This window comes from Netta rufina (assembly GCF_964035555.1).
Source record: "Netta rufina genome assembly, chromosome: 1".
In the NCBI taxonomy this organism is placed as follows: Eukaryota; Metazoa; Chordata; class Aves; order Anseriformes; family Anatidae; genus Netta; species Netta rufina.
The window spans coordinates 205548933-205810346 of NC_140123.1; the positions used below are offsets into that span (position 1 = coordinate 205548933).

The 261414-nt window shown below is 55.0% G+C and overlaps 9 protein-coding genes across 11 annotated transcripts; 2 read left to right on the forward strand and 7 right to left on the reverse strand.

The window, feature by feature from the left end:
- Positions 1 to 13636: 13636 nt before the first annotated feature.
- NRF1 (nuclear respiratory factor 1) lies at positions 13637 to 71160 on the reverse strand. 2 transcript variants are annotated; one of them, XM_084289114.1, is made up of 12 exons: positions 60932 to 67890; positions 59884 to 60455; positions 59539 to 59770; positions 56276 to 56390; positions 54238 to 54364; positions 53516 to 53656; positions 45934 to 46092; positions 44927 to 45124; positions 43187 to 43288; positions 40698 to 40855; positions 37237 to 37361; positions 13637 to 15608 (listed from the first exon to the last, which is right to left on the reverse strand). In XM_084289114.1, exons 2-12 carry the CDS (start codon positions 60001 to 60003, stop codon positions 15445 to 15447), a joined length of 1641 nt encoding a protein of 546 aa, XP_084145240.1. In that variant the 5' UTR covers positions 60004 to 60455; positions 60932 to 67890; the 3' UTR covers positions 13637 to 15444. The 2 variants fall into 2 exon arrangements, with proteins under 2 accessions (XP_084145240.1, XP_084145241.1); XM_084289115.1 differs by lacking the exons at positions 59884 to 60455; positions 60932 to 67890 and adding an exon at positions 71118 to 71160.
- Positions 71161 to 94027: 22867 nt separating this feature from the next.
- On the reverse strand, positions 94028 to 113072 carry STRIP2 (striatin interacting protein 2). The gene is given in 22 exon segments (XM_084303590.1): positions 94028 to 95949; positions 97674 to 97826; positions 97829 to 97877; positions 98083 to 98187; positions 100917 to 100983; positions 102467 to 102567; positions 103944 to 104070; positions 104648 to 104745; positions 105231 to 105305; positions 105568 to 105639; positions 106183 to 106246; positions 106853 to 106918; positions 108183 to 108406; positions 108973 to 109158; positions 109416 to 109543; positions 109656 to 109762; positions 109871 to 109939; positions 110132 to 110252; positions 110438 to 110572; positions 110670 to 110744; positions 111651 to 111720; positions 112938 to 113072. Coding segments are annotated over 22 exon segments (2466 nt in total). The 5' UTR covers positions 113061 to 113072; the 3' UTR covers positions 94028 to 95698.
- A 1040-nt stretch (positions 113073 to 114112) lies between these two features.
- Positions 114113 to 175303, reverse strand: AHCYL2 (adenosylhomocysteinase like 2). The gene is given in 18 exon segments (XM_084303787.1): positions 114113 to 116389; positions 117795 to 117915; positions 119154 to 119232; positions 119308 to 119376; positions 119765 to 119863; positions 120440 to 120534; positions 121557 to 121627; positions 122765 to 122853; positions 123911 to 123974; positions 126782 to 126898; positions 128131 to 128237; positions 130878 to 130972; positions 131933 to 132035; positions 132828 to 132928; positions 133636 to 133779; positions 139015 to 139123; positions 174829 to 175078; positions 175080 to 175303. Coding segments are annotated over 18 exon segments (1875 nt in total). The 5' UTR covers positions 175235 to 175303; the 3' UTR covers positions 114113 to 116382.
- Positions 175304 to 179936: 4633 nt separating this feature from the next.
- On the reverse strand, positions 179937 to 188102 carry SMO (smoothened, frizzled class receptor). Its single transcript, XM_084305578.1, has 12 exons — positions 187733 to 188102; positions 184103 to 184308; positions 183762 to 183971; positions 183471 to 183643; positions 183163 to 183382; positions 182942 to 183065; positions 182773 to 182865; positions 182485 to 182593; positions 182176 to 182361; positions 181736 to 181884; positions 181506 to 181640; positions 179937 to 181416 (listed from the first exon to the last, which is right to left on the reverse strand). The coding sequence occupies exons 1-12, from the start codon at positions 188061 to 188063 to the stop codon at positions 180845 to 180847; spliced, it is 2508 nt and encodes an 835-aa protein (XP_084161704.1). The 5' UTR covers positions 188064 to 188102; the 3' UTR covers positions 179937 to 180844.
- Positions 188103 to 192155: 4053 nt separating this feature from the next.
- TSPAN33 (tetraspanin 33) lies at positions 192156 to 195030 on the reverse strand (the record flags this gene model as incomplete). Its single annotated transcript, XM_084306441.1, has 6 exons — positions 192156 to 192242; positions 192665 to 192793; positions 193232 to 193327; positions 193430 to 193504; positions 194052 to 194109; positions 195014 to 195030. The coding sequence occupies 6 exons, from the start codon at positions 195028 to 195030 to the stop codon at positions 192156 to 192158; spliced, it is 462 nt and encodes a 153-aa protein (XP_084162567.1).
- Positions 195031 to 207378: 12348 nt separating this feature from the next.
- Positions 207379 to 226900, forward strand: TNPO3 (transportin 3). The gene is made up of 23 exons (XM_084306530.1): positions 207379 to 207576; positions 211105 to 211305; positions 212250 to 212323; positions 212715 to 212871; positions 214275 to 214418; positions 215563 to 215738; positions 216746 to 216884; positions 217538 to 217684; positions 217953 to 218060; positions 218416 to 218507; positions 219994 to 220133; positions 220215 to 220406; positions 221812 to 221903; positions 222380 to 222456; positions 222656 to 222716; positions 222953 to 223093; positions 223559 to 223675; positions 224034 to 224128; positions 224254 to 224410; positions 224898 to 225065; positions 225252 to 225364; positions 225996 to 226087; positions 226173 to 226900. The coding sequence occupies exons 1-22, from the start codon at positions 207451 to 207453 to the stop codon at positions 226054 to 226056; spliced, it is 2778 nt and encodes a 925-aa protein (XP_084162656.1). The 5' UTR covers positions 207379 to 207450; the 3' UTR covers positions 226057 to 226087; positions 226173 to 226900.
- A 207-nt stretch (positions 226901 to 227107) lies between these two features.
- Positions 227108 to 236621, reverse strand: IRF5 (interferon regulatory factor 5). The gene is made up of 6 exons (XM_084306531.1): positions 236570 to 236621; positions 234400 to 234650; positions 232031 to 232214; positions 229490 to 229939; positions 227579 to 227697; positions 227108 to 227492 (listed from the first exon to the last, which is right to left on the reverse strand). Exons 2-6 carry the CDS (start codon positions 234571 to 234573, stop codon positions 227262 to 227264), a joined length of 1158 nt encoding a protein of 385 aa, XP_084162657.1. The 5' UTR covers positions 234574 to 234650; positions 236570 to 236621; the 3' UTR covers positions 227108 to 227261.
- A 5795-nt stretch (positions 236622 to 242416) lies between these two features.
- Positions 242417 to 252134, forward strand: CALU (calumenin). 2 transcript variants are annotated; one of them, XM_084284171.1, is made up of 7 exons: positions 242417 to 242461; positions 244412 to 244638; positions 247459 to 247652; positions 249994 to 250160; positions 250247 to 250307; positions 251541 to 251740; positions 251878 to 252134. In XM_084284171.1, the coding sequence occupies exons 2-7, from the start codon at positions 244418 to 244420 to the stop codon at positions 251980 to 251982; spliced, it is 948 nt and encodes a 315-aa protein (XP_084140297.1). In that variant the 5' UTR covers positions 242417 to 242461; positions 244412 to 244417; the 3' UTR covers positions 251983 to 252134. The 2 variants fall into 2 exon arrangements, with proteins under 2 accessions (XP_084140297.1, XP_084140298.1); XM_084284172.1 differs by lacking the exon at positions 247459 to 247652 and adding an exon at positions 247746 to 247939.
- A 1869-nt stretch (positions 252135 to 254003) lies between these two features.
- Positions 254004 to 261189, reverse strand: OPN1SW (opsin 1, short wave sensitive; the record flags this gene model as incomplete). The annotated part of the gene is made up of 5 exons (XM_084281680.1): positions 260842 to 261189; positions 260598 to 260766; positions 258365 to 258530; positions 256751 to 256990; positions 254004 to 254126 (listed from the first exon to the last, which is right to left on the reverse strand). The coding sequence occupies exons 1-5, from the start codon at positions 261182 to 261184 to the stop codon at positions 254004 to 254006; spliced, it is 1041 nt and encodes a 346-aa protein (XP_084137806.1). The 5' UTR covers positions 261185 to 261189.
- Positions 261190 to 261414: the final 225 nt, after the last annotated feature.

Genomic DNA, 261414 nt, shown 5'->3' on the forward strand with positions numbered 1-261414 from the left:
GATTTTGGTGCCATCTCCGTGTGGTTTGGGGTGCCATTTTCATGGGGTTTTGGGTGCCATCTCCATGGGGTTTGGGGTGCCATTTTCATGCGGTTTTGGGTGCCACCCCCACAGGGCTCTGGGTGCCGTCCCGGTGGCTGCACAACCCCTGTGACACGGGGACAGGACGGTGACGCTCAGGACTTTGGGGGGCGAGCGGGATGTCCCCCCTGCTCCACATTTTACCCCCGTGTCCCAGCGGGTGGCCGGGACCCCACAGCTCCCAGAGGGACCCCAAAACCGCCCCCCATCCCCTTTTCCAGGCTGGATTGGTGAACCCAAAGGACCCCAACCCTATCCATGGGGATGGGGACGTGCGGCTCGGAGCGGGCACCGAGACAGGTGACCCCAAGGGCTGCGGGGGACACCTGAGCCCTCTCCTCCTGCCCCGTGCCGGCTCTGGTTACGGCCCGAATTGTTCCCCCGGCTGGAAGAAATGCCGTCAGCGCCGCGGCTCGGATCGCTGCCCATTACTAATGCATGATGCTCCGGCTGTGCCCGGCCCCCCCTGCCACGGTGCTGAGCCCCCCCTGCGCCTCCTGAACCCCTCGGGGAGGGACAGGGATGGGTTTGGGGAAGGGACTCCAATCCCGACGTGCTGGCAAACGTCGCCCTCCTCCCCGTGGTCGGGGGTCCTGCCCCATATCTACCACCAAGGGCCCTTCCTCGCCCCGTGCTCCTTGGTTTGCAGCTCCTGTTCCCAAAGGGAGATTTTTTTCCTCCTCTCCCGTGCCCCCATTTTCTCTGGGAACCATCTCGGGACTTTAGGGATCATCCCAGATCTTGGGGACCTCGCCAGGCTCGTGGGGACCACCCAAGTCACCGCCCGTCCTTGGGGACCGTCCCAGGTTCTTTGGGATCATCCCAGGCTCTTTGGGACCATCCCAGGCTCTTTGGGACCACCCCACATCTTGGAAACCAACCTGGGGAAACCCGAGCCCAGCAGCTTCGCCCCAAGCTCCTCACCCACCCCAAACAGCAGGGCACAAATCTGGGAGGGGGTCCAACCCCAACCCACCAGGGTAAGAAGCTGATCCCTTCCCATCACCTCTCACGGACAGAACAACCAAACCACCCCCTCCCTTCACAATCCCCAAATTATCCCCAACCTTTTTCTCTCCCCCCCCCCCCCCCAGATCCAACCCCATTTCCAAGCCAGGCTCTCAGGGGGGTTTTGCCAGCCCCGGCCTCGCCGCCAGCCATAAAAACGTGCCGGGGAGGGCCGGGCAGCTAATGTACTCGGGTTGCTCTCCCGCATCCCGCCGCATCAATATTGCATTATCGTTTCCATCCCCATCTGAGCCCGCCGAGGAGCCTTGGAAAGAAACCCGGCCCCGACACAGCCCCGGCCCCGAGCGCCTCAGCGCCAGCGGGGCGGCTCTGCCCGGCCCCCGCCGCCCTTTCCGGAGGCTCCTCCGCATCAAATATTCGGGTTAGGAGCGAAGCGAGGCGCTGTCAATTTTTAAACAGGGCCATTTGCTCCGCTCGGCTCACGGCCCGGGTGAGGCCTCGAAGAAATTTTCGGCCGGACCCCGGCGGAGCCGAAATATTGACGGTGGCGGGGAGAGGGACGAGCCCGGCGCCTGGGGGTCCCGCATCGTGCTCAGGAGACCTTCCGTGGATGGGATTTGCAGCCCAACGAGTCCTACATGCCCAGTCCCCCATGGTTTAGTGCACCCACACGTTACCCATGGCAGCACCCTGCATGTTTTGGGGTGTCGGAGCCATTTTCTGGGGTGGTGCCTGCAGCACGGAGCTGCTTGGGGACGTGGGGAGTGCGGCAACAGCTCGGCCTTGGTTTGGTGATGGGACCTTCCTGGGGTCCTTTGGGACCTTCCTGGGGTCTTTTGGGACCATCCTGGGCTCTTTTGGGATCATCCTTGTACTTGGGAACCATTTGGGGTGTCTTCCTGCTTAGAGACCATTCAGAGCTTCTTTGGGATCATCCTGGGCTCTTTTGGGATCATCCTTGCACCTGGAGACCATTTGGGGTGTCTCCCTGCTTGGGGACCATCCTGGGCTCTTGGGAGTGATCCCAGGCTCTTGGGGCCCATTTTAGGTCTTGCGAACATCCCAGGGAAATTCCCTTCTTGGGGACTGTCCCAGGTCTTGGGTGACGATCCCAGGATGTCTCCCTGCTCAGAGACCATCTGGGATATAGGGGATTCTCTTGGGGGCTTGGGAAAGATCCCAGCTATCGGCAACCATCCCAGGTGCCTTCCTGCTTGGGAGCCAACCCAGGTCTCTGGGGACCACCACAGGTCTTTGGGAACCCTCTCGGGCTCTTAGGAACCAACCCAGGCTCTTGGGGACCACTCCAGGTTCTTGGGGACAATCCCAAGCCTTGGGGACCATCCCAGGCTCTTGGGGAACATCCTAGGTTCTTGGGGACCACCCCACATCTTGGGGACCACCCAATGTCTTGGGGACCATTCCAAGCTCTTGGGGACCACCCCACAACTTGGGGACTACCCTGGCCTTTTGGGGACCATTCTGGGGTCCCTCCTTTCCCTGGGACCATCCCGGGGTCCCACATCCACTGTCACCCAACCCCATCCCAATCCCCATCCTGACACCGAGCTCAGCCCCGTGACGGTAGCACTGACCCCCCTTGCACCCCACGGACCCCCCCGGCTCTTCCTTGGGGTCTCACCCCCAGAACGAGGACCCACCGACCCCTCTTCGCCCACCTCCACCCCGTGTGGGGCCGCCGCCAGGCCCTGCAGCAACCCGATCCCGATCCCATTCCCGTCCCAGCCCACCCCAGGCCCCAAACTGGTCAGGCTGGTTTAGGGCCGAGCCCAGCAGCTGCCGCGCTCGGGGGGGCTCGGGTGACCCCCCCCCATATACATGTCCATGTATAGCCCCCATAAATGTGCATAAAATTGAGTCCCAAAAGGGGTTTAGGGTTTTTTTTTTAATATGGTCGGGGCCTGTGCGCAGGCCGTGCGTTGGGGGTTGTACGTGGGGGGGTGTTTGGGGGTGTTTTGGGGTTGTAGGCCTCTGGTTTGGGGGGGTTGTGTGTGTTTGGGGATGTTCCTCTCTGTTTTGGGGGAGTTCGTGTCTGTTTTGGGGGTGTTCATGTCTCGTTTGGGGGAGTTTGTGTCTGTTTTGGGGGCACTTGTATCTGTTTTGGGGGTGCTTATGTGTGTTTTGGGGGTGCTTGTGTCTGTTTCAGGGGTGTTCATGTCTGTTTTAGGGGTGCTTGTGTCTGTTCTGGGGGTGCCTGTGTCCGTTTTGGGGGAGTTTGTGTCTGTTGTGGGGGAGTTCATGTCTGTTTTGGGGGCACTTGTCTGTTTTAGGGGTGCTTGTGTATGTTTTGGGAGAGTTTGTGTCTGTTTTGGGGGCACTTGTGTCTGTTTTAGGGGCACTTCTGTTTGTTTTAGGGGAGCTTGTGTGTGTTTTGGGGGTGTTCGTGTCTGTTTTAGGGGCACTTGTGTCTGTTTTAGGGGTGATTATGCGTGTTTTGGGGCTGTTTGTGTCTGTTCTGGGGGTGCTCATGTCTGTTTTGGGGGAGTTTGTATGTGTTTTGGGGCTGTTTGGGTCTGCTTTAGGGGAGTTCATGTCTCTTCTGGGGGTGTTTGTGTCTGTTTTGGGGGAGTTCATATGTGTTTTGGGGCTGTTTGGGTCTGCTTTAGGGGAGTTCATGTCTCTTCTGGGGGTGTTTGTGTCTGTTTTGGGGGAGTTCATATCTGTTTTAGGGGTGCTTGTGAGTGTTTTGGGGCTGTTTGTGTCTGTTTTGGGGCTGTTTGTGTCTGTTCTGGGGGTGCTCATGTCTGTTTTGGGGGAGTTTGTATGTGTTTTGGGGCTGTTTGGGTCTGCTTTAGGGGAGTTCATGTCTCTTCTGGGGGTGTTTGTGTCTGTTTTGGGGGAGTTCATATGTGTTTTGGGGCTGTTTGGGTCTGCTTTAGGGGAGTTCATGTCTCTTCTGGGGGTGTTTGTGTCTGTTTTGGGGGAGTTCATATCTGTTTTAGGGGTGCTTGTGAGTGTTTTGGGGCTGTTTGTGTCTGTTTTGGGGCTGTTTGTGTCTGTTTTGGGGGTGTTTGTGTCTGTTTTGGGATGCATGTGCATGTTTTAGGGGTGTTCTTGTTTGTTTTGGGGGGTGTTTGTGTCCTTTTTGGGGTGTCCATGTGTGTTTTGGAGGTACCTGCAAGTGTTTTGGAGGGTGTTTTGTTTATTAGGGGGGGTTCTGTGTCTTTTGGGGTGTTCTTGTTTGTTTTAGAGCTGCTCCTGTCATTTTTACGTGTCTGTTTTGGGGTGCCCATGCTTGTTTTGGACGTTTCTGTGTGTGTTTCAGGGATGTTATTGCATGTTTTGGGGCTGCTCATGTAAATTTTGGGGGGACATTGTATTGGTTTCCAGTCTATGAGCATATTTTTTGGGGGGTTGTGTGTTTTGGGGATGCTCCTGTATGTTTTAGGGATGTTCTGGTTTGTTTTGGGGGTGTTTGTGTCTGTTTTGGGATATCTGTGTGCATTTTGGGGCCATTCGTGTGTCTTATGGGAGTGTTTGTGTCAGTTTGGGGGGCCCTATGTGCATGTTTTGGGGAACCTTGTGTATTTTGGGGATGTTTGTGGCTGTTTCGGGGCTGTTTGTGCCTGTTTTGGGGGTGTTTGTGTCTGTTTTAGGGGTATTTGTGTGCTTTGGGGATGTTCATGTGTGTTTCAGCAGCACTCCTCTCTGTTTTGGGGGTGTTTGTGGCTGGTTTGGGAAACTTGGGGGGGCGTTTGTGTCTACTTTGGGGGTGTTTGTGTCTGTTTTGGGGGCATTGGGGCTGTTTCTGGGCATGTATGGGTCAGTTTTTGGGGTGTTTGTGCCTGTTTTAGGGGTGTTTGTGTCTGTTTTGGGGTGTTTGTGTCTGTTTTGGGGGCATCAGGGCTATTTTGGGGCACGTTTGAGGCTGGTTTTGGGCTGTTTGTATCTGCTTTGGGGGCGTTTTTGTCTGTTTCAGGGGCATCGGGGCTGTTTTTGGGGTGCTTGTGTCTGTTTTGGGGGCGTTTTTGTCTGTTTCAGGGGCATCGGGGCTGTTTTGGGGGTGCTTGTGTCTGTTTTGGGGGCGTTGGGGTTGTTTTGGGGCACGTTTGTGACTTTTTCTGGGGTGTTTGTGTCTGTTTTGGGGGCATTTGGAGCTGTTTTGGGGGTGTTTGTGTCTGTTTTGGTGGCGTCGGGGCTGTTTTGGGGCACGTTTGCATCTTTTTTGGGGGTATTTGTGTCAGTTTGGGGGGCATCGGGGCTATTTTGGGGCACGTTTGGTGCTGTTTTGGGGCTGTTTGTGTCTGTTTTGGGGGCGTTTGTGCCTGTTTTGTGTGCATCGGGGCTCTTTTGGGGCACCCAGCCATGCTTTCAACACCCTCCTTTACCTCTCAGAGCCAACCGTGCCCCCATGGGGTACATCCCAGCACTGGGGGGGGGGCCCTTTTTCCATGTCGGGGGGGTACCCAAGTGTCCCCCCAATACCCCCTTCCCCATTTCCCCCCTCCCTGGGGCGCTGCCCCGCTCGGGTTGCGAGAAGGAGGAGGAAGAGGAGAAGCAGCAGGAGGAGGAAGAAAGGAGGAGGAGGAAGAGGGGGGGGGGGGGGTTAAGGGATCGCTTTCCTCTCCCCCCCCCGGTCTCCCCGGGCACCGAAACCGGATCGGTGGCGGCCTCGGCGGCTCAGGTGCGGGGCCGGGCGGCCGCTGCCCCGCCGGTGTCCGGTGTCCGCCAGCCGGCGAGCGGCCCCGACGGTGGCCCCGGGGCTATAAAATCCCCCGGGGGAGCCTTCAGAGGGGCGCAGCCGCCCCCTGCCCGCCTCCCCCTCCGGGACGGAGCCTCCGCAACCGGCCCGAGCCTACGGGGAAGGATGGGGAGGGTGGTGGTGGTGGGGGGGGGGCAGCATCGCCTTGTGTGTGTCCCCCCCCCCCCAATCCCCGGGGGTTAATTTTAAAGGGGTTTGGGGTCCGGGGTCCCTTCCCCATAACCTATAGCCCCCTCCCCCGGGTGGGTGATTTTTGGGAAGGGGGTGGGAGGCGGCTCCTAGGGGGGGTGGCCCAAGGTGAGGCCGTTCCCTAACGCACCCCCCCAGCCGGTTTCCACCCCCCCGCACCCCCCCCCCACCCTCCCCAGCTTCTCTCCTCGGTCCCGGCTCCACCTTCTGGGGCACCTGGGCCAATTGCAGCCGCGGGGGGGGGTCCCCCCGGCCGGGCTAAGGCCGCCGCCGCCTCCGCTCCTCGCCATTTGGGCGAGCGCTGGGGAGGTGGAGGTGGGAGGTGGCCGGGACCCCCCCCCCCTTTCACCTCCTAGGGTGGGTGGGGGGCGGCAGCGGGGTCTCCTTACCCCGATTCCCCCCCCCTTTTTGTCCCCGTCCCCCCCCCGGTGACCCCCGACGGGCCCCTTCGGGCCGCCCGGAGCCGAGGCGCAGCGCCCGGAGCTGAGGTAAGTGCGGCCGCCTGGTCCCTAAAAGGATGGCGGGGGGGGGGACCTGGATGGACCCCCCCCCCTGGGGTTTAGGACCCCCCCTTTTTTCCCCAGGACCCCCCGCAGGATCCGGCCCCGGGGCTGCGTTTCCCACCCGCGGCTTTTTCCTCGACGTGGGGCTCCCCCAAACCGAGCCCCCCCCCCCCCTCTTCGGGATGATCCCAATCTCTGCCCCCTCCGACCCCATCCAGCAGCCCCCCCCTCGACCCTTCCCCTATTTAGGAACCCTCCCCCGGCCCGGGGACCCCCCAAACCTCCGCCGTCGGGGGTGCTCCGGAGCCGCCGCATCCCCTCGGGTCCGAAGGGGCGACAACGAAAGCGGGGCGCAGCCCTGAACCCCAACCCCCCTCCGGCCCTGGGGGGGTTATTTGGGGTTCCGGGGTGCCCCCCCCGCCCCGATCGGCCCCATTTATTCACCCTGAAAGCCCCGGGGTCGCCGTTATCTCAGCCCGGCCCCGGTGGCAGCGGCTCCGGTGCCGCCACCCGGCAGCGCCCGCAACGAAATCCCGGCCACGGCCCCGCTCTGAGCAGCACCCATGGGTGCCCCACAGCTGGGGGGGGGTTGCTGTGACCCCCCCGGGGTCCTTACCCTCATCCATCCCCACCCCGGGGCTGTGCAGGGACCCCCAGAGCAGCCCCCGGCCCCGGTGTGTCCCCAACCCCGCGTGGGGACACCGAGGGCTCTGTCTGAGGGGTCCTGGCACCATCTGGGGGCTGTTTTGGGGTTGGGGGGGTCCTGGGCAGCTCCCCCGTGTCGCTGGCACTGCGGCACAAATACGCCCTGCTCAGCCCCAAAACGGGCTCCTCGTTGTGCCCGGCAGCTCCGTCCTCGTCCCCTTTGCAGCCTCGGTCCCTGTCCCCATTCCCCGTCCCCATTGCCATCGTCACTTCTGTCCCCATTCCCGTCTCTGTCCCAAAACCCATCCAAATCCCCGTCCCTGTCCCCATCCCTGACCCCATCTCTGCCCCCAGCCACATCCTTGTCTCCATCCCTATCCACTTCTCATTCCCCATCCCCGTCCCCGTCCCCATCCCCATCCCCATCCATTTTTCCTTTTGCATCCCCATCCTTGTCCCCATCCATTTATCCATCTCTGTCCCCATATCCATCCCCATTTCCATCCCCATCCCCTTCCCCATCCCCGTCCCCATTCCTTTATCCATCTGTCCCCATCTCCGTCACCATTCCTGTCCCCATTCCCCTTCCCCATCCCTATCCCCATCCCTTTACCCGTCTCCATCCCCATTCCTGTCCCCATTCCCCTTCCCCATCCCTCTCCCCATCCCTTTATCCATCTCCATCCCCATTCCTGTCCCCATTCCCCTTCCCCATCTCCATCCCTATCCCTTTACCCATCTCCATCCCCATTCCTGCCCCCATTTCTGCCCCCATTCCCCTTCTCCATCCCGTCCCCATCCCTTTACCCACCTCCATCCCCATTCCTGCCCCCATCCCATCCCCGTCCCCACCCGGGCTCTCCCCAGCCCGTGCCCACGGATGGGGCAGCGGCCACACAAATTGGGGCGCCCACCCTCACCGCACCCCACAGCAGGGCCGGCGTTGCTGGGAGCCACTGGGGGCCACTGGGCAGCCCCAAACCCTTCGGTCCCCATCCCCTACAGGGCGGTGGCAGCGGCCGGGCACCATCTTGGTGTTATGGCCGCAAGCATCCCTGGGTGCCACCCACAGCATTTCAGGCTCGGGGAGGCTTTTTTAGGGGATCCTCGACCCTAAAAATGGCTCGGGGACCGGGGGACCCCCCTGCTGAGGATCTGGGGGCCTTGGGGCACAGCCCTTCGAGGGGGCTGCCGGGAGAGGGGCCGGAGGGGGGGGGCCCCCCGAGGGGGGGGGGGCAGCATCCGCAATGCGGCATCTCCCAACGTCATTACCCGGGGTGCGGCGGCTCCGCAGAGGGGCAGGCTCAGCACCGGGGCCGGCGGGGCCCTGGGCTGCCGCAGTGGCCTTGGGCGGAGGCAGGGGACAGGGACGGGGACGAGGGGGCACCTCCAGAGCTGCCACCCCCCCCCCCTCTTCTCTCCCTTCTCCCTTTGCGCCCTGGTTGGGGTCCGCGGCACCCAGGGGTGCGCCTGGGGGGGGCGCAGGGGACACGCGGCCACCCCGGGGAAGGGCCTGATCCTGCCCGGATTGGGGGCACGGGGACGGCGACCACGCGGGGATTTGGCGAAGCCGTCGCTTTCAAAGTCACGCCAAGGATGCCGGCCCCGGGGACCCGTGTCCCCGAGCCACCACGGTGCCACCAAGGTGCCACCAAGGTGCCACCAAGGTGCCCCCAGCCTCGCCGCGGCCAGAGGTGAGCGGTGCCGGGGACGTGGCCGCGGCCTCAGGGCCTTCCCGGCTGCGATCCCGACCCCGTGGGGGCTCCTTTGGGTTTTTGGGGGACCTTCGCTACGGGGCGAGGGCTTAGGGGGGGGACAAATCTGTCCCCGTTGGCCGAACTCTCCGCTCGCAGAGCTCCGCGGCTCCCGAAATCGCGGGGATGCCCGAGGTGAGCGAAGGCGGCCGTGGGCCTGCTTCGGCCCCAAATTTGAGGCCGGCACGAGGCCCCGGGCACCCCCCAGCCCTTTCTGGGGCCTCGGCTCGGCCGACACAAAGGGGACTTTGTGCCGTGTCCTCCTCCTCCTCCTCCTCCTCCTCCTCCTCCTCCTGTTCCACGATGGCCGCTTGGCACGGCCCCGCGGGGACGGCGGCGGCGCAGCCATCCGGGGGGCTCGAGGCCACCTGGGGAGGGGGCTTTGCCACCATTTGGGGGGGGGTTGCGAAGCTTTTAGGGTGGTTTCCACCATCTGTTGGGGGGGCTCGGCAGCCTTTTGGGGAAGTTTGCTGCCGTTTCGGGTGTTTGCAGCCATCCCGGGGGCGTTGCAACCGGTTGGGTGGTTTGCAACCCGCTGGGGGTTTTGGGGAGAATTTGGGGGCTTCGCAGGTGTTTGGGGGGGCTGCCAACAGGTAGGGAGGGTGGGACCTTTTGGGGGATTTGCCCTTTTTTTACCCCAAGGTAAGGGGCACATGGTAAGGGGGGTACCAGCATTTGGGGGCTTTGCAACCGTTTTGGGGCTTCGCAACCGTTTTGGGGTTTTGCGGCCATCTGGGAGGGGTTGCAGCCTTTTGGGGGGCTTGCAGCTGACCTGGGGGATTGCAACCATTTTGGGGGGGTTGCAGCCTGCAACCTTTTAGGGCGCTTGCAACCCTTTTAGGGTATTGCAACCCTTTAGGGCATTTGCAACCCTTTAGGGCGTTTGCAACCTTTTAGGGCGTTTGCAACCCTGCAGGGGGGGGTTGCAGCCGTGCAGGGGGTTTGCACACATTTTGGGGGCGTTGCGGGCATCCAGCGGGGCGTGCAGCTTTTTGTGGGGTTTGCAGCCACCCAGGGCACCCCGGTCCCATATAACCCCTGCAGTGACCGGGTCCTGGCCGTGCCTCGTCCCCGTCCCCGTCCCCACACCCGGGGCTGCTCCGGTTCCAGCCGAGCCCCGGGGGCCGTGACCGGCCCCAGCCCCTCCAGGGGGCTGCATCTAGGTGAGCGTCCCCCCCCCACGGCCCTTTTATCGACCCCGGCTTAGATCCAAGGGTTTTGGAGCCTTCTGCAGGTCGATTAATGACTTGTTCCCAGTTTTTATGGTTTTTCTCGGGGGATGGAGGTGGGGGCTGCTCGGTGGGCACCCACGGAGGGCGCGGGGTGAGGGTGGGTGCAGGCGGCACCCCCCTAATTAAAACCTTCCTGATGTTTCCTAATTAAAACCCACCCTCCCCAGCCCTGCTTTTCCGTATTCTTCAAGGAAAAAAAAAACTCCTTGGGTTGGGATTGGGGTCCAGGGGCGCTGAACCCGCGGCGCAGCCGAAAGCACGTGGGGAGGGCGAGGTTTTGGGGTAAAACGGGGCCAAAACGGGGGTGCGAGCTCGCTACTCCTGTTCTGTGTATGGCACTGGTAGAATTCACTGTGCAACCCCGCGGTCAGTGAATTACCATAGGGCCATAAACAGAGCAGAGAAAGACCCGCGAGCCCCGCGGGGCCGACGCCAGGCCGCCCGGCCCGCTTTGGCACTAGCACATTTTTGCTTTTGTCTCTGCGTTTTGAGCAATTATGTGTAGTGCCAATATGGGAGGAGGCGGAGAGAGCAGCGAGGGGGGGGGGACACGCGGCGGATTTACCCCCCCTGTGAGTCCCCAACAGAGCTTTGGGGCCAAGGAGAGATGGAAACATGCCCGAAATGTGGATGGGATGGGGCAAATTCTCCATTTTTTTGGTGTTGGGGTAAATTCCCTACTTTTTGGTGATGGGATAAATTCCCCATTTTTTGGTGATGGAGCAAATTCCCCATTTTTTGGTGTTGTGGTGCCCATCCCCAGCCCCTGGAGCACCTCAAATATCCACGGGGGCAGCGTCAGGGCGCTGCTCGACCCCAGCCGGGATTTTTTGGATGGAAGGGGGATTTTGGGGGGGTTTTATTTATTTATATTTTTTTTTCAGCTTTCCGTCCCGGCCCTGGGGCTGCTTTTGGCAATGGTAGAACTCACACTGGTGCGGTAGCAGGATCCGGTGGTTCTAGACTTGCCAACTACAGCCCCGGGGAACCGCCGCAGACACAGCCCCCCCCCCCAGCACCCATGGGTGCTGCGGGCACCCTGCTCACCCCCCCACCCCAGAACCCAGGGCTGTGCTGAGGCTGGGGATGGGGGGGGTTCTGCTTTGACTTGGGGATCCTAAAATGTTTTTTTTGGGGGGTTTTGGGGGGTTTTGGGGGGTTGGGAGCGGGACCTGCTGGAAGGGGGTCATTGGAGCATCGCGGCCGCGTGTCCCCGCGTGACTCCGGGCATTGGGAAGCCGGGGGGGGGGGGGGGGGGGGGGATTATATGGCCACCTCCTGCCCCCAGCCTGGAGGAAAAGGGGGGGGGGGAAACTGAGGCAGAGGCGATGCTGCCGCTCGTCCCTGCCCCATCCCCGGGTGCTGGCGGGGAGGTGACAGCGTTTTTGGGGAGGGGGGAGGCTGAAACTTTGGGTTTGGGGGGGTTCTGGCTCCAGGTTGGGGTTTTGTGGGGTGGGAGGGGGGTGGGGGATGAAGCCCCCCCCCCCCGGCGGGTGGTGGGGATATGTAGGGCAGCGCCGGGTGATTACGGGGCTTTCGGCGTAAGCCCGGGGAGATGGGATCACGCGGGATTATGGGGCTGCAAAATCACCCGCCCTGTGCTGGGGGCAGGGACGGACGGACGGACGGACGGACGGATGGACAGAAAGGGGGGGTGGGGGGGCCTCGTCGCCCACGTGGGGCAGGTTGGGGGGGAGCGCAGGCTGTCCGTCTGTCTGTCTCTTTCCTCATCTGTCCGTCTGTCCTAGCAAACAGCCGTCCAGCCCCTTCAGCCGTCTGTCCGTCTGTCTGTCCACGCTGTTGTCATCATTTTGGGGGGGAGGGGGCAGTCATTCCTCTGTCCGTCTGTCTGGCCGCCTAGCTGCCTAGCCGTACAGCTGTCCGTCCGTCCGTCCAGCCGTGGCTCCAGCCACCGGTCTGTCCGGCTGTCTGTCCATTTGTCCGTCCTTCTGTCCGTCTGTCCATCCATCCAGCCAGCCACTGCTCCATCTACCAGTCCGTCCGTCCATCTTTCTGTCCGTCTGTCCGTCCGTCCGTCCGTCCATCCATCCATCCATCCATCCATCCATCCATCCATCCATCCATCTGTCCGTCTGTCCATCCACCCATCTATATCCGTCCGTCCGTCCGTCCGTCCCCCAAGCACTCCCCATCCCCCCAACACCGGCGCCTTGCCCCCAAGGGCAGCGGGGGGGCGGGGCATCCTCCCCAGCCCCGCCCCCCCCGATATATCACCCCCCCGATATATCACCCCCCCCGATATATCACCCCCCCCGATATATCACCCCCCCGATATATCACCCCCCCGATATATCACACCCCCTCCCCAATATATCACCCCCCCCGATATATCACACCCCCCCCGATACATCATACCCCCTCCCCAATATATCACACCCCCTGATATATCACACCCCCTCCCCAATATATCACCCCCCCGATATATCACACCCCCTCCCCAATATATCACACCCCCCGATATATCACACCCCCTCCCCAATATATCACCCCCCCGATATATCACACCCCCTCCCCAATATATCACCCCCCCCGATATATCACACCCCCTCCCCAATATATCACACCCCCCGATATATCACCCCCCCCCGATATATCACACCCCCCCCAATAACCCCCACCCCCCCAATAACCCCCACCCCCACCAGGCCCCGCCCCCAGCCCCCCCACCCCCCACCCCCAGACCCCAGCAGGGCTCACCCCAAGGCCTGCCCCCCCCTCCCACCCCCCAACTGGACCCCATAGAGCTTTTGGGGTCAAACCCTGCATTTTGGGGCCGCTGTGAGCAGCAGGGCTGGGGCTGCGGCAGCAAACCCAGCTGGGACACAGGGGGGGGGGCAGCCCATGCTTGGGGAACCCCAAAAAGCCCCCCAAGTGCCCAAAGACCCTCCCAGTGCCCAGGTCGGGCTCCCCGTTATGGGGTGGGGATAAAAACGGGGCCGAGCCCAGCGGGGGGCCCCGACCTGCTTATTAAAGCCCGATTAGCACAGATTAAAGCCCGGGGGCAGCGTCTGCCGGGCTCAGACCCCCCCCCGGGGCCGTGCTGGCGACCCCATGGGGGCACCCCAAACTGTAGGGGGGACGGGATGGGGACACCCCAATTCCCGTGGTGCGGGGCTGGCCGAGCCACGCCGGTGTCTCCTGGTTCCAGCGCTGCCTCGTTGTCCTCCCCGTCCGTCTGTCCGTCCGTCCATCCGTCCGTCTGTCCGTCCGTCCCCGTTCTTCGTCTTCACGCCCCCCAAGGACCGGGATCGGGGTTTTGGGATTCCCAGTATTGGTGCCCCATTGAAGCACGGCGCTGCCGGCCCCGCTCCTCCTGGGGTTGCCCACCCGGTAACGAGCCCCCCCCAGGCTACTGGGGGCTACTGGGGGCTACTGGGAGGCTGCGGGGTGGCCACCGAGTGCGTCAAGCGCAAATCCTGCCCCCAAACTGGCCCTAAGGGCACGCAGCGGGTGCAGGAGAGCCCCGAAACCCTGGGAAAATGCCCCAAAAGAGGAGCGGGAGGCGTGGGTAGACACATCTGTAACAATTTATTGAAGGAGGCAATAATAATAAGACACCGGGAAAAACAACGGGGGGGGGGGGTCCATGCTCTGCTACTCGCCTGGTTTTGTGGTTTTTTTTTTTTTTGTTTTTTTGGGGTCGGGGGGAGGAGGAGGGGGAAGGGGGGGGGAAACCTCTCAGACTAGGAGAACGTCATCTCACCGCCAAAGGAACACGGACGTGGAAGCCACCGACATCTTCACGACGACGATTTAAAAAAAAAAAAAAAAAAAAAAAAATCATCGTAATTAAAAAAAAAAAAAAATACCCAAAAGTGGAGAAACCAGGACCGCCGCTACGGCAAGCTCGCCCTCCCCTCGTTAAAAGTTTACAGGAGAAATGTGTACAAAGAACGCTTTTTGATATTTCCCGTATAAAACAAGTAAATACAAGAGTCTGGAGACTGCCTCGGAGGCGGCGCAAGACGCGGAGAACTTTGTGAATGGCCACTTGAAAATCAGCATCATAATAAAAACAGAACAAAAACCGAAAAAATTAAATACCATGCACAACTGCACGCGCCGCGGGGATGGAGGAGGAGATGGGGGGGGCTTGGCTGGAAAGGTTTGGCCCGCTGGGATGTCCCCAAATTGGGGGATCTGTCCCCAAAAAGGCCCCCGTGCACCTTCCCTCCTTTGGAGGGTTTTGGGTGGTGGAGATGTGCCGGGGGGGGGACCGTGGAGCAGGACGGGGTGCACGGCTCCCAGGGGATGATTTGGGGGTCCCGGGGGTCCCAGGGGGGGGCAGCGGGGTCGGGTCGAGCCCCCCCCGTGGCTCTTTGGCAAGGGAAATTTGGGGGGTGTGTGGGGGGGGGGCTGAGCGCTGGTCCCGGGGTCCCCGGCTCCCTCCCGGCGCAGCCCGAGCTCCTCTCGAGGCGGTTCCCCTCGGTTGCCAAGCCACGCAGGAGGGAATAATAATAACAATAATTATTATTATAATAACAAAGAAGAAAAAAAAAACCAACAACAACAACAAAAAATAACCCAAAAAAAAAGATTAAAACGGCAGGTACGTTTTCCAGAGCAGAGGAATTAGAGCGGGTCTCCAGTGTGCACCAAAAAGGGAGCCGGGCTGGCGGCGGCGGTGGTCCCGCGGCAGAGCTGTCCCCGGGGGGGAGCTGCCACCCCCCCCCGCAGTCACACAAGGCGTTTTCCCCAGAGGAGGCTTTTCCAAATTCGTGGTTTTTTTTTGTTGTTTTTGTCCTTTTTTTTTTTTTTTTTTTAAATAGAAAAGTCCGCGTTAAAAGCTTTCCATCCTAATTCACCAAGCGCGGAGGGCGGTGGCGCAGCCGGAGCAGTCGCAGCCGAGGGCGTCCGTGTGGCCCCCAAATCCACCCCCCCCTCAGCCTCACCCTGCTCCTTTCCACTTTGGGGGAAAAGGGGGCGAAGGGGGGGCTGCTTTCCTTTTGTTTTTTGTTTCTTTTTAACGAAAGTCCCGTTTCTTTTTAACGAAAGTCCCGTCAGAATGTGGCTGCTCGCTCCTACGAGATCAGCGGCGCTATAAAAATGCACTTGACACACACCCTCTGCTATTTCTTTTTTTTTTTTTTTTTTTCCTTTAAAAAAAAAAAAAATTAATAATAATAAGGTTAACAAAAACCCCTTTGCTTCCGAAGCTGGGAGACTCCTCGATGCCACCTGATTTCATCTCTGGAGAGGCGCGGTTTTTCGTGTTTTTGTTTGCTTTTTTTTTTTTTCTTAAAAAAAAAAATGAAATTTCATTCGCGTTTTAAAGAGACGAGGAAAAAAAATCACCGCCACGCTCCCGGCACCGCGGGGCACCCCCGTCACTGTTCCAAGGTCACCACTTCCACCGCCTGCCCGTCCACGGTGACGGCACTGTCCGCTATCCGCGTGGTCACGGGGGCCATCGCGACCTGCACGGGGCCGTTCCCCTGGGCCAGGCTGGTCACCACGGTCTGGTACATGCTGACGGGGATCTGGACGAGGCCTGCGGAGACAAAAAAAGGAAAAAAAAAGAAAAAAAAGAAAAAAAAAAGGAGAAACGGGGCGGTGAGGTGCGGTAGCGTCGGCTCCCCGAGTGTGGTTTCCCTCCCTCCCAGCCCAAGGGATGAGGGTGGTGTGGATGCCTGGCTCGGTGCGGGCGCCAAAAAGGGGTTTTTTGGGGCTGCACGGAGGCACCGAGGGTTTTTTTGTGGGGTTTTGGTTCTCGGGGGCAGGCGGCGGTTGGGTAAACTCGAGGCTCCCACCCCGACAGCACAGGGCACCCGTGGGGTGAGGCTCATGGAAGTACTCGGAGCTGTGGGGTGATGGAGCTCAGCCCTGACCACAAAACCAGAGAAACCCCCACTGCGACCCCAGTGCTGGGAAGGGAGGATCCGGCACGTGTGGGGTGAGCTGGATGGGATTTTGGGGCAGCAGCCCAACCCTTGGGGCTGTCCGGGCAGGAGGAGGTGGCACAGAGCAGCGGGGAGCCCCGAAAAGATTCAAGAGGAAAGAAAGAAGAAATGCGCCAAGGGGGGAGCTCTTCCATCTCCTGTAATGCCATATATCACCCCAAATCCTTCCCCACACAAGAAAAGGACCCCAACAGCAGCACCTGGTGCCCAGGCAGGGCTCCCAACCTCTCCAAAACGGCCTCTCCAAACCAACTCAGCCTCTCCAAACCAAGTCAGGTTCCAGCTCGCCCCCCCAAAAAAACTTTCGAGCCCGCCAAGCTTTGGGCACCTTCCTGGAGGAAAACGCAGCCGTGGTGAACGTGAGGGGCCGGGGATAGCTGGAAACAGCCAGGGTGATGATAGAACAGAACGAGGCCCCGAGGATATTGTGATGGGAATGATTAAAAGAGGTAGAAAACACCCACAGGCAGCAGTGGTGGTAGTGCGGGAGACACCTGGATGGCAGGCAGGGGAAGGGATCTCGCAGCATTTTGGGGTAACAAACCCTACAGGCTGGCAAGAGGATAGTGGGGTGGCAGCAGGCTTCATCTGCCCCTGTCCCCTGCTGTCCTTGGATGGGAGGGGGCTTCTCAAAGCGTGATTTAGGGCACAAGAGTAGGATATTTCTGAAACCTTCCACATTTGTTGGGACAAAAAGGCTTTTAGGGGTGCCCAAATCCATCCCCTGGAACTCCCAGCCCATGCAGGGGCTAAACAAAACCCTAAATAAAACCCTAAACAAAACCCAAGGGGATGATGGGGGCAGCAGGCTTTCCCGAAATGGCAGCAGGATTTTTTCTGCTTGGGGTTTCTGCGGCAGGGCCCCGTGTCCTGCCCAAGGACAGGGTTTTAATGCCGTGATTTGGCGGCGCGGTGTCCTTGGATAACTCGCCCTGCAGACAGGAAAGCTTTAGGGGCTGAGCGTGCTGCCCGGGTGGGTGACCCCGGCGGAGTTCAGTGTGCTTTGCAGCTCTCTGACAGCCCTCAGCATCCCCGAAGGATCTGCAGATGGGAAAGTTTCGCAGCCCCCCTAGCAAAAAGGGCTGTTCCCGTTCCAAAATGGGGCCACCTACGGGTTCGTGCAGCTCAGCCCCACTTTGGGGTCACCCTCCTGGGGTGACGCTCCAATGCCAACACCTACAGATGTCACGGAGGCAGAAGCGTGAAAATTTTGGGGGTGTTTTCTAAGTTTTAGGTTATGAGGCATGGAGATGAGAGCTCACACTCGGCCCCGTTGAAGCAAATCTCCAGTAGGAGCGCCGAGGCTCGCGGCGCAGCCCGATTTAAGCGGGTTCTTGGCACGGAGCAGGGGCCGTGGCCTGGGATGCTCCTGAAATCCCCTCTGCAGACCTACAAGCCTTAAGCCTTTGGGGTAAGTTGGGCTGCTAACCCGAAGGAATCTGCTGAAACTCCCCGAGGTGAGGCTGTCCCCACGGCCACCCCAAAGACGAGGGTCACCGGAGAGGGTGGGAGCCTCCTGGTCCCTCTGCACGGCTCGAAGATGCTGGCCTCGTCCTTGGGGTTGCCAAAAACGGGCTCTACCAAAAGATGATGAGATGGAAAAAGCAAACGGGGCTTTTTTTGGGGGGGAAGGATGAGCTTGTGGCACATCTCGGGCAGAGTAAGGATGGCTCCGCGAGAGCCGGCGCCGCGCAGATCCCCCCCTTTTTTTTTTCTGCGTGGGATTAAAGCAAATCGCCTCAGCATCTGACGTAGCAGCCAGCCTGGCAGGAGCGGTAACAAACCAAAGGAGGAGAGAGGGCGAGGGCTGGAAAGGCTGCCGTGCATTAGAGCAGAGATGATCGCCCTTGGGGGAGAGACGATTAAACTCCTGAGATGCTGTAATCGGGTCTGGGATTGGCCCCGCGCTGCATCTGCTCGGCCCCGCGCCCTGATTAGCCCTAATCTAACCGGCATATGGTAATCTAAAGCGTGGATTTCGGCCCCTTTCAATTGTATTAAAACCAGGAAATCCATTAGACGGAAAAACCAACAACTCAGGAGACCCTGAAAAACACCAAGGAAGCCAAGTTGGGCTGGGTGCAGGCAGGGGAAAGCCCGGGGAGGGATGGAGGAGGGCTCGCACCAGCCCCGAGCTGCTCCTACCTGGGGAGAGGTGATGAATAATGCACGGAGCGGGCACAAAACTGGCTCCCGGCACGCAGGGGATGATGTGGCTGGGCTCCTGCCTCCCCTTTGTGCAGGGATTTCCTGCTGGCAAGGTGCTGCTGGAAAAGCTCCCCGGGAAGGAGCGGTGCCGAGCGAGGTGCGGAGCTCGGCAGGGCTCCCCCGGCCTCACCTCGGTGCTGGAAGGGGCTGGGAGAAGCTGGGGAGGATCCAGGCAGGGAATTGGGATGCAGCCAGCACCCACCCAGGCTCTGCTCCCTCGTTGATCTCACCCAAAGGTGCTGGGAAGGGAAGGAGGTGACCGCTGGGTGCGGAGGAGCTGGGGTGCTCAGCACCCGGGGGAGCTGGGGGAAGGCTCTGGGGGCTGAGAGGGGGCACCACAGATCAGGTGCAGGAAGAGATCAGGGAAATCACACTTGGAGAAGGCTCCAGATGTGCTTTAAAGCCACTCCAGGGGATCTCCGGGGCTGGATTTGAGCTGGGGGGGGCTGCGAGGAGCAACGAGGAGACAACGGCGCTGCTGCTGCTCCAGCAGGGGTTGCAGCTCACGGGAGGAGGGTGAGGAGCTGGCTCCACCTGCATCTGGGGAAACCTCGGGATTCAGAGGGCAAAAATCAGGCAATGACCAGTGGACACCTTACCTGGCGGGGAGCAGCAGCAAGGACTGCCGCCTCGATGCCAAATTTTAGGTTTAACGGCTGCATTAAAGCACAGGGAAGGGGTTGGGGGAGAGAAGGGGGCAACTGGGCTGAGTTAGGGCACTGGGAACTGGCCTCGAGGTTCAGCAGCCCCCAGATATCCAGGAAAATCAAATGCTCAGGGGTTTGGGGTCAGAGGCAGCTCCGCTTAACCTGACACTTTGCGATCAAAGCGAGCACAGCGCGAGGAAGAGACCACGAACTGCAGCAGCTGGAGACATCTCCCCAGTTCCACCAGAGCTGGAACTGGGATGTCCGATGCTGACACGAAATACCCAAACTTTGGGGAAGGAAGCGGTCTCCTCCTCTTTCACGAACAGCAAACTCCTCTTCCTTCGTAGCATCGACTTCAGCAGAGCTGATCTTCTGCAAACAGCCTCAGGAAAGGGAGGATGGTGAGGAAGCAAGAGGCAAACTGAGAAACCACGGGATATGGCTCGAGAGTCCGAAGATGCTCAGCCCTGCAGCGCAGACCCAGCCTGATGGCAGCACGGTGGGCAAGAGAAAATGATGAGATTTTTGTCGATACACCCTCAGGGAGGGCAGAGAAGGAAGACTGAGAGAGGGATGCCATCAACAGAGGTGATTTTGTTGTTCTGAGAGCTGCCAAGCCACAGGAATCGCTGCTGTGGGTGCCTGGCAGCGGTGAGGAGCACGGCTCCGTGGCCACCACGTAGCACAGAATAATTGCTCTTGGGATGTCTCTGATGGGGCAGAACAGATAATGCACAGCGACCCCAAAAATCACCTTGGAGATCCCCAGCAGAGCACAGTACGTGTTTTTTTTTGACACAACCTATCCATCAAATGCCCAGACCTCAACGGAGGGACATGGTCTTCTTCCAAACAGAGCCCAGAGCCCACGTGGGATGAGGAGAAGCCAAAAGCCAGATGCAGCTCTGCTCCTGGAGATCTTCTGGCACCGAGCAGAGGAAGCAGATCCAAAGCAGTGAACGCAGAAGTCGGTAGCTCTTGCTCTGCTCTCTTGGACACCGAGGGGTGTAAGTGCTGGAGGTCGCCTGGTTCCTCATTTCTTTGGACACCTTCAAGCACTGCAGAGCCAGGAGACCCCTGCCAGCAGCCTCACAGGTCCCCCCGAGCAATTTTGGAGCTCTGAAGGCTTCATGGTGCTCTGGCCAAGGATGGAGAAGGCTGAAAGGAGGGAGATTTTCCACTGGGATTCCTCAACCGTTGACTTCCAGCTCCTTTGGCTTGCTTCGGTCTCCTTAGCATTGAAGGGAACCCAGCACAAACTGCTTAGCATGACCCTGTCCCAGCAGCTTGCAGCAGATATTCCTGCAATTTCTTTCCCCCTCCTCTGGAGGCACAGGGCCAAGGCACTTTCTAGGCACCACAGGGCCAGGCAGCCCCGCAGGTCCCCTTATTGCAGCCCTTGGTGCAGAGCCAGAGGCAACCTTTGAAGCCACGATGGCAAAATTCTTGTAGATGAGTCAAATTAAGAAGTGTGAGGACGTTAATGGACAAAGAAGAGGATCGGGGAGATCTCCAAGCAAGGAAACATTCATTTTCAGTGGGCAGCAGAGAGAAATTGAAACAGCACTGGGTCTGTACACGCAGTACAGTCCACAAATCCATCAGAAGCGATGCAAAGAGGAGACTAACCCCATCATCTTTGCCACAGGAGGAAAAAATAAGAGAGTTTTTAAAATAAGAGAGTTTTTAAGTGCAGCGTGAGAGCTGCAGGAGGTATTGGGGGTAGGGAGGAAGCCAACCATTAACCAGAAGTTTGTGAAGCTCCGGATCGACCTGCGTGGGGAAACACCACTTTTAGAGCCAGCGGAGACTGATGGTGGCTCAGGCACGGGGCTGGGGTATTCCCTTCCAGCCTGTTAAATGAAGATTTTGGAGGCTCCACTCGGTGTAAAGAAGCGATGGGTCCACAGCTGGGAGTCACCAGCCAAGCAAATTTAAGACAGGGCTAGGACACGCTGGGCAAATCAGTTGGCACTATAGGGATTTCTTGATGGTAAATCCAGTTCCTAGTCAAGCAGGGGATCACCCCTTCCTTCCAGCCACACATCATTTATTTTAGCATCCTGGCAGAGCAGCAGGGCCCCTACTACCTTTACTGCTGCCAGTTTTAGGAAGGACACTCACACAGACAGAAAGCCAGCCGGGAATTGGCTTGCCAAAATTTCCAGAACTCATCATCCTGTACAGGGAAATCCCTGACTATGGAGAAGAAATATTTGCAAAACACGTGTTCCTCAAGATAAGGTGTTGCTGTGACACCGTGGATGGGGTTTCACCCAAAGCCAAGCATTTAAGAGGGTCCGACAGTGGTGATGAAGGAAGAAGCCATCTCATAAAGGCACCTACTTTAAGATGAACTGTCCTCTGAGAGCGTGCCTCTCTCTCCTAACGACTGCTGGAGGATCAATGTCTACCTCAAATTAGATCTCTTCCAACAAGACGATGGTTGGAAAAGGGCTTCCACGATGAGAAACGCCTTACTGACAAGTCACAAGAAGTCCAGGCAGGGATTTAAGCTTGGAGAACTTTCTAGGCACACAACAGCCACAGCTTGAACAAAAAATGTTCCATCAAATGATAATTTGAAAGAAGCCCCTGTCCTTATTCTGCTTGCCAACCTCAAGCACAGCCCGAGGTCAGCCATCATCTGTCTTTTCAATCCCTTTCGGGTCAAAACCACAACAAAAAGCCTAACAAGGGACCTGAATTTTGGTAGCAGAGAAGTCACGGCCGCTCACAGAGCTCTGAGTGTTGCAGCCCAGGAGGTTCCAGATCCCTCAACTCTTCCTGAGACCAGCAGATAAGCACAGGAGACAACGCTAACCTCTTGTATACGCCTCTGTTTTCGTCCTCTCTACGTGGAGGGAAGGGTCACAGCTCAGCCAAGACCTCAAATGCCTTTGGGCTCATCTCCCTTAGCCCTTGGTCCTGCCTCTGTAGGAGAGGAAGGCAAAACAGCCCCACGAAGGGACCACTCGGACACTCAGGGCTGGTTCGTGGGTGCCTCCCAAATTGTTCCAGGCACAGGCCAAGAGAACACCCGAGCCCGGTCCTCATCCTGAAATTAGGATTTAGAGGACACCACTCCCACTTGGCAAGAGCCCTGAAGTGGATTAGGATGCTTTTGGGGGTTTGCTTTGTGGTGTTGTTTGCTCTGGTTGTGGGGTTGTGTTTTTTTTTTGTGTGTGCTCTTTCTTTCTTTCTTTCTTTCTTTCTTTCTTTCTTTCTTTCTTTCTTTCTTTCTTTCTTTCTTTCTTTCTTTCTTTCTTTTTCTTTCCTTCCTTCCTTCCTTCCTTCCTTCCTTCCTTCCTCCCTTCCTTCCTTTTCTTTCTTTTCTTTCTTTCAAGTTTTTGTTTGCTTGTTTTCTGCAATTACAAAAGCTTTGCCAAAAATAAACAGTGGGGCTGAATCCTGATTGACAAAAAGCTCAGTCCCCAAGCTACTACGTGACATACAGACAGGGGCTGAGCCGTGTCCACACAATTATCTCCTCTGACACCCAGGCTTGCCCCCCTGGCCCAGCCACGACCCCCAGTCTTCGAGCAGCGGGGACAAACACCTCCTCCACCGGCGGCACTTCACAAGCACCACGCATCTCTCTGTCCTTGCAGCCCTTTCCTGACACCCCCGAAGTCCTCCACCTGCAATCATCTACGGCGAGGAGAGCAGCACGAGGAAAAATCGACAATTATTTTTTAACATTGGAAACATCGGAAGGGATCAATGGGAAAGGCTGGGCCTTCCGTTGCATCTGGGTTTCAGCGGAGCTGAAAATCCCCGTTTTTGCTCCATTTTTGCTTCCCCCCCTCCTCTTTTTTTTTTTTTTTTTTTTTTAATATTAAAAAAAAAAAGAAGGGGAGGGAGGAAGGGTGAGTGGGAAAGCAGCACCAGCCTGGTATCCCGATGGATTAACTTGGTGCTTTCGGCTCTTGTGTCCTACAGAAGGCAAGCTGCCTCTCCCTCTCCCCTCCGTGGTGTGCCGAGGGTGATTTTAGAGCTGGAGAGCAGGACCTGGGCATCAGCTCAGGCCGAATAAAGCTGGATCTGGTCAAGCCTGGTTCTCACACAGGCTTCACACCCCCAGCAGCAGGTCCCCAGGGCAAGGCCCTCTAAACCCGAGCCAATCTGGTGGGGAGGAAAGGTGACAAACACGCGAAGAGGAGTCTAAACATGCATGCGTCTACCTGTATAATGAAAGCTTTTTTTACCGTGCTCCACAGACGAAAGCTTAACGAATAACCCTTCTAAGCTTCCTTGATCGGCTGGCTTTGCTGTGGAGTGAAGGGCACACCTGATAAGATTAGCAGTCTATCACGGTCGGTCATGTAGAGAGGAAACACAGTTAAAAATAGAGAAAGGACAGCAGCCCCTAACGTCTGCTCCCCGCGGGGTCTGCCCCTCTCGCAGCCTGCTTTCTGGGAACCAGAGGGGAGCTTTTCCAGAGAGGTGCCAAAGAAACTGGAGGCAGGAAAGCCCTCAGAACGGATTCGGAGTCTGTTCCTCTGATGATACGTCAGGTATTAACCTGGTGGTTGCACGGGCAGGCAATGCAGCACCTTAATGTTTCTGGGCCATCACCTAATAGGGACTCCCTCTTCTATTTTGCCAGAAATTCTTTACTGAGGTGCCTGCTGTGTTACTAACATCCACACAGTCTCTTCCAGAGGAAGAATTGTGCGTTGAGAGTGAGTCTTGTCCTTAAATCCTTGAGGATTCTGTATTTTCTGCATGGTTTTATTAAAGACTACTGTGAGAATGAAGGCAGAGAACCATCTGAAGTGATAAAACGTTGTTATTACTTGAGCTTGACTGACTAAAACTCATTTTAGAAGTGATCTGAATTGAAAGTCTCTTGTTGTGGTACTAAAATATCACATATGCTAATGAAACATCATTATTTGGCAGAGTTTCTGCAGAAATAACACCCTGGGCATCCTTGCAAATCAAATATAGTGCAAGGATGTTAAGGGACAGCTGTGCCCAGAGTCCTTTGGCCAGCACAGCGGCCAGGGATGCGCACACACGAGCTCTTGTGTGAGGGTTTCTGCTACCTTGAGCCCATCATTTCTTAAAACCGACGGGCGTTGAAGGCGTAGCTGTGGGGTTTTCTTCCCTTCCTGCTGTTGCTTTACGCCTGCGTTGGGTTCGTGACCTTCAAAAAGATGAATTTTACAAATCCAAAGATCACAACACCCCGCAGCCCCAGCCGTTACCCCGGTGCTTGGGGGGTTATTAAGCTGCACGCTGAGCCCAGCTCCAGCCTCCTCACTGATTCTTTACTTAAGTAACACTTAGAAGAGAGCTCGGCTTGCGTGAGGCTAACGGGATCGGGCTGCAAGGCATTAACCCCACAGGCGTGCACGTCTCCACCCCGCAGCCAGGCCAGGGTCCAGCCCAGAGCAGCGGGGCAGACGGCCACCACGAGATGCTCCGATATAAATCCACGTCTCTGAATATAAAAACCCGTCTCTCCAAATGTAAATCCGTATCTCCAGCGTTTGATACCTGCCCCTGAGAAGCGTGAAAGGAGGGGGGGAAAGACAGGAAAGAGAGACAGAGAGATAGACACAGCCCTTTCACCCCCGAGAAACACCACAGTGTCAGGAACCTCAAGGAATGAGTTGGCGATGCCAACGACAGCTAAATCCCGTTATTCCAAAACTACCACCACAAAAAGCCACTCACCTGATAAACTCTCTGCTAGGCTCCACTTGCAACCTGAACAGTCTGCTGCTAGGATGCCTGACAATAAAATGCAAGTGTAAAAGGCTGAACACAGGCCAAAGGCTACCGTCACGGGGGGGGGGGCATTAGGTGGGGTAATTCGGGTATGGATGGGACATACAACCTGTTGCTTAACGGGTGGGCTGGAAGAGAAAACACTCGTGACCCTAATTTTGTTCAGTGGCCACCGTAGGAGCAGCACCCCAGCGTCAGGCACGGTAAATTTAATATTTCTGCCTCCGTGCGGAGCGTGGGGTGCAGAGGTGGGAGGCAGAGCACGCGGGAGGCTGGGCTCTTTGTGCTGCAGTTGGCAAACCTTTGAGATGGATGGCTTAATTGGACCAGAGAGGTTTGATGAGAGCCGGCTGCGCAGGGCAGAGAGGAGTAAAATCCATCCCGGAGAAGCGAGGGCCACCTCCGAGCCCGCTCTCCGCCTCTCCCCGCGTAACGAGGGAGGAGGAATGAACGAGAAGCAGAAGTGGCTGCCAAAGTGGCATTTCTATGCATCCCCAGAGCACGAGGCTAGGAAGTTGATGAAGCCCAGGCGCCCGGCCGGCCTCCTTGGAAGAGCTCGATGTATTTTTAAGGCTACCTGAGCCGGGGATCTAAATGAGTTTCACAAGCCGGTGGGGCTGCACGATAGATCACACGTGAACACGGGCATTAGCATACACTACAGAGCGTTTAGCACACGGGGATATAAAGCTGCTATTGTTCTGGCCGTAAGGTAATACGTAACCAGATAGGCCCTGGCTTCATCTAAAAAACATTTTCCCAGCATTTCGCTGACTTGGTCAGCGGGAGCCTTGCTGTGACAACAGAGAGCGCATTCATGGCCAAGGAGAGGGCCCGAAATGATGGGCGCTCTCCTCTAGCACCGGGCTCGGTCACCTCCCTCCGTGCTTGGGGGAGATCGTGCCCGTAGCCCCAAAGATGTCATGAACACACGGTCAGGAGAGGCGTGCAGCTTTTGGAGGGTGCCAACACCTCGGGAAGGCGGTCAGAGCTTTGCCTTGCAAATAGGAAAGTGCAAATCTCGCGTCTCCGCCTGAGCCTTGGCTAGCCGGCGCGCTAGCTACAAGGAGGTAAGGACATTTCTTTTTTCCTTGGGGAAAAAGGCTGCACACACAGCTGAAACATCCTTTTTTTTTCCTCTTTGAAGCATCCCCTTCATGGCTAGCTACAGCAGCAGCCCTGCTACAACCCAGCACACCCCTGGGTGCAGCGGCGCCCTGCTCCTTTATAGGACGAGGCACCCCTTTGGCACTGGGTTCCCTCCCCCTGTGCACTGCCCAGCCCATCCTCGGCAAGGTGAGCAATAAATCACGGCCAAGACACCACTCCCAACGTGGAACACATGGTGTAAGGAGCAAGTTTTTACAGTGCACATTCCTCCTTTTTACGCCGCTGTCTCGCGACAGGCGGGATGGGTTCCTACCTCTCCCTGCCGAGAGCGTTTATTCTTGGTATGCCACTGCCTCTGGCAGATTCCTCGCCTGGAAGCTCTGCACATCTGCTGATTTCAAAATAAAAACAAGCTCGGGCTCCGGCCTGGTGGCTGAAGGCACATTTGTGCAGGCGGGCAGGTCGAAAAGCTCCACGAGAGCAGAGAGAGGTGGCCGGAGAATGATTTCTGCTTTGCGTCTGCTGGGGGTGATTCAGAGCAGCGTGGGGCTGGAGGCAAGAAGGCAGCTCTCTGACAGCAGCAAAGAGAAACCCTAAAACATGGCCAAGCCCTAAAACCTGGCCAAGACCTAAAATGTGACCAAGCCAGGGAGGCTGTCGAACTGCAGACACCACTGGCTGCTGCTCCCTGAGACTTCAAAAGGGTCGAATATGCTCTATTTATGCCAGCAATAAAATCTCTGCTTCCATTAGCTATACATCCTCCTCCTAAACGCAGCGCGCACACCAATTAGAGTCCCCTAATGCTTGAGAGTACAAAGCTTGTGTTTTTTTTCCCTCTATTTTTTTTTTTTTTTTGAAGGGAAGGGGTGGAAGGGAAGAGATCAGGCGGCTCGGGGGAATAGCAGAGAGCCTTTCACTGCTCGGGCTCTCGTTGAAATCTGTCAGAGGGCAGCGGGAACAGATGGCCCTTTCTGAAGGCTGCTCCTGGAGCTTACACGAGACGAGGGAATGGCTCGGGCCACGTCCTGGTGGACAACTTATTGATGCCACAGCCAGGCTCTGAGTGCTTTCCGGCAGAGTTGGTGGAGAAACCGAGGGATGACACGGGTACGAAGCAAAATGCTCCCTACCTGATCAAAGGCACCTCCTTCCTGGGGGGAATCGAGGCAAATTGCTGGCAGCGCACGCCTGCCGCTGCTGCTCTCAGTCCGAGACTGGCTGCTTCAGCTGGCAGCCAGCTCCTAAGCACCAGCCGCTGCTCACTGAACCCCCTTTGGCCACTCTGGAGGTTTTGAGGTGATGAAAATCGTGGGAGAAAGCAGGGAGGACAAAGTTGAGGATTTGGGGCAATAAGGAGGCAAATTTATATGGGGTGAAAGCTTGCTACGATCTGTGAGCAGCAGCAAATAAAGCCACGATCAATTTTTTAAGCCAGTTCTAAGCTCGTGCTCACCTCAATCTCTTAATTTTTAGAGCCTGCATCTTCTCCAGGGCATGCTTTGCATATTCTGAGGGCAGGTGGCAAGAAGCCCAGCAGCGCCCGGGCAGGCCACCAGCCTCGTGCAGCGCAGCAGAGAGGAGCCCAGGTGAAAGCAGCACGCAGAGGGAAGGTTGGATGCTTTTGGGAACAGAATAAGGACACGGGGTGGGATGGGGAGGAACAAGGCAAATCCTGACTTCGAAACACCACCTCTGTTTTTTGGAAAGGTTCAGAGGAAACCAGGAGAAGCTGCTTTTTTCTTCTAGGAACTTGAGCAGCCTCGTATCAACTCACGGAAGCACGTGGGCACTCCTGACCTGGAAACTGTGCTTTGCAGCCGTGTCTGGCGTGACCCCGAACGTACCAACCTGCCGAGGGACTCGAGGATGATGAGGGAAGGGCAGCCTCCCCCGGGGAAGCCAGCGAGCAGAAGCCACCACCCCGGCCGGCAGGAAAATAGGGCGATTCCCCCCTGCAATCTTCCCCGCACAGCTGGTTCCTGGCTGCGGATTACGGCTGTCACATGAGCTGCTTTACAGCAAAGCCAAGCTGTCTTGGTGAGCTGAGAAGGTCACTGGGAGACAGGGGCCTCCGGGGACAGACACGCCGCCCTCTGCTGCGGCGGGGATTTACTGCCCGGCGGGGAGAAAGGCGATCCCTCCTGGTCGGAGGGCAGAGAGAAATGGGTTTTACCTCCCAGCCCTCTGCACGGAGAGGGTTAGGGCTCACCCTGGGGAAGGGGAGAGCGGGGATATCCCCGGATCTGGGTCTCGTGCTGCTTGCCAGGCTGTAATTGAGGTGTTGGAGGGCTGTGAAGTGATGGCTTTACCTTCCCTTCCTCGTGCACCACCAACCTTTTGGACACGGCCACCTGAATGTCAGCAGTAAAGGGATGCCAAGGTGGAGGTGCATCTCCCCCAGCACTCTTGCACAAGCTCAGAGCCTCAGAGAATGAATGAGCCAATCCTTCCTCAAAGGCAGCAGCAAGAAATGTCCTCTGCAAACCTAAAACTCTAAAAGAAGCAGCAAGAAACGTCCTCTTCAAACCCAAAACCCTAAAGGAAGTGGCAAAAAAATGTCCTTCTCAAACCTAAAACTTTAAAGGAAGCAAGAAATGCCCTCAAACCTACAGCTCTAAAGGAGGCAGCAAGAAATGTCCTCTTCACACCTAAAAACTTGAACTGCTGAGCACGGGGCCAGCGAAGAGGAACGGGTTTCGGTTGGAAAAACAGAAGTCTGCGGGTCCGTTTCAGCCTCCTGGGAGAATGAATTAAAGCCTGCCATCTCCATCATCCTGCCACAGGCAGGGCTGGTGGGCAAGGAAAACATTGCTGCGAGCGAGACCGCTCACGTGCTTCGTGCTCGCAGGACGGGGCTCTTTACTATGCCCCGGAGGCACAAGACAGATGGGGTTGTGCTTTTAGGCTCGAAAAATCAGCCCCTGTTACAGAGATCCAACGGAGAGGAGACGTCCAGCCACAAAATGATTCTCAGAGAAAAGCAATCCGGGAACTCAAGAGGTCAGCCTCTGCTAAGAAAGCAGCTGAGGCTGCTTCCAAAGAGGGGCAGGGAGGTTTTTTTTTAAGGAGCAAACCCTGAGAGTAAAACCGCGGTTAGCTGGGCTCTGCACGTGGGGAGCCCAGGGTCTGAATCGGGGCACGGGCAGGAGGCTGAGCAGCTCTGCAGGGAAGGAATTTGGTCTCATACACAAGTTTATTAGCTTGATAAACACACAGACCGTGCCCCGGGGCACTCGGGAGCTGTGCTTGGGGAAGCCCCAGCTCGCAGGGTACCTCTCCTTCCAGTGGGGTGCCCGGCAGGCAGTGGGGAGGTTCACAACCCCCTTTTTCATTTCATCAGATGCCTTACAGGGCTCCAGCAGCTCGCTGGGATTTCAGCCAGCTTCCCATTTGGCTCAGGTTGCACCCTGCGCCCACGGCTGGCCATTAAGAGCCGGGAGCTGATGATTGCCCCGGGGTCAGAGGAGCCTCCACCCGCTCTGCCCTCGTTTTCCAAAGCAGGAGAGGGTTCCTCGAGCCAGCCCAGCTCGCGGCCACGAGGGTACCTGCTAGGAAGGCAAGGACTGCGCCCTGCTGCCATGAAACAGCAGATTGCAGCCCAGTTCTGTGCCGTCAGGGGATTAGAAACCCCCCTCCATCTGCCCTGCTGCGCTGTAATCACAATTCCCCAAGCCTGTGGACGGTGCGAGGGGTAAGGGAGGGATGGCACGGGGAGAAAAATGGCAATGGGACTGCAGAAAATGCTGGAGATGTCAGCACTCACCCGTCAACACATGGATGGGGACAAGTGGCACAAGTCTCGCTCTGCCAGCAGGGAAGGGAGGCTGGGACCTCTCCTTTTGGGACCTCTCCTTTTGGGACCTCTCCTTTTGGGACCTCTCCTTTCGGGGTGGCAGGAGAACAAGCAGAGGTTTGCGCCCTTGGGATCGTGCAGGCAGAGGGAAGCGAGGCAGCACTTGGTCATCTCCTCCCCAGGGGAGATGGAAAACCTTCCAGGGATGGGCTACGACTCCCAACGTCTCACAGGACCCCAAAAGCTGGGGTGGGGGGGCTGCCACACAGCATATATTTGAATAAATTGGTATTTGTTCAAATAATATTGTAATTACATTAAGAAATGGTATTATTTTTATTCCATGTGTGCCTCATCATGGAAGCACTGAATAAGGAGCAGCAAGCACGGGCTGGTTTTGATCTCAGCTTAGTTTCCCACTCACCTCATCTAATTTTTGGAGGTCCTGCTGTGCCAGCCAAGCCTCTGCTTGGGGTTAGGGTTGGGCACGAGGAGGAGGACGCCTGGAAAAACGCTCACAGACACCACACAAACACCTCTGTCCCTTTGCATCCCAAGTTTTGCACTGGAAACAGTGGCAAGCAAGGAAATATTTATCTATCCAGCTCCTTGCCCCCAAACACACTCAGAGAAACCCACAAACAACCTCACCTCTTTTAGCTAAAAGCTTGCCAAAGGGTTCGGATCTCCAGCTCTTGCAGGTACCCCAAAAGCCCCACTGCAACCAAACTATTTTAGGTCCGAAGCTCTTAAATATCCAAGCTTTACGGTCAGGATGCATGCACATCGGGGGGAAAAACCCTACAATCGACCAGCAGAAAGAAAATACCCTCGAACAAGACCCCATGCACTTTTTAATCATGCATTCAGCTTGGCTAGGTGAACGTGGAGGGGTGTGGAGCTGCCCAATGCCCCCATGTTACGCAGCAGGCAGGGGGAAGGCACCTTCCCTGAGAGCAAAGGTGATCATAAAATGCCCCCAGATGTCCAAAAACACCCCTAAATGTCCAAAAAACACCCCCAGATGTCCTGAGTCAACATCACCATCAGCTGAAACAACTGGCTGTGAGCACTGGCACTGCTAAAGTCAAGCAGAAAGCCTCGCTAAGAAACCAAAGAATCCCAGAATCAGAGAATATCCCAAGCTGGAAGGGACCCACAAGGATCATCGAGTCCAGCTCCTGTTTCCACACAGTTCTACCCCAAAATTCAGACCACAGGACTGAAATCCAAACACTCACATCGCTTCAGCTGCCCTGGCCTCTGCTCAGTACGAGTTTTGCACCCAGCAGCTCTACCTGAAGCCACGAGAATTGTCAAGATGAAGGCACAGAGCCTGGATAAATATCCTACAAACACCCCAAATAAAGCGGCTTCTAATTCAGCCTGAATTTCAATCAGACTGCATTTCGAGTCAAGCTGCACATTCATTCAGAGCGTTCCCAGCCTCGTTGCTCTCTGTGATGGAGGGTGAACAAGCGAGGGGAGCTCAGCTGTGGGAAATAGGGAAGGCAAAAACCCCACAGGAGGGAGAAACAGGGCCACTGCTGCAGGAGAGCAGTGTCCCTTCGAGACAAACCTCCAGGAGCAACCACGTCCCTCTGCCCTGAAGATCTCAGGCCAAACAGTCCTCAAAAGCCACCTGCCTTAGCAGAGCTGAGCCTTTATGAAGGGAAAAAAAGGGGAAAAGAAAAAGTTTTCTTCCCAACTTGTTGCCTTCTGACCCAGGAATTCTGTGGTTTGGTCCTAAAGTGCTTGGGGTCCCCCCAAATTAAAGCGTTTGGGGTCTCTGCGAACTAAAGTGCTTGGGGTTCCCCAGAAATGAGCCTCCCAAGTGCATCAATTCAGGGGACAGATCGAGGAGCAAAGTCACCAGATCTGAATTTTCCGAGGGAAATTCAAGATCCTGAAGCTCTCTGCTACGTGCACGAGGCAGCAGAACTGCTGTGAGCGTTACAGCCGGCATCACACAGCTCCACTTTGCAAAATTCACAGCAAAATTAAAAACCCCTGCTCAGCCCGGCGTCGATACCAGCCCCATTTCCTCTCCCAGCCCAGAACAAAAGGGAACATATTGCAACTGTGCTGAGAGAGGAGGGCTGCTGCCTATTTCTTTAAATGTAACGTTAATGCCTGGTAATCAGCTTTAATTTTTAAACAGGCCCAGCCCTCCCTGTCCATTTCTCCTAATTCAGGACACGTGGAAGGTAAATGGCCTGTGCTTAAACCAGGCCAGCAGGGGCTGTGACAGCTGGGGAGCCTGTAAGGCTCAACGGCCTGCTAAGAGGAATGGATGTCAGAGCTCACCAGGGGAGGGAAACGGGGAGGTTGCTGGAGATGCTGGAAGGTCACCGAGAAGCCTGAGATGAGGTCAGGAGGGGCACGGCTCACCGACTGCATGGAAACTCGACCAAACCATCAGGATGCTAAGAAATGCTGGAAGTGATCGAGCAGCAAAGGACTTGGATGCGAGTCCCTGCCCCTAATGAAGGTGGTTTTCCCTTTCTGGATCACAAAAAGGCCGAGGAGCAAAGGAAAATGTCTTTTAGGGGACACCTGAGGAGCTCCTGGTGTCTCCCCGGGATGCTGCCTCCTCTCTTTGCAAGCTCGAGAGCGTGTTTCAGAGCTAAAAAAGCAGCCTGGAAGCTTCACGAGATTCTTCACGTGAGATTTGGGCATGGAACAGGAACACAGACACAAAAAACAGCAAAAAGGAACCCAAAAAAAGCAACAGGCTCTCCCTGGCACTCCTCCGACAGCTCTTTGCAGAGGGGAGACCTGTCAGCGCTCACCGTATACAAATCTCTTCTCCCAAGGAAATCAAATGAGTTTGTGAGTCTCCCTGCCTGAAAAGACAGGCTGCACCCAGAAATTACCATTTGGGGTGGCAGCCAAGGGGCTTCCCGAGGTCACAATGAGCAGGGAAGCCCTCGGGTGCCGTGGCATCCACCTCCTGCTCTAATTCAGCCAAACTCCCAGTGCTGGGAGCAGCCCAGGCCCTGGGCAAAGCTGGCTCCGAGCCTGTGCTGGGGGGTAAAAGAACTGCTGGTGCAGGTGGTGCCTGGTTTGTAGGACCGGAGGGAAAACCTGGCACCCTACAGCACGAGAGGGAGCTGTCGGAGCCACTATTTTTAGCCCCGGTTGGTGGGCAGAGAAATCCTAATCATCAGCGGTGCCAAGGTGTCGAGCCTGGGCCAGCCCCGTGGCTGGAGGGCAGCCTGAGCAGGGAAAGGGTCGTGCCCGAGGAGTAGGGCAGGGCTGCAGCAAAAAGGAGAAGCCCCACGGGAGGTTTAGAGCAAGGAGAGCCGGGCCAGAGCGAGCAGGTAGCACTTAGCTGGTGAGGTTTGGAGCCAACTGGGAGCGAGCATCCTGCAAATCCTTCGCCCCCCGTGGTGCTGGGGAAATCCCGAGCTGGCATCAAAGCTGTGGCTGGTGTTCCCCAACCCCAGCAGTGTGTATTTCCTCAGCAGCCACGCCAGGATTCCCCCAGCGTTGACACAGCAAGGGAAGAGGTGTGGAGGTGAGGGAGCTGCAGCCGAGCAGCCCCTCTCTGCAGGGCACCGGCGGGGAGCTCCGCGTGCTTGACACGGAATAAACGTGGTTGAGCCGAGGCTTGTGCCAGCCCGTTTCACTCAGCATTCATCACGGCCCTGCTGTTGACAAGAATTCATTCATGCCCAGTAATTTGTCCTCTGGGAAACACCTCTCCTCCTTCCTGGAGCTGCTCCACGCACCCAGGACTTCGCTCGCCTGCTCCAGCTCTCCCTGCTGGCTGCCATCGTCCCCTCTCCTGCCCTGCCAGGTGACACGCACCTGCAAAAATTAAATTCCTGGCTTCTCCTTCAGCTGGTGATTAAGTTGTGCCTGGTTCAGGGCAGCACTCGTTAAAAAAATAAATGTTTTCCTACCAGGAAGGTGCTAGAGAAAGCTCGACTTCTTGTCTGCCTGGACTCGAGCAGCTCAGCAGCGATTTGCCAAGCTGCTAGCGACTGGTTTGGATCCATCCTCCTTCAAAAGAACATCTAACGGGGAATTTATTATTTAAAGACTGTGACATTTGCAGCAGGTCAGCCTCCCAGCCCCTGCTTTTCCCCTTTTCTCACGCAGAAGAAGCCACCAGGGATCAGGGTGCTGCACCTCCCTGTCCCCAGGCAAGCAAAAAAACGAGAACAGGCAGCTCCTGGCTTTGCCCTTGGTGGCTCCCTCTGCTTTCACTCTTGAGGAGATGCCTGGAACAGCACCAGAAACGGGACCTGGGCTCCTGCCTTCCCCTCCTGGCTGTGCTTTCACCTGTAAACAGCTCACCCCGAGCCTGCCGGGGCTGGCAGCCGCGCGTTTCCCATCTGCAGCGAGGGTGGAGGCAGGTTTCCACCCACCCCTCCTTGATTTCACGGGGGAAAGCTGGGCAGCCTTGCAGCAATCCAACCACTCCTGGTGCAGAAAGCGCCAAAAATAGGGCAGCTCTGGTGTAATGGGGCTCCCTCATCCTAAATAACCCTACAGGGGCATTGGTTGTGGGGTAGCCTGCAAGATGTGGCCCTGCATTGATGCCTCACCTCTGCTCGCAGAAGCACGGAGCCTGCTAATCCCCCTGCTCACGTCAGAGCCCTAATGCTCTCCCCGTGCTTCCATCACAGCTCGGTAATCCTGGCTCACCCCCGGCGCGTCTCCTTCGGTCCTTTCTGAGTTTGTTCTGACGACCGGAGGGGCTGGAGAAGGGCCAAACTCACAGCAGCTGGAGCTTGGAGCCCCTCTTGTCTTCAGAGCAGCTCCCCAAAAAGTCACACTGCACAAATCCACCAACCCCGAGCTCCACGGGACACCAGAGCAGCCTCCTCGGGGCGGCACCGCGCTCTGCTCCAGCCCTGCGCAGGCACAGGGCTTCATCAATATTTAAGCATCAAGTCAGGAAGCCTGCAGCCAAGGCAGCTTTCAGGATCGATGCCGAACAAAAGGCTGCGGCACGAGGACGGGGAAGCGAGGCCCAGCCTTGGGTGCTGCCACGATCCCATTCACCTGCTGGGAATTTGACTTTAACCCCGGTTATTTCAGACCAAAACATCCAAGGCTTCAAACGCGGGGTTGGTGGTTCCAGCATCCCGGCTCAGAGCAGCACAAAACCATAAAGCACTTAGCTCGTTTGACATGGCACTGGGGAGGGAGATCTTATTTCCCCTCGCTGTGGATGCGACCCATCACGAGATTACCCACAGCCTTTTCGCAGTCAGGCTCCCTGCAACGCTGAGCTTCTTTGTTCCAGCCTCTGAGACGCACGAAAAAACATAGAATTTGCCTTTTTTTTTTAGCTGGCTTGATTCTCCGGGGTCAGTTAATTGTTACTCGGGTGCCAGAGTGTGGATAGGAAAAGTATTTTATCAAGATAAAATAAAAAAAGAGTAATTAAAGCTGGTGGCTGCCATCAAGAACTGAAACACCTTCCCTGACCCCAAGCAATTTCGTTCAACTACTTTCCTGGTTTCCCTACCAATAAGTGGGGATAAATTTAGGTCCCTTCCAGGGAAAACTGCACGGGTACGGGATCAGAATCCCTCAGAAACAACCTATGGAAGGGGAATAATCCTAGAGAGAAGCATTTATTGAAAATATTGGCGAGTTAAGACTTGATAAGCAGCAGCGAGCAGGGCTATTTGCTGCTTAATTCCATTGTGGCTCCAGGAGCCCCTTCTGGGTGCCCAGTCACACCAAATCCCTCCGTCTCCTCTCTTCCCAGGAGGATAGCACCCAAAATATTTCATTCCCACTGCCCCAAGGGACCGAGTGCCCAGGACGATGCTCGCCCTCGCCCCCAGGGCTGCAGGGTATGAAAAGAGGCAGAGCAAACCCTCGGCGACAGCACCAACGCCGAAAATCCATCCCAGCCCCAGCCAGAGCCAGCAGGAATGGATACCCGCATCTCCTCCGGCCCCAGGGGGGGATAAATTAGCTGGTTACGTAAGGAAACGACCGGGCACGGCGCTTCCAAGGGCTGCCCGAGCCCTTCCCCTTAAGGCCGCCGGAGATTAGAGCGAATCGAAGGGTGGAAGCGAGGCGAGGGGCTGCGGGCGAGGCTTTGCACGGAGGAAAACGCTGCAGTCTCTCCCCTTAATGCACTCTAAATCCCAGCTGATTTCCAGCTCCGCTGTTAGAAAAAAAAAAAAAAAAAAAAAACACACAAAAAACAAAGGAGGAAAAAAAAGCCCAGCATTAATATCGTTTTAATGCACGCTGGGCAAGCGAGGTGGAGTGACTCAGGGCCTGGAAGGGTGGGAGGTGTTGAGGGGAAGCATCCAGAGGAATCCAGAGCGTGAAAGCATTTTGGAAGATAACCAGAAGGAGCCGGGGTGCAGATCTGCTTAAAGGACACACCACGGTGCTTCTACAGATCTGCTGTTGCTGCTTTTGAGCATCCAGGCTCAGATTCTCCCTTCGATAAATGCTGCTCGCCCCCCTCACGCCCAGCAGGCAGGGAAATAGAGCCGTGAAATACAACCCAGGGCTGCTCATCCCTCTGCTCTTCCCTCTCTGCATCCCAGCAGCGAGGCCAGGGCTGGCATTTCATTTCTGCTCCCTCTTCAGGCTGGCTGACTCCACAGCAAGAGGCATCGAGCGCAGCACCCTGAGCAAAGCCACTCTTCCTTCCCCTCCACTCCCCCGTTCTCTCTGCCGGCCAAGTGCTGATGTTTTAGGATCAGAGCATTCCCTATGAGACGAGGATTGGGATGGGAGCCAAACCTGATGTCTGACCGAGGAGGATTTCTGCTTGAAATGCAAAGCAACAAGGCAAGAACTCAGCGGTCTGCCCCCTGGCTGCGCACACATTTTCCCCCTTTAACAATGACAACCCAAATACCTTTTTTTTTTAAACACAACTTCACAGTCCTCATCCTTTCTGCACTTATTTTGATGCCTTTCCTTCTATTCCACCAGAGAGTTCATCCCTTCACTTGGGAAGTGCAGTAAAGACATCAGAGGGACACAGCGAGACTAGGCAGTAGATAAACAGGCACACCAGTGTGTTCCAGTACCATCCTGAACCAGTTTCCACAAACTTTGTTTTATTCCTTCACTACCTGCTTAGTCTGGATATCTAGGAAAGTCCCCAGAGGTGGAAAAAAGGCGCTGAGTGAGAAGCTCCACAGAAAATCCCCCGAACTAAGCCACTGTGCGGTGGCAAGATGGGAAATGAGGTGGAAGGCAGCGCGCCGAGGCTGGCTGCCGATGGGCGACCGAGCAGAAAAGCAACAGTTGGTCAAGAGCAGCCACCAAGCATAAAAGAATAAAAATAAACAATAAAACAACTGGAGAAGGAAGGAAACGAGTGGGTGATACAACGTTGGCCATACTCTCTGCCACTCCACAGTGAAGTGTTTTGGAGTCAAGTTTGTTATGGCACTGACTAGCGGTGTCAACTGAGTCCTGGGCAGTGTACGGGGACAGAACAGGGAGCAATCCTTCCCCAACAAACTAGGGCTGAAGAAAAAGCTGGTAGAAAGGACAGAAAGAGCCCCCAGAACCAGGGAAGCAAACCAAGTTGGTGCTATCCTTTTGCTCTCTGGGCTTTTAAGTCAACCTGAAGGGAGGCAGAGCTATTTCGCTGGGGAAAACTTGGCATTTCAAGCGGAGAGGAAAAAAAAAAAAAAAAACCTAGCTGAGAGCAAAGGAAAAAAAAAGTTAAAAAAAATAAAACAGAAAGCCAAAACTTTCCGGCAGCCTTACCATTGGCATCTTGGACTCCGGTGAGCGCCCCTACTGCCGCCGCGGTTTCACCAGATAGGACGATCTGCCCTCCACCTTGGAGAGTGGCTTCAGCAAGTGTGGCTACTGCGTGGGCTGCTGCTTCACTGGGGGCACAGAAAAGGGAAGGGGAGGGTTAGGAAGGCCACCAGACAACCCTGCTGCAGCAGGAGCTATTTAACTAGGCATTGGTATCAAGAGAACACACGCAGGAAGGAGGGATTCTCACCAGGGTCTGCTGAAGTTAGCCAGAATGGAAAAATCTACGGTGGAGGAGGAATACAAGGGAATGAGCTGCTTTTGCTGCCTTTTTTTCAGCTTGCATCCCTCTTAGTTAGAATATCCGTGCCTTCTTTAACATCCTTTTGCCCACGACTTTCCTAAAAGCTTTTGGACCATCCGAGCTGGTTATAACACCACGTGGCTCCTTCCTGCCTCTGGCTTCCAGCACAAAACTCACTCTTTTGCCACCGGCTCTCTCCAGATTTTCCAACTCCACCTCTCAGTACGGATTCAGCCAGCTTACCTCGTGCTGCAGAAGGCCCAGAGGTCTACCGTTACCAGGATCACATCAGCAGCTCTCTATTTAGAGAAGACAGAGTACCTCTCCCCAGCCAAGTGGTTTAATAATTCTTTTTAACGAGTGATTGGTAGCTGAGCACGGCATTCTTAAATTTCCTCGCACGAATGAGGTCAGACCAAAGGCCCTTCTAATGCAGCAGCCCTGCTGTGAGAACAGCCAGTATCAGGTATTTAGGAAGGAGTGTGTATGATCCTTCCCTTCCTACACCCTCTCAGCTTCCGACAGTCAGCAGCGTATTGATTTCCTACATCAGAGACTGCATCTGGACCATCAGGTTTGATTTTTTCTAATCCCCTTTGAAACCCATTTATATTTTTTTTTTTGCTTCCCCAACATCCTGTGTCAATGAGAGCCACATTTAATTAGATGACGTGTGAATAAAAACGTTGCATTCTGGCAGTCCAAAACCTACTCCCTCAGTCTTGCTGGGCAGCCTGGGCATCTGATAGTGCAAGAAATGGAAAATAACAGTTCCATTCTCATTTTCCTCATGACTTCATAAGACTTCCAGTAATCTCTTTTCCAAGCTGAAGAGACAGAGCCCACTCGCTGTGGAAGGGCTCTTCCTGGCTTCCTGACCAGTCTTGTCCTTTTCCAGACTTTTTCTAAACGTAAGACATTGTTTGAGGGGTGTGTGTGACCATTTCTCACACTATTTGAGATGTAGATGCACTGTGGGTTAGCGCAGTGGCCTGATCCTGCCCTGCTCTCTACGCCCTTCCCTGTAATTCCTAATATTCAACTTACTCTTTCTGACAATCCCTGCTCAGCAGGGACTCTTGGAGCTTGCTGAATGGTAACTGGTAACAAACAGTTCCTCGTTGGGTCTATGCAGGAGATATTTCTTCACACATGGGTTATTTGGCATGGATTGAGATGATGTTCTATTTGCCATTTCATTGTACAGTCCGTGTGCTGTGAGCATCCTTCAACAACTGTTCAAACTCCTCCAGACCCCTTGGATAAATATTAGCTACTCAAGGCATATTTTCATCTCTAAATAGCTCCTCTATCATTCACAGCAGCTCTTAAGCACCGTTACTGAGCCAGAATATTTTCTTGTTCCGCCTCCCTATCCCTTTTGGTTAATGTCTCTTCTGAACGTGCAGCTACGTGGAGACAGAGTGCAGGAAGGCCAACTACAACAGAGCAAACCTGGGGGTAAACCCAGACTTCCTGCTGTAACACTATTTTCCAGATGTTGCATGCTTCCTTGAAGCCACTTTCAAGGGCAATTCAACATTTTAATCATTCATTAAGGCTGCACCCCTGAAAATAATAATGACCATACAGCATAAAAGCTGTGCCCAGTTACAGTGTGCTCCACAAACACTAATTAGTTCAAATCAATTAATTAATGACCTCCACTTTGTTTTCCTATACTAGGAGGCCCCATACTTCCCATCCTCAAACCTGGCAGAGCTGGAAGAGCTGTTAGCTCTCAAGGAATTGCTGAGATCTTCCTACAGGTAGGGGAAAGATCGCAGTCCTACTCCCACAGCAGTGTTTGGTGGCAAAGAAAAGAGAGCACCTGCTCCACATGGAAGGTTTGGGGGGCAAGTCGCCCAGAACTTCTTAAATGCAGGAAAAAGAGCTGCTCGTTGTGACCTTAAGAGCCAGAACCAGAAGCAACGGGACAAAATTAAACTGAAAGCACACTGGTTTCAGAAAAAATTCTCATAGTACATAGAAGAAATGTATAATCTAGAAATGTGCAGGATAAAAGTCCTGCAAGCCAGATTCCAGGAGACTGGACTTTTTTTTTCAACTCCATGCCCAGTTACTTTATCTGTTTTTATAGTGTCCTAAAAAAATCACTTGGTTTTAAAAGGCAATCTTACAGTGGAACTATTAATAAAAATAATCCTACTCAATCAGCCTCCTGTAGTAGCAGAAAATAACATACCTGATGGACTTGAATCTGGATCACAAACAGAAACAGTTCTAGGGGTGTTTGCAGTTCAGTTGCAACAGCAATTTGGAAGCCAGCTGGTGATGGACCCCAGGATCAAGGTGGCTGCTTCATTTATTTGTGATCCCTTCATAGCATGGTTTTGGAGCTCTACCCCGACTACCAGAGCTGTGGGCTTGTGTCTTGTCCCAGGCCGTGGCTGCTCAGCCTTTACTCTAACAGCCTTTAGTCCAGAATCCCGATCTGGATGAGGAAAATGTTTTGCCCCCCACCTCAGAATCACAGAATCGATTCTGTGATTTCACACCTCAGCAGCGTGAAACCTCCTGCGCTACTGGGGCTGATGCCACGTCCTGTCCTGCTCCCTCGGGATGCAGCCGCAGTGTGCCCCAGCCACTTGCAGGTCTTAAGAACATGAAGCAAAGCTTAAACAGCTCCCCAGAGCTGAGCAAGGACTGCTTCCTGCTGCACGGACCTGCAGAGAACTGAACTTTACCACCTTTACCTGTTGGCACACTGAGCACAACGTTCTGTTTTCTGATGAGTGACCGAGGCAGCACACAACCGGTGAAATTTGGCCTTTTAGTAAGGAACTGTTACTAATTCTGATGGATACACAGACCAGCGTAGCAAAAGGCACTATCAACACATTAGGACTCTTATCAACAAGCTCAGCCCTGTAACCAGACCCTTGCTGAACCCAAACCATTCAGGGGGTACAGTTACCACCTACCGTTTCCCCTTTCAGGAAATTTCCATGTCAGGCTGCTCCTACTGTTACAGTGGAAACTGAAAACTATCCTGCAGACTCCTGTATGCACGTTGAGCTAGGAATTTGCTACGAAAAAGCCTCCATGGGACTGCAGAGGGTGTCTTTTTACTGTCAGAGTGAAAAGCTAGAAGAAAGCACCCGCATGCAGCCTTCTAGCCTTCTCCTCTCTCCCGTACCTGTTGAGTGCCATGGTAACAGTTGCTCCTTGCTGCATCTCCTGAGATGCTGCCACTGCTGCTTCTGCTAACGATGCCACTGCCTGCGTGGCCTCCGATGCCTGCGTCGTCTGGATGGTCATCTCACCCCCCTGTAGCGTTGCCCAGTTCTGCTCCACCTACGGAGGAAGAAAAAGAAGGAAGGTCCCAGGATATGAAGCCATCCTGTGAAACGAGGAAGTCAAATAGTTTTGAGAAGTCTTTGGAGAACCCTGCACGTACTCTGACTCTCTCCCAGAGACTCTGACAGGGAAAACAGCTGCTATTCTGCACACGTTCAACCTTCAAGTGAGAATTTTAGTTCTCGTGCACGTGAAAGGTGCCCCCCTAAACATCTGTGAAGCACCTCACGCTCCCACAAACCCCTTTTATTCAGCCATGCCCACCAGAACATGGGACAGCAGTCGGATCACTGCCTGCCAGGCACTTTTTAAAGCAGCCACACTGCTGTGGTGCTGGAAGCTCAGCACAGATCACTGTGCCACAGGGCAAAGGGCTGCAAGTGCTTCCCTGTTTCCATTTGTCTGCACCCATCCCATCATTTTGGGGAACCATGTTCCCATTTAGGATTTATTTGTGCTGGACTTGGCTGAAGCTCACCTAAAGCTCACAACTGGAACTTGTTTTGCTGCAGTAATGCACTTAATAAATGAAAATGGCCATCCCCAACTGCTTCACTCTCCTGTGCCCACAGCTGAACCTGGGCAAAAGGATTCAAAGCAGGGAGGAAGCAGCAACAGGGCATTGAGACAAGGTGAAAATAAGCCAAGTTAAGAGAAGGCAAAGTCTTTTAGGCAAGAAGGAACCGAGTCTCAGTGCCTCGAGAGGAAGAAGTCGCAGATGGGAGGGATCTCAAGAGAGTTGGACTGAGTTTGTGCTGCTCCCTAGCCAGGCTGAAACCAAAGCAAAGCGAGCCTGAGCAGGGAAAGGCACCCTTCCTTCCCAGCACCATGCAGCAGGAAAACATCCATATATTCTGCAAATACCTGTATGCATTCAGCAGTCAGCTGAATGAATCAGCACCCTGCAAAACGCCTAGGCTGTTTCAAAACAGGGAAGGAGTAAGGCCTGGAAAGGGAGGAGGAATTGTCCAGGCCCTTCTCTGCACCAACACAAAAGTTGGGCTGCTGAGATCGTAGCAAGCACCCCTGCTCCGTGTTGCTCTGCATCCTATAAACACCTCTGCTTACTCAGAGCTAACTCACATCTCCATTCAGCATGACAGCAAGGCAGAAACATCCTTAGATGTGCTGCTAACAGGCTGTGAATTAAGCTGCACACAGCAATCCCAGCCATTCACCAATGAAAAAAATTTTAGTATCTTTATTTCATCCAATATCTCTTAAACATTTAATTTACAGGAGGAACTAGGTGCCTGCACTCCTTTCATTTCTGTTTGTCCCTCTGAAAATGTTTCTTCCAGGTGTGAAGAGACATCTGAAGAGGGTTCTGAAAACCCTCAAAGCACTTCAAGGTCACAGCCAGGCTGCTTCTCTTTGCTTCCCAGCTGGAAACAGGGTCTTGTGCAGAACAAAGCTGTTCTGTGCTGCCACCTGTCGCCCTGAAAGCCTCCCTTGCACAGAGCTGACCAGACCCCGCTGTTTCTGCACAGACCGTCCGCAGCCAGGCAGCCTGGCATGCAGCAAAGGGGCAGAAAGGTGCCTGCAGCCTCAGGGATTTACAGGGGAGTTAGTGGGGAAAAAAAAAAAAAAAAAAAAAGTTTCCTCGTGGTCTTTAAACTTTTATTAACGTGATTAAAAAAAAAAGAAGCGGAAAAAATAAACGTGTGCAAGTTTGAGAGGTCAGATTTGAGGGCTGAAGTGGTCTGGTGGAGTCCTCAACTGAAGCTTTGCCCAGTTTTAGAGCACTGGAAGAAGCTTTCACAGTACGTGGCACAGTACTGTGCTCCACGATACCTCATGCTGTCTCAAATATAACGTGCATTTATGAAGCTCTCTCCGGTATTCACTTGCAAACCTCTCTAAAAGCTGCAGAAGAAGAGTCCCAGTTTGTCCAGAGATCAGTAGCCGAAGAATCACACCATTTGCCCACAGCCATGCAATGTCCTCTGCTAACCACAGCCTCAGGATACCCCCAGGCGTCACCCCCAACCCTGAAGTGGCAAAGCTCAGGATCTGGAGCACACGTGAAACAATTATCCCGAACAAATACAGAAACGTGGATTTGTGTAGCTAAGTCTCTATCTGCTAGAGCAGATCTCCCAGAATTAACGTACAGGACATTAAAACGGGATGAAATTCAGAACTGAGGCTTCTGCCATAATTGTTTGTGTGCTCCTGAGTCAAAACGACAACAGCTCAGCACTTTGTATGTGAAATTTCGTATGGTTTCGTATATTTTAACCACAAACACTGCAGGGTTGGTGTTTTTTTGTGACTTAACTGTGACAAATATTTCACTTTGTCAAATTCTTTGTCAAAAACCCTTACCTCTCCGTCGGTCACTGCGGAGTAATTGACTTGTGCGACGGTGACCGTGGTAGGCAACTCGGAGGCATCAGCCAGCGTGGCAACTGTAGCACCGGTGCCAACCTGCAGGAGCCAACAAGATGCAGCTGAAGACGTTTGTTATTGCAGGGAAACGTCCATATCATTCAGACAAAGCGACAGGCAAACGCTCTCAGGTTACAACACATGGCATCTACAGAGAATAATAGTGGTGGGCAGAGCTCACGGAAAATCCTGAGCTGTCTCCAAGGGGAAAAAATAACATGTTAAAGCAGTGTCAGCCTGCAGCAGCTTCAGGAGTGGGGACAGGGCCCAGAAACAAGCTTTGCACAGCCCTTGTGCTGTCCTCTAACCACAGACCCTCACTGGTTTCCTAGCCTTGTAAAGAACAGCTGCAGGATACCACTGTCTTTCTCAGGTGTGAGCAGGGTGCACAGGTGGAATCAAGAAGCTTCTCCCACCCCGTGGATGTCATGTGAAAAAAAAAAAAAAAAAAAGAAAAAAAGGCAAAATCTGGGAGATGTGCAGCTTTGTTTCTAAGCAGAATTAAACCTGTAGGTGCTAGAAAGTCGATGGGATCTCAGGTGCTGGGCACTTAAGAGAACGCTATCAAAAAGAAAATGTCTGTTAGCGGGTGAGCAAACAGCCAGCTTGGCAGCTCTGCTGGGCCTTGGGGGAGCAGAAGGCTGGGCAAATTCACTGAAAAGCTTTCATTTGAAAAGCAAACAAGAAAACAAAAGCAAAACAAAAATAAAGTCCACATCCTGAGCTGCCAGAAGCTGCCGCCCCACACGGAGAAGGGAATACAGCAGCAGCAACTTCTGCTCTGAATCCCCTAAAGCAGTCTAACAAACATCCTTCCCTCAGGGGGCGGCTTAAGAATTACTATATTTATATCTTACACGCTTCAGGTGTAAGAGCAGGGGATACAGAAGCACCTAATGCCATGGATTAAGACAGATTTCATGCCATTAAAGAAAGGCAGTCCCATCATGTTTCCTCCTGTCACTTCATCCCGTGGCCACCACAGGTTCTGTGTGGCCACGTGAGCCGTGTCTCTGTTTGTGAACAGGGATAGGAGCAGGTGTGAGCAACAAAGTTGTGTTTTTGCAGTAGAGAATTACTTCTCTGTATTCCAAGGTAGTTGTGTAGTCATAATAAGAAGTGCTAAGTAGATAAGTGGACAGTAGAAGGCCTCACTGTTCCAAAATAAAGTAGAAGCTTGAGGAAAACAGGCTGAGCAGTGTGAAAACAGTAAAACAAAGATCCCAAGTTCTCAAAACATAAGAAAGGAGAAAGTAAAGGGTTGAAAAGAAGAAAAATTGCACATATCTGGTATAGAGGAGCATCGACTAGCTTGTGAACCTGCAGTACTCAGCCAGGCATCGGGTAATAGGGAATAAAAGGTTATGATTTATTCACTAAAACGCGTTCCTGATTGGCAGGATGCCCACCACTGCAATCGTGAATAAAATAGCTTCACAGAAGAACCTGTCTGAAGAAAATTGAGATGTTTCTCACAGCAGGGAAGAGAGAGGATGGGACTTCTCCTTTGAGCCGAGCGCTGGCTTAACAAGCCAAAGGGCTGAGACATTGATAAAGAGAATTCCTGGTGGACGAGGCAAGCTACCAAAAGGAGGGGTTTGCTCTGAATCACCTCCTAGAGGCCTGCGAGTTGATCCTGAGCCAGCCGTGCTGGGAATGCTGGAGGGCTTTGCTCACCTGGATGAGGGACACGGTGCCATCGGGGTTGCTGAAGGTTTGTACCACTGTCTGCGAGGGCACCAGGTGCGCGATGCTGTGCGTGGTCGTGGTCTGCTGCTGCGTCTGCTGGTCCTCGAAGGCGTAGAGCAGGTCCTCACGGCCGTGCTGCTTGTAGCAGTTCTTCACGATAGTCCGCAACGCCTGGGTCCACGACACCTGCCAGGAGAATCAGGAAGGAGTTGAGAGCCTGTAAAATCTTCCCTGAATCATTTCAATGCTGCTACTGCTGTGATTTGCATGCTTACCTCGACTGGGCGCTTTTCAATAAATCCTCAAACAAAAAAATGCCCCCAGTACCTAATCCCTCCATCCCCAGGACTCCGAAACTACCCTGAAAGCCACTGCATTTCTGTGCATGGACACAGAACGAGCACACTTGACTAAGGGAAAGGGCATATTTCTCAATCACGTGCGTCTCTGCCTTTCAAGGAATCTTGAAGAATTGAGGCCAACACACAGAAAATCACCTCCACCTTGAAAGAGCTGAGGACACGGCGCCTTTTGATGACACGGAGCCATTTCCAGCCCCCAAACATCCCTCCCCACCCAACCAGATCTGCATCAGCGCTGCCCTCACACCCTGGTAGCCTCTTTTTGAGGGTCTCCTTGTGACAGGTTGGTGGCAACATCACCTGCGGAGGATCCACAGCTGTAACTGATACCCAAGACCTTTTCACCCTTTCTCTCACTTCTTTTTTTTTTCCTGGCTCCACCACACATCTTTGATCACTCCCATTAAGCACAAAGGCCCCTCAGAAGGGGACAGGAACCCCTTCAAGGGCTTCATGAGGCCACGAAACAGACTCTGTAGGAAATTAACTGCATACTTGGAGAGTTGACTGGTCTTAGGCTGCTTCAGAAGGCCACAGAGATGACAGAGATGAGCAGATTATGCAGCTAGCAAGAAGGGAAAGAAAAACATCTCCCACGAAAGCTGAAGGCAGACAGACCCGTGGGCTACCCACCCGCTGCTTCTGTTCCTCCGTGCGGACGTCGCTGCGGACGTTGGCCCACGGGATGTCCTCAGGCCACCAGATGGGCTTGCAGCTCTCCTTGCCCCAGCCCGGCTTGCCGCGACCCGTGGAGTATTTCAGCATCTCCGGGATGAAAGCTCGCAGCTGTGCCTGGAACAAAGCACATAAGGTGATGTTTAGGGACATAGCTCTGGTAGTTTGGACGTGCACAGCGCAAAGTTATTGTATTTCCATTCCTGTTGGAACCACGAACGGGAAGAGGCCGGCGTGCCCAGGACAGACCAACAAATCCTGTGCCATCTTCTCCCGAGTCTCAGCTGAGAAGAGCTCACTAGATTATGGAACAGCAGAAATAAAATGAATCCAGCTAGAATAAGGCAAAACACACGCTGCATTAGCACATTTTTTGGTTCAAACGCTACCACGAAGAGACCTAACCAACCTGAAAGGGGAAGAAAATGATTAGAGCAATGCAGGACAGAAAAAAAATAACATTCAGTGTCCCTACAGCTGCAAGAACTCTATTTGAGCTGCTGTACATTTTATGGGGATGTTGCAAAAAGGACAGAGCTTCAGGGAGCTTCTCCAACTTAAAGACACTCTTACCTCTTCTTCCCTACCCCTGTAGAACATAACGCACACTGGACTGATTTTCTGAATCTGTTTTTAGCTTTTCCCCCAGCGGGGACACCTTTCAGCCCAGTTGTGCTTTTCCTTAGCACCCACAAACACCGGCCAGCTGCTGACTGCCTTTACCATCAGGAGGCCCTGCCTTAGAAAGAGAGATTTGGCGCAGCAAATTGAGCTGGCACTCCTTTGAATCATTAAAGGGTATATAAAACTCACACAGGGTGCTGTGGCACGTTTGGGTTTTGTCCTGGGCACTGCCTGGAGGTGCAGGAGGAGGTTGGTGCAGCTGTAGGGCTGAGCAGGGAGAGCACAAGTGCACACACCAAATTAAAACGTGTTAACTTCAGGCTAACTAGATGCATTTCTCAGTGCCTCCCTGCTTCCCTTCGGAGCTTGCCATAAAGCCATTTGAGTTGTGCTGTCCTGGAGTGCAACATCTGTCAGAGGAACGGGAGGCTGCAGAGTTCCTGACCTTGCTAAATGCACCAAGAGCTGCAGCAGCTCTTCGAGGCCAGAGCCCAGCCCCAAGATGTGACGTTGGGCTCCGGTTTGCAAATCTACGGAGAAAAACTGAAGTGTGTTTTGATAAAAAGCAAACAATTCATTTGAACGCATGACTTGCTGCTTGCACAGTTCGCAGCAGTGGCTAGGGACCTTAAAGGGAATAAAAATCCGGTTTACTCGTGGGTCTGGACATGGTGTGTCTGCTGCCACCCTAAAAGAACCTCTGCTGCTCAGCAAAGCGGCTGCATTTCAGCCCTTCCATCATTTCTGAGCTAACAGCAAGCCCAGGAACGGGTCAGAGCCTGCTAGAGATGGAGCAGCCCCTCTGGAGCAGCCCCCACCACCCCACGGGCATCCTCAAGCAGCTCAGGGCCGGTGAACCAAACCCCAATTTATAAATGGGGCAGAGAAAAGCCAGCAGCTCGCTCGTGCACAGTCAACCACTGCGGTGCCTTCTCTTCCAGCCTGGGACACAGCCTCCAGGTGGGTGAGGTTTGCTTGGCCCAACAAACCTGCTGATGGCATCGAGTCGCCCGGTGCAACAACGGTTAAACATCTTCCCAGAATCGCTGCCTGCGAGCCCTGCTCCTTGTTAACAGATGGATTAATTACTGGTCCCGGGGAGTTCAGCAGCTCCAGCGACTCAAGGCACTCGTTAAGGAGGGCTCGCCTTTAATCCGCCAGGGAGACAATCAGCAGCGACGCCCGCAGCCTGCTCCAGCGCCAGGACGTCTCTAATTAGTGCTGTAATGAGACCTCAGCCCGGCAGCTCGCAGGGGTGAGAGACAAAGACCCCGCGTGTCTCACCCTCTGCAGTCTGGGGGAGCCACCTTTCCGCTGGCTGCAGCCACAAACCAGCCAAAAAGCAAGTTTCTTCCCCAAAAGCACGCAGCTCGCTCCTGTTTGCGCCTGGAAAGGGTTCCTGTCATCTCCAGCATCAAGAGAAACCGTAGGAAAGTCTCCTCGACTGCTGAAGTGCCCCCACCGACGCCCTGCACGGAGGGGTCTGCTCACAGATTTATTTATTTTTTGTGCAAATCTCCCTTTTTTTCCCCCCTTAAAGTGTGGTCAGGTCATAAATAGGAATCGCTGAGGAGTTCTAAAGGGTCAGAGGGGTGCGTCTGGGGACCAGGCAGGATCACCACTGCTTGCTCTTGTTGGAAATGATGCAGGTTTTGAGCTGAAACACTGCAAAAGCAGGATTATTCTCTCATCCCGGGCTGTCTCCACTGCGAAACAGGGATGCTCTCCTTCCTCCACCCCAATGACCTGCAGGCATCGAGTATGATTTTTGAGGCCAAGACAAGCTTTGCTGGCTTGTGTAAGCACCCTGAGAACCACAGGTGCTCGTTAGGTGAAGAAAAGTGAAGTTAAAGAACAAAAATGTGAAAATTAAAGTGACATTAAGGAACAAAACGCCCCTTGAGAAAAGCATGGACAACTTCTTGTGCCTCTCAGCGAGAGCTGACCGATGCTCTGGCCTCAGCATCACCCAAGCTTCCTCCTTAATGCTATCAGAGAGCCACAGAGAAGACCGAGGCTGAGTTTTTATACGAAGCTCAGCTCTGCCATGGCGTGCACGTCGCCAAAGCCCGTAAAGCAACGAGACACCTCTATAAAATGGCTCCAGGGGAAGAGCCCCGCCGCAATGCCTTGTTTTTTGCACAGCTGAGGTGGGTGATGCTCTTCGCTCAGAAGCATCTCTGCTCAGCAGAGGCTTTATTTCCCTCTAGACCACCGAGGAGGCAGAGCAATTAACCAGGAAGCGATTTTCGCCTCCCATTTTGAGGAGCCAACGCCTCCGCCACCTGCAGCTGCTCAGAGACACCTCTGAATTGTGCTGCCCAATTTCTACCCGTAAATATTTTGGTTTTCCACGGGCTTTGTAGTATTTAGTAAAAAAAAAAGCTCATTTTTTGTTTGCAGATGAAGAGAATTCCATCAGCAGCTCCGGGAATCCAAAATCCTACAAAAACCAGCAGCATCTCCTTCCACGCACCAGGCTGCTGGGATTTGGGAGCCAGCATCCCCACCACCTCCTCTAACTGATGTATTTCAAACCCCATTGTGGCAAAAAAAAATAAAAGTTGACAGTATTGCAGCTTTATCACGCTCAGCTTCTCTGTGTTGTGTTTCTATTTTAAAAGCCTGGCCCTGAGTCTGGCAAAGACTACACAGCAGCTGGAGTCCTTCAGGAGCAAAATTGTCTCATACCCACCACTCGCACCATCCTTACTGCCTGAATTTTGCCAAGGAGGAACACCTGCTGCGTTGTGAAAACCCGAGCCTGTAGTCCTGTCAGTTAAATCTGCTGATCTGTCCTCAGACGGCCTGCGGGCGGCTCCAGGATCTGAGATTTATAAAGACGACTTCCAAAATGTGAGGCTGCCCCCAGCCCCAGCCAGCCTGGCCTTGGGCATCCCCAAGGATGGGGCACCCCCAGCTCCTCACCACCCTCAGAATAAAGAATTTCTTCCTGATTTCTAATCTAAACCTACTTTCCTCCAGATTAAAGCCATTTCCCCTGCCCCCCTGACACAAAGTCCTTCCCCAGCCCTCCTGCAGCCCCTTCAGGCCCTGGCAGCCCTCTGGGAGTTCTCCCTGGAGCCTTCTCCCTGCTGAGCACCCCCAGCTCCTTCAGCCTGGCCCCACAGCAGAGGGGCTCCAGCCCCTGAGCATCCTCCAGCACCCCAGATCCTTCTCCTCAGGGCTGCTCTCCACCCAGCCTGGATTTTTGTTTGGGATTGCCCCAACCAGGCCCACCTCGCCCTGCCCACAGCTTAGGAAAAGCCTTCACGAAGCTGTTTGGATTCAGATATTGGAAGGAAGAAGGCTATTCCTAACGGGGGGCTTGTTTTACCCTAACGCAGAACGGGAGGGCTTGAGATAAGAGGCTCCAAGTTGCTGTGCTGTTGCATCAGCAGGCTGCGTGCTTGATGACAGAGCGCCCTGCAAAATACAGAGGGGGGAGGAAAAAGGATTTCTGGTGTAACAGTTCTACAAGGAGCCTGGGAACGCAGGAGTGGTGCATCTGGGAGAGAAAAAAAAAGGAAGAAAAAAGCTCTGCCAGCAACTACTGCCTTAGATGGGAGAGCTGCTTCACACGTGGACACACAAAGCAACCAAACCCCAGGGGCAACGTGGCTCGGCCAAATCTTTGTGCAAGGTTTCCTGAAGACCAAGGCCATGTCACATACTTGCAAGGAAAAAAACCAAAAACAACAAAAACTACAAACCTGTTATTGTTATCTGAACAAGCAAAGTATTAGTGTTTTATTCAGAGATTTTAGGAGGGGAGGTTGCACGGCTGTGTCCGGAGGAAAAGCAGAGAACACCGAAGCACTCCTTAATGCTAAAATATTTAATTTCCAACTCTATCGTAACAAATAAACAATTTGTATTATAAACCCAGTGGAAGGGTTCTCTGAAGTGAGAGCTTGGCACTTTTATTGCTGCTTTGACAGCACGTGCAACGTTAACAGCCAGGGAGACCTTTTCATGGACCTGTTTATTCTTGCACATATTCCACACACTGCAAACCAGTTCCTTGGACATGTCACTGGTCTGCAAAAACAACTTCCTGACCTCATTCACCCACCTTCACTGCTCTTATTTCTTTCACTAACAACAGCTCATTTCCTTGTTATTTCCTCAGAGCCCACACGCTGCGGGTGCAGGCACCTTCACTGCTCACACCACGTGGGGATGGCTTCCCCCTCCCTGAAAAAAATCCGCTGCGATGCCTCCATCTCCTTGTTTTTAAGTCCTAGGCTCTTCTGTTTAATTACTACGATGACAAGGTGATAGAGAAACTTTTTGGTTGCTTATCTGAATGCCAGAACTCTGTACTGGTGCTTTTAAAGTAAAATCAGAGACCTCCAGAACAGCAGAGTGTTTTGGGAAACCATTAACCACCCAAACCAAGAGCTGCAGGTACCAGCCCGGTGGCTTTCAAAACTAGCAACTAAGTTTTGCCCTGCGTTGTCATGGATTAGGAACGTGATCTGTGACACCTTAAGGCACAGGAGCTTTTGTAAAACTGCATGAGAAAGTGTGAGTGTGTCTGATTATGCCCAAGCACAGGAGCTGGTGGTGTGACCAGCAGGTGATGGTTCTCCGGGGCACAGTGGAAATCAGCACATCTTTGCTGTCACGCTGCTTGTACGTTGCCCCAAAGCCCCCGAACCTTCCATCTTGCTGCTGGCTTTCAGCATTTCAAGTGTATTATGATGCATCATGCTGAGTTCAGGTCCTGCACCCCCAAGGGAATCACAGAATCACAGAATTTTCTAGGTTGGAAGAGACCTCAAGGTCATCGAGTCCAACCTCCAACCTAACGCTAACAGTCCCCACTAAACCATATCCCTAAGCTCTACATCTAAACGTCTTTTGAAGACTTCCAGGGATGGTGACTCCACCACTTCCCTGGGCAGCCTGTTCCAATGTCTAACAACCCTTTCAGTGAAGAAGTTCTTCCTAACATCTAACCTAAAACTCCCCTGGCTCAACTTAAGCCCATTCCCCCTCGTCCTGTCACCAGGCACGTGGGAGAACAGACCAACCCCCACCTCGCTACAGCCTCCCTTGAGGTACCTAAAAAGAGCGATAAGGTCACCCCTGAGCCTCCTCTTCTGCAGGCTGAACAAGCCCAGCTCCCTCAGCCGCTCCTCGTAGGACTTGTTCTCCAGGCCCCTCACCAGCTTCGTCGCCCTTCTCTGCACCCGCTCAAGCACCTCGATGTCCTTCTTGTAGCGAGGGGCCCAAAACTGAACACAGTACTCGAGGTGCGGCCTCACCAGAGCCGAGTACAGGGGGACGATCACCTCCCTCGCCCTGCTGGTCACGCTGTTCCTGATACAAGCCAGGATGCCGTTGGCCTTCTTGGCCACCTGAGCACACTGCTGCCTCATATTCAGCCGACTATCCACCATCACTCCCAGGTCCTTCTCTGCCTGGCAGCTCTCCAACCATTCCTCTCCCAGTCTGTAGCTCTGCTTGGGGTTATTGCGCCCCAGGTGCAGGACCCGGCACTTGGCCTTGTTGAACTTCATGCAGTTGACCTCAGCCCATCGGTGCAGCCTATCCAGATCCTCCTGCAGAGCTTTCCTACCCTCAAGCAGATCGACACACGCACCTAACTTGGTGTCATCTGCGAACTTACTGAGGGTGCACTCGATGCCCTCGTCCAGATCATCGATGAAGATATTAAAGAGGACCGGCCCCAGCACCGAGCCCTGGGGGACGCCACTAGTGACTGGCCTCCAACTGGACTTGGCTCCATTCACCACGACTCTTTGGGCCCGGCTATCCAGCCAGTTTCTAACCCAACGAAGTGTGCGCCAGTCCAAGCCAAGAGCAGCCAGTTTCTTGAGGAGAATGCTGTGGGAGACGGTGTCAAAAGCCTTGCTGAAGTCAAGGTAGACCACATCCACAGCCTTTCCCTCATCCACCCAGCGTGTCACTCTGTCATAGAAGGAGATCAGGTTCGTCAGGCATGACCTGCCTTTCATAAAGCCATGCTGACTGGGCCTGATCGCCTGCTTCCCCTGCAAGTGCTGCGTGATGACTCTCAGGAGGATCTGCTCCATGAGCTTTCCTGGCACTGAGGTCAAACTGACAGGCCTGTAGTTTCCCGGGTCTGCCCTCCGGCCCTTCTTGTAGATGGGCGTCACGTTTGCTAGCCGCCAGTCGATTGGAACCTCCCCTGATAGCCAGGACTGCTGATAAATGATGGACAGTGGCTTGGCCAGCTCCTCCGCCAGTTCTCTGGGAAGGGGAATTCCCTGCAGGGAAGGGGAATTCTCCTGCAGGGAAGGGGAATTCCCTGCAGGATCCCTCCCACACCAAGGAAGTTTCCCTCAGGGGCCCCCTCTTCTTCTCCCCAGCAGTAAGGTTGGCAAGGGGCTGGACCTGGACTGAAAGGGAGTCCCCCAAATCCAGACAACTCCCTGGCTCCATCAGCAAGATCTCGAGGTTTGATGTGGAGTTAAGCAAATTAACAAGCTCTTCTCTGCTCCAGCCCACGGCAGGAAGAGGAGGATGGCAGGAATTAGAGCACACAAGAAACACCCAAGGAGGATGAGCCAAAACGGCACTGCAAAAGCCACCTCCCTGACCTCAGTGCCTAAAAATCACTGCGAAGTGCAGAACAAATAGCTTCCTGTTCACAGCACACGGGAGGTGAGAAGAACAGCTCAAAGGGGAATGCTCCCAGCAGCCTGACCTCGAGTCCTGACAAGCATCTCTACTGCTGCATGAAGAAAATAAGCACCAATAACAAAGCTTCTTCACGGCTAACTTCCATCTGAGCTGTCACGGCCCCTTGGGAAAGAAGAGATTAAGTGCATCCCCTGGGGATGTAGACATAAGTTCACTGTAAGGTGCTAAATCTCTCTCTCTTTCTGGTTCTGCCAAGTTCCTGCCCCGTCTGCCTGCTTACCTGGGTCATCTTGTCCACTGAGACAGGAATGCCATCGATGGTGAGGGGTGGCAGCTCCGAGTTAACCTCCTGAGGCGCGGGAGCGTGCTCTGCTAGCGCAGACTCCAGGTCTTCCAGAATCATGCTCTTGTACTTGCGGACCTGTGGGGAATCGTTAAGCTCAGGTAAACAAGGTAAGGAGCACCAGGAGAGGAGAGGGTGAGGAGGCAGGGCCAGCTGCCTTCCCCCGGGGGGGCTGCGGAGCAGAAGGAGCAAACAACGACACAGCTGGCAAGTAAAAACACCCAGCGGCCCCGAAGACTTGGCTGCATCAGAGAGCTGATGATGAAACGTCAAGTAACGCCGCCAAGTGGAAGGATTTACAGGATTTAAAGAAAAGTTCAGAAGCCAGGCTTCATACTCAGGATCTGCTCCATTTACTGCCTGGTCTGTGGCAAGGTGCAAGCACTGATAGCTGAGTTCAAAGACACGACACTACCTGTCCCCTCTGATTTTTTAATCGAGGCTATTCAGCCCTGGTGAGGTGTGCTGGGCAGCAACCCTGACAGAGAAGACAGGAGCTCAGTGCTAGATTCGTGTCCATACAACCTGAACTCCTACCTCCAGGGTCTTAAACATGACCTCCAGATCGCTGCCAGGCCTGCAAAGCTGCCTGGAGCTAGAATGAAAGCTGTGGGGAAGGTGAGCAATCTATGACACGACCTTTTCCTAGAGACACCTACCACGTTTTCTAAGGGTGCAGCTCCAAATACTTTAAAGACGGGGTTGGGTTTGGAGGGTGAGATGCACAGAACGATGGCCTGCTGCCCCACTCTGGTGGTGTACTCGTCCAGCGTTGCCCGGAGCTTCCTGAAACAGAGGCACGGAGCAGTGAGCAGGGATCAGCTGCTGCTGGAAACCCAAGCCCTGGCATTGTCAAGTCCCTTTCTTCATGTCCCCCATTGACAAACCAGGTGAGAAGCAGAGCCCCAGCTGGTCAGACGAGCCACACGGTGCTCCCGCAGGCCTGCTGTGCTCCCTGCAGCCCCACGGCAGCTCAGGTATCAATTATTCTCCCCGCTCTCCTTTTTTCCATTGATGCACAAAGTAAAGAGAAATCAGCAGAGCAGCAAAGCCAAGGACAGCGGGGGGCTGCGGATCCGCTCTGTCACTGGCTCAGTTCATCAGTGATACAGAAATTGTGAGGTAAAGACCATTTTAACAAAAGAGGACTGCAAACACAGGCTATTTTATACTCAGCCCTGTAACAGCACGTTGCAATTCCCCAGTACCGAAGCCCTACTCGAACCAGAACCGTAGGCACTCAACTGCCAACGACACAACAGGCAAGAACTAGAAATATTGCAACAGCTAAGCACAGGGAACCCACGTACTCCAACACCTGCCACATCAGCAGGTCCCCTTGGAACGAGCTCTCTGTAGGAAGAAAATGTTCCATCAGGCTTCCCTCCTCTTATTAACTTCCAAGCAACACAAGGGAACGTGTCAGAAACTTTGGCAGAACCTCGTTAAGCAGGGGAGAAGCAGCAGCTACCACCAGGTGACGTGAGCACGGCCATAAAATGACATTTTAGTTTCTGTCCTGGTCATTTCAGAGCCTGCTGCTAGCAGCAGACACGTTGCCAAAGAACCAGCACCAGCTCTGCAGAGACTCCAGAATCAGGCACTAACCTCCCACCTGCTGCACGCCGGTGCTTGGTGTTTACACAGACACGTTAAACTGGTGAGAGTGCACAGAAATTATGCTTTTCGTTGGTGTTTTACACGTAAGAAAATGAAATTGCTGTGTGAAAGGAAAAGTGATTCTTTGGAGAGGAGTCCCTTTTAAAACAAATTGTTCCCATTTCAAGAGATGAAAAAACTCGCTCTCCAAAAACATTGCACAAACGTGGCTGAGTCAGCAGAGGTGGGGGAAGGAAAAATGAAATGATGCTACAAAAAGAAAGGGAGCCTGCTCCCAGGAAATACTATTTAATGCTAATCCTGCCATATTTCTCTCCGTTTTGGTCACGTGCAAAGGGTGTTGTAGAACTCAGCAGGTGAATAAGCAGAATATAAGAAAACCAACTTAATTTCTCACCAGCTTTACAAGGAGGGGAAGAAAAAGGTGACTCTGGCCTTCATTACTTCAGGGTGCTCAGCATGTATGCAGGAGGAAGGCAGCAAGTACCAGAGGCTGACAAATACACCAGCTTCTTTGATACAACCCAATTAAGGCCAGAACAGTTTAAAAAGCAAAAATTGTCTTCTTCCAAAATGTTTTGAGCAGTACCAGCCAATATTTAGAGATGTTTCCTAAGGACAGAATTGCAGGTGGCCTTCAGAGGCTTGCAGAAGTCACTCCAGCACCAGTGCTCCTGGGTGGCCATCAGGTGGGCAGACATGCTCAGAGCACTCGTGGTGCAGCACCCCAAGGGCTACAGGGGCTTCTGCCCACAGAGTTCTACAGCTTTTAAAGCCAAAGAGGGTTGGGATCAGCTTTAATGGGCATCTCCCCTCAGTTGTGTAAACTACAGGCTGGGTCAGTCACCACAATGGTCACATCAGCCCCAGTGATCAGAACACCACGGTAAAAATGAGCAAAGCAGCGATTTGAGCCATTTCCCCCAGTTAAAATACAGCTCGTGGGTTCCAGGTGAGATGCCCCAGGCTCCTCAAGCTTGGAGGACTCGTGGGCAGCACGTGGTTTTGTCACCGAAGGCACTGGGAGCGGATCGAGGAGGCAGAACTAGGTGTCAGGGTGCAGGCAGGAGTCCTTACCGTAGCAAACGCGTCTGCTGCCTCTTGCGGATCGAGGGGTTGGATTCAAAAACGTGGGGTCGCTTTCGTTTCTTACCCGTTGCCACCGCAGCGGCCGCTGCCATCCCCACGGGGCCTGGAAATCAAAGCACAGAGGGTGAATCAGTGCACGCAGCTCGGGGTCAGGTCCCCCAGGGATAGCCCTAAGGGCTCAGCTCGGGGGCATCCCCCCAGATCAGGGTGACCCCAAACCCCCTGAGCTCCCTCCTCTCAGCATCAATGAGTGCATCCAAAGGGTCTCCAGTTCTCCAGTCTGGCAAGCCCCAGCTCAGTCTCAGGTGTAAGTCACATATTTTACTCCAAAGTTCTCCTTCCAATCGTGCAATTACATATTTTCTAAATACACCAAAGAACTTAAGCACTCCAGGATCTTAAACATCCAACTGCAATCGAGGAGATCCCGGCAGCAGGTGAGGAGATGCCTGGTACAGAGCCAGGAATCCTGCTCAGCCACCTCAGCTGCAGCGTTAGGGGCCTAGGGATTTCCCTGGGGATTAAAAACCAGCTCTGAAGGGAGAGAAATGGTAAATCCTCGGTAACTGGCAGCGTCCCACAACGGGCCCTGAAGCACAGCGGGGACCACGGCAGGGCAGAGCTATTGCTTTCATGGTCACACTTCGGACAATCTGTGTAATGGGAAGCTGATTAAGTTAGATAAAGTATTATAGAATCACAGAAGGGTTTGGGTTGGAAGGGATCCTACAAACCCAGCCAGTCCCAATCCCTGCCATGGGTACAATTTCCCATCCAGCCTGGCCTTGGGCACCCCCAGCTCCTCTGGGCAGCCTGGGCCAGGGCCTCACCACCTTCATATTAAAGAATTTCTTCTTAAATATAACCTAATCTCCCCTCTTTCAGGTTAAAACCCTTACCTCTTACCTTATTATTACGTCTTTATAAAAAAATCTCCCTCAATTTTTCCTTTAAGCCCCCTTTAGGTACAGGAAGGCTGCACTGAGGTCTCCCCGGAGCCCTCTCCTCTCCAGGCACCCCCAGCTCCCTCAGCCTGGCCCCACAGCAGAGGGGCTCCAGCCCCTGCAGCACCCTCGTGGCATCCTCTGGACCCATTTTAACAGGTCCTTGTCCTTCTTGTGCTGGATTTACCAGGTGAGCCAAGTGCCACGCAGTGAATTGGGCTTCTATCAGAGGTCTCATGGCCTCTAACGCAGGCTCCAGGACTTGCCTCTGACTCCCGAGCAGCCCCCACAGGTGCTCTGCGTGTTTTCTCCACGTGTCAGAGGACAAAGACCACATCAGGTGGCCCAAAAGCTCGGCACCTTTGTGTTTGACAAAGATTCAGCCACTGGGGCAGGAAGCCCTTCGCTACCAAACCCATGGCACCAGAGCAGTGCCAGATGTCAGCGTCTTCTCTAGGACACGGCTCGGGGCTGGCACTGCCACCCCATTTTTGGTGAGCAGGAGTGACCAGAGTGCTACCTGCCACAGGTACCCCGAGCCCTGCAGTGTTCTGTTGTCCTGTGTGGGGAAAAAAAAAGGATAAAAATGTTGATTTGGGGGAACGGAGAAACACTGGCTGCAAAGAAGCTGTGTTGCGTGCAGGTTTTGGGCTGGGAGAGTCGGGGCCAGGCTGCTGCCTGCTGCCCACACCCAGCAAGACCCTCTTGCAACCCCCTGCTGGGCTTGGCAGGCTGCTGGAAAGGAAAACCAAAAATTTGCAAGAGTTGAGACTGCAAAAAGAATAAGCAAAGGGACTGGGATGCTCGGCGGGGCAGCACTCAGGACCACGAGACTGCGAGAGTGAACGTGCAGGCACAGCAGAGCTCAAGCAGATTTCAGATCAGGGTGTCAGCCCAACCTCAGGGAAAATAAAGCTGGGAAGGTGTCAAGTAAATAGAGCAGAAATGGATCAGAAATGAATGTTAAGGTGTGACAAAGCAGGGGGACAGGTTTTGGTGTGCTGGGGAGGAAGGGCTGGTGGTAGCACGGGTTAGAGAAGGGCAGGAGACCTGAATTAGAGTCAGGTTTGGGGTTTCACTACCAAAGCAGCAGCTGGGCAGTCAGACCCACGTGGTGGTGCCGCAGCAGAAAGCTACAGCAATGGGACAGGCAAAGGTGCAGATGGGAGGAGGCAAAAATCAAAAATCCTGGCAGAACTTAACCAGAAAAGCACCACACGATGAGCAAGCAAAGCAGAGGAGTGCTTCGGGATCTAGGATGAAGGGACGAGGGCAAGTTTACTTCCCAAATTTGGGGTGGTTTTAGGACACTTTCAAAAGTGGCAGATGCCCACGAGCAGCAGCAGCCCGGCTCCCAGAGGTGGCAGCAGTTTCCCAGCCCTGAAACTTCTGTACAAGTTCCAAACCCCTGCCAGTAACCTCTACTCAAACATCTCCTCTCCATTTTTATCTGCTTTTCTTTAATGCACGTGATCTACCTCCTCTCGTGTCATACAAGCGCAGAAAAGCTTCTCCAGGAACATTTTTGCCTTTTCACAACTCTCTACAGGGACTCCAGGAGGTTTTACTTACTTGTTAAGACAACCTACAGGCGAGTCTTCCCCTCAAAGCTGTTTATAGCAAGGGTTCATTGCTCAGCGTGGCTGTACACCCCTTAGCAGGGACGCTCGCTGCACCTAGGAGTGCTGACACACTTTTAGCTGCTTTCCACAACTTCACGGGTGCCATCAAGCAGGTCAGGAGCTTTATTCCTCAGCTATGGAGCTGGCGAGTGCTTATTTATCACTGCATTTTTCTGCTAGGGGGGTAGATTCACTACAGGGCAAACGCTGAGGGTATTTGGCAGGGGCTTTGCTGGAAGGAGCAGGTGATCCTGAAATATTTTTCCATTCCAGATACGCCAGCACCAGTTGTGGCATCTCCTTGGGAAAGCCCTAAATTCTGAGCTTCCTGGCTATGCAGAAATGCGTGACAATGTTGGATTATTTTGGCTGTTGTTTACGTGGGGATGAAATAAGCTTGGTTTTTTATATATTTGGTATTTTAGCTTCATTTTGGAGGCAGAACGTACTAGGGGCCTTTGCACTGTACAAACCAACCTCTTATTCCCAGCACACACCGCCCAGGCGACGTGGCTCAGCTCAGCAACATCCAAGCAAGCAGCAGGGCTGGCAAGGAATCGCTCTCAGAGCTGGAAGGAAGCTCTGAGGGGTGAAAAGATCACCTGGCCCCCCAAAAAATGCCGTTTGGGACCTCTGTACGAGCATGGCATCGGGGGAACAACGCCGAGCATCCCGCGGGCGTTACCTGCTGCAGCCAGGTGAGCCGTGACCTCGTCGGCTGCCGTGGAGTTGAGGATGTCAGAGTCATCGTAGGAGGTGTCCTCGGGGGAAGAGGGCGAGTCCTCGTCCGCGCTCAGCATGCTGTGCTCCGTGTAGGTGGCCACGTGGACCTGCTGCACCTGCTGGGCCACTGCGTGGGCCTCGATGGTGGCCATGTGTTCTGTTTGGGTCACCCCGTGTTCTTCCATCAATAGAGGCTGTCATGGGGAGAAAAAAAATGACAGGAGAGGCGTTAGGGACACTGACGTGCCATAAATGAGGGCAGGAGGTTTCTGAGCCTGCTGGGGGAGCAGGAGGGAACAGAGGTTACCTCCCCTCGTGGCCTCCTGCAGGAGGGAAATAACTGTGCCAGGAGGAAGAAGAGGAACTTGAAGTGTTTGGAGAAGATCACTGCTTCCAAACAGCACCCACAGAACCCACAGGCAGGCATCTTCACTGCAGGAAAGGTTTTTATGGACCTGGTAACCCCGAGGTGAGGAGCCCTGCACACCCAGCTCAGTTCTGCCTGTCCAGGGGCGAGCTGTAAGGGGAGATGCTCAGCAGCAGTGCTCAGCCCAGCTCCTCCAGCCTCACACTCAGCTTCTCTAAAGCTTTTGGTATCTTGTTATCAAGATAATCAACGGGCAAAATACAACCACAAAAAAAAAACAACAACACATCATCACGACCACCACGCAACGCAATGGCAGGAACGAGGGGACCAGGAGGAAGAGCGCTTGGCCAAGGTTATTTTGGCAAAAACGCAGAAAGAACAAGACTTGAGATACTGCAAGAGAAGATTACAAATGTGGGACAGTCCGTGGAAGAAACGGGGGAGAATGGGGGACAGCTCAGAAATTGAGTGGAAGGCAGGAGGCCAAAGGAGAGAACCAGAGTCTTGTACTGAATTTGGGAGAGAGGAAAAAGGGAGAAGGCACATCCAAGGCCGTGGCATCTTTTGCAGCAACTTTTATGCAGCACAAGCTCAGAAGCCAGGACCTGGTTGCCGTAGTCTAGACATGAAACAGAAAGACAGACAAGGTGGGAAGCAGGCGGTCCTTAGCTGCATTTATTTCTACCTAAATCCCCTAACCAAGGAGCTGAAACGTGGCAGATTTTCCAGATCTTCCCCTCATCACTAGCTGATTTCCACAGGCTTGTTTCCAGGTGCCTTGGGATGCCTTTTGTACCTCAGCACACCGAATGCAATGGGCACAGAACAGCTCTTCCAAAGGTATTTCCAGCTCCAAGACACCCAAACCAGGCGTGCGATTATTTTAGAGAGCCCCACGCTCAGAACAGGACCCTTCCCAAAACCATTTTCTGCAGCTGACTCCCCGCACATCACGACAACACAACGCGTGTCGATCCTGCCCTACCTCTGGCTGCAATCCATCACCTCCTGAGGGCTTCTCCAGTTGGCCAAGATGTTTGCAACCACCCCGTTCCTCCTGAAAAGGCCACGGGCAGCTCAGCAGGACAACGAGTTCAATGGAGAGCTCCCCAGCCAGCAGACCCCAGGCTTTAGGAGGAGCTCCGCATCCACACACACAACGTTTGTTCTTCCTCTGTCTTCTGAAGACATTTCGGCACGGCTTTTTGCTTACCAGCACGAAGAAATCCACCCAGATCTTCCCAAAACGTCACTGAACTTCCCCAAAAAAGTCGAAGACGCTCTCCAAAGCATCTCACCCTGCTCAATGCTGTCTGCTTGGCCAAGAATCCAGAGCGTGGCCAACTCCTCGCGAAGCACCAGCCTCCCTCCAGCGACCACAGAGGCTTCCAACTTTGATGCTGTGGGTTCACGGCTCACAGAAAAGGATCCGGGGCACGGAATCCCTTTACTTTGTGTCTGTAGGGCTGGTTTCTCTCCTACATGCCTCTAATAACAAGAGGCACATGAAACAAAGGTTCTTCCTTGTGCAGCACCAGAGCTGACCCCGTTAATTTGGTGTCCTCCAACGCAACGGGGTGAAAGCAGAAGGGAACTGCAGGTATTTCTGTAGGAGATTTTCATCCTCGGGGTGCCCGCATCGCTGTAGTGCACAGAAATACCCTAAATGTTGGGGTGAGGCTGGTCTGAGAGCCCCAGCTCAAGGGAGAGTGATTAAAACCAGAGAGCTGTGCTCCCAAGCTCACAATCTGCCATAAACAGGCCAACGGAGCTGGATGCTGTTGTCCAGCCCTCCCTCCAAGCCAGACCATAATGTCAGAAACACCCCAAAACAGCGAGCCAAAGACCTCCATAAACGCAGGGCCCAAGATGCCGACGCATGTGGAAGCAAAGTGAAATTTTCTGGTTGAAACAAATCAACCATGATCTTCCTCCCAGGGCCTTATTTTGCCACTGCCAGGGAAAAACGGGGGGAGCGTGGAGGAGATTTCACAGCAAACCCGAATGGAGCAGCTCAGCGGGGCAGGGTTTCCTGCAAGGGCACGCTGCTGCTTGCTCCGTGGTGCCAAACAACTTCAAGGACTTGCTATTTAAATAAAAAAAAAGTGTAAGATTAGCAGAATATAAGCAAAGTGCTGCACCCAAACAAGCCTGCGAGGTGGCTGATGCTTCAGGCACCGCTTTCTTTAGGAGGAAAGGTGCTCGGATCGAGGCACTCTACCCTTGACACCACTCAAAATGCCACCATGCTTATAAATAAAAAATAAATAAATAAATTTATAAATAAAACTGGTCGTAGATGGAAGACGCTGAGCCACGTGTTCTTGAGTCAGCAGGGGTCGCCGAGCAGTGCTTCTCATGGGCACAGTGATTATGTCGAGGTGAAGTCCACTCGATTCCAACCAGATCTAATAAAGTCCTAGAAATGCAGCCTGGCTGAGGCTGGGAGCACCTGGAGTCCTCCTGGTCCCCCCCTTTTGCGCACACAGCAATGCCACGAGCTCCTTTAACTCGTTACCAAGTCATAATTGGAATTATTTCCCGTTTAACCTGAGAGCTGACCTCACTGGATGCAGGCTCTCTACTTTTCCAACCTCTACGCTCTTCCTCTCCGCACGTTTTCCTTCCAGAAAGCTCCCAAACGTCCCCAAAATCGCAGACCGAAGGGGAAAAGCCTCATAACTGTGTTGAAACCTCACGTAGTTCCTCGTATTCTTCACATACTCACGATATTCCCGCAGGGTTCCTGACACTCAGGCTTTGGGAGCAGGCACCTCACCTGAAGCTCCTGCTGACCGTTACCAAATTACGGATTTATTTCATTTATTCACCGTTCCAGAAAAGCCGTGTTTATTCCCGTCGTACCCCATCAACGGGAGCAGTTTCGGGTGTAAGGAAACCCTCACAGCACGACGATGCCTGCTAAGACATTTCCTGGTGGTTGTAGCTCAGTCCAGAAGCCTTGGTCGGCAGCCAGAAGTCTTTTTATAGTCATTTAAAGTGCTTAAAAAAAAAAATTATGAGGACAAAGCCCTCTGCTGAGGCTTCGTGACCATGCCAGGGTCCCTCTGCTGCGCCATCGGTGGCTGCTGGCACCAGAGCTGGAAGAAAATCAGGCACAGGAGGAGCAGAGCAACCCAAAACAGCAGAAAACAGCACAAACCCCAAGAATTCTACATTAAACTCAATGCCAGGCAGGTTAAAACAGAGGTCTCGTCCACTTGGTGCCATCCGTGGTGTGGACATAAAGCGAAGGAACCAGCTCGACCCCACACCACGCGAGCTGCCCCGCTGGAGCTCTCCTCTACCAAGTTTCATGTGGCCACACGGGCGCTTTACTGAGCCAAAAATAAAGTGTCCACACCAGAACAAACTGAGGAGGCACGCCAGCCCGGCTGGAAAAACCCTTACCAGACGTGGCCCGAGCTTATTTTTATCCTTCAGAGCACTCCGGGTGCTGCAGACAGCCAGCACCGAGGCGAGCATCCCGAATTCCCCCAGCATTTCACATCGGGTGGCTGGTTTTTTATTCCAGCTCACCCAAAACCCTGCTCAGATTGACCAGGAACTAACGAGCTGCTGGGTCTGACGCTTTTGGCAGGTGAAATGATTTCAGAACGGATGCAAAACCACTGGGGAGGGATCATGGGGAGGACGAAACGGCGGCTGCAGAGCATTGAGGCGCAGGGACTGGCCTTACACCTTGCTGTACGGGGTAAGCACAGGACTGGAAGCTGCCAGTGCCTGGATTTTCCCCTGTTTAGGGGCACACATTTTATCAGAAGGCACTTGATGAGCAATCAGTGTCAGCAGTTACCTCGTTTAATAGACTCGTTAGCCTTTCCAGCGCTGGGTGCTGGCCCTGTACTCGTTTTTACACCAACCCTCTCCACCTCCTAGCAGGAAGACGGAGCAAAAAGGCTGGGTTACGCGACCCACCTGGTGCTCTCCAAAGAATTGGCCTTGAATTGCTGAAAAGAGCTGAAATTTGGACGATACAGCAGCAAACCAGACGCCATGGGAAGCGGTACCGAGCAAAGAAGAGGGGCAATCAGCTTGCATCAGCTCCTAGCCCTGAAAGAGCGAGGCAGCCAGCACCAGGCTGCTCCTCATCCTCCTCCTGTCACCCCAACCCCACACCTAAGGGTGTGAGGCTGCAGCAGCACCCGCAGAGGCACAGCTCTCCCCAGCACGAGCTGTTTCTTCACTAAGGCATAACTCAGCCTGCTAGGTAGCAACAGACCCACCTGAAGTTAATTTAGAGGGCTTAACCAACACAGGGCCAGTTTCACAAACCAATAATCTCCCCAATAATCCCCCTGGCTCGTTTCCTAATTTGTTTCAAAGGAACAGAACCACTCCTGTTGTGTTTTTTGTTTTTTCCTCTTCTTTCCTAACCCATTTTCGGGCTGATCCCCTCGCTGCGCTCAGCTCCTTATCGCCAGCCCTGCTCCGCACGGAAAACCGGCACGTCGCGCTTCGCCGTCTGGCACCGCACGGCCCCGTCTCAAAACCAGTTCAAAAAAGGAAAAAAATATTTAAAAATCTGTCATTATTCAAGCCGGGCACCCTCCTCGTGGCTGTAACTTCAACGGAAGGCTGCTCCATGCTCAGGGAGCTGATTTCTTCCAGAAAACGCGCAACACCTCCTTCCCTTTCTTCCACTCTTCTTTTTTTTTTTGTGCGTGTGTGTGAAGCCGACGAGCATCTGGAGTTTAATACACCCTTAATGGCTTCAAGCCTCTCCTGTAAATAAATGGCTCGCTTTGCATTGAACACCCAGCACTTTTTGTTCTCGGGGGGCTACTGTGGAGCGGGGAAGCCACGGGGCCGCTGTGATCTTGGGCGTGCTAAATCCCGCGCGGCAGCTCCGCGGGTATTTGGGCATCCAGCAGCACCTCTGCGAGGAAAGAGGCCTCTCCAGCAGCTCGGAGCCGTTTGCTGCTCGGTTTTTCTCCTTCTCCCAGCTTGGAGGGGAGCCACGGGGCGTGCTGGCTAAGCGCCACGATGCTCAGCACCATCCCCTGCAGGGTCGCAGGGGGAAGGTCTCCGAAACGCCAGCACGTGGAGCCTCGCTCCCCAGACCCGGGGATTTTTGCAGCAGCGGGTCCAGCAGAGCATGTGGCCAACCTTTATTCCAAAAAGTAGGGGAGAAAGAAACTGCTTGAAGCTGGAACAACTCCTCCTGCCACCATGACCGTCACCTAAGGGGGAAAAATCTCAAATACCTTCAGTGATCCAGGCTGAGGTGATGGGGAGCTCGTCACCAAACTGCCGTGTGGCATCCTGCACGCGTGAAATCAGATTAAAAAGCACTTCCTATGCACTTACCGCCCAAGATTTTGTTTAAAAAGCTATTTCGAACCGCCGCTGTACCTCCAGATAAACTCTAGACTCCCTGCGAAGACGGCCTGGAATAATTCCTAAGTGAAAAATGATCCAGGGGGAAATTAATCATCCGCCATTTACTAATAAAATAAAGCCCTGTTTGGGTGTAATTGTACATCTGAAATTGCCTGGCGCTGCTTTTTGCTCTTCTGGCACGAAGCCCTCTGTGCAGATTTTAAGGCTCACAGACGCTTCCCGGTCCCCTCAGCATCCCCGCAGCAGACTCTGGAGGTTGCGCTGACCGGGAGGAATTAACCTCACCCGGAAACGCAGACCAAGAAAATCATGCTTTGGCCACCCAAACCTCGCTAGCCTCGTGTCTAGCAGCCTGCAGCGGCCAAAAATGGCCCGTTTTTGACAGGTCCTGAGTTGGAGGAGCTGCCAGCCCCTAGCTGAGGGCTGGAGGACAGCCTCCAGGAGCTGGGAGCAGAGCTGATCGCTGCCTGAGCATCATATTTAGTGAAACGCGGCCGTCCCCGTCCAACCTGGCTCGCAGGGACACAGAGCTCACCCAAATTATTTCCAAAACCGCTTCCAGGTGGAGCTCACGGCTCCGTGGGAAGCGACACCTCTCGTGGCTCCACCACCACACACGGCCAGGCACAGCCCAGACCTCCCCCTGCCTCTTCTGAGGGGGGAGAAAAAGAAAGAGGCTCTCCCATCCTCCCTAAAAGTAGGTTTTGGATTCAGGATAGTGGACGGAGCCCTCTCCATCGTGTCCATCATCAAGCTGCGTTGGCATCTCCCACGGGTTAAATATCAGCCACACGTTCACCTTTCCAACAGGCACAACACCCTTCCTCGCAGGGGACTGCAGGTTCGATAAGGAAACAATGCCATTAATCAGGAGAGAGACTGATTGATATCTTGTTACCTCCCTCAGGTAAATGCACGAGGCCTGTGGCTGTGGGAAACGCTCTCCCCTCGCTCACAGAGAGAATTTGCCGGCCTCAACCTCGGTGCAACAAAACCTGGCAAAGCTCGTGGCACTCCAAAGAGGTGCAAGGCTTCAGGCAGGGCCGGCTGCCCAGGGCTGACCCCGTGCACACCCTCCACGATGGCAAAATCACGGATTTCAGCTTTTACCTGTCCCATCAGGACCGAAGTTAAGGCTTTTTTTCATGCTGGCTCACGGCAGCACGAAGACAGCAGCCACAGGTCAGCTGAGACGCGGCAACTCGAGCTCTAAGAGGGACCGAAACCACCCAGCCCTCGTTCCACAGCGTCCCCCCGTGGCACGATACAATTAGCCTTTTAATTAGGGTGGAAACGCAATCCCTACGCGACCAGTTGCGGCATTAAAAAAGTCCTAAAAACCACGAATTCTAGGAAACCAACCCAAACGCCCTCCCTTACTGCGCTTGTTTCGTCACCAGCTCATCACCTAGAAGAACAAACACATCTCGCTGCGGGAAACGCTGCCCAGAAGAGAGAGAAAAGGGATTTTGCACACATTTATTAGGAGCTCGAGCTCCTATTTGCTGAAGTTTCTGCTGAAAGGCAACGTTCGGAAACGAGACGGGCCACTCATCCTGCAACGGGCGCTGCAATTCACAGCTGGCCCTTCCTGCGGTTTAACTTCACATCTGTAGCACCAACCGCTGCCAAATCTGCCTTTTTCTCCTGTTTTTCTCCCGAATTTTAGGTCATTTCATTGTATTTCTTCCCCCCAGCATCCACGAGGAACGCCTGGGGCAGAGCTGACCCCGCTGCGACGCTCTGCAGGACGCGGTCCCTCAGAGGTGGCACCACATCAACGCACGCATCCTGCTGCTCCCAAAACCACTCAAAAACCCCAATTCCGAAATATTTCACTCCAAACGGCGCAGCCAGAAGTCATTCCAACCGAGTTAGCCCCTCTCCAGCTGATGGGGCTTTGTAATTAACAGCCAGCGCTCCGTCCTCACGCCGAGGGGAACCACGCACGAAGAAAACCCTTCTTTTACAAATCTTACTCTAAGCTTTTTTCCTCCTTTCTTCTCCCAAAAGCTGCTCAAGAGGAGGAGCTGTGCACGTGAGGGCCTCCAGACACAGCCTCTGACACCCGCTGCGGGATATTCCAGCCAGAGGAAGGCAGCCGTGCGCTCTGCCCCATTCAGGGACGCTCCTCCAGGCTCCCAGGACGACGAGGATCTGGATTTTCCAAGAGGCTGCACCTACAGCCTCAAAGATTTCCCTGTGTGCTGGATTTAAGCCCTGGCTTGAATTTCTTTCCCTCCACGGGACTGAGAAAGAGCCACAAACGTGGCCACCTCCACGCCTTGCGCTCACCACGCGGCCGGTTTCCTCGCAGGTGGGGCTGGACTGGAGAGCAAGGAATTAAAAAACAGCACCGAAAAGGCAACACGAGGTTTAATCGCTGCCGTGCCTTGCGTTTTAGAGCTCTTCGGCTTTTTTTTCAGCACCACGAGCCCTTTTCCCTTCAGGATGAGGACCTGGGAGCACGAGGATCCTCTCCGTGGCCAAGCAGGGCGGGAGGATCCAAGGCTGAAGCCCAAAATAAACTCACGGGGGGGAATTCATCCACACAGCACAGAGGATGTCGCAACGTAAATACGGCACGGGAGGCTCCGGGGCTGTGGTCTCGCAATTATTTCTGACCCAGACAAGGGGGAAGTTTCCCAAGGCTTTTGGAGTCATCCCTGTTTGATGAGTTTAATTAGGCGGTTACGTAACGAACGGCGGGCGGGAATTGTTCCTTTTTGGGCTACTCGGTGGCTTCGGAGCGAAAGGCAAGCTTCGGGAGGGGAAATGTTTTGGGTTTTCCCACCTCTGGGCTTGGAATGGGACAAAAAATGTGGAAACGGGCTGAAAAATGTGGAAATGGGCTGAAAAATCTCCAAAAAAAAGGCTGAAAACCCAAAAAAGAGAACGGGGCTCTGGGGTCGCCCTTTAACTGAGGCTCTTCCCAACGCCCCTGCCGACTGCAAAGCCCCAGGAGGGCCCGAAAAGCTTCGCCCGGGGCCGAATGCTCCTGGTGGAAGCTGAAAAATGGGTGGAAGCAGAGAGGAGATGCTCGTGGTGCTGCTTCACGGCCCGTCCGCGGATGCTTGGAGGACTTGGGAGCTCACCAGGATCATCCACATCAGCACCGTTTGGCTTCTGGAGTCGTGATTCACGGGGTGAAAGCAGCACGATGCCCCCCACGTGCCCTAAGTTCGTTAAGCAGACCGAGGCCTCTATTCCGAAATTAATTAATTAAATAACCCACGCACTGAGCATCAGGTGCACAAAAGCAATATAAATGATAGGTTTTTCCTAAGGACCTACGCACACGGCTGCAGAAGTTGGAGCTGAAGCAGGATTTGTGCAACGGGGCTGCCCCGCTGCTCCCCCCGAGCTCCTGCATTCATTTTTGTCTCGATTTTCACCCACGAGGCTGAGATCTTCCGGGCTTGAGCCTGCCAGAGGTGACCGAGCTGTTTGAAAGCCTACGAGAAACGATTCAGGCTCCCGAGCAACAGATTCCCACACTTGGGGCCGTCCTCGTGGCAAAATACCCCAGGTGTGAAAGCGCAGGCGAGCGGTTGTGGGGTTTTTATCCCGGAAAGCTGCGAACCGAAGCGTGGCAGCACCATAAATAATGCCCTGGAGCAAAGAGCTGCCTGCAAGGGGCACCCCCCGCCTCATCCCGTACCCACCCAGGGTCTGGTTTGTGCCAGGACCTTCACATCAGGGCTCCAGAAACACCAAGGTCCCCATCCACGACTATAAACACCCCTCTGGAACGCTTCCCCTCGATGGATGAGATCAAAAACCCTAAAGGAAGAGTTGGGGGAGATCCCAGCCCTCCCAGCAGCACCACGAGCAGCAGGCTCTCCCTCGTGCCCCCAGAGGGAAAGCCTCTTGCTCCCAGTTTGGCCACAAACACACAAAAAAATGACAAACGCTTTCTCTTTCACCCATTCCCCCAGCATTCAGACACCATAAAAGCAATCCCACAGCTTGTAAGGACGAGTAACAGTGGTGTGGGTGACCCCAAAGCCGTGGTGTCCCCAACAAAACCGGGAGGGCAAATGCCCGCGTCCATCCAGCCTGGCTGGCAGCACAAAGCACACCTGTAGGGCCCTTTTTGGGGTAAAACACCAAATTCTGCTAAGGATCACGGCCCCAAAACCCACAGGGATGAGCCCCCCGAGTGCGCTGCTGAGCCCCAGCGGGATGGGGAGGGACGGGCAGGGGGAATTAGGGCAGGGGAAGATCCCGAGGGGGTAAAGGGGAGGTAAGGGGGGAAAAGGGGGAAAAAGTTGTAAAAAAAATAATAATAAATAAATAAAAAGAGGGGAAAGGAGGAAAATAAAAAGGGGGGAAGGGGAGAATGTAAAAAAGGAGGGGAATAAAAAGGGGGGAATTTAGGAAAGGGGTGAAGGGGGGAATATAAAAAGGGGGGAAATATAAAAAGGGGGGAAAAGAGGGGTTGAAATATAAAAAGGGGGAATAAGGGGGATATAAAAAGGGGAAAATATAAAAAGGGGGGAAGGGGGAATATAAAAAAGGGAGAAAAGAGGTTCAAAATATAAAAAGAGGGGAAAAGGGGAGTCAAAATATAAAAGGGGGGGGTTAAAATATAAAAGGGGAGGAAATAAAAAGTGGGGGAAGAGAGAAAAATTAAAAAGGGGAGATGGGAAAAAATAAAAAGCAGGGGAAGAGAGGGAAATTAAAAATGGAGGGAAGATGGGGAAAATTAAAAATGGGGAAAAAGGGGAAAAAATTAAAAGGGGGGGGAATAGGTGGGAAAAAGGGGGAAAATTAAAAGGGTAGAGAAAAGAAAAATAAAATTGGGAAGGAAAGGGGAGAAAAAATAAAAAGGGAGGAGAAAAAATAAAAAAGGGGGGAAAGGGGGAAAAAATTAAAAAGGGGGGGAAAGGAGAAAAATTATTAAAAGGGGGGAGAAATTATTAAAAGGGGGGGAAAATTATTAAAAGGGGGGGGAAATTATTAAAAGGGGTGAGAAATTATTAAAAGGGGTGAGAAATTATTAAAAGGGGGGAAAAGGGGGGAAAAACTAAAAGGGGGGGAAAGGGGAATGTTAAAAAGGGAGAATATTAAAAATGGAGAATATTAAAAAGGGAGAAAAAATAAGAATATTAAAAAGGAGGGGAAAGGGGAAAATCAAAAGAGGGAAAATAAAAAGGGGGGAAATTAAAAAGGAGGGAAAATATTCAAAACGGGGAGGAAAACGGGGGAAAAAATAAAAAAGGGGAGGGAAAAAGGAAAGAAATAGAAATACGGGGGGGAATATAAAGCCATTAGGATTGAAAAAAATAAAAGGGGGAGGAATTATCGAGAGAAAGGAGGAGAAAAGGGAGGAAAAAAGGGGGGAAAACTCCAGCGGGGCCCTGAGGTAAAACCCGGGGGGGGGGGGGCAGGGAACGGGGCCGCGCTCCCGGTGCCCCCCCCCCCGGCTCCGGGCTGAGGCCTTCGGGGGCTCCCCTGAGGGTGTCGGGGCCTCCCCTCAGCCCCCCCCGGTTGTTGTGGGGTGGCCATGTCCCGGTGTCCCCCCCCCCAGACCCCCCCAAAAAAACACCACAGCGACGCCTTCACCCCCCGAGGCCTAGCGCGGCCTAAAAACCAAAAAGGCGGCCCCGCCAGGCGAGGAGCGGGGCGTGAGGTGAGGAAAGGAAAGGGCGTTAAAAAAAAAAAAAAAAGGGGGGAAAGAAGGGGAAAAAGGGGAAAAGGGGTCGGAGGGGGGGGGGATCCGGGATCGGCCGGTGGGGGCCCCCGCGTTGCTGCGGCTGCGCCGGGGCTGGAGGAGCTGGGAGATTGCGCGGTAGGACGCTCACCTCAGAGCGGCTGCGCTGCGGCGGGCCTGCGCCGTGGAAGCCTGCGGCGGGAGGGAGGGAGGGAGGAAGAGAGAGGGAGAGAGAAGGAAGAGAAAAAAAAAAAAAAAAAAAAAAAAAAAAAAAAAATGGGGAGCCCCCCCTCGGGGGGGGGGGGAGGGAGGGAGGAAGCGGCGGGGCTCGAGCCCTGAGCCGCCGCAATGGCGAGAGGGAGAGGAGGAGGAGGAGGAGGCCGAGGGAGGGAGGGAGGGAGGGGAGGAGGAGGAGGGGGGGGGGGGGGGGGGAGAAGGAGGAAAAAAAAAAAAAAAAAAAAAAAAAAAAAGGTGGGGGGGGTGTGGGGAGGAGGGAGCGTGGCGTCATAGCGCGGCGCCGCCGCCATGAGGAGGAGGGCGAGGGGGTGTAAAAAGAAGGAAGGATTTGGGAAATTTGGGGGAAAAAAGGGTGGAGGGGGGGGAATTGGGGGGGTGTGGGTGTGGGGGGGGGGTGTGGGGATAAAGGGGGGGGGTGTGAGGTGAGGGGGGGGGGGGAACGGGGGAGGCGCCATCTTGGGGAGGTCGCCCCGCGCCTCAGGGAGGAGGGCGGGAAAGGGCTGAGGGGAGCCGGGCTCGGCGTTGCTCGTGGTGGTTTGCTGTCAAAAAAAAAAAAGTGTGTTTTGCTGTCAGAAAAACGCGTTTTTGGGACATTCTGGCTCTCTGTTTCCCCACCTCCACCTCCCTTAAACTCTAGTTTCTCAGCCATGTTGCTGAGCTAAGCCGGGTTTCAAAATAACTGGAAATAACATAAAATGACCCCAAACTGCTCTTTCTAATGCGTGAAATCTAATGTTTTCTTGTTGTATCAGGGCTCAAAGACGTGTACTGGGACCGTGGTCTTGTCGCAGGAAGGTGTCCGTGTACCAGGGCAACCTGTGGTTTCAGCGGGAGCCTGAAGTGTAAAGGACTTGAAACACAGGAAAAAAAGGAAAAAGTAGTACAAAAAATGGTACAGAATAGTAAAAATAGGTATGTGCGATTTATAGCAGGGAGTCTTAAGGAGGGACTTCAGACTGATGGACCGAAACTGTCAAATTTAAGACGCGTTCTCCTCAAGTAAAGAATGGCATGGAAAGTGCAACATGGACGGGTGCTCAAGAGAAAAGTTAATAAAATCTGGTTTACAGCGGCCTGGAAAGCAAAATATTTTCAGTAATATTCCTTCCTTAAGGATCCTAGATGTACGTTAAGCGCTCCGCTAGAGACCTGGCAGGTCAAAAATTCAGTAGGCTTTTATTTTACAGCAATCATGGTTTTATTTTTGTTGCATATACATTTTTTTTTTTAATTTCAGGACGTCAGCCTACCATCTGTGCCTCGTAGAAACCTCTTCCATGGGTATGTCACTGTACTAAAAATGATAATATTTTTCTCATTATGCTAATAGCCACTGCTGGAATTTTACAGCTTCCCTTGAAGCATGCAATACCAATCCCTCTGAAATGGGACGTATCTCACATGCCTACCCGCTCCCAGCACTCTGCAAATTGTATAAACCGATAGCCAAATATAGAAATAACTTCACCCCATAGGCGGAACGAAGCACAGCCACCAATTTTTCCTATTAACAGATGCAATAAAGCAATTGTAAATGTAAAGGCAGGAAGTTATGGCCGCGCTACAACCATCTGAAGATGCAAGACTACGGAAAGCACAGGGCAAAAATCTCTCTGAGACGTGCCCCCGTCTGCAGAGCCAGCCGAGGCAATTGGCATGCGTGTCAGGTCAGCTCGGGATCGAATGTCCACTCTGCAGTCACACTCCACTTGTTGCCTCTGCAGTGCCCCTGCGTTTCTCTGGGAGCTCTGCAGCCACGTGCATGCTCTCACAGTGTATTTTTTTGGGGAAAAAACACCTGCTTTTTGTACCAATGTTAGCTTAGCCCATAGACGGGGTTACTCCGCGTTTGGGGTGCTCTGGATTTCCATCGTTGGTCTCCCGTAGGTACAAAATGTGGATCTGGGCCAAATGATGACTTAAACCAGTTGCTGAGATGAGTGTAGCTTTTGCTGCAGAGCCGTGGAGGGGTCTTGGTGGGGCCTTGCTGCTCCGTGAGGACAGGGTAATGCCCTGCCAGCGCGGGCAGGCAGCTGACACGGACTGTAATAGCTGTGGAATTCCCTTGTGCTAATCAGCAGTTTTGGAACAGGGCCACAAGCACGGAGAGCTGGGCCTGTGCCACCCGACAGGCCCGGTGTAACCCGCAGTGGGCTGGAAGGAGGAAGGTCACTTCCCTGGACGTCACAGGAAGGTAGAACCCCATGAGACACCAAAAAACTTCCGTAATGGTAGGATGGCAGAATTCTGGAAGGGCTTCCGGAGGTTCTGGAGTCTCCCCTGTTGTAGGTTTTAAGAACAGGTTGGGCAAATGCTGCTCAGGAATGCTGTAGGTAGAGTTGCTGCTGCCTCAGGGAGAGGGATGGCTGACGGTGACGTCCCAGGGTCTCATCTGGCTGCATATTTCCCTGGCCACACGTTGCCAATTGGTTTGGAGTGGGCAGGTGAACCCGTGGGCTTGTGGAAGTGCACATCTGCAGGGCAGTGGCTGAGTGTGCTTGGCTGGGCCTGACACGGGCTCATTTCTTCTCCCTCAAAGAGCACTCACTTCTGTGAGAAGAGGGAAGACAGGACACAAAGCTCTTGACAGGGAATGGCGTGGACATTGATTTGGGATGCACCAAAAGGGGCCTCGAGCGGGAAATTTTCCCAGTATGAACAAACTGACTCTCCCTCTTAGGAAAACTCCACATCAGCACGTGTTTCCCCAGGTTCTCGTGGAGATCCAGCAAAGCTGCCTCGTGTCACAGACCCGTAACCCCACAGGGTGAGGGTTGGCACAAAGCTCACTGCAAGCACAAAGGTGCATTTTACCAGCTGAAGGGTCGGGAGCTTGGCTCGCACCCCGTGGGGATGCCGGGGCTGGTCAGGACACGCCACATCCAGCACAGAGAAGGAGGGGAGGAGGTTAGCTGGGTAAAGGCAACCGATGCGTGGTGGGAAAAGGGAGATCTGGTGACAGGGCAGGGCCAGGAAGGCTTAAATAATCTTCACATCCTCGGTCTGGGGAGAAAAAAGGTGGAATTTATAAGGTGGGGATGGTGTTAGCAGCCTGCCAGGCAGGTGTGGCTGCTCAGGTGCTGCGAGGCTGTGGGAGAGATGTCGGGGACTCGGTATGGGGTGTTTTAGCCATCCACCCTGCCTTTGGCTGGTGAATTCTGCTCCAGAGCAAAAAAAACAACAGATGAGTAAGAAGGAAGGATTGCCTAGCAAAGGGTGCATGGGAAAGCGCGAGGGGACTGGGAGTGCCTGTGGCAGTGAGCTGGGTGGCTTGGAAGTAGCAGCGTACTAGAGAAGAAAAAATAAGATGGATTTTAGGGATCAGGGAGATGATGTTTTCGTAAGGGGATGAGACACGTGCCCCTGCTAGCATCCAAAACATCGCCCCCATCAGCTGAGCCCATGTGGGGAGGAGGGAGATGATTTCTCCAAAAAGTGCTTTGGAGACAAAGCATAGCTTTAGGACTTGCTGAACACACCGACCTGCTTGTATCACGACAGCAGACCTCACGGTGACCGAGAGCCCGATATCTCACCGGGTTTGCACAGGAAGGTTGGGCTCTGGCGTGCTGGAGATGAAGGAGCTGCACGTGGTTGTGCAGCGGAAGACGAGCTCCTGGCAGCAGCTCTGTTCTGAGTCTGCCTCCTACAAAATGTCCTAGCTGCCTCGGAGTTAACAGATCTGCTGCTGCCTGCTGGCACTTTCTAGCTGCCTGCGCTTGGAAGGAGGAAACCCAGCCACTGAGCGTCTTGTATCATCGGGAGAGAAAAAGCGGATCCATCTTTCTTCTTGCCCATGGAGTTTTCGTGCATCTCAAGCCCACGGAAGAGAAAAGCAATTGATTCACCCACAGTGCTGACAACAAACACCCCGATGACTTAGCGGTTTTGTAACCGAGTAGTTTTTAAACGTTCACAGTGCAGACTGAGGAGAAAAACTACAGACACAGCTGTGTGGCTTTCTCCTTTTCTCTCTTTTTCAGGTTTAAAAAAAAAAATAATAATAATAATAAAGGATGCATCCATTGCTTTCCTTTAACCTGAGTCTTTGCAGCAGTGGTTGTTCAGTAATGTGCAATAAAACAGATTTGCACAGCTCATAAAGAGCCAGGCTCGTTTTCATTACCCCGGGGAGAACATTGATAGGGCAATGTGTTAGTTGTAAGTAGCCTTGATGGGGCTCTGGATGCCACAGCTTCTCTGCAGCCAGATGAGGCCAAAGCCAAGTGATTTTGGGGAAGATTCCTCCGAAGAAAAGCTCTGTGAAATCTCCTAGCCACCAAAATCCACACGGGTCCAGTCACTCTGGAGAGCTTCTACTGGTAGGGTAGCGGCTTCCTGCAGCATCACCCTCGCAAACACAAATTCCTGGTCTTTCACCTGAACATCCCCTCTGCAGTTTAGCTCTTCACACGTGGATCTTCAGCTTTGTGCAGCTGTACCAATGACACTCCTCAGATATTTCCAGCTTATTTTCTCTCCTCCTGCTCCAAAGTAGTTCGGTGAAGTTCTGCAAACGCCAATCTCTCCGTTTTTCTGCACAGAGCGTGATGAACATCAGAACTCCGCTGACGGAACACGATGGGTAAGAGTGAAGAGTCCAAAGATAACGTGACCAGCCCTGCCCGCTACTAGAGGGAGGCCAGTTCTTCAGGCTTTTTATTACTTAACATATTTGGTCTTTTTTTTTCCCAGATTGTCAGTTCTTCCATGAAAAAGACACATCCAGAGCTTTTTTCCCTATTTCAGGCCAAGTTCCCCAGTAGCCACCTCAAGACCAGAGCTTCCAGTGTGGCCCCTCTGGGCTGTTTTGCTGTACCCCTGGCTGTACGGCTCACCCTTTTTTACAGCTCTTTGGCATCACCACGCAGAGCCAGCTCATAATTTCACCTGTGAAAAACCCCAGCATGGAAAGCAATCAGGCAGTCAGCAGTTGGTTTCTCCAGATGTGCTTTCTTGGGTGATAATAAATGATTTTAGGACTCCACTGCATCATTTTTTGAAATTCTGTTGAAATACTCGCCTGGACCAGCAGTGCTCCGGGGCGGCCTCAAACCTCAGACCATTTCCAGCATCTTCCTCAGATCGTTACCAGCGGGGAAGGGTTAGAGCAGGAGGGATCTGTGCTATGGACTCTTGAGACCCGAATTCTCTCAGCAGCAGAGAAAAGGGCTGCATGGTGTGAGGATCTAGAAGGTAACCCAGGCTGGGGCCTCTGATTCTGCAACAAAACGGAGTCCCAACGTGCAGCAACACAAATGTTGTGTGACTGCTCCTGGGGACAGCAGCTTTACTTCTCGTGGTTCCTCTTTCGCAGCATCCAGGAACCAAAAGCAGCCTGGATTTCGGTCGTGCCTTGCAGCAACCTGCCTTTTCACTTCTCCCAACTAGTGATTAATTGTTTCTATTCTGCCAATGCCCGGAGTATTTGGAAATAAAAGCCAGTAATGCTGGCTGAGCGCCACGCTCTCATCTCTATGAAGCAGCAGGAATAGTAACAACTATCGAGAGAGACTGGCACGTCGGAACCCACTTATGTATTATGTATAGCCTCTCGGTGCCTTTTCCTCGCAGCTAAGCACCAAACTGCAGTCGATCTTACAGCAGAAATAGTTAACGGAGAGACAAAGATGAGGCACTAAAAAAGGAAGAGACGCGCTGGGAACTTTGCTGGCAGGAAGCCTTTTCTCTCCCATCCCCACACGCTGCCTGGGGCTTCTTTTTAAATGAATTGATAAAGATTGTCTTTTAATCGCTTTTTAGGACAGGGGTGGCCTGGTTGTGACTCGAGTATCTAATGTCTGTGCTGAAGCTTGTCCTGCACAAGCGCTGTGCTGATGCTGGAGCCCCTGAGAGCCCAGTCCCCAGCTGGGGGACAGATCCACCAGGGTGGCTGGAGCCAGCACGACTGCAGTGAGCTTGGAGGCAGGATGGGATCTCGTTAGACCACTGACATCTTCCTGATGCTGGCTGTGGCATACGGTGCTTCCAAATAACCTGCTGCTCTGATGCCTTTCGTACAGGGCTGCAACCTGCTCTTTGTGAGATGTCCCTCAGGTCCCATGTGCTTCTCTCAGGGAAATAAATTCCCCAAACGGTCGCTGCAGGCTGATTACCTGGAGCTGGATGTGTATGATTTGCTTTTCTTCGTTACTCGAGGCGATTTTGCCCAAAGTGCGTAGCAGGCAGGGTGATTTTCCCCTGGCTGGGCTAGCTGGCTGAACACAATTCCACTCGGCTATTATTAGCGGGAGCGAGCAGGGCTGAGTTTACAACTGTGCAGGAGTGATAAGCTCAAGACGACGGCGCTTCCTCTCCGAGGAGCTGTCTCGCTCTGCTCGACTCCTCCGCGTCTGAGACGCTGCCATCCCCGAGTCAGGAGGTGTTTTTGTACTCAGAGATGCCCACAAGGCGCAGGCCAGGTGGGTTCCTTTTAATGGAAGGCTAGACCACATCTCTGACGTGATTTTACCCTCTTCTAGAGTCACTGAAGTTCTCGAGTTTTCTGACACTCGTTTTTATGTCCTTCAGCCCAAATTCCTTCGGGTCTCCAAGCCGTGGCCATGTTGGTTTCCCTGCAATCTTCGTTTTTTTTAGAGAACCTACATTTCTGTATCCACACTAAACCTCACTTTGCTTTTTCAGTAGACTCTTAAGCATTGCAGGAGTGGGATCTGTCTCGCTAGATGTGGGTTCCTGTATCTAAACAGGACTCCCTGGGCTGCTGTAAGTCTCTGTACGGAGTCAGAAGAATCACATCCCGAGCTCCTCTTACCGTATGAACTAAATAACCTAGATGACTAATCCAAACTTTGCTGCAGATATTCAGATTTAGGGGAGATTAATCCCATGAGTCTCAGTTTTATGACTCCCATATAGCAACACGTGAGGAGAAAAGCTGCACAAGCTGCACAAGCTCATTTGTTGGAGGTGCTAATTGTCACCCTGTGCTGATGAAGCAGTAGCATTGGGAAGCACTGAGGAAAACACGAATAACAGGTTTAAAAAATGTGACATTGGAATGAGAGGCAAAAAGCAGCGCGCTTTTTTGTCGTAAGGAGATGAAACGAAGGAATTTAAAGGGAAGGGAGACGTAGCAATCCTCACATCACAAAAGAGCGCTGTGAAGATGATGACCTGTGGGTTGTGACTATTGGTGGGCTCAGGATCAGCACAGCCCTGCCACGTGTAGGTGTGGGAATGGCCCTGAGCTGTGTGGATGGCCCTGGGTACTCACTCTTGCAGCCCTGCTAACACTCCGGTTCTACAATTCAGCGATTTCCTTCATTCCCTGACAATTAGGAAGCATTTTGAGAAGCACCAAGCAGCTCATCGCAGACACCCCGAGGAGGTCGCAAGTCTGAAATCTCGCAAACTATTAAAAGGAATTCTGTCTCCTCTTCCAAGGCAGCATCAGTGCCAGACCTTTTAAGAGCTGTCAAAGCATTGAGACAGGCACAAACTGCGGGTCCGGGGAAGGACAGCAAAGAATCAACTGCCAGTGTAGGAGCTTGAAATGCTTCAGGTTTATTCTGCTACCTGCTTGCTGGTGATGGCAACAGAAAGGATGGAAGCTGCGTGCATAAGACCACGGAGAAGTATAAAGAATCAAAGCACCTCACTTCTAAGAAAGCAGAGCTTGGACAGTTCCCAAAGGGCAAGCTGTAATTACCAGGTGCTCCCAAAATAGATCTTTTCAGAAGGCACAAAAATTCCTGGATTAAATATCTCAGGAGCTTTCACATCGCTGACGAGTTAGACACCACAGAAAGCTCAAGGGTTTTTACTGGAATGAAGCAAAGAGCCTCACACTTAGAAAGCTCTAACATACCCCAGCAAAAAAAAAAACAAAACAACATCTGTTTAGGCACTGCTTACCTTAAAGATCTGAAGTACGAGGTAAGATTACACAAAACTAAGGTCACTAAGAGGCAATACTATCAACGGCATTAGTAGACACAGTGATTTCATGAGGGCTGGCATTTTGTTCCTTTCATTTCTCCAAGCATCAGACTGTTGCCAACAAGCAGATTGCAAGTCACGTCAGAAGCTTTAAGGCAACCGTAACTCTCCTTCTGAAGCTCTCGCACAAAGCAACTCGTGGCAAGATAATTCTCTTTCCTTAGAAAGGTCACGCTAAGAAAGACAGGAACATGACATCAGTCATCTACACCACTTGTGATCCAGTCTTCACTTCGGCTGTCTCAAGGGCTGAATAAAATCTGTTTACAGCCCAGTGAAACTCTACAGATAACCCCAGCAGGTCCTTCCCCTTCTCTGATGAGAAAATCCATCTTTCACATAGAAAGCTTTCCCACTTGCTCCTCCACAGCAATCTGTAGCGAAGGATACATTAAATCAAGCGAGGGAAACACCCAGAATCCTCAAACAACACAGAACAGGAATTCTCGCCATATGTAAGTGTTACAGTTTCAAGAGGATCGGCCAACCTTGGTAACATTTTGAACAGCCATTGAAAGAAACCCATAGAAGCTACCACAGACAAGGTTTTGTGTAAACAAGAAGGGCCCCAGCTCATTCCTGGAATGCAGGGAGCACTCCGAACAGCTGTAACTGTGTATTCAACATGCAAATGCTACATCAGGCAGCATCTGATAGTGCTACATCCATCGGATCCAACAGAGATCGGGGCAGAGTTATTCTGCAAACATTTTTTTTTTCAGACCAAGAAAGGTAAAGAAACTCATTGAGAGCTTTTGTTTTGTTTTGTTTTGTTTTGAGGAATGAAATACTTCAGCAAACGAGCTGTTTGCCCTGAATGTGAAAAAGAACTGTCACTTTCTGGTCCAGACATGATCATGTCCCATATGTCTGCTCAGGCAGAGATACCTGCACTACAGACATGCAAAGCGAGGTGAGACGACCTGTATTTAAAGCCTTATGTTTAAAACTCACAAAAACAAACAAACAAAAGCCAGCTGCAGTAATTATTGTAACTAATTGCTTACAGTTTTAATGCAAGCATCAGTTTTGTAGCTTGTGATTTAACATCTCAGATTGCATGGAGAACTCTTCCCCAGTTGGCTCTTTTTCCTTCCCAGAACAGGCTCTTCCTACTACGTGATGTAGATAAAGTACCCCCAAGAGATGCGTGACCTATTTGAACCACCCTGAATAAGTTTTTTTTGAAGTTAAATGTAATTTTCAACTCACACTAAGCAGCATTAAGTATTTTTGCTTTCTTCTTATTATCCAGGTACTCCATTCTACCTACAAGCATTAAAAAGGGCTTCCTTTCAGCTTGTAGCAGCACTTGGCCTATCACCTGCAGTTTCAGCTATTAAAAATATTCTGACATTCAGCAGTAATTAGAGGTGAATTTTTAAAGTATTTGGTTCAAGCATTTTCACCAAAGAGCGACCTGCTCCATTCATGACATTCAATCACCGCCATCCCAAGGAAGCCATTGTAGCCATGTGCTGCATGAAGCATTTTCCTCATTTTTCTTACCCATTTCTCTCTTTTAGTGCCAATTACAGCTAGAAGACAACCGGGAGGCACGCTGACACAAAGCTGTTTTTTTGCACAAAAAAAGATTTCACACTCAGTTTATTCTAGCTTAGTCCTGAATATATCAGACTGAAAAAGTAAATAAAAAGAAAGCCCCTTTCGTTATGTTTCTCCTGTAGTCATATCGCAATAACCTAGAAAGAACACTGCCAGCTTAAAGGACTGAATTTACTTTAAAAGAATAACAAAATTATGCCTAAACCAAAAAAAAAAAAAAAAAAAGAGAGAAAAAAGCTATTTTCTCCCCCAGATTCTGTCATGACTAATCTATGGTCTGAGGCTCTCAGGGGTGGCAAAACCTCATAAACTTCCTCTAAGGGGGTCATCAAAAACATCTCCAAGAAGCAGGACTCCTGAATTCATGGAATACCTCCAGAAAACTACCAGTGACTGGGTAGCACTAGGATGCAATAAAAACATCTCAGCATCTGGAATGGAAGGCCTCAATAATCACCAGTGTCACCTCTGCAACTTCTCACCTTTTGTTCCTTCCAGTCTTTTGTGCAACAATTACTAGCAAAAGAAAAAAAGGCAGCTTTTTCTCAACCTAAGGTGAGAGGCTTAGAAAAAAAGATATTAAAATTCAATGACATTCTTGGTTTATAAGGGACGTCTGAAGTGGCAGTGGGAAACCAGGAAAAATGGGCAGATGAGACAGGAGTTAACCTACCAAAACCATTATTTTATTTATTTCTGCTGACACTATTCAGTGCCAACATCTAATATATATATTTTGGACAAAAATTTTGTTTAGTTTTGTTTTTAAATTCACCATAGTAACCTTTTCATTATGGAGATGATAGCATTTATGACCAAAAAGTCCTCAGCTGTCCTCCCCTGAAGTTGGGAAATAACAGACAGGGTGTATCTAAAAGTGAGACAAAAGGGTACATGCCACTTCTCGAGCCTTTCTTATCTATCCTAAAGATCCACCATGCTTTTCTGAATGTGAGAGTAACAGGCTAGGAAATACCAGGCAATACAGAAGCATCGACTGAGGGATGTTCTAATACCAAGTGTGGTGAATCACCTCTTTTTTTTAAACTGCTATATAAATAGCCATCACTCACTCTGCACAACAACAGTCCTGTGGCCCTCCTTCCCTCCCCGTCCCCCACCCACAAACACGTACGTCAGCACCCGGTGTATTTTTAACAGCCTGGTTTCGGTGTACAACTTCCTCCAGGAATCGTTAACCTCGCACACTCAAAGCAGCACGCTGCGCGACTGCTGAGTAACAGCAGCACGAAGGAAGCCCAGCTTCCAGAAAAAAAATGCCTTTCTGCAAGATGATGCATGCAAGGCTGTGAAGTTCCCTCGCACCGTGCCCCTAAAGCAAAGGGCCTCTCCAGCATCCAGCTTCCCCTCAAAAGATTCTCTGGGGATTTGAGCAGAATTGGCTTTATTCGCCTTAAACTCAGCTTATAAACTCTGCACCCCGGTGGGAAGAAAAGCCTGCCACAGAATCGAGCTCTTACACACTGTGATAGGACAGAAGTATCTGTGTCATCCAGCAGCAACAGACTGCCTGGGAAGTCACGTCCACTTGAGCCAGACTGCCCCTTAGAAGCTGGCAGCAGTCTGCAGCACTCTGAAGCAGCGTATTCAAACAGAGAATCAACACATTTGAAGTCCAGACTTTTCTTTGGAGGTGTCTGTTGGCCTTCGTTAACCAACAGGGAGCCTGAATCGCATGCAAAATTGAGATGGATCCAGGCGGGAGAGAGGTAAAAGGGAAAAAAAAAAGAAGAAAAAGCGTTTATTTTTCAGCTTGGGACGGTTGGAAGGGTTTTCCGTCTGTTGCCAAAGAAATGAATAGCAACTTTTCAGAAATACTGGAAAGCGGAGTCTTTGTCCTTTGCACTTCGCTGGTCACCATCTGCTGTGCTCAACTGCACCACACAAAAAGCAGATCTTTTTGTTTTTAAAGAGAAAACCTATAACGATATTTCACTATTTGTCCCAGTCATTTTTTGCAAAGTAAAACTTTGATCCAGAGTCTTGATATCATCGTAACTCCAGTCTGGGATGGCTGTAAAAGAGGCTTTGCTTGCTTGCAGCAGCCGTAGTAGATCAGAGCCATCTCGAGCGGCGTGCTGCCTGCCGCCCTGCTCAAGTGCCAGCTGCTTCAGAGGAACCCGCGCACGGTGCTGTTGTGGAGGAAGTTGCCCAGAAGGAAGTTGTTTTCCTAAACACCGTCCCTGCGTGGAATTGCTGTTAAATCGGGCTCTTCATCTTGGCAAGAGCTCGTACTGCTCTTCAGCTTCTCCTCCTGCAAACTGACCAGAAGCAGAGAAACACTGAGAGCGGGGCACTGACTGCCCCATATTAAGGAATTCCTGCCTTGGTGTGTGGAAACACCCCTCCCTTAAAGTTCTGTGTAGCAAGAGGGAACAATTTTATTTATTTTTAACCGATTAACTTGAGATGCTAAGTACAGAGGGAACAAATTTTGGTCCTCTCTCGCTCTGGAACACTAGGAGGAAATTGTAGCAAGTAGATGCTGTGACCAGACTTCCTGGTGGGTGATGGGGAAGCAAGAATATGAGTAAACACTGAGGAAGACACATCTATGCACAGAGCAAGCTGCAAACCACATCTCTGACTCAGCAGAACATAGCAACTACAGGCTAATTGGCAAGGAAGCAGGATGCCCACCATGATTTTCTTGACATGTAGATGAAAGAAATTTGGTGGAGTACTGCAGTAGCCTATATAGTGGCAGTAGCTGGCCTGCAAGCACCACCATGAAACTATGATTTCATCAAGATTTCTTCAGGGAGGGAAAAATTTTAAGCTGGAGAAATAGCATAAGGCTTTACAGGCCTTTGCTATTCAGCCCCAAGACACCAACTGCAGTGCTGGTGTGACACTTCCTGCACGCCTCACAGTGCTGCTGGGTGCAGAGAGTGGTTGTACATGCTCACAGCCACTCGAGGATCCGAGAGACCTGGGACATCTCCCCTTCCAGTAACTCCAGCAGATTCTCTTTTCCTAGATTTTCCTAGATTCCAAGATTCCGGCCGTTTTGCATTCCTTCCTGTCTCTGCACAGCCTCCACCAGCTCCAGACACATCCTCTCCTGTCCCAGGCACTCCACTGCATCCTTCCAGTCGGCGTGCTGTAAGAATCTGGCAGACACAGATTCTCTCGACATGCTGCTGTGCAACTTACCTGCTGCGTTAAACTGACATGGAAACGGAGCAAAGCAACTCTGAACTGTAAGGCTTGTGGTTTCCAGCCAGGATGTTTGGGCCACGAGTGGTTACCAGAAGGGGAGAGCTGGTAGGGGAGCTCACCAACCTCTAACTGCAACACGACAGCACTGACACCTCAGCTGGATCTCCAGGATCTCGCCACAGCCAAAGGAGAGCTGGTGGTGCGGTCAGCGGAGCTCCAAGCACTGCTCATCTGAGCAAACGTACCCATTTCCTTTAGGGTGAGGTGAATCACCCAGATGCACAGGCTGCATCGCACCGCTCTCCGCTGACCCAGAAAGGGAGCGCCGGGTGACTCTCAGAGAAGCTGCTGTAGAAATATTTGACACTGTTGAGCTGCCTGTGGTATCCATTTTCTGAGCTCCAGTTTCCACCAGCACTGGTTGAAACAGCTGGAGGTGCTCCAGCACTAAATGCAGAACGTACTGGGGAGCACTCCCCACTTGTGGGGCAAAGAAAACCCCGGCACAAAGCCTTCAGACTGCCGAGGCACAACATTTTATTCCATACAGAACTGGAGGGCTAAGGGCCACGGCTGAAATTACGATGGCACGGACGTCACTCACCACTTGTCACTCTATGCTTGAGCCACGTAAGAGTGTCTTTGTACGGACACAGCAGTCATTATGGCAACGTATTTGAGCTAACCACTGGAGATGTCAGGATGAGTAATACTCGAAAAAGCCTCTTCTTCACTGGGGAGCTTGGTTTCCATCGTGTACTTTGCTCCCCGGCCACCTGCTTACTTTCGTTTCTTGCCCTTCTTTTTGGGGGAGCCAGGCCAGGGAAAGCCCCGCAACTCCAGGCAGGCGGGGGCGTTGTGGCAGACGTAGTAGGCGTTGAGCATGGCAGCTGGGCTGAGGATATCCACGTCCTTCACCGCCTTCTTCCCTTTCTTTTTGGAGCTTTTGCCTTTGGCACGCTTGGGCTTACTGCTTTTACCCGCCTGCAGAGAGAAAATGACCACAAAAACACACCGTTAGCTCTGCGTCTGGATCGTTTGGCTTCTGGGTAGAGGATCCTGAGCCATCCTGAACAGCTTCACTGCATCATGGTCCTGGCTTGCAGCATTAGCTCAGAGCCCCCCACCAGCCTCCTGTACTTTGTGGTGATTTTATGTAGGGACTACCAAGCATTAAAACACTTTCACCAAATCCATATTTGCTCTATAGCCTGTAAGAATCTCTCAAGTCATCAGACAGGGATGATTAGTGTTCCGCCGTGCTTCTGTCTGGCTAAAAAAAGGGTTGTGCATAATGGAAATCAAACATTCTTTTCAATTGATTTTTTAATTAATGCATGCTGCTCCTCTACCGCTGGCGGTAACACAAATCTAAACAGCAGCTCTGCCATTCTCTGTGTAGGAAGAGGGGCTGCTAAAACTCATCCAGACCCTGGAGTGGGCCAAAGACTCCCGTTAACTCCACCTGAGGAGTGCTGCTGCCTGAACACCCAGCCTCGTGCCTCCGAGAGGGGTTTGCCAGCCTCTGATTCACTCCCGGGATTATTTTCCCACCCACCCTGGGCACTCCTCGCAGGAAGCCTGCAGCGTGTGTGCGTGGAAGATGCTGCCTCCAGGCACTGAGCGACAGAAAGCAGCTCAGGGACCCACAGGGATCTCTCCTTGCTGCTGTGTGGGCAGGAAGAAGGTGATGGCAACACGAAGCCACAAGGTGGGCAGCGTCCCACGAATGGATAGAGCAAGAGCTAGCCCCAGAGAAAAGGCCGGACAGGAGCATTTGCACATCACGAGTGACCGAAAGTATTCGACCCCTGGTCTGATGCCAAGAGCACTTTTTGTACACACCAAGTCACCTTCTGCATCTGCCCACCCATTTCTCTTATTTGACTAGCTTTGCACACCACTAATTAACAGTTCTGTGCAATTCATTCAAAATAAAACGGATGGGTGCGAAGGCCGTATGTAGCTGTCAGCCAAGCAGAAAAAAAAATAAATAGAAATCATGAGGTCCATATAAAACACACCACAAGAAGAGAAACAAAAAAGGCAGACCAGCAGAAAAAAACAGAGCGAAAGCTGCAGATGCTGGTGGCATTGTTCCTAAAGTTTCAGTCATGCAGACTGCAAACTACTTGAACCCAGACACGCATCAGAGAGGGCGACAAGCCTTTTATACAGACCTTAATTGGACAGAACTTGTTGAATACTTTATGTGCTGGAATGTGTACACTTCAGAGTGGATGCTGACATCAGATTTTTCAGCCAGCCTCCTGAGCCACGCTCCCAGTTTGTGCTCCCAGCAGGGTCATGGCAGATTTTGTGAGCTTAATTAGGTTCCCGGTCAGAACCTGGCCTGTAGCTGATCTTTCAAAATAAAAAAGGTGCTTACAGGTAAGGCCAAACTGTTGTAATAAGTCTGCAGCGAGAAGCAGAGAATGTCTTTGGTCTAAAGCTGACTCACTGCTCCTGCTGTCTCTCTACAACAGCTACCTCTGACCTCAGGGCTTTGAATGTCAGCAGTCGGTCATTGTCAGCAACTGGCTTTTTCTGTCTCTTATTAAATGTGGTGGCATCAGAAAGCTGCAGTCTGCAGTCAGCTCACGGGCTCCAGCACAGCCTAAAGAAGGGGTTCCCAAACGTGGGCAGCTAACAAGCTCCTTGACAGCACCACAAACGCTGTCAGATGTCACACCTCGTGTGTACACACGCACAGAAGGCAGTGCCGGAGCCAATGCATGGCATAACAGCCAACAGTCCCGGAATTTCTTAAGGATTTATCAGGTAACCAAAGTTGAACAGGGTGTAGCTCTTTTTTTGGCAGTTAGAGGCAGGACTGAAGCAGCTCAGAGTTCCTAACTCTTAAAAAAAAACCACCAGGATATCCACATTTGTGTGGTGTTTTCATTCACCCGCAAGGAATTGGATTTGGGGCTTTCTAAGATGCCTACAGACTTTTACAGCCTACAGTCTGTAAACTGCAAGAAAGATCTAGAAGCCAGAACGTGGGGCAGACTCGCACACAACATGAAAGTGTGCAGGTCAGGTTATGCCCTGCAGCCGTGGAATGGAGCCTTTCGGACATTAAAGCCCCTTCCTTAAAATGTGGAATCAACACTAATCGGAAGAATCAAACCTGCATTACCATGGTTAAGTCCTGTCAGTGAGCTGGGAGCCTCCACACTAAGCCCTGAAGATGGTCCCTGCAACACACAATCACGTAGCGAGTTACACACGCTGCAACACATTACTATTATTTGCCCTAAACGTTAGTTAGAGGATAAAGGAAGAGGGAAAATAGGTCCTTGCACAGCCAGGATCTAGTGTGCCGTACCTAAAAGCACAGAACCACCAGTGAGGTAACTCTGAGCTCTGCCAGGGTCCAGGACTCGGAGCTTCCCTGCACAGCTTTTGTGGTCTCCTAGGGGATCTCCCAGCAGATCTCCCAGCACATGCCTGGCCAGGGAGGAGAGGAAAGGAGAGGAGAAATAGAGCCTAGGCCACAGCCCCCAATGGCCCCACAGCAAGACCCTACTAGTAGGTAGCAGCAGGGTAGCACAGGGCAGGATCCCACCGCTTCCCTCCACACCTCCCAAAGCCTTCCCGTCCCCTTTCTCCACGTGTGAAAAATTATTAAAAAAATAATAAAATTTAATTATTTTTTTTCCTCAGCTTCTTCCCGGCCGGCCCACCCCACAGAAACGCGGCGCTACCCACAGCCCCCCGCCCTGCCGGCGGCGGACCCCAAGCGCTGAACGGGTCTGGATCCCGGTCCCGGTCCCGGTTCTGATCCCGGTCCCGGTTCTGATCCTGGTCCCAGTCCCGGTCCCGGTTCCGATTTTGGTCCCGATTTTGATCCCGGTCCCGGTCCCGGCCCCGGTCCCGGCCCCCCCGGCCGCAGCTGCCCCGTTGCCATGGCGCCCACCCGCGCATGCGCAACTCGCCGCCACCGACCGTTGGGGCGGCAACGGCCGCCTCAGGAAAAGGGCGGGAAAAGCCTCTGAGGGGAACGAAACCGCTCGCGGAGGGGCATTGGAGAAATAAATACGTTAAATAAATACATCTTTTTAAAAAGTACCACAATAGTTTTTATTTTAGAGAAAGAAGTTGCGTTTTTTTCAAAGGTTGGGGGAAAAATTTGGGTTTCACAGAGTTGTGGAAAAAAAAAAATCAAATTTGTGGGCAAAAAGCTTTGGGTTGGGGTATTTGTGGGCAAAAAATACAAAATTGGGTTGGGGTATGCCGGGCCTCGGCTTTTGGGCTGTGCTGGACGAGGCACAGCTCACGCCTCTGTGGTCTGCGCTGCTGGAATCTGTTAAACCAGCATCACGCACCACAGAAACATTTTTAAAAACGACCTCTGGGCTGGGCTGAGTTGAGAACTGCAGTTTCAGAGAGCGGGTATCAAATAGAGCTTGGATGTTTTCCAAAAAAATCCCTTAGAGTGATAAAAATTTAAGCTGATATCCGAGGTATAAGTGAAGCCACGTGAAGTTGAGGGGTCACAGGGAGGAGCAGGCAGCTGAAGGGCTGATTTTGTTGCTTTGCTCCTTTTTTAGGGACTTTTTTTTTTTTTTTTTTTTTTCTTTCCCCACAACCAGGGTACTACTCACAAATACTGTTTTTGTTAAATGCTGGGGAGATGGTGTGAGGCAGGTTTCTGTTCCACATCCCTCAGCACCAGGCTTCCAGTGCTGTGCGCTCCCATCTGCAAAGTGACAGGAGTCCAAAGCAAAAAGTGGAATAAGTGGAAAGTATCAAGAGCTGATCCAAAGTGGAAAGTATCAGGAGCTGAATCACCGTATAAAAGTAAATAAATAAATAAATAAAATTTAAAACAAATAAAAAGCTTGTAATCATGCTATTGCATGACACTTCAGTGAGTCTGCCTAGAACCTTGTTCCATTTTTATCTGAGATGTTAACCTCTTGCAATCTGCTTTCTTGTCCATAAGCCCGTAGAATGCACTTTATCGTATTTTCAAACTTGTCTTCAAAATCTTTACAGGTAGGAGCTTGGAATTTAGTGCAATTTCCTAAGGAAAAGGGGCTTGTACCTCCACAGAGGCTGCCTGTCATCCCCTGTGCCATGACTTTTGAGCCAGCTCTAACCGAGTTTGACACAACGCCGAGAGTTCAAATATATTAATTTCCTATGAGTTTCATGAAAATTGTCAGCTGTGCCGAGCGTGGGAGACAGACACTATTAATATCTCAGCTGAGGAAATGTCAGCACAGCTCAGCCCTTCTCTAGGCTGTTTGGCAAGAGCATGTGCTGTTCCTGCAGTGGGGAGGACAACGTGGTATTGAAGGGCAATGGGACACGAACCTGTAGGAAGACAGCTTTGTTTCAGAATAATTTCAACACAAAATAAATAAATAAATAAAAATAATAATAAAAAAAATAAATAAAAGAAAGAATTCCCTTAATTTTGGGAGCTGGAAGCTACAAAATAAGTTTCAAATGACAGGTATTTTAATACCATGGTAAGTACAGCAGACCTATGTGTAATTTCTTTACTTTTTAAAACCTTTTTTTGAAATAGAGATGCATTTACTTTTATTTTTTTAATCGGATATAATAGCTGTCCAGCCTTTGCTTTCTCCCCTAGTATGAGAATCGTATATATTACAGCGTACTATACACATACATTTCAGTAAATCAGCATTGGAAGGGATTTTAGGTAGAATAAACAATTCAGATTTACAGATACCCTACCATCTTTCCTGCTCTTCCCCTCTTCCTGGCAGCTACAGAGATTGTTGGATTTCTTGCAAACATAAATTTCCGTCTCATGTAATTATACTGATTAATCTGCATTCAGTCGTTGCTTTGGATGCTGGTAGGTGATGTGGTTAGATGGTATGCAGACTCTGTAAAGAGGCTTCTTAATACCGATAGGAGGTTGGATATACTTGGTTAGGAATGCAGAAGTGCAAGGGGGAACTGAGCAGCTCTAGTGGATGAAGTGTTTGCAGGGAGAGTAGCTCAGTCAGGTATGCTGAAAATAGGAGGAGATACGGAGAATGAGCCAGACCTGTGACCTACTAGGTTAAAGCATGGATTAATAAAGAATGACAGATCTCCTAAAAGTGAAAGCAAAAGAAGAGATGAGAACAAGGAAAGCAGGAGTCCACCCAATACATTAAGAGAAGTAAACATATCAGCAAAAGAAAGGAATAATGTGGTAGGGAGGAAATTTTTGCAGGAAAATAATTACCTGCATGTGGACTAGATATCAAAGGAGGGCAAAGTGACAGGAACGAGGGCGACTGATAGGCTGCAGCAAAACGTACCTGGTGAGGACTAGAGGAAGTCAAAGAGCAAAGGCACTGCTCAGCAAAACACTGGTCTAATGATTATCTCTTTTATCAGCAGGGAAAGTTGAGCCAGCAGGGCAGGCCGAGTGGGGAAGTGAGACCTGGAAACTTTGGAAATAACAACTGGGTCATCACCCAACACCACGGCTGCCTCGGAGCCGGGAGAGAGCAAGGTGCTGCTGAGGAGGACAATTTGAAAGGCATTTTTGAAACACAGAATACAAACCATCAGATTATTTGCCTTGAGAAGGAAGGGACCGAGTTAATGGAAAACACAAGTTTGTCTTCCTGAAGTTGTGTTAGTAATAAAGTGTTTGTGATCAGCTGACTGCCATTACCACAAATATGATGGTCACTCAATCCAGTGGAAATGCTCTGTTGTAATCTGGACATGTTACGTGCTTTCAGGTACAACTGATAAGACACGCAGCCCAGAAACACACATCTCAGATTCTTTTACTTCTCATGGATATTTTATTTGCTCTACCTTTTTCCCTTTCATAACTGCTTTCTGCTGCCATGGGTAGGATGCAGGTTTTGTTGCACAGGAGAAAGTGTTACTGGAAGGGAATTGCTTTCTGATCAGGGGGGAGTATCAGACTTCACTGAGGCTAATGAGCACGTTACCTCCCTTCTATTCAGACGAAATGATGGAGCAGCTGAACTGCTTTGTCTTCGGCTGCAAAGGAAAATGAGGGATCCTGTTACCCTGTATCATAGACCGAGCTTGTCAGGGCAATGTAGAAGACAAATCATGAACTAGAGAGGTTCCTCGCCAAAAGGAACAAGGCCTTGGGCTTTGCTTGGTGTGGGTGCATCCGTGGCTGTTGTTTTTGGTGGCTGTCTACTTATGCAGCTCCCACATTCCTCGTATTTCTCTCCCATTCCTGCCTCTTATGAGGCCACAGATAACGGAATCGGTCAGCCTTCTGAGATGCAAACAGCCCTGCCAGAAGAACCTTCACTGCTGAGGGAAATCTCAGGGGAATCCTGGTACCTGATCAGAAGGAGCCATAAAAAAGAGAAAAAGAAGCAAAAGAACAAGAGAAAATAGGGAAAGGGTCAGAAACATGGCTCAGAAATGCTGCCTGTAGACTTTCTAAGTAAAACACTTTTGAATAAAGCTTGGAATAAATAAAGAAATGACGAATGAATAATGAAAAAATAACAAAAATATTTTTGCTCTGTTCATGGAAAAATGATTTTGTGTAATTTTCTAATCAACAAACCACAAGGCATAAAAGAAGTGATCGTAATTACACCCATTGTCTCCTTTTAGCAAAAGCAACTGTCAAATTACCACATTTTACTATTAAGAGTAAAAAGAAGTAACAGCAGTGACAAGTGTGTCAGAAATTAGATCAAGCGTACAAAAATTAGCCTGCACAGTCAACGTGGTTTTTGTAAAGATACTTGGAGCTGGCTACGGAACAAGCTGCTGTTTACAAATGCAAGGGTTTTGATAAATAATTAAGGGAGGTTCCTGCAAACTGGGAGTATAACGAACTTGGCCTCAAAAAGACACCGCTGTAGCTCGAGTTTGATAAATAAAGAGTGCTTTAGAGGTCAGGACATCTCGCTATCGTTATTTTTATAGAAATACTCACATAAGGGAACGGAGGGCTGTTAGGTTATGGTCCTTTCCACAGAGAGAATGGAAAATTTACACAGGGGACCGTGTCCAACCAGAGAATCAAATGACTCCTGAGACTTAGTGGGAGGAACTTACTGCCTTATACTCTGTATGCCAACAAGTTGGTATCTTTTTTTATATATTTTTAAACATGCTGTCCCATAAGCCATGAAATTACTGAAACCCAGTGTCACACTGGCATGCATCCCTTCCCTTCAGCCCCCCTGCCCTGTCCTTTTCCTTGATCCCAGTTCTTTTAGGACTGGGCAGCTGGTCCCTGCTGAACCAAATGAGAAACGGCTGAGCTGCCCTGCTTTGCCTCACCTGGGGCATTAATAGGGTCTGTCCCTTTGCTCAGATGCCCCCTTTCACAACTCTCATAAGAACACAACATCTTTGAGGTTATCCTTTACTCAACTCTGCATGGAATCAGTTAACCAGCTCAAAAGTTGCTTATAGAGGACTGAGAGAGGAGGAGTGCAATCGCCGAGTGCCTTTTATCCCTAGGAAATGAGGATAAAAATAGGAACAGAAGAATCTTAAGGTACTGAAGATATTGACTTACCAGCAGCAGAGCTTTCTGCAGCCACCTGTAGGCTGGAAAAAAAAAAAAAAAGCTCTGCAGACAGTTTCAACAGAAACTGAGCACATGCAACTGTTCCTGGAACCAGCAGTCATGTTTGGGGTACGATAAGATACGGCTCCTCCAGCTGTACAAAAAAAAGTAGAAAACTATAGTCTGGAACTTTTTTTTTTTTCTCCTATGTGTCAGGATGATTATCCCATAATTACTGCCTTCTGACTCTTTTAGGGAGAAGAAAACCCTTGCTGCGAAGCAAAGAAGTTTTAAGCTGCTACCAGCTCGTGGTTTGAGGACTCGTAGCAGGACGGAGACTTCCCTGGTACTGCTGGAGGAGCAGCAGCTCAGGCTGCCAGAGGAGCTGGTAAGGGAGTTTTCTAGAGGATCCTCAGTGAATATACTGCTGGAATGTGTCTAGGGAAAGTCTTGGCATTATCACCTTGACTTGCAGCTGTTTGTAACTAGAATAAACTTATTAAATAGGTTCCTCTGTTCCTGTCAAAATGGCATTTGCAGCGTGCTGTGCACTCTGTAGGGAGACCAGCAGCGTTTATCAGCCAGAGCTGACACCCACATTGCCCCTCTTTCCCCAAAGAAACCCTCACAAAGCATGGCCTGTCTCAACAGACGTACAGTCTGTGATAAATCCACGATGAGATAAAGCATTTAACTTAAAAGTCTACCTTTCCCTAGTTATTTTTTTACATGGAGGTTCAGTTTTTATATAGAGGTGTATCTCTAGGAAGCTTAACTTGTGGAAATTAATAGTATTCAAACATAACGGCTCATACCTCCTTCTACTGCATAGATCCAGGCAAGAATTTGTATTTCTATTCCATACCTCAGTAAAGATGGAAGGCACTGATAAGCTATGCAAGCCTCATATGAAGCAGAATTTAAATATTAAATGCAGAAAAATGAACGTGGTATCAAAGAGGATAACCAGCACCCACACAAACACTGGGAAAAGGAGACACTTGGTGGCGGGTGGGGAGTTGTGAGCCAAATATGAAGGGCTTTTCTAAGGTTTTGATTCTTTGATAATTAATCAGCTCCCTTGTCCCCCTGGAGAAACACCTCCGTGCCCTTAGTTTATTAAAACTAAAAGGATTTGATACTTCGATAATACTTCCTTTACACTCACACTTAGCTGTTAGGAACTAAGACTGTTTTCTAAATCACTCTAAAACAGAGAATAGCAGAGGAATGATAAAATGAGTGGCGCAGCTGGAAACAAATATTGGGACTATTTCAGTGTGGGGTCACCATGAGAAGGAAGGAAAAAGGGAACAGACAGTGTCCCTTGTGCCAGACCATGCAGGGCTCAGCTCAGCTCTCAGGACCCTGGCCTGTAGGGCAAATGGGGGAAAAACTGCACATTTGGTAGGAAAACCAGATGAAGCATCACGGAGAAAATCCTAAACTGTCCAGTTAGTCCTGGGCTCTGTCCCCTAGCACCTGGCTGGAAATAGCAGCATTTATACTACATTTCTACCCCTAAAACAAACAAACAAACAAAAGTAACCACCAAAAGTAGCATTCAAATTAAGGTGCACGAAGAAAAAAAAGTCCCAGCAAATGAATGAACTTCAAAAGTTGCTCTGGTTTATTTTGAACAAAAGCATTTTTAAAAAGGTGAGCAGGGTTACTAATGCTAAGTCATTGAAAAATGTCTTTTGCAAACCACATTCAGGAAACATTCCCAGTTTAATTCTACAGCAATAAGCACGAATCCTGCCGCAACAAATACCTGTGATTTTATCACTTGTGCGCTTGCTACATCGATACAGCTAAAGAGGAGCTGAGTTTTACCCATGCTATATTGACACATTTTTCTTTGACACCAGATCTGGTTTCAGAAGGCAGGAAAGGTTTGCCCCCAAGATTCCAAGTCCTGGACCAACAGCGTTTGGTAGAAAGAGGTAAGAATTCTCAGACCCCATCAGGATCCTGAAGGAAGCAGAGGGAAGCCTTGCACGAGGGCTGCTGGCCAAGGAGAAGGAACGCAGGTGCTGAGAGGAGGCTCACTCAGTGGGTTATCCCCTGCCCACGAGGGTTTTTCCTTGTTATAGAGAGCTCTCAGCTCAGTTTGCTATTCATTCGGAGAGCTCTGGACTGCAGCATCTGCTGTTTTCGTCATGTGATGGCAGCAAAGTGTTACCCAAAGCACTCTTCCTTCCCACTTAAAGGAAAGAGCCAAAAACCTGTGCGAAAATCAGGTTATTTTCAGGAAGATGGGGCGTTTACTTTCTCCTCTAGGGTTAGAGGGGCTAAAGAGCAGTGAAGAAAGCAACCTGGAAACCTTTATCCTTCAAAACCACTCAGCCTGCTGCACTTCGTTTCCTTCCATGGACGTTTTAATGGAGCATCTTGATGGATGAGGAAATAATCCTTTACGTGGCACTTTCAGACGTCTTGTAGCTTGGGTCAGTAACTTCTGTGCCAATAACTCTGGGCTTATTTCAGACAGGGAGAAAGCTGGCAATCAATGTCCTCGGCAGCTCTAAGCAACGCACAGCTCAGTGTGCATCGTACTCCAGTACAAGGGAGTGAAGTGGTGAAGCAAAGTGGAGCAGTGGAAAAGGTAATTACTATCCCAAATCGTCAGTTGTGGAAGAAAGCCTCCAACTCAGGCTGCACAATCCCAGCAGCAGCACTAGCCTGGGGACAAGTGGGAATGTCATCCCTGTTGGCCAAGTCAACCTGTCATCCCTGCTCCAGTGCCACCTATTTTCCACTTCATCAGGGAACCAGGGCACCTTGCTCACAGCAGTAGGGTGTCTGGAGCACGTTCTTGGACATCTGTAACTGAATTAATGCAAATAAATCAAGCATAAATAATCGTTTGGGGGAGATGGAGACCTTCCACTGCTGAGATTCTCTTAGGACAAACTTGCATGCGTGAACCAAGCAAAGGGGACAGCCCAGACTTTGATCTCTCGTGCACTGGTGTGAATCTGGAGTGAAAACCAGATGAGGATGCTGCTGACACTGCCACCAGCGTGATGCTGAAACCTGGTCCTCGACCTCTGTGCAGGTCCATCGCTACCACACCAAGAGGTCACCCCAAAGGGAAGCCCTCCGAAGAGATGGCAGCTGTGTACCAGGGAAGTTTGGGTAGACACAAAGAGGCCTGGCCTCTTTAGAAAGATGGTCACTTTTTTTTTTTTTTCCAGCCTTACTTAGGAACCCCCAGGTCCCAAATCTCCTTCCTTGCCAGCCCTGGGGTGTTCACCGGGGTGGGACGGCGGCTCTCACTGGTAGTGCAGCAGCTCTTCCCAGCGGATGGGCTGGGAGAACACCTCCCGCTCCAGCCACAGCTCGTAGGAGCAGTGGAAATCCTCGGGGAGCTCCAGCCTCTGGCCCAACACGCTCTGCAAGCAGTTGTCCACCGGCGCAAACTCCGAGTCCTGGGGCTTGTCGTACCTCCGGCTGTTGAAGGCTTCGATGTTGGCTCTCAGGGTGCACTCTTCAGCCTGGAAGTCCCACGGCCTGGCATCGATATCTAGGTTCAAGAAGAAACAAGACCGTGGTGGCGTCGTGGAGAAAATGACTCTGGTGTGGTTTGAGCAAAAGAAAGGATGGAGAATTTACAGCAGTCGTGTGCCTGAACTAAAAATAGCATTATATTAGCCAGTTGGTTATTCCTAATTCTATGGTAATTATTATTCACAACCAGTTGCTGCTATGCACGCATTTATTTTAAGGTATTTAAATGAAATATATTAAAATCACTTGTAAATTCAGCAGAGTCTGAAAACTTCATGCAGAAATGCATTTATTTCTGGCTTTCAGCGTGCTTTAAGGACCCCGTCCCATTACAAAGCTCCTGCTTTTTTCGCAAAGGCCCCACCACTTTTACCAAAAACCTCCCCAGATGTCTGAGGCAGAGATCAAGACTGAAAGCTGATAGCTAAAACCTCACAAATTTATTCTAAGCTACTGAAAACAAAGGCTTTTAAATCTGGGGTGAGGTTGGGAAGCTAGCAGCTGACTGTAATAACCACAATATTTTAAATGTGTAATATGACGTAAATATGTAACATTTCCAAAAAATTAGCATTTCAAAACTTGATCTTTACAAGCTCTAAACCTATATGAACCAGCCAGTCGCTCCACAAAGGGTCAGCAAACTCATTGGCAAGGTCTCAGCACTGCTGAGGGGAGGGAGAAGTCCGAGCTGCGTCTCAGTCCAGATACACCAAGCTAAAAATAAACCCTCGGGGAAAAACCCTTCCGGATCTCATCTCGGAAAGCCAAGTGCTGGCACGGCGAGGCGGCCAGGTCAAGAAGCAGCCCCTGCTGAGCAGTGAATTATGCGATCGCGGGCATAAAGAAGCCCTGCTGCTGCCTTCAGCCCTGCAGGGAAGATGAGTGTGCTGAGCAAGGCAGCGAGGCGAGAGAAATCCCCGCGAAGGAAAGGGAGTCCCCAGCCCTCCCTGGCCCTCCAGCTCTTTGGGCATCTGGGGAACTCCAGCCTTAAAATTAAAAATAGCAAGTCTAGTTTTGGTTCTTCTGACTCGGTGGCACAGCGGTATCACAGCTCTCCAAAGCACACCCGTCTTTGAAAAACAAATTATATCTTTCGCGGTGGAAATTAACACCCTAATTATAATGCCTCTCTCCCCTGGAAGGAAGGCTTTGTGTTAGGCTTTCACTTCTTGCCCTTTCTCCTTTTGAAACAGGGATGCTACCCAGTTTTTCTGTTTAATCCTCTTTAAAAAAAAAAAAAAAAAAAAAAAGAAGATGTATGCAAAGCAACAGTTCAGGACCATGTTATTAAGCCTTCTAAAAATACAGCTTTAGGCCACGTAAGAGCTGTTTAAACAGGCCGGCACGTCTTCAGCTTAAGGATCCTCAGCATCCGCCACCCAGATCCCAAATCTGTGGCTGCCCCAAGCACTTCTGTTTGGTTTGGAGCCTATCAGTGCCTTGAAGGCAAATGGGATCGGTTTGGGAACGCAGAATTGGAGGGCTGGGCTTGGTGGAAACTCATCTTGAAGACCTCGTGTGAGCATATCCCAGCCTGATCTGATTATTCCCAACTTCCTTGTGCAATTTTGCCCCTCCTGATGGTGCCGAATGGTGCCTTAAGGCCTCCGAAAAAAATCCCCAGTGCTGACCCAACCAGATTTATGGGATCCCAGCAGGTCCTAGGACAAAACACGCCCGAAATCCAACACGATGACTGTGCCACCGCGTGCAGGATGCATCCCCGGCTCTGCTCACCGTTGCCGTAAGCCCAGTCGTCGTTCATGCGGTGCCGCACCTTCTGGTAGATGGCCGACATGGTTTTCATGTTGCTCTTCCTCCACTGGCGCCCCAGGTACTTGGTCTGGATTTTCAGCAGCTTGAGGACGTAGAGCTGCATCATGGCCTGGTCACCTTCAGCGCTCGCTTCAGTATCGGGGCCGACTTGAAGACTACCAGCATCTACCAAGAGAGCGACGCAAGATGAGGGAACGAGCTCAGGAAAGCAAAGCAAACGCTGCCTGTGCAGCACTGGGAGCTACCACGTCACACAAACCCCGAGCAGACAGAATAGGGGTGCTCACCATATCCCAAAACTGCTGTAGGGACATTGAGGATTGTAAAACTAAGTACTATTTTCAGGAGGAAAAGTATTTCTCCACCTTACCATCGTCCTCGAGTGTTTCCACTTGGTCAGCTTGTTGAGGATCCTCAGCAGGTTGATGCAGGAGAATAAGTTTCTCCAGCAGAACTGGTTGTTGTCCCCGGCTTCCTGCAAGAGGAGAGGGAAGAGGGTAACCCTAAGGGCAGCTCTGCCCCGTGCTGAACGCCCTCCCTGCTGCTCTTCGGTGGCCCAAATCTCATTTTGGATGAGCAGCGGAGCCGCCTCCTCACCTGGGCTATCATCATCCCCAGGAAAAGTGCTCTGAAAGCCTCGGACAAAAATCATCATTTTTAGTTTGTATTTGGGTCTAGAGGAGGGCACAAGATAAATCACGTTGCTCTGTCACAGGGAATATATATATATATATTTTTTTTGGTAGATTTGTGTTAGTTGTTTTACGGAGAAAATTACAGCCTAGACATCACCGCTGCTTGGAGAACGGCTTTTTGTTAATCATATAAATTGATCCCTAAATTACCACATGCTTAGAGGACATATTATGGACAAATAAAAGACAAAATGATGAAGGATGACAAACAGCAGTGCTCCTGTTGGGAGGATGGGACACTTCTGTAACAGAGAGCCTTGCCAGCTTAAGTACATACAGCCTCTATGTTATTTGAAATATTAGCTGTATAATTTTAAATATTAGCTGTACATCAGCACCCCCGGCTCCGGCTTGTGTAAACAGTGCTCGTGGCATGTTTGAGCTGTAATTCCACCAGCGCAGTGACCTGTTCTGTTTGAACAGCACGGAGAGCACAGCACGAGTGCCCCACAAATAACCTACTTGGGGCTGAGACTAGAAACGAGTGCTGCTTAATTTATAAGCCACTTACAGCAAGCTGCAGCCTTCGCCACGGAAAAAAAAAATAAATAAAAAAATCCTGTTCACGTTCTGGGCAGCCTCAGGAGGAGAGTTTGGATGAGACGCTTCTGTCAGCGCCTAATCCAGCTCTGAAGCTAGATTTACCAAGAAAATCCTGCCCGTGTAATACCTTTGTTCTTAAAAGCAAGCATCAAAACCCCTCGTTTCGGTAAGCTGGTAAAAGTGCTGGCATATATATAACCTGTAGAGGCCAATGAGAAATAAATCTGCCAGTTGGGAGCACTGTAATGCCAGGATTTGGTAAAAAATCACTCGGATAAAATGCACTCTTCTGCCAGCAGAGGCTACGGCTGTGCTGGAGGCTCCTGCACAGCAGAGCCAGGATGTCACCGAGATGTCACCGAGATGTCATCGAGATGCCACCAAAGGGGAGACAAGGGCCAGGAGGGGACTGAGGAGCCTGAGCTACGAGAGGATGGAAGAGGCTCCTGTTATCCTGCCAGGATTCATCCACTCCTGATTTATAGGGTGGGAAGAGCAGCTACCGACAGCCAGGGGGTCCCTCCTCTGGGAACGGCGCTGCCGAACGCATCCTAGTTTCCCGTGGAAGCAAACCAAGCCCACTGAAAGCAAACTCTTCTGTTATATCTGCTGAGAAATGTGCTATGGCTGCGATGTTAAAGTCAGTGTATCAGGGTTAAAAAAGAAAAAAAAAAGAAAGCCCAAACTGCATAAAATCTTGGCTGAAGAAAAGAAACACAAATACATGCACAAACGCATCTCTGAAGAACCAGGCTGTGTTTAATTCCTATCAACATGCAGGGTCTAATCAATAGGAATACACCCTGCATCATTTCTAGACGTGGAGTCAACCAATAAAACCCAGAAAAAAAAAAAAAAAAGAGAGAGAAAAAGAAAACTGGAACTTAATTGTCACCTTCCTGAACCTCTCCAAGGAGCTCACCCTGCAGGAGCCCTCCCTAGCAGCAGCCCAGGCTCAAATTCCCACTTTCCAAGGGAAAAAAAAAAAAAGGCAGATTTAAGTTTCTTCCAACCAGACATCACATTTTCCTTGAGGGGCCCTGAGATCCTGCATTCACGAGCATCCTCCCCGAGGCGTGCTCACGCAGCAGCTCTCCAGTCGGCTTCTGCACGTCTAATTAAATTAATCTCCGGCGAGGATAACACCCTAGAGGGGAGAGCAGCTCCCAGACTGGGGAGCGGACCCTGCTGGGAAAACGGACCCGCGAATATTTTCCCTAGAAAAAAGTTCAGTTTTCTCTCCGAGCCACAAAACCCAGCGTGAGCCTCAGGAGCAGCACACGGGTGGTGGAAGCGCTCGGTGACAAGTCGCTAGATGTCCCCATCGGGCCGGGATGTGGCTAGTGGGAGCCCAGCAACTTTGGCTCGTGAAAAACCTCTCACCACGGCAAACCTTCCTTGCCATTTCCGTGGCTGTAACCTGCTCAGAGCTAAGGAAAACAACACGGGCTTCAGATTTTTAGCAGCCAGGCACCGGGAGATAATCCGGCTCCTTCTAAAATGCTTCCTGCTGCATTTAGGGCATCCCTTCCCAACGCTCCCATACCAGGTTGGTATGTGGTCCCTGTAATGCTCAGGCTCCTCTCCGCAGGGAATTTGGTTCATTCCTTCACCTACCGGCATCTCACAGAGCGTGAGTGCTGAGCAATTAAAGCCTGCGAGGAAACAGCCTCTGGCCGAAGCCTTTTTAAAAGCAGGCTCTGGAGCTTGGACAAGTAAAAGGGAAAACTCTAAGCCCAGCAGATTGTATGGGGTGCACAAAGCTTGCCCGTGCCTCCCGCCCCACTTCCCCATAGCCAGTAACAAGTCAGAATAGAGATGAGAGGAATTTTCTAGTTTGAGGGGAGGGAAAAAGGCTAATTTGGGACTGGCTGGGTATAAAGAGGGCAGAAATAATCAATCAAAAATCCTTCCTCACCTTCCCACGTAGAACAATACTGTTACAAGGAGCCCATGAGCTGCTTACCAGGCTTTCTGCAGTGAGCTCGGGCAAGTCGTGGACCGTGCAGTGCGGATAATCCAGGACGGAGATGCTGCAGAAGATGGGAAAGGAGGGACTCGTTACGAAACAGGTCGGTGCTTGAGCAACTTTTTAGGATGATCTATGAGGCTACATCCAGCAACCTGCAACGTCTTTGAATTGCCAGGGCAGAGCCACCTCTGGTGATGGCACCTGCCCAGCACCAGCAGCATCCTCCTGGGCTCCCAGCACCACCGCTGCCTAACGGAGCACACCGAGCCCATCCCGAGCCTGTCCCAAGTGCATTTGGGACGGAGGATTTGGATCCATTAATATGTGGCAGATCAGTTACTCATATGGACACATATACAAAAAAAAAAAAAAAAAAAAACGAGGAAAAAATAAAAAACACACAACCAAAACCCAATAACCAACCAAACAAACAAAAAACACAGAACCAAGCACATTCAAAAAGCAGATCTTGGGTTAAAATGCAGACATCTGGCAGAATATTTCCAGCAAGAAAATGCGTGGTAAGGGCATCAGGTCTTTCCAGGCCTTCAAGGTTTTTTCCCTTTGTAAAAGTAGCCAACCAAAAGATTTTATGTTTTTTATATAAATTATATATTAGATATAGTTATAAACTATATTAGATTTTTTATATTTTATATAAATTGATAGTTTATACATATTACATATATATAAATATATATTTTGTTTGGCTATGTATATTATATATTAAATATTATATATAATATATACATATCATGTATAGTACATATATTACATAAATGATGTATATAATAAACAATATCTAATATGCACATATACACACTCACTGATGCTATCCATGCCCCAAGACATGCAGGGATCTAAAATGAAGCGTGCACTATCAATCACACAGCTTCAGCCCTTCCACCCCCTTCTTTGCCACTTTCTGCTTTGAAGCCCAGCAGCTGAGCCACAGCTCAGCCACCACCGAATTTAGGATAGAGACACGGGGGTCGAGAGATGCCCTAAGCCAGGCTCCACCTCAAGCATCAGGTGCAGGGAGGATTTGCCCATCCGTGGGGAGAAATGCTGTCCACGAGGATGGACGTGGAGCTGATACAGCCCCAACATCTCAGTGGGGGCCCACGGCTCAATGCTGCACGCCACCCAAGTACTAGCATCACTGCTGCCACCTCCCATCCTGACATTGCCAGGCTCAAAAGGGAAAGGCAGCGACAACTACCTGAAACCTGAGGGAGTCAGGAAAGCTGAATTTTGGCTACAAAAAGCAGAGAAGACGCAGAAGGCTCTGGCCCACTTTGCCTTTGTGGAGCTGTGGTCCACAGATGCCCAGGGACAAAAAAAAAAAAAACACTTTCGAGGCCACACAGAGATGAAAACCAGCCCAGTGAGAGCCAGATGGGTCTGGGTGTACCTCAACAGGGGCTGGAACCCCCTGCCCAGCCTTCCCCATGAGCGGTCACTCAGCCCCACCGCGTGTTTGGGGTCCTCATGCACATTCCTCCCTGCTCCACCACCTCTCTCTCCCCCAGAAGTGGCTGTACCTGTTCTTGGCAGTGATATAAGACATGATGTTTTGGTTGAAGAACTTCAGGATCAGCGGGATGCAGTTGGCAAACACCAAATGCTGGGACACGTACTCAAACTGGGGGAGAGAAGTGAGATGGATCAGCGTTAGCGGGACCAACGGGAGCGTGCACTGGGAATGGAAACCCATTTCCAGTTGGAAGCAACACAGCCTTGATGGTTTGCTCTGGACACCCAGCAGACCATCCTCCCCGTGCAGAAATCTGCTGTATCGGGCTTGCACCGTCTACAACAACTCCCACCGGCGGGGAAATTGCATTTGCCATACAGCGGACATCCAGCCTCTGTGTTTTAGGGATAGCCTCAGCTTAGGGCCAGCTGCACCTAGCGAGCGTAGGTTGCTTTTCAGGATAAAATCTGCAGTGAAACAGTGGGGAAGGAGGAGATAGAGCTACTATGAAGGAAAATTGAGAAATTCCTACTGCAGCACATCCTAACCCAGCCCCTTTTCAAATTTCGACTGAAAAAAGTACCCTTAGCTCCAGACATGCTTTTAGTTTCTCTCCCCCTCTAAATGTTAAAAGGCCTGGGTTTGCATAACGCAACGAATCTCCACCGCCCTCTAAAGGAGGGATACAACCAGCAGCAATCTCCTATCCACGCAGCCCACGCCGCCCGACCCCATCCCCTCCTGCCCTGCCCACCCTATCCATGCCTCTCACCATCCACATCCAAAACCCAGGAGGAAGGAGCAGTTGGTTCCCACACATCAAAAAATAAAATAAAAATAAATAAATACATAAAAATAAAGGATATGGGAACCCACAGCAAAGGCAGGATTGGAAAATCTGATTTTTTTTCCCCATTTTATCCAATCCAGTCCATAGGTTTCTATTTAACCTCATATATATGTACATATATCAGTGGGCTTCATAAAACAGATGGATCTGATGGCTTTGCATCACGTGGAACCCTCGTAAATAACAAACAAACAAAAAAAACCACCACCTATTTAACAAAAACCAAATTGCATCTGGGACCCTGAGGCTGAAACTGAAGCCCCCAGAGCTTGACCCTGCCGAGGGGCAGTGGACCAGGTTGGTTGGCCCCACGAGGTCTCACCCAGCACCACTGGAGGGTCTTCCCTAACCCCTATTCCCATCCCCTTCTGCCAGGGGAGGCCCCTTCTTGTGAGATCTCCAAAATTTTACCCCCATCAGCCACAGCGTGAGCTCTTCCAGCAGGCTGGGAACTCGTTCCACGTGGGTGGAAGCGATTCCGTCAAAACCCAGCCAAAGACATACAGCAGGCAGGTTATCCCTCCGTGAGTAAAACCACAAAAAACGCGTCCTGGGGCTAGGGTTTATCACTCCAGAAGAGCCACCCGCAGCTCCTCGTGGACACGATTCCTGCTGAGGTCCTCCACGAGAGCACGGCGGGACACGCCGGCTGCAGGAGCAGCGTGGCGGTGGCCGACCCCTTCTCGGCGCTCACCTGGTAGATGTGGTTGAGCTTGAGGTGCTTGAGGAGCAGCAGCAGCAGAGCCGAGATGCTCTTCACAATGATCTCCTTGTGCCTGTTCACATCGATGCCCAGCTTCATGCTCTGCAGGACGGTGATGCTGGGTGGGAGGGAAAGGAGGTAAGGGCGCAGCGGGTACACGAAGAGCGCACACGGATCCATCTGGAGAGGCTCCACAGGGACCTTCCAGGTCTTATTTCATCCCCTCCTGCCCGCTGACACCGGAGTGAGTCAAGAAAAGAAGAGCTCATTGCCCTCGGACAGCAACCCTGGGGAGCAGTATGAAGGATGCCTACTACATCCTCATGGGTAGTTACGATTTGTGTCAATTATCACGATTTTGTGATTTGTGTCAATTAGCTAGCACAGCACAGGGTCTCCTGATTGCGCTCAAACCTTTAAACTCCCCCAAAACCGTTCATTTCTGTGGCTTTCACCCCTCTGCCCTGACAGCAACAGCAAAACCACAGCCTCACATAGGTTGGAAGAGCCCTTCAAAATCATCGAGTCCAACCATCAACCTGACTAAACCACGTCCCAGTAGCTTGGACCTCTCCAAAGAGCCATCCCCAAATCCGGAGCCCCCTGAACCTTTTGGAAAGCCCCAACTCTCCCACTTGGTCCAAGACTTCACAATGCAGTGGGGACGGCTGGTGGCCACCTCCCTGGGGACTTACGGCATCTCCTCTGGCAGCACGTCTGCCAGGATGTTGATGGAGTCGGTCTTGGCTTTGGAGGTGGGCGCCGCAGCCAGGAGGATCTTCAGCAAAGCTATCTGCAGAGGAGGGCAGGCGTGAAGGGACGGTCTTGGGAAGGGGGAATTCCTTCCTTCTCCTTCGCTTGCTGGAGCTGGACCACTTCAAGCCAACTCACGGTGATGGACTGACTGTGCCAAGCCTCAACATTTACACCCTGGGCACACAAGGCAGTTGCGGGGAGCACGGCAGCTCTGGTTTGGCATTACTCGATGCACCCGACCTCTAGTAGCATGGATTAATTAATTTAAGAGTCGCCTGGACTAAATGCACTTAAATCTGTTTGTCTCTTCCTATGGACGCAGCGCACGTGGCCCACTAACATCACAAGGCAGCTGAATTTTGGGGACACAACTTGTAATGGGTAAGAATCTACTGGGGCCATGGGAAAGCTGCAAGGGATGTCCCCATAGGAACATCACACCTTACAGACTCTCCATGAGCTTTTGAGGGCACTCCCCAGGTTGGCAGGGACCCGAAGCACACCGAAGAAACACGGGCTTACCATGTACTGGGGGAGGTTGTACAGCATGGCTCGGTACAGGATCTCACAAGGGGTTTCTTGGACTTCCTCCTCCCCCTGTAGCACAGAGAAATATTAGGAACAAGGTTGGAAAAAAGTATTTCTAGTCTGCACGCTTGAGGTATGGCAGTCACCTCCCTAAAACCCAACTCGAGGATTTAATGATTTGGTCACGATACGGTGTTTTGGAGCAAGGAGCATCCAGGGTGTGTTTAAGGATCAGGGAAAACGTGGGGAGTTCTGTGAATTTCTCAAAACGTGAGGATTTCTGTGAATTTCTCCACGTGTCCGTTCAGTGACGGGGAGCACGTCTCCTTACCAGAGACATGGGGCACTTCTCCAGCTCCTCCTCGTTCTTGATCTGGATGTCCGAGATGGAAATGTACTTGTGCTGGCAAAACACACAGAGGCAGAGTAATTCCAGAGCTGCGGGAGGGAACGCTGAGCAGTGACAACCCTTAAGGGGTTCCTTCATATCCGAGGTAAGCTCACAGATCACAGCACAGACGTGGAGAACTTCTCTTTGCAGAGAGCATCCCCAAATCCCCTCACCCATCGTGCTTTTTATTATTTCCACCTAACTCCTCCTGGGATCTCTCCACAAGCTCAGGCTCAGCGTGTCGTTGCACACCAGCTGAAGAGGAGCAGAGGACTGAACGCATGAATCATTTACAGGGGGCTGAGAGCACACACATGAGTAACCTGAAGCTCTTAGTGCGTGCCACGGCACGGAGTTAATGCACACTTGATGCCCTGCGGTCCCTCTAGGGCCCTGGTGATCTTGGCCAAAGATTTCCCCACCTCTACGAGATCCCCATGGGTCTGATCCCTCCTCAGAGCATCCGCTGAGTGCCAGTGAGCACGGAGAGCGTGGGGTGAGGCTGGACCAGCTGGCAGCTCCGCTGGGCTGCTTCACTTGGACGCGATGCCTTACCTGCTTCAGCGTCTTCACGCTTTCATGAATCGGCCGTGGCAGCCCTATCAGGGTCTCGGTGTCTCTGGAGAGGAGGACAGAAGGTAAATATAAGGTTTGGGAGGTCATCCTGGTCGCTTCCATCTCATATGAGGTGAAAGAAGGAGCCCGTCGCCCACCGAACGCAGCTCGGATGGGTGGGGAATTGGGAGAGGTGTTGGCACGGGCTGCCCACCTCCCACCTCCTCCTTCACGAGAAAGGGGTGACACCGGGCACAGGATTTGGGTGAAAGCAGATCTCTGTCCCGAATGTGCTCAGCACCAAGCCTAAAACCACCACAGCCTGTACACCCTGCTGGGCCCGTGACTGCGCTCGCAGCTTGGTTTGTTCGGAGCGGGCAATTCGCTGGGGATATGGGATCACCCAGCCTCCTCCTCCCCTCAACACGGGCCCTTGCTCGGGCCATGGGTCACTTATTCTGGGCTAGGACTGATTTTTTTTATAGAACGAGGTCCCCAGAGGCCAGCGTCCCCAAGGAGGTGTTCTAATAACGCAAAACCCAGCGCTGCTCCGCACCGAGGCACAAATTAGGCTGCTTGACCTGAAAACAACCGAGCTCCGTGGGTTAAATTGCACTTAAATTGCACCGATGGGAGCTAGGGGATGGCTCTGTCCGCCCTGCACACTCACTGTCCCAGGGTGAAGCCGATGAATTTGTTCCTGCTCGCCTCCAGGAAATGCTCGATGTCTTTCTGTCTGGTGGAGCAGCAGAGCAACGCCAAGGAGAAGGGAGGAAAAGAGACATTTATCAGAGCGCAGCCTCCGCTGCCTAGAAAGAGCTCCCGGATGGGGCTGGCGAGAACCCTTTTAGCTTTCTAGGATCGATTTCTCGAGGTCTTAATAGCTGCTGGCGACCGCCGTCGCTGCTCACAACGGGAGCCAAAACCCTCTGCGTTCGCTGAGCGGCTCCGAGGGAGAGCGCAAGCAAACGGCGAGCGGCTCCCCGTGAGCAGCACCCTCCTTGCACAGCTTCTGTGCCCCAAAAAAATGCATCTACAAGTAGCACCTGCTCCTTCGGGCAAAGAAACGTGGTCTCCACAGCCTCGCAGAGCGCGTGCTCTACGGGAGAGGCCGCTGCCACCTCGCCGTGGGCATCTTGGATGAGGAGGGCTCGGGGCTCGGCGCTGCCGGAGGGTGGGAGCCGAGGCAGGGAGAAAAGCAGCTGGATTCCCAGGCAGCAGCCAAGAAAAACAAGGGTCATTTGATGCCAAAAAATTGACGTGGAGCACGATGGCACCACGTGTGCAGGGACCCACGTGGGACACGGCGTCTCGCGCTGCGGGTGGAGGCGCTTAACCCGTCGCTGCCCCCACGGCACAAAGCTGCGCTTGAGGCTGCGTTTTAAGGATCCTGAATTAAACCCAGGCTTCAGATCAGCAGCAAAAAGCTCGCGTGGATTTGAGGGAGGGAGCGGAGGATTTCACCCTCTTTTCCTAACCCTCTTCCATATTGCAGGCAGCAGAATTGGTCTTAGGAAGGGGAGGCACCATTTTTTTTTTAAATCAGCTGGATTTCTCCCATTTCTCACCCTACAAGGCCACTCGGGAAGGCTTCTTTTGGCAACACGTGAGTCCCACTCAACGAGCAAGAGCCCCTGTCATTAACCAGACGATTAATCAAGGACCTTGCCCTACCAAACCCATCGGCACCAGCTGGGAAATCCAGCCTTGCTCCCAGCCCATGGGCCCTGCTCCCACAGCAGCTCCTCCCCAGTGCACCTGAGGTTTCCAAAATGGGATTTCCACTCCTTGGCCAGCCTTGGCCACGCTTGGCTTGTGAAGTCAAGCTAAACCCAGCCCAGAAAGGACCAACTGAGACCAAAAAAAGAAGTGGAGTCACCTCAGCTCAGCTTGCCAGCAGCCAACACGCTTGCCACGGGTGGATGTTCAGCCTGTAATGAGCTCCAGGACAGAAAGCTGGGAGGACTGGGGAGGATGGCAACGAAACCGGCTGGATTTACCTGACTTTGGGGGCCCAGGGGAGCCCTTTGGGGAACGACACCCTTTCAATCGGTGCGCGCTGGGCTGGCATCGCGGGGATGATCGCGTCCCGCTCCATCAGGTCCAGCTCCCCCTCGATCCCGCTGTCCACCTCATCGCCCTCTTCTTCGTCGATTCCTGCTTCATCGTTCTTGAAGGGATCCCTCTCGTTGTAGATATCCAAGCTGTCCTGCTTCATCAGGGGCTGCGGCAGAAGGGGATGGAGAAATTTTCATTTCCCTGCCAGCCACCGGCGTCAGACAGCTCCATCCTGGAAGGGCCGAGCTCCCAAATGTTCCCTGGGTGAGGATTTTCCCTTCTATCTGTTGCCACCAGAGCCTGGACAGGGAACAAGCTCCCCCTGCACCTCTAACCTTGCTGCTCTGGGAGATGTGGCCCCATTTTCCACCTTAATTGTTGGAGCTACCGCCCGACATCTCCCCCTTAGCACAAGAAGTGTTTTCATCCAACAAGGAGTGTTTCATCCCATCGTAACCCTGCAACGCCAAGAACTGAGCTGCAGAAAGACGAGCCTGCTGCGAGCAGTCCGGTGCCCAGCATTTATCAGCCTTTTGCCACAGGGTCAGGACATCCTCTGGCTTCCTCCGGATCGAGCCCATCACGGGGCCGATCTGCAGCAGCTTTTACCAGCCGAGAAATGCATGAATACTTGGAGGGGGAAGGAAAAAACCTGCTCCCGAGCACAGGCTGGCTCCTTGAGCACGAAAAAAAACCCTGGTCCGTGTCCTAGGAGGATGCTCTCGCCCTTACCCGCCGGCTCCGGTGCCCACGCTTCTGCTGCTGCTGCTCCAGGAGCTCGATGCAGTAGGTGGGGGGCGAGGCGGCGCGCATGCTGCGCATCACCTGGATGCTGTCCTCCGGCAGGGGAGGCAGCCCCAGCTCCTCTCTCTTCCTCACCTTCATCGCCTGCAGGGCTTCAAATCCTCCCAGCGTGAACTAGGAGACGACAGGAGAGGTGATGGAGCAGGCAAAGGGCAGGGGGGGTGCTTTGGGGTGCTGTGGCTTGAGGCCAACAAGCTGGAGAGGTGAGGATGGAGAAATCTCATCCCAGAGGGAAGTGTTCGCCTCGGGCAGCCTCCGGTGCCACCCTAAAAAACCTCATTGTGGCTGGACTGAGCAGTGGGGGATGTCTGGGCCTCACGGTGCCACTCCCCGAATTAGCAGGTTCTGGGAAAGGAAGGTTTTTCACGCACCAGCAGCACCTTCCAGAGCAGGAGCAGCACCTTCTTCATGGGGAAGTGGGGAGCGTGGCCACTGCAGAACTTGGTCACCATCGTGAAGAGCAGAAGAGCAAACGGCTCTTCGGGGCGCACGGGGAACCCTGGCAGGGAGAGGGACCGGGAGCGGGTTCAGAGCCCCGTCCCCGAGGTCTCCCCACGGAGCTGGGGCAGCAAAAGGACCTCGACGGTGCCTCGACGAGCCCTGAGGCTCACCCAGCTCCATCCTGAAGGTCTCCCGGGAGGTTTTCCACTCCGGGGGATCCGACTCCTGCTCCAGGCGGATGTTCTCCACCATCAGGTACATGACGCTGAGCAGCACCCTGCCGGGACAGCACGGCGGGGAGGTGACACCGGGGCCCCAGAGATTGTCCCCACGGCCACCCCCTGGTGCCAGCAGCACGGCGGGCAGGGGGCAGAGGGGGGGATACCTGAGCTCGGTGCTGTCGGCCAGCGAGATGGCCGGCTTCCGCAGGGCACTGCTGCAGGCCTGGCTGTTGCTGCAGGGCAGGGAAGGGACGAGCTCAGCACCAATCCCAACCCCAATCCCAGCCCACAGCCCCGGAGGTGGAGACGCAGCGCTCGGGGCTGTGCCACGGCTACAGGTCCGCGGCGAGGAGGAGGAGGATGAAAAAGGGGGAAGAGGAGGAGGAGGAGGAGGATGAAGGAGAGGGCAGCGCAGGTCCTCTCACTCGATCTCCATGTTGAGCAGCTCCAGGAAGGCGGTGAAGGTTCCCAGCTGGTAGAGGAGGAAGCTGTTGTGCCGAGACCACCGCAGGACATCGCCTTCGTTATCGCAGTCTCCAAACACGCCTGGAGGAGGCCCCAGGGGAGGCAGCGGTTAGGAGAAAGCTGCCTTGGAGGCCCCGGGGCCATCCTGGAAGGAGCTTTGCTGCACGGAGCTGGCACAGGATCACCTCCCCGAGATGACATTTCTCCCAAACCACCCATCAGAGCCAGGCAGGGGGTGCGCGGGCGCATCCGGACGCGGTCCTTACCCTGCGCCAGGTACAGGATGGCCCGTGCCACCTTGAGCCTCTTGTCCCTGTTGACCACCTCCAGCCCATCCAGCAGGTGCATGATGTGGGCTTTCTGCTGCGCCCCGTCCAGCTCCAGCCACCGCCGGCCCCGCACTGCGAAGGGGACACGACCACGACCACGGCCACCAGCTGGGTGCCGGCTGCTTCGGGGCAGCCCCACGCCACCGGGTGCTGAACCCGGAGCCGGTACCTTGGGTGTGAAAATCCTCCTCGAAGCATCTCCTGTTGGTGCCGAACTCGGGCTCCTCGGTGTAGCTGTACAGCTCTGATGGGCAAAGGGGTCGGCAGTGAGGCGGGGGCTTCCCCCTCCTCCTCGCCCCCAAATTAAATTCCTTGTGGGGCTCTGAGATGTCCCCACGTGCCCAAGGAAATGGGGCAGAGCCCTCACCTTGTCCCTGGGCCCTTTTGTAGCTCCACCAGGCACCTGGTACCCACCCAACGCTACCAAATTCAGCATTTCCAGCCCTAATTCGCTGCCGGGGTGGAGGTTTTGTGCCCATGGGGCAGCAGGGGGGGCAGTGCGGGTATCCCAACTTGCCATAAAATCAGAGAAAATCCAAGCAGGACCCGCAGCCCTACAGAGCCCCCCACACAGCCGCACGATGCTGGGGTCTCATCACGCCTCGCTGCAGCTGCAGCTCCGGTTTCTGTTCCCCGGGGCTTTTCCCCCTCCCTCCTCTTCCTCACCCCTGGGCCATTCCCACGCCCCTGCCCCGCTGCATCTGCAGCACCGTAGGGGTTTTTTTTGGGGGGTAAATTTCTGTCCCCGTTCAGTCAATTTGCAAAGGGAGGGACTGCAGAAGCACCCGTGCAGCCAGGCAGAACCTGCGCTGATTTCACGCTGAGCGGCTCGGAGGCTGTGGGGCTGGACCCGGAGGGACACGGCGCTGTGCCCGGTCCTAAATAATTCCTCCAGCCCTGTGCAATTCCTACAGCAGCTCCGGGGGGGGGACCCCGGCAGTTTTGGGGTGGAAGCAGCTCAACTCACTGCCCCGCAGGGAGATGTGGGATGGGGACATAGGCTGCTCATAAAAACCTCGTGCTTCACCAGGATGAAGTAGCATCTCGTAGCGTCACCAGGATGATGCTACCCCATAACCCCATAACCACCTCCGACCCCACAAGGACACCCGTCGGAGCAAAGCGCCCCAAAACACCCCCCTGGCTCCACCTGACAGCTCCGCGCCGTGGCCGTCGGCGTCCCCGTATCCGAACTCCAGGTTGGGGCAGTCCAAGGAGCCCTGCGGAGAGCAGCGGGGGCGAGCGGTGGGCGCGGGGGGCTCCCACGTCCCGGGGTGTTTGTGGGGGGGTGGGGGGCTGCTGGGGAGCCCCCCCTGGCTGGGTTTGTGCCCGCAGGGGGGGATTTGCGCATCGAAAATCTCGGCACAGGTCCCCAGGGCTTGGCCGGGCCCTTTTGGCACGGGGCAGATTTGGGGAGGTGCGTGTAAAAATAGCGCTCCCCGGCCCCAGCAGCACCGTGAAAAAGCCTGGGCAGGACCCAGGCTGGACCCCCCCCCACCGCGGGGAGCGTTTGCTGCGTTCAGAGCCCCCCCCGTGTCCATTGTCCCCTCCCCATGGCTTAAAAACCGGGGCCGGTTTGGAGCCAGGGCACCCATGGGGGGGCGCAGACCCCGCGCCCTCCCCATCCCCACGCCAGGTTTTGGGGTGCCCGGGTTTTTGGGGTCGGGGGGGGGGGGGGTTGCAGACCCCAGCCCCACAGCGGCTCCCGAGGAATTGGAGCGTGAAACCCGGCAGAGGAGGCGCGGTGGGGTGGACACGCGGCTGGGCAACGCAGGGGAAATAAATAATAATAAAAACGGTAAAAATTAATTAAAAAAAACGTGAAATAAACGCCCTGACCATCAGGTCCCCTCCCGCGCCCCTGGCAGCCAGGCTGGGACCGGGGCGCGCTGCCCCCGTTAATTGTCCCCGTTAATTAACGCCGATGTCCCCCGGGATGCGCAGCGCAAATCCCCGATTTCTGCCCAATTTCTGCCCCGATTTCTGCCCAATTTTTGCCCCGATTCCTGCCCAATTTTTACAACCCGGCAGAGAAGCCGCGGAGCCCGGCCGGGGAGAGGGGATTTGGGAAGCCGGGCGGCTCCGGGAGCTGAAGGGGGGGGGGGGGGGGAAGCCGAAAATCCCGGAGCCCTCCCTTGGGCACCGACCCCCGGTGGGCACCCAGGGGCCGGGTCCCCCCCGCGCCCTACTCCCGGGGGTCCCCTGGGGGGCTTCGTGTTCCCCACAGCCCCCCCCCCAGCACCGGGGGGCTGCCCCTCGGGACCGAGCCCCCCCCCAGCCCCCTCCGGACCCCCAGAGACCTCGATCCGGCACCCAAAAATCCACGATCCGCACCCCCCAACCCCAATGGGGTCCCCCAAACCCCAATGGGGCCCCCCCAGCCCGACCCCACTTTGGGGTGCCCCCCACCCCGGGGTGCCCCCCCCCAGGTCCTCACCTCGGATTCTTTCCGCTGCCCCCTGAAGAGCTCCCGGCGCTGGGGCTGGGGCTGGGGGGGCCCCGGCCGAGCCCTCCCCGGTCCCGGACCCGGTCCCGGTCCCGGCGCCGCCGCCGCCTCCATGCGCTGCGCCCCCCCCCCGTGTCCCCCCCCCCCCCCCAGGGCAGCGCCACCGAGCACGTGGGGGCCGGGCTCTGGGCCACGCCCCCTCGCTCCTATTGGTCTGTCAGCTCCAAGGGCGGGGCTGGAGGACACACCCCCGGCGCGCTATTGGTGGGGAAGGGGAAGGGGGCGGGGATAGCAGAGGGGTGGGGATGGGGGGGGCAGGGGGCACCCCGGGGTGCTGGGGGTCAAGGGGGGGGGGTGGGTGCAGGGGGGGGCTATGGGGGCACCCTGGGGTGCTGGGGGGTCGTGGGGGGGTGGGGTGCAGGGGGGGGTCTGGAGCACCCCGGGGTGCTGGGGGTGTTGGGGTGGGGTGTGGGGCACCCCAGGGTGCTGGGGGCAATGGGGGGAGATGGAGGGGGAGGCTATGGGGCACCCCAGGGTGCTGGGGGTCATAGGGGGTGCTGGGGGATCATGGGGGGGGTGGGGTGCATGGGGGGGGGGTCTGGGGCACCCTGGGGTGCTTGGAGTGTTGGGGTGGGGGTAGGGTGAGGTATGGGGCACCCTGGGGTGCTGGAGGGTCATGGGGGGGGGTGTTGGTGTGGATGGGGGTGGGGTCTGGGGCACCCCAAGGTGCTGGGGGGTGTTGGGGTGGGCTATGGGGCACCCTGGGGTGCTGTGGGCCATGGGGGGTGTTGGGGTGCATAGGGGGGGTTATGGGGTTGTTGGGGTGCTTGGGAGCCACGAGGCACCCCAGGGTGCATGGGGGGGGGGGTATGGGGGTATAGGAGCAGCAGTGATACCAGGAGCAGCAGCGATACTGGGAGCACTGGTGATACTGGGATAACGGGACCGGCCCCATGCAAGGCCAGTACGGGAGCCACAACAATCCCCGGGGCCACAACATCTCGGCCACCCCAAGGACATTCAGCCCCAAGGACAGCAGCCCCGTCCCCCTCCCTCTTTACCCTCCCCACGTCCCAGATTTGGGACATTTCTTGCTCCCCAAAACCGGGAGGAGGGACAGAAATCACCGCCCGCCGCCGCCGTCCCAAAACACGCCCCGCAGCAGCTCGTTTTTCCAACGTTTTTATTTTGTGTTTCGAGATTACAGAGTCTTTATTGCTGCTCTAATACAATCACTCAGACATTAATATTTAAAACATCCTTTTGGAAAATGGTACGATTGCAGAGTTCTCGTTTCCCCACTGCAGGCTGATGACAGTTTTCGTCTCGCTGTTAAGGTCAGAACAGAATTAATTTCCTCAGACGATTTTGCTGGTGTTACCTAAATCTCCTTTTCCTAATTCTTTAAAAAGGCGTTACATTAAAAAAAAAAAAAAAGAGAGAGAGAGAAAAACAAACCCAAACCCAAACCCGTTACACGTTTAATTTAGAGATGATCACAGAATAAGATTCCAGATTGATTAGGAAAAGCCAAGCAAGCGAAAAAGCTTACAGAAAGCGGAACGACGTGGAGAAGAGCTTTAAAAAATTGGGGGAAAAGCCAAGTGGGGTGTTTTTTTTTTTATTATTATTATTTATTTATTTTCTCCTATCTACCTGGAAGGTACATCGGGCTTAAAAAATTCGGCACGAGCGACTCGGCGGGCGAGCTCCCTTGGGGAGTTCCCGAGGGAATTAAAACCTCGCCGCCGCCGTCGCGCGAGGCGAAGGCATCACGAGCACCCCGGGCACGCCAGGCTGGGTGGGAGTGGGATTTTTGGGGTATGGGGAGCAGCAGAGCCCCCCCCCGGGGCTGTGGGGTGGGCTGCCACCGTGCCAGTCCTGGGAAAGACCCGGCCAGGAGATCTGCAGCGGCTCGGGGCGCCCTGCCCAGAAATTTGGATCTGGGTGCGAGTCGCGAGCAGAGAGAGTTTTGAGTTCGTGGCTAGCGACTGGTCCACGACGCGTCCCTCGCTTCCCTCGTTTTGACAAATTTTGGAGAAATTTGGGATAAGAAAGTGAAGGAGAGAGCCTGCCCCGGAGGTGAGCACCTTGCGGAGGAGCTGCCCGAGGTCTTGCCACCAGGACGTGGCCGCAGGGACCGCGGTGCCGCGGCTTCTCCTTCCTTGTGCGTGAGCGAGCTGCCTCGGGGGAGTCTTCATGAAGCCCACGAGGACAAAAGGAGGATCTCAGGGGGGACTTGGGAGCAGCAACCACAGGATAAACGAAAGGCTTTTGTGCTCCCAGGGTCGGCGAATTCACTTGACAAGGGCCACGTTCTCGGGTCGAGCCGTAAGCGACGTCGGTGAGGGCAGGACGTCCGGGGCTCATGCGAGCAGTGGTGCCAAATTTGATGTTTTTCGACTCTGAGACATCAAAATTTGATGCCACCGAAGGGTTTTCGTGATTCTGAACTCTGCTTGTGACCCTCTGCCCCGTGCACAGGATCGGGGCGGGGATGACTCCGGAGTACATCTCCTCCACTCAGAGGGGATCTCCTGATTGATCACGATGATGGACAAATCCCACCAGAAAATCAGACTCCAAAGATTCCCAGCGAGGGCTGCGTTGGGGAGAAGCGCGAGCAGCATCCGTCCGCGGCGGTGCAAGGCCCCAGGAGGAAAATAGCTTTGGTTGCACGGCAAAAGGTTGGCACTCGGAATGGGAGCAGCAGGACAACGCCGCCGAGCGGCTCAGCGAGGAGCGGGGCTGGGTCCACGCCACCACCTCCACGGCTTCAAGGGGGCTGCCGGACCTGGCACCGCTCTGCCACCGGCTCCGGACACGTCCTCGGGGCAGGGCTCGGACCTTTCCTTACAGCTTTCAGCAGAGCGAAGGCTGAGTTCAGCTGGCAGAGCCATCCCAGGGGCAGCTGAGCAGATTTCGGAGCGGTTTCCCCGGCGGTTGCTGGTCAGTTCGCTGCTTCTCCACCAGCCCATCAGCAGCATTTGGAGCAGACACGTTTTTTTTTCACTGCGTTTCAAACAGCGTGGGAGATAAAACCCCAGCACTTTGCTGTCCGGGGATCCTGCTCTGCTGGAAGAAGCGGCCGGGACCAGAAGCAGGGCTCAGCCTCCGCCTTTCAGCTTCTTCCTCGCCCCGCAGCACCTCGCTCCCCATCCTCCCAGCCCCGGAAAGGAACAACCGAAAGAGACAAAAAATGAAACAAAACGGAAAGGAATCAACCGTCTCCCAGTCCCGTGGCAGTACAAACACCAGTGGCAGAGGCCGCATGTACAGTATTCTAATTTAATAAATAAATTAACCTAACACACTGTCTACTACATGAGCAAGCCCGGCTCTAACTTAGGAAGCTTGCACTGTTTCGTCCTGTACAGTAGTTGAGAAAAGACTTGGGTTCTTGTTCCTTACGATTTTGGCTACGGCGGCAGGAACTTTAATACCTGGGGAAGGGAAGAGAAAGTGAGGTTTTAGCCCGGTGCTGTGCAAACCCCGTGGCACGTCCCCCCCCACCCAGCAAAAAAAAGTGTGTTTTAGGGGGGTGGACACCAAGAAAAAAAGTGATGTAGGAAGGGACCCGGTCCTCCCCTCCTCCCCCACAAATACCGCGTTATATTTAGCCGCCTGCCCTCGCTGCCGGGTGCAGGAAGAGCAAAATTCGGCGGTGCTGGATTGATGGGGACCCCGAGGGCCACGGGTTTGTGATGGGACCAGCTCAGGAAGCGGGGGAGCTGCACGGAAGGTGCAAACGCCTTCAGCACCCGAGCCTTGCTCAAAGCAGCTGAGGTTACAAAAAAAAAAACAGAGAGAGGCACTGGGAGCTCCGAGGCTCTCCGGCTGGGAAGTGCATGGAGAAAATCCCCACCAGAACTGAAGCCACGGGGAGCAGGAGCCCAAGGGCCCCTTTATAGCTGGAAAAAGAGGAGATCCAGCACCTGGAGATCTCCTCTCGCCCCCAGCCCCGAGCTTCAGGCCAGGGAGCTTTGGAAAAGCTGACGCTGTGCTGGCAGCTTGGGTTTCTGTGGCTGCAGCTGTTGCGCACGCCCCGGCCCCGCGGCACGGGGCACGGGCACCGTGCCACCCGCTGCTGCCCACGGGGTCAGGGCTGCAGCACGGCCCTGGAGCAGGGCAAAGGCAAATCCCGTGGGGAGCTCCTGGCGAGGCAGGACGCAGCACTGAGGGTTTGTTTGTACACAGCACGGGGCAGGAAAAACGCTCGGGATCTGGCAAAACGCGCGAAACCCCAAGAAGTGGAGTGCCTTGGTACAGTACTGCTCTCCCGTGGGCACTGCGGACCTGAACGCCCGCTGCTGTGCCAAGAAAATGCCTTTTCCTGCCCCAAAACATCAGGGCTCCAGCCCCCCAGGCTGGTTTGTGTGTGTGTGCAAAGCTGTCACGGCAGAACGTGAGCTGCCTCGTTGGCCACAGCCCTCCCGAATTTGGAGCCTGGAAGGAGAAGGGGCTCGGGTGGAAAATGATTATTTTGCCGTGGGCCAGCCCAGGCTTGCCGGCGAGCTCAAACACTGCCCTGTGCCAGCCCGTGCTCGTCAGGTTTTATAAATAAAGCTGCTATCAGAGTTGGCCGAGGGCACTGCGCTGAGCTGAGCTGAGTTTCGCCCCGGCCGGGTGACAGCTGCCGCCAGACACCAGGGGCTCAGGTCCTGATGAGCACCTCGTGTCGGCTCAAATCACGCCGTCCCCGTCCCGTAAGGGGATTTACCAGAAAGCCCACGCCCTTAAATTAAACGGGATGAAATCCTTAATCCCGTTGTCCCCCCCTTTTCTCGTTCAGACGCCGCGGTCCCAACCCAGTCCCCGCGGGCTCGCTGCGGCCGGAGCGAGCGGCACCTGTAGTAGTTGGGTTTGAAGGGCCCGTTCTTGTTCAGCCCCAGGTACTTGGCTTGCTCGTCCGTGAGCTCTGTCAGGTGTGCGTCGAAGGTCGGGAGGTGGAGACTCGCCACGTATTCGTCTGAAACGATTCCAAGCCTCGGGAAATTAGGGGGGGGGGGAGCGGCAAGCGCAGCCCGGCTGCTATTGAAAGCGCAAAGGGCGAAAGGGGCAGGGTAAAGGGTGAAAGGGGCAGGGTAAAGGGTGAAAGGGGCAGGACAAGGGGTGAAAGGGGAGCACAAAGGGTGAAAAACCCAGCTCCCTGCAGCCCCCCGGGGGAGGCAGCACGCTGTGGTCCCAGTCCTGGTCTCTGCTGGGTCCCCAAGCCCTGGTAGGAGCGTGGTCCTGACCCCACTCGGGATCCGAGCCTTTGGGACGTGGCAGCAGGTCCTCCCGTGTCCTAGCACCCATGGTTGCATCTGGAAACCCCCCCCACATTACAGCCTGGCTTTTCCCCTACTGAATAAACCCCAAACCTTTCGGGCGAGCTGCTCGCTCCCTGCCCCAGGGCAGAAGCTCTTTTCCCCTTGACCTTGGGCACAGCGAAGGGAGCCCGCTGCTCTCTGGACAGAGCTCGGTGTCTTATCAGTGCCTTGTTCCACTGCTGGGATTTTCGGAGACTGAGGGGGTGAGCGTGCTGGCACCACAGCGAGCTGTATTTTGGGAGGCAGCCACATTCAAATCTGGGTCTGGAGGAGTCAAGTTGAGGTGCCCAAACTCAGCCCCGGCGTCTCTGAGCAAGCAGCAGATGCGCTACCGTGAGGCTGGGGTTTGATTTTGAAACAAGATCTGTGGCTCCCCACGAGCTGTAGTGTGATGAGGGTGGACACAGCAGGCTTTCCCACTGCCTGGATGCCCTGCCGAGGCAGGCGACACCTAACTTCTACCCAAGCTAGGGACAAGCTGCACCCGGTCCCCCCAAAAAAACACAATTAAGCCAAAAAAGACCGGTTCTGCAGCAAAAGCGGGGTTTGTATAGCTGTGTGCTCGGTGGGGTCCTGCTGGCAGAGCTGCTGGCAGGGACCACGTGTCCTCACGCAGCTCCACGGGCAGAAAATATGCCCGAAAATCTCCTGAATCAGCACTGGGCGTGAGCCAAGCGTGGCAGCCTGCTTCCCCCAGGCAGGGCAGGGAAACAACACGTCCAGCCCCAAAAAGAGCCAGGACCCAGCAGGAGGAGTTTGCTGGAAGCCCCCGAGCTGGGCAGGGAGGTGAAGAGGAGAGCCCAGGGGGCTGTGAGTCCTCGCTGCTGCCAGCCCAGAGCCTCCCATCTGTTCGGTCTCGTTTGGAAGAAGAAATGAAAGAGGAAGGGAGCTTTACCCATCTTCTTCGGCAGCAAGTAGACGTCTTGCTTGTAGCGGCCCTCGGGAGCGTTGTAGAGCTCTATCAAAGCCAGAGCCTGCGGGGGAGAAGATTTTTTGGGGAGCAACCACAGCCCGGCACGGAGCGAGCCGCGGGCCCGAACCCCGCTCACCTGCGTGGTGGCAGTGATGGAGAGCACGAAGGTGGGGACGGTGGAGCAGCTCAGGTTCAGCAGGCGGCCCTGGGGAGCAAAAACCCGCTGTTATCCCCGCCTGGTGCCAACAGCAGCCTGCAACCCTCCCTACAGAAGACGAAGTGCCTCCCTTTTGGGATGAAGCAACGTTTATCCGTGTGCTCGAATCCCAAGGGACTGATCGTCCCCGTAACTCGGTAAAACGACCCAGAAGGAAAAATGAGATGAAATACCCTGGGGGTGGGACGCTGCTGGGGAAAAATATGGAAAAACAGAGGAGCTTTTCTGCACCCTCAGCCAAATCAGGGTGAAACCAACCCTTTCTAGCAGAGTGCTGAGCCCCAGGAGGTGATTTCTGGAAGCGTTTTGGTCCCAGCCCTGCTTTTCTCCCTCCCCAGGCAGAGAGCAGGCTGCAGTCCCTCTGCGTGCCACTCACCTCTGCCAGCAGGACTATTCTTTTCCCGTCTGGCCAGATAACGTGGTCCACCTGGGACCTCACCCTCTCCCAGGTCAGCTCCGGTGTGCGCAGGCTTGCCTGAAACACGGCGTTACAACAGTTAAACCCAGGGCAGGGGGCAGAAAAGAGAAGCTGCAGAAGAGGAAGGAAAAGGGGAAGCAACTCGCCGACATTATGATAGTTTCCTTTGGGCCCAGTGGCAGTCCCAGCCCCATGAAACCTTTATGAATCATAACCTGAAAATGTTTTTTTTTTATGGTTAGGGTGCTCCAGTGACAACGGGTTTTTTTGAGCTCTTCTGGCTGAGAAGGATTTAGGGTCACCAGCTGAACCACGCACGGCCACGGTCACTTCTTCCCAGCAAGGTGGGGAGAATGCTGCACAGAAAATGGCCCTAAAAGTGGAGCTTTGGCAAAGCAATTCCCTTCAGACAAGGCTCCCCTGGTTTTCTGCCCCATTCTAAGCACAGATGAGCAGATTTCGGTGCAGCACGGAGGGAGAGGCACTGGATGGAGAAGGGGATCCACTGCCTCTCAAGGGGAAGGGACGAGGCTGCTGTGGGATTGTTTCAACTCCTCTCGGGGTGCTAAAGGGGCACGGGGCAGACAGTGGGGGCAGAGGGCCCCGAAAGCAGCACCCTCACCCCGCACTCACCACGTCGATCTCCGTGTTGGAGTGCCCCATGTTGCAGACGATGCAGCTGTTCTTCATCCGGTCCAGGTGCTCCCTGGTCACCACGTTCTTGTTGCCTGCGAGGCAGCAACGTCGGTCAGAAATGGCAATATTGGGAAGAAACGGTGATATCGGTCAGAAATGGCAGTATTGGTCAGAAATGGCAATATTGGTAAGAAATGGTGATATCGGTCAGAAATGGCAGTATTGGTCAGAAATGGCAGCATTGGTCAGAAATGGCAATATTGGGAAGAAACAGTGATATCGGTCAGAAATGGCAGTATTGGTCAGAAATGGCAATATTGGTAAGAAATGGTGATATCGGTCAGAAATGGCAGTATTGGTCAGAAATGGCAGTATCGGTTAGAAATGGCAGTATTGGTCAAAAATCACAATATTGGTCAGAAATGGCAGTATTGGTAGTAAATGGCAATATTGGTCAGAAATGGCGAAATCCATGATAAATGGCAATATCGGTCATAAATGGCAATATTGGTCAGAAATGGCAGTATTGGTAATAAATGGCAATATCGGTCATAAATGACAATATTGGTCAGAAATGGCAAAATCCATGAAAAATGGCAATATCGGTAATAAATGGCAATATTGGTCAGAAATGGCAAAATTCATGATAAATGGCAATATCTGTGATAAATAGCATTATCAGTCAGAAATGGCAATATTGCTCAGAAATGGCAGTATTGGTAATAAATGGCAATATCGGTCATAAATGACAATATTGGTCAGAAATTACAATATTGGTCAGAAATGGCAAAATCCATGAAAAATGGCAGTATTGGTAATAAATGGCAGTATCAGTCAGAAATGGCAATATTGGTCAGAAATGACAATATCAATAATAAATGACAATATCAATAAAAATGGCACTATCAGTAATAAATGGCAATATCAACGATAAATTGCAATATTGTCAATAAATATTATGAAATGCAAAAGCAGGAGCGACGTGAGGAGCCCGTTCCCGTACTGCCACGGGCAGGGGCACCTCACCCATGGCTTTTCCCACGGTTTTGCCCTTTCCTTTGGAAAATGACGGACCCGAAATTCGGGAACCCACCCGCCCCCCGGCCCCGCGTACCCGTGCAGGTGATGACGATGTCGACCTGCCTGATGACTTCGTTGAGTTTCACGAGCCGGAACCCGTCCATGCTGGGAGGGGAAAAAACACCGGGTGTGAGAAGCAGCAAAAATGAGCCAAAAATAGAAAAAAAAAACAACTCAAGTGACTCCCAGATATTTGTTTTAACCGATGCCAGAGGCTGCAAACAGCGATGCAGCGTGCAAGGGACACGCATGTACCCCAAGCTATCGGGATTGCTTCTAGAATTGGGGTCTGTTGTGCAAGAAGTGACATCTGAAAAGTGTTTTTGGGGGTTTCACGTTTTCTCCCAAGGCCTCTGCATCCAAAAATCTCAGTTTTGGCTTGAGACAGCTTTTTTTTAGAGCTGCTGCTCCTGCAAAGCACATCCAGAGCGTGCAGATAAACCCTCCTGCTGCAAGAATCCTTCCTGATATGGATTTAGATTGTTGTACAAAATAAAAATGAGCCACCCCAAACCCACAGATGTCTCTCATTAACTTCACAAATTTAGGCACCGATGTGATCTTCAGAAGTGCTGAGCACTCAGCAAGTCAGCCCAAACTTGGCCGAGAAAGGTGTGTTCAGCACAGCTGATAACCAGGGCAGGATTTTTTAGGACTTTTTTTGACAGTCCTCCTGGGAGTTTATTTCTGTGACTCTCACAAGCTGCAAAATCACAGTTACTATAAAAAAAAAAGTGTTGTTTTTGTTTTTTTTTTTTCTTTTTTTCCTTTTTTTTTCCTGCTGGATCTCTCAGGACGTCCCGGTTGCTGTCCTCCCCACTGCAAACTCCCTTTGAAAACCTTTGGAAACCCTTGGAAGGGGGCAGCGGGTGCTGGATGTGGCTCAGAGGGTGCTGGATGCGGCTCAGGTGCCCCCGTGGAGCTCCTGCAAACTCAGGGGGGCCACAAAGCACGCAGGCTGATCCACAAGTTGATTAATGCTGCTAATTACTCAGGGCTCATGCTCCCACCGTGGGATAAAGTGATGCAAGTTGGTAAACGGGATGCTAAAAAAAATGGGGTGATGCTGAGCACAGGAGCCTTCTCCTGGCTGCGGGAGGGAGCTGAGGGCCCCCTGAGTGTGCTGAGAAGCCCCTCACCAGCCCCCTGCCAGGGGAGCATCGTGGCTGAGGGGTTTCTGGGCACGGTTTTCCTGAAAAAAAAGAGCCCAAAGAGGAAGCTGGGTGTGGTGTGAGGGCTTACCAGGCTTGCAGGGCGCAGATGGGATCGATCTCGGTCACGTACACGATGGAGCCCATGGCCTTCAGCGCCGCGCAGCAGCCCTTCCCTACCTGGGGGGGAAAAAAGCAGAAATAAAACACCAAAATCTCTCCGCAGCATCACCGCCCTTCCCCAAGCAGAAATCCCAAACGCAGAAATCCAATCTTCAGGCGCTGGGCACCTCCTCTGCAGCCCAAGGGGAAGGGACAGAGCCACTGCGAGCCCCGTGCCGGCTCCGGCTGCATGCACACAGCTCCTGGATGCACAAAATTCCCCGATGCACAAAATTTGGAGCAATCTCGGAGCTGAGTCGGGTGCCAGCTCGGCCAAAAGAGGCACTAAAAATAAGAAAGGGGCACTCGTCTTGGTCCCCGAGAGCTCTTTTGTCCCCCAAAACATCCTCGTGGCCAGGAAGAAGGATAAGAGGAGATTACACTTAGCTCGGAGAAAGTTTAAGAGTCTCTCACAACCTTTGCTCTGGTGAGGAGGCTTAAGGGTTTAGTCTCTGGGGTTACTGGGGAACTTGGTGCTATGGCTGAAGGACCCAGATTTCCCCCAAATGTGCTTGCTTTGGCATCCCAAAGCCTCGGGGGAACGGGCAATCCTTGGATCGGCCACAGCTCCAAAGGGTTTCTCCATGGCTCATTTCAAACGAAGGGAGGAAAATGCCCAATTTCAGCTTTTTTTGGATAAAAGAGCCCCCCCGGAACTGGTGTTAACTGGTCCCTGCAAGGACTGCCCGGGGGGAATATCCCAGTTTCACCTTCAGTGAGGATTCCTCCTTGTGGGGGTCAAAGCACATCAGTAAATTCATGTAAAAAGATTAATTTATCTTTTTTTTTTGAGCACCCTTCCGTGCGCAACGCTGCAGCTGCGCAGCGCGCCCGCAGAACGCCGCCTCTGAGCGCCTTGGTAATTAAAGATATTCAGCTTATTTCATGCTTTACAATTCAGATTTGCTATGTTTAATACCAAGGACTGGATGTCATGAAACGAAAACCTTCATTTTTGCCAGGACAGGGCTGTTCCCAGCAGGGGGAAGTCAGAGGGGACAGCAGAGCCCCGCGGGGTGAAGCCGTGCAGAGGGCGCCCCGGTTCCGCGGGACGCGGTGTGCACGAAGCCCTTACCTCCCCGTAGCCACACACCACGACCTGCTTCCCTCCAAACATCATGTCTGTTGTCCTCTTAAGGCTGGGGAAAAAGGAAAAAGGAGTTAAAGACCTGAAGTAAGACCCCTTCCACCTGGCCATGATGGGAAGGGCAGCACCAAGACCTCATTCTGCTCCTGGGGATCACGTCGCTGCCCCCGGCAGGAGCTGTGCCCTCCACCCGGACCCAGCGAGGCCCCGCTGAGATTTGGGAGCAGGGAAGGGACCTGCAGGGTCCCTCCAAAGGGACTTTTCCCTCTGGGGAGGGTGGGACCTGCCAGTGCGGAGCTGACACCAGGAGGAAGGATTTGGGGCTTGGGTTCGGTGGTGCTCCGGAAATCTCTAAAATCTTTCCAGAAACACTTTAGTTTTTTTTTTTCTCCATTTTCTCAGAGCCAAAGCACCTCGCAGGAACAGCTAGAGGAGGAGCAGACGAGCAGTAATTTATGGCCAGGATCGCAGCGCTTGCTATAAATAAAGCTCTCCCTTCCACTCCGTTTCCTCCTGGTTCCCCCCGAAGAGTGCCCTACATCGCGGGCTATTTTTAGCACACAGAAATAGGTTAGCAGTGCAGGGAAGGTGAAATTCCCTTCCTCTTCCAGGAGAACTTAGGCAACGACCCCGGCAGATTTAATAGGGCCTGTGCTCAGCTCTCCCTTGGCCCCGTTCAGGTGCCTGGCCCGGGGCACCTCAAATCCCAACCTTTCTCCCCAGGGAGCCCAGCGCCCACCACGACCGAAGCCAACACGATGAAAAAGCTTATTTAAGGATTTCAACCCTTTTTTTTTTTATCCACCAACAGCACATGAACACAAGGCTAAAGAATTTTGAAGTCCCCAGACCCTCAAATTTTGGGGCAACCCTTCTCCAGGTGGCTGAGCCACAGCTGGGGACCCCAGAGCCATAACGCAGAGGGAAAGGGATTTGATTATGGGATTGACTTCATCGGGATCTTTTCCCCGTATTGCTTTGGTCAGCGACGTGTTGCCCCTTGGGTACGATCCTGTATGCTGCTCCACCTCACAGACTGCACCGATCTGGGAGATTTTGGTTGAATTTTCTGAGATTTGAGGGCAGGAGGAGTAGGACACCGCTGGCTGCTTGCAGCGCCACGGCCTTGGCACAGAAGGGGCAGCCACCAGCACGGCTGACTTGAGCCCAAAACGTGGTCTTTTAGGACAACAGAAACGTGAGGAAGAAATCTTTTGAGTGCAGTGGGTCAGCCAGGGGAGTATTTGGTGGTGCACGAGCTCCTGTGGCACTTACACACGTTTCAAAGCATCGGGACACGCAGGTGCCCGAACACGAGCCCTCCTCGCTCCTCCTGCTCAGGATGACCACGACCAGGAAAGCAGCTCCTAAGCTGAGATGATGGATGAGGCACTCCACTAAACACCCCATAAATTATTGGTAGATTTAGGAAAGAGGTGGTGGAGTGGGTTTTGTGATGAGCACGAGGCTGACAGAGCAGGAGGGGACATTCTGACTTCAGCAAGGAGCCAATGACTGCAGGCAGGTCAATTAAACCACGCTGAGTTATCAACACGAAGCAATGTGTCTCTTGAAAGAGGCAGCCTTCATGGAGAACACTTCCCCGAGGGTTCCTCCGCTGTACTGCAGCCGCCTGGCACGGAGCAGCGAGCTTTTCTCCACCTCAGCAGCAGCACGGGGCTGCAAAGTCCATTCTGTCCTAGCTGCTGGGCTTACCTGGCTGCTGGGAGCACTGGATCCAAAAAAAAAAATAGTCCACCCATCCGAACTGCAGGAATAATTCTCGTCCTAACCTCACCTGGCTTTGGCAAACTTTGGCAGTGGGGGTAGGGACACTCAATTCCATAAAAATACAGAAAAAGAGAAGGAAAGTGGGATTTACACTGCGATTTACACCCTTCCTAGCTCACAACTTCAAGCATTTTGCACTGCATCTCAAGAGCAGCAGCCTTAGAATACTCCTTAGAAGGAGCCAGGTGGGAGAGGAGGAAAAAGCCTTCACCAGCCCTGTCGGTCCCACCTTCTGCACCTCCTTATTTCGCCCAGCTGAAGGACACAACCTCAGAATTGAATCGAGGCTACGGGCACCTAACTGCTATGGGATAAATTCTCCGTCTTCCACAGCCTCTTCTCTTTTCTTTCTCTTGGCTTGTTGTATATGCACGGGAGAGGGTGAAGAAAAGGAGACTAGGAAGGCAGAAACGTGATGCAGGAACAGAAAGGTTTCATCCTGACACTGCTTGGGAAAAGGGGAAGGGATGAGTGCTGCAGCCACTCTGCTGCTGAAGCCCTCGCACGGGAGATGCTGCAGAGCTGAAGCCATGCTCACTGGGAAGGGAAAATGCACGGGAGACACACAAGGAAGGGCAGCACCCTGAGAGCACAAAGCGTGGTGAGCTCCCCAGGGGCACCAAAAGCTTTTTCAGGAGTGCTGCACATCACTAAGGCTCAGAAAACATTTGGTACATCTTCCAGACACCTTCCACAAAAAGAAGAGCAGGGGCAGAATTGAAGTGATGCATCCCATCCAGAACGTAGCTGGGCTAAAAAATAAATGAATCGGGCTTTCAAAAAAATAAAAGTTTTCGAACTGCTCAAGGTTTTGCTGCGGGATCGTTCTCCTACACTCCTGGCACCTTCTGACTGTTAGAGGGACCACTACTGACTCCAGAGGCTTGCACATTCCCATTTATAACTCAAATAGGATGGACCAGAGGTAAGAAAGTGTCTTTGATTTCCTTCAAAACATCATTTGATCAAAAATGTGCTAAACCAGCAGGCAGGACAGGCACAGGGACCTCGTCCTGTGGAGCAGCCCCCAGGATTCACCATCCCCACCCCGACCCCGCGGGCTCGTACCCGTCCAGGATGGACTCCCTGCAGCAGTACAGGTTGTCAAATTTCTGCTTCGTGACCGAGTCGTTGACGTTCATGGCTGGCACGCAGAGCTTCCCGGCTTTAGACAACTGGTACAGCCTGCCAGAAATAGGAGAAGAAACGGAGGATCAGTGGAAAAATATTTCCCTTTGCTAATTTCCCTTTCCTCATTTCAGGAGGAGGGAGCATCCTTCCTTCCAAAGGCGTTTTTATCTGCTTCCTATCCCTCCTGAAATGTCTCATGGCCAGGCAAGAGGCATTTCATGAAGATGTCAAACAGAAGGTGCTCTGAACTCTGCCTGCCTCGGGGCTGCTGATGTTACGACCCCCCTCTGATGTCCTCAAAAGGATGAAACTCCCAAATCCTGCTTCAGATAACGTGATGGGAACTCCTCTAATTCCTCAGCTTCTTCCAGCTCCGAGTAAAACAGAGGTGGCCACGGAAGGGTGATGTTCACGGCCACGTGCAGCCAGGCAAGAGCAGTGGGAGCGAGCAGAGCCAGCTCCACCTCCAGCAAACCCACTACAAATGGACTGAAATGCAAATGAACTGAAATGCAAATGAACTGAAATGCAAATGAACTATTGCTGCAAAGAAGGCTTGAAATTCATCCCCCTGCTCCGGACCTCGGGGAGGAGAACCAGCTGGGGCTGGTGGGAGGCGTTGTGCCCATGGCAGGGGCTGGAATTAGATGGGCTGTGAGGTCCCTTCCAACCCAAACCGTTCTGTGATTCTGTGTTTTCCCGATTCTGTGATTTCTACGCCCAGTTCTACACCCAGAAGCTCCCCCCGAGGCAGGGCACACGCTCTCTGCACGCACACATCATCAGGACTCAGCCTTGATCCCAGCACGAGAACGCAAGGAACCATTTTTGACACAGTTTTGCGCTTGCACACCTCTTTTACCCAAATCAGGAACGATTCCCAGCGCTAAAAACGTCTCCAGGTCCTTTTCTTGACCCCGCTGGCTACAAACCCAAATCGGTCGCTTCCTCGTTTCGGGTATTTCGTTTCCCTCTTTTGAGAGCTGCCTGCGCCTCTCTCCGAGCTCTCAGCCACTTCCAACAGCCGCAGCCAAGCCCCACTTAGGGCAAAAATAAAGCCAAAAGCAGAGCCTGCTGCTCTTCTCCTCGCTCCCCTCTTTTCTGTCACCCGTGGTCGGACCAACCCTGCTCGCAAGTCACCTCCCACGCTGAAGGAAAGCCACAGACCACATTTTCGGAGGCTTGACATTCAGCCTGTGGCACTGAGCAGCTTGGGTTGGTTTGTTCCCGGTGCCCCGAGGCTGTAGGGGCTTTGTCTGCTCGTCCCTGGGCTCCTGGCCCGTTACCTGTGCACGCCGGTCACGCTCTCCTCCACGATGCCCTTGATCTTCTTGAACATGTTGGGGTATTTCTTGTAAATCCAGTGCGTGAGGTCGCCTCCGTCGTCCAGGATCTGCAAGGAAGGCAACCACAGAGTCACCGCCCCGAAGAGCCAGAAGGCTTGCTGACCCCAAAAAGGCACACGGGATAAATCGTGAGCCCAAATTGTTCCTCATCAAACCCAAGTTCTGGCATCAGACACTGTCCCGACAGCTCAGGTGGGACTGCTCTGTTTGATAACCCCGAGCAGGAGTGCTGCAGACCCTGGGGGTTATCAGGAGACCAGGGGAAACGCAAAAAGAAGCTGGGAGAGCTCCTTTTCCCCATTTCCAGGAGCAGAGAAGCCTTCAAACCACACGCAGCCATCAGATTTCCAGTGGGCCTGCTCACGGTGGAGGCAGGAGGATGAAGTGGAGGCACTGATGCCAATGGACATGTGGTTGCATCGTGAAACAGCGCGTTCAAAATCACCAAATCACGGATTGTAGGGGCTGGAAGGGACCTCAAGAGATCCTCGGGTCCAAAGACCCCCATTTAGAGAAAAAAATAATACTGACCTGCGCTCAGACAACAGTTTTGGGTCGCTGTTCATTTTCTCAGGCTTCAAACCTCAGCCTCCGAGGTGCAAACCTGTTCTTCATCGGGTCCCCAGTGCCCTGAGCCACCCACCTCCTCCTCCTGACATGCTGAAGGGCAGGGGACAAAGCCAGAGGCTTCCTGCTCTAATAAAGGCGTTGAAGATGAGGAAAGGAGCCCTGTGAAAACCTGCCTTGGTAAAAAAAAAAAACTACACATTTGCTCTTCCCTGAGTCCTCTGCACCTCAGTGGCCTCTGGTGGCTCACGGGGTCCCCAGCAGAGCCACGGAAAGGTGGGAATTGGGAGGACCCCGACTCCAGAAGAAGCAGGGAGCAATCTCCTTGCTTCCCAGCCTTCGTCTCCCTAACGGAGCTGCAGGACCACAGCACCAGAAAGCACCAATTCTGTTCAATTTGGGGGAATTCCCAGATTTACCTCCCACCTAAAGGCTGGGAAACCGAGGCAGCCGAGCGCTGAGCAGGCTGAGAAGCTCCCCTGGGCCACGCAGGGCTGGGAATTCAGCAGCCCAGCCCCCAGGACGTCTTCATTTCATTAATCCCCATTTAAAAGGGAGCATAATCCTCTTTCTAAAACGCTCAGGGAATCGTGGGGGCCGGGGGTTTCTTCTGCACCTCCCTGCTTTCACCTTAATTTTCCCCAAGCAACTGTTTTTCTGGGAAAAAAAGCCCTTATTTGTTTGAGGGGTGAAGGATATTTTATTCCCCCGCCGTCCCCTTCCCAACCTTGTCTTCACAGCCATGGATTCCACGCAGCTGATCCCCCCCAAAAAACTAAGCTGATTAAAATTAGCCAGGATCAGCTCGACCACAGGGCTGAAAACAACGGAGAATTACGGCTGAAAGATGGCAGGGATGCATGGTCGGGGGCAGCAGCCTGTTCCCAGCTCAGCTGATGCTGAGCCAAGCCCTCAGCCCTACAGATTTGATATTTTTCAGGGAAAAAAGGAAAAAAAAAGGAGCCATTCCTGTTCAGACCGAGCATCAGAAAACTCAGTGGGTCTTTCTTTGGAGGTGGTGTTGGGACTTTAATTCTTCTCGTGGACCTTGCAGGAGCCCAAACATCAAATATTGAGGTTTTTGGACTGGGAGACACGACGTGCCTTCTGAGAAGCTGCCAGCAGCTCTAGACCCAGGGCCCTGGGTGCCCCCCAGCAGTTGTTTTTTGTGCAGAAACAGGTCAGAAAACACCAAGTGCTGGAGACACGGTGCAGAGCCGAGAGCTCTGAGCAGATGCTAGGAAAGCAAGTGTGCCAGAAGCACATTGTGAAAGGTTTACTTTGTCAGCTGCTGACGCTTCTGATGGGAAATTATCCCTCAAAAAAAAAAAAAGAAGAAAAAGGCAGTGCCACGTCTAGACTCCTAGCTTGGGGGTGGACTGATGTTCACGCTTCTTTTTCACGGTGGCAGCCCAGAAGTGAACAGCAGTAGACTGGGAGGGACAAAAACACCTCAAAGGAGCCAACAAACAAAGCAGGCACGTGCTTATCTCCCTCCTTTAATTACTGTTTGACTGAAGCAGATCACAAGCTACAGGGCTAAAAGCCTGTCGGGATGAAAGCAGCGACTTGGCTGCTGGAAATTATTCCGCTCACCTAGCTCAGGGTTCTCCGTTCTCCCCAGAAACGAGGGCAGGATGAATCAGGGATGTTTGTGTCCGTGCAGTAAGAGCAAGGTGCAGAAATCCCACAAATTCCAGTTTGGGTTTTAAAATAAAGACCTAGGTAAGGGAAAGCCCCTCAACCAAGGCTGTGAGTTTAACCAGACGGCAAAATGGATGCAGTGCCTCTCCACGACATCCTTACCTGCAGTCAGTTTTTACTGGCTGGATTCAATCATTTTGGTTTAAACCGTGGCAAACTACCCCGAAACCAAACTAAACGCCCCACAACAAATGTATTTGTGCTTATTTAGGAAATAGTCCAATAAAACTTCACTGGGCAGCACCACCCATGCCTGCAGCTGCAGCAGCAGGTCTGATTGCACAGACCAGTTAATTGGAACGCCCTCTGGGGCTAATTGCTGCCTGAGCACCAGGCAGTCGGGTCTAAATTCAAGAGGCAATGCGGAGCAGCATTGAGCCCTCCTGAGAGCCCTCCAGATCCGAGCCAGCTCTCACCATGTTGGGCTGCCAGCCCTCCACGTTGACGCAGCGATCGATGCACCACCAGAAGTCGTCCTCGGATTCTCCCTTCCAGGCGAAGACGGGGAAGCCTGCCACAGAGAGGGAGATGGGTGCTACCACCTCGGCCTGAGCACATCCCAGGGAGCCAGGAGGCAGCTTTACCCTTCCTAAAGGCTTAGGAAGTTATTCAGACTCATTCTGGCCCATGAACGATTTCTGTTTGAGCAAGACCTGGTAAGAGGCAAGCTGCTGTTTGGCTTCCTCCGGGTCTCCTGGCTCCCACAGCCCTACCCAGGTGGAGCAGGATTTGAGCTGAGGCATCTCCCAGGGGAGCAGCAGCATCAGCTGCTTCTGCTTTGTGAATCGTGTCCCCAGAAAGCCCTCTCTCGCCCCTTTTAGCCAAAGTTGTGACTCGAATGTAAGAATTCCCTATCTTTGTAGAGCTGCAATCGAGCATGGTTTCTCTTAGCAAAGTCACTTTTAGGCTCACGTAGCTCTGATGGCTGATATTGTGCATCACCATCATCATCATCACCTGTACTACCTCCTTTTATACTCCAGAGACACTGGCTGAGGTGTTTGGACCAGTGGGAGGGATCGATTTTGTCTTGCTTATAGCTCCTTTCACTGCTTTAACAGGGGAAAAAAGCAGATCTCTGTGATTAAAGCCATTTCTTCTCCAGATTGTTACAGTCTGCAGCCTGATATATCCCTTCTTTGCTCAGCTCTACAAGTTTCCCACTCCATCAGACTAATTCAAGCTGGCAGTTTACACTGGTAAGCTTAGAAAACAGAAAAGTGCAGCACTCCTGGTGAACCATTACGGGCTGATGTGTGCAGCTTACCAGGAACTGCACTCACCGTGCTCTCACAGATGGAGAGAAACACACCGGGGAGATTTCACTCTCCCCTGGTGTTATTCTAACGAGAAAACAATTTAAAAGAGGGGAAAAAAAAACACTGTAAGAGAATGTAAATGAACTAAACATGATGGGAGAGTAAGAAACCTTTTTAAAACCAGAATGAACGAAGAGGGGGAGGCTCCCTACCGCTCTCGGCGAGGGCAGCAGCCACTTCGTTGAGAGTGGAGTAAATGTTGCACGCAGCCCATCGGCACTGGGCACCCAGAGCACCCAGGGTCTCCATCAGGACCTGGAATAAAATCAAAAAAAAATATCAGAAAGGCAAGGCAAACCGTAACGTGGCCTTGCACAAAGCCAAAGTGTCCACTTCCTTCTGACTTTTGCTTGGGAAGATTTCTGGAGGGTACCTGCAGCTGCTTTAAGCAGCACGGCAGCAGTTGGAGAGTTATACAGAAAGTGAATTTTGCAAATCTTTGTTCTACGATCAAAAACGAATGAAGCAAATCAGAACTTCAACGTGTATTGTTAGGTTTCTCTCTGCGAAGTCCCAAAGGCAGGCAGGAGAAAGCGCTCCTGTCCCGTTTGGAGGAGAAACCACGGGTCTTGAGTTGCAAAACTGCACTAATTACTAACTGCCATTTTGTCCTGCGTACATGATGAAGATAATTTGATTTTCTTAGTGATCATTACTCGCAGCAGAGCCTCATCGATTCCCGCATTGCACCACCTTTAAGGACAGGCTCTGTTTATCCAGAAACAGCCACAAAATTGGCCGTTCTCACTCCGTTTAAGGCACTGCTCTGCTGACTCAGAGACCACACCTCCGTATTATCCTCCTGGGGTTTGTTTTAGAGGACAAAAAGGGAAGAATTCCTGCCTAAAAACCCTGCTGGCAGAGGGCTGTCTTTGCCCAGAACTAGGCACAGGGAGGATCGGGCTGCAGGGCACGAATATTTCCTACTCTCTCAGCTGGAACAGGCAGTCACAGCACGTAGCAGCCCCCTGCTATGGCATTTAAATAGTCCCACCCTGAAACATCAGGGGGCTTAAAAAAGATCAGAGCTGATTGAGGGGATCTTACGGCCGTCTGTGCTGTGATGTGCGTGCAGCCCACGATCTTGGCCCCAGCCAGCGGCTTCTCTCCCTGAGCTCTCTTCCTCAAAGCCATCAGCGCAGGCATTTCTGAAAGGCAAAAAATGACAAGAGGTCCATCAACCCAAAGCACAGACGGGCGAGCACGTAAGAAACTGCCAGCAGCACTTCCAGCTCTCCAGATCTCCAGGAGATCTCCTGGAGATCTCTTCCAGATCCCCAGGGCCCTTACGAAGCTGTACGGCTGCGTCAGCTTCAAAAAGAGCAAAAGACTTGAACGGAGGCACCCAAAGCAGTGATGACACAGCTGAAAAGAATCCAACACCCTGTGAGGTTTGTTTTTTTTTTTTTTTTCCAGCTATTTAGGACGCAGGATAATCATATTTTCCAAAGTTCAACCTGCAAACGCCGAGCGAGGCCGGAGGAAAACCAGCTTCAGACAGAGGAGGACTCGGGACCCGCGGCCCCTCCAGCCATCTGAGAGCTGCACTGCCCCTGGGACAGACTTTTGGAGACGACCACGCTAAACCAAAGTCACCTGCTGGATAATTTATACGATGGGTTTCATTTTTTCCACTGCTTTTAACAAAATACACTGGACTGTACATAATCGGCTGGTAGGAGTGCCATGGTTATGACGTGTAACTCCACAAAATCCCATAAAGGTTCTCTCTTTCAAATAGGAATGGTGTCAGAAAATAACCAAGCCTTGCAAGAGGAGGGTTTTTGGGAAGGAAAAGCTGCACGAGACAGCCCAAGAGAGCCAGGAGCCTTGTGGAAGTGCCCGTCCCCTTTACCTTGCTCAGCAATTTCGATCTCTCGGCGCCCGAACTCCGCCTGCTTGATGTTTTTCACGCAGAAATCGCTGCTGCCTTTGGAGTTCTTCTGCTGCTTGTCGCGGGGGGAGGTCTCGTCGTCTGAGCTGTCTGTGTAGGAGGCAGCTGGAGGAAGACAAGGAGGGAGGTCAGAGGCTGAAGATGCTCCCTAAAAACCACGGTACCTCCAGCGGAGGGGACCTGCTGCGCCCATCCATGGTTGTGCTTCTCCATGGGGATGTCCCAGCTCCCTCCAGCCTCTCCTGGGATCCCCCCTTCTTTTTATAATGCCCATTTATTTCTCCCCACTCAGCCTTTACCTACAGTGACTTCCTTTTGCTCATCTACCTCTGCTTCAACACCGCACCAGAGCTAATTACTCAAGCACTGCCTGAGCCCTCCACGTGCTCATCTGTGGGTTTTGCCAGCTCCTCTGCAGCCTCTCTTCCCCAAATTTTATCCCTTCCTGGCTCTAAGACAGCCACCATCCATGCCTACGAATGTTTGAAGTACTTCCCAAACCGCCCAGAGGTGTAATTTCAGGTGCCAGACCCTGCTGCGTTTTGGACGACGGCACGGCAGAGGCTGCTCCCTAATTATCGGTCCGTCAGGGTGGCATTCCCCGTCCCTGGAATCAAGTTTTTGCAGAAAAAGAAACCCTGAAATCCTCAGGACAATCCTTACCGAATCCAAAACCACCCAAAGTGGCCACACGGAGGTGGGCTCGTTGAATTTGATGAAAAGGAGGCAAAAGGGGCAGGGAGTCCAACATCAGCCTTCATCTGCCTGGAGATGAACTTGTGCTTTGAGCTTATCAGAGCCAGCCAAAGGGACTATTTGTGCCGTGTCACCCTCCGAATATCCCCCCCCGTGGAAGAGCAGACCTCTTGCACCTCCTAGGAGTGGCATCAGCAGTCAGAGCAACGTGTGAGGACCTGAAGCATCCCTCCTCTTCCATCCTGGACACAAAGCACCTGGAAAATGGGGCCCTCAGTCCTGCTGAGCTCCCCACTGCCACCTCTTCCTCCTCCTCCTCTTCCTCCTCGTGGCAGGGGCTGCTCCTTGGGACCCAACTCAAGAGGCTCGTCCACACACAGGAGCTCACCCCCTGATCCTCACGAATCTGCCCTGAAGTTTTACTCGAGGTCTTTAAGTTCCCAGCTCAGGGGGTGTTGTGGCACCGTTCGGCACGGGGCCAAACGAACAGGACCTGGCCCCAAAACAGTCTGTGTGTCCCCAGGGGGGACAAGAACCCACAAGAGAGCTCTTGCCACTGGTAGAACAAACTCCATCCGAGGAGTTCCTTTCTTGCAGAATCATTTCGTTTAGCTCCTTTTGGAGCTGAAACTCGTTGGAGCAGGCACACCATCCCCGTGTGCTTTCCGACCACTTTTAAAAAAAAGAGCTCCCCAAATGATCACGCACTGCTGGCAAACGATGTGCATTTCCCACTTTCTGTCCCAATTCCGTGCTTAAATTCTGCCAGAGGAAGAGGGTGGCAGCAGGGCGAGAGCTTCTTGCATCGTGCCACAAGGCGAGCGCTGTGGCTGAGCCCATGGTCGTGCCATGCTCCTGAGCAGCCATGGCTTTACGGAGGCACCCAGACCTCTGGATACATATCTATAATGATAAAAACCACGTGAAGGTGTGCACTGCCAGCTCCTGGTGGCTTTGCAGGCGTCTGCAGGGCAGAAGATCCAAAGCAAGGCTTGAAACTCATCCACCAGCCCGGCCATGGGTTCGTCGTGCCGGCAGCACCCAGGAGCTGACCGTGCTCGGTCCATGGAGGGCAGAAAAAACCCCAAGGACCGCCAGGCATGAGCTTAGAGCTGCCACTGTCGGCGTGCCAGGCTCCCCGAGCCCTGCCTGGGTCTGATCTGCTTACCGGGAAGAATTACACATTGCTGGAATTTCTCTGCCTGCCCACAGTGGGAAGCGAACGGGGGGGGGAAACGAGCCAGCCCCGGGGATGGCCACAGGCTCCTCGAGCCGCCTGCGCACCCCACGGCAGCTCCCAGGGGCTGAAAGCTGGGATTTTTAACAAAAAAATGAGTTCTGTAATAGAACATCTTACACTGAGGGCTCCGGCAGGATTAATTAGTTCAAGGAGGATTGCTTCCTTGAAGACAGCTAATCTGTGTGGCGGGGGGCGGCTTTAAAATCAGAGCTCGGCGTTTTGGGGCTGAAAGCAAGTTTTGTGCAAGCAAGTTTTGTGCAAGCAATTTTTATAAAGAAAGAGCTTGCCTAGATGGCAGCCGGATTTTCAGATGCAGGTGGGTCTTTACTGCTAAATATGTGTGATACAGGAGCATCGCTGTGATAATTAGACTAATTAGACTAATAATGTTGGTGCAGTGTGAGAGCACATGGGTACAGAACAGTAAATATTGCCCTGGCTTTCCTGCTAAATGCACATGACAGAAAGGATTCCTAGTGCCTGAAATCTGGAAACACCCAAGGAACTGGTAGGACGGTCAAACTCCCAGATTTCACCCCAAATTACCCAGAAGTTGATTAATGGAAGCTTCCGAACTGGGGCTGGCACTCCAGAGAGCCAAGCAGCTTTTTAATTAAATCGTATTATTTCAACGAGAACGCCGTGAGCATCTTGGGTGCTGTTATTCGGTGACAAAACACCCGGGGGGGAATAAAGGAGGCACCTCAGCCGGTGTCCTAAACCAGCAAAGATTGGGTCTGAGCCTAAATTCAGAGCTGAGAGGCAAGCCTTGTTTTTCTGCACAGCCTTTCTGAAGTTATGAAACAGCACGAGGGGGAAGTCCATCGCCTTTAATTAGAGGCATTACTGCCCTGATCTCATTTGGGTGCCCGCGGTGCGTAACGCGCGGCGCTGCGTGCGTCGCCGTTCCAGGCACCGGGGCTGCTGTTACCCAGCTGATCCCCAAATCTTCGTCCCAGCAGACGTGAATTGTCTGACTTTTGCAGAAAGGGGAAGAAGTTACGGGAACGTAGGGGATTTGCCACTGGGTTTGCGACTCCAAAGCCGCCCTCGTGAGCTCCCTGGCTTGCCATAGGTGCCGAGCAGCCCGTCCTTGGGCACACCGAGAACAGGAGAGCAGGAAATAATGCTCACGTTGTGTTACTTCTGAGCAGCAGCAGGGGAGAGGTCTTCATTTAATGAATTATTTCACGTGTGGCCCGGATGGGGCTCATCGGGCGTGCTGGCTGATAGCACGTCAGCACACGCAGCACTTCTACCTGTTCCCAAAAGGCAAGGAAAACAATTAACTTCCCCGGTGGGAGAGATTGCGTGCTCTAAATGAAGTGCTACGGAGCACAGCAGCTCATGGCAGGGGTAACAAGGGGCTGCCACTTCCAACCCCAAGACTCAGGCCAGCTCAACTCATCGGCGTTTCCGTGCTTCGCGCCCTGCAGCAGCCTCGTGATGCTGTTTTCTTCCCACGTGGCCACCACAGCAGGCACAGCTGCTTCAAACACTGAGCCCTCCAAACCTTCGGACCTCATCCGCTCTCTCTGCTCCCCACACGTCTCGTTTCCAGCCCTTACCCATCCCTGGGGCACCCGCTTGGTGCTGCTGCTCGGAGAGAGACACGGGTGGGATTTTCCTGTCCATCCTGCGGCTGTCCTGGGAACAGAAATCTCCCCTCTCAGCTGCCAGCCTAGCAGCTTTCATTAGGAGGAAAATATAATGCTTTCACCTATTCACTAATTGCTGGTGCTGATGCTTTGAGCTGGAAGCGCTCGGTGCAAGGGGTGGAGGAGAATTCCCCGAAGGTGCTCCCCGTTCTTCCAGCTGCGAGTCGGGCGCAAGCGTGAAACATTAGCCAGGTTAATTAGCCTCTTAGTCTTTAAAAATGAGTCACGCCGAGTATACCCTGCTGATTAGACATCAAATGGGGTTGTAAAACCCGTACAAACATTATAGTGATTGCAGACCCGTGTTAGGGCAGTCTAATCATTAACGCCAGCTCAGAGCAGAGGGGAAGGCGAAATTCCCCCCCGAGGGGGCTCCTCGGGGCAGCACGGAGAGGACCTGATCCACAAACTGGGAAAGGAGGTAAAAAGGAGAGTCCTGGTGTGCCTGGGGTCAGATCAGGGCCTCCAGGAGTTGCAACTCCTGGTGTTGAGCACTGGAGGTGAGTAGGAGCTCAACTGGAGTTGGGGGGGATGGAGAGAGGCTCACGCCTGCTCTGGTTCAACCTCGTGCCTTTGGCTGTCCCCCTGTGCCCAAAATCTTTCTGCAGCAGCCAGCCAGGAGGCTCTCTGCCCAAACAGAGAGAATGAAAACGAGGGATTGTGCTGGAGCCTCCCCACGAACCCTCCTCGTTCCCCACGGCACAGAGCCAGAGCTCTGCAAGGGCCGAGAGCTCGTGCTGCCACGCCGGTGGGATGGTGATTTTTCACCAGAAAAGCCTGAAAATTGCAGGGGGACCAGGAGAGCACCACCTCCTTCTGCTGGTTTCAACTTACTTGTATCTTCACTCTTTGCAGACCTGGTTGCTTCAGTATCTGCTGTGGTATGAACCAGGGGCTGGGAGCAGGAGGGGATCAGAGGCAGTACAGCTCCCTGGGGGATGGGGAATTGGATCCCAATCCCTTCTGTAGTGGTCCTGATTCCTCCTGCAGCAGTTTCAGGAGCTGCCCCGTTGCAGGCAGCATTCCCTCTAAAGCACCGAGGATCCCGGTGGCCCTGTCCCGAGAGCATCCCCAGCGAGCTCTCCCCGCTCCCAGACTCAGGGGGGAAGGTGGCACCGAATCTTCCCAGCACCCCGAGGCCACTCAGGGTGAATTATTTGCTGAAAAAATTGAGGCTGGAGCCTGCTTGCGAGGTGCAGGGCAGCCTCACCTCGCCTGCTCAGTCTCCAAGTCAAGTTTTAGTTGGCCTGCCCCCGGTGCTGCCCTCTGTCCTTGAAGGAAAACCACCAATTTCCAGCAATTTGTTTTCAGTTGTGCTGCCTTTTTGGCACCAGCTCTAAATACTGAATGCGAATGGGCGCACAACGAAGTTGGTCTGGTTTTCGGGGGGCTCCAGCTCTTGCTGGGCTTAAGAAGCCTCCATAAACTGCTCCGGTAATTAATCTTCAGCAAAATATGCTCCAAAAAAACCAACAACTCGAGCACCTCTGAAGGAGAAAGCCTGACTCTGCCGTGCCAATTTCAAAGGAACACGCAGGGGGGGAGCAGAGCCGCGCGTCCCTGCACAGGGAGACAAAACTCAGCCCAGGCAAAGCGAGGTTCCGACTCGATTTTCTTCATTTTTGACTTTGGAAAAAAAAGCAACGCCCCCCTGCCCGTGCTTCCCCACCGACTACAAGGGGGGAGCTGGGGGTCGTGGGGCTGCTGCGGGCACCTCCTGTGATGCCAGGGGGAGGTGGCACCCACCTGAGCTGTAGCTGTCGGTGGACGACTGCGAGATGGAGCGGGACAGCGAGCGGCGGCCGATCTTCGTCGGGCGCTTGTTGAATTCCTGCTTTTGGTCGGCAAACTGGATCTGTGGAAAGAAAAAGGGCCGGGTAAGTCCGAGGGAAAAAGCCAAGGGGCCGAGACAAGAGGATGAGGAGCACCCCGAGCCTCGAGGTGGCACCTTCTTGGCTACGGGTGGCCTGCAACTGCGGGTGTCTGGGCGCAGAGGGCATGCTGCCTCGGCTGTGTTTAACTTCAGTGACACTTAAATCACCTCCTTTAGCCTTTCCACATCCATACTGGAAGGTTTCCATCCCCAGTACACACAGATCAAGTACCAAAGTGCTCGCAGGGGCCATCCAGCACCTGCAGGACTGGCACCGACCCCGCTCACCACCTCTCTTGTAGCGACCGGTCCAAGTTTGCTGTGCAAAATACAGGGGACAAAACCAAAAACACCCCAAAAATGACCCCTCCAGATGCACTCTGCAACAAGAAGCATTTAGGAGTGGATATCTGGGGAAAGGTGAAGTGGGGAGGATGTGACCGAGTTCCTCCAGTGCCTCAAACGTGGAGCAGCACGGGCTGAGCGCGCACCCGGCGCCGCTGCCGATGCCACCAAGGAGCTGACGTGAGCAGCACCCGTGGGGACACAGCTGAGCGCCGGGGTGTCTGGGGACGTATTTTGTAAGCCAACCACGCTCCCCGTGGGCTTTGGGCTGGGCGAAATCGCAGCCGGAATTGGAAACGTGACTTCCAGCTGCAAAACTCCTTGGACTTCGCTCGGGGCAAAAGAAATGAGCCAGTCTGCTGTGACGGGATTAAATATTTACATCTCCAAAATGCTGAAAACTATTCGTCGGGTCCTTTAGCCAAGCCCCGGGGTGTTTCGAGGAGTTGGTTTTGGTTGAAGAAGCCATCAGGCCCTAAGGAATGTGACCCCTGTCTGGGAACCCAAAGTCAAGCCCCGCAGTTGAAGCAGCGGCACTCTGCCCACGCACTGGGCTGTTACAGCCCCTGTGCCTCGCTTTTTGGGCCAGGAAAGGAGGAAAAAGGGTGCTGGGGGTCTCCAATGGCTACTTCAGCCTCGGGAATCCAGGTCCAGCCAAAATCTATGTCCAAACTCATTCCGCAACCAAGGGCAGCACTGAGGATTAGTGCCTACGATCCCTGCGGGACAGGGCACACGCATGCTGGTTTTCATCTTCCTTTTCTAACAAGTTGTTGGCCTGAAATAACGTTTTATTTCTTTCCTTAAAAGAAAAAAAATCCCTTGACAGCCAAACCACCTCATCAAAGCATCGGGTCATCGGCGCGGAACGGTGCTCCCGGCGAAGCGGGATACGCTCGAAACCTAACGGGGTGAAAAATTCCTATCACAGACCTCGGGAGCCCTGTTAATATTTTCCTTCCCCGCATCGTCTGCTCAAGGACATTCGATGCAACTGTTTCGAGCAGTGCAGTAAGACCTCCTGAAGCACTCGCATGGCCGGCAGGCAAAACCCCAAATCAGCCGTGCACCGAGCTGGGCGCAACCCCGGGCTTTGCATTACCCCTGCAAGCGTTCAAAGCCCGACAGGGGGATCTGCTGCTGGCTCCTGGGGGCATCTCCAGGGCCTGCTGCTCGCTGCCCCAACCCCTCACCGATGTCTTTTAACATTTGTGTGCTGGGATTTGAGCCAGGACAGCCGTCGTACCCAGCGCTGGGCGTGCACGTGTGAGCGGCACCGAGCGCTGGCAGCGATGCGCCCCTAAGAGGTCCCCACATCACCACCCCATTCATTTTTGGGCTGCAATTTCAGGCTCAGTCCAGCCAGAAGGACAGCAGGGAATGATGCACCCCAAACCTTGTTTAAATCTCTTCCGAGGGACCCCAAACCTTGTTTAAATCTCTTCTTGCAGGGCACGGTGCAACCAGCGCCGCGCCGTGTTGCCGCGCTCCCTTCCCAAGCATCAGGGACCGGGACACGCAGAGTGGCTCGGGTTCAGGTGGGACTTTCCCAGCCCCTAAAGACCTGCCCCCGCTGGTAACAGCAGCCACACACAGGTTAATAATGCTCCAGAGGAGAGATTACAGAGCCTTGGAAAGCTGCAGCTTGGGTTCAGGCGGCCGACCCGCCGTGCGCGCACAAACACGGCGGCTTTCCGCCCGCTGCAATTTGAGCCCAGACACCCAGGATCCCAAGCCAGGAGGGAGAACGGCTTCTGCGGGTGCCCCACATCCAGGTGTGGGACATTTTGCTTCCACCCCGGCTTTCCTAGCCCCGAGGAGCATCCCCAGCACGACACGTGTGCCCCCGGAGCACGCGGGGCAGCTCCCTGGAGCCGAAGCTCTCCCGCAGCCAGCAAGGGGCACGGGCAGCTCCAGAAAGAGGTGATTTGGGGGAACAAGGGGGGAGAAAGCAACGAAACGGGGATACAGAGAGGAAAAGAAGAGGATTTTTTAACCGAGAAGACAGCCTTACGGTACCTAGAGCCTGCCCTCACCTGGGCTTTCATCCCCGGGTCCCCATTGACATTGCACTTCTTCTTGCTCAGCATGGCGCGGCCACCGCCTGCTCCGCTTCCAGCTCCGGGGGGAGGCAGAAGGAGGGAGGGAGGCGGCTTTTGGGGGTCCTTTAGGGAACCCCAAGACCTCTGGGGGCACTGCTCCCCTTGGGGAACCCCGAGACCTATGGGGTTCTGCTCCCTGCGTCCCGTCCCTGCTGCTGCCCTATGCACCGCGAGCACTTTTATCGTGGCCTGCCCGGTGCGTGCATAACAATAGCCCGTTTATGTAACCGGGCCATTGCCACGCTTGTTATAATTAACTTGCTAATTAGGCTCCTTTTAACTCGGGTTCTCCCCCCCCACACTTCCCGATTTTCCCCCCCCCGATTACGGGAGCAGAACCTCATTAGAACAAAATTCACTAATGGGTAACTAAACCAAGGGGGGTGGAATTACGGCCGCAGCCCGCCCGGCGTCGCCCTTGAGGGGTCGAGCAATGGTTTTGCCTCGTGGTTGGAGCCTCTGCCCAAATGTTTTGCCCCTGAAAATGCTCCCAAAACGATTTCTACAGAGAGCCTCAAGGGCTGTGCCAAAGATGGGGCATCGCCCATTGAGCTCGGCGACGAACCCAAGTGCCTGTAACACCTTCTACTCTTTTTAAATGTTAAATGAAACCTTGAGATACTTAAACATCTACAAAACCCCTCAATTTGTGCCGTGTGTGGGGTTTTGCACTGCAAGAGGAACACCCTTGTAAATTCTCTTTGTGTTTTAATTTTGCGAGCGCGGCGTTTTTGCAGCGCTGGTGTCTTCGTTTTATTCTTATCCACGGATTTTTTATTTTTTTAAGGAACAAGGGGAGAAAAGTTTTCCTCAGGAAACTGGAAATGGGCACGCAGACACTGGCACTGGCACCCAAAAAGCACCTGGAAATGAGCTGCGACCCTCAGCTTTCGAGTTTTGGGCAGCTTCTCTTCTCCTAACCCACCTCCTCGCTGCGCTTGTGCTCCTTGATCACGTCAATCCGAGGGACTGGAGCCATGCAGTGCATCTCTTCACGCACCTGAAATGTTATTTCAGTACAATTTCAAGGTATTTGGGCAAAAACGGGGTAGCTGGTGCTTTCTGGCACCACCAGGCAGTCCGAGATGGAGAACAGCTCCTGCCCCAGCAGGAGACACGCGGGGCGCTCGCTCTTCTCGCCTCGTACCCCTGGCTGCTCCGACGGGTGCTGATTTCCCTTCTTTTGGCCCCGTTTTCCTGCAGAGATGGGAAATTCGAGCTACAGCTGGCCCCTGGAGGCTTTTGTGGGTTCCCCGACTGCTTTTTGTGGGATCCCCGACTGCTTTTGTGGGATCCCCGACTGCTTTTGTGGGTACGCATTTGTTCGGCGTCGCTGATAAATCCCTGGAGGATAACGAGGTTTTTAATTCCTGGCTAACACAAGAGGTGAGCTGTGGTAGGACCTCGGGGAGAGCGCTGAGACGAGAGCATAACAGACAGCTTGAGATAACGACCTTAACGAGGATGAGCATTTGGCAGCTTAGGCTAATTGTTATTTAAGATGCAGTTGTTCATTGCCACCTCGTCCTGAGAAAACCACGGAAAAGGCAAACCAGTCGAGGACTGGGAACCTGCTGCAGGACTTCCCTCCGTGCCCCCTCTGCACAGCAGCTTCAAACCAGCCACCAAATCATCCATCCGCACCGGCACCAAACCCGACAGCGTCGAGATTCCTGAGTCCTAGAGGAGGAAACCACAGAAAGTTACGGGGGGGGGACCCATGGTGAGGGCTCGGGGCTTGGTTCCAGAGCGGGATCCGCACTTCCCAAGGTGTGGAGGGCACCAAAACCCTGCTGGAGCAAGGAACAAAACCAGCAAAATGCGAGCAGAAACCCCGGGCACTACAACAAATGCTGACACCAAATGCCATCCTTTTGGAGCACCACATCCCAAAATAACCTGTGCAGACCCTCGGGGGACCCTCGAGGCTGCAGACCCGCAGTTTTTGCCTCCCAGGCACTGCCTGCTTTTTGGAGCGATGCCACTACGCGTCTCGCAGCTTTGGGAATTCTTTATGTCATAAAAAATTTAAAAAAAAGCCCGTTTCTGCATTTTTTAGCATCCTTTCCGCCCCACCTTGGCCACCGAGGTGAAGGTGAGCAGCACGCACGGCCCCGAGGGATCGGAGGAGCTCCGTCAGCAGCAGAACCAAATCAGGTTCACCAATCTTTACCAAATCGGGTTAAAAAACAAAGCGAAGTAGCCCAAAAGATGGTGGTAACCACGCTGATCCTGCGCCAGATGAAATCCGGTGTCCCCTGGAAGATGCTGAAAGCTTCTCCCACTCCTCCTGCCTGCTGGCCCCAAACTTTAATAATTCTCTCTCAATATAACACACCCAGGGGACGGGGAGGTGCGTGGGGACCGTCCCAAGTCCCTTGGCTGCTCCAAAGAGGCAGCTCACGGTGGAGAACAGCCCCGTGGCGGCAGGGGAGGGTGCCTCAGATCCCCCCAAAAATCCCCATTTTTAATAATTCTCCTGCTGGCTGCACAGCACCAGCTCTGTCCGAGCAGCACCCAGCTCCTCCTGGGGAAGGCAGCAAAGACAACGAGCTCCTGAACTCACCATCCACGCCGGCACCTGGAAAGCAGAGGTGTGGGTGCTGCCGTCCCACTTCTTCTCCATCAGTTTGAGCTCTTCCAGCTGCTCCTGGGGGCTCCGGTGGCCGAATCTTCTCCCAGCAGAGCCCTTTCCTTCTGCCCAGCCCGAAGCTCGCTCGGGGCCTCATTTCTGCTCCGGGATTGCCCGGATCCAGCTCATTTCTGCAGCTACGACCCCACGATGAGTTTGAGCTGAGAGCCTGCCTGCGGCACCACGACAGCAGGTAGTGGGATTGATAGAAAATCAATCCGTGCTGGTGAGGAAGGGATTTTCCCAGGAAAAGCAGGGACAGAGCCTCTGGCTCGGCTGCAGCTCCCTCTGCTGAGCACCTCTGCCCTTGCTCAGCAGAGCTCAAGCTCAAGCTCCATGCTGTAAGGGTTCAACAGCTGGGAAAGAAGAAATCTTCTCTAACCCATCTCCTGAGCCTGTTTTGGGATGCTTCCAGCACGTTTCCACCAACAGAGCAACCAGGGAGAAGCGGAGATGGGGCTGGCTGGAGACGGCCAGGACCCCGGTGGGAAGCCCTGGAAGGTTGGGCAGCTCATCCGACCACACCAGCACCTCCTGTTTTACCCAAAATCTGCTATAAACACACTTTAAAAACTCCACTTTCTGTGCAAAACTCGTTATTTGGGGCAGCTTTTTTGCAGAAACCTCCCAAATTGAACCTTTCCTTCTGCAGGGAACTCGGTCGAGAGCCAACAGCCGCGCGCAGCCCAAGCCGGGTGGACGTGCTTTGTCCGAATCCCCTCCGCTACCAGAAACTGGGTGAAATTTGTTGGGTTTTGGCAATGTTTGCACGCTGCTGGCGAGCTCACCCTTCCAGACTGAATGAGGTTTTTGTTCAGCACTGCCTCCGAGCCTCGGGCCACTCGATTCCCCCCTCCGAGCAACGCTGGGATTAATTTAGCCAGAAAAAAAGTTCTTTATCCAGCAGGACAGACGGACGTCCAGCCGTCCCACACCGTCACCATTCTCTGGGTTTGGCTCAGGAAGGGGCAAACGGCACAAAAGCTTGCCAAAAACCGCTCCACCTGCAAAGCAGGCTGCAAAAATAGACACAGCCCGGCTGCTGCAGCCCCACGGGACGTGAAATTGAGCCCTCCTGAGCCATGATTTCCCAAAATCTCAGGCAGGCAGCTCTGCAGCAGCGAAGTCTTGACCCCTGTCCCATCCTCGGTTGCCCCCAGCCCCATCCAGCTCGGCCTCAGGACCCCCAGAGATGGGCACCCCCAGGTCCTTAACCCCCCAGAGAGCTTAACACCAGCCCGTGGGCTGCACGAGCCCCATGCAGACACGAGGGGGAGCAAGAGCCTGCAGAAAAAAAGACAGATTTGGGCCTTCAGCGCTGAATAAAATGATAATTTTTACGATGAAATGTTCACGCCGAGCAAACGCTCGGTGTTCTCCGCTCCTGGTGACCAAGAGGCATCTTCTCCAGAGGCGAGGGAGCAGCAAATCCTCCAACTTCAACACCAACAAGTCAACAGCAGCACAAATGTGTGGTCTTCATGGGAGCTTGGTCACCTTTTGCAGAATTTTTCGGGTCTTTGTGGTCACATTTTGTCGCGATCGTCGCCGCGGGGAGGCACCGGGCTTGGCGCAGCCGTCCCTTGACTGTTCCTTGGTCATCCTTGAAGCGAGCCAGCCCAAAACCATGGCAGGCAGGAAGAAATAGAGAATTGTAGGGGTTGGAAGGGACCTCCAGAGATCATGTTTGCAAAACCCAGAGGGGGTTTTACAGCAAGAATTACCTTTGAAGGCACGTGCAGCTCCTGCAGTCACGGTGGGAATGCCGTGGTTGAGTTGGAAGGGACCCGAAAACTCATCGAGGCCAACGGCCCGACCACTTTGGGGGCCAACCAAAAGCTAAATCATATTGACAGCTTAGGTATCACGTTTCTACCTAAAAAAAAGAGGATTTTATCCTCTTACAAAAATTAATTTTCCTACTTCAAGCACCCCAGGAGGCGAAGGCTTCTGCTGGAAGCCCCGACCCGGTTCCAGCAGGCTGTGGGTGCAGCCGCATGAATTCCTGCCATTCCTGACTTACAGGATCACCCCTGCTAGAAATAGATCCCAAAGATCACCTCTCGGGCACTGCGAGTAGCCGAGGAGCTGGAGGAACGGAGACATCTCCTAAGCACTCCCTGAATATTGGGGTTGGGTAAGCCGGTGGGATCCTCCAGCAGGAAGGGGCGTCCTCTCAGCACCTTTGGCTGCCCTGGCTTTGTGTTTTCTCCACGTATTGAAGCTCTCCGGGGTTTCAAACCATCGCTGTGCTCCTGAGCTGACAGCAATTCCAAGGCAAACTGCCCCCAAGCCTCCTGCAGCCGGTGGCTCTGCACGAGGCTCCTCGCCTGCCCTCAGCTTCCATCCAAGACACTGCTCCCGGCCAGCTCTGTCCAAACAAAACCCAGCAAAATGTGCCATTTCCCGGGTGAGGAAGGCTGAGAAGCCCAGCAGGGCTTTGGTTCCTGGAAAATATTAACTTTTATTACATTTATTACATTTATTACATTTATTTTTCCTCCAGAGAGGAACAGACGTGTTCGGAGGATCGTCGGCAGGCACGAGACGCGGGGACCTCCTGGTACTGCAAAAAATCTGGAAGTTGCTAGAGGAGAAATAAAGATGAGGTTGACAACATGGAAAATACTGCAAGAAGCCACAGAAGATGGATGGAAGCAAAATTCACTGCTCTCCTGGAGAGAGATGTGCCTGCAGAAAAAATCCTAAAGGCACAGAGCCTGCCTTCGCCGTGGGGCTGCCCAAGCGAGAGTGGCCAGGGCCACTCGGAGCCCCAGAATATCTGGTTGGATATTCTGACATCCAGACTGCAGATTCCACATCAACATTGTCCAAAAGGCTCAGAAAAACACATTTTGGTGTAAAACACGTTTGTGGAAGAGGTGAGAGGAGGGCACGAAAGGCAGCGCCACCTCCCCGCGGCCTCGCCACCATTTGGTGCCGGAGCAGGCCATGGCCAACGTGTGATCACAACAGAAGAGTGGAAAATAAAGCCATAATCCTACTAAATCCACTCACTTGCAAGTCTAACCCAGCGTTCTGCCCACACCACCCCCAGGCAGAGTGACCAATTCTTTGAGATCATGCCCAAAACTCCCTGCTCTCACTCAGTAGCTCGGTGCCCGTCTCCTTTCCTTCCCCGCCTCTCAGAGCCTAATTGCAGCTTGCTAGATCACCAACCTGCCAAAAAAACTGCCAAAAGAGGGTTTTTTAAAGCCAAATAAAGGCTTGGTGGAGCCATATCATGGCCAACTGATGTGTTCTTTGCAATGAGCCATGCATTTCTGGAGGTTCAGCTGAAATCCATCCTCGTGGGATGCCCAAGTCAACGCAACCCGGAGCGAGTGGTCAATGGGGAGCCAAGAACCGACAGCACCCGGGGGCACGGCGAGGGCCAGCTGTGCTCAGAAACCCCTCGTGGAAAGAGGTGTGGGGGCAACGCAAGGCATCCTCCTGCTGCAGAGGTCTCGTTGGCACGTCCTGCAGCAGGAGAGTTCGGTGGCTGGTGTCTCGGAGGTCCTTCCACCGGGTGGTTGGAAGCGGGGACGAGCAGATGGCAGCTCACCCACGTCTCCTCACCTCATCTCCTGGCTGCTCCGGCTCTTTCACCTCTCTGCAGTCTGTGTTTCGGTCTGGGAGAGCCACGGCGTTGTGTCACTTGTTTAAGAAACAGAGGTGAGAAGTTGGGAGAGAGACGGAGACTTCCTTCAGGGTGTGGCGGGGAAAGGAAGGGTGAAATAGAAAATTAAAAAAAAAAAAAAAGGCCCTCTAATCAAAGAGCTGCCTTACCCCGCTGCCCCTTCGCTAAGGAAAAGAGGGTGAACCAGTGATTACGTTCAGAAACGTGAGCTCTACGTCTGGGGAAAAAAAAAAAAAAAGAGTGGCAACCTCAGGGGGGGCCACGAACACCCCGGAGCAGGGCTGGAAACGACGCTCGCTGCACCACGTGCACTGCTTGGCTGCCAGCGGAGCGGGGCAAATGAAGTTAATGAGCAAAGCTTTAATCAGCGGACCTTGGCGTAATCGGGAGCGCTTCAAGGGGTCGCGCCAGGCCACCTCCCCCCGGCTCTCCGCTTTCCCATGGGAATAAAGCTACAGCTCTTCAAATGGAAAAGGAAAAAGTGCTGCTGTTTTGGTACCAGACACACTTTTGGTTATTTGGTGGCAGAGATGAGGGCTGGAAGCACCCAGCTCTCCCGACGAAGGGCCACGCTCTGCCTGGACACAACGGACGGGTCCCTTGGCCTGTGAGTGCTGTACGGCAGAAAAAATGAGAAAAAACCTGGCTCACCCCACAGATCTGGGTGTGCAGAATGAGAACGCCGCAGTGACGGGAGCCCTGTGCCATCCACCCACAATTTTTAAGCCGCTTTCTGCTTGGTTTAGTCTTCCAAAGAGTGAAACACTGAAGTATGGATTGGATCCATCACCCCACTACCTGCATCTTGCAGAAATCGCTGGCTATCAGCATCCTTATCTCGCAGGAGCTCCGGGACCAAGCTCCCCATGCACACGGAGAGCTGCAGCGGTGGCTCACGGCGCACACTAAATCATTGAGCAGCACCCACTGGGCTTTGGATCCATCCTCAGCAGCACATCCATGAGTCCAGGCCCACGTAGAGAAGTCACAGACTGACCAAGGTTATTGTGTTTTGCACCAGGAGCATTTTTTTGGCACTTAGGACAAAGCCCTCTGCAGCAGGAGCTGCTGCAACGTGTCCTTTACCACGGCCCAACCTCGCTGCGCTACCTCCACCTTGTCACCAGGCTGCCAGCCTGAGGTCACCCAAGTTGGGGCTGGAAAGAAAAGAGAGGAATATGGATGGGAAGCACAACCTGGCTTTATTAACGCTGATTTATTGAAAAATAAAATCAAACAAACCCCACGTGGCACAGAATAAGCGTGTCCGGAGAGGGAGGTGCTGTAAAAGCGACAGCCCAGCTCGCTTCTCGGCACCGTCTCCAGGTTAACCAGGCCTCAGTGAAATCAAGTTTGACAGCGCTATTAACATCCGCTAATTTACGCATTTTAATCACTTAGCATCCAGCGCAACCAGAGCGCTGTGCGTCGGCTGCGATCGCTCCCAGAGGAACAATAGCTGCGAGCCAACGCGTTCGTTCAACGCGCCTCGCTGCCTCCGCGCGCGGGGAGCCCCGGCCAGCTCCCAGCACGGTGCTCGGCGCTTATTTTCCAGGGCGAGCCCTGGACCAGCACGCTGATCGAGGTCAAATAATACAGATATTATTTATTATATCTAATACGCTTTGTCCCAGGTGTATGAGCCACGGTGTGACAGCGTTTGGAGGAGAACCTGCTGAAAACACGTTTTTGCTGACCGTATGGCAAACAGGACTGCCCGCGAGCGAAGGATGTTGGTAACCAGATTTGCTCTGTTTAAATTAGCTCCATTGGTGTGGAAAGCAAGCACAGAGAGGCACGTTCCCACTGCATCAGCAGCGACCTCTGCCCCCTTTCAGCTCCCCCTCCCAGCGCACCCGAACGCGGTGCTTGCGGGCGGCAGCACCGGCACGGCAGCGATTCACCCCTGCGATCTCCTGGCATGGGGCTGGGGGAAACCCACACCTGATTGAACAAAAGCTGACCTGTGCCAAACCGAAGGTGGTCTGTAGGCCCTGAATTGTTAAGGAACTGCAGCCAAGAGCCCCTGGATGGCAGTGGGAATAAGCCTAAACACACTCAATACATCCAGCCTTGTCAGGGCGCCGGGAGCGGGGAGCGCAGGTGAATCCATCAGGCATCCTTCATGCGTACGAAAAGATGGAGAACACTTAAATCCGTGCGAGATAGTTAAAATTAGACTGATGAGGGATTACTAACAGCTTCTCTCTCAGAGCAGAGCGCTCTGACAGATGAAAAGGCGAAGGCTTTGTTCCTGAGGACGTGGGCTGCAGCGCGTGCGCTCCCACGCTTGGGAAGGGGACAGCGGGAGGTGGCAGCCTGCGACTCGCTGGGGGCTGACACGGAGCTGTGAGGGATGGAGGAAGCACCAAAAGCAGCAAGAAGCCCTCCTTCAGCAGGATTTCAGGACGGATGAAGTGCCTTCTGTATTTATTTTACTGTTTTTATCCTTCCAGAGCAAAACGCCAGGGAACGGTTTGGGTCGGGTCCCTGCGTCCCGACACAGGGGGCTACAGGACAAGGGGTGGTGGCTTTAAATTAAAAGAGGGGAGATTTAGATTGGATATAAGAAGAAATTATTAATTATGAGGGTGGTGAGGCTCTGCCCAGGCTGCCCAGAGGAGCTGGGGGTGCCCAAGGCCGGGTTGGATGGGGCTGGGGGCAGCCTGGGAGGGGTCCCTGCCGTGGCAGGGGGTGGAATTGGGTGGGCTTTGAGGTGTCTTCTGCCCCAAACCACTCCGTGGCTCTGTGACTCAGCCCTTCCCCACACACACCTACCTAATTGCTGTCATTACAGCACACCCCTAATTGGCGCCCCGCCGGCGGAGCAGCCAGCACACCGCGTTGTCCCGACCTGTGGTTTCTTGCCTCCATTTGGGCTCGCTGGCTGCAGGCAGAACACCCCACGGACAAACCTCCACGAGGCGCCAGAGTCACTCGGGCAGAGGGAGAGCCATCACCACCACGGCAGGAGCAGGAGCAGGAGCAGGGTTCCCCCGGGAGCTGCAGGCAATCAGCTAAAAGCTTAGATCAGAATTGGAAAGGGTTGCTTCTCTGCTTAAAAAAAAAAAAAATGAGCCACTCTGACAAAGTTAATCACCTCCCCGATAAATATTATTTTTTTCAAACGCGTTTTGGGTCCCAGAGGCGCTTCATGAGCAGTTTAGGAAACACCCACAGTGGTGTGAGGTCGCGAGAGCGCACGCACGGCCTCGGCTGTGTCCGACCTGCGTGCTTGGTACAAGTTCGTGGCACGCAGCAGCCTCGGGGCAGGTCTCATCCCTGCTGCCCTAATGCAGAAGCAAACCATGGGGTGGGTGAAGGCAGGCTGTGAGAGCTCAGCACTGCAGATCCCAAATGCCCCCAGGATGCTCAGTGCTCACACACCACACAGGATGTCCCGTACCGCACAAACGCTGAGGAAAACAGGGGCAGAAATTGGTGTAAAGGGCTTAAAAGTGCTGCTGCAGCTCCCTCCACCTTTTCTGCCTTGGCTCATGACAGCAGCTGGCCCTACAGATGAATGCTGCCCCTTCAGAGCTGGCCCTCCATCAACCCACAGCAGTTAGCTGTGATGTTCCAGCAGCCTAGATGGACGGAGCTGGGCTCCCATCCTAAAACACGCACAAATTGTGCAGGAACAGCCAAAAAAACTGATCCTGCAGCACCTGCTTGCACGCCGACGTTTCGCCGTGGAGAGCCGGGCTGGCTCGTGGTGCTGGCCACCTTTCTGCCTCCTGGGCAGCTGGGCTCGATATTTGCTGGTCCCTTCAAGCTGGACTGGTCTACTCTTCGTTAGGAGGAGCAATCAGAGCACATCCCAGGAAAGGAGAAGAGGAGGAAAGAAAAAATGCACAAAACTTCTTATAAACACTTTCTCCTTGCATTAACACAGTAAAAAGGGCTGACACTCTTAAAACTCATCTTAACGCTTCCTTATGGTTCTAACGAGCAGACACAGCAGCTATTTTAGCAGGATCACTGCGTGTACTTCAATAAATTAAACTGAATAACCTGAGGACAAGGCTGGCAGGGGGGGCTGGAGACCCAAAACCACTCGATAAAACCCTCAGTGAGCAGTGAGCGCAGCCCTGAGGTGCCCCTAGGCATGGATTTGCCAACGTCCACGACACGAGGGCTCCCAGCCCAGGCAGCAGAAGCACCAAGCTCCGGGTAAGGCAGCAGCACGCCGCCCCACGCGTGGGCTTGCACAGGAAAGTGGAAAAAATTAAGCAATTTGTCCATTGCTTCACATTTCACGGAAAAAAAACCACCACCCCTTAACTAAAAATGGAAGCAGCGTCACTTCCCAAGAGCGCCCGGCAACTTCTTCCTCACCAAATCAACCCAAAAACTAAAGAGAAGATTTAAAGAGTCGCAGGCTCCCTCGCGGTTTGGTTTGAAGACAGCAATTATTTTTTTTAAATAAACTCAGAGGGTCACACCCTTGGACAGCACGGTTCAGCAGGAGGAGACCAGGAAAAACTCCAACCTGCTCGGGACGAGGCTGGAGGGTGGAAGATGATGTTAAAAGGTGGGCACCGGGCTGCAGCCCTGGAGCTTGGTGGGCAAAACAGAGCCTGGAGAAGTGGTCCCAGTCGTGTGTCCCTGGTACCTGTGTTCCTACCAGCCCCACGATGGATTTCCTGGCCCCTTTCTCCCCTGTGTCTATTTTTTCCGTGCCTGTTTTTCCAGGCAGGTTCCCCCGGCTGCTCAGCGCGGCAGAATCGCTGCTCCGTGTCGCTGGCTGCTGCTGCAAAAGCAGGCACTGAGCGTGAGTTTTGCACCAAGTGGTGACTCGAAAACATTTTCCTGGACGTGCCACATCAGCAGCACGATCCTTCACCGCACAGGGCTGCGTGTGAGGACCTCCCAGTCCCACACGGGATGGCTGCACCATCAACCTGCCCAATTTTCGGGCTGGCACACGCACGTAGAGCCAAGCCTCCACCTGGAGGCACCAGAATCACCCACCCTGGGATGCAGACGACCTCTTAGAGCCACCTTCCTTTTCCAAGTGCCGTTTCCTTACGACAGCTCAAGCTCTTTTCCATGTGCTCCTCATCGTGGTGCCTTGCACGAGGCTTTGCAGCTCCGACGTGGCACGGGCGGCGATCACAGGGACCAAAACTGCTTCCAGCTCTCCTGCCTGCCTAGGACTAAAAGCACAAAATAATTCAAGCGATAAATAACAACCAAAGCTTCGCAGGATCTGAGTACTCTGTGTCCTCTTCCAGAGCTTCCCCCGATGCGTCGGTTCCCTGAAAAGCGGCGTCCTTCTGTCTGCTTTCCTCTGGAAGTCGCTCCCCGTATGTACCGACGCGTTGGTAATTAGGAAAAAAAAGTCGCTGCAGGAACCAAGCAGATGCTAGGCTGATCAGCTCTCACGCAAAAAAAAAAAAAAACTACCAGTCAGAGCCAAACGCACCCTTCCTTTACAGGGCTTTCGTTGCCACGCGTGCTTAATTTATGCAGCTCGTTTCTGCGGAAAAGATGTGAAAACACAGGGTTTTTGGCAGATCGGGAACTTTGCGCCGCAGAACGGGGACTGCGCCCTCCTCTGCACCTCTGCACCCTGCTGAGCGCAGCTTGCTGGGACCCAAAAGCTGGCAGCTGCTCCGTGCTACCAGAGAAATAACAGAAATTTGGTCAAAATGAGCCAAAAAGTGACTTATGCAGCAGGTTAGTGCTGCTCGGACACACCTGTAGGCTCCAAAGCAAGCGTCCACATCCACATCCCTGGTCCTGAAGGTGTTGGGGAGGTCGCTCGAGGCACGGAGGACGTCTGCAGGCTTCGTGAGGAGCAGTGGAAGGGGCCCAGCACATCAACACGCATGGCAGGAGTTGCAGCATTACTCACAAGTTGTTCGAGCCGGGGCTATTAACCAGAATCTCTCTGCCTTGGAGAAATCCGCACGCAGCTGCTGCTTCATCCGGCCCAAACTGCCTAGATTCTCGGTGTTTTTTTTTTTTAAAAAAGTGGGTATTTTATGCTCCGAAACGTGCACCACGTTGCTGCTGTGAGGCAGCAGTGCCGTGGGATGGGAGGGATCGACGCAGAGGCTCCGCTCGGCCAAACTTTGGGCATCAGGAGGGAGTGAGGACGAGGAGGACGCACCTTGGCTTGGATGAGCAGAGCTCCCTCGGGGTCTCGGGTCTCAAACGCAGACCAGGGAGCAAAGGGGAGGCTGTAGAGCATCCCTGGGTTACACCGCTTACATTTAGAGCTGGAGGTGCCGGAACACTTTGCTCCCACTCCGAAGAGGCAGCTGAGTGCTCCCCGGGGGACTTCTCTCCCCCAGAGCTGGGATCGAAGTCAGCTCCTTCATGAATAACCTCTCCTTTCCTTTTTCTTGCTTAAACCTTAAAAGACCGTGTTATTAAAATGCATTTATTTCCTTTCTTCCCCTTGCTTTTTGTGGGGGATAGATGTAACGCTTTTATTCCATCGCTTCTGTTTTATAACCACAATGGGTTTTAGTATCAGCTGGGGTTCTGGCTCCTTGTCCCTCATACAGCCTGGTTTCATATTCCTTAGGGGAAAATAAATAAATACAATATTTAAGTTCCATGAGAGGTGGCTCCACGGCACGCCAGGACCAAATCTGTTTCAGGGCCGTGCCCCTCGCTCGATGGGACGCCGGCCGAGGCGCTCAGCTCGCCGCGTTCCCGTTCCCCCGGCAGGGCAGTGGGAACAGCAAACCCCAAAAGAGGGGAAAACCAAACCTTTTGGGATCTGGAGGTGGCCCCGGAGCTCCCCAGCCCCTTTACAGGAGGTGCCACGACCTCCCTGCTGCTCACACGGAGCGGTCACCGCGCTCAGCAGCGCCCGCTCGGAACTGGCAATGAACGGGGCCGGCGGAAGGAAAATGGAAAGGAGCGATGAAAAAGCCCCAAAATCCTCAGAAACGCCGCTCCTGACAAAGAACGGCCACGCGTTTCAGCGTAACCCACCGGGATAATGGAGGAGAAAAGTGTGAGGAATCGAATGTGGGTGGGCTCCTCAAAAAGCAAAGCCTCGTTAAGAGGCCAGGCTAATGGGGAACGTGGGAAGAGAAGCAATCAAGGCTGCCTTCAGCTCCTTCTGCACAAAGAGGTTAATAGCGGAGCCACTTGGAGCCTCAGCAAGTTTCTGTCTGCAATTTTCGTGACAGGAGAGAATGTATCTGACATTCATTAGCTCTCCTAATGCTCACATATTTTCGCGACAGAACGGCTCGCAGCTCCAATCGAGGTTTTTTTTTTAAAATAAGTTGAAAAAAAGGCTCAGAAGGCAACCGCACCACGCAAATACTGCCAAGAGGAATCGCAGAACTGTAGAACGGCTTCGGGTTGGATGGGATCTCAAAGCTCATCCAGTTCCAAAAACCCCTGCCATGGGCAGGGACACCTACACCAGACCAGGTTGCCCAAAGCCCCGTCCAACCTGGCCTTGGGCACCCCCAGCTCCTCTGGGCAACCTGTGCCAGGGCCTCACCACCCTTAAAGTGAAGAATTTCCTCCTCTGGGAGAATTTTTGGAAGGCAGGCTGCACACAGCAACGTGGATGTGGCTCCTTCTGGACACGCAGACGGTGTCCCAGAGCCAGGGGCCGAGCCCAGGCAGGGCTCGTGCTGAAATTGGGAAGCATTTTTGGGTGTCGGTGCCGCACGATGCTCTGCGGGGCAGGGTTTGAGCGAAATCTGCTGGGATTTCTGACCTCCTGCTCGGGCGAAGCTCTCTATCCTCCTGCACCAAGTGAAGGAGCTTTTCTGGATGTTTCGGGTTGGCAAAGAGCTCGAACCAAGTAAAGAAAAGGAGAAGAACTCACTTGCAACGGGACCCGTCCTTCTGTAAGCACTGCTCACGGGATCAAAGTTGGGATTTGTCCCCAAAACACCCATCTGAGCTGCTCCTCAGGGTCAAGCTCACGTTTGTGTTCATTCTTTTAGAGATTATACATACGTTAAGCAACAATAATGTGTTGTTTACAGAAGCAAGGCAGCTGGCAGTGCCAAGGCCAACAACAAGGGAGATAAAGCAGAAGGTTTGTAGATTAAAGCCACCGAAAAGCTGAAGCCAACAGGAAAAAGGGAAAAAAAAAAAAAAAAAGCCCAACATTTCCCTCGGAGCAGCAAGAGCTCCCCCAGACGCTGCCCCCGACTCATTTTGGGGCCACACCAAGACCCCGAAACAGCTCCAGGACAGGAGGCAGTGCCCTTAAATGCAGATAAAAGCAATGTTGGTTGGACAACACCGCTCGTTGCGACGTGGAGAGACACAAATGTCAGGTTTTGGCACAGGAGTTGTACGTGTACCCTTCAAACCCAACCTGCTACAAGGAAATAAAGCAGCTCCGTGTTGGACAAAATTACTCCTCAGCCCGAACGCTCCTTCCCAGTCTCTCAAGTCCCATCTTCATGGGAGCACCGTTGTCTTTTCTTGAGGGATTTCATAGAAATGAGAATTAAGATAAACGCCAAAAGCGGTCTCCTCCCCTTCTCCGCCAGTTTTCAAACACTCCACGACAAGTAAAGACAACACGTTTATCACAAGTCATGGGACGAAGAGAAAATCCCCACCATATTCCATATTAAACCATATTAAACCATATTAAACCATATTAAACCATATCAAACTCCAGTTGCTATCATCGGCACAGTTAAGAGCCTTTTTCTGCTCCCCAGCATTTTCTCAAAGCTCTCAGCAGGGAAAGGTCCGCTGCCCGGGATCACAACGGGAGCAGCTTGGCCGTAAAACGAATAAAAGGAGTTTATTCATTTATTTATTAATAAAATTTTTAAAAAATAATACTAAAATGAGGAGTCTGGGAGCGCCTTTTTGCAACGTTAGGCTGCCCTGTACATCGCCACTCCCATTTCAGACCACGCTCAAACCCAGATTTTGGTAGAAAAAAGGCTAAAAACACGGAGCACACCACACTCGCCCCGACTTCCAACGGTCCAAACACTAAAATGTGTTTTTTTTTCCACTCCAGCATTAGAAATCCCAAGCCAGCCGACTCTGAAACCCACTAGAGGCAATGGGGCTTCCCTGCGCACGACCCAACAAGGACGTCCCAAATCATACCTGCAGCGAAGGCAAGGAAAGAGAAGCGAGGAAAGAGAAGCCCTTGCAGCACCGAAGCACTGCAGAGATGACAGTACCCAACGGGTGGCCTCAGAAAAGCTCTGGTGCAGCTTTCGGGCTGGTTTCCTGGCCAAAGCTTTGTGTTTAGGCAACGTGCAGTTTACCAAATCCGAGCAATTCAGCGCAGCGCTCGTGGAGAAGCTCGTTTTCGTGCTCTGCTCTTATGCTTCAGCTGGGTCTTCAGATAAGGAAGGAACGCTACAATTTGTGAAATCCCTTCGGTGACACTTCGCGTTTTGAATTTGGAGCAACGTCAGATGTTTGCCACATCACACAGAGTGGGTTCCATTTTACACCAGGCCTGTTTGCTTTTTTCCTTTTATTAAGTTTAACTGAATTTGGGGCACCCTTGCAATGCACAGAAGAGCAGGTCCACTGTGGGCTAAGCCTCCAAACCACGTTTTTGTCAGGCAAGGAAAGCTGCTAAGCATCACAAGCAGATTTGAAGTTAATGAATAAGCAAACACTTCCTAAAGCCACTCACGGATGTTTGCAGATAACCACCTCATGCGCTGCTTTCAGCTCCATTATCCGTCTCAAGACTCCAATACCACATAAAAAAAAAGACAAACGCTTTAAAAAATATTAAACTCCTTCATAGCACAGGGCAATTTTCACCGTCAAGGCACGGGAATCCACAGGGCACTGCTCACGCCAGGCCGTGGGAGGCTCCGGGAGGGTCTGTGATGAATCCACGCCACGATGGGAAGGAAAAGTCTTCTGCCTTCGTGTAGCAGCTGGGAAGAAATCCCCACGAGGAGCCCAAAGCTGTTGAGAAACCCACCCCAGGAGCTAAACAACACCAAGGGACCCATTGCCCCCTGAGGCAACTGCTTTGAGAGATCCCCGTGAAATGCAAAAGCACCGATCGCATTTTAAACAACCCATTAAAAAAAATAAATAAACCAATTTTTGGATAAGGAAGGGGAGCCAAAGCAAACCCTGGTTCCTCAGCCTCCTCCAAGAGGAAGGCTGAAGCCTGTCCTGAGGGCTGGCAGCGCCAGCTTTGCACCCCCAGTTATCTGGGGGGGAGAGGAAATGAAAACGAGGGCGTTTTTTTCCTTCCTGGGTACGAAAAACGCAGCCACCAAATTATTTGCTGTTGCTTTTCTTTTCCCCGGCAGCCTGCCAGGCTGCAGGACTGACAGCTCTTCGGCTGATGGGATGGGATCAGCCCCAGCTGATCACCTTGCTGGCACCTCCAGAGCCAAAAAGGAACCAGCTTTTGGGAAAAAAAAAAAAAAAAAGGAAAAGCACTTGGGGTGTCTGGGGTTTAACCCCAGTGGCCAAGGGGTCCAAGGAAAAGCGTGTCCTGTGCTCGGGTGGTCTCATGCTGAGGGATCTGCAGCACGCCTGGCACTCAGCCTGGTTCTCACCTGCTTGCAGGCTTCTGATTGTTATTCTCCACCCGTTTCAGTGCCCACAGAAGTGATTTATATCCACTCCTGCAAGTTAGGAGCAGCTGGCTCCTGGCCATGCTGAGGAAACGCGGGCGGCACAGGCTGAATTTATTATTTTTCTTCCCGATGCAACAAAAAGAACAGGGAGGTGCATCAGGGAAAGCAGCCTGGAAGCTCTCCATCAGCTGCTTGGCACGAGAGGCCGGTTCCTGGAGGAATCCAGTGGATCCCACAACTTCCAGTGATGCAGGAGCAGAGGATAACCGTGCTGGAAGGTCCTGGGCATCCACGAGGACGGACAAACTGCCCGGCACCACCACAAGCAATGCAAACTGCGGGTAGAAGGATCAAGAGCCCCACAAAGACCAAATCCCTCAAGCTCACCGGACTACAGAGCTTCAGATTTTCGCTCCGTCGCTCAAGGGGATGAGCGTCAGAAGTCCCTCTGGTGTTCTGCAGCGAGAGGAGAGCCCCGAGGCTCTCCCTCAGGCCGGTTCTGGCGATGTGCTGCAGCAAACACACGCCTCGCATCCTCAGGAACCTGCCAGCACCACCCAGCACGGGCCCCGAGCAGCCAAGGTCTGTAAAAAAACGAGCTTAAAACAAGTAAGGAACACCCCATGAACAACATCTCCCTGCACGTGTCACTGCAGCACCAGGAAGGGTGGTTGGGTTCCCCTACGCCTCCACCAACTTCATTTTCATCCTCTCCCCGGGGGAAAGCACCTTGCTTTTGGCACCAGGGGTGCTTCACAGAGGGGTTCTGCCCCCAGAGGCACGAGAGCAGGGTTTTAGGAGCACCAGAACTGGCTGAAACACCAGGGTCAACGGTGCTAAGCCGTGGTTCTCAGCCTTCTATCACGCTGATGGGGAATATTTGCGGAACGGCGTGTGGCACAGGCAGGGATTTTCTCCCGGTGGAGGCAGCAAAAAGCCTCCAGGCAGCAGGGCTGCAACCAGCACTTACCCCAGAAGCACGGATGCTTTTAGTGAGTGCAGTTTGACAGCTTCAGTGGGCAACAGAGAAAGATAAAATTATGATTTTGGCTTCTTGCTACACGCATCGGTTATTAACGCAGACAAAAATAAGCTTTGCTATGTTCTCACGGCTACGTATTCCGATACTCTCTGCAAAATGTGTTTTTTAAAGGCCAAGATTTATCGAAATGTGCCTGCTGACTGAGAAAACCCTCTAACGGAGCAGCTCCTCCAGCCACCATGGAAACATTTGGGTGTATGTTGGACAACACGGACGAACTGCTCCTCCTGGCAGTCCCTCCTAACACCACGGGGAGAGCAGCAAGGCAAGGAAAACTTCCCCCAGCAAGGCAACACGGCGTGCTGGAGAAGACCCAACCGAGATCACTGCCATTGTGCAAATGTCTCTGGATTTCTGAGCCCCTTGCCTTGCTCCTCCTCTTCTGCCGGCCCTCTGAGGGTGAGCACGGTGGCACCCGGTCCTTGCATCGTGCCTGGGATTCAGCCCTGGCGTCGCACTGCTGCTCTCACCACGAAGCATCTCCTCGTCTCCTCTCCTTCCACTGCTGCGGCCGCCGCCTCCTGCAGGTTGGCTTTGCAGGCAAAGATGACAGAAGGTGAGATTTGACCACGAAAAGGCAAGGCATCTCAGCAAAATGTCCTAATCTGTGAAAACTGAAGCTCTTCTTGAGGCTTTTCCAGCGGTAGCTGCCCACCTCCACCTCCCAGAAACCCAAACTCCCTCTGCCTGAAGAAGCAGGAGGGCCCGTCTCAAAAAGAAACCTGTTCTGGTTCTGAACTCCAAAAAATGCGAGTGTAATTCAACCACGGAATCCTTAAATAAAGGTTTCTCACACCCTCTGCTTTTATAGGAGTACAAAGGAAGAGCTCAAGCACCGCTTCCACTTATTTCTCAGAGCTAAGCAGAGGCGCAGCAGAAGATGCTCTCAGTAATTTTCTGACACTTCTTAGAAAAATGCAAAGCTTGAAGCCTCCCAGCAACGTCCTTTCAAGGCTCACAATACAATCACTGAAATTGTAGAGCTAAACCTCCTAAAGCAGCTCCTATGACGAATAATTCTGCAGCTGAAGGACTGCAGTTAAAGACCAGCAAATTTCCGCCCACCTCCGCGTGCCCTCCGCTCCAGCACGCGGACCTCACGCTAAAGCAAAGAGGTTCTGGGAGAGGGAAGAGAAATGAAAGCTTGTGGGACTGGACACACATCAGGAAGGCTTCAAGGGCAGGCAGAAACGCACCAAAATGAAGCCCAAAGCCCCTGCTGGCCTCCCCGCGTTCACATCTCTCCACGTTGACTTCTCACATGTGTGGCTGAAGGAAGCGTTGGGTTAGGGCTTCATGCTTTTAGCGTATTTCTAACAGAGAAAAACTGGCAAAAGAGCATAAAAACGGGTGTAAATAGAGGTTGGTTTGTTGGGATGGAAAGCCGAGCAACGAGATGTTGTGCTCCGTTCTTCATGGCAAGGAATACGACGAGCTGTCGCCGCTGTAAATGGTTGGCTCCGCTTGAGTTGGTCCAGAACTGGCACGGTTTGGGGCCAAATCTTCCATTTCTGACAGCTTTTCAGTAAAGACTGAAAGGACTTGCACGGACATTTGAAGAAGGAATTTGGTCAAAAGGCTTTATGTTTTTTTTAAGGCTTGTTATTGTCTAAGCATGCAAGTACCGCAAAGCTCATATGTTCACAGGGAAGACGTGTTTTCTCTATACAAGCACAAAAATCAGCTAAAATGAGACCCGGAGGTTTTCTTCTCCATTTTCTCTTCGAGTTTGTCAGACCAACATCTCAGGAACGCAAAGAGCAGCACTTTGCCAAGTCATCAGCTGGGAGAGTGAACCACGAAAGGAAATCTCCAGGCTCAGAGGGGCTGAAATGTAGGACACGGCCGTGTTCTGCCGGGAGCTGATAGCGCTAAAGCGATGTTGTGTTTTCAGATGAGATCTCTGGGGTGTGAAGTTCAGAAGTTCAGAGAATTTAGAGGTGAATTCTCTCCTAAGTCATGTCCTCTGCTGGAAGAGAGCTCACAGACACACTTCTTTGGCAGGTTTTATTAAAGGCCACTTTGGGGACAAAGCCTCCCAAAATCCGTGTCTCCTTTCCACCACCAGCTCCTTCCTGAAACAGCTCTACTAGAGGGGACTTGAGAATTTTCTTTTAGCTAACAAAAACCTCCCGAAGGCCAGAAAATGCTGGGCCTGCCTGTCAGTACTGCGAGCATCCTGAACAACATCACGACGCCACAACAACCTCACTCCCGTTAGCTCTGGAAAAAACAATTTGTCGTCCCTGAGGACCGCAATCCTGCCAGATGAGGGATGGAGACACAGATATCGAGATTTTTTTTTAAAGGAAACCATAACGTGGCTCTCTCCAGACACTCTGTTTTGCGCTGTAACTGCGTTCCCAGCCTTTTGACACCCTAAATGAAAATAAATAAAGAAGCAAAGCAGGAGGTGCAGACTGTGATATCGCACCGAGCCAACCAGCTTCACGTTTTCAGTGGCACCCCGAAGACTCGATGCTGCCCCAGCTCCGAATCAAATATTCCCTTTACTCCTCCTCGTTTCTTTAATAAAATTTTAATTACCCTGAAGGCAGTTAGGGCTGCATACGAAGGCAGATGCCTCATAATTAATGTAACAAAACACCAGGATTATTGTCTAGCCACGCTCTGCAAATCTGAGAAGATTCTGTCGGGCAAAGGGCTTTGGCAGCCGCATTTCTGTGCTTTATTTCCTGCAACTGCTGCACGCATCGAGAAGTTCTCACCCCGTGAAAGCCCCTGTGACACGTGGGCAGATTCCTCTTCTAATCTGAAAGTCCTTACAGCTGAAATCCTCCTGGAAAGGGCGAAGGCACCACGGGCTGGGGTCGCTGCTCCTGGTGGCTCTATCCTCCTGCAGCTCACCCGCACCTCGGAGAGCCCCGGAGGACAACCAGTATTTGCAAACGAATCCAACGAGGAGCTTCAGAAACCTGGGGGTGGTTAGAGGGGAATAAAATTTAGGGAGAAGTACTGGGGGAGTGATGGAGAAGTGGTTCCAGGGGCCGTTTCCAGCATGAAGCACCTTTAAACTGCTCTGCTCTCAGGGAGCGCCAGTTGTCCATCACGGCACGGCTGAGGGCTGGCCAGGGCAGGAAAAACTCTTCCCTCATGTTCACCAGGTGAGAACAAGAATACTGTTCAGAGGGATGTTTCATTGGCTTCCTAAGGATTTATTTAAGGCTGGTTACGAAGCGGACAGCAATCAAGAGGCAAAGTCAAAACCCAACCGCACACAAACCTAAAACCACGCGCCGAGGAGCGAGCTTTTGTCTGAGAACCTGGCTGTGGGCAGGCAGTAAATAAACCTGAGGAGTAAGTGCTGAGGGAGCTACAGGGATAAAGGGACTTCTGACAACTTCTACAACAGAGCCACTTGTGATCAAGGTTAAAAGAGCGTAGGCAATTTGGCACCGAGATCTGGAAAGCCTCAAAGCCACTCGTGGCAGAATGTCCAGAAAAGTGCCCGTCTCCTGCGCTTCGTGCAGAATGATGCCTGATCATTTTAAAGACAGCTGAAGGTGAACTGCATGGTTTCTGTTTTTTATTCTGTTTATTTGCTTTGCTCCTCTTCCTACGGGGCCCGTGCTGCTTGGCCTCGAGCGCAGGGCAGGCAGAGGAGATGTGGGTGCTCTGAGAGGTGTCCTCAGCTCCTTTTTCTCCTATCGGAAGGGATGGCCCCGGGAGGAGCAGCTTCTTGTGAAGCCCTTTTTCATCACTGTGATCAGAAAATCATGAGATTGGGTACCCCAGCTTTTTGTCCTGCCACTGCAGGAAGAGCCACAGCGTGCCGGCCTCCTTTCCAAGCCCCCTGTTATGCCACACTCCCGTTCCCCACTCCGTGTTTGTGGCAAACCCAGACCCCAACACACAAATCTAAACACAGCCAAATATTATATACCAAATATTAGATTCAGGCACCTAAACCTGCACACAACGCAACTGCTTACTGCAAGCGCCGTCCCCTTTTTGGGGAAAAACAACGCAAACCTCAGCAGCACGAAGAAAGCCTTTACAGCACGGTGCTCCTCTGCACAGGGAGGTATTTGCCAACCGAAATGCGTTTTATTTGGAGGAAAACAGAAGGAATGGGATCGGTGAAAGCCTCAAGACAAACAGAGGGTCAAAAATCTGTACGGTGACTAATTTGGGTTCTACCTGATGTATTATAACGTGCTGGGAACGTGCCCTTCTGCTGCTTTGCTGCCTGTTCTCCCCCTTCTGTTTGTTTCCGAAATCTGTTCCGTGACATTTCTGTTCCTCCGTTCCAAATTTCTCAGAAACTAACTAGCGACGAGGAAGCTTGACGGCTCGGGAGCTCTGCGTGTACGAAAAAGAAAAAAACAAAAAAAAAACACTCAGCAATGAGTCAAGGCTGAGCCGCCGAGGCGAGAAGCGAGCAGCGAAGGCCGCGTGAGAAGGAACACCCAGCACCTCAGAGCTGACGTTCACCTGGAGGATTCTTCTGCTTCGTTCCTGACAATTTTGAAAACGAATTTGCCCACACCCGCTGCCGTCAGCCTCGTTGAAGGGAACGTTTTTAATTCCCTGGCAGCCGCCGACTCGTCGGCAGGGAGACTGCAGAGAGAGGCAGCGAAGGACTGCAGGGTGCTGCTCATCGGCGCTGTGGATGAAGAGCTGCTTGAGCTGGGCTGGAAGGGAGAGGCTGCTCTGCTCTTCCTCCTCTCACCCTTCTCCTCCTCCTCCTCCTCGCTGGTCCACGCGCCGCTCCCCAGCCCCGCCACCCTCGGTTTGTTTTGCGAGAGGAGGCAAAAAGGGCTGGAAGAGGAGGTGCAGGAAGGTGGGAGCAGGAGCAGGATCCCTCGGGGGATCATCCAGGTGATTCAGCAGCCTTGCCCAACCTCCGGGCAGAAGGGGAAGGGTGAAGTGGGACGGGTGAACCGAACTCACTCGTCGGGGCTCGCTGGCACGGGTTTCTGCCCTGCCTTTCTGCCCCAGGTCACCCTTCCCCCTGCCCTGTCAAGGGGAGAAAGCGGCGAAGGAGCAGAATTCCTCTGAGCTCGAAGACGAAGCTCGGCAGAGCCCGTGGCACCTTTCACCTCCTGGATGAAGCTGGAGGATAAATTTCTCAAAGATGCTTGGTTGATTTCTAATCTAAATTCTGCTCGATGCTGGTCTGTGGTTGCACACAAATCTAGAGCGAGGCTGCCCCTTCCCCTTCCGTACCACCCTTATCAACACCCTCTTATCAGTGCCACCATCGGCAGGCTGCTGTTCCTTTCAACCAAGGAAACAAAGAGCAGGAAACAAAGAACAAATGAAAAACAGGAGAAAAGAGCAGCTCGGGGTCCCTGTGGTGTGAAAAGAGCTTTGTCCAGCTCCAGCTGTGTCCGGGAAGCTCAGCGGGGCTGCGTGCACCTACTTGGTTCTGCCGCTGGGTTACCGAAGGAAGAGCCTCCAAAAATCACACGCGTGCTCGATGAATCAGCCCGAGCTGCTGCCACAGCTCCAGTCCTGCCTCACACAACTTCCAAAAACCCGGCTTGGTCAGATTTTCCACGCTGGAAAAGCGGCTGCTCTGGCATTTTCTGATGGCTGTGCCAGCAGCTAACGCCCCTCGGAAGAAAGACGAGGCAGGAGGAGAGGTCTCGTGGCAGCCGTCTCGCGACGCACGTCGACTGAGAACGCTTTACGTGTATGAGATGACTCTTTTGGGGTCGTTTTGCTGCCGTGTTTCCCTCTAAAGGGTCATTTTGCTGACCGCTTCCCTCTAAAAGCTCAGGATATCCCGTGGGGCACGGAGCCTCCTGGAAGAGCACAAGCACCAGGCAGCCAGGAGCACGGCCACTCTTTTGGTGAGCTCTCTGCACGCCCCCACGCCCCTTCCTACCCTCTAGGGATGCTTTCACCCTCTCCTGGATCCCCACAGATGTCCAAAAAATGAGTCCTGAAGACCACGATGGAGCAGGGTTTATGCAGGAGGAGGGGAACGGGTGGGAGAAGCGGTGGGTCAACAGGCAGGGAGGAATCGGGAGCGTGGAGCGGCGCGGCCACAGGACACGGAAGCGCTGCAGGAGGCAGAGCTGGGGGAAAAGCACCCCAAAATCACCAGGAAATTCTCGTTTCATCCATCTTGCCTTACACCACGGCGAGTTTCTCTTTGGGGTGGGTTTCGTTGTCAGCCAAACTACACAGGAACAAAAGGCCTCCAGTGCCACGCGCCAGGCTGAGGAGCAAGCCAAGAGAAGGGGAAGGAAACGTTTTTTCCTGCTCTCCAGGCACCCGCGACGTGCCCGATGCTGAACATCTCTCCTTCCTTATTATTCTCGGCTCAGGATCCTTGTAGTTGTTGAGGGCTCCCCCGAGACCCATTCCAGCCTTCCTCCTCTTCCCTGACAAGGCAATTGCCTTGCTCCTTCGTGCAGCCCAGCGACTATTGTCAGAAGTCTTTGCTCCGGGGGTGGGTTTCTGGACTTCTCCTCCACCTCTCGAGTGACGGAGATTTAATATCAGAAACTTGAAACGAGATCAATTCATTTTTCTCTTTCTGCTCCTTTTCTTTTTGCTCCTACTGCTGCACCATCTTGGACCATATTCTGTTAATTAGGGGCTACCACCTGTACCAAAGCTATTTGCAAACCAAAAGCTTTGTGGAGCACTTCCCAGGGACAGAGGCTCCGTTACCACGTCCTCGCCGTGCCCTCGTGCCCACCAGGAAGAGCCACAGGCGGCAGCATCCCATCTCCTCGCGTTCCCCACCAGGATGGAGCCAGCAGCATCCTTTTATCCATGGCCTGCACCAGCTCCCTGATAATAAGGGGCAAAAAGCCAGCAGAGACCTCAAACACCTTCATCCTCCTTGATGGCAAGCTCAGAGACAGGCGAGATGCCAATCCCAAGACCTGAAGGCGAAGGGTGACAGCCCAGGAGAAGTGCTCTCGTCCCCCTCTCCTCCTCTGCCTCTCCTCCAGGACGAAGGACCCGTTTGCAAGCCAGCTGCTTGAGGCAGTGCAGCAAACCAGCTGGTCCACAAAGGGGAGAACAGCTCAAAATTCAGTGAGGACTCACCAGCAAGGAGCGCTGACCACGCAAAGGAGGGTTGGGAGGCTGAGCGAGCACTGCTGAACGCATCCAGAGACATCTGCGGGTGAGTCCTCGCTCAGAAGTAAGACAAGGTTGACATAAACAGCTAAAAATCATTGGTGAATGTTTTTCCCAGAGCCAGCAGCTGGCATAATTAACCCAAATTAGGGGACCTGACTGTGCATGACCTGGAGGAGCCACTAAGGGCGAGCGGGCCGTGATCACCCGGACCCACAGGGTGCAGGACGGCTCGGGTGAGGAGTGCCCCGTGCTCAAAAACTTGGCAGCTCCGTGCTTAAAAACTGGACTTTTAGGGGCAGAAAGGCTGGAGAAGGAGTGAGGAAGGTGGCAGCTTCATGGGGAAAGGCCTCGCAGTCCCACACGCAGCAGCCAGGCCAAGGGCTCCAGCACCAGCCCGGGCTGGAGCCGATTTTAATGATAATAGTTGCCATGGTTACCTTAATTCCATCACAGCTCCGAGTTGTCTCGCAACTCAAGGCTCCACACACGGCTAATCAGGAGTCTTGCATAACATTAGCACTGAATAACCCAATTTAAACCCATTTCAAAGCCCTGGATTGTCGCAGAGGTTGTTGACGCAAAAAGGAGGAAAAAAAAAAAAAAAACAAAAAAGAAAAAGGGAAAAACACAAAACACAAACCTGTTTTGTTCTGGGAACTGCTGCTTCTGCTTCTGTCCCCAGCCAGCGCCCCGTGCGTGCAGAAGCTGGGGGTGAGCCAAAGCCAGAGCAGAAGCGAAACTTTTGGTTTGTTTAGGCAAGTAAATGCCGCTGGGTTTTCTTAGGAAGGAAAAGGAAAGGGAGGACGGTGACACAGTGACACGGCATCACGTCAGAGGGGCTGAAAAAAGGACTCCTGGCGATTATGGGGAGAATAAAACAACGTGAGGTGACCATCCTGGCGTAGGGAGCATGGGGAGTGTGGTGTAGGAGCACATCAGCTGCAGGGAGAGGTCTCCAACTGCAGCTTCCACGTTCCTCCTTTGACGGCTGGAAAATATTCCTGTAATTTAAACAGAGCCCGAATAAGCTCAGCTGACCTTAGTCTAGACAGAAGCTCTCCCAGATCTGTTCCAGTTTGCCTTTTGGGTTTCAGGTCCTTAAAATTAGGACCTGAACAGGGCAGCGGGGCCCCTCTGCAGGAGCTCAGAGACAGCAGGGCACAAGGCAAGGCCCCCATCCAGTCGTCAAGTCTCAGGAGAGCAAAGTTTTGGGACCAGCTTTTGGTGATCTGCCCTGCGGACTGGTTTCCAGACAGCCCCGTGTGATCCCCTATTAACTTAGGGGCAAGAAGAGAAGTTTTTCCGATCCCACTAGGGCCGGAGCAGACGCAGCCCCTCGCACACAGACCCCAACCCGCCAGGAGAAAAAAAAAGAGGCTTTAAAAAAGGTTTGGCACTTCAATGTCCTACAAAATCCCATTTTCTACAGTGCCCATGAACTTCAGATGAGCCACACGGGCCAAAAACCGAGCAAAAGACCTTATCTGTCACTGGATAAACAGGGATACACAGAAGGGAGAACCGTAAGAGCTGGCAGAGTCTGCCACCTGCAACGCGCCGCCTCCCGCTAGCAAACCCCAAAAAGAAATTAAACAAGAAAATTAAAAAGAAATTAAATGGCTTTTGTAGGACGTGCAGGCAGCCCCGGATGGGCTGGGGCCGTGCACCCCAGCAGCACGGGGTGGGAAAGGCAGCGCGGCAGGATGCTGCTCAGGCGAGGAGGCACGAGAGCAGCGTAAGAGCCTTCCCCTCCCACGATTCTCATGCCGAAGCCTAATTTGTTCTGCTTGCATTGTGCTCACCTAGGCGCTATTTAACCACGTTACAAAGCCAGGCGACAAAAACCAGGGGTGGGCCGGCATTCGGCGCCTCTCCCCCTGGTTGTTTGGTTGCTTGGTTATTCTCCTCTCCGGGGTTTTTACCTCCCTCCAGCTGAAATCCAGGTTTCTGCTAGGAAATAATTGCAGGAGAGCCGAGGTGGCAAGGAAACCACCCCCTCCACTCCTCCAGCTGAGGTTTTCCCAGCAGGTTGGCTCACAGCATCCATCAGAGCAGGAGGAACAGATCGCGGGCGCTCACGTGAAGCAGGAGCAGAGGAGGCAGCGTTCTGGCAGAGCCCTGGCACGGTGTCAGCGCTTGGTATCGGTGTTTTGCTCCTGCTGGAGAGGAATCTCACCTTTTTGGCCCCTAAAAAAAAGCTCCCGGGCAGCTCGGATGGCTCAGGCGTTAGGACTCGGGGTGTTTGATCCAAGCGTGGAAAAAAGGGAACTGTTTGGAAGGATGCAAGGTGTAGGGCGCTGAGTAAGTTACCACCTGTAGTAAGAACACATTTCGTGCTGTTTGGCCTTCGCAGGAGTCGGTATGGTACAGAAGAAGGGAGAATTGCTGGCTAAAAGCTGATGGAGGAAGAGGAAAGGCCCGTGATTGATCCCCCCACCCTCAGGAGCTGTGGTATCACAGCTCCCAGCTCACCTGAGGGTGAAGGTTTCACACACCAACACCCCGCCACGGTCAGCCTGCCCCGGGCATCACCACAAAGACAAGTTTCGGAGGGATCCAGGGCAGCTCCTTCAAGGCAGGAGGCCCCCAAATGTCTGTTGGCATCGAGGGTGGGCCGGGGGCACCAAATTCCAAAGGGGAGAGCAGGAGGCTGAAAGGGGGTGATTTTCCCCCAGCAGCACCCAAGGGAGCCGTCAGGCACCCGTCTGCATTCAGCCCCCAGGGCCAAGGAAAAGTAGCAGCTGTGTTCTGGAGGACAGATCTTCCTTCCCCTCCTACCTCTTTTCACAGCGCTGAACAGCTCGCTAGGTTCACGCTAAGGCTCTGAGAATCAGCCCGGGCTTTTTTTCCCCCCTACAGAAATAAAACCTTGGGATTACACACACGAATAGTGTCACATGTAAAAAAAAAAAAAAATAAAAACAAGAAACCCACAGTGAGTGCTCGACACCTTCGCTTTCAGATTTAAAGGATTAAACACCCATTAATGCACAGAGAAGTAACAAAACCCACGATGTGATGCCAACCACCGCAGCGTCCTGGGATTTAATATTTAATTCACTTTGGGGTCAGTGTTATCCCAAAAGCCCCGTCCCCAGCAGGGCAGAGCTCCCGTCCTGGCTCTGCACGGCTTTAAAAAGCAGCCCCACGGGACTCAAACCCTCCGAGGGGTGACAGCAAATGTCACCGAGCCCGGTGAACTTCTCACCTTCCCAGCACGCGGCCCAGGCACGCAGCCACCCGCGGGACACGCCGCCGCCGCTCTGCGCTCGGCCTGTTTGCCCCAGCTCGCCACGTGGCTCGTGGCAGCCCAGAAGCATAATTATACAGAAAGAAATGCACACGCCGTGTCTCTGACACGTTACCCCTCGCCTCCTGGCCTTTTCTCTGATCCTCACCTCCCCAACCCGCTGCTGCCTCAGGAGAGGCGGAGGGGAAGGTGAGGAAGAGGAGGGAGCGGGCACGCACTCGTTCACACCGTGGATTTCTGCACTGGAACCCAAAATACCAGCTGCTGGGGGCGCACCGAAGTGCTGACCCCTTACACAGCCAAATCCCTTCGAGAGAATCGGCTGCAGTTACCTGGAAACAAAAAAAGGGATTTTCTTCCCGATTCCTGAACGCGCACACAGCAAAACCGGGACGGGATTTGGCACCAGCCAAGAGTAAATTGCAGCAGCTCAGCGTGACCAAAAGCCACTCGTTTAAGGCCAAACTGGTCTCTGTGAAACGCTGGATTTTTGGTAGCAACCTCCCCACCCCAGAAAGGAGCAGGTTTTTGGTGGGTTTCTCTTTTTTTTTAATCCCACATCGAGCTGTTTCGTGCGCTCTGCGAACAATAGCAATTATCTGGGCCAGCACCGAAGCCGCCCCGAGCAGATTTCCCCGCCTCCGTAAGCCCCAAAATCACGGAGAGAACACCAAAAGTGAGTCAGCGAGCTCCGGGGTAACTGGAAGGCGAGCTGGGAACAGCGAGCAGAGCAGCCCGACCCGCCGCCAGCCCTCTGCTAAATTGGTCCCTGAGTCACTTTGATGGGAACGGGCCATTCCTGGGATTTTCTCACATAACTTTGGGATTAAACGCCCATCACCTCGTGCCCCGTTAAGTAAATACCAAGCGAAGCCTCCGGGCTGGCGGGCGAAGGCATGTTCGCACTCCTCCTGTTTTTAAATCCTGGCCTTCGGAAGAAAATTCGAAGCAGAGCAGCTCTGGACAGCCAGCTCGTTTTTCGACTGGCTTTCCTCTCCTCTGACGCTCGTGAAAAATGCAGTTTCTGCCTATTTCCAGCCCCAAAAAGCACCAAAATTCGAATGTTTCGCGTAGCAAAAGGCTAAAAGAGCTTTCAGGGGACCACTGAGGCTGGGGAGCCACCTCGGGCAGGGGACAGGACGTGGCTTTGGGGCCGGACTCAGGCTTTGCCCCCGGGGCAGCCACAAAGCACAGGGAGGAGGCGGAGAGAGGCTGCAGGAGCAGGGCTTGGGCTCGGCTGCTAAATGCTGTAATTAGGCTGGTTTTCTGCGAGGAGGCTCCTCCGGGCAAGTCCACGCAGGAGGGTGCAGGCAGAGGACGGCTGGAGCCGGGCAGACACCAGCACAGGAGCTGCGTGCCACGAAGAATAGGATGGCACAAGCCCTGCTCTGGCAAAACGACCTCTGTGAGGTTTTCGTACCTGGCTATGAACGGGAAAAGTGTTGGTTATCTTCCTTCCTTGCATAAAAAGGAGACGAGCACGACCCTGCCATTCGATTCTCTGAAGTCCCTGCAAATGTCACCCGCTTCTGCTGGTCACCCGCTCCTCTGGAAGCTCGCTCAGAAGCCTCTGATCGCTTTAGGAACTGCTCCACTTGAGGTTTTTTGTGCACATTTCTGCTAAAATAAGGGCTTCCGTCCATATTTATGTAGTTATACGGGCACTTTTCCCCAATAACAATGTTGTAATAAGTTAAAAACAGTCCAAAGGTTCTCTCCTCGTGGTGCAAACTGTAGGAGAGCTTACGCTGCAGGGAAGCACTGCAGATCAGAGCATCGGTGTGAACATCAGATCCACAGAGCAGGGAACAACTTCGGGCAACCTGAGCACTCCTCATTCATAATGTTAAAAAATAAACAGAAATCCTTAACCTCGAATCCTCACAGCTCCCCGAAGAGTCACCATTTCATGTTCCTCAGGAGTGCTTTCTCACACTGATTTCTCCCCATTCAGACCTTTTTTTTTGGGGCTACAAATGCACAGCATGAGCTGCGTGGAGCTGGCTCGGTGCGAGGCTTGAGGTTTATTTTATCCTCCGTGCAGCTTTTCCCTCCCTGCCAGCCCTGAGCAAGCGGTGCCTGGCATCATCCAGGGGCTGGAGCTGGTTTCTCAGCCTGCCCCCTCCATCCACCAGGCAGATCCTGCCACTTTTCTGCAGCTCTTCCCCCTACCAGGGCCTTAGCAGGACGTTGGCTGCCTCCTCCACGCGACCGAGGTTCTGCCCTTGGACCCCTGGCTCAAACCAACCTGCAAAACCGAAGAGGAAACAAAAAATAACAAAGAAAAGAGCGAGGCGGATGCTTTCTGCACCCTGCTGCCGTGATTTGGGGCGATTTGGAGCAATTCTGTTCCTCCAGCCTCGTTGTTCTTCGGCGTACCCGAGGCTGGGCTCCCCAGCTCGCTGCTTTACGCTGGGTTTTAGCCGCGCCGCCTTGTTCGAGCTGAACCATGGCATTGTTTTACCACACAGCAGACGGAGCCGAAAAGGAAACCTGAAAGGTCAAACACGGCTCCGAAAGCCCTAATTGCTTCACCTTGCTCATCTTTCAAGTGTCAAGCCAGGGCCAAAGCTAAGGCTGGGCTTTTAATTGCTTGCGAATTCAAGCCCCGGGCTGCTGTCCCTGCGGGAAAGGCGCCGACGTGATGATTGTTAGGTGATTTTATTCCTGGGGGGGGGTCCAGCCCCCTCAGCACCCCATAAAACGCAGGTTTGCTGTTCCATCCCGAGCGCTGAGCTCCTCCTTTCCACGCTTGGCCACCCACTCCTGTCCACCGTGGTTATTTTCCATCCCTTCTTTTCCTGCTGCGGCGCCTCCACGCCGACGGTCGAGCTCTCGACCCTTCCGAGCAGCCTCCCAAAAATCAAACTCCACACGTTCACAGGGGCACGGAGCCCGGAGCATCACACGGAATAAAAGAGCCTCCGAGAAGGAGATTTCATTAAGCAGCGTTCAGGACGGGCTCATTAGAGCGGCGCTTGGGAGCTCGGCCCCAGGGGGGGGAGCATTTATGGCCTCCCTTAAGCGATCCCCGTGGATTATTAGGGTGGGTAACGTGGCCAGGCAGAAAGCAGAGCCCGAAACTCCAGTTTTAGGGACTTTAGGGGTGACCTCCTGCTTTGCCAAGAGGTAAATGCTCACCGTAAAGCTTCAGGGCTACAAAACTGCTGCCATCAGAGCTCCCCAGCCAGGGTTGCACGCCCTCGATGAGCCCTACGGGGGGGCAAGGAAGCAACGTGGCCCCGTTGCGGCCCCCGTGCCACGCACGGCAGCACCAACGTGTCCCCAAATTCAGCCTTTCCTCCTGTGTTTCGGTGTGGGGATGGGGTGAGAAATCACACCAAGAAGGAATAACCACGGCAAGGAGCAGGGTGTCATTGTGAGATTAAACACAAGCACCACGTCCAGCCAGAAGGCTGGGAGCCATCGCTCATCCAAATGCCTTGGTAGGGACACAAACCCAGCTGGATGATCCAACTGAGTCCAAACTGACCCAAAAAGGGGTTTTAAAACGAGAGCAGGGTCACAGGGAAGAGCTATCGTGGCTGTGTACCTGCACCTAGGTTGGAGCTGTGACACGAAGGTGTGCTCACACGTTAAGAACACGCATTAAATTCTCATGAAAAGCAGCAAGCACAACGCTTTCAGTATGTAAACCAGTCAAAAAGAAATAAAAAAAACACATTTTTTCATCCCGACAAACTCTAAGAACTGCAGCTGACCTCGAATCTCCCGGATTTTGGTGCAACCTTGCCGATATATTTTCGAACACACCTTTACGACACACTACAGCAAAGTTCTCCTGGATCCCATCACCGTTTGCATCCACTTCTTTTCCATTTATTTTTGTCCCGAACCTCCTCCCGGCAGCCACGGGGCCACGAGCCATTTTCTGGCTACCAAAATTTGGGGGGGGGGGGGGGGGCACAGGACCCACACAGGAGCCACCCCGTGTCCCCATACGCTGTGATGGTGTCCCTGTTTTCGAGGGGGGCACTGTGACAGGGTCCCCACGCACCCTGACAGTTCCTATTTGGGGAGGGGGTCCCTGTGTCCCCACACACCAGGACAGGGTCCCCGTTTAGGGGGGGGTGAGGGGGGTAAACCCCGTGTCCCCACAAACTGTGATGGGTCCCATTTGGGGGGTGTCACCCTGTATCCCCACACACCATGCCAGTGTCCCCATTTAGGGACTGGGGGGGACACTGACGGTACCCCCATTTAGGGGAAGACCAGAGGGGTCACCCCATACCCCACATAGTGACAGGGTACCCATTTAGGGGGGACTAAGGGGGGTCACCCCATGTCCCCACACACCGTAATGAGTCCCATTTGTGGGGGGGGGTGTCACCTTTTATCCCCCCCACCATGCCTATACCCCCATTTAGGGACTTGGGGGGGGCCCTGACAGTGCCCCCATTTAGGGACTTGGGGGGGGACACTGACAGTGCCCCCATTTAGGGGCAGACCAGGGGGGTCACCCCATACCCCACACACTGACAGTGTCCCCATTTGGAGGGACATGCAGGGATCACCCCATGTCCCCACACACCATGATGGGTCCCCTTTGGGGGGATGTCACCTGTGTCCCCAGATGGTGACAATGTCCCCGTTTAGGGACTGGGGGGGGACCCTGACGGTGCCCCCATTTAGGGGCAGACCAGGGGGGTCACCCCACATCCCCACACAGTCACAGGGTCCCCATTTAGGGGTCTGGGGGGGTGCCACCCTTTATCCCCACACACCGTGCCTGTACCCCCGTCCCATTTAGGGACTCGGGGGGGACACTCTGACATTACCCCCATTTAGGGGCAGACCGGGGGGGTCACCCCATATCCCCACACAGTGACAGGTTCCCCATTTAGAAGGGACATGGGGGGGATCACCCCATATCCCCACACAATGCCAGGGTCCCCATTTGGGGGGGGTGTCCCCCATGCCCCCCCACCGTGCCTATACCCCCATTTAGGGCCTGGGGGGGGGTACCCTGACGTTACCCCCATTTAGGGCTGTACCAGAGGGCTCACCCCTCCCCCCCCCCACCCCCCCCCGTACCCCCATTAACCCCTTCCTCCCCGGTACCTTCTTAACAGTGCGCGGCGCCTCGGTGACGGTGCCGTCGGGGCTGACGAGCGCCTCGGCCGCTCCACAGCCGCCACCACCCCCTCCTCCGTTATTGTCACCGCCGCCACCGCCGTGGTGGTGCCGGTGCTGAGGCAGCAGCGGGTCGCTGCGCTTCATGGCCGAGGCCTGAGGCGCCCTGGCGGCGGCCGAGAGGGGCGGCTGAGGGGGAGGAGGGCAACCGGAGGATGAGGCGGCGGGGGGGGGGGGGGGGAGGCCGCTCGGCCGCCGGGGCCGCCTCACGCTCGGTAACGGGCACCGAGCACGACGGAGGGGGCGCGGGGGGGCACGACGGGGCCGCCACAGCCGCTTTGTCCATGCTCAGCTCCTTCAGCTCCACGGCGGGGGCCGCCACCTGCACCGACATCGCCGCCGCCGCCGCTTCTGCCACCGCCACAGCCGCCGCCGCCGCCGCCGCCTCCGGTTCTCCTCAGGGACCGCCCGCTCCGCCCCCGCGCGCGGGGCACGCTGGGAGTTGTAGTCCCGCCGCCCGTCGCCACGCCCCGCCCGGTGCTACGCGGGGACTACGAGTCCCGGCGGGCAGCGCGCCGCGCCTCGGAGGGTGGCCGCGCGGGGGGTCAAAAATGCACCAAAAGTCCGTTTTAATCCATAGTTTTGAATATTACACAGTTTTGAATATTTCACGGTTTTGAATATTTCACGGTTTTGAATCATTCCATTTCTGCCCGGTTATTTTAAGTGGTTTTGAGGAATTTTGAAGATTTTTCCCCACGCTGCAGCCCTGCCTCCCGCTCTGTGGCACCCCCTCACCACAGGGAGGCTCCCCCCAGGCTGTCCGTGCTCCCTTCAAGGCCGGGTCTCCACGCTTTGGCCTGCCCTGGGCTGGTCCCAGTTCATCCCAGTCCATACTGGGACACGGCCTGGGCAGACTGGGGGGAGCTGCAGGGCCCAGAGCCCCCCTGCTGGGGGCTACCCTCATCTTCCCCTCTTGGACCACCTCAAGGGGCCAAAAAACCCAGCACCAAGCTCCCGGGCCTGTGGCTCCGCCACTGGCAAAGCCCCGAGGAGCAGGAGCCCAGACAGCACCCAAGAGGCAGGAAATTTGCTGTTCTGAGCCCAAAAATCCCCCCTTTGTGGGGGAGTGTTTGTGCACACAAGCAAACAAAAGCCTGGTAACAAAAGCTGGCGACAATCTGCGGCTTTCTGCATCCAGTTCTTTGGGAAAGCTCCTCGTAGGGAAGGGAAACTCGAACTCATTCTTTTATTATTATTATTATTATTTTTTTTTACTGGTGTCATTTTTAGGATTAATGCGGGATATCTCCGGGCACAAGGACTGCTGATATCGGTGTTGCAGGTGACTGCATGGCTGGATATTTAAAAGTCCCAGCCCTGCAACCCCACCCTTACACACCGTGAGCTCCAGAGGCACACAAATCGGAGGTGTAGCTCATCTACCGCTGGATAAATCTCCTTTAATCAGCCCTTTCTATGAGGTTTCTTATTTTTCCCATTCTTCAACCCACCCCCAACTCGCTCTTGCATTCAAAGTCCGCTTTTTGATTTATTTTTTCCTCCAAAAAATGGCACAAATCTGGAGGTTTTGGCACTGCTGCGTGGTGGGGTGGCTGGTACAGCCCGGCAGCACGACAGCTTCATTTTTAAGTTATTATTTTCCCTGAAGTCCATATGATTTCCAGTCTGTGCTTTTCAACGTCAACTTATTCATCGCTCAGCCTCTAATCAAGGATTTGGGGGCTGTGCAAGCACCGGGCAAAGCCCAACGTTGCCTTTCCAGTGGAGAAACAGGAGCTGTGTTGGCTGGAGATAAAAAGATCCCGTGGTTTTTGGTACCAAAGGGGCTGGGATCAGGCAGGAGAGGTGCAGAGCAGCCTGGAAAAAAGCCACCAAGTCCCACAATCTCATGTTGGGTTTCAGGACCCACCAGAAATGCCAAGGTTAGGCTGGCACAGGGCAAAGCAACCTGCAGGATTTCGACAACGCCAAAAATTTCATGCTTTGAGAGGAAGAGCACGGTCAGCAGGTGATGAAGCATGAGCACAATATGCCGTGTTGGTAAAAAGCCACCGGGGAGCGGAGGAAAAAACGGTTTCATTACGTGCCCGGGTGGCAGCTGGACTGGAAAACGCTCAGGGGAGAGGCGAGGGCTGGGAAGCAACGCGGAGAGGACGACGGGAGGAGCGTGAGGGGGGCGAAGTTGAAGAAACACAGGGCTTTGTGCACGAAAAGCGCCCAGAAAAGTCCTATCTTTGCTGAAATAACCCCGTTTTCTTGCCGGAGCGAAATCAAGATCGGTCTCACGGCACCCTCCTGCCTCTCCGTCGGAGCAGAAAGCTCAGGCTCGGGCAGCTTTCGCTCTCAGAAGGGGCTTTTGAAAATAAAACTCTTTGCAAGCCGCTGGGGGAGGGATTTGGGGTGGCAGCAGATGGAAATCCCTCCCCGGTGCTGCCTGTTCCGCGCAGCCGTCAGCCGGCTCCATGTGAAGCCCTGATTTCGGCAGCATCCCAGCCCTGACGGGGGGGTCTCGTGCCATCCTGGGGGCCAAAATCCCCCCGGTGCTGCTGCTGAGAGAACGACGAGATGAGAAAATGTCCGATATGGGGGCACCCGGCTCAGCACCACCAGCACCCAGCCACGCATCGCTCGCCCCCCTTGCCTTTTGGAGCACGGCCCCATCCTGGGGGTGCTGAGCTGCTGGAAAAGTCACAGGGTAATCTCAGCACAGCCAAACACCCCAGTGGTAATTAGTAGCCACTAATTGGGTGCTCCTCCATCACATCGGGGCACGAGGGTTGTACCCCGGGTTGCCAGCGCTCCGGCCGCACGGCACCAGGCTGTGCTGGAGGATTTATCTGGAAAAAGAGCGGAAATTGGGGAGGAAGGGAGAGGCCGGCGGGTAGGGAGGGCTCCAATGCTTGAACAATCGGGGCTCTGTGAGCACGGGGCAGAGCGGTGCTGGGGATGGGGACACGGGACGGGCAGCGGTGCTGGGCCCTGTGCCGGGGAACGCGGCCCCAAAAAGGTTTTCCCCATCCTGGGGCCACGTGTAGGTCGGCACAGCCAAAAAACCAGGGTTGGGAACTGCTGCTCTTACACGTGATGAGCACAAACAACGTCAGGTGAAATGGCACAGTGGTTTTGTCCTGCTCCCTCGCACGGCTCATCCTCAGTGCGTGGTAAGAGAAGGAAAGGCAGAGGAAAGCCCAGGCAGACCCCGAGGTTTGATCCTGCACGGATCTGGAGCCCTCCACGGGCTGGATTTGCCCATTTCCATGGCGTTTGGTCCTAAAAGCAGCGGCCACGTGGGTGCTGGCACTCGTGACAGAGCGCAGTGGCAGGGCTGCTTGGCACAGAGCCGATCCCAGCCACTGCTAAGAGAGGGCAAAGGCTCCTCCACGACCACAACGCCACGAGCATCACCCCAGGAGAAAAAAGGGGGAAAAAAATCCATTTACGTGGACGCTTTTTAGCTCCCTGGGGGACTTCTCGCTGTAAACCCGACAGCCAGCGGCCGCCTTGCCGGGTATATTTAAGAGCAGACGTCAACAGGAGCCCGCAGCGTTCGTTAGCTCTGCTAATTGCAGCTCCTGCTCGACGGGCTGGAGATGATTCAGCCTAGAACTGCCTGACGGCAGAATTTCAGCCTGTTCCTGCCTGATGGCACATGGATATTCGATGTGAGCCATCCGATTGTACCACGGCTATCGATTCCTCCTGGCAACGTCTCCGCAGCCTCAGCTACCCGCAGCCTCCGCCAGGAGGGATGCCCGACAGCCACACGGACAGGAAAGGGCTTGAAATAACAAAAAACTGGAAGGTTTTAAAGCTGTTTCACGACGGGAGGGCAGGTGGGGGGAGAGGAAGGGCTCTTTGCTCCTGCGTAAGGTAAAGAGGAGGCTGAAACGTTTTGGTCACTGAAGGGGAAGGGATCACGAAGAAATGCAGGTGCTTGAGCTCTTCCCCGTCCCCCTGAGGATGTCCCCAAAGGGGGATTTGTCCTCGGAGCCTTTCCTAACCTCTGCCTCCCCCCTTGCAGCACCCCTGTCCCAGCCCCGACGCGAGGGAGGCTTTGGGTACGTGGATGGAACGGGTCAGCCATGGAGACCCCCGGGGAAAGCCCAGGTGAGGGGAGGAAATTGGAGCAAATCCCCCCGTTTTGGGGCTGTCGAGCCCCACGTGAGGGAGATGCGATGTGTCCCAGAAGAGATGTTTTTCCTTAAGAAATGAGTTTTTCTGCCCATGTGCCAAATGGAGGGGGTTGGTGTGCTGCATGGGGGATGCATCGGGGTCAGCCCCAACACGTTTAGCTTCACTTACCACTTAGGAGCGTTTGATTCGATGTTACTCTCTTTTAAAAACGAAACCCACAGAAAAATCCCTCAAAATAAAACGTTTCGTTCAGCCCCAGACAAACCAGCCCCACCCTGGCTTCCCATTGCACGCCCCAGCCCCACAACGGCTGCGGAGCGAGCTCGGCTCGTCCCGCTCACCAAAAACCATCAGGAAAATGCAATTCCACCCAAATTTGAAGCAGGACCAGGGGGCTGGGTAACCCATAACCCTGGATGTGACAGTGTGGGCTCCCTCCTGAGCCAGATAAAAAAAAAGGACACTTCCCAAAAGCAGCATCTGTCCCCAAACATGTGTCCCTCGGTGGGACCCCGCTGCGGTCAGGGCACCCAGCAGCACCCCAAAGGGACCACCCAGCCCCCGGGTTTGGGGATATTTAAGCCCATAGTGCCATCTGCTGGCAAGGGGCCCCCCAAAATCCCCCACTTTGCTGCTGGGGGAACCTGCTCAGTGCCCCCAAAACAGCCCCTGGAGCGAAAGGGGCGAAAGGGCCGGGACGGGGGCTTCAGAGCAGGACCCATTGTGCTTAAAGAGCGCCCACAAAACCTGCTTAGTTTCACAGCTTTCCCCATTTCTGCCATTTTCACCCCATTTACACAGGGGCAATCCCCGGGGAAGCTTCATGGGGCAGCTGGCACCGTCCTGGAGCGCTTTTAGGAGAAAGGAAAAACCCCACAAGGCTTCCCCGCACTCAATACCCCCCCAAAAAAAAAGCCCAGGGCAGGCACCGGGAATGGAAACTTGGCAAATTTAATACTGATACAGGAGGGTTTTGCTTTACACAGCAAAAAATTAACCCGTGGAGGTCACCAGGATAGCGAGAAAGCCAGGGGCCTACCAGGATTTAATAAACACTCAAGACATTTACAGGGCTAACGGGCGGATACAAAGCACCAGCGAGGACGGGGCGTCCTCCTACCTCAGGATGGCTGTAACCAAGTCTTGTTCTTTTTTTTTTTTTAAAAAAAAAATAGTAAAAATAAAAAAAAAAAGCTTGGCTCGGGGGTTGCTGCACCCAGAGAGAGGCGACCCCGGGAGCTGGAAGGCACTTTGGGACCACGGGCGTACCCCAAAATAAAACCGTGAGCACCGCGGGGACGCGGCCGCCACGTCCTGGAGTGTTATAGAGAGTAAAAAAATAGTTGTAGTAAAAAAAAAAAAATAATCCCTATTGGCACCACACGAGTGTGTAAAAGCTCTACGTACCATCTAGCCGGGGGGCGGTGGGGGCAGAGGGCGAGCGGGGGGCGTCAGCGGGGTCCCGGCACCCCGGGACGCGGGAGGAAGCTCCCCAAAATCTACCCTAACCTACCTAGGACCGCTGTCCCGGGGGGCCGCCCGCTCCTGCCCCTCATGGGGGGCGCAGGCTTTGTCCCCAAATCCCCACGGGACTTGTAGGGGGGTTGCTCCACCAGCAGCACCCCGTTTCTCTTCTCCCGGCGATGCCAGACCCCGTTCTGCCGGCGTCCCGTTGGGGTGGGCCGTGCATCGAGTCCGGCCGGGTGACATGGGGACAGAAATCACCGTCCCCGAGGACGAGCCACCCGTGGCCACGCTCGGGACCGGCCCCCGGTGCAGCGGGGCGAGCTGCCGTGTCCCCTGGAGGCTGTCCTGACGCGGACACCATCGTCCCTGCTCGCCGGGCTCAGAAATCCGAGTCGGCGTCCAGCAGCTCGGCGTCCACCAGGTTGGTCCGAGAGTGGATGGGGGCCAAGCCGGCGCGGCGACCCCAAGTCCTCGTCCCCCCGCCGTTGGGGAGGGGCTGGGGGGGCCAGCGGGGCCCCCCGTTGTGGTGCTGCCAGCACCCGCCGCTGGGGCCGGGGCTCTCCTCGTCCTCCGGGGACCCGCTTTCGGGGCAAAAAGGGTTGGAGATGAGGTGGGGGACGATGGCTCTGCGGCTGCGCCCGTCCCACGGCCCCCCGGCCACGCTGCCTTCGGGCCGGCCGGCCGCGAGCCCCGGGAGGATGGCGGGGACAAAAGTGTCCCCCCCCCGGCAGGGCACGGCCACCAGGCAGGGCTGGAGGGGCAAGCGGGGCAGGCGAGGCACGGCGCTGCTGGAGGCTGGGGGGTCCACGGAGCCCCCGGCGTGGTGCTCGGGGCCCGGGCACACTTCATCCTTCTTCTTCTTCCTCCGTTTCTTCTTGCGGCTGCGTTTCTGCAGCTCCGGGGAGACGTCGGCCTCCACCACCCAGAGGTTGGCCCTTTCCTCTGGTGGCACTGCGGGATGGACACGGGGAGGGTGAGAGCGGCCTCATCCTGCCCCCCCCAGCCCCTTAAATCCCCAAATCTAATCCCCAGGGACTTGCCAGGGGTCGCCACGGGGGTCACGGAGACGTCCTGGGGCAGGATGGCTCCTCTCCTGGCCACCATCTTGGTGACGTGCTGGGCCCACGCCGAGGACACGTCGGCTGATGGCTCGTTGATGTCAAACGCTAAACCGGCTGCGGGGACAAGAAAAAGGGAGGGTCACGTCAAGAGGGGGGACAACGGGGACATCCCCGGAGGTGGCCCCGTCCCGCCCCGCCACCGCACGCACCCACGGGGCCGTCGTGGGAGACGGTGTGCATGCTGAAGGACAGCTCCTGGCCCGGGTCGCGCAGCAGCTCCTTGCGCTTGGAGAAGGCTTTGGCGATCATCTTGCTCTTCTTGATCCTCTTGGGCTGGTCGTCGCTCTGCCCCGTCAGCCTGGGGACACGGAGGGGACACGGGGTGGCCCCGTCGGGACGTGGCCACGTGGAACGGGGCACGCACAACCCTGGGCACGGCATCTGGGGGCTCGGGGACCCTCCCCATCTGGATGGGGCGCACCAAGGGCTGGGGATGGAACGGGATGGACGTGCCCTACACGCCCTGCTCCTCTCCCACTACCTGCTGTGACCCCACAACTCATCGACCCGGTGGACAAGAGCCCGGGGACAACCTTTGACATCTCAGGACACCGAACGGGGCACGGGGTGACGTCCCCGGGGGTCCCACCTGCACCAGGTGCGCTTCCAGATGAGCAGGGTGGCTTTGGTCCAGACCCAGGTGCTCATGGAGATGCCGGTGCCGAACATGGCGAAGAGGTTGATCTTCTCCACCAGCAGGCTCGGCCGGTTCTTGATCTCGCACTCCGGGATGGGTTTGTTGGTCTGCGTGGCGATGGTCACGTTGGCCTCGCACCTGCAGGGGCAGACGTGGGGGACAGCGGCGGCCGTGAGGACGGGGACCCCCCGCCCCAACGACGCTCAGCACCCCCAAAAGGAGGTGATGAGGCTCGCAGCACCCCAACCCCGTCCCACGCACAGGACGTATTCCCGAAAGCTGCGCTCCCACTCGGCCTGGTTGAAGAAGTCGTAGAAGTGGCAGCCGAAGGTGATGAAGACGAAGCCGAAGGCCAAGAAGCCGAAGATGCCTGGAAGAGAAATTGGGAGTCCCCAGCTCAGCCAGACCTCGAAGTTACCAAAAACGCCGCGCCGCCACCCACGCAGCTTTGTCCCACCTCTGGGCGGGCAGGATCGGGCAGTTTAGGTTCGGGGAACCCAACGTCCCCGTTCCCACACGAATTTCCCCCAGAAACGGTGCCGCCCTCACCCAGCCGCAGCATGGTCTCGTTGATCTTGCTGGCCGCCTTCTCGCTCAGCAGCCCGGGGTGGTTGCTCTTGATGGAGAAGAGCGTCATGACCCCTGTGACAAAGGGACGTGGCGGTGAGGTGGCGGTGGGGGGACACCCACTGTGCCCCCAGCCCCATCCCGCACCTACCCTGGATGAGGAAATAGCCCCCCACGATGAGGACGAGCCCGATGGGCGCCAGGACAAAGCCAGCACGGTAGCGATAGTTCTTGTACCCCACGAAGCAGATGCCACTGACGGAGTCACCATCCACCTGGTAAAAATTGGGACCACGGATGAGGGGTCAGCAGGACGCGACCACCACCACGACCACCCCAAAAAACCGTTCCACGGCCCGGCGGCCCCGTTACCTGCGCCACGGCCAGGATGGCCACGGTGAGGACGAAGGGGATGGACCAGGTGATGAGGTGGAAGTAGGAGGTCTTGCCCAGCAGCGGCTGGTAGGTGGTGCCCAGCGCCTTGAAGGAGGTGTGCCAGGCGTAGGTCAGCATGACGAACCAGATGACGCCCGACATCAGCGAGTAGTAGACGATGACGAAGATGATGACGCAGGACAGGGTCTCGTTGGAGCTGCGGGGGGGAAGGCGGGGGTCAGCCGGGATGGGGACACGAGGCAGGGACACGAATTTGGATGGGGATGAAGGAAGGGGACACCTACGTGGGCTCGCCCAGGCGCATGGTGCCGTCGGCGCGGCACACGATCTCGTCGCGGGCGCCGTCCATGAACTGCGCCAGCCAGCCGATGCTGCCCACGAAGAAGCAGGCGTTGACGTAGAAGAGGATGACGGCGGGGTAGCGGTTGGAGTTCCTCCAGTCTGCAACGAACGTGGCCTGGAAGGGGGGAGAAAAAAAAAAAAAAAAAAAAAAAAAGGACACCTGGGTGGCCAGCCCGCTTTTTGGGGACGCATCCGTGGTGTTCACGCAACCCCGCGGCGGCGGCGCGGCTCACCAGGGTGAAGAAGGTGCAGAAGATGGTGACGGAGCTGAAGGCGGCGATGTAGACGTGCATCTCGCGGTGCTCCTTCTCGGTGAAAAGAGGGTTCTGGCACTGGATCCCGCAGCCCTCCACGTCCTCGTACCAGCTCTTGGGGTTGTCCGTCCGCACCAGCGGCGCCTCGCACTGCCCCGAGCTGTTGAACTTGATGTTCTGCACCTCGTTCTGGAGCAGGCGGTGGCACCGTGAGGAAGAAGAGGAGGAGGAAGGGGCACGGCGTCCCCACCCCAACCCTCATTTTGGGTTCCGAGGGACCCGGAGGCGTCGCGGCGGTGCCCCCCGTGTCCCCAACTTACCGGGCAGCCTTCGGGGAAGCGGTCGGGCGTGCACTTGAGGAAGTCGGGCCAGCCCCGCTCGCGCTCCACGATGGTGCAGGGCGCGCGGGTGGCCTGGCAGAGGGTCTGGCTGGGCAGCTCCACCTGCCCGTCCTCGCACTTGGGCATGTAGACGGCGCACAGCAGGGGCTGGATCACGTCCCAGCAGCGCGGGGCGTTGCGCAGGCCTGGGGGGTGGCACGGGGACAAGATGGGGACGGGGATGGGAACGGGATGGGGACGGGGACGGTGCTCAGCTCGGCACCCCCCTGTAGCGCCCGTGGGTGCCGTGCCCCTGCCAATATTGATCCCATTTGTGTTGCCCCCTCTGATACCGCCCCCCTGCTGCTCCCCATCATGATGTGCCCCTTATACCACCCCCAGATATACCATGCCCGTCCTGCCCCGTTATACAGCTCCCCTGTACCCATACCCATCCCAGTCCCCTGCTATACTGCTCTCCATACTGCACCCACCCCCTACACCCTGTCCCCCCCATGCACCACCCCCTCCAATAACCCATACACACAGTGCCCCCCCTATAGTGCCCCCACACAGGGCCCCCCTCTATAGTGCTCCCCCATAATGGCCCCCCCATAGTGCTCCCCTCCATCCCCCCTCCCCATAATACACCTCCCTATAGAGGCTCCCTACAGAGACCCCCATAGTGCCCCCCTCCCTATAGCACTCCCCCCGTAACTTCCCCACCCATGGCACCCCCTCCCCATACCCCCCCAGTTACCTGCCCCCACAAGTTACCCCCCCACACCCGTTATCCCCCCCACAGTTCCCCCCCAGTTAGTTACCCCCCCAAAAAAGTTACCCCCTCAAAAGTTACCCCCCCAAGTTACCCCCCTAGTTAGTTATCCCCCCAAAAGTTATCTCCAAAAGTTAGTTACCCACTCCAAAGTTACCCCCCCATATTTACTCCCCAAAAAGTTACTCCCCAAAAAGTTACTCCCCAAAAAGTTACTCCCCAAAATTTGTCCCCTCCCCTAGTTATCCCCCCCAGTTAGTTACCCTCCCAAAGTCACCCCCCCAAAAAAGTTATCCAAGAGTTACCCCCAAAAAGTTATTCCCAAAAGTTACTCCCCAAAAGTTACCCCCCCAAAAAAAAGTTATCCCCAAAAAAAGTTATCCCCAAAAGTTACTCCCCCAAGAGTTACCTCCCCAAAAAACTTACCCCCAAAAAAGTTACTCCCTCAAAAAGTTACCTCTCCAGTTAATTACCCTCCAAAAAGTTACCACCCCAAAGTCACCCCTCCAAAAAAGTTACCCCCTCAGAAGTTACCCCCCCTAAGAGTTACCCCCCAAAACAGTTACTCCCCAAAGTCACCCCCCAAAAAGTTACCCCCAAAAAAGGTTATCCCTCAAAAAGGTTATCCCCCAAGAGTTACCCCCCCAGTGAGTTATCCCCAAAAAAGTTATCCCCAAAAGTTACTCCCTCAAAAAGTTACTCCCCAAAGTTACCCCCCAAAAAGTTACCCCCCCCAAAGTTATCTCCCCAAGAGTTACTCCTCCAAGAGTTACCCCCTAGAAAGTAACCCCCCAAAAAAGTTATCCCCAAAAGTTACTCCCTAAAAAAGCTACCCCAAAAAAGTTACCCTCCAAGAGTTACCCCCTCAAAAGTTACCCCTTCCAAGAGTTACACCCCCAGTTAGTTACCCCCAAAAATCACCCCCCAAAAAGTTACTCCCCCCGAGTTACTGCCTCAGAACTTACCCCCCAAATTAGTTATCCCTAAAAGAGTTACCCCCAAGAGATACCCCCAAAAAAGTTACCCCTCCAAAGTTATCTCCCCAAAGAGTTACCCCCCAAAAAACTTACTCCCTCATAAGTTACCCCCCCAGAGTTACCTCTCCAAGAGATACTCCCTCAGAAGTTACCCCCCAGTTAGTTACTCCCAAAAGAGATGCCCCCAAAAGAGATGCCCCCAAAAGAGATGCCCCCAAAAGAGATGCCCCCAAAAGAGATGCCCCCAAGAGTTACCTCTCAGTTAGTTACCCCCCAAAAAGTTACTCCCCAGAGAGTTACCCCCAAAAAGTTATCCCCAAAAAGTTACTCCCCCAAGAGTTACCCCCCAAAAAAGTTACTCCCTCATAAGTTACCCCCCCAAAGAGTTACCCCCTCAAAAGTTACCCCCCAGTTAGTCACCCCTCAGAAAGTAACCCCCCAAGAGTTACCCTCCAAGAAGTTATCCCCCAAAGTTACTCCCCCAAAAAGTTATCCTCCAAGAGTTACCCCTCCAAGAGTTACACCCCCAGTTAGTTACCCCCAAAAGTTACCCCCCCAAAAAGTTATCCCCCAAGAGTTACCCCCCAGTTACCCCCCCCAAAAAAAGTTACTCCCTCAGAACGTACCCCCCCAAAAAAAGTTATCCCCCAAGAGTTACTCCTCAGTTAGTTACCCCCCAAAAAGTTACTCCCCAAAAGTTACCCCTCCAAAAAAGTTACTCCCCAAAGTTACGCCCCCCAAAGTTATCTCCCCAAGAGTTACCCCCTCAGAATTTACCCCCCAGTTACCCCCAAAAGAGATACCCCCCAAGTTAGTCACCCCCCAAAAGTTACTCCCCCTAAAAGTTACTTCCCAAAAGTTACTCCCCAAAAGTTACCCCTCCAAAAAAGTTACTCCCCAAAGTTACCCCACCAAAAGTTATCTCCCCAAGAGTTACCCCTCAGAAAGTAACCCCCCAAGAGTTACCCTCCAAAAAAGTTACTCCCCAAAGTTACCCCCCAAAAAAAGTTATCCCCCAAGAGTTACCCCTCAGTTAGTTACCCCCAAAGGAGATACCCCCAGTTAATTACCCCTCAGAAAGTTACCCCCCAAAAGTTACTCCCCAACAAAGTTACTCCCCAAAAACTACTCCCCAAAAGCTACTCCCCAAAAGCTACCCCTCCAAAAAAGTTACTCCCTCATAAGTTACCCCCCAAAAGTTACCCCTCAGAAAGTAACCCCCCAAAAGTTACCCCAAAAAAGTTATCCTCCCAGAGTTACCCCTCCCAAAAAGTTACTCCCCAAAGTTATCTCCCCAAGAGTTACCCCCTCAAAACTTACCCCTCAGAAAGTAACCCCCCAAGAGTTACCCTCCCCAAAAGTTACTCCCCAAAAGTTACTCCCCCAAAAGTTACTCCCCCAAAAGTTACTCCCCCAAAAGTTACCCCCCCCAAAGTTATCTCCCCGAGTTACCCCCTCATAAGTTACCCCTCCAAAGAGTTACCTCTCCAAGAGTTACTCCCTCAGAAGTTACCCCCCAGTTAGTTACCCCCAAAAGAGATACCCCCCAAGTTAGTCACCCCCAAAAAGTTACTCCCCCCAAAAGTTACTCCCCAAAAGTTCCCCCCCAAGATAGTTACCCCCAAAAAAGTTATCCCCAAAAGTTACCCTCCCAAAAAGTTACTCCCTAAAGTTATCTCCCCAAGAGTTACCCCCTCAAAAGTTACCCCCTAGTTAGTTACCCCTCAGAAAGTTACCCCCCAAAAAAGTTACCCCCCAAAAAAGTTACTCCCCAAAAGTTACTCCCCAAAAGTTACTCCCCCAAAAAGTTATCCCCAAAAGTTACTCCCCAAAAGTTACTCCCCAAGATTTCCCCCCCAAATTTCCCCCCCCCCGTACCGGACCAGAGCAGCAGCTTGCCGTGTGCCTCCTCCTGCGAGGCGGAGTCGGCGGCCAGCAGCGTGGAGGTGGCGGCGTAGGGCAGCGCCGAGCCCAGGCAGGCCCCGACCCGCAGCCGCTCGCAGGCCGCGGGGCGCCGGCAGCGCTCGGGGGGGGCCGAGGCGTTCCCGGGAGGGGGCGACGGGGGTGGGCGGCGTGGGGAGGGGGCTCCCAGCGCTGAACCCAGCGCCAGAGCCCACAGGAACCCCCCCAAGCGCCACCGACGCGACCCCGGCCCGGCCCCGCCGCCCCTCCCGGGCCTCCCCGGCCCCGCCGCCGCCGCCGCCGCCATCCCGGCACGGCCCGGCCCGGCCCGGCCCCGCCAGGAGCCCCCGCCCGAGAGGGACCCGGGGGGGGAGGCACCGGGAGAGGGGAGGGGAAAGGGGAAGGGGAGGGGAAAGGGGGAGGTGGGGAGGGGAAGGGGGAAGGGGGGGAAAAGGGTGGGGAGGGGGGAAGTTGGGTTTGGGGAGAGAAAGTGGGTTTGGGGAGGAAAAGTGGGTTTGGGGAGAAAAAGTGCTATTTCGGGACAAAGTTGGGTTTCAGGGAGGAAAGGGGGTTTGGGAGAAAAAGTTGGGTTTGGGAGAAAAAGTTGGATTTGGGGAGGAAAGGGGGTTTGGGGAGGAAAAGTGGGTTTGGGGGAAAAAAGGGCTGTTTTGGGGAAAAGTTGGGTTTGGGGGAAAAAGTTGGGTTTGGGGGAAAAAGTTGGGTTTTGGGGAGGGAAGGGGGTTTGGGGGAAAAAGTTCCGTTTGGGAGAAGAAGTTCTGTTTCGGGGGAAAGTTGGGTTTGGGGGAAAAAGTTGGGTTTCGGGGAGGAAAGGGGGTTTGGGGGAGGAAAGGGGGTTTGGGAGAAAAAGTTGGGTTTCGGGGAAAAAGCTCTGTTTTGGAGAAATGTTGGGATCGGCAGAAAAAGGTCGGTTTTGGAGAAGAAGTTCTGTTTGGGGGGAAAAGTGGTGTTTTGGGGGAAAGTTGGGATTTGGGGAGGAAATGGGGTTTAGGGGAAAAAGTGCTGTTTCAGGGAAATAGTTGGGTTTGGGGGAGAAAGTTGGGTTTCGGGGGAAAAAGGGGGGTTTGGGGAGAAAAGTTGGGTTTTGGGGGGAAAGTTGGGATTGGGGGAGGATGGGGGGTTGGGGGAGAAAAGGGTGTTTGGGGGAAAAAGTGGGGTTTAGGGGAAAAGTTGGGTTTGAGGGTTGGATGAGGGGGGCTGGGGGAGGAAAACGGGTTTGGGGGGAAAAAGGGGAGTTTGGGGAGGAAATGGGATTTGGGGGGAAAAGGGGGGGTTTGGAGAAAAAGGGGGGTTCGGGGAGGAAAGGGGTTTTGAGGGGAAAAAGGGGGTTTTGGGGTGAAACTGCTTTGGGGAGGGGAAGTTGGTGTGGAAAGAAAAAGTTTTGGTTTTGTTGGGTTTTGTTCGTTTTTTTTTTTGTTTTTCAGGGAAAAATTTGGTGCGGAAAGTTTGTTTTCGGGACGAAAAGTTGGGAAAGTTTGTTTTCGGGACGAAAAGGCGGCGTTTTGGAGACGGGAAGTCGCTGTTTTGGGACCGAAAAGTTGTTTTGGAGGGAGCGGGGGGGGGGGGGGGGTGGGGAGGGGCGGGGGTACTTTTGGGGTGAAAAATGGGGGTTTTGGGGAGAGAAAAGGGGGTTTGGGGGGTGAAGGAACTTTTATTGAGGAGAAAAGGTGGGGTTGGGGGCGTGAAGTTACTTTTTTTGAGGAGAAAAGTTGTTGTTTTGGAACGAAAAGTTGGTTGGGGGGGCAGAGTTACTTTTTTTGAGGAGAAAAGCTGGGTTTTGGGGTGGGAAGTTACTTTTTTTGAGGAGAAAAGTTGTTTTGGGGGGGAAGTTGCTTTTTTGAGGAGAAAAGTTGTTTTTCTGGAGAGAAAAGTTATTTTGGGGGGGCAGAAGTTACTTTTTGGGGAGAAAAGTTGTTTTTTTGAGATAAAAGTTGGTTTGGGGGGGGCTGAAGCTACTTTTTGAGGAGAAAAGTTGGATTTTGGGGCAAAAGTTCCTTTTTTCGTGTGTGGGGGGGAAGTTACATTTTTCGAGGAGAAAAGTTGCTTTTCTGGAGAGAAAAGTTATTTTGGGGGGGCAGAAGTTACTTTTTGAGGAGAAAAGTTGTTTTTTGGGGGAAGAAAAGTTGTTTGCGGGGGGGCAGTTCCTTCTTTGGAGAAAAAGGCTGGTTTTGGGGGGAAAAAAGCTGCTTTTGGGGGGGCAGAAGTTGCTTTTCTGGGGGAGGACAAATTGGGGGGGGGGGGCAAAAGTTATTAAAGTTATTTGGGGAGAAAAAGTTGCTTTTTGTTTTTTTGGGGGGAAAAGTTACTTTGGGGGGGCTAAGAGTTAGTTGGGGGGGGGCACTGGGCCCATGGGGGCTGCTTTGGGGCAAAAAATGTAATTTTGGGGGCAGGAAGATGCTGTGTGGGGGAGAAGAGTTTGGGGGGGGGGAGCAGCATTTTTGGGGTGAAAAGTGGTGGTTATGGGCAAAGAGTTACGTGGGGGGGGATCCAAAGTCACTTTGGGGAGGAAAAGGGAGAAAAAGGTTGTTTTATGGGGGTGTTGGGGGGGGAGAAACTGCTTTTTGGGGGAAAAAAGTCATTTTGGGGGAGAAAATTGCTTTTTTGGGGGAAAAGCCACACTTCTGGGGGACAAAAGTCCCTTTTTTTGGGGGGGGGGGGAAGTCACGTCTTAGAGGAGGATCTTTTGGGAGAAAAAGTCGCTGGGGGGGGGAGGGGAAGTTATTTTGGGGGCAGACGAGTCCCGTTTGGGACAAAAGCCACTTGGTGCAAAAAAAAAAAGTGAGATTTAGGGAAAATGAGACTTTTTTTTTGGGGGGGGGGGAAGAGAAAATTCACATTTTTGGGGGTCGGGGGAGGGACACGAAGCCCCCCCCGGTGTTCCTGGGGACATCACGGACGGACAGCGGGGGAGGGGTCCGGCCCCAAAACAGTGGGTGGCATGGTGTCCCCAAATGTCCCCTGATGTCCCCAAGTGTCCCCCCAATGTCCCCAGGTGTCCCTAAACATCCCCAATGTCCCCAAACATCCCCGATGTCCCCTGGTGTCCCCATGCATCCCCCAATGTCTCCAGGTGTCCCCAAACATCCCAGGTGTCCCGTGATGTCCCCAGTGTCCCCATGTGCCCCCAAACATCCCTAAATGTCCCCAGGTGTCCCAAAACATCCCCCAATGTCCCAAGCGCCCACCCATGTCCCCAGGCATCCCCCGATGTCCCCAGGTGTCCCCAAACATCCTTGATGTCCCCAAGTGACCTCAGGTGTCCCCTGGTGTCCCCAAGTGTCTCCCCATGTCCCCAGGTGCCCCCCAGTGTCCCCAAACATCCCCAATGTCCCCAGGTGTCCCCAAGCGATCCCAGGTGTCCCCAAATGTCCCCAAGTGTCCCCCGGTGTCCCCAAGCATCCCCCAATGTCCCCAGGCTTCCCCTGGTGCCCCCAGTGTCCCCAAGCATCCCCCGATGTCCCCAAGCGTTTCCCCATGTCCCCAGGTGTCCCTTCAGTGTACCCAAACATCCCCTGATGTCCCCAGGTGTCCCCCGGTGTCCCCCAATGTCCCCAATGTGCCCAGATGTCCCCTCAGGTCCCCAAGTGTCCCTAAGCGTCCCCCAATGTCCCAAAGCCTACCCTGATGTCCCCAGTCATCCCCCAGTGTCCCCAGATATCCCCTGATGTCCCCAAATGTTCCTGATGTCCCCAAGCATCCCCCCGTGTCCCCAAACATCCCCAATGTCCCCAAGCATCCCCCAATGTCCCCAGGTTTCCCCTGGTGCCCCCAAGTGCCCCCAGTGTCCCCAAAAATCCACTGATGTCCCCAGGTGACCCCAGCTGTCCCACAATGTCCCCAAGTGTCCCCCGGTGTCCCCAAGTGTCCCCCGGTGTCCCCAAGCATCCCCCAAGTGTCTCCAGGTGTCCCCAAATGTCCCCACGTGTCCCCCAGTGTCCCCAAACATCCTCTGATGTCCCCAGGTGACCCCAGGTGTCCCCCAATGTCCCCAGGTGTCCCCAAGCATCCCCTGATGTCCCCAAGCATCCCCCAAGTGTCCCCCAGGTGTCCCCCACTGTCCCCAAACATCCCTGGTGTCCCCTGGTGTCCCCAGATGTCTCCGGTATCCTCGGGTGTTCCCCGTTTCCCCCAGTGTCCCCAAGCATCCCCCGATGTCCCCAAACATCCCTGATGTCCCCCGGTGTCCCCAAATGTCTCCAATGTCCTCAGGTGTTCCCCATTTTCCCTCGGCGTCCCCAAACGTCCCCGATGTCCCCAAACATCCCCCCAACGTGGCTCCATCCTCCGAGCACCGCCGCCTCTTCCCGCGGGTGACCGAGGAGCCACCAAACGTCCCCGCCGTCCCCGTCCCCGTCCCCATCCCAGGGGACGCAGCGGGGGCTCAGCGCCAAAATTCGGCGCCGTGGTGCCACCAAACCTGGTCCTTCACCTGCTGGAGGAGCACCCGGGCCAGCACGATGCCCACCAGCTGCGGGGCGAGAGTGTCACCGGTGTCACCACCGTGCCACCACCGTGCCACCACCGTGCCACCACCACCCCCAAAAAACCCACCCCATCTCCCAGGGGCTGGCACCGGCACCCTAGAGCCGACCCCATCCCACCTCCAGCTCCTCGGGGGGGGGTTGCCAGCGAGGTGACACCTCCCCAAAAAATAACGGATATGTTGGGGACACCAGGGGGGGGTTTAGGGACATTGGGGCACGCGGCGGGGCACGGTGTCCCCGGCACCGAGGGTTGCGCCAACGCCGGGAGCTGAGCGGTGCGCACGCGTCCTGGGTGGGTTTGGTCCTACAGATGGCCCCATTGGGGGTCCTGGGGGTGGTGGGGACCCCCCTTGGGGATGTTGTCACCCCCTTGGGGACGTCCTCACCCCCTTGGGGACGTCCTCACCTCGGTGGGGTCGTGGAGGCAGCAGGAGAAGGGCACGGAGCAGCGCTCGCGGCTGGGGTTGGCGGCGGAGCAGTTGAAGTAGATGTTTCGGGACCAGTCCCTATAGGAGGTGCCACCGCAGCAGCGGAACTGCGGGGACATCGTGGGGACATCGTGGGGACATCGTGGGGACGTCACGGGGACGTCGCTGCCACCCTGTCCCCATCCCCTGCTGTGGCAGCTTGGGGACACATCCCCATCCCCTTTGGAGTGGCTGCTTGGGGATGGAGTGCGAGCGGCCCCGATCCCAGCCACGTCCCGCTCGCCCCATTGCTGCTGTCCCCATGTCCCTATGTCCCCATGTCCCCTCCCAACCCTTCTCCTGCACTTTTAGTAGGTCCTACACAAACACAACCTTTAGGAAACGCTGCCCAGGTGGGCTCCTCTCGCACCACCCCCTCCCCAAACCTCTCCCTGCCCCACGCTGCGCTTCGCCACCACCCCAAAACCCCTTTAGGAAAACCCCAGAGGGGGGGGTCCCCGTGGATTTCGGGTGACAGAGGAGCCCCCCCCGGTGTCCCCACACACCTCCTTCTGCCCAAAATCGATCGGGTTCTGCAGGTCGGGGTCGTCCGGGTAGTGCACGATGGCCGCGTTGATCACCTCGCTCACCCTCCCGCGCGCCTGCGAGGGGACACGTGGCGAGGCTGCCACCCGAGGGGACATCACGGGGAGGGGGTCCCCGTCCCCTTGTGTGTCCCCCCCCCCAATCCCCCGAGGCCATACCCCGTCGGAGAAGACGAAGCCCAGCGCGCCGGCTGCCAGCTGCAGGAGGAAGATGATGGTCAGGCAGACGGAGAACTGCGGGAGAGAGGAGGGCGAGGGTGGCACCGCGGGGACGGGCACCCAAGGGTGGCCCGGAGGTGACGAGTCCTCATGGGACGGTGTCCTCCTGTGGGGTGGCCACCTCGCCACGGGGATTGCCACCTCCACATGGGGACAGTGACCTCTACGTGGGGACGGCCACTTCCCCATGGGAAGACCCCAAAAAGGACAGCAGCTTCCCCGTGGGGACATCACCCCCCAAGTGGGGACAGTGTCCACCCCATTGGGACGCCGACCTCCACATGGGGACGGCCTCTTCCCTATAGGGACAGCAACTTCCCCAAGGGGACAGCATCCTCCAGATGGGGACAGGGTCCTCCTTATGGGGACAGCCACCTCCCCATGGTGGCAGCGTCCTCCCCATGGGGACAGCGTCCTCCAGATGGGGACAGCGTCCTCCTTATGGGGACAGCCACCTCCCCACGGGGACATCATCCTCCCCATGGGGACCGGACGCACCCCGAAGCGTCCTCCCACCCCAGGGACCCCCGGGACCCCCGTGTCCCTTTATGGGGACACGCACGGCCTGCAGCAGGCAGATGTTCTCCCTTAGGGCCCCGACGCAGCCGCAGAAGGTGCACCTTGGGGGGGGCACCGTGGGGACGACACCCGTGGGGTGACACCCGTGGGACACCGTGGAGATGTCACCCATGGGATGCCATCGGGATGTCACCTGTGGGATGCTGCGGGGATGCCCGTTTGAACAAAAACTTCCCCAAAACGCAGTTTCAAGCCCGAAAATCCCCACCGAAATCCCCGCTGAAAAAAATCCCCCAAAAATCTCCAAAATCCCTTAAACCACCCCAAAAATGCTCCGGGGAGGCGGCACCGCCTGGGGACACGGCCACCACCCTCTCGCCGCTCGGTCCCGGTGCTCGGTACGGGGTGGGGAGGGGGGACCCCAAAAAAAAACACGGGGACCCCAAAAAGGGGTGTGGGGGGAGGATAAAGGGAAAAGGGGGGGTCGGATCGGTGCTCACCCATCCAAGGAGGTTGAGCACGAAGAGCGCGGAGCGCAGCGCCGGGCTCACGGTGGGGGGGGGCTCGGCCGGCCATGGAGGGGCTCCGGGGCACCGGGGGGCACCGGGGGGCACCGGGGGGCACCGGGGGCACCGGGGACACCGGGGGGAGCCGGGCTGGGCTGAACGGGTCCGGGTCCGGGTCCAGGTCTGGGTCCGGGTGCGCGTTCGGGTGCGGGTCCCGGTGCCGCTCCCGGTGCCGGTGCCGGAGCCCCGTGCCCAGGAGCCCCGTGCCCAGGAGCCCCACCCCCAGAAGCCCCGCCCCCAGGAGCCCCACCCCCAGAAGCCCCGCCCCCAGAAGCCTGCCCACCGCTCACCGTGTGCCCACCCACCAGATCTGACACCCACCCGCCAGCCCCACGCACCCAGCAGGGCCGTGCCGGCACCCACCGCTTACGCACCCCTGTGGGGGACCCTCTGCGCCCACCCAGCAGCCCCACGCGTCTGCTCGTGGACCTGCACCCACCCATCGGATCCACCCATCGGGTCAATGTGTGCACCCATAGGGTCAACGCGTGCACCCATAACCAACACACGCACCCATAAGGTCAACGCGTGCACCCATCGGGTCAAGGTGTGCACCCATAGATCTACGTGTGCACCCATCAGGTCTACACTTGCACCCATAACCAACGAATGCACCCCATCAGGTCAACGCGTGCACCCATCAAGTCTACATGTGCACCCATAATGTCTACACTTGCACCCATCGGGTCAACGCGTGCACCTATAGACCAATGCACCCACCCATTGGGTCAATGCATGCACCCATAGACCCACACGTGCACCCATAGACCTATGGGTGCACCCACAGACCAACATATGCACCCCTCAGGTCAACGCGTGCACCCATCAGATCTACTTGTGCACCCCATCAGGTCTACATGTGCACCCATCGGGTCAACGCGTGCACCCACAGACCAACGCACCCACCCATTGGGTCAAGGTGTGCACCCATAGGGTCAAGGCGTGCACCCATGACCAACACGTGCACCCATTGGGTCAAGGTGTGCACCCATCAGTCAACGCGTGCACCCGTTGGGTCAACGTGTGCACCCATAGGGTCAAAGCGTGCGCCCATAGACCACCGCACCCACCCATTGGGTCAAGGTGTGCAACCCATAGGGTCAAGGCGTGCACCCATGACCAACATGTGCACCCATTGGGTCAAGGTGTGCACCCATCAGGTCAACGCGTGCACCCATTGGGTCAATGCGTGCACCCATAGGGTCAAGGCATGCACCCATAGACCAAGGCACCCACCCATTGGGTCAAAGTGTGCACCCATAGGGTCAACATGTGCACCTATGACCAACACATGCACCCATTGGGTCAAGGTGTGCACCCATCAGGTCAACGCGTGCACCCGTTGGGTCAACGTGTGCACCCATAGGGTCAAGGCGTGCGCCCATAGACCACCGCACCCACCCATCGGGTCAAGGTGTGCACCCATAGGGTCAAGGCATGCACCCATGACCAACACGTGCACCCATAGGGTCAACGCGTGCACCCATAGGGTCAAGGTGTGCACCCATAGGGTCAAGGCGTGCACCCATTGGGTCAATGCGTGCACCCATAGGGTCAAGGCGCACACCCATAACCAACATTGGTGCGACCCCCCCAGCTCCTGCCTCTCCCCCCACCCATCACCGGCCCTGCCCCATCCCCAGGGGGCAGGGAACTGAAGGCCACGAGGCTGGGGGCCTGTCTCGATGGGCTGGTGGCCCACATCTCCAATCTGGTGGCCCATCTCTCCAAGCTGGTGGTCCAACCCTATAGGTCGGTGGCCCACATCTCCGGGCTGATGGTCCATCCTTCCAGGCTGGTGGCCAATGTCTCCAAGCTGGTGGCCCACCCCTCCAGGCTGGTGGCCCACATCTCTAGGGAGGTGGCCCATCCTTATGGGCTGGTGGCCAATGTCTCCAAGCTGGTGGCCCATCTCTCCAACCTGGTGGCCCACCCCTCCAGGCTGGTGGCCCATCTCTCCAGCCTGGTGGCCCATTCCTATGGGCTGGTGGCCAATGTCTCTAAGCTGGTGATCCATCTCTCCAATTTGGTGGCCCACCGCTCCAGGCTGGTGGCCCACCCTTCCAGGCTGGTAGCCCATCTCTCCAGGTTGGTGGTCCAGCTCTCCATCAGGTGGCCCACATCTCTAGGCCAGTGGCTCGTATCTCCAGGCTGGTAGCCCATCTCTCCAACCTGGTGGCCCACCCCTCCAGGCTGGTGGCCCATCTCTCCAAGCTGGTGGCCCATTCCTATGGGCTGGTGGCCAATGTCTCCAAACTGGTGATCCATCTCTCCAATCTGGTGGCCCACCCCTCCAGGCTGGTGGCCCACATCTCTAGGGAGGTGGCCCATCCCTATGGGCTGGTGGCCAGTGTCTCCAACCTGGTAGCCCATCTCTCCAGGCTGGTGGCCCATCCCCCCGGGCTGGTTGCCACCACCCAGCCCAGCACCCCTCCAGGAAGCTCCTGGGGCCACCTCCCTTCATTCCCCCCTTGCCCACCCCAAAACACGGCCCCATGTGGGCCCAGGGGGATGACCCCACCCCTGGTGACGGCCGGGACCCCTCCTGCATCCCACAGCCTCCTCCTCACCAGGACGGCAGTGGGGGGATCTGGGGTGGGGGCGTGGGTGGGGGGGTGCCTGTAGAGGGAATGGGATGGGGTTGGGATTGGGATTGGGATTGGGATGGGGATGGGGATTGGATGGGATGGGATGGGATGGGATGGGATGGGATGGGATGGGATGGGATTGGATTGGGATTGGGATTGGGGATGGGATTGGGATGGGATGGGATGGGGATGGGGATGGGATGGGGATGGGATTGGGATCAAATGGGGATGGATGGGGATGGGATGGGATGGGATTGGGATTGGGATTGGGATTGGGATGGGATTGGGATTGGGATTGGGATTGGGATTGGGATTGGGATTGGGGATGGGATTGGGATGGGGATGGATTGGGATCAAATGGGATGGGATGGGGATGGGATGGGATTGGGGATGGGATTGGGATTGGGATTGGGATTGGATTGGGATTGGGATGGGGATTGGGATTGGGATTGGGATTGGGGTGGGGATGGGATGGGGATGGGATTGGGATCAAATGGGATGGGATGGGGATGGGATGGGATGGGATTGGGGATGGGATTGGGATTGGGATTGGGATTGGGATTGGGATTGGGATTGGGATTGGGATGGGGATTGGGATTGGGATTGGGGTGGGGATGGGATGGGGATGGGATTGGGATCAAATGGGATGGGATGGGGATGGGATGGGATGGGATTGGGATTGATATTGGGATTGGAGATGGGGATGGGATGGGATTGGGATTAGGGATTGGGATTGGGATTGGGATTGGGATGGGATGGGATGGGATTGGGATTAGGATTGGGTTTGGGATTGGGATTAGGATTGGGATGGGTTGGCACAGGTTCCCCTCCCCCACTCCCCCCACCTGTCTCTCCACGTGCCTCCAATCCCCATGGGCGTGGCCTGGCCCCAGGGGCGTGTCCGAGCGACGGAGGGGGCGTGGCCAAACAGCAAAGCAGGCCCCCTCCCCCCCCCACGTGACCCATGGGCGGGGTGCGCGCTGCGCGGCGGGGAGGGGGGGCGTGTCCGTGGGCGTGGCCTCACGGGGAGGGGGGCGTGTCCGTGGGCGGGGCTTGTGCGGGAGGTGCGGGCGGGCGCAGACAGGCGCGGGCGGCGCGGGCGGGCGCTTTTTATTCCCGGACGGTGCTGGGGGGGGGGGGGCGCAACCCGGGGGCATCCTCAGGAGCTGGGGGGCTTCGGGTCCCCCGGGGACAGCGCTGCTGCTTCTGCTCCTCCTCCTCCTCCTGCTGCTGCTGCTGCTGCTCCTCTGTCTGCAGCCCCGTGGTTAGCAGGGTGCTGAGACCCCCCCCCCCCAAGACCCCCGGTCCCGTCCCCAAGGCTCGGTTGAGCCCCATGGGGCAGGGAGCGGGGCAGGGAGCGGGGCAGGGAGCGGGGCACGGAGCAGGGCACGGTGTCCCCGCAGGGAGCTGAGCCTGGTGGAGTTCCCGGCCCCGGGCTTGTGCTCAGCCCTGGCTTCTTCCCTTTGTCACGCCCGTGGAGGTCCCTGTCCCTGTTCCTGTGCGTAATCCCATCCCCATCCCCATCCCATCCCCAATCCCATCCCATCCCATCCCCAACCCATTCCCATCCCTCTCCCAATCCCATCCCAATCCCATCCCCATCATCTCCATCTGACCCCCAATCCTATCCCACCGCATCCCAACCCTGTCCCTATCCCCATACCACCCCCTCCCTCTCTCCAATCCAACCCCATCCCATCCCCAATCCCATCCCCATCCCCTCCCTCTCCCCAATCCCATCCCAATTCCATCCCCAATCCCATCCTGTCCCCAATTCCATCCCTCCCAATCCCATCCATCCCAACCCATCCCCAATCCCATCCCCATCCCCTCCCTCTCCCCAATTCCATCCCCATCCCATCCCAATCCCATCCCAATCCCATCCCCATCCCCATCCCCATCCCAATCCCATTTCCTCCCTCTCCCCATCCTATTCCCATCCCATCCCCATCCCCTCCCCAATCCCATCCCCATCCCCTCCCCATCCCATATCCCCATCCCATCCCCATCCCATCCCCATCCCAATCCCATCCCATCCCCTCCCTCTCCCCAATCCCATCCCATCCCATCCCCAATCCCATCCCGATCCCACTCCCATCCCATCCCCAATCCCATCCCCATCCCCTCCCCATCCCCTCCCTCTCCCCAATTCCATCCCATCCCATCCCCAATCCCATCCCCATCCCACTCCCATCCCATCCCATCCCATCCCATCCCATCCCCTCCCTCTCCCAATCCCATCCCATCCCATCCCCAATCCCATCCCGATCCCACTCCCATCCCATCCCCAATCCCATCCCCATCCCATCCCATCCCCTCCCTCTCCCCAATTCCATCCCATCCCATCCCCAATCCCATCCCCATCCCACTCCCATCCCATCCCATCCCATCCCATCCCAATCTCATCCCCATCCGCTCCCTCTCCCCAACCCCATCCCCACCCCATCCCAATCCATTCCCAATCCCATCCCCATCCCCATCCCAATCCCATCCCAATCCCGTCCCCAATCCCATCCCCACCCCATCCCCTCCCTTTCCCCATCCCCATCCCATCCCCACCCAATCCCATCCCCACCCCATCCCCACCCCATCCCCTCCCTCTCCCCATCCCCATCCCCATCCCACCCCATTCCCACCCCCCAGCCCCCCCCCGTCCCCACCTGCTGTCCCCCAGCAGCGCCTCCCGCAGTGGAAGCAGACCACCACCAGGATGGCCACGGCCACGAAGGCGGCGGTGAGGACGCAGACCAGCACCATCGTGTCCGGCGCCTCATTTTTGGGGACCTCTGCAAGGCACCGCGGTGACAAAGAGCTTTAGGGTGACGGGGACCCCCCCTGAGGCTTGGTTTTGGGGATGGGGACAGCAGCGGGCAGGATGGAGACCCCGTTAGACCCCCAAGGGATAATTAAGGGGTTTTTGGGGGCATGTTTTTTTTTTTTGGGGGGGGGGACACTCACGTGGTGTGGCTGAAGCCGTGGCCACCGTCACCGCAGAGCCAGTGGGGACCCCGTGGGTGCCCCAACCCCGATCGGGGTCAGCGCCAGCCAGGGCCAGGAGCGGGGCCAGCGCCCAGAGCACGGTGCCAGGGATCGGCGCCATCCTGCTCCCCTGCCTGGCCGCGGCCAGGAGGAGACGGTGACGTCCTTGTCCCCAACCCCATCCCCGAGCCCCCCAAAACCAGCCGCAGCGAGGGGGGGGGGACATGGGGGTCGGCCACCCCGTCGGTGACCCTGGGTGGGATCCTGGGAGGGGCTGGGGGGGACTGGGAGGGGAATTGGGGCTGGATACGGGAGCTGGGCAGGGCAGGGGGTTGGGTGGTTATGGGGCAGGCTGTGGGGTGGCTATAGGGCAGGGGACTGGGGCGGCTCTAGGGCAGGGTGTGAGGCAGCTATCGGGTAGGGGTCCAGGGTGGTTATGGGGCTGGGGTGGGCTGTGGGGCAGCTATAGGGCTGGCTGTGGGGCAGCTATAGAGCTGGGGTCCAGGGGAGCTATAGGGTCAGGTGTAGGGCAGCTATAGGGCCGGGTGTGGGGCAGCTATAGGGCAGGGTTTCAGGGCAGCTATAGGGCCGCGTGTGGGGCAGTTATAGGGCCGGGTGTGGGGCAATAATAGCACAGGACCCCGGTGCCCTATAGGACATGCTATAGGGCAGGTCTAGAACGGGGGCCCGGGCTATTTATGGGGCAGGCCTTGGGGCAGCTCTAGGGCAGGCCCTACAGCTGCAGCCCCCCCTTAGCCCCTCCCCACTCCCTGGGAAGCACGGGGGTCCCCGCCCCCCTTTATTCCCTTTATTCCCTTTTTCCCCTTTTTTTTCCCTATTTTTCCCCTTTTTTCCCCTTTCTCCCTTTTTCCCCTTTTTCCCCCTTTCCCCCCCGGTTCCCCCGTTTCCCCCCTCCCCCGGGCAGGGGGGGTCCGAGCCCCTCGCCCCTCACCGCGGCGTCCCGGCTGCCGCCCGCCCGGCGCCGCTCGGAGGCAGCGGGACCCGCCCCGGCCCCGGCTCCGCCCGTTTGGCCCCGGCCCCGCTCCTGGACCCAGCCCCGGCCCCGAGGCGTTGCTGCTGCTGCTGCTGGTGATGCTGCTGCTGCTCTTACTGGTGCTACTGGTGCTGCTGGTGGTGCTGAACCGGGAGGAGACGCGGCACGGAACGGCCCGGAGCGGTCGCACCGGGGGGGTAGGAGGAGATGCTGCCCCCCCAGATGTGCCCCAGGTCATCCAGATGTGCCCCATCCAGATGTGCACCCACCCATCCAGATGTGCCCACACCCATCTGGGTGTCCGTGATCCCCCAAACCATCCAGATGTGCCCCCACCCCGCATCCAAATAACATCCATCCCGTCCAGATGTGCATCCATCCAGTCCAGATGTGCCCCGGACCCTCCAGATGTGCCCCAATCCAGATGTGCACCCACCCATCCAGATGTGCCCACACCCCATCTGGGTATGTGCGACCCCCAACCCATCCAGATGTGCCCCCACCCCCATCCAAATGGACATTCGTCCCACCCAGATGCACCCGCATCCCAATCCAGATGTGCCCCAGGCTCTCCAGATGTGCCCCATCCAGCTGTGTACCCACCCGTCCAGATGTGCCCACACCCATCTGGGTGTGCGCGACCCCCAACCCATCCAGATGTGCCCCCACCCCCATCCAAATGGGCATCCATCCCGTCCAGATGTGCATCCGTCCAGTCCAGATGTGCCCCGGACCCTCCAGATGTGCCCCATCCAGATGTGCCCTGACCTATCCAGATGTGCCCACACCCCATTTGGGTTTGCGCGAACCCCAAACCGTCCAGATGTGCCCCCACCCCCATCCGAATGGACATTTGTCCCACCCAGATGCGCCCGCATCCCAATCCAGATGTGCCCCAGGTCATCCAGATGTGCCCCAATCCAGATGTGCACCCACCCATCCAGATGTGCACCCACTCGTCCAGATGTGCCCACACCCTATCTGGGTGTCTGTGACCCCCAAACCATCCAGATGTGCCCCCACCCCCATCCAAATGGGCATCCATCCCATCCAGATGTGCATCCATCCAGTCCAGATGTCCCCCAAACCCTCCAGATGTGCCTCATCCAGATGTGCATCACCACATCCAGATGTGATCCCACCCTATCCAGATGTGCCCATCCAGATGTGCCCCCACCCCATCCAGATGTGCCCACCCCAAATGTGCTCACAACCCATCCAGATGTGCTCCCACCCCCCATCCAGATGTTCTCTAACCCCATCCAGATGTGCCCCCACCCCATCCAGATGTGCCCTGCCCTCTCTGCCCATCCGGCTGTGCCCCAGACGTGCCCTGCCCCGATCCTCCTTGCCCATATCTGCCCCCCCCAACTGTGCACCACCCCCCCAAATATGCCCCCATCCCCAGCTGTGCACTTTCGGCTCCATCCCTGCACCCATCCAGATGTTTCCCCATCCAGCTGTGCCCCCCTCCCTTGTCCTCATGGTGCCCATTGTGGGGACGTCCCTGGGGGTACTGAGCCCCCCCAACATGAGCCATGGTCCCCCCCCCGGGCTCCTTCCTGCTCCCCACAGGACCCCACTGCCACTGGAACGGGAAGGCCAAGAGCACCCCAAGAATTCCTGGCCTTTCCCTTGGGGATCCCACAGCTCCCTGCCCCATTTTTGGGGACACCCAGCTCCCTGTCCTATTTTTGGGGACATCCACTAGGCCAAGAGGAAGAACTGTGAGCAGTGGGGGGGTCCCATCGTTGTGTCCTCCTGCCAATTGTCCCCACAGAGCAGCCCCCAAGATGCGATGGGGTGGTGGCACCCCATGTCCCAACGCTTCGGGAGCTTCTGGGACCCCCTGGGGACGAGGTTTGGGACCACCAGGGAGCTCCTGCCCCTCCCCAGCCCCAATAGAGGTGCAGGCGGTGCCCACCCCTCGTGTTGGGGTGACAGCAGCCTCCGGAGGAGGAGGAGGAGGATGAAGGCTGGAGACTTGTGGCAGCAGGAGGAAGACGGAGATGTTCAATGGGATCCCCATCCTCTGTTGTATAGGGGACGGGACACCGGAGCGTGTAGGACCACCAGGAGGAGGCAACTGGTGGCCACAGTGGTCATGGTGGGTGAGGTTTGGTGCCCACATCCAGGGTGGTGCGGGATGTCTGGAAGCTTTGGGGCCCATGAAACCTTTTTGGGGGTTGTGGTGGGGTCTGGGCAACCTCGGCATGGAGGCCAAGTGGAGGAGGCCCTCGAAGAACAATCCTGGTGTCCGTGGGGGTCTTCAGGCCCAAGAGGTTCCCTCATCGGTGACGGCTGCCCTCTCCGAGGGATGGATGAAGCAACGAGGAGCTCGCCAGGACCTCGTTCACACCTTCAAGGAGGGGAACGGGAAAATCCCTGGGATTTGGGGAAATTTCGGCCTCCTTGAGGGTCTTCTTCAGGGAATCCCATGGGATGAGGCCCTGGAGGATGAGGAGCCCGGGAGAGACGGGTGATAGTGAAGGCTCAAGGAGGGAAAAATGAGGTTTTTCTGCCCAAAATGGAGGTTTTAATCTCATGGATTTCCTTTTCCCTCTGGGATTCCCTCCAGGATTCCCTCTGGGATTCCCTCCCATGGCCATGTGGTGATGTTTTGTGTACACACACATGTGGAAGCAACCGGCCAGCCTCATTTTGCTGTTTTTTTGCTGCTTTTTGGCACTAAATTCATGGTAGCCCCCGGTATTGACACATGGGTGGGCTCATGGTGGTGGCTTGGGGGATTCTGGCTTGGGGGGCAGCCACAGAGGGGGGAGCAAGCAGACCCCGAGAGGCCCAAAGATGTGGGCCTAGAAAGGGAAAAAAAAAGAAAGAAAAAAAGGAGAGAGAAAAGGAAAATGGAAAAAAATAAGAAAGGGAGGGGAAGGGACAGGATGGGAGGGGAGGTTGAAAATAAAAATGGAATGGAATGGAATGGAAGGGAATAAGATAAGATAAGATAAGATAAGATAAAATAAAATAAAATAAAATAAAATAAAATAAAATAAAATAAAATAAAATAAAATAAAATAAAATAAAATAAAATAAAATAAAATAAAATGCCTCGGAGTTCTTTAGCACAAGCGCGGGGCCCCAGTGATGCCCAGGGATGGGGAGAGGAGGAGGAGGAGGAGGAGGAAGGAGAAGGAAGAAAAGGAGGAGGAGGAGGAGGAGGAGGAGGAAGAGGAGGAGGAGGAGGAGGAGGAGGAAGAAGGAGGAGGAAGAAAAGGAGGAGGAGGAAGAAGGAGGAGGAAGAAAAGGAGGAGGAGGAGGAAGAAAACGAAGAAAAGGAGGAAGAGGAGGAGGAGGAGGAAGAGGAGGAGGAGGAGGAAAGAGGAGGAAGAAAAGGAGGAGGAGGAAGAGGAGGAGGAGGGTGATGATGATGAGGAGGAGGATGGTGGTGGTGGTGGTGAGGAGGAGGAGGAGAAAGGGGAGGAGGAAGACGGTGATGGTAGTGGTGATGAGGACAGGAGGAGAACAAGGAATATGGGGTCCCTGGGGGGTTTAGGGGACACCTGGGGGGGGGCTTTGGGGTCTCCTGGGGGGCTTTGACATCTCCCCGCAGAGCTTTGGGGCCTCAGTGGGCTTTAGGGGGTCTCCCGTGGAGCTTTGAGGCCTCTGTGTGGGGCCTGGGGTGTCGCTGTGGGGCTCTTTGGGCTCCTAGGAGGATTTGGGGTCTTCTGAGGGGGGGCTCTGAGGTTTCCTTGGGGCTCTGGCACGCCTCTATGGGGCTCTGGGGTCTCTCTGTGGGGTTTAGGGGTGTCTGTATGGGGTTTTGTGGTCTCCCATGGGGTTTTGGCATCTCCCTGTGGGATCTCTGGAGGATTTGGGGGTCTGCTGTGGGACTTTGGGGCCTTCTGTGGAGCTTTGGGGCCTTCTATGGGTTTTTTGAGGCCTTCTATGGGTCATCGGGGCCTTCTATGGAATGTTGGGGCCTTCTATGTTTTGGGGGGGGGGGGGGGTTTCCATGGGGCATTGTGGCCTTCTGTGGGGTTTTGGGGGCCTTCTATGGACTGTTAGGGCCTTCTATGGGGCTTTCTATGGAGTTTTGGGGCCTTCTATGGGGTATTTGGAGGCCTTCTATGGGCTGTTGGGACCTTCTATGGGGCCTTCTATGGAGCTTTGGGGCCTTCTATGGGGTTTGGGGGGCTTTCTATGGGGCATTGGGGCTTGCTATGGGGCATTGGCACGTCTCTGTGGGGTTTGGGGGTCTCCCAATGGGATACTGGCATATCTGTGGGGCCTGAGGTCTCTCTGTAGGACTTTGGGTTGTCCCTACAGGGTTCAGGGGTGTCCCTGTGAGATTTCGGGGCCTCCTTGGGGCCTTGGCATATCTCTGGGGGTCTTTGGGACCCCCCGCAGGCTTTGGGGTCCTGCTGGGGTCCCACTGTGTCACCTTCCCGACCCCAAACACCGACAACCCCAGCCCAGACGTGGGGTTCCTTTTGACGGACAAAACCTAAAATTGGGAAAGAAATTGGGTTTTCCTCACTTTTGGCAATTAACCCCTGAGGTTAATGGGATTCCCTGGGGTGATGGGACCCTCCTGGGGTTAATGGGATCTTCTGGGGTTGATGAGATCCTCTGGGGTTGATGGGATCCCCTTGGGGTTAATGGGATCCACTGGGGTTAATGGGATCCTCCTGGGGTTGATGGGATCCTTTGGGGTTGATCGGATCCCCCTAGGGTTAATGGGATCCACTGGGGTTAATGGGATCGCCCTGGGGTTAATGGGATCATCTGGGGTGATGGGATCACCCTGGGGTTATTGGGATCCCCTGGAGTGATGGGATCCACTGGGGTTAATGGGATCCCATTTGGAATGAGGGAACCCACTGGAGTTAATGAGATCCCACTGGGTAAAATGGGATCCCACCGGGAATAATGGGTTCTCGCTGGGGATAATGGGCTCCCACCAAGGATAAAGAGATCCACTGGGAATAATGGGAGCCCACTGGGAATGCGGGATCCACTGTGTTAATGGGATCAACTGAGAACAATGGAGCGCCATTTGGGACAATGGGATCCCACTGGGTTTAATGGGATCCCACTGGGCCGGGTTAATGGGGCTGGAGCAACTGGGGCAACTGGACAACTGGGCAACTGGGGCAACTGGGTAACTGGGGCAGCAGGACAATGGGGAAAACTGGGTAACTAGGACAACTGGATAACTGGGATAACTGGGTAACTGGGACAACTGGATAACTGGAGTAATTGGGATAACTGGGACAACTGGGTAACTGTGATAACTGGGATAACTGAGATAATTGGGATAACTGGACAACCAGAAAACTGGGATAACTGGGAACTGAGAAAACTGGGATAACCAGGTAACTGGGACAGCTGGGTAACTGGGCTAAGTGGTGTAATTGGGATAACTGGGACAACTGGGAAAATTGGGATAACTGGGACAACTGGGAAAATTGGGATAATTGGAACAATGGGGTAACTGGGATAACTGAGATAATTGGGATAACTGGACAACCGGATAACTGGGAAAATTGGGATAACTGGAATTGGGTAACTGGATAACTGGGATAGTTGGGATAATTGGGATAACTGGAACAACGGGGTAACTGGGATAACTGAGATAATTGGGATAACTGGACAACCGGATAACTGGGATAACTGGGAAAATTAGGATAACTGGAATTGGGATAACTGGATAACTGGGATAACTGGGTAACTGGGATAATCGGGGTAACTGGGATAACTGGGATAACTGGGAAGGCTGTTAACTGGGCAAACTGGGCCGGCCGGCCACCGGGCTAACTGTGCCGGCCGTCCAACCAGCTAACCGGCCCACCAGCGCCCCGCGCCGCCCGCTCACCGCCCATACTGGGCGAACTGGGCGAACTGGGCCGCCCCCCAGCGGCCACCCCCTCCCCGCCCCCCCCTCCCTCCTCCCCCCTTAAGCCCCGCCCCCCCCTCCGCTTCCCGCCGCCTCCCTTCCGCGTGGGGCGCACCCGGCCCCTTTTGCCCGCCGCACCCCCAACCCCTCGCCGACACCGTTCCGGCCTCCAACGTTCCGCCCCCCCTCTCCGCGGCCTCACCGGCAACCGGGAGCGGGGAAAACGGAGACATTGAGAAGCAACCGGGAGCACCGGGGAAAACCCGGGGGCGGCGGCAGAGCGGTCGGAAGGCTGGGGGGGGGGGGGGGGATAGGAGCAAGCGGCGGGGTGGTGAGGGGGGTTTTGGGGGTGGGGGGGAGCGGTTTAAGGGGTGCACCGCCGCGTCCCGGTACCGGCGCGGGGCCAGGAGATGGCGGCGGGCGGCGGGAGGCGCTGAGGGGGCGGCCGAGGAGGCGCCATGGAGGCCGGAGGGGCCAAACCCAGCCTGCAGCTGGTTTACCAGGCCGTGCAGGCCCTCTACCACGACCCCGACCCCAGCGGCAAGGAGAGGGCGAGCTGCTGGCTGGGGGAGCTGCAGAGATCGGTGAGAGGGGGGGGGGGGGGGGGCTGGGGGGGGTGGGGGGCAATGGGGGGGGGGATTGGGGGCAATGGGGGGCGGTTGGGGGGGGTTAGGAACAGGCCTGGGGGGTGGGGAGCGGGTATGGGGTTGGGGGGGGGTCGGGAAGGGGAGTGGGGGAGTCCCAGGTAGGTACTGGGGGGCCCTAGGAAGGGGCTGGGGGGGTCCTGAGTATTGGGGGGGGTCTCTGGGATATGGGGTTTGGGGGGGGTTTAGGAAGAGGCCTTGGGGGGTGGGGACCGGGTATGGGGTTTGGGGGGGGTCAGGAAGGGGTCTGGGGGGGTCCCAGGTAAGGGCTAGGGGGGCCTGGGTATAGGGTTTGGGGGGCGCTGTGGGGTTTGGGGTTTGGGGGGGTTTAGGAAGAGGCCTGGGGGGTGGGGACCGGGTATGGGGTTGGGGGGGGGTCAGGAAGGGGGCTGGAGGGGTCCCGGTTCAGGCCTGGGGGGGTCCCGTTTAGGGACTAGGAGGCCCTGTTTAGGGACTGGGGGTGTCCTGAGTATTGGGGGGGCCTCTGGGATATGGGGTTTGGGGGGGGTTTAGGAAGAGGTCTGGGGGGGTGGGGACCGGGTATAGGGTTTGGGGGGGGTTAGGAATAGGCCTGGGGGGGTGGGGACCGGGTATAGGGTTGGGGGGGGTCAGGAAGGGGCCTGGGGGGGTCCTGGTTAGGGACTGGGGGGGCCTCGGTTCAGGCCTGAGGGGGGTTGGGAAGGGGCTGAGGGGGTCCCGGGTATAGGGTTTGGGGGGGGCCTCTGGGATATGGGGTTTGGGGGGGGGCTTAGGAAGAGGCCTGGGGGTTGGGGACCAGGTATAGGGTTGGGGGGGGTCAGGAAGGGGCCTGGGGGGGCCCTGGTTATGGCCGGGGGGGGGGGGGGGGGACTCCGGGATTTGGGGTCTTGGGTGGGGGGGGTCAGGAATAGGCCTGGGGGGGCTCCCAGATATGGGGTTTGGGGGAGGGGGCAGGATTAGTATTAGGGGGGGGCTCTGGGATATGGGGCCGGGGGGGTCCCAGGATCAGGTTTAGGGGGAGGGCCCTGAGATAATGGGGTTGGGGGCCCCCGGGATATTGGGCTGGGGGGGGGCAGGATCAGTGTTGGAGGGGGCAGGGTATGGGGTTTGGGGTCATGTTTGGGGGGGGGTGTCCAGGATATGGGGTGTGGGGGGATCCCAGGTTGAGCTGGGGGGATCCAGGATATGGGATTTGGGGGCAATGTCCAAGGTATGGGATTTGGGGGGGCTTCAGGAACAGGGCAAGCTTGGGATTGCCCGGGGGGGGGGCTATTTTTTGGGGTTGGGAGGGGCCTTCATCATATTGGGTTTGCGGGGGTTTTGGGATTATTCCTGGGGGGGCTCCGGCACCACCGCCTGCTTTGGGTTCGCTCGGCTCAGGCTCTGCCAATCCCCCCTGTGCCCCCCCCAGGACAGCCCCAGTGCTCCCCCGCCCCCCCATAGCCCCACAGGGAGCTCCCCAAGCCCCGTTGGAGCCATCCCATATTAATCCCGTATTAATCCCGTATTAATCCCATATTAATCCCCCTTTATTCCTTCCTGGGGGGAGCCGCGTGGCAGCACCCCTGGGGGTGTTGCACAGCACCCCGAGCTCATCCCGACCCCATGTCCCCCAAAAACACCCCAAAAACCAGCCCCCGAGCTCACCCTGACCCCCAGTCCCCCAAAAAACACCCCAAAAACCAACCTCTGAGCTCATCCCAACCCCATATCCCCCAAAAAACACCCCAAAAACCAACCCCGGTGCCTGAGTTCGGTGCCTCAGCAGCTTGGGGTCGTGCCCAGTCCCTGGGGGGCCCATCCCAGCCCCCCTAACCCCCCCCTTTTGGGGTCTTTGGGGGCTTTTGGGGCACCCCAGCACCCTGAACCTACATCCCATTCAGCTGGGTCCCTCCCTGACCCCAAATCCCTGCTTCGGGCCCCCAGTGGAACCCTGCAAGTGGGAATCCCCCAAATTCTCACCAGTCCCTCGTGTCCTGCTGTGGGGACGCTGTCCCTGCCTCTCTCTGCCCCCCCAGGACACCCCAAAACCCCTTTTGGGACCTCCCGAGGCATTTTGGGGTCCCGCGGTGCCCCTTTTGGGGTGGCTGCACCTCCCCCTTCCTTGGCCCCGGGACGGCGAAGGGGGGCTTGGGGCCACCCCAGGACTGTGCCTGCAGGGTCCTGGACCCAAATTTGGGGTTTTTTGGGTCGGGAGGGGAGCGTCCCACATTGGGATCAGCGTGCCGTGCCCCCTCAGACACCAGAAACTCCCCAAATTTTCGCTTTTTCCTGATTTTTGGGGATTTTCCCATCTCCTCCCACGGGTTCCTGGCGCGGTTTCCAGCCTCGTGTCCAGGTCCTGCTCCTCGGGGCAGGGCACGGCCACTTTTGGGGGCTCGGACGACCCCAAAACGAGCTCTCCGCGTGCCGATGACACCCGGGGCATCTCCCAAAACCTTTTTTCCTCCTCAATTGGACCAAAATTCCCTATTTTAACATTATTTTAAACCCTCGCTGCCTCCAGGACACCCTGCACGCTGTTTGACCGCAAAGCGGGGCTGGATCCTCCCCTAACACCGCAGGGATGCTCGGGAACCCTGCGTCCCCAAAAAACATCCCCAAAATCTCCAAAATTCAACCATTTTCTGAGCATTTTCACCCCTTTTTGGTGAGCTCCGTCCTCCTCCCGCGGCATTTTCCTCCCGCACCACCGGGGCCGTGGCTCAGCGCCCCAAAATCTGCTGTTTTTGATTCCCCTACTAAATCCCCGTTTATTCCAAAATCCAAAACCAGCGGGCGTTTTAGGGCGAAAAAAAAACAAAACCAGTGGGCGTTTTAGGGCGAAAAAAAAAAAACAAAACCAGCGGGTGCTTTAGGGCAAAAAAAATCCAAAACCAGCGGGCGTTTTAGGGCGAAAAAAACCCAAAACCAGCGGGCGTTTTAGGGCAAAACAAACCAAAACCAGTGGGCGTTTTAGGGCGAAAAAAACACAAAACCAGTGGGCGTTTTAGGGTGAAAAAAAAAAACAAAACAAGCGGGCGTTTTAGGGCGGAAAAAAACCCAAAACCGGCGGGTGTTTTGGGGCGAAAAAACCCAAAACTGGCGGGTGTTTTAGGGCGAAAAAAAAACAAAACCAGCGGGCGTTTTAGGGTGAAAAAAAAAACAAAACAAGCGGGCGTTTTAGGGCGAAAAAAAAAACAAAACCAGCGGGCCTTTTAGGGTGGAAAAAAAAACAAAACCAGCAGGCGTTTTAGGGTGAAAAAATCCAAAACCAGCGGGCATTTTAGGGCGAAAAAAACCCAAAACCAGCGGGCGTTTTAGGGTGGGAAAAAAACCAAAACCAGCAGGCGTTTTAGGGTGAAAAAATCCAAAACCAGCGGGCGTTTTAGGGCAGAAAAAAAACAAAACCAGCGGGCGTTTTAGGGCGAAAAAAAACCAAAACCAGCGGGCGTTTTCGGGCGAAAATCAAGGGGAGAGGGTTTATTTTGGGGCTCCGTCTCCCCGCAGGTTCACGCCTGGGAGATCTCGGACCAGCTGCTGCAGATCCGTCAGGATGTGGAGTCGTGCTACTTCGCGGCGCAGACGATGAAGATGAAGATCCAGACCTCCTTCTACGAGCTGCCCACCGACTCGCACGCCTCCCTGCGCGACTCGCTGCTCTCCCACATCCAGAATTTGAAAGATCTCTCGCCCGTCATCGTCACCCAGGTAAGGAAAATTCACCCCGGGGGTTCGACGCGCCCCAGTTCCAGCCCGGTTTGGGGGCAACTGGTGGCCAGGCTCCGTCCTTTTTTGGTGCAGGATCACCCCACACCACGCGCCGTGCTCCCCGTGGCTGCCTCCACTTCTGCCACCGCTGATTTTTCCCCGAGCCAAAGCCTTCAGGCATCCCCCTGCCACTTTTTTTCCACCCCAGGCACTGCTGCAGGCATTCAACCGCCTCTCCCAGCACAAAATCCTTCACCCGTGCTCGTTCCCGAATCCTTTCTATTCCACCCATTTTTATGGCCCTGCTGGGAGAGGGAAGGGAGCAGGGCCCGGCCGCTCCCAGGGTGCGGTGTCGGGGACACCCCACGGGGTTCTTCTCTCTGGGAAATCCCTTTTTCATCACCACAGCCCTGGGTGAGGCTTTAAATCTTGAAATAACCCAGCGAAATCTTGAAATAACCCAGCGGGGAGGATCAAGAGGATCACAGGCTCCCGTGGGGACGATCGTCCCCAATTCACTTTTTCCCCAAAGACCTTGGTTAAGCTGGTGGCACTGGCAAAATGGTAAAGGAAAGGAGCCTGCAGCACTCCTGAAATAATAAAAAGCCTGAAATAATTTTCTCTAGCTGGGGAATCAGGGGACAGAGGTGTGTGACAGCACGAGGGGGTCAGGTTTTGTTCCCTGCCCCGCACAACCCCGTGTGGCTCCTCCAGAGGAGCCAAGGAGCCAGCACGGCTGCTCCAGAAGCACCCAGCGAGTAGAATTTGGGAAATTTGGGGATTCCCTGTGGCTAAATCGGGCAGCAGCAAGGCGTAAGGTGCCGATCCCACTCGGGAAACCCCTTTTTTGAAGGGGCTGAGCGTGGTTTGGGGCCCCGATGCCCACCTTTGGGTGTGGGTTTGGGATTGGCCCCCCCTGAGCCGTGTTCTCTCTCCTTTTCCAGCTTGCTTTAGCGATCGCAGACCTCGCCCTGCAGATGGCTTCTTGGAAGGGCTGCGTGCAGACGCTGGTTGAGAAGTAAGTGATATTTTTTTTGGGGGGGGGGATAAACCCCCCAAAATTTTGGGGGATATTTTTGGGGAGGAGCCGCGTCGGGGCCCCGTGTTCCCACCGCAAGGGGAGTTTCTGTTTCCCGATCAATAAAAGCGCCTCGGGGGGCTGGAGGAGAGGCTGCTCCTGGCTCTGTGCGATAAAACACGCAGCTCTCTGACCCTCAGGGGCTTCCCTCACCCCTGGCTTTGTTCCTTTTGGGCCCCTCTCAGCATTACCCCACCAAACATCGAGGTCGGGTTCGGTTGCCACCACCCTGGGCCCTCCGGCTCCCTTCACCCGCCCCGTTTTCCTTAATTTTCACCCGTTTCCCTTCATTTTCTCTGCCTTCACCCCTCGCACCTCTCCTTCCTGCCAGGTACAGCAACGATGTCACCTCGCTGCCCTTCCTGCTGGAGATCCTCACGGTGCTGCCCGAGGAGGTCCACAGCCGCTCCCTGCGCATCGGGGCCAACCGGCGCACCGAGATCATCGAGGACCTGGCTTATTACTCCAGCACGGTCGTCTCGCTGCTGGTAAGAGTCCTGCCCGGCTGCTCGGGGAGCTGGAGGAGCTGCTTCTCCCTCCACGTCACCAATTTGGGTCGCTCCGGGCTGTGATCAAAGCTGGAGGAGGGAAAAAAATGCGTCAAAACTGCTTTTATAGGGCTGGCGCTGAGCAGAATGAAGTCCTAACCCGTCACGCTCAGGTTCCTGTTAGTGCTGGGCTGAGAATTGAGGGAGTTCTGGTGGTTTTGTCCTCTTTTTTGGGGTCTCTGCTGCCCGCTCTCCACTCCAGGCCAGGCTGGACGGGGCTGGGGGCAGCCGGGGCTGGTGGGGGGGGTCCCTGCCGTGGTAGGGGGCTGGAGCCTGCTCATTTTTGAGGTCCCTGCCAACCCAAACCACCCCAGGATTCGTAAGTTCAGGAAAACCTCTTCGATCTCACAGCTGGGCTCCAGTGGGTGGCTGGGACCCGGCTCCTGCGCAGCCTGCGGCAGTTTGGGGTTATTTTTTGGGGTGAAATGAGAGAACCCCGGCCTGTTTCGGGGTGTGCACACACAGGTATTGTCACCGACCCCTCAGAGAGATCCTTAGAGACTCGGCTTCCTTTTCTCACAACCCTTCCAGCCTGGTACACTCCTGATCCTCACCCTGCTGCGACCACCCAAGGCTACAGATTTATCTCCACGGCGTGTTTGCTGCTGCCAAAACCGGGCTTTGCTGTGACCGTGTTCAAACTGTCCCTGTGGCAAACCTCCTGGCTTGTCCCCAGGGGCTTCCCCTTTCACATTTTCCGGGATCTGGGTGCTGGGAGCCTCAAAAAGTCAGGGCAGCAGAGGGTGAGCTCTGGGATGAGTGAATCCTCCCCGTGCCATCCTGGCTTCCTCCCTTCCCAAGAGAGCCTTCTCGTGCCCTTTGGTGTTATTTGAGTCCCGTAGATGAGCAGCCAGCCTGATCCTCTGGCTAAAACGAAGCCCAGGCCTTAATTTCTCGAGCTTCCCGTTAAGTTTTCACCATTTCATGTCTGTTTTTAAAGAGGGAAAGGAACCGTGCCCCTCTCACCCTCTCCTTTTTGGGGAGAGGAGCGGTCGTTTCCCCTCGTTTCCCAGAAAACCCCCGCCCGGGGACTTTAACCAGCTGCCTGAGGGGCAAACCTCAGTTTCCCCTGTAGGATTTGGGTGCGAAAATCACTTTTTTGAGTCGGAAAATGGGCTTTTAAACATTTTTGGTGGCAACTAGGCTGGCGTACAACACCCACCTGCAGGATCTGCACCCCTCTGTGTGGCTCCAGCACCGCCGAGGGTTCTGTGCACCCTCGGGGGGATGAGCACCAGGGCTGGTTCTTGGTGTAGAAGCTCCAGGACAGCCTCCCAAAAGTCGTTTTTTGTCTGAAATCATGTTCTGGAGTCCTGAGCACTCCTTCCTTCCCCCTCCTGCAGATGACGTGCGTGGAGAAAGCGGGCAACGACGAGAAGATGCTCATCAAAATCTTCCGGTGCCTGGGGAGCTGGTTCAACCTGGGCGTCCTGGACAGCACCTTCATGGCCAACAGCAAGCTGCTGTCGCTGCTCTTCGAGGTGCTGGTGAGTTTTTCAGGCCTGGGGTTGTTTTTCCGGAGCAAACTCGGACCTGGAGCAATTCCTGGAATCAATTCTGGGACCAGAGGGACCCGAGGTGCCTCCGTCGTGGTCCGGGAGGGGGCCTGGGTCTCTAAAACCTCGTGGGGCTCCTCCGTAGCAGCACAGAACTGGGCAGCAGAGCTCGATAAAAGGCAGAAAAGCTTCCCTAATTTGGGGTGAAACCTTCTGGGAAAGGCACAGCTCTACCAGAGCCCATCACTTGGGGGAGGTGCGGCGTTGGCAGAGCTTTTGGGAGCGAGCAGAAACGCCCGAGCAGCGCTTCCACCTCCTCAGCCCCCTTCCTGCTTTAAGGGGGTTGTTTTGGGATTCAAAGGCTTGGAGAAAGCACCAGGTGTTGATTTCATCTGCTTAGCACTAAATTCACTGCTGTTTTTTCTCCGGATTTTCACCAAAACGCTTCATAAATTCCCTTTTTGAAGTTTTGCCTCAGAACGTCAGCTCCCCGAGGGGATTTTTTTGGGCACGTGGGAGAGCCCCCGAGCCCCGTGGACCAGGGGAGGGTTTGGAGAGCCCGGTGGGGCGGTGAAAGAGCACCCGAGGAGCAGCAATTCCTGCAGGAGGGAGGAAGCTCGGGCTGCAAACGAGGGCTGCAAACGAGGGCACCTTCATTTGCATCCGTGCAAGGAAACCAACGGCACATGCAAACGAGGGCCCTCGGTCAGCGGGGGGAAAGGGCAGATGATATCAGGGCAGGAACCCGTGCCCCAGGGGACCTTCCCCTCCTGCTGGTGTCGTTTTTAAGCCTGATGTTTGTCCCGGGGGGGTGCCGTGAGGCTGGGTGGGCTGCGGTTTGGATGCTTTGAGACCCCAGGCGAGAGGCACCCGCGGAGCCGCGCCCTCGTCTCCCTCCTCGACTGCTCGGGGCGCTTGCTCCAGCAGCTTTGCACCATTTCCTGCCAAATGGGACCCAAATTCCCCCTCCCCAGCCCACCACGGCGGTCGATATTCCCCCTCTCCCCTCCCTGTGCACGCGAGGGTTGTGCAGGGGCTGGAGGAAACCCTCCAAAAGCCACGGCGCCGACACGAGGGCTTCGCAGAGCCGCCCCGGGGCTCACTTCTGCTTCTTTTTTTTTTTTTTTTTTGGCAGCAACAGGACAAAACCTCCTCGAACCTCCACGAAGCCGCCTCGGACTGCGTCTGCTCGGCCCTCTACGCCATCGAGAACGTGGAGACCAACCTGCCCCTGGCCCTGCAGCTTTTCCAGGGCGTCCTCACCCTGGAGAGCGCTTACCACATGGCCGTGGCCAGGGAGGACTTGGACAAGTAAGTCAACTCCCGGCGGTGACGAAGTGCCCGGGGTTATTTTTGGAGCCCGTGCTGCTCGCTGAGGCGCTCCAAAACCTCTGGTGCAAAGCAGAGGCTGCAAACGAAGCAAGCTGGGGGATTCCCCGCCCCGCTGCAGCGCTGCGTTCCCCCGGGTGGCGCTCTGCATCGTGCCCAGAAGGGGTGAACCCTAAAATCCCGCAGCCTTCCTGCCCCAAAAACCTCTGAAGCCCCCAAAAACCACGCTGAAAGCTGTGTTGGCTGCCCCCCAACCGGAGACCCCCCAGTTCTCCACCTCCACCAGTCCTTTATCACAAACACCAGGAGAATTTGCTCAATTCCTCACCATTTAAAGTGTTGTGGGTGGGCACAGCCTCCTTGGGGTGAGCCCACCCCGTGGCCAGCCCCTTTCCTTCCAGCTTCCATTTCAAACCTGAGAGGTTTGGGAAGGTTTTGGGGGTGGAGGCTGCTGTCCTGCTGCTTCCACCCCGGGGATTTTGAGCTCCTCGTGCCCCATTTCTCACCTGGCCCCTGCTCACTCCGTGGGTGGACGAGGTCCAAATAACGTGTACCTTTGACCCGAAGGAGTTCAGAGCTTCTGATATAGAATCCTAGAATCATTAGGGCTGGAAAAGCCCTAAAAGATCTGGTCCAACACCCGCCTACCACCACTGTCACCACCAAACCCTGTCCCCAAGCACCACGTCCAACCTCTCCTGGAGCCCCCCCAGGGACGGGGACTCCCCCACCTCCCTGGGCAACCCGTCCCAACGCCTGGCTCCTCTTTCTGAGCAGAAATCTCTCCTCATTTCCAACCTCAACCTCCCCTGGCACAACTCGAGGCCGTTCCCTCTGCTCCTACCACTGGTTCCCTGTGAGCAGAGTCCACCCCCCAGCTCCCCACAACCACGTGGGGATTCCTGCAGCACCCGAGAGCCCCCATCCCCGGCACAACGCCCTTACAGACCCTCCTGGAACATTTCTCACCCCGTTTCTCCCCTCTCCAGGGTGCTCAATTACTGCCGTGTGTTCACTGAGCTCTGTGAGACCTTCCTGGACAAAATTGTCTGCACGCCGGGCCAAGGGCTGGGCGACCTGCGCACGCTGGAGCTGCTGCTGATCTGCGCGGGCCACCCGCAGTACGAGGTGGGTGCTGCTCCTCCCGGCACCCAAATTGGCTCACCCGAGGCTGAGGCAGTGGGAAATCATCCTGGGAGGGGTGCTGGGGGCTTCGTCCTCTTGGTTTAAACCTCACGGGACTGTAACTTAGCTCCTGCTGGCTTTGTCTTTGTCAGATAAAAGCGGGGTGGGCGCTTTGTGGGTGCCAGCAGCCCCCTTTGTGGTCTCCCTTGGCCATAACCTCATGCTCAGGAGGACCCAGAGCTCCCCAAAAAAATAAATGGCCAGTGGGGACACACATTTATCATTGGAAGGAGCGACAGCCAGCATATCTTCTTTGGTTTTACTTTTCCAGGGATAATTTTTGCTTTCCTCAGAGGGCTGGTGGCAGGTTTTCAGGCTAACTGTGGATTTAAAATCCCCTGTTACGTGACCAGCAGCAGGACCACGTTTTTTTGTGGCCTGAAGAAGTATTTCTGCCCGTGGAAAATCTGTGTGACCCCACAGGTCCCCCCTGGAGCTCGGGACGTGGTGCCAACACCCCGGTGGTGACGAGCCGCTGCCTTTTTTTTTTTATAATTTTATTCTTTTTTTTTTTTAAATCTTCCTGCCACTGCCTTTTTTTTTTTTTTTTTATAATTTTATTCTTTTTTTTTTTTTTTTTAAATCTTCCTGCCCAGGTTGTGGAAATCTCCTTCAACTTCTGGTACCGGCTGGGGGAGCACCTGTACAAGACGGACGACGCGGTGATCCACAGCATCTTCAAAGCCTACATCCAGCGCCTGCTCCACGCTCTGGCCAGGCACTGCCAGCTCGACTCGGACCACGTAAGGGTGGAACAGCTCCCCAAGGAGCTTTGGGGCACTGCAGGTGGTGCTGCCACACTTAAAATTGCAGGGAGAGGGCTGGGAGTAATTAAAACTGCTGCCTGGCACCTCCTGTTGCCCCCCAAAATCCCCTCCAGCCCCTCTGCCTGGGGAGAGGGGAGCAGGGATGGGTTTCTGTCCTGAAATGTGATTTCTGCTCGTGTGCTGGCGTGGCCGAGGGGCCTCCAGGAGCTGTTTTAACACCTCTGCTCTCCGTGCTCTCCTCTAGGAGGGTGTCCCCGAGGAGACGGACGATTTTGGGGAGTTCCGGATGCGGGTCTCGGACCTGGTGAAGGATCTCATCTTCCTGGTGGGCTCGGTGGAGTGCTTTGCTCAGGTGGGTTCTGCCCCGCGCTGCCGGCCCCGTGGGACTCCTCCTGTCATGCCCTGCACCTTCTGGCTCCATCCAGGCCTCAAAACACCCCCTGGGAGCCTTCAGAGCAAGGAGGAAGCCCCCCACACACACAAATCACCTCCTCGAGCACGAGGAAGAGGCCGAGAGAGGCGCTGGGGATGTTTAGGGGGGAGCAGCTCTGGCGTTTTGGGGATCCTGAAGCAGCCGGGTGCTTTGTGACCAGCGAGGCTTCGTGCAGGGAGGGGGGTTGGCGTGATGGGAGGAAGAGGTGGAGGTCTCGGGGAGGGTCTGGGGGCTGCAGTGGTGGCTCTTTTTGTGACCAGCTCTCCTCCCCCAGCTCTACGCCACCCTGAAGGATGGGAACCCGCCCTGGGAGGTGACGGAAGCTGTCCTCTTCATCATGGCCTCCATCGCCAAGAGCGTCGACCAGTGAGTGCCGCTGGCCCTGCTGGTGGCCCCGCGGCCGTGGGGTTTGCTCAATATCCCAAGGACACTCGTGGGGTTGGGTTTTCCCAGGCAGAAAGCGGGATTCACACGTTTAAAACCTGCTTCAGCTCAAGCAGGACGTCGAGCAGCGCACCGGCACAGCACCCCCTGCCCGTGTTGGGGTTGGGGTCTCAATTCCCAGCTGGGAACGGGACCCAGGATGGAGCTGGGACCACGGGAAGCATCCAAACCCCTTTTTTTTTCTGTTCTCATTGTGTTTTTGGACACTTTTTTTCTGTGCCAAGGCCTCTCTGCCCGGCGTTATCTCCAGTTCTATTTCTGCTTGGCCTCCCCCTGACCTTGTGCCTCCGGGGCTGGGGATAAAGCAGGAGCTGGGCCCTGCTCTCCCAGAGAGGGCAGGCACTGCTGGTGCCGTGGTGGCCACCTGGGGATCGTGGTGGCCACCTGGGGATCAGCAGCAGCCTCCTGGTGGCCTGGGGAGAGCCGGGGGAGGCTTCATTTTCATGCCATGGGCATCTCGGTGATCCCTGGGGGTCCCTCTCAGCCCAGGGTGTGCAGGGGTTGTGATTCCAGCAGGGGTGGTTCTGGGACTCCCTTCGCAGCCCAGCACCTTCTGGGATTCCCTTTCCATCTGAGGTTGCTCTGTGGTTTATTTCTACCCAGGGTTGTTCTTTGATTCCCTTTCCACCTGGGCTTACTCTGATTTCATTTCCACCCCGTGTTATTCTCTGGTTTATTTCCACCTGGAGTTATTCTGTGATTCCCTTTCCACCCAGGGATCTTCTGTGGATTTCATTTCCACCAGGGTTTATTCTCTGATTTATTTCCACCCAGTGTTACTCTGAGATTCCCTTTCCACCCGGGGTTATTCTGTGATCCCATTTCCACTGGGGGTTATTCTGTGGCTGTGTTTCCAACCCAGGATCTTCTGTGATTCCCTTTCCACTTGGGGATGTTCTGTTGATTTCATTTCCACCTGGAGATGTTCTGTGATTTATTCCCACCCGGAATTGTTCTGATTTCCTTTCCACCCAGAATTACTCTGTGATTTATTTTCATCCAGGGATCTTCTGTGATTCCATTTCCATCTGGGGTCATTCTGTGATTCCTTTTCCATCTCAGGTTATTTTGTGATCCCATTTCCACCCAGGGATCTTCTGTGATTCCCTTTCCACCGGGGTTTATTCTGTGATTTCATTTCCACCTGGGGTCATTCTGTGATTTCTTTCCACCTGGGGTTTTCCTGTGATTCCCTTTCCACCCTGGGTTCTTCTCTGATTTCTTTCCACCCGTGGTCACTCTGCTTCCCTTTGCAGCTGGCTCTGCCCGGTGGCTCCTGCTCCAGCCGTGGTTACCCCACACCCCTACGACCAAGCCAGCTCCTTTCGGGACAACCTTTATGGGGAGGGGGCGAGCACATCGAGCCCCTTCCCACGGCCTCATCCCATCCCTCTTCCTTCCTCCACAGGGAGAACAACCCCACGCTGGTGGAGGTGCTGGAGGGAGTGGTGCGGCTCCCCGAGAGCGTGCACACCGCCGTGCGCTACACCAGCATCGAGCTGGTGGGCGAGATGAGCGAGGTGGTGGACAGGAACCCGCAGTTCCTGGGTGAGTTTCCTCCCGGGGTAAAACCCCCCCAGCTCCCTGCTAACCCCCCCAATTTCTCACCGAGCTGTCCTTGCTCTGCAGATCCCGTTCTGGGCTACCTGATGAAGGGGCTGTGCGACCGGCGCTTGGCCTCGGCCGCTGCCAAAGCCATCCACAACATCTGCTCCGTGTGCCGGGACCACATGGCACAGCACTTCACCGGGCTGCTGGAGATCGCCCGCTCCCTCGACTCCTTCACGCTGTCTCCGGAGGCTGCCGTGGGGCTCCTCAAGGGTGAGTGTGGGCAGGAGAGGCAGGGATGCGTGGTTTTGGGGCTCGGAGCTTGCCCAAAATCTCCACCCCCCTGGGCAGGAGGTGAGGTGTTGGGTCTGCGTGGCGTGGAGGTGGTGGGAGGGTGAGATGCGGGGAGGTTTGGAGTTGGAGAAAGAGGAGAAAGTGAGGAGGAGGGAAAAGGAAGGGGTAAAAAAAGAGGAGGGAAAAGGAAGGGATTAAGAAAAGGGAAAAGGAAGGGACTACAAAATAGGAAAAAAGGATTTAAGAAAAGAAAAAGAGGAAAAAGTAGGGGATTAAAAAAAGGAGAGGGAAAAGGAGGGGATTAAAAAAATGAAAAGGGAAGGGATTAATAAAAGAGGAAAAAGGAGGGGATTTAAGAAAAGAAAAAGAGGAAAAGGAAGGAATTAAAAAGGAGGGAAAAGGAGGGGATTAAAAAAAAGAAGGAAGGGATTAAAAAAAGGGAGGGAAAAGGAGGGGATTTAAAAAAAAAAAAAAAGGGAAAAGGAGGGGATTAAAAAACAAAGAGGGCTCTCTGGGTTGTCTGCGTGCCGTGCAGATGCTCGGAACTTGAGATGCGGGGAGGTTTGGAATAGTTGAAAGAAAAAAAAGAAGTGAGAGTAAAAAGGAAGGGATTTAAAAAAAGGATGGAAAAGGAAGAGGTTAAAAAAGGAGGAAAAAGGGGATTTAAGAAAGGAAAAGGAAGGGATTAAAAAAAGGGAGGGAAAAGGGATTTAAGAAAAGAAAAAGAGGAAAAAGTAGGGGATTAAAAAAAAGGGAGGGAGAAGGAAGGGATTAAAAAAATGAAAAGGGAAGGGAGTAAAAAAAAGAAAAAGGGAATTTAAGAAGAGATAAAGAGGAAAAGGAGGGGATTTAAAAAAAGGAAAAAGGAGGAGATTTAAAAAAAGAAAAAGAGCAAAAGGAAGGGATTCAAAAAAGGAAAAAGGGGATTCAAGAGAGGAAAAGGAACGGATTAAAAAAAGGGAGAGAAAAGGGATTAAAAAAAAAAAAGGAGAGAGGAAAAGGGGAAAAGGTCTCCAAGATCACCAAGCCCAGCCATCAGCCTGACCTCCTGAGCCCCACCACCAAACCCCATCCCTCAGCACCACCAAGGGCACCCAATGCCCCTCGGTGCCCCAACCACATCCCCGGTGGGTTCCTGGCCTTTAAAAACTCTCAGCTGGCCACAGGAGGCAGAAAATTGCTGGTTTTTATCATTTTCCACACGATTTGGGCAGCGGGATGCGCTCGCGTCGGGGCCTCGGAGGCTCCCCAGGGGCTCGGGTGCCCACCTTTGACAGCGGGGCGGCCGTGGGGCTGAGGGCTTCGTGCTTAAAGGGCTGAGGAGGGGATTTTGGGGCTGTGGTGCTGATTCCTGACCCCTTTTTTTTCTTTTTTCCTGTTTCAGGCACCGCGCTGGTGCTGGCCAGGCTGCCCCTGGAGAAGATCGCCGAGTGCCTCAGCGAGCTCTGCGCCGTGCAGGTGATGGCGCTGAAGAAGGTAGGGCCCCGTGGCTCCTGCTGCACCCCCGGGGGCTTAAATGGGCTCCCGATGCTGAACCTGGAGGGTGGGAGAGAAAAATCCGCTCCCCAGAGACCCCCGCGTGTGCCAGGAGCTGCCCTCGAAGGCAGACGGTGGCTTATAGCCTGGGCCAGGCCCCCAAAATGGGGCCGTGGGGGCTTTTTGGGGGAAGATTATCGCCCCCATTATATTTGGGGGCTTTCTTGGGGTCAGGGAGAGCAGGGACGGATTTGGTGAGCCCAGAGGAGGCTCGGCGTGTGGAGAGGGAAAGGGAAAAGCCTCCCTGAGCTTTTGGGGTAACCCTCATGCATGTGGCCAAGACCAGGAGCCATTCAGGTCCTGGGTAAAGGTTTTCTGTGCCAGGATCCGTGGTGCTGCTCCTGCCAGAACAAAGAAATGTCCCTGGGCTGGAGGGATGACATTCCTGATGTCCCCACCTTTCGTTTTTCTTCCAGCTGCTCTCTCAGGAGCCGAGCAACGGCCTCTCCTCAGACCCCACAGTGCCCCTGGACCGGCTCGCCGTCATCTTTAGGTACAGGGGATGCAGCCTGAGCGGGGCTAACAGCCTCCAGCCCCCACAGCAGGGGCTGAGCGCGGGGTCCTGGCCCCTCTGAGCCCCTTCCCCGCAGCCCCTGTGGGTGCTGGGCCTCCCAGCCCCTTTTCTTACCTTTCTACCCCCAAAAACGACGGCGTAGAGGAAGGGGGGGTTGACCTTTCTCTGCCTTTCGCAGGCATACCAACCCCATTGTCGAAAATGGGCAGATCCACCCGTGCCAAAAAGTCATTCAGGAGGTGAGTTTGGGGAATTTTGGGGGTGGGGAGAAGACGTCGGGTTGGGGGGAACGGTGCTGCTGGAGGTGCCACGCTGGTCCCGTCTCCGAGTCGGAGCCAATTCACACACCCCAAAACCAGCACCCGAGGGGCATCTCCCTGCCGTTTTTTGGGTCAGTTTGGGCCTTTTTTCGCTCCGAGCCGTGGCGGGGTCTCACATGCTGTTTCCTTTTCTCACATTTCCCCTCCCTGCACAGATCTGGCCCGTGCTGTCGGAGACCCTGAACAAACACAGTGCCGATAACCGCATCGTGGAGCGCTGCTGCCGCTGCCTGCGCTTCGCCGTCCGCTGCGTGGGCAAGGGCTCGGCCGCGCTGCTGCAGCCGCTGGTCACGCAGGTACGTGGGGTCTGCCTGGGGTGGGGGTCACCTCTCCCTGCAGCAGCCCCCGCCGTGGGGACAGGGACGGGGACAGGGACGTGGCCGAAAGCGCCGCGAGCTCCTGCACAAACCCGTGTGGGCATCAGGGAGCTTTGAACCGCCCGTGAGCCCCACCAGGGGTCGTGGATGTGATTTTTGAAAGGGATACAAAGAGATGTGGCAGCGTGTGGCCCCCCCAGGGAGACAGAGCTCAGCTCGGTGGCCCCCACGCCCCCCAGCTTTAGGCTGGGCTGAGCTCTAAAGGAGAGGAACCTGCGCTCGCTTGGGGTCCCCGCAGTGCAGGGGTGCTCCGGAGCACCAGAAGAGCCCCCAGGCAGCCCCTGTGCTCTTGGGATGTGCCCCCAATAGGGCTGGGGGCTCTGAGTGGGGGGCTGGGGGCGGTGTTTGCAGTGGGCTGGCATCACGTCGTGCCTCTCCCCGCAGATGGTGAACGTGTACCGGGCACACCAGCACTCCTGCTTCCTCTACCTGGGCAGCATCCTGGTGGACGAGTACGGCATGGAGGAGGGCTGCCGGCAGGGGCTGCTCGACATGCTGCAGGTAATCGCCCACCGGGGGGGCAGCGGGGGTCCTCGGAGCCTCTGGGATGAGTCCTGTTAGGGCAGGGGGAGCCAGGAACCTCCCCTGCAGGTCCCCTGGGTGGTGGGAGCAGTGATAGTGGGGAGAAGCGAGGCTCTGACCTGCTCCCTGTGGTCCGTGCTGGGGATTTGCAGGTGGAGAGGAGGGCTCGGACAGGGGGAGGGCCGAGCTGGACTCCAACATCCCCCTCCGTGGGGTCTCTCTGCCTGTCCTCCCTCCTGCCGACGGGGCTGGCTCGGGGTCTCATCAACCAAAATCGCCGTAACGACCTCTAATTGCTGACAAACCCCCTCTCCCCTCCTCCTCCTCCTCCTCCTAGGCGCTCTGCATCCCCACCTTCCAACTCCTCGAGCAGCCCAACGGCCTCCAGAACCACCCGGACACCGTGGACGACCTCTTCCGCCTGGCAGCCAGGTTCTTTGCTCCCTTTTTCACCCCCTTCTCCTTCCTGGAGCCTTCTCGGTGCCACCAGGGCAGCGTGCCCGTCCCGTGTTGGTGACCCCCTGGTGTCCTGTCCCCCCCCCTCTCTGTCCTCGCAGGTTCATCCAGCGCAGCCCCGTCACCCTGCTGCGCAGCCAGGTGATGATCCCCATCCTGCAGTGGGCCATCGCCGCCACCACCCTGGACCACCGGGACGCCAACTGCAGCGTCATGAAGTTCCTGCGAGACCTCATCCACACCGGGGTGGCCAACGACGTGAGTGTGTCCCCCCCCCCTGCCCGGGGAGGAGGGGGGGGACAGGGATGGGGTCTGTTCCCGTGGGATGCCGTCCTGGGGGGGCTGCAGGAGGGCTGGGGAGGGACTCTGTGTCAGGGGGGCACGGGGAATGGCTTTAATCTGGAGGAAGGTAGGTTTGGATTAGAGATTAGGAAGAAATTGTTTATTATGAGGGTGGTGGGTAGGTTTAGATTAAAGATTAGGAAGAAATTCTTTGTTATGAGGGTGGTGAGGCCCTGGTGCAGGCTGCCCCGAGGAGCTGGGGGTGCCCAAGGCCGGGCTGGATGGCACTGGGAGCAGATGGGGCTGGTGGGAGGGGTCCCTACCATAGAAAGGATTGGGATTAGATGGGTTTTAAGTTCCCTTCCGACCCAATCCTTTTGTGATTCTCCAATTCCGTGAGATGCCCGGGGTGCTGCCCGCTTCTCGGCACCCCCTCACCCTCTTTTCACCCCTCCCCTTGCAGCACGAGGAGGACTTCGAGGTGCGCAAGGAGCTGATCGGGCAGGTGATGAACCAGCTGGGCCAGCAGCTCGTCAACCAGCTGCTGCACACCTGCTGCTTCTGCCTGCCCCCATACACCCTGCCCGACGTCGCCGAGGTGCTCTGGGAGATCATGCAGATTGACCGGCCGGTGAGAGGGGAGCGCGGCGCGGCCCCGGGGGTCCTCCTCGTGATGGGTTGGGGGGCAAATGATGCTTGGATTGGGGGCAAAAGCTGCTTGGATCGAGCGTGGCTTTCTCCTGGGGTGTCCCGTGGTGCTGAGCTGCTGCCTCTCCTCCTCCTCCTCATCCTCCTCCTCTTCTTCCTCCTCCTGCAGACGTTTTGCCGCTGGCTGGAGAATTCCCTGAAGGGCTTACCAAAGGAGACGACGGGAGGAGCCATCCAGGTCACACACAAGCAGCTGACAGACTTCCACAAGCAGGTCACGAGGTGAGGCTGAGGGGGGGGGGAAAAAAACTCCTCTCAGGGGGTTCCCCCCAACTTCTGAGGGGAGCCTCAACGCCTCTCTCGCCGTCCTCACCCACCCCCAGCGCCCGCATCCTGCCCAGACCATTCCAACCCCAACCACGCCGCTGGTGCTGAGCGGGGCCCATCCCTACGGGGCTGCTCCTCCAGTTCCTTGCAGCCCCCCCGGAGGGTTTCAGACCCTGCATGGGCACGGTTTGTCCCCTGGCACCGGGTCCTGCTGGGATTTTACCCCTGGCACTGCCCCGGCCGTTCCCAGCGCGGCGCCGTGGGGAGTTCCCAGCCCTGACAGGTTTTTCCTCTCCTGCAAACGCTGCATCAGGGTGCTGGCGCCTTGCACCCGCCCTGCCCGCTCCTCCCAGTCGCTGTGGGATCGCTGAGCCCCGCTCTGAGCCCTGGGGGCTGCGGGGTGGCACCCCAAGGACAGCGCTGGGGGCTCGCCGCGCTGCCTTCATGTCCTGGGTGTGTCTGCGCTCCCCCCCCACTCCGGGAGGGCATCGCCCAAACTTTGGGGAAGCCAAAATTGTGACTCAACATCCCCGTCCAGTCCGGCTGTCCTTCCCCTAACGCAGCCGTCCTTCCTCTTGTCCTGCAGCGCCGAGGAATGTAAGCAGGTCTGCTGGGCTCTGAGGGACTTCACCCGCCTCTTCCGATAGCTCCGGCACCGGCACGGCGCCTGTCTCCCAGGTAGGGCTCGGCCACGCCACGGGGCTTGAGGGCTGCGGCGTTGCCCTGACCCTCTCCCTTCCCCTCCCCTCCCCTCCCCTCCCAGGAATGTCTTTTAATTAGAAGAAGACAGGAAACGAAGAAAAACGAGAACGTGTCCCACAATCAGCAACCTTCGTCGCGGCCGAGGGCTTTCACTCGCTCCAGCGCGTCCCGCCAGCCGCGGCCGCCGCGTGCCGGAGGAGGGCTCGGCGCGTCCCGTGCCCGCGCCACGGCCCCGAAACAAGAAAAGAAATCAACGGGGGAAAAAAAAAACAAACAAAAAAACAAACAAAAAAAAGCAACAACAAAAAAAAAAACAGAACCACCGGCAGAAAATGAATTTGCCTGGCAGCAAAACAAGAGCGCAAAGTAGAAAACTTTCTGTGAAATGAAAAAGAAAGAAAGAAACACCGATTCCTTCAGGAACCGTGGGGTTTCCACCGTACCCAGCAGCGAGGGGGTGGCTGCTGGGCGCCCCCCCCGGCCCCTCGCGGGCAGCAGGGGGAGGCCGGGGCTCGGCCCGGGGATGCGCAGCGGCAGCGGCTTCGTGGAACAGACGCAGGCGGGACAGACTGTTTAAATATATATTATATATTTTTTTTTCTTTTTTTTTTTTCTTTTTGGTTTGGTTTATTATTTTTTTTTTTTTGGTTTTTATTATTATTTGGTTTCTTTGGGGTTTGAGCGAGCGCGGCGGAGACGGCTCGAGCGAGTGCAGGGACAGGGCTGGGAGACGGCCCTGGGCGCGCGGGGCTCCGCGGGCGCGCATGCTGTTCCGTCTGGTGTTGTAGCCATCTCGAGAACAATTAAACACAAAATTCCGAAAAAAAAAAAAAAAAAAAAAAAAGAAAAATAAATTAAAAACCCGCGGTTCTGCCTGGTTCTTGGGTGCACGTGGGTGGCTGGAGGGGCGGCGGTGGCTTTTGAGCCGCGGTGTCCTTGCAGCGCTGATGTCCCCGGAGCCGTTCGCCCTGCTGGTGCTGGGTGTCCCCATCCTGGCCCCATTTTCTCGTCGTTTCTCCCCAAAACTGCCGCGCTCTTGGTCCCGTGTCTCCGCTGCAGCCCAGGGGGGCGAGCACAGCCCTGTCCCTGCCCCGTTGTGGTGCCAGGTGTCCTGGTGGTGGTGGCAGCGCGGGGCCGTCCCCAGGTCCCCTCACTGGGGCAGGGACCCCGGTGGCAGCGCCCAGGGGCCGGGCTCCTCGGTGCTCGCCGGGGGCTGTGGCAGGCGCTGCTGGCTCTGCCAGAGCTGGTAGAGCTCCTTGAACTGCTCCACCATCCTGTCCTTCAGGTCGGGGTGCGAGATCTGCAGCGGGATGCTGTCGGCCGACCACGACAGCTCCCCCGAGAACATCTCCAGCAGCAGCCGCGCCGCCACCGGCACCACCTGCAAGAGACCCCCCCCCCCGGTGTGTCACCCCCGGTGCTGCCACCGCTGTCACCGTCACCGCCCTGCGCCGCTCGTCCCCTCACCTGCACCGTGATCAGCTTCTTCTCCTTGGGCTTCTGGTCCGGCCACTCCTCGCCGAAGCAGAAGAAGATCTCGAAGGGGGGCGGCGTGGTGGTCTGCCCCTTCTGGAACAGGATCAGGCCTGGGGGGGGGCAGGCGCCGCGGTGAGGGGGCAGCGCCGGCCCCCCTGCTGCTGCTGCTGCTGCTTCTGGGTGGCAGTGCCCCTGCTGGCCTTGTCCCCATGCCACCCGGTCCCCGCGTCCCCCACGCTGGCCTGGGTCCCCTGAGGACATCCAGACCCCATCCACCAGCTGGTGGCCCCCACACCAACGTGGTGTCCCCAGTGCCAATGTGGTGTCTCCCCTGTGTCATCGCGGTGTCCCCATGTCATCACGGTGTCATTCCATCCCAGAAGGTCCCCTTGTGCTGGTTGGTGTCCCCTACCCCATCACATCGTCCCCCACCCCAATACATCATCTCCTACCCCAATACATCGTCCCCCACCCCAATACATTGTCCCCCGCCCCAATGCAGTGTCCCCATGTCATCACGGTGTCATTCCATCCCAGAAGGTCCCCATGTGCTGGTTAGTGTCCCCTACCCCAATACATTGTCCCCCATATCAACGTGATGTCCCCTACATCAACGTGATGTCCCCCACCCCAATGCAGTGTCTCTACGTCATCATGGTGTCCCCATGTCATCACGGTGTCCTTCCATCCCAAAAGGTCCCCATGTGCTGGTTGATGTCCCCTACCCCAACACATTATCCCCCACCCCAACAAGATGTCCCCCACCCCAATACAATGTCCCCTACCCCAACATGATGTCACCCACCCCAATACGATGTCCCCTACATCAGTGTGATTTCCCCCACCCCAACACAATGTCCCCATGTCATTGTGGTGTCCTTCCACCCCACCAGGTCCCCATGTCCCATGTGGCGTCCCCCACCCCAACACATCATCCCCCACCCCAACATGATGTCCCCCACCCCAACACAGTGTCTCCATGTCATCTTGGTGTCCCCATGTCATCACGGTGTCCTTCCACCCCACCAGGTCCTCCATGTGCCATTTGGTGTCCCCCACCCCAACATGATGTCCCCTACCCCAACACATCATCCCCTACCCAATCACGATGTCCCCTACCCTGACACGATGTCCCCCACCCCAACACAATGTCCCCATGTCATCGTGGTGTCCTTCCACCCCAACAGGTCCCCACGTGCTGTTTGGTGTCCCCCACCCCAACACGATGTCCCCTACCCAATCATGATGTCCCCCACCCCAACACAATGTCCCCATGTCATCACAGTGTCCTTCTACCCCACCGGGTCCCCATGTGCTGGTTGATGTCCCCTACCCCAACACATTATCCCCCACCCCAACACGATGTCCCCCACCCCAATACGATGTCCCCTACCCCAACATGATGTCCCCCACCCCAACACAATGTCCCCTACCCAATCATGATGTCCCCCACCCCAACACAATGTCCCCATGTCATCGCGGTGTCCTTCCACCCCACCATGTCCCCATGTCCCATTTGGCATCCCCCACCCCAACACGATATCCCTCACCCCAACACATTGTCCCCTACCCCAACACAATGTCCCCCACCCCAACACATCGTCCCCTACCCCAACACAATGTCCCCATGTCATCACGGTGTCCTTCTACCCCACCGGGTCTCCATGTTCCATTTGGCGTCCCCCACCCTAACACGATGTCCCCACCCCAATACAATGTCCCCCACCCCAATATGATGTCCCCACCCCAATACAATGTCCCCCACCCCAACGCAGTGTCCCCATGTCATCGCGGTGTCCTTCCACCCCACCACGTCCCCACGTCCCATTTGGCGCCCCCCACCCAACACGCTATCCCCCACCCACGGGCGGCACCCCCCAACCTTCCCCCTCCCCCCCTCACCGTTGAGAAACCCCTCGAGGCTGAAGAGCTTGGTCTTCTTCTCCCTCTCGATGGGGTTGGGGCCGGCGCAGCGGGCGGCGCAGGGCCCGCTCCAGAAGACCTTGCACTGGCAGAGGCGGATGGCGTAGAGGTCCTGGCCCTGCAGCTCCAGGATGAGCCCGCGGTCGAGCACGTCCAGCAGCTGGTGGGTGTAGAAGCGCTGCTTCTCGTTGGGGATGCCGTCGGCGGCGGGGAAGCGGACCTGCTCCAGGCTGAGCGGCCCGAAAAGCTCCACCTGCTCCTGCGTGGGCTCCAGGCTGCTGTGGAAGAGGCGGCAGCCGTGGGGGTTGCTGATGGTGAGGACGCAGACCTGGCGGCCGCGGTATTGGAATTTCAGCTCCAGGTCGGTCACTGCTGGAAGGATGGGGAGGAAGGGGGGGGGTTGAGATGGGGTTAACCCCAAGCCTGTGGCTGCTCAGCCTGCAAACGCCCCAAATCTTTGTCTACGCACCCCGTAGCCACGCTCGGACACCCCACGGCCATGATCAACCAGCCCGTGGTCGCCCCATGGCCGTGCACCCGATGCCACCCCAATGTCAGCCCCGTGCCCATCCACACCCAACCACCCCGTGGCCATGTTGAGCCACCCCATGGCCTCATCTGTGTCACCCTATTGTCATCTGCTAACCCCACAGCCACGTTCAGCCACCCCACAGCCATGCCCAACCACCCCATACCCATGTCCAACCACCCCGTGGCCACCTTCGGCCACCCCACGGCCACCTCACACCCATGGCCAATGGCCACAGCCATGCCCAACCATCACCAGCCACCCCATGGCCCCCCACATCCATGTTCCCCCACTCTTCCATCACCATCAACCCCAAAACCACGTCCAACCACCCTATGGTGACCCCATAGCCACGTCCAACCACCCCATGGTGACCCCATGGCCATCACCAACCACCCCATGGCCATGTCCAACCACCCCATGGCCCCCCACATCCATGTTCCCCCATTCTTCCATCACCGTCAACCCCAAAACCACGTCCAACCACCCCATGGTGACCCCATGGCCACCACCAACCACCCCATGGCTGTTGGCAACCACCCCATAGCCATGTCCAACCACCCTATAGCCACGTCCAGCCACCCCATGGCCCCCCACATCCATGTTCCCCCACTCTTCCATCACCATCAACCCCAAAACCACGTCCAACCACCCCATGGTGACCCCATGGCCATCACCAACCACCCCATGGCCACCCTACAGCCACGTCCAACCACCCCATGGCCACCCCATGCCCATCACCACCCCCCCCACGCCCACCCCCACCCACGGGTGCTCACGTGGCAGCAGGTGGGGGCTGATGAGCAGGTTGGGGACCCCGTGCTCCATGGGCGCCAGGGTGGCCGGGGCGGGGGGAACGGTGCCGGCAGCCCCGGGGGGCAATTCGGGGGCCGCCACCGCCCCCCCGGGCAGGAAGGGCCCCACGGGGCAGCCGCCACCGAAGGGGGGCTCCTCTTTGGGCCAGGGGTAGGGGGGCAGCAGGTCCCCGGCGTGGACGGGGGCGTCTGGGGGGCAACGGGGTTGGGGGGCGGCCGGGGACGCCCCCACCTCACCGCTGCCCCCCCACGGGGCGCCCCCCGGGGCCGGCTCAGTGTTGATGCTGAGGGACATCAGCTTCTGCAGCTGCGAGGCAGAGCGGGGGCGGTTATGGGGTGAGGGACCCCAAAAAGTGTGGGGTAGGGGGCTGTGTCCCCCCCCCACACACCCCGTTGTCCCCTAGGTACCTGGCTCACGTCCTCCTCCCCGCCGTGGCTGAAGTCGTCCCCGGTCACCCCGTCTGCGAGGGGGAGAGAGGGGAACGGGGTGCTGAGGGCTTGTGGGGTGATGGGGGGTCCCGTGGGGTGTTGGGGGTCCCATGGGGTGCCAGGGACTTGTGGGGCACTGAGGGCTTGTGGGGTGCTGGGGATTTGTGGGGTTATGGGGGTCCTGTGGGGGTGCTGAGGACTTGTGGGGTGCTGGGGGCCCCATGGGGTGCTGGGGATTTGTGGGGTGCTGAGGGTTTGTAGGGTGCTGGGGACCCCATGGGATGCCATGGACTTGTGGGGTGCTGGGGGTCCCGTGGGGGGACAGAGACTTGTGGGGCATGGAGGGCTTGTGGGGTGCTGGGGATGTGTGGGGTTATAGGGGTCCTGTGGGGTGCTGAGGACTTGTGGGGCACTGGGGACTTATGGGGTGCTGGGGGCCCCATGGGGTGCTGGGGACTTGTGGGGTGCCAGATCCTTTTGGGGTGCTGGGGCATTGCAGGGTGCTGGGGCCCCATGGGACCTCTAGGAACTTGTAGGGTGCTGGGGGTCCCATGGGGTGCCAGGTCCTTTTGGGGTGCTGGGGACTTGTGGGGTGCTGGGGGTCCCACGGGGCGCCAGATCCTTTTGGGGTTCTGAATCCTTGTGTGACCCTGCGGCCCCGTAAGACCCTAGAGCCCTATGGGGTGCTCAGGACTTGCGGGGCGCGGGTTGCCCCCATCTACCGTGTCCACCCCACAGCCCCCCTACCTGCGCCGTCGGCCTCGCAGACCTCGTAGACCTTGTAGGGTTTTGGGGGGGCGTCCTTGGTGCCGTCGTAGCGCAGGCGGAACTCGCGGCTCTTGTTGAGGGCGCAGCGCAGGTTGGCCTTCCACTTAGCGGGGTCGGGCTCGTCCACCCCCTCCGTGAACTTCCCCGTCTCCGTGGCCCACGCCTGGGGTCGCGGCGAGGGAAAGGGTCAAGGGTTTGGGGTCGGGGAAAGGGGTCGCTAGGGTTGGGGTCGCTAGGGAAAGTGTAACTAGGGTCGGGGAGCCGTGGAAAGGGGAGTTAGGGTCACTAGGGTTGGGGTCAGTTGGGGTAGGGTCATTAGGGTCACTGGGGTCATGGTCACTATCGAAAGGGTCATTAGGGTTGGGGTGACTGGAGTTGGGGTCAGTTGGGATAGGGTCATTAGGGTCACTGGGGAAAGGGTCATTAGGGTCACTAGGGTCATGGTCACTATTGAAAGGGTCATTAGAGTTAAGGTCACTAGAATTGGGGTCAATTGAGATAGGGTCATTAGGGTCATCTGGGGAAAGGGTCATTAGGGTCACTATGGATAGGGTCACTAGGGTCAGGGTCATTAGGGTTAGAGTCACTGGATTTGGGGTCAGTTGGGATAGGGTCATTAGGGTCACTGTGGATAGGATCACTAGGGTCAGGTTCACCACGGAAAGGGTCATTAGGGTCATGGTCACTTGAATCAGGGTCAGTTGGGGTAGGGTCATTAGGGTCACTGGGGTCATGGTCACTATGGAAAGGGTCATTAGGGTTAGGGTCACTGGAGTTGGGGTCAGTTGAGATAGGGTCATTAGGGTCAGGGTCACTAGAATTGGGGTCGGTTGGGATAGGGTCATTAGGGTCACTAGGGATAGGGTCACTAGGGTCATGGTCACCATGGAAAGGGTCATTAGGGTCAGGGTCACTTGAGTTGGGGTCAATTGGGATAGGGTCATTAGGGTCACTGGGGAAAGGGTCATTAGGGTCAGGGTCACTATGGAAAGGGTCACTAGGATCAGGGTCACCATGGAAAGGGTCATTAGGGTTAGGGTCATTTCAGTTGGGGTCAGTTGAGATACAGTCATTAGGGTCACTGGGGAAATAGTCATTAGGGTCAGGGTCACTAGGGGTAGAGTCATTAGGGTCAGGGTCACTATGGAAAGGGTCCTTAGGGTCACTTGGGATAGGGTTAGGGTCTTTAGGATTAAGGTCATTAGTGATAGGGTTAGAGTCATTAGGGTTATGATCATAAGGGTTAGAATCATGGATGGGGGACATTAGAGAGGGTTGGGGTCATTAGGGTTGTGGTCACTAGGATAGGGTCACGGATGGACTCATTAGGATTAGGGTCATTAGGGTTAGGATCACGGATGGGCTCATTAGGGTTAGGCTCATGGGTGGGCTCGTTAGAATTAGAATCAAAAATGGGCTCGTTAGAGTCATGGCTGTTAGGGATATATCACTGATGGTCTCATTAGGGTTAGAACCATGGATGAGCTCATTAGGATTAGGATCATGGATGGCCTCGTTAGGGTTAGGATCACTGATGGTCTCATTAGGATTAGGATCATGGACGGGCTCGTTAGGATTAGGGTCACTGATGATCTCATTAGGGTTATGGTCACGGATGGTCTCATTAGGGTTAGGGTCATGGATGAGCTCATTAGGGTTAGGGTCACGAATGGTCTTATTAAGGTTAGGGTCACTGATGGTCTCATTAGGGTTAGGGTCGTGGACAGTGTCATTAGGTTTAGGGTCATGGATGGTCTCAATAGGATTAGGATCATGGATGGTCTCATTAGGGTTGGGGTCACTGATGGTCTCACTAGGGTTAGGGTCACCATGGACGGTCTCATTAGGATTAGGGTCACTGATGATCTCATTAGGGTTAGGATCATTGATGAGCTCATTAGGGTTAGGATCACTGATGATCTCATTAGGGTTAGGGTCATGGATAGTGTCATTAGGTTTAGGGTCATGGATGGTCTCACTAGAGTTAGGGTCATGGATGGTCTTATTAGGGTCAGGACAACGGACGGTCTCATTAGGGTTAGGGTCACGGATGGCCTCGTTAGGGTTAGGATCACTGATGATCTCATTAGGGTTAGGGTCATGGATAGTGTCATTAGGTTTAGGGTCCTGGATGGTCTCACTAGGGTTAGGGTCATGGATGGTCTTATTAGGGTTAGGACAATGGACGGTCTCATTAGGGTTAGGATCACAGATAGCCTCGTTAGGGTTAGGGTCTCTGATGGTCCTATTAGGGTCAGGGTCACAGATGATCTCACTAGGGTTAGGGTAAGGGTTGGCCTCATTAGGGTCGGGGTCTCTGACGGCCGTGCCGCGCGGTGCGGTCCCACCTTGAAGATGGTGCCGTCGTCCTCCTGCGGGGCGAGGTGCCGCGTGGCGTGGTGCCAGGGGATGCAGAAGAGGCGCTGCCGCCGGTCCACCCACTGCAGCCCCGGGTAGCGCTGGCTCTCCACCTGCGCCAGCAGCCACGGCTTCAGGCGCACGCGGCGCGGCGGCGCCGTCATGGCCGGTCGACGGTCACCTGCGGGCACCTCCGGGCACCTCCGGTCACCTCTGGTCACCTCTGGTCACTTGGGGTCACCTGGGGTCAGATGTGGTGAGATGTCATAACCAGATGTGGTCACCCATCGCCCATGGTCACCCATCGCCCATGGTCACCTATCGCCCGTGGTCACCCATCACTCATGGTTACCCATCATCGCCCATGGTCACCCATCACCCATGGTCACTCATCATCTGTGGTCATCCATCACCCATGGCCACCTATCAGCCATGGTCACCCATAACCCATGGTCACCTATCACCCATGGTCACCTATCGCCCGTGGTCACCCATCGCCCATGGTCACCCATCGCCCATGGTCACTCAACACCTATGGTCACCCAGCACTCATGGTCACCTATCACCCATGGTCACCCATCACCTGTGGTCACCCATTGCCCATGGTCATCTATCACCCATGGTCATCTATCGCTCATGGTCATTCATCACCCGCGGTCACCTATCGCCCGTGGTCACCCATTGCCCATGGTCATCTATCGCTCATGGTCACCCATCGCCCGTGGTCACCCATCACTCATGGTTACCCATCATCCATGGTCACCTATCACCCATGGTCAACTGAGGTGACCCATCACACACGGCCACCTCCGGGCACCCATGGGCACCCATCACCCATGGTCACCTGTCACCCATGACCACCCATCACCCATGGTCACCCATCACCTATGGTCAACTGTGGTGACCCGTCATACCCTCCAGGCACCCATCGCACCCAGTCGCCCACCACCCGTGGTCCCTTAGGGTGACCCATCAGCTATGGCCACCCATGGTGACCCATCACACTCCGCCATGGTCACCCATCACCCATGGCCACCCATCACCCATGGTCACCCAACACCTACGGTCAACTGAGGTGACCCATCACACCCGGCCACCTCTGGGCACCCATGGGCACCCATGCTCATGGCCACCCATCACCCATGGTCACCCATCACCCGTGGTCACCCGTCACCCGTGGTCACCCAAAACCTATGGTCACCTCTGGTGACCCATCACACCTTGTCACCCATGGGCACCCATGGTCAACCGAGGTGACCCATCGCACCCAACCACCCATGGGCACCCATGGCCACCCATCACCCATGGTCACCCAACACCTATGGTCACCTCTGGTGACCCATCACACCTCGTCACCCATGGGCACCCATCACCTATGGCCACCCATGGGCACCCATGGCCACCCATCACCCATGGCCACCCATGGCCACCCATGGGCACCCATGGTCAACCGAGGTGACCCATCACACCCATGGCCACCCATGGCCACCCACGGCCACCTCTGGGTGCCCCCCACCCCCCACACTCACTTATGGTCCCCCACCCCACCCGCTGACCCCCCACCCATGGGCCCACCCCCCCCACACTCCCGCCCCTCCCCCACCCCAACCGAGGCGGAACCCGGGGAGGGGGGGACCCAAAAGCGGAACAAATCCCCCCAAAAGCAGAAGTGACACCGGGGGGGGGGGGGGAGGGGGTGACATCAAGGGTGGGGGAGGGGCACAACGTGACCCCATGGAGTGGGGGGGAGGTTGGGGGGGGGGGCACGAGGATACCCCCGCACCTCCCCACCCCCACCCTAGGGTGGTGTCATGGGGGGGGGGGGGGGGGGGGGCTTTTTACCCCTCCCCCCACCTTGGGGTGCCTTGGGGGGGGGGGGTCCCAGGTGTGGGGGAGGGGAATTTGGGGGGGTGGGGGGATTTTGGGGGGGGGGGGGCACGAATTTTGGGGGGGGGGGGCAGCGGTGCGGGGGGGGCCCCACGCGTGTGCGTACGCACACGCGTGGGGCCCCCCCCGCACCGCTTCCCCCCCCCCAGGGGTCCTCGCCCCTCCCCCACACCCCCCTCCCCCCCAAAAATCCCCCTTTCACCCCAAAAAATCCCCCTTTCACCCCAAAAATCCCCCTCCCCCCCCCTTTTTAGGACCCCCCCCAGCTCTCACCCGCGCCCCCCAGGTCCGGCCGCCGCCGCCGCCGCCTCCTCGCAGCGCTTCCGCACGGCGCGCCTCATTTGCATCTCGTTTGCATCTCATTTGCATGCGCCGCGCCCTCCCCACCCCTCCCCCCGCCCCCTTCGGGGAAGCCCCGGGGTGGGCGTGGCCCGGCGCGTCCTCAGGCCCGGCTGTGATTGGTTGGGGGATGGTGTGGGCGGGGCTTAATCTAGCTAATCGACGAGTGTGGGGCCCACTGCTGTGGCCGCTTTAAGAGGCGATCCTCCCGCCCCCTCGGAACGGGGATTGGCTGGCTTTGCCGCCTTCCCTCACGCTATTGGCTGGCGCGGCCGTCAGGCAGCGCGCGCTGTTCCCGCCTTTTCCGGTTGGGGAAGCGGGCGTTGCCTAGCAACGCGGCCGCACAGGCCTGAGGCCTGGGCCTAGGCCCCGATTGATTTGTTATTGCTGGCCTTTTAATGCTTATTTTGCCATGTTTTGTGTTGCCAGCACCGTTATCTTGTATTATTGTTATTAATATTATATTTTATTTATATTAAATATTATTTATATTATATATGACATTATTATTTGACATTATTACCATTATATTACCATCATCTTCCTCATTAGTCTCGTTATCATCATATTGCCCTCATCATCCTCATCATCCTCATCAGTGTCATTACCGTTACATTATTACCAGCCTCATAATCATCCTCATTAGTACCGTTATCGCTGCATTATTGCCCTCGTCCTCGCCATTCCCAGTATATAACTGATATCATTATGGCAATAACTGATACCGTTATCACTATAATTACCCTCATCATCCTCATCATTCCCGTTATCATATTACCATCATCCTCATCGTTATCGTTATCATATTACCATCCTCCTCCTCATTAATATTGTTATATCATCCTCCTCCTCACCGTTCTCATTATTATTTTTATCACGATCTTGCCATCATCTTCCTCACCCTCATTATCACTCTCATTATCGTTATCACCATCCTCCTCCTCATCCCCACTCTCATTACTGATACCGTTATTTTTTATTGGATTACCACCATCACCATCCTTATCACTCTCATTATCGTTATCCCCTCCTCCTCCTCACCAGTACCGTTGCCATTCCATTCCCGTCCTCACCCTTCTTCCCACCATTATCACTAAATCCCCATCTTCTTCATCACCCTCCCCATCCCCACCGTCGTTAATTTTATTATATTCATGATATTATTATTAACGTCACGGTGTTACCATCCTCACCCTCATTATCCTCATTTCTCACGATCAGTACATCATCACCATCCTCATCCTCATCCTCATTATTACCGTTATATTATTATTACCGTTATATTATTATTATTATTATTATTATTATTATTATTATTATTATTATTATTATTATTATTATTATTATTATTATTATTATTATTATTATTATTATTATTATTATTATATTATTATATTACATTATCATACCGTTATATACCACCCTCCCCCCCTCCTATTATAATTTCCATTATCATTATATCACCACCCCCACCTCCCCCTGCCCACCCCCACCATTATCATGCCCCTCTCCCCCTCCATCCCCCTCCCCGCGTCCCCTTCTCCCGGTTTGGGGTACAACAGCAGTGTCACCATAGACTGCTCGGTGACACGAAACGTGTCACTCGGTGCCACACCGTGGCTCCTGCCATCCCCCACAGCCCACCCAGGACTCACCCCAAAGGGGGGTCCCGCGGTGCAGCCCCCCCGGGTGCCCCCATCCCCGTGTGCGGGTGGCCTGGGGGGCACCCCACAACCCACACGGGGTGGCTCAGGGTTGGGTACAGCCACGTTTCGGGGGCTCTCCCCTCACCCCAATGGGACACTGGGGGGGGATTTGGGGGGGCACATGCCGGGCGTTCTTCCACCCCCCCCAAAGCGCTGCTGGCCCGCGCCGCCCCCGCGCCGAGCGGCCGTGGCTTTTTATGGGCAGAACGCGGCTGTTTGCAGCTTCCTGGCCTCTAACATCATCCGCGGCACCCGGCGCGTTGCTGACCCCAGGGACCCTGCCGGGCCCCACCAGGAGCAGCAGCAGCAGAAATGAGTGATTTTGAACAAAAACGGTGAAAACGGAGCGGAGTTGGAGCGCTGCCGAACTGGGATTAATCTCAGACCCCCCCCCCCCTGCTCGCTGATAGAGCTCGAGGTTCCTGCTTGGAGGGACGGAGGCACGGGGTGGGCTGGGGAGGGTGCCCCCACCCCACAGCCATCCCCGTCCTCATTAGTGCCCGAGCGGCAGCGAGCCGCCCAGCAAAATTCTCCAATTTTGGCTAAAAATCTGCTGGTGGAGGCGAGATTTCCTTTCGCCCGATTTCAGCCTCCAAAAATCGGGGTGGCGTTCACCTCCGTAGGAAACGGGAGCTGTGGGAAGCCGTGGGCCCAAAGGGGGCTCGTCCCCGCGCCCCTTCCAGATAACGTCAGGAGCGAGACGAGAGCTGAGGGGGGAGGAAACGTCCCCAGGCAGCGCCGCCGAACGGATCAGGAATGCGTTTCGGATCAGAAACCCTGAAACGGGGAAATCGGAGGCAGGGCGGGGGGTTGCACCTCATGCACATGGCGGGCAGGGTACCCAGCTGCAGCGTGTCAACGTTTTTATGGGGCTCTCAGAGGCTGGGAGAATTAAAAAAAAAAATAAAAAGAATGGATGAAAATGGTCCGAGCCGTGGAGAAAATGGCTTTTATGAGGTGCTTGGAGCCAGCGCTTCGTTAGCTCATCGCGAAGGAGACGTGACTTGGATCCTGCACCTCTGCAGGGGGGAAACGGGAGGGTCCTGCAAGCAGGGGGGGACGTCGTAACAGCGAGGAGTGATGGGGACAGAGAAAAAAGCTGAGATTGTGGCCGTCAGTGGCTTTGTGGGGATGGTCGGAGCAAGCTCAGCGTCCCTGGACACTCGAATCTGAGCTCGTGCTTGGATGGATCTGGGTGGAGATTGGTATCAGGGTGGAAAACAGAGGGCACCCTGCCCTCCTCGGAGGGGTCAGTGTGGAGAACGAGCCCTTCCTGCCAAAAAAAACCTACAGGAGGAGCCTCGAATCGCCGCTCCCTTCTCCCCGCTGTGGGTCTCTGCTGGACGCAGGCAGGATTCCAGCACGGAGCCGGGGCTGAGTCACGGGTAAAACCTCGCTGCTGGCACCCCGAGGCCTCTCGTTGATTTTGGGGCCGTGCCGGGGTTGCTGCTCCATGTGAGACCCCGCTGGGATGTGCTGCAGGTGCCGGGGCTCCTCGCTCCTCCGTCCCCGTTCTTCGGGGCAGGATCTTGCGGCGTGTTCCCGGCACTCGGGGGGGGCTTATCAGCAGCCGGGCGGTATCAGCAGCTTCCCCTTCCAGCCTTTAAATCCGGTTTTATAACAATGCCAGCGTCTCCGGACCAAAAAGGAAGGGGAAAAAAACAACAAAAAAAGCAAAAAAAAACCCACAAAAACCAACTTTCCAGTCTCCCTGTGTGTAAAGGAAAGTTTGAAAGCACAAACGTTATAAAGTTTTTAAACTGCGCAGACAGCCCCCCCCTTTCATTCAAAAATAAAATAAATCTTTTGTTTAAAAGATCATTTTTTTAAAATAAATCAGTTTTTTCCTGATTTTTAAACTCTGCCCACAGCCCTCTGATAAGGGACCCGCTGCACCACACGTACAACATCTCACACCACCCATGACTGGAAAGAGCGACGTCGTTTTAACCGCGGTTCCTTTATTATCTCCTGGTATCAGCCCTACAGAGATTAAAAAAAAAACAAACACGAGAAGACAAAGCGCTATTTTTTTTTCAAGCGACTTTCACATACGTTTTTATTTATTTATTTTTTATTTTTTTTTTCCCAGCTCGTGAGCGAACAGTTGGGGCGAGCTGCGAAATGTCAGCTGGCCGGGGCAGGCTGCGGAATTGCTCCCCGTGACACAAAGAGGGGGGAATGGTCTCGTCTTACTGCAAGCATCCAGCGCGAGCATCTGCCACGGAGCCCAGCGAGAAAGGCTCCCGGAGGGGACGATTCCTCTGACCTAATTTAGGCATTTACTCCAGGAGGGGATGAATCACGCCCTGGAAGTGCCTATTTCTTTCCAGTGACTACAGCGGGAGTCTAGACGGCCAGCGCAGATGTGGACGCGTGCACCTCATCCGACGGGATTGCGACCTGACCTCAGCGATAGCGCTATTTGGCCGGGGCTCGGCGGCGAGCTGATGTGTCATGATACGCTGAGGCAGCGAGGAATTAAATAGCAACATGATGCTGCTCCGGGGCGGCCGAGTAAAATGGATGAGCGGCGTGGGGCTCGGGTAACGCGCAGCATTCCCTGCCGGTGGCATCACCCCGTGCCACGCCGCGCTAACATCACGCAGCGGTTTTAGTCCCAAACGTGTAAAATTGTCTCGGTGTCATCGCTCTGTCACGGCACGGGCTGGTGACTTGCAGAAAATAGACTCCACCATCAATAAGATTGTAAAGTTGGTGTGTTTATTCAGCACGGGGGTAGCCCCGCCGACGTCGTGCCTGCCCGACGCGGCAACTTGCCATGGTTATGTGCAGAAAGGAGTCACGTCCGCGTGAGGTTTCACAATACGGCTATACATATGCATGACCTGTCCCCGATTTGTATTAAAATTAGTTCCAGGAGTCATTTCCATCAGCCTGCCTTGTGTAGTGGCTCCTGGCGGGGGGTGATGAAGGCTGGGGACTCTTCCTCATCGCCACCCGTTGACCTCTTGTCTTTGTGCAGACTCCGTCACGCTCTTACCAAGGGACTGACCTTGGTAAGAGTCCCAAAACTTCTTACTTTAATTAATTTGCACAATTGTTTAGTCAAGACAGGGAGCATCTGCTGCTTTGTGGAATGGGGTGTGGACACTTTGGGGACGCCTGACACTTTGGGGTGGGGAACGTCCCAGTTTGTAGGATGGGGAGCATCCCCCACATTTTGGGATGGATGACACCTCCTGCTTTGTGGGGCGGGGAGCATCCTCTACGTTTTAGGCTGGGTAAAATCCCCTTTATTGTGTGACAGGGAGCATCCTCCTCAGCTCCATCTGCTGAGATTCTCCTCACTCTTAGCTGGACCCGGGTGATCTACGAGGTCTGACCCAACCCCAGCAGTTCCATCACCGTGTAATTTTGGGGTTTTAGGGGATTTAGGGTTATAAACTTTGGAGAAGCCACATATTGGTGACAGACTTCGCCCCGTGAGGCGGGCGGGCGCCATCTTGGCCATCGCCTCCCCTCACCCCACAGGCACTGCCCGGGCTGTGAGGGGCCGAAACGCCCTCAGAACACCTCTGCCACCCCACTGCCAGACAGCCAGCGGCCATAAGCACCTCAGCGGGGTGAGGAAAGCTGAAAAAAGGCGGCGGCGGCGCCCCCAAAACCCCCTCAGCGCCCCTCAAAATGGCGCCGCCGCCCCCCTCAAAATGGCGCCGCCCTGGCGGCCGCCGCCTGCCTCTTCCCGCCCTTTCCCGCACCACGTGACCACCGCCCCCCACCCTCAGCCCCTCTCTCTCCCCCAACACCCTCGCCGCGCATGCGCAGTAGCGGAGCGGGGCTAGGGGGGCGTGGCCGGCGGCCGGCGCGCGCTTGAGGACGTGGCGCTTTGCAGCCAATCAGAGCCCTCATCCCGCGCGGGTGGGGCGGGGCCTCGGAGGGAGGGGGCGTGGCCGGGAAGAGAAGGCGGAGAGAAGGGCGGGGCCGAGCGTGACGGACGGCGAGGTGGACCAATAGCCGCGCCGCGCGTGGCGGCGGCGGGGAAGGAGCGGCGCTCTGATTGGCCAGGGGCGGGGGGGGAAGGCCGAGCGGCGTGGCGCGGCGCCCACTTCCGGTCGGAGGAGCGGGAGGGGAGAGCGGGCGGCGGCGGCACCGGCGGGTAACGGAGGGGGGCGGGGGGGGAACGGGGGGAGATGGGGGGGGGCTGAGGGGGTCGGGGGGCGGTCACGTGGCGGGGGGGGAGCGGTCACGTGGCGGCGGGGGCCTGGTCACGGCCCCGGGGCCTGGTCCTGGGTCTGGGGCCTGGCGTTGCCATGGCAACGGGGGGGGGGCGCTCGGTAACGGGGCTGGGGGGGGGCTCCCGGTGCTGGTTTTGGGGTGAGATGAGGGGATTTTGGGTGAGATGAGAGGGTTTTGGATGAAATGGGAGGGTTTTGGGGTGAGATGAGAGGATTTGGGGTGAAATGAGAGGGTTTGGGGTGAAACGAGAGGGGTTTGGGGTGAGATGAGAGGGGTTTGGGGTGAAATGAGAGGGTTTGGGGTGAGATGAGAGGAGTTTGGGGTGAAATGAGAGGGGTTTGGGGTGAAATGAGAGGGGTTTGGGGTGAAATGAGAGGGGTTTGGGGTGAAATGAGAGGGGTTTGGGGTGAGATGAGGGGGTCTTGGGGTGAGATGAGGGGGTCTTGGGGTGAGATGAGGGGGTCTTGGGGTGAGATGAGAGGGTTTGGGGTGAAATGAGAGGGTTTGGGGTGAGATGAGAGGACTTGGGGTGAAATGAGATGAGTTTGGGGTGAAATTAGGGGGTTTTGGGGTGAAATGAAAGGGTTTGGGGTGAAATTAAAGACTTTAGGGGGTTGTGGGGGTCACCGGGCCCGCCCCAGGGCCCCCTTGTGCTGCCCTGAGTGGGCCCTGAGCCTCTGCCCCCCCCCCCCCCCCTCGGTCCGTGTGTCCGTGTGTCCGTCCGTCCTCTGCCCCCTCTGTTTGTCTTGGCCGCCCTCGTGCCCGCCTCGGTCACTGGCAAAGGTCGGGGCCTTGGAAGGGAACCGTGGATGGGGGGGGCACCAGAGGGGGTCTTGGGGCAGGTTCTGCACCTGGGGGGGGGTCAGGGGCTGGGAGAGACCCCCCCAGGGATGTGGTTATGGCGGTGGTGGAGGTGAGGAAGGGTTTTGGGGTGGTTTTTTGGGGTCCCAAGAGGGCAGAGGCAGGAGCAGGACGTGGTGATCCCCTGCTCTGCCCTCCTCAGGAGCCCTGGGGCCCAGCAGGGGGATGTGGGGCTGGGGGAGGGGGTCCGGGGGGGGGTCCATGAGGATGATGAAGGGCTGGAGAGCCTCTGCTATAGGGGCAGGCTGAGGGGGGGGCTCTGGGGAGCCCTCCTGTACCTAAAGGGGGCTGGTAAAAGGATGGAGAAGGGCTCATTGCTCGGGTAGGGAGCTGTAGGACGAGGGGGGGTGGTCTTAAGCTGAAAAAGGGGAGATTTGGATCAGAGTTTTGAGGAAATCCTTCATTTTGAGGGTGGTGGGACCCTGGGACGGGCTGCCCGGAGGAGCTGGGGGTGCTCGGGACCAGGCTGGACGGGGTTTTTGGGCACCCTGACGTGGTGGGTGCCATCCCTGCCCGTGGCGTGCACCCTTGGGTGCTCTCTCTGAGGGCTCTTCCCCGCCTCAGCACCGGGTCCTGCGCTTTGGCCGCCCCAGCCCCGTGCAGCGACGCGGGCTGGGGGTGGGGGGGGGTCCTCGTTGTGGGCTTGGTGGTGACATCGGTGGTGGTGGGGTGTCGGAGCGGATTTTGGGGGGGCTCTTCCACCCCTGGCGGTTCTGGGACTCCGTGGCTGTCTCACCCAGGGGCTCATCAGGCACCACTAATTAGCTAACGAGGCAGGGGGAGGCCTGGGGGCTCTGTGTCTTCGAGGACAGCCCCCCCCTTTTACCATTAACCACGAACAGAAGGATTTGGGCACCGCTTTTACCACTAATTACGACCCAGCACCGCTTTTACCACTAATTACCACCCAAACGAGCCGGGGGATGACTCCCAGCACCCCAAGGTGGCCCCGGGGCCTTGCTCAACCCCCCCCCACGACCCATTAAACCCCCCCCTTCGTGCCCCACAGGTCACCATGAGCACCCAGCAGCTCCTCCTGTGCCTGTCCCTCTGGGCTGCCTGCGTGGGGGCCAAACCCACGGAGAAAAAGGAGCGGGTGCACCACGAGGCCCAGCTGAGCGACAAGGTGCACGACGACGCCCAGAGCTTCGACTACGACCACGACGCCTTCCTGGGGGCCGACGAGGCCAAAACTTTCGACCAGCTGACGCCGGAGGAGAGCAAGGAGAGGCTGGGGTAAGGGAAAAAATCAAAAAACGCCCCCAAAAAAGGGGGGACGTGGCGCTGGGGGGGAGGGGGCGGCCCCCAAATAGAGCGTTTGGAGTGCTCGTGGGGGTGCTGAGCTCTTCCTGCTGCTCCCTGCCCCAAAAACACCCTCCAGGACCCCCAAATTCACCCCCCAAAGTCAGAGGAAGCCCCCCCAGGACCCCCAAATCCCCCGTCCATAGCCGGCGCTGCGCGACGCACGTGCCCAACCCCCCCCCCAGCTCCCAAAAACCCAGCGTTTCTTTCCCAATTAACTCTAAAATTAACCTCGGTGCCTCTCCTCCCGCTGCCACCTGCCTCTCCCCGGGCAGCTGCCGCCGCAGTTGTTCCCCTTTTGGCTCGGGAAAGGGGCCCCGACCTCCCTGGCAGCCCCCCCAAAAAAAAAAAAACCGAGGCCGTTCCCACGTGGGGAAGCATGGAGCCAACCCCCTTGGGCTCCCTCCGCCCCGTTCTACTCCGTTTTTTTTTTGTTTTTTTGTTTTTTGGGGGGGAGTTTGGGAAGTTTGGGAGCGGGGAATGGTCCCAGGGGGAGGGGCAGGGCCGTGCTGGCTGCCCTCCCCCCTGGCTGTTGTTTTGCTAACCCCGCGGTGCCTCCCTGGCTGAGTTTCTCCGCTGGAAACGTTGCCAGCGGGGCCCGGCCCGGGGCACGGGGACCTCGTAACGGGGCTGCTCCGAGCTAATTAACCAAAACGAGTTTGTTTTTCTAATCAGGAGCCCTGCCCTGCTCGCCGTGGCGCTCCCCAAAACCCCCCCCGGGACCCCAAATGGGTGCTCTGCCCCCTGCTCCTTGCCCCTAAGCCCCCCAGCACCGGCTGTGGGCACCCCCTGCGTGGTTCCCAAGCCCCGTTTTCGTGAAAAAGCTCCCCGTTTTTGTGAAAAAGCTCCCCATTTCCACAAAAAAGCTCCCCGTTTTCGTGAAAAAGCTCCCCATTTCCACAAAAAAGCTCCCCGTTTTCGTGAAAAAGCTCCCCATTTCCACAAAAAAGCTCCCCGTTTTCGTGAAAAAGCTCCCCATTTCCACAAAAAAGCTCCCCGTTTTCGTGAAAAAGCTCCCCGTTTCCACAAAAAAGCTCCCCGTTTTCACGAAAAAGCTCCCCATTTCCACAAAAAAGCTCCCCGTTTTCACGAAAAAGCTCCCCATTTCCACAAAAAACCTCCCCGTTTTCACGAAAAACCTCCCCATTTTCACAAAAACCTCCCCATTTTCGCAAAAAACGTCCCCCTTTTCACAAAAACCTCCCCATTTTCGTGAAAAACCTCCCCATTTTTGCAAAAACCCTCCCCATTTCCACACTTTGCCCCCCAGGAGCCACGAGGGTCCGGGGCTGTGCTCCTTGAAGCCCCCCCAAGAGGGGCTGGAGGTGGCTCTGCACGGAAGCACCGCGGTGCTGGGTGCCCCGGGCCCCGATTTCACCCCGGGGTGCACGGGGGGTGGGCGTGGGCTGCTTGGGGGCCCCCCAGGGAGCCCCAAAATTCGCTTGTCATCGTGTTTCTGCGTCCAGCCGCGCCCTGGATCCCTCCAGGAGGAGCTGGGAGCGCTCAAAACCCTCTCGCCCCATCCCTTTGCTGGCCTTGGGGTGTTTGGAGCGGGTGGGGGCACGGGGCTGGCTTTAAATCGAAGCCCCCCGGGGTGGGGGGAAAGGAAAAAAAAAGCACCGGGGGGGGGGAGATAAATGTGGGGTGATGACAGCGCCCGGCCCCGCTCCCACCTGCCGCATTCCTCGCGGGGCTGCTGTGGCTCTGCTCCCTCCCCGGGGGCTGTTTTGGGGTGGGGGCTGCCCTGTGGGGCAGAAAATCCCCCCCCGTGGGGTCCTTGGGGGCTGCGAGCTCACGGAGCTACCCCGAAAATGGGGAAAAAAGGGCTGGAAAGTGCTTTTATTCCCTCGGGGGGGGGGTTTATTCCCTCGGGGGTTTTATTCCTTGGGGTTTTACCCCCCGGGGGTTTTATTCCTTGGGGTTTTATTCCTTGGGGTTTTACCCCCAGGGGGTTTTATTCCTCCAGGGTTTATTCCTTGTGGGTTTTATTCCCTTGGGATTTTGCCCCCAGGGGTCTTATTCCTCCAGGGTTTATTCCTTGTTGATTTTATTCCCCGGGGATTTTATTCCTCGGGGGTTTATCCCCTGGGGTTTTTATTCCTCATGGGTTTATTCCTTGGGGTTTTATCCCCCAGAGGTCTTATTCCTCTGGGTTTTATTCCTCGTGGGTTTATTCCCTGGGGTTTTATTCCTTGGGGTTTTATCCCCCAGGGGTCTTATTCCTCCGGGGTTTATTCCTCATGGGTTTCATTCCCCGGGGTCTTTATTCCTCGGGGGTTTATTCCTTGGGGTTTTATCCCCCTGGGGTCTTATTCCTCGTGGGTTTATTCCCTGGGGATTTATTCCTCAGGGATTTTATTCCTTGGGGTTTTATTCCTTGGGGTTTTATCCCCCAGGGATTTTATTCCTTGGGGGTTTATCCCCCCGGGGTTTTATTCCTCAGGGTTTTATCCCCCAGAGGTCTTATTCCTCTGGGGATTTATTCCTCAGGGATTTTATTCCTTGGGGGTTTTATCCCCCAGGGGTCTTATTCCTCGGGGGTTTATTCCTTGGGGTCTTATTCCTCGGGGGTTTATCCCTCGGGGTTTTATCCCCCGTGGATCCCGAGGGCCCCAGCCCCGTTTTGGGGTCCGGCAGCACAGGAGGTGAGATCCTCACTCCCCCCCCCCTCTCAATGAGACCCCGACGGTGGGACCCACCCCTCCTCCCCTTTCCCCTTAACCTGCGCCGGCTTTTTCTCTGCGTTCCCCACAGAAAGATTGTAAGTAAGATAGACGAAGACAAAGACGGGTTGGTAACGGTGGAAGAGCTCAAAGCCTGGATTAAATTTGCCCAAAAACGCTGGATTTACGAGGATGTAGAGCGGCAGTGGAAGGGGCACGACCTCAATGAGGACGGCCTCGTTTCCTGGGAGGAATATAAAAATGCCACCTACGGCTACATCCTAGGTAGGTGGGCGCCCCGGGGAGCGCCGCGGCGCCGAGCCGGGGCTTGAAACGTCTTTTTTTTTTTTTTTTTTTTGCCTTTTTTGTTCTTTGTAGAGTGATTGTAGATAAGATAGACACGGATAAGGATGGGTTGGTGACGGAGGGGGAGCTGCGAGCCTGGATTAAGAAAGCCCAGAAGAAATACGTGTATGAGAGTGTCGAACGCCAGTGGCAGGAGTTCGACCTGAACCAAGATGGATTTATCTCCTGGGATGAGTACAGAAACGTGACTTATGGCACCTACCTCGGTAAGGGGCCCCTGGGGGGGGGCTGACCCCGCTGCTGGGCCCCGCTCCATAAAGCAGAGAGCCCCCCCGACCCCAAAAAAAAACCCCCAAAACCCCCCTCCCCCCCACCACCACCACCAGGGTGTGTGGGGTGAGCCCGGCTCCTTCCCTCAGCCTCGTTTAAAAAAGCCCCCTGGAAAAACCCCAAACTCTCCCAGATTTTGGGGCGGGGGAGCCCTCTGCTTTATCGATGCGCTTGGTTGGGTAAAGCTGCCCCCCCCCCCCCAACCTGCGGGGACCCCGATCCCTTCCTCAGCCCTACAAAAAACAAAAAAAAGGGGTCGGGATCCCCGCTGCCCCCCCCCCCCCCCCCCGGCTCCGGGTTCTGCCCAGCTTTTGGGTTCTTCTCGGGGTCCTGCCCACGGAGCTGGGGGATTTTTATTTATTTTTATTTATGGGGGGGCGCAGGGAGGAGCTGTGCTGGGGAGCTGCCCCCCCCCTCGCTGCGCGGACATATATGGCCCGGCTCGGCGGCACGAAATCAAAGCTCAATTGGCTAAATATTGCCAAAGATAGTCAAATGCAGCACGCTGCCCCCCCCACAGCTCATCCATCTTTCCCCGAGCCGCTTCAGCTCAGGGATTTTGAGCCCTGAGCTCGCTCTGCTCTGCCCTAAAAACCCAGGTGCCCCCCCCCCAAGCCCACCCCACAAAACCCCCTCTGGTTTTGGAGACCCCCGGCAAAATAAGAGACCTCGTGCGGGGAGGGAGAGCTGTGAGAGGCTGGCACGGCCGCTTTCCGAGCTCCCAAAAACTCAGCAAAACTCAACAAAAAAAGGGGTTGAAGGGCTGCGGGTGTGGGAATCCTAAAAACGATCCCAAAAAGAGAAAGAAAAAGAAATTAAAAAATTAAAAAAAGGAGCACGGGCGCTGCTCGCTCCCGCTGCAGGGACGGCTTCTGCCCTCGTCCCCCATCTATCAGAAACCATCCTCCTCCTGCTGCTGCTGCTTCTCCTCCTCCTGCTTTTTCTTCTTCTCCTCCTCCTCCTCCTCCTCCTCCTCCTCCTCCTCTCCCCTGGCAGCAGCAGCCCTGGGAACGCCCGCGCAGGGCTTGACGCGGGGCCAAGGCACGGCCGAGCCCGGAATCGCCTCGGGAGCCCGTCTCACATCCCTGCCGTCCTCCAGGAGAGCGGGATGGATCCCCACGAGCTTCATTTTAGGGCAGCGACCTCTTAAAAACCCTTTAAAGCAAAAAAATAACGCATTTAGGTCGCTGCTCAGCACCACAAACTTCGGGTCCCGGAGCCCGAAGCGCTCTCACTGCCCTTCCACTCGGCCATCGGGGCCAGCTCCAAGCTTCCCCTTCTCCTTTTGGGGCCCTTCCTGCCCCATACAACGCTCCCCTTGTGCCACAGCCGCCTCTCTCTACTCCTTTTTTCCCCATTTCTGCTCTTTTTTGCCCCCCCTCAGTGTCTCACAGCCCCCCAGGGGGCCCGCTGGTGGCCCAAGGAGCCCGACCCGGCTCGGGGCCACTCCTCAGAAGCCAGCTCCGAGCAGGAGGAGCCGAGGATTAGTTGTGCCTTGGGGGTGCCTGGAAATAAACCCTCCCCCCGGCTATATTTAACACCCCCCTGGCCCCCCCCCAGCTTCCTAATCCCCAGCCTTTTGTCCGGGGCTGTAAACGGAGCCCGGCCGCCCGCCGGCCTTTTTTTAGCCTGGCTCTCACCTCCTCTCAGCCTCCCCCCTTTGGTGTTGTCCTCTACCCGTACCCGCTGCTGGAGGGGGGTGCAGACAGACAGACAGACAAACAGACAAAGCCAGCGCCCCGCCTGCTCCCAGCACAGCTCCTCCCTTTGCCCGTTTTCCTCCAAAAACACCCCAAAAAAAAAAAAACAACAAAAAAAAAAATAACCCCACGCTCCGTGGCGTGCAGCACCCTCGCCGGGCCGCTTGCAGCTCCTCCTCCTCCTCCTCGCAGCTTAGGGCGTCACGGTTAATTGGTGTGGTGCTTAACGAGCCTGGCGGTTAATTAGCGTGGTTAACGAGCCGGGCTGAAGCTCTCCTTTCTCCCCCCAGACGACCCCGACCCTGACGACGGCTTCAACTACAAGCAGATGATGGTGAGGGACGAGCGGCGCTTCAAGAAGGCCGACAGGGACGGCGACCTGACGGCCACCAAGGAGGAGTTCACCGCCTTCCTGCACCCCGAGGAGTACGACTACATGAAGGACATCGTGGTGCAGGTGGGTGCACCCCACCGGGACTTGGGGGGCTTCCCCTATACCCACCCACCCCACCCCGTTGGCCATAAACCCGCTCCTTCTTGCAGGAGACCATGGAGGACATCGATAAGAACGGGGACGGCTTCATCGACCTGGAGGAGTACATCGGTGAGGCAGAACGGGGTGACGTTGCACCAGGGGGGGTGTTTAGGGTGGGTTTTGGGATGAAATTCTTCACCAAAAGGGTTGGGAGGCTGCCCAGGGGGGTGGTGGAGTCACCCCAACCCTGGGGGTGTTTATAAAATGTTTAAGATTGAGAGTTTTTAGAGTTATTGGGTTAGTGGAGGACTTGGGTTGGACTTGATGATTTGAAGGGCTCTTCCAACCTCGAAATTGTGCGATTCTGTGAGGCCGGGCCCCAGACAGAAGGGAACATCTGCTCCAGCTCGCTGCGCCCGCCAACTGCCCGGCCTCCCAGCCCGACAGCTGCTCCAGCACCCATACCCAAACCGGGGGGGGCGAGGGCGGCGAGGAGCACACGGCTCCAAAATCAATGCAAAAATCAACGCAAAAATCAACTCAACTCAAAAATCAATTCAAAAACCAACTCAAAAATCAAATCAATTCAGAAATCGATTCAAAAATCACTCAAAAATCATCTCAAAAATCAACTCAATTCAAAAATAAACACAAAAATCAACTTAAAAATCGCTCAAAAATCAGCAACTCAAAAACAACTCAAATCTATTCAAAAATCACTCAAAAATCAACTCAAAAAACAGCTCAACTCAAAAATCATCTCAAAAATCAATTCAAAAATCAACTTAAAATCAACTCAATTCAAAAATCAACTCAAAAAACATCTCAAATCATTTCAAAAATCGCTCAAGTCAACTCAAAAAACAACTCAAAAATCAACGCAAAAATCATCTCAAAAATCAACTCAATTCAAAAACCAACTAAAAAATCAACTCAATTCAAAAATCAATTCAAAAATCAATTCAAAAATCAATTCAAAAATCAATTCAAAAATCAATTCAAAAATCAATTCAAAAATCAATTCAAAAATCAACTCAACTCAAAAATCAACGCAAAAATCATCTCAAAAATCAACTCAATTCAAAGATCACTCAAAAATCAATGCAAAATAAACTCAATTCAAAAATCACTCAAAAATCAACTCAATTCAAAAATCAATTCAAAAACCAACTAAAAAATCAACTCAACTCAAAAATCAATGCAAAAATCACTCAAAAATCAACTCAAAAAACAACTCAACTCAAAAATCAACGCAAAAATTAACTCAAAAATGACCTCAGGGGGAGCCGCCCGCCCCCAGGACGTTTTTTGGGGTGGGATGCAATGAAATTAGGAGCTGAGGGTCACCCCCTTGCCCCGCAGGTGACATGTACAGCCACGACGGCGACACCGACGAGCCCGAGTGGGTGAAGACGGAGAGGGAGCAGTTCGTGGAGTTCCGGGACAAAAACCGCGACGGCAAAATGGACAAAGAGGAGACCAAGGACTGGATCCTGCCCTCGGACTACGACCACGCCGAGGCGGAGGCGCGGCACCTCGTCTACGAGTCCGACCAGAACAAGGTGGGGACAGCACCTCCTTTTTTTTTTGGGGGGGGGGGGGGGGCTTTTTGGGGTGCCCGGACCCCCAGAGCATCACATTTTGGGGTTATTTTGGTTTTTTTTCCCCCCCTCGGTGACCTCTGCTCCCCTCTCCGCAGGACGGGAAGCTCACCAAGGAGGAGATCGTGGAGAAATACGACCTGTTCGTGGGGAGCCAGGCCACGGACTTCGGGGAGGCCTTGGTGCGGCACGACGAGTTTTGAGGGCTGGACAGAGCAGAGCCGTTTCTGAACATAATTTATTTTTTACACTTTCTGGATTATCACGAGAAACATGTTTTTTTTTTTGTTGTTTTTTTTTTTTTTCGCTACTGAGACTGTGATTTCAGGCTAGGAGGTGAAAACGGAATCTCTCACCCGTCCTTTTTTGTTTTTTTTTTTGTTTTTTTCTCCTTTTTTTTCCCCCAAAGGAGCTTGGGGGGGACTCGGCTGCCTCCCCGTCCCCACCCGCCGTGGTTTTTTTTCTTTTTTTAAGATTTCATGTTGATTTGACGACCCTAACGAGCTCCCTTTTTGATTTTCCTATCGCTCCCGCGGCATGCCAAGAACGCGCGGCCCCGGAGCTCGCGGCGCCGAGGGCTTCCCCTCCGCCCTCCCTCCCCCTTTATTTTTTTATTTTTTTTCTCCCCCCTTTTCTCATTTTTTTTACACCCTTTAGCTGCAACAACGGGGGAAGGAAGGAAGGAAGGAAAGGAAAGGAGGAACACCAAAACCCCAACGCCGAGCTCCGGGACGCCGCGAGGAGAGGCACCACCGGGCTCCCCGGACTCGTGACTGCTCCCCGCGCCTCCGGGGCCACCCCCGTCCTCTTCCTCGCCCCGTTGGGCTCCGTTGGGACCCCAAAATCGCCGTGCCCGTGGCCGTGGCTCCTCGCCCGCCCTCCTGGCAGCCCTTCAGAGCCCGCCGCCGCCGCTCCTAGTAAGGCAAGCGATCCGGGCACTGCTCCGGGCTTGGTGTGGGGGGGGGGAAGGGAAAAGAGGCCTCCCCCCTGCCTCCTCTGCACGCCCAGCGCCGCTCCAAGTGCCTTCAGCGGGGCCGTGGGCTTGGGGGGGCGCAGCGTGGAGCCCCCCCCGTAAAGGTTTGGGGTCGGTTTCCTCCTCCTTGCGGCGGCTCAGCCCCGGGGGGGGGGGCTGCGCGTTGTGTACTCCTCGTCTGCTCTCTCATGTAACCCCCCCCCTAAAATAACACTTTTTGATATATCCCCAACCCCTGAGGCCTGGAGGAAACTCCTTCTGTGTTTGGGGGGGGGCTCAGAGCCCTCTGTGCTCCCCCCCACCCTAAAACCCGGGGATTTCCCCCCCCCCCAAACCCCGGCGGAGCGCGGCCGCCGGCGTCCGGCTGCCAATAAAAGCGTTTCCATCCCGGCCCTGCTCTCGCTGCGCCCTCACCGGGGTTTTTTTTGGGGTGAGGGGGGGGTTGTGTGCCCCCACCCCGACCCCTTTTAGCCCCCAACCAGTCCGTTTTGGCCGGCCCCATAGCGTGGTGGGGCTGTGGGGTGCGGGGCTGGTGCGGTAATTGGGGAGTGGTGGGAGCAGGGGGTGGGGAGGGGGCTGGGGGGCTGGGATGGGGCCGTGGTCACGCTCCTGCCCCATAGATGGGGGTTCTGGGTGACCCCAGCCCCACAGATGGGCTCTCAGCCCCATAGATGGGGGTCACAGTCATGCTTCTGCCCCATAAGTAGGAGTTCTGTGTGACCCCGGCCCCATAGATCGGGGCTTGGCACCACTCCTGCCCCATAGATAGGGGTTCTGTGTCATTCCAGCCCTATAGATGGGGGTCACAGTCATGCTTCTGCCCCATAGATAGGGGTTCTCTGTCACTCCAGCCCCATAGATGGGGTCTCAGCACCACTCCTGCCCCACTGATAGGGGCTCTGTGTGACCCCAGCCCCACAGATGGGCTCTCAACACCCCTCCTGCCCCACAGATGGGGCTTATTGCACCCCACAGACAGCATCACACCCCCACAGTGGGGGTCACAATCCCCACCTCCACCCCCCCCCCATACTTCTAGGCCCCACTCAGCCCCCCCACATCCCCCCCCAACCCCACCCCACACTTATGGGGCCAGCGAGACGCAGGACAGGCTCAGCTTTGCAGCAGCGTTTATTGCCCTACATCCTAAGGCCTTACAAGGGGGGGGTCCCGGCCACCTCGGGGGGGTCCCGGCCACCTTGGGGGGCTCCTGGCCACCACGGGGGGGTCCCGGCCACCACGGGGGGGCTCCTAGCTGGGGCTGACCTGGCTGGAGGACACCGAGGACACCTCCGTCCTCTGCGCCGAGCTGGAGATGTCGGAGTCGTCCGTCATGGGCTTCCCGCACACCGTCTCCATGATGCAGGCGCGGAACTGTGGGGCAGGCGGGGGATGGATTTGGGATCGGCCCCCGACCCCTGTGGGGTCCCCAGCCTCGGTCCCGTAGGTGTGTGGTGGCCCCATCCTTGTCCCCCATGAGATATGGTGGCCCCCATCCCAGTCACGGTAGGAGTGTGGTGTCCCCCATACTTGGTCCCATGAGATATGGGGTCCCCACGGTGTCCCTATAGGAGTGTGGTGTCCCCATCCCTGTCCCCATGGAACATGTGGTGTCCTCCATCCTTGTCCCCATGAGATATGGTGTCCCTATAGGAGTGTGGTGTCCCCATCCCTGTCCCTGTGGAATTTGGTGTCCCCATCCCTGTCCCCATGAGATATGGTGTCCCTATAGGAGTGTGGTGTCCCCATCCTTGGCCCCATAAGAGTGTGGTGTCCTCCATCCCTGTCCCCGTGGAACATGGTGTTACCAGCCCTGGCCCTATTGAACGTGGTGTCTCCATCCCTTTCCCATGGTGTCTCCATCCCTGATCCCAAGAGACCTGGTGTCCCCATCCCTGTCCCCCTGGAACGTGTGGTGTCCTCCATCCTTGGCCCCATAGAACGTTGATGTCCCCATCCCTGTCCCAATGGGACTTGGGGTCCCCCCTTCCCAAAGGAATGTGGTGTCCCCGTCCCTGTCCCCACAGGAGCATGGTGACCCCCATCCCCGTCCTCATGGGAACCTGGTGTCCCCCATTCTTGTCCCCATAGGAATGTGGTGACATCCGTCCCTGTCCCCATGGAATGTGGTGTCCCCATCCCTGCCCCCATGAGATGTAGGGTTCCCCATCCCCATCTCAATGAAATGTGGTGTCCCCCAGCCCCCCACCCCTGTCCTCATGGGAACATGGTGACCCCATCCCCGTCCCAATAAGAACATGGTGACCCCATCCCTGCCCTAATAGGAACTTGGTGACCTCCATCCCTATCCCAAAGGGAACATAGTGACCCCAATTCCTGTCCCAATGTGAACGTGGTGACCCCATCCCTGTCCCAATAAGAACATGGTGACCTCGATTCCTGTCCCAAGGGGAATGTGGTGACCCCCATCCCTATCCCAATAGGAACACGGTGACCCCGATTCCTGTCCCAATGGAACATGAAGACCCCCATCCATGTCCCAATGTGAATGTGGTGACCCCATCCCTATCCCAATGGAATGTGGTGACCCCAATCCCTGTCCTAATGGGAACGTGGTGACCCCGATTCCTGTCCCAATGGAAAATGGTGACCCCATCCCTATCCCAATGGGAACATGGTGACCCCATCCCTGACGTAATGGGAACGTGGTGACCCCCATCCCTATAGGAACATGGTAACCCTGATTCCTGTCCTAATGGGTACATGGTGCTCCCATCCCTATCCTAATGGAAAATGGTGACCCCCATCCCTATCCCAATAGGAATGTGGTGACCCCAGTTCCTGCCCCAATAAGAACATGGTGCCCCCATCCCTATCCCAATAGGAACATGGTGACCCCGATTCCTGTCCCAATGGAACAAGATCCCCATCCATGTCCCATTGTGAATGTGGTGACCCCAATCCCTTTCCTAATGGGAACATGGTGACCCCATCCTTGTCCCAATGAAACATGGTGACCCCCATCCCTGTCCTAATGGGAACACGGTGACCCTGATTCCTGTCCTAATGGGAACATGGTGACCCCATAGGAACATGGTGACCCCATCCCTGTCCTAATGGGTACATGGTGCCCCCATCCCTGTCCTAATGGGTACATGGTGACCCCATCCCTGTCCTAATGGGTACATGGTGACCCCATCCCTGTCCCAATAAGAACATGGTGACCCCATCCCTATGTCAATAGGAACATGGTAACCCCAATTCCTGTCCCAATGGAACGTGGTGACCCTATCCCACCAGGAACATGATGACCCCATCCCTGTCCTAATGGGAACATGGTGACCTCGATTCCTGTCCTAATGGGTACATGGTGCCCCCATCCCTATCCCAATAGGAACATGGAGACCCTGATTCCTGTCCTAATGGGAACATGGTGACCCCATAGGAACATGATGACCCCATCCCTGTCCTAATGGGAACATGGTGACCCCGATTCCTGTCCTAATGGGTACATGGTGCCCCCATCCCTGTCCTAATAGGAACGTGGTGACCCCGATTCCTGTCCCAATGGAAAATGGTGACCCCATCCCTATCCCAATGGGAACATGGTGACCCTATCCCACTAGGAACATGGTGACCCCATAGGAACACGATGACCCCATCCCTATCCTAATGGGTACATGGTGACCCCATCCCTGTCCTAATGGGAACAGGGTGACCCTATTCTTGTCCCAATGGAACATGGTGACCCTATCCCTATCCTAATGGGAACATGGTGACCCCAATTCCTCTCCCAATAGGAACATGGTGCCCCCATCCCTGTCCCCATCCCCATTCCTTCCCCTACTCCCCTCCCAGCACCACGCCAACCCCACCCCTTACCCCTACCCCTACCCCATGGCCGTCCCTTCGGGTTCCCCAATTTCCCTACCCCATGACCACCCCCAACCCAACACCACCCTCCCTCCTGGATCTCCCCCATCCCCCCCACACCCCATACACCCCCAAAACACCCCAAAACACCCCCTTTACCCCACCTGCTTGTTCATGAAGCAGTAGATGATGGGGTTGTAGACGCAGGCGCTCTTGGAGAAGAAGGCGGGGATGGTGACGAGGCGCAGGTCCAGGCCGTGGTCGCGGTTGTTGACCATGTACATGGCGAGGGCGGCGTAGGGCACGTAGCACAGGCAGAACGAGCCCACCATCACCACCACCATGCGCGACACCTCCCGCTCCGCCTTCTGCGTCGTGGCCGACTCCTGCTGCTGCGCCGCCACCTGCGTGCGACAGGCAGCGCCCGTGGGTGGTGGTGGCCTGGCCGCGGTCCCGGTCCGTAGCTCCAGCCCCGTCCTCATCCCATAGCCCCGTCCCATAGTCCCAGCCCATATCCCTGTACCCATCCCATATTCCCATCCCATAGCCATATCCCCATCTCCATCCCATAGCCCCATCCCATAGCCCCATCCCATAGCCCCATCCACATCCCATATCCCTATGCCCATCCCATATCCCCATCCCATATCCCCATCTCCATCCCGTATCCCCATCCCATCCCATATTCCCATCCCATATCCCTATCCCCATCCCATATCCCTGTCTCCATCCCCATCCTTTCCCAATCCCATCCCCATTCCATCCCATCCCTGCTCCATCACCATCCCATATTCCTAACCCAATCCCAATCCATCCCCTATCCCCATCCCATATCCCCATCCCCATCCCATATTCCCATCCCGTATCCCCATCCCATATCTCCATCCCATATCCCTATCCCCACCCCCATCCCGTATCTCCATCCCCATCCCATAGCCCCATCCCATATCCCTATCCCCATCCCATATCCCTATCCCATATTCCCAACCCAATCCCATCTCCCAATCCCACCCCATTCCAATCCATCCCATATCACCACCCCTTCCCATCCCCATCCCAATCCCCTCCCCATCCTGATCCACATCCCATCCACATCCCATATCCCTGTCTCCATCCCCATCCCATCCCCATCTCTATCCCATCCCTGCTCCATCACCATCCCATATTCCCAACCCAATCCCAATCCATCCCATATTCCCATCCCATCCCCACCCTGTCCCCATCCCAATCCCATTTCCATTCCAACCCCATCTCCATCTCTGTCCCCATCCCCACCCCATCCCCAATCCCATCCTGTCCCGATCCCAATCCCACCCCCAATCCCATCCCATATCCCAATCCCACCCTATCCCATATCCCTATCCCGTTCTCTCCCATCCCATCCCATCCCCAATCCCATCCCATCTTCCAATTCCCCATCCCAATTCCCTGTCCCCTCCCATCCCCATCCCATCCCAATCCTAATCCCATCCCATCCCATTGTACCCATTCCCATCCCATATCCCCATCCCACATCCCCATCCCATATTCCCATCCCATCCCATATCCCCATCCCCATACCCAATCCCATCCCAATCCCATCCCCATCCCATCCCAATCCCAATCCCACCCCATCCCAATCCCAAATCCAATCCCATCCCACCCCATCCCCATCGCAATCCCAATCCCACCCCATCCCAATCCCAAATCCAATCCCAATCCCATCCCTTCCCATCCCCATCCCAATCCCAATCCCAATCCCAATCCCACCCCCCCCAGCCCTTGCCGCCCGCACTCACGGCCCGCAGGGCGCTGAGCAGCTGCGAGTAGGAGAAGATGATGAGGGAGAGGGGCACGACGAAGCAGAAGATGAAGAGGAACCAGGTGTAGTACTCGCTGCGGTACTTGGTGCCCACCGTGTACCAGTCGGGGCCGCACGAGCACTGCAGGCCCTCGGGCAGGTACCTGCGGGGAGGCGGCGCGGCTCCGTCGCACCCCATGGCGCCCCATGGCGCCCCACGGGACCCCATTGAGCCCCATGGCACCCCATTGAGCCCCATGGCACCCTATGGCAACCTACGGCACCCCATTGAGCCATATGGCACCCCATTGAGCCCCACGGCATCCCCAGCATCCCCACGGCACCCCATTGAGCCCCATGGCACCCCACTGAGCCCCATGGCACCCCATTGAGCCTCATGGCATCCCCAGCATCCCCATGGCACCCCACGGCACCCCATGGCACCCCATCGAGCCCCACGGTACCCCATTGAGCCCCATGGCATCCCCAGCATCCCCACGGCACCCCATTGAGCCCCATGGCACCCTATTGAGCCCCACAGCACCCCATGGCACCCCATTGAGCCCCACGGCATCCCCAGCATCCCCACAGCACCCCACTGAACCCCATGGCACCCCATGGCACCCCACGGCACCCCATTGAGCCTCACAGCACCCCATGGCACCCTATGGCACCCCATTGAGCCATATGGCACCCCACTGAGCCCCACAGCACCCCACAGCACCCCATTGAGCCCCACAGCACCCCACAGCACCCCATTGAGCCCCATGGCATCCCCAGCATCCCCATGGCACCCCATGGCACCCCACAGCACCCCTTTGAGCCCCACAGCACCCCACAGCACCCCATTGAGCCCCACGGCATCCCCAGCATCCCCACGGCACCCCATGGCACCCCATTGAGCCCCACGGCATCCCCAGCATCCCCACGGCACCCCATGGCACCCCCATGATACCCCTTGACACCACACAGCACCCCATGGCACCCCATTGAGCCTCACGGCACCCCACAGCACCCCATGGCACTGCCTCATGGCCTCATGAAGGGCACCCTCATGGGACCCTTCTGGGACCCCCTTGCATGGCACCCCAAAACACTGCATGGCTCCTGACGGAGTCCTATGGCACCCAGTGGCACTGCACAGCTCCCCATGACACCCCACAGCACCCCAAGATATCCCAGGACACCCCATGGCACCTGATGGTACCCCAAGACACCCCATGGCACCTAATGGCACCCCGTGACCCAATGGCACCCTGTGACACCCAATAGTATGCCAAGCCACCCCATGACACCTGATGGCACCCCAAGACAACCTATGACACCCCATGACACCCCATGGCACCCAATAGCACCCCAATGCACCCCAAGACACCCCATGATACCCGATGGCACCCAATAGCACCCCAAGACACCCCGTGACACCCAATGGCAACTGATGGCACCCCATGACACCTGATGGCACCCCAAGACACCCCATGATACCCGAAGGCACCCGATGGCACCCCATGACACCCGATGGACCCCATGGCACCCAATGGCACCCCGTGACACCCAATAGCACCCTAAGACACCCCATGGCACCCAATGGCACCCCGTGACACCCAATAGCACCCTAAGACACCCCATGACACCTGATGGCACCCCATGGACCCCATGACACCCAATGACACCCAATGGCACCCCAAGACACCCCATGACACCCGATGGACCCCATGAGACCCGATGACACCCAATGGCACCCCAAGACACCCCATGATACCTGATGGCACCCGATGGACCCCATGACACCTGATGGCACTCCAAGACACCCCATGGCACCCAATGGCACCCTAAGACACCCCATGGCACTCAATATCATCCCAAGACACCCCATGACACTCAATGGCACCCAATGGCACCCCAAGACACCCCATGACATCTGATGGCACCTGATGGACCCCATGACATCCAATGACACCCAATGGCACCCCATGACACCCGATGGACCCCATGACACCCAATAGCACCCCAAGACACCCCATGACACCTGATGGACCCCATGACACCCAATGGCACCCCATGACACCCCGTGACACCCAATAGCACCCCAAGACACCCCAAGACACCCCATGACACCCAATGGCACCCCAAGACACCCCGTGACACCCAATAGCACCCCAAGACACCCGATGGCACCCCATGACACCCAACGGCACCACCCCATCCCCACCCCACCCCTCCCCACCCACCTGCTCCACCCGAAGAAAGGCGGCAAGCCCACCCCGATGCCGATGGCCCAGGTGGCCACCACCACCATCAGCGCGTGCTTGGAGCTGAAGCGGAAGTTGCCGAAGGGCTTGCAGATGACGATGTAGCGCTCGAAGGCCAGGAAGGCCAAGGACCAGCCCGTCACCAACCCTACGGCACAGCCACCGTCAACCCGACCACCCCACACAACCCCACACCCTACACCGCGCCGTGCCACCCCGTTACCTCCGGTGGTCCCCACGAAGGCCTCGAGGGCGCAGACGTGCTTGCCGAAGACGAAGTAGCCCTGCCAGCTGGCCACGAAGACGATGAAGACGCTGAAGATGCAGGAGACGAAGCCGCTGAAGGAGATGTTGACCAGGATGTAGTTGAGGGGCTGGCGCAGCTTCTTGTAGCGCACGGTGACCAGCAGCACCACCGTGTTGAGCGGCGTCCCCACCGCGAAGACGAAGCCCATGAAGGCCGTCTGCAGGTAGAAGGCCCAGGGGGGAGCGATGTGGTACTGGGGGCCGTCCCACGGCCCCGGCGCCGTGCCGTTGGTGAAGAGGTAGAACTCGTCCTCCGGCATGGGGAGTCGGGGAGAAAACGGGGGGAAAAATAAATATATATATATGTGTATATGGGGTTTGGAGGGGGAAAAAAAGGGAAAAAATAAATATTTATGTATGTATATGGGGTTTGGAGGGGAAAAAAAGGGAAAAAATAAAATATTTATATATATATGTGGGTTTGGGAGGGGAAAAAAAGGGAAAAAATAAAATATTTATATATATATGTGGGGTTTGGAGGGGAAAAAAA

Bases quoted from the DNA above. Each gene is read 5' to 3' on its own strand.
- NRF1 (XM_084289114.1), bottom strand. From the start codon at position 60,003: ATGCCTGCCTGTGGGTTCTGTGGGTGCTGTTTGGAAGCAGTGATCTTC. The intron at 53,657-54,237 runs GTAGGTGTCTCT...GATTCCCCACAG, and splicing joins CTGCACCCTTAGAAAACGTG to GTCCGCAAGTACAAGAGCAT. The intron at 43,289-44,926 runs GTGAGCAAAGCC...TGGCTCCTGCAG, and splicing joins GCACCGTGTCCCTCATCCAG to GTTGGCACCGGTGCTACAGT.
- SMO (XM_084305578.1), bottom strand. From the start codon at position 188,063: ATGGCGGCGGCGGCGGCGGCGGGGCCGGGGAGGCCCGGGAGGGGCGGC. The intron at 183,383-183,470 runs GTAGGTGTCCCC...TCCCCCCCGCAG, and splicing joins ATGCGCCTGGGCGAGCCCAC to CTCCAACGAGACCCTGTCCT. The intron at 182,362-182,484 runs GTGCGTGGGACG...CTGCCCCTGCAG, and splicing joins AGCTTTCGGGAATACGTCCT to GTGCGAGGCCAACGTGACCA.
- TNPO3 (XM_084306530.1), top strand. From the start codon at position 207,451: ATGGAGGCCGGAGGGGCCAAACCCAGCCTGCAGCTGGTTTACCAGGCC. The intron at 207,577-211,104 runs GTGAGAGGGGGG...GTCTCCCCGCAG, and splicing joins TGGGGGAGCTGCAGAGATCG to GTTCACGCCTGGGAGATCTC. The intron at 225,365-225,995 runs GTGAGGCTGAGG...CTTGTCCTGCAG, and splicing joins TTCCACAAGCAGGTCACGAG to CGCCGAGGAATGTAAGCAGG.
- IRF5 (XM_084306531.1), bottom strand. From the start codon at position 234,573: ATGACGGCGCCGCCGCGCCGCGTGCGCCTGAAGCCGTGGCTGCTGGCG. The intron at 232,215-234,399 runs GTGGGACCGCAC...CCGCGACCCCAG, and splicing joins ACGACGGCACCATCTTCAAG to GCGTGGGCCACGGAGACGGG. The intron at 227,493-227,578 runs GTGAGGGGACGA...GGTCTCTTGCAG, and splicing joins AGAAGCTGATCACGGTGCAG to GTGGTGCCGGTGGCGGCGCG.
- CALU (XM_084284171.1), top strand. From the start codon at position 244,418: ATGAGCACCCAGCAGCTCCTCCTGTGCCTGTCCCTCTGGGCTGCCTGC. The intron at 247,653-249,993 runs GTAGGTGGGCGC...TTCTCCCCCCAG, and splicing joins CACCTACGGCTACATCCTAG to ACGACCCCGACCCTGACGAC. The intron at 250,308-251,540 runs GTGAGGCAGAAC...CTTGCCCCGCAG, and splicing joins CGACCTGGAGGAGTACATCG to GTGACATGTACAGCCACGAC.